General features: G+C 36.1%; 1 protein-coding gene and 1 pseudogene across 1 annotated transcript; one reads left to right on the plus strand and one right to left on the minus strand.

Moving 5' to 3' along the window:
• Nucleotides 1-73,847: 73,847 nt before the first annotated feature.
• Nucleotides 73,848-74,957, minus strand: LOC119540406 (annotated as a pseudogene).
• A 24,512-nt stretch (nt 74,958-99,469) lies between these two features.
• LOC119540064 (triadin-like) lies at nt 99,470-233,855 on the plus strand. The gene is made up of 9 exons (XM_037844070.1): nt 99,470-99,730; nt 157,590-157,799; nt 181,678-181,845; nt 182,922-182,954; nt 206,168-206,227; nt 213,093-213,096; nt 221,122-221,183; nt 226,710-226,769; nt 232,989-233,855. Exons 1-9 carry the CDS (start codon nt 99,709-99,711, stop codon nt 233,237-233,239), a joined length of 870 nt encoding a protein of 289 aa, XP_037699998.1. The 5' UTR covers nt 99,470-99,708; the 3' UTR covers nt 233,240-233,855.
• The last annotated feature ends 38,617 nt before the right edge of the window (nt 233,856-272,472 follow it).

The following is a 272,472-nucleotide window of genomic DNA, read 5'->3' on the forward strand; positions in this document are numbered from 1 at the left end:
GAGAGAGAGAGAGAGAGAGAGAGAGAGAGAGAGAGAGAGAGAGAGAGAGAGAGAGAGAGAGAAGGGGGTGTTTGTGGGGAGAGAGAGATGTTAGTGTACTTTTAAATTACATGTTTCTCAATACCCGTGAGTGTTGTTTTAATTTGGACTTCTCTTATTATTGGTTGGTGGATGTGCTGGTTTATTAATGCTGCCTTTAAGCAAAATACCAGAAACAGATTGGCTTTTATAAAAGGGGCTTATTTGGTTACAAATTTACAGTCCAAAGGCCATGAAAATGTCCAAATTAAAGCATCAACACGAGTATACCTTCACTGAAGAATGGCCAATGGTGTCCGGAAAACCTCTGTTAGCTGGGAAGGCACATGGCAGGCATCTGCTGATTCTTTGCTCTGGGGTTCTGATTTCAAAATGGCTTTCTCCAAAACCTCTCTGGGTTTCTCTTAGCTTAGCATCTCCAAATGTCCTCTGCTGAATCTCCAAGAATCTCTAAGCAACAGCAAGCTTCTCTTGGGGTGTTTTGTCCTCTCTCAGCTTCTCCAGAGCAAAGTCTGGGCTGGCATCTCAAAGCATTAGCAAGCAACTCTGTCGGCTTCTAAGGGTCTAATGTCTGTATATCCTGGCTTAGCATATTCTGGAGCATTTTCCTCTCCAAAATGTCTCTCATCTGCAGCTCCTGTGCTTTCTTCAAAGTGTCCCTCTTGGCTGTAGCTCCTCTTCAAAAGTTCACTCTCGGCTGCACTGAGTTCCCTTTGCCCATCAGCTCATTTATATGGCTCCACTGATCAAGGCCTACCCTGAATGAGTGGGGCCATGCCTCCACGGAAATATCTCATCAGTTATCACCTACAGTTGGGTGGGGTGCATGTCCATGCAAATCTAATCAGCACCAAAATGTCTGCCCCACAAGACTCATCAAAGAATATGGCTTTTTCTGGGGGACATAATACATTCAAACCGGCACAACTACTATGCTACAAATTTCTCCTGAACATATTGCAGAGTGAAAAAAATGCAAGTTGACAGTGTAATAGTGCAGTGTGATAGTGATACCATTTATATAACTATTTATATAACTGTCCTGTTTGATATTCCCACATAGAATACTCCTATATATTTTTCCAATGACATACATATATAAATATATAGGAAATATCCTAAAAAAAAAGACAACAATGACTTAATAGAATGAATGTTAAGTCATTTAGGGGCTTTTCCAGAACTTTGAAGAATCCATGTGAAATATATTTCATCACCATATACTGATTAAAACCCTTGGACTGGAATTAGAGAAAAATTATCCTAAGCCAATGGCCATAACCCTTTGAGAGGATGGGTGAAGATAAGTTGGATTATTTCAGAATCACCAGTAAGGGATAATGAAACTCAGATTGAGAAAATACTTGTATTGCACTTGGGATATTTGTCCTCTCTCAGCTTCTCTGGAGCAAGAGTCTGCTTTCAATGGCCATCTTGGTAATTATCTTGGCAATTTCTAAATAGCTACAGAAAGTGACTGTTCTGAATTTCTAAAACAAAAAGTTGTATTTCTGACATTAAAAGACAGGGATCCTGATAAAGATGTTATGTGATGGGTCAGAGCACATTTTCTGTCCTCTCAAGACCAGATGAAGATTCTATAAGCTAGGTAGAGCAAGGGGACAGCTAAATGTTTTTGTGTATAAGGTCCACCTAACAACAAAACTCACCATGAGAAAGTCTTGCTTTTAAAACTGAGAGGACTCAGAAACAATATGCATAGAATGGCCCCGGGGTTATGGGGGGAAAGGGGACGTCTTAGTGAACATCAGTGTGGACAAATGGCCAGATGACAGATATGGATTTCTTAGCAGAAAGCGGTGTGGACAGATGACTATTAAGAAACAGGTGCATCCCAGCTGTTGCTTGGCTTTAAGCACCCTGTGCCTCCTAATGCCAGCCAATCCACGCTGATTTAAGAATTACCTTGGAACAAGGGGATTGAGGGGAAAAAATGACACAAAATTGACTATGAATAATGTTTTCTACCCAGTGGAGAGAAAACATTGAATTGACTGAGATTAAGTTTCTGACAGTTAAGGGAGTTTGGGAGCTAGGGAGAAACAAAGTTTAAAAAACAGTATCAAATAACTGGTAGTTCTTTAAGAAAACTGTATGTATGCAATGATCACATCCATGCATTTATGTTAAAAAATTAGTTTCTGCCACTTGGTAGAAAAGTAGCTCAACATACAAATTAGAAAATAAAAGAAAATGGCATTTCTTGCATACCCAGATCAAATAAAAACTTGATCTGGAGTTTTTATCTCTACCCTAACAGGGTTACTACTGGGGAGGGCTTAGAGATTGAGGGGAACAAATGATGTACCTGTTAACCCTTATCCAAAGTATTTAACTTTTTTACAAAGAAAATGTAGGATGAAAATTATTTTTCAGATTCTTAATAAATATTTTTACGTTCTTATTCATTACCATTATATGCAATTTTAAATATGCCTGATAGTCTTTCAGGTAAAGAGTAATTTTACTAATTTATAAAATTTGCCATGTTTATGTCTTTTAAACATTCATATAAAACTATGATATGCAATGTGTACTATAGTCCCATATCATGAGTTCTTGTATCCTATTCTTGGAGATACTGAAAATAAGTATAATTAATTAACAACATTTAATCCACAAATATTTATTATTCTCTGACTATGTGTCAAGCATTGTTCCAGGCACTGAGGATAGTAGACACATCAGTGAAGAAAAAAGTCCCTGCACTTGTGGTGCTGACATTTTAGTGGGTATACAGGTGACAAATAGGCACATTTGAGGGGAGGCATGAAGAAAGACTGAAAATTGAAGGGGAGAAGGTGATTGGGAGTGTGCTATTTTATACAACTGGATGTGATATGTCTCATAAGGAGACATTTGAACAAAGCCCTAAAAGAAATGAATAAATGCAGTAGTCTGCCTCCTAGACGATCCTTGCCCCTTGGTATTCACACATGTTTCAGTGTATATTAGTGATCTAACGACCTACATGAATCAGTCATGGTCTGAGTGACCAATAGACTGTGGTAAAGGTGAGCATGTTGGACATTTGAGACAGTCATAAATGGCCCTGTGGCTTCCACTCTGCCCTCTTGGGTCCCTTAGTCTGGGGGAAAGCAGTCACCATGTTGGGAGTCCATTCAAGTCCATTTTTTCCTGTGAATAGACCCATGCTATGAGGCACCAAGACCTCCCACAGAACCAGCCCTGTGCACAAACTTTGAAGGGGATCCTCCAGTCCCATCAAGCTACAGATGACTGCAGCCCTAGTCAACATCTTGAATTGCAATCACTTGAGAGACCTGAGCTAGAACCATCTAATGAGGTCCCTTCTGAATTCCTGATCCACTGAGATAATGAGAAACAATAAATATTTGATTCTTTAAGTCATTATAGTTTAGGTAATATGTTACTAAGCAATAGCTATCTAAGATAGCAAGCTTTCTGGGAGAATTCCAGCTGGAGAGAGCATTTTGCATAAAGGCCCTGAGGCAAGAGCTTGAATGATTTTTCTAGAAATAGCAAGACCAATATAGCTAGTTAGTAGAGCATGGGGGATGAGGTCAGACAGATGACTATATAGGTGTTATAGGTTAGGTAAGGATTTGGGCTTTTACTTTGAATGAAATGGGAAGCCCCTGGAAGATTGTGAGCAAAATCCACATGAACTCAATTATGACATTTGAGCCTATCACTTTGGCTGCTGTGTGGACAAAAGTGTGTATGATAGACTATCGAGGGACAAGGGTAGCAGGAGCAAGATCACTTGGGAAGTTATTACAGGTAGTCCAAATAGGGAATGAAGAGAGCAGGATTGATCCATGACTTTCCAGTCCTTAATTCTTGCCTCTGGTGAGGTTTGATTATATAATTTGCCCTTGGATTTCATGTAGTAATTGACCTAAATCTGTTTTTTTTTTTTTTCCTAAACTAGTTTGAGTTTGTTTGGGTTTGCAAACAATCAAACAATAATATAGGTATAATGAAATTTCCATTTCTATAATTATCTACTATATGAGTGAAAATTATTTTTTGAAAGAGATTAACTGATACTCTCTAGATGGAAGCATAATAGATGCTGGGGTCATTGAATATTAGCTAACATTTAGATTGGATATGAATGTACAGTACATTAAGATTTTACTTTTACTTTTAAATTTGGGAAACAACTAATTAAAAATGGAAATTTCATTCTTGGAACTATTATATATGTTGATAAATTCTACTAGTTAATGTTTACATTGTTGGCTTTTATGAGTTTGACTTGATTTTTTGTGTTTTGGAAGTGTACAATCTTAATTTTGATTGATAAAACCATATCATAAAAATATTTCCACAAGTCAAATGTTGTATAGAGTGCTATGATTTCTAAATAATTAATTAAGAGTTAATCTAAGAGATGCTAAAGACTAAAATCTATTATTTTTAATATTAAAAACAAATATAAAAATTGAGGAAGAAATACATATTTTCTTTGAATGAAAATCTTGATTTGTTGGTCAACACATGCACTTAATTTGGACATTATTTTTTCTATAAGTTCCCTATGTTCTTTTTTGTGCATAAGGATGCTTGATTTTTAGGAGTGTTATTAACTTTATAAGTGTTTAAAGTACCCTCTTGTTTCTTATTAGCATTCATTTTATGTCCGGGTGCATTTACTGATGCTAAAATATTTTAGTAGACAATTCAGCAATCATAAACCTTCAAAGGTCAGAGAAAGTCCGGAGAATTCTTCAGTGGGATTGGACCCTTATATATCATATATGTGAATCATATTTGTATTTAATATCATATTTGAGTTACAAAGCTGCATGATGTTTCGTGTCTTTAGGATTATTATATTCATGCCACAGGAGACTGTGTGCTGAATACAAAAAAAAAAAACCCACAAGATTAGATACTGAAAAATATACCTCAAATTGACATTTTAACGAAGGAAGAAAATATCTTTACCCATTAAGAAAAACTTTTGTATTAAGTGTTTTTTTAAAAATGTTTGCTGTTACATATTTTAGAGAGGATCATGAATAAATTATGTAAAAAAAAAACAAAAACAGGCAGAGCTTAATGTTGGAGACAAATAACATGATATTTAATGCAGATGTTTTATTGAATACAGTATTTAAGCACTTGCAAAATTCCTGTATGGGATAGTCACAGGTTTCTAGGCTTGACTCTTGGAATGACAACACACAACTGACCTACTAAGGGAGCTACCATCTCCCGGGCCCCCATCAAAGCTGTATCGGTTTATGTAGGAAGTTGAAGCCACCCTGGCAACAGTCTTCGGACACATGGGAATTAGAGAGTGGACACCTAAAGCTGCCAACAAGGGGTTAGGGGGTAAGATCAAGTACTGGCTCTGATACTATTTCTGAAAAATGAACACTGGGAACTATTGCTGGAAATCCATGATCTTCTTAACCAGTGGGGATAGCAAAAAAATCATAGAAAATTTACCTCTGCCCCATCATTTCCACTTAGTGTTTGCCGAGGTGTACTTAATTAGTAGAACTGTAGTTTCTTGAAAGTCTGAGAAATATAACTTGGCTTTCTACTCTCTTCAAACAGAAGGTGGGTGAAATAAAGGCTGAGAAAGCCAAACTAAATATGTACCACTGAGGATTAAAAAGTATTTCAGAACAATTTGCAAAGAATGTGAAAATAAATCTCAAAGTTATTTTAAATCAAAGCTGAAGTAAGAGCTGTAGAATTGACTTCTGATATATAGCAACTGGAATATAGTAGGACAATACATATTTCTGGACCAATTAATTAGTTTGTAAGTTAGATGACTGGGGAGCAAAATGTCATGGATAAAGTGATAGCTCATTTTTACATTCAATTTTAATTTGGGGTGATTTTAGAAAATGCTCATGCTAGAATACATCTTCAGGCACTTTGTTGAGGATTATTTGATTACAAAGTTTTAAGGGAATAGTGTGATCCAGATATCATTTTCAAATGGAAATACATAAATTTGATTGTCAAAATAGCATCATGTGAAGTAGAATGCAAAATTTTTTATTAACATGCACATATCACAAATTATCCTTCAGATGTTAAGGACATGAAGAAGATTTGAAAACTAAATTTGATAAAATTTAAGGATATATAAAGAAGAAAATAAAAATCTCTGGTAATTTTACTGCCATTTTGGTATACTTTCAAGTTATTTTTCTATTCCGTTAAGTATATATTTTGAATTTGGAACATGCTGTATTTACAATTTTATATGGCAAAATATCTACACTTTTTCATGTTTAAAATTATACTAAATCAATTTAATAGCTGCACAGTAATTCTATAACATGCACAAAACATAATTCATTTTGCCTTTATTCTTTTGTCACCTATTTGGGCTTCTTGCAATTTTTCACTATTACAAAAAAAAAATGATCTCTCTTGAACACTTATCTACTCAAATCTTTGAATGCAATTAGTACAACATTTCCCATAAATCCTTCCAAAGATTTCTTCCCTTTTAATGCTTTTAAAGATTATGTTTTTTAACTTTTAAACTCTGTGTATATTGATCAAATTATTCTTCTTCATATATCTCTTTAAATTATCCAATTAAATTATTTATAAGAAAGGAAAGAAAGGAATATGAAGAGATATGTTGGCCCAGTTCTGAAGTGAAAGATGTCAGAGATTTTATATTTGGGAACACAAATGTAAAAGATACTGGTTTGAAAAATTGTTGAAGATTTATTTTGTGTAAATAAGGTGACATTTTTCAATGAGAAGTAGAATTGATATGGGTTTCTTGGCAGATAGTTGAAAGCATGATAACAAACTTTTTACATCAGCTAATGTCCTCAAACTTTCAAATGATAAATTTATTCTCATTTTACCTTTGTGCTAATATATGGAAATCATTGTCTTTTGTGATATTATATCTTTCATATATATTTTAGCAACAAGCAAAGAAAAAGTAGCAATTATGTGTGTGTATTATACCAGCATTTTTATCTTCTCAGTTATTTCAAGATTAAGTAGGATTTTACATTGTTTACTTAATTAGTAACCACATACTCATAACCCTTGCATAATAATATATGATTGAGGACTTACAAACAGTTTTAAAACCATTACCTTCTTAATCTTTCTAACTTGCTCAGAGGGCTTTACATGTTAACTCTAAGCATTTTGATTTATAGATGGAGAAAAGGAAATAGGCAGGTGCGATTTATTTATTTATAATAGCTATTGACTGATCTGGGAATAAAGCCAGGAACCTGGAGTCTGGTTCATTCTCTAAGCTCATATCTTGGTTATAGAGTCTAGTGATTCATTATTTTAATTGAGTTGCAATAACATAGCAAATTTTCTGATACCTGATATATACCTACATATACCTGATATATGCCTGATACCTGACATATACCTACAGTCCTATGATGAGGCTATCAGTAGTATCTCTAACATACTTTAAATTGAGGGATTTCTGAATATAAACTAAATATTTTAAAGGGAGTGTTACCATTATGTATATTTTACATCATCATAATAATTGGAATATTGATAATCTCATAATGCCTTATATAGAAACTCTCAAATAGGACATTTTATTGTATAGAATACTGTAATCCATACACAGTAGAAATCCAGGCTGAATATAAGCTAGTTGGTGGTTCTTGCCTTTTATTCAACATGCAACTAATTAATTTTGATATAGTGTAAGAACCAAATTATGGAAAACTTCAGTGAGGCTGATCAGAAAATGCTAGTTCCAAGAGTATTGATGAGGCTATGATATGGGGGAAAATATGGGGTGGTGGACAGTAGATAACACATGGGTCTGAAAGGCAGATGTGTGACTTGCAGTTTGGAATAAACTAAACAAAACTGATTCAAAATGCAGATTATAATCTGCTTCTGGAGGAACAGAGTGATCTAGAGATAAGATGGAGAAACATTATATATAGCAAATGATACACTTATCAGCAGGACAGCATATTTGACCACAATTAAAAATGAAGATTAGCTGCTCTCTGCTGACATCTAACCTCTTTAATTGAGGTTTGGCAGATAAGCATTTGTATGCATGTTCTGGCAGCCAGTTCTGGAGGCATTGTGCTTAATTGTGAGAGAGAGGCTATGGCTATGTGAGCAGCTTCCAGGACAAATATTATATAAGTAATTTTAAAATCCTAAAATCAATTGTAAAAAGTAAATGAGTCCACCAAAGAGTGGACTCAAAAAAAAAAAAAAACCCAAAACCACAGGCTAGAGAGATTTTCTATTTATTCTTGAGAGTAGGTTCATTAAAGATACTTGGGAAAGAATTGAGGAGCCTATCCTTATGTAGGAAAGACGCATGTAAGAGCAGAGTCCGAATAGGGTTTAATCCAATGACACACAAGAATCGTGATGGTCTCTGAGTAGCAGCTGGAAACCATAAGAGATTGCTGTAAGATTTTTCAACAAAATTCTGTTGGATAAATTACTTCACATAGCTACTTTTTAAAATATTGGTTTGTTTCTATGTTTGAAGTTTACTTTTTTCTTCGATAATTTTTGTATGTATCTTTATTTGTCCAGTGGTACTGTCTCTAGTCTCTGTAGAGCAAACCCACACAAAATTGTCAAATAGAGGAAATTTGCTTCTGTCTGCAAGCATTTGCTAAACTCTTTTGGTTCCTCATTTATGCAGGCCCTTAGCATGTTGATTTGGTTCTCAAGAGTTTCCGACTGGGTTCCTCAGAAGCAAAGCCTGATACAAGGATTCTTATTCATGGGTTTATTGTGGAATGTACTCAGGAGATCAGGAGGGAAGCAGGATAGGGATAAGGTAGGGGAAAGTTATCTAAGCAAGAATTTGGTCTGGTGGAAGAGGTGTTTGATCCCACAGCAAAGTTTAGGGAGAAATGCACCATAGATTCAGACCAACTAGTGTCAGATGGACCACTCAATTCAGTCTTTGGCCAAGTTCTACTCCAGTGGGGCTTGGGGCTGGGTGTAGACTGCTAACCAAATCAGCTTCTGTTTGGTTGAGGGAAATTCTCTGGACAAGAGAGCAGGTCTGAGTTTCATTAGTCTAGGCTCACAGCAGCTGGGGAATAGGAACTCCTGACCCTGATGAGTATCTGGACGAGATACCAGCAGCACCACTAACACACATTGTAATCCCCTCCATCCCTTCACTAACTCAGATCAACTTGCTGATCACATTTAGTTCTTCTCATCCAGGAACAACTTCTCTAGGATTTTGATTTTTCAAAATGTCTGGGGAAATTTGGAAGAGGAATGTTAAACTACAGCTGCCACTACTTCAGCTGATTCCAAAGTCAAAATCAATATTCAACATTTTTCTCTTTCTCCAAATTCTTTTTCCCTTTGGCTAGCACCTACACTGGCCTCTGTGTCTTGTCTGGCAGTACCCTCATCCCTAAGTGTTTTGATCTTAGATTACTATGTCTTTATCCAGCTTTAGCTGTACATCTACATTTACAGTTATAACTGTGCATGGAAGTACCAAGAACCACACAGTGGATCAAATGATGTCTAAACATATTTCTTCCTGACCCTATTATACAGCAGCCTACTTTCTGATGAAGATCAGGATCAATTACTCCTGCCCAATGGCAACTCATTTCTTTTTTTGTTGCTCTAAAGGTGGGAGAAACACAAAGTATTCCACCAAGTGGCTGCTTGGTCTCTTTGTTGGATGGGACCATACTGGGGACTCAGCATTAGTCCCTGTTGCTGACAGGTTGGACATATAGCTGCAGCTGAGATAGATCATCCCTAGTGAGAGGGAGCCTATGCTGTTGGGTCTATACTGCTTATGCATAGTGTCACTCTCTGTCACAATGGCTATTTAGGGGCTGGATGCTCTACTGAACAAGTCAGTTTCTTGTTTATTTCCCCTTGTACAATGGCTGCTCTTTAGTGTGCATTAATGTGCTATACAAAGATCTCCTCACTTTGCAGCCACCCTATATGTTCATTCTCATACCTCTTATCCAGACCTCCTTAACCTGGTCTTGCAAACTTGCTCTTTCCCAGCTTCTGACCAACTTAAATAAAAAGAATACAGTACTTGAAAGACACAAACTACCAAAGCTTGTTCAAGAAGGAGATAACTCACATAGTTGAAAAACTTCCCTCCAGTATTAAGTGTTCAAGGAAAATGATGTATGCAACCTACTCCCAAATGTTTAAGAAAAGATAGGTGATAGATGGATGGATAGAATGATATAACAAATGTGGCAAAATGTTTAATACCAGAATATGAACTATCAAATGGTGAGTTGGAATTAGCATCATAAAATCTGTTAATTATGGCCATATCTGCATTTGATATTCCTTTACTAGTTTTTCATAATCAAAGTGATCTAAACTTCTTTATAAGCTCTGATTAAAGCATGCAATTTTTCTAAGGTGGCATTCATTTGTTTTCCAGCAAGTCAATTTTCACAGACATCCTATCATTTGGAGGCTTCAAATTAGTCTTCCAGAATACTTGCTCATCCTGAGGATTATCATATGTATAAGTTTGATTTTTACTTCATTCTGTTAGTGAAAACCATGTGGCTATGGCAGTGAGATTACAGTAATATTTGATATACTATGCAAATGTCATGGAAATAATCTTCCATGTTCCCTAGGGACAACACAGTGTGGACTCTTCATTTGTCCAATCCTGTCCCTAGTGACTCACTCCTGACAAATAAAATGTGGTGGCTATAATATGATGTGACTTCAGAAGCTAGTTCAGAAGAAGCATTCAAAATTCCACCTGAGATTCCTGAAATACTCTGTGGAAATTTGGCTTCATGTACAAAATCTTACTACCTTAAGACCATCATGCTGTGGGAAAGCCCAAGTTAGCCTTGTGGAGAGACTGCCAGCTAGCTCCTGTCTGTTCTATTCATCCCAGCTGAGCTGCCAGGCATGGGAGTAAAGAAGTTATCTTGAACATCCAGCCCATTTGAGGCTTCAGAAGACACCAACCCCAGCCAGCAACCGATTGCAACCATCTAAGAGACCCCAGGTTAGAACTTCCCAGCTGAGACCTGTCAGTTCATAGAACCATAGGTGATAGTAATAAATTATTTTTTCAGTCACTTAGTTTTGGGGTGGTTTGTTGTGCATTCATAGATACCTGAGATCCTGGGATTGAATATGAGTCCCCTCTCAGCGTTGATGATTGGTGTGGTGTTCTATTGGCTTGGCAAAACTTCTGGCCCACTCACAAATCCCTTCATTATTCTTTCTAATTTCCTGCCATCCCAGGCCATCTCCTATAACACATTTTCCTCTAATGTAAATTTTGGGTTAGCAATTCTTTTTCATTACAATAATGAGCCTTCAGGAAAGACATTTTCTTAGTTTCCTAGCTGCTAAAACTAAGACCATACAATGGGTTGGTTTAAATAATGGAAATTTATTGGCTCACAGTTTTGATGATAGGAGAAGTCCAAACCTGATGCATCACAAGGTGATACCTTCTCCCCACAGACTGTGGTATTGTGAGACTGGCTGCCTGCTATCCTTGGTCCTTGGCTTCTCTGTCACATGGCAGTGCACAAGGTGATGTCTTGTCCTTCCTCCTCCTGGTTCCATTGACTCTTGGCTTTCTCTCTCTCTCTCTGAATTCCATTCTGCTTATAAAGGGCTACAGTAATCCATATTAAGGTCCAACCTGATTCAATTAGGTCATACCTTAACTGAAGTAAATCTTCAAGAGATCTTATTTATAGTGGATAATACCCAGTAAAATGTGGGCCAAGATCAAGAACATGTCCAAACTGGAGGATACAGTTCAATCCACCACAGAAATTTTTGGTGTACTCAGTTATTGGAGATCTCTTACCAGCATTCCCGTATCCCATCTGGCCAGGTGAGGGACTTGCTGATTAAGCCACCATATATATTGTTTATATTAGGCATTTGTGGTATGGATACAATTTGGATATATCATAGGAACCAAACATACTCATGACATTGTCTGTGTTAGTTTTCTAGGGCTGCTGCAACAAAGTACCACAAACTGGGTGGCTTAAAACAATAGAAATTTATTGTCTCAGTTTTGATTTCAGAAAAGTCTGAAATCAAGATTTCAGCAGTGCCATGCTCCATCTGCAACTTGTAGAGGAGAATCCTTTTTGCCTCTTCCAGTGTCTGGGATTTGTTGGCAATCCAGTTCCCCTGTCTGTTTGTCTGTGTTCAATTCTCCCAGTCATATGGGATAGGGCCCATCCTAATCCAGTTTGGCCTCATTTTAACTAATCGCATCTTCAAAGATCCTATTTCCAAATATGGTCACATTTGTGAGACTGGGGTTGGACTTGCACATATCTTTTTGCCAGCACAATTCAAGTAAGTTCATGATATATGACTGCTATGTCATCCTGTTGCTCAATCCTTTCAAGGCTATCATGGTTGTATTTCTACCTTCCTTAAAGTCATTCCATTTAGATTCATATTTGACATAGTTGAAGGAACGAATCAAGCTCTGGCAAGCCAGGCAGGAAAGAGCAATCCCCTTCTCATCATTTTCAGCAGCTCTTTTAGCAGTGTGCCATCTTGATTCACTGACACAGTGTACAGATGCTTGACTGTTCATCAGTCCAGGCCTGTGTGACTCAAAGTGATTTCTCTGTCAAGTTACCTGAAAAAGAACCAAGTAGTAAATATAGCCAGGCCACAAATAGTGACCTAAATGAAAGCTCCAACTGGCAGTTCTAATTGGCTATTGGTCAGGAGAGTCACCAGGGGGCACTGCATTACATTTTTTCTCCAGATTATCCAGATGGAGTCATTAAGCAAAGTCATTAAATAAACAAGACTCTAATTTTTCTTCTCTGGAGAAAGCAGATCACATGCTTTCTTTCAGCATTGCCCTTCCTTGGATACAATCTGACAGAAATAGCTAAAAGTATTATTCTCTTGCTCTGAGATGCTCCCATGGGAATAAAGTTATTGCAGCCTTTCCTGGAGTTTTGATCCATTGTGTTCCCACTTCCCGCTTGCCATGATTTTTGTGGTTTCCATTTATTACCCATTTTAGCCTACACCCTTTCATAGGATAATTTGATTCAGCAGTGTTCCTTAGGAATACAACAGGCTGTGACATTAGCTTTACCAGGGACTCTCCATGGCACATTGAAACATAAGGAGTCATATTTCAGAATGGTTATAATCCAACCCTGCAGATGACATGCCCCACTTGAGAATCCATGTGACTTGCATTGTGGTTCTCCCACTGGGGTTTGATATAAATTCCCCCACACTGTATCTTTTCCCACCACTGATACCCCTAATGCCATAGAGTCTTCTGGGCATGTTGCCTAAAGGCAGGGCTGCTTGCACTGTAGCAGGACTCTTCCCATTCTAGGCCTCATTCAAGGCTGACATTCTTTCATATCTCCTGGATATGGGATGGAGCAGTATCCCCAGGTATGTCTTATCAAAGCCTCTAATGTGCAATCCACTTCCTGTTCATCTGGACTGATTAGTATGATACGAGTTGTTAAGTAGATCAATGTGATGATCTCTGGGATGTCCAGATGATCCACATTTCTTTGGATTATCATTTGGCAGAAAGTGGGAGAGCTCTGGGGCAAAACTATAAATGTATACTGTTGTCTATTCCATGTGAATGTGAATTAAATATGAACCTCCCCTATGATGGGAACTACTCAATTCTGCTGTTGTCATGTGAAAGCAGACATATAATACATTAACTATGGGTTTGCCTGTGTTTTAGTAAAACTTTATTTACAAAACCAGGCAGCGGGATGGCTTTGGCCTGTGGTCATGGTTTGCTGACCCTTGCTTTATTCCTTAAAGATTGTACTAATTTCTACCATCTCTCAGAGGCAATATTGTTTTTGAGTCATTATCCTGGTTTATCACTGTAGGGATATGTTCCAGTTTGCTAATGCTGCCATTATGCAAAATACCAGAATTGGGTTGGCTTTTATAAAGGGGGTTTATTAGGTCACTGTGCTAGTTTGAATGTATTATAGCACCCAAAAAGCCATGTTCTTTGATGCAATCTTGTGGGGGTAGATGTATTTAGTCTTGATTAGATTGGAACCTATTGACTGAGTGTTTCCATGGAGATGTGACTCAATCAACTGTGGGCAACACCTTTGATTATAATTTCCATGGAGGTGTTGCCCCACCCATTCAGGGTGGGTCTTAATTAAATCATTGGAGCCATATAAAAGAGCTGACAAACAGAAGGAATTGAGTGTGGCTGTAGCCAAGAGAGGCATTTTGAAGACAGCCATTGAAGGCAGAGTTTTGCTACTCCAGAGTTTGCCTGGGAGAAACTAAGAGAATACCCCCAGACACCTAGAGAAAAACATCCTGGGAGAAAGCCATTTTGAAACACAACCTGAGAGCAAAGGAAGAAGATGCCAGCCATGTGCCTTCCCAGAAAACAGAGGTGTTCCAGACTCCATTGGCCATTCTTCTGTGAAGGTAGATGTGCTGGTTTAGATGTATTATGTTCCCCAAAATGCCATGTTCTTTAATGCAATCTTGTGGGGGCAGACGTATTAGTGTTGGTTAGCTTGGAACCTTTTGATTGTTTCCATGGAGATGTGACTAGTAACACTTTTGATTAGGGTGTGACCTGTTGATGGGATTGTTTCCATGGAGGTATGGCCCTGCCCATTCAACTTGAGTCTTGATTTAATTACTGGAGCCCTACAAAAGCTCAGAAGCAGAAGGACTTCAGAGCAGCTACAGCTGAGGGACATTTTGAAGACAGCCGTTGAAAGCTGAGGCTGAAATTTTGGAGAACACCATTTTGAAATGTAACCTGGGACCAAGCAGATGCCAGCCATGTGCTTTCCCAGCTAAGGAGGTTTTCCAGATGACAATGGCCTTTCTCCAGTGAAGGTACCCTATTGTCAATGCCTTACCTTGGACACTTTATGGCCTTAAGACTCTAACTATGTAACCAAATAAATCCCCTTTATAAAAGTCAATCCATTTCTGATATTTTGCATAATGGCAGCATTAGCAAACCAGAACAGTCACAAGTTTACAGTTCTGAGGCCATAAAAGTGTCCAAACTAAGGCATCAACAAGAGGATACCCTTACTGAAGAATGATCAATGGCATCTGGAACACCTCTGTCAGCTGGAAGGCAAGTGGTTGATGTCTGCTAGTCCTTTGTTCCTGGGTTGCATTTTGAAATGGCTTTCTCAAAAATGTCTCTCAGCTTGTCTCTCTTCGCTTCTTCAGCTCCTATGCATCCTAAGCTTCAGGGTCCTCTCTTAGCTTCTCTGGAGCAAACTCTGGGCTAGTATCTCCAAATATCTCCAAGCATCTCAAAGCATCAATCAGGAAGTGTCTCTCCAAAAGTGTCTCTCAGGTGCTTTCTGTGTGAGTTCCCTTTAAAGGACTCCAGTAAACTAATAAAGACCCATGCTGAATGGGTGGGGCCACACCTACATGGAAATAATCTAATCAAAATATCACCTATAGTTGGATGAATCACAGCTCCATGGAAACAACCTAATCCAAATATCCCACAAGATTGGACAAAAACATGGTTTTTTGGGGGACATAATATATCCAAACCAGCACAGGATATTTCTGGGTTGTCTGCTTGGCTTTCCCCACTGTGTTAGTCCATACCTGTCAGGTCAAGGACTCAGTTTTGGGGTTGTGATTATGTTTATAAAAACTACATTCAGTGATTTGAGAAATGGCTACTGAGTGCATCTGTGGACACAGTGGACCTATTTGAAATCTGGCTGCTCCTTCAAACATGGCTTCCAGATGTGAAAACTTGTTCAAGTGAAGGCATCATGACATATTATCAGGTGCCTTCAGACTTCTGATAATTTGTTCTTGGTTTATACAGATAGAACAAATTGAATAGTTATTGGTTGCCCATGCAGTTTGCCTCTATTAATCATCTACATAACCCTCTGTGGGTCAGTTCTCCATAACTGCTATCTCATCTTTGACTCTCATTGTGATCATTGCATTCCCCTGCTTTACGGTCCTACCATTGCCATTGTTATCCACCAGCTTCTGCTATTGTTGGTCTTGACCTAGAGTGTCCAGTCTCCACTGAACTTCTTGGTGATTCTGGTTTGCCTCTAATCAGGGCATTGTTACAGACTTGGTAGATGGTGTATCCTCTGGACCTCCCAGTGGAACATAATTATTCAGTGATTTCTCTAGCTTAACATAGTTTATCCCCTCCAACAGCCACCCCATTTCCCTGTGCCTTTTAATCCCTTTATCTGATAGTCTCACTGAACTTCTGGTGTTTCAGTCTAACTTAGCATGGGCCATTTGTTCTAGTTTGCTAATGCTGCTGGAATGCAAAACACCAGAAATGGATTGGCTTTTATAAAAGGGGTTTATTTGGTTACACAGTTACAGTCTTAAGGCCATAAAGTGTCCAAGGTAACACATCAACAATCGGGTACCTTCTCTGGAGGATGGCCAATGGTGTCCAGAAAACCTCTGTTAGCTGGGAAGGCATGTGGCTGGCACCTGCTCCAGAGTTCTGGTTTCAAAATGGCTTTCTCCCAGGATGTTCCTCTCTAGGCTGCAGTTCCTCAAAAATGTCACTCTAAGTTGCACTTGGGGTATTTGTCCTCTCTTAGCTTCTCTGGAGCAAGAGTCTGCTTTCAATGACCATCTTCAAACTGTCTCTCATCTGCAGGTCCTGCGCTTTCTTCAAAGTGTCCCTCTTGGCTGTAGCAGCTTGCTCCTTCTGTCTGATCTTATATAGTGCTCCAGTAATTTAATTCAGATCCACCCTGAATGGGTGGGCCAGCACCTCCATGGAAGTTATCCAATCAGAGTCATCACCCACAGTTGGGTGGGGCACATCTCCATGGAAACACTCAAAGAATTACAATCTAATTAACACTGATAGGTCTGCCCACACAAGATTACATCAAAGATAATGGCATTTGGGAGGACACAACACATCCAGACTGGCACACCATCTTTTTTCCTGGCTTCTAGGAAACATCCTAGTAGGGACTTGTGAACATCTCCTGGGATCTTTGCCAGAATTTTGAGTCTTGTATTTCAGGAGAGTGCATCCAAATCAATAAACCATCCTTTACTAATCTTGTTTACCAGCTCCCTTGATCAAGCACCACCAGAACCTACTCCTATGTGCACTTCACTAGCTCCTGCTGGTACACATTGGGTATAGACACTGATCTCGTATCAGGCCAAACCTTTTCAACCTGTGATATGCTGTGACTTAATCTTTTTTTTAAAGCCTTTTTAAATTTATTTTTATGTTTAATGCAATTTTATTGAGATACATTTACATATCAGATAATCATCCAAAGTGTACAATCAATGGTTCACAGTATCATCATATAGTTGTGTAGTCATCACCACAATTTTTGAACATTTTCATTACTCAAAAAAAAAAAAATAAGAATAAGAATAAAAATAAAAATAAAAAGAACACCCAAAACAACCCATAACCATTATCCACCCCTATTATTTATTTTTTGTCTTTGTTTTCTTACTCATCTGTCCATACACTGGATAAAGGGAGTGTCAGTCACAAGGTTTTCGCAATTATGCAGTCACACCTTAAGAGCTATATTGTTATACAATCATCTTTAAGAATAAAGGCTAATGGATAATAGTTCTGTAGTTTCAGATATTTCCTTCTAGCTATTCCAATACACCAAAAACTACAAAGGGATATCTATATAATGCATAAGAATAACCTCTACAATGACCTGTGGACTCTATTTGAAATCGCTCAGCCACTGAAACTCTATTTCTTTCATTTCTCTTCCCTCTTTTGGTCCAAGAAGGCTTTTTCAATCCCATAATGCCAGGGCTAGGCTCATCCCTGGGAGTTATGTCCCATGTTATCAGGGAGATTTACACCCCTGGGAGTCATATCCCACATAATGGGGAGGGCAGTGAGTTTACCTGCAGAATTAGCTTAGAGAGAGAGGCCACATTTGAGCGACAAAAGAGGTTCTCTGGGAGTGACTGTTAGGCAAAATGTAAGTAGGCTTAGCATCTCCTTTGCAGGAATGGGTTTCATAAGAGCCAGCCCCAAGATCGAGGGCTTGCCCTATTAAAGTAGTAGTACTGCCAATGCTTGTGAGAATGTAAGGAATTCCCCAGGTGGGAAAGTTTAATATTTTCATATTTCCCCCTAGTCCTTCAATAGGGCTTTGCAAATACTTTTTTATTCTCTGCCCAAATTACTCTGAGATGTATGAGGACGTCACACTAATCTGTAAAAACCAACAAGATCTTGCTTTCTACTAAAGGTGCCATGTAATTATGGTGTTTGAATAAACTGACCGTGCAAGTTAAATTAGATAGTGTGCTACAGAAGACAAATTTGGCACCAAATAACCATCTCTTCCTTTGGTTTCACACAGAAGTTGAAGTTTTAAAACACCATCACTATCATCCTTCACCCTTTAGTCTGATTTGCCTTAGTCCTAACCAGATCAGCTCAATTCATATCTTTAATTGAAGTCTGATCTCTTTTCCAACCTTTTTAAAAGTTGCTGTTTGGGGTAATACTGACATTCATAGCTACCAGACTCTATCTCTGAGTGTCAGGGTCACACAGACACCTGAAGTTCCAGGGAATGACCAGGATGTACACAAAGAACCCAGCATCTCGGAATTTAAAAATAACCGTAACAACTGAGGAATAGATATGTCTGCTGTAAGAGCTTACAATCTAGGAAGCTTTACAATAAGCTTTCACCTAAAAACCTATGCTCTCAAATTCAATTCTCAGAGTTTGCACATTATATTTAGTTTATATTAGTGAGTCATTATAATATTATTCTGCGGTTTCTGGCTTATTTCACTCAACATACTGTCCTCAAGTTTCATTCACCTAGTTGCATGCCTCATAACTTCATTACTTCTTGCAGCAACTCATGATTCCATTGTATGCATACACCACAGTTTGCCTTTCCATTCATCAGTTGATGTACCCTTAGGCCATCTCAATCCATTGAAAATCATGAATACTGTCATTATAAATACCAGTGTGTAAATGTCCATTTGTGTCCCTGTTTTCAGTTCTTCCAAGTATATACCTAATAACGGGGTTGCAGGATCATATGGCAAATCTATACTTGACCTCCTGTGGAACCACCAGACTGCCCTCAACATGGGCTGCGCCATTCTACTTCACTACCAATAGTGAATTGGTACATCCCTTTTCTGGCTTGCTAAGGCTTCCATTATGCAAAATACAAGAAATGGATTGGCTTTTATAAAGGGGATATTTTAGGTTACAAATTTACAGTTCTAAGACCATCAACAAGAGGATACCTTCACTGAAGGAAGGCCAATGGCATCCGGAACACCTCTGTCAGCTGGAAAGACACATGGCTAACATCTACTTGTCTTCTGCTCCTGGGTTGCATTTCAAAATGACTTTCTCCAAAATGTCTCTGAGCTTCTGTCTCTGCGTGGTACTCCTGGGGCATTTCTCTCATCATCTGGGAGTCCTATTGTAGCTTCTCTGGGGCAAACTCTGAAATTCCTCTCTTAGCTTAGCATCTCCAAACATCTTTCTCTCTGCATCTCCAAGTGTCTTTAAGCATCTGGTTCTCTGTCAACTCTTAGCTTCTCCTGGGGGCAAACTCAGGGTTACATATATTAGCTTCTCTCCAAAATGTCTCTCTCTGGTTCTCTGAGCTCCTTCTGTCTGTGAGCTCTCTTAAGGACTCCAGTAAACTAATCAAGACCCACCCTGAATTGGCAGGTTCACACCTCCATGGAAATAATTTAATCAAAGGTTTCACCCCACAGTTGGGTGGGTCATATCTCCCTGGAAACATTCAATCAAAAGGTCCCACCCCACAAGATAGGATTAAAAGATCACAGCTCTTCTGGGGTCCATAACAGCTTCAAACTGGCACAGTCCATCTCTCCACATTTTCTCCAGCACTTGTATATTTCTTTTTATTTTTTAAGCAGTTTTATTCATACACCATAAAATCCATCCTAAGTAAAAAATCAATGGTTCCTGGTATAATCACACAGTTATGCTTTCACCACTACAATCTATATGAGGACATTTCCATTTCTTTCTCAAAGAAACAAGAAGAGGGGGGAAATGAAGAATAAAAAATAAAATAAAATAAAAAGGAGAGACAACAATAACAACCAAGAATTCCATACCACTCCCTTATATCCTCCTCTTATTGACATTTTGCTTTTGTATATTACCTTTATTACGTTGCATAGAAGTATATTACAATGTTACTGTCAACTATAGATTTTAATTTGCATTGATTGTATTTTTTCATATCCCATACTATTTTTAACACCTTGCAATGTTGGCATTCATTTGTTCTCCTTCATGTAAAAACATTCTTATATTTGTACATTTAATCACCATCATTGTCCACTCTACATTTTGCTAAGTTATATAGTCCCAGTCCTTATCTTCTATCTTTCCCTCTCATATCATACATGAACCCAGCCTTCCTCTTCCAACCCTACTCACACTCAGGTCTGTTGAATATACTTAAAATATTTTGCCACCATCTACCATTTTGTCTTTTTGAATTTATATGTCATATCTTATTTTATTTTAATTTTTTCCCATCTCTCTCTCTTTTTACTCTTACTAATAGTCTTCATTTCTATACTCTTCTCCAAACCATTGGTCTGTCTTTTCCTATCTGTCTGTAGTGCTCCCTTTAGTATTTCTTGTAGAGCATGTCTCTTATTCACAAACTGTCTCAGTATTTGTTTGTCTTAAACTATTTTAACTCACTCATTTTAGAAGAACAGTTTTGCTGGATATAGAATCCTTGGTTGGCAGTTTTTCTCTTTCAATATCTTAAATATATCATATCACTGCCTTCTTGTCTCCATGGTTTCTGCTGAGAAATCTGCACATAGTCTTATCAAGTTTCCCTTGAATGTGATGGATTGCTTTTCTCTTGCTGCTTTCAGAATTCCCTCTTTGTCTTTTACATTTGGCAATCTGATTAGTAAGTGTCTTGGAGTAGGTCTATTCAGGTCCATTCTGTTTGGGGTAAGCTGTGCTTCTTGGATCTGTACTTTTATGTCTTTCATAAGAGATGGGAAATTTTCAGTGATTATTTCCTCCATTATTCTTTGTGCCTCTTTTCCCTTTTCTTTTCCTTCTGGGACCCCAACATGTATATTCATGTGCTTCATATTGTCATTCAATTCCCTGAGACCCTTTTCGTATTTTTCCATTCTTTTTCCTATCTGTTCTTTTGAATGTATGGTTTCAGAAGTCTTGTCCTCTAGTTCAATAATCCTTTCTTTTGCCTCTTCAAATCTGTTGTTGTTAGTCTCCATCGGGTTTTTCAACTCTTATATTGTGCCTTTCTTTCCCATAAGTTCTGCCAATTGTATTTTCAAACTTTCAAGTTCTTCCTTTTGTTCACCCAATGTCTTCTTTATATCCTACATCAATTTTGCCATATCTTCCCACAACTTGTTGAATTGATTTTTGAATTGATTTAGGCATGTTTGAACATCTTTAATTAGTTGTTTCAATTCCTATATCTCATTTGAAGTGGGCCACATCTTCATTTTTTTGTAGAGTGACTTTTAATTTTGTGTTGGTGTCTAGGCATCTGGTTTGCTTGATTAGTTTATTCTAGAGGCCGTTTTCACTCTTACCTAGGGTCTTCTTGTTGGTTGTCTTTGTTTTCTATATATTCTTTGGCATTCAGAACTTATTCCAGACCTCTAGCATAGCTTCTGTTTAACTGATCAGCATTTTTTAGCTCCTGCTATTCTGGTTTTTACCCTGCCTCTATGGAACTTTTGTTTTGTTTGTTTTTTTGTCTTTTGAGGAGTGTCTACCCAGATATAATTTTCCCAGACTGGACAGGCATGGGTCTCAGGAAGATGGTGTAATCAGTGTCAGGTTTCCCTGAGGATGAGACTAAGCAGATTGTCAGACTTTCCTATGAGGCCTCTAGACTCTGTGCTTTTCCTCTCCTGCCAAGCAGGTGGCACTTGTCAGCCTGCAGCTCCACTCTGTTGTAAAGAGGTTCAGTGCCTTTAATTCTTAGCAGACCATTTCTCTGCCAAGGGTGTAGTTGAGACCAAAGGTGAGTTAGAAGCCAAGCTTAAGCTGTCTCTGTTTTTTTCTTTCCCAGCCCCTGGGGCCTGAATTCTCTGAAAGAAGGACATCACTTTAGCTGGGCCCTGCCCACCCCCCCTTTTGGAGAGGATATGCCTTTTAGGGTATTATCTCCTTCACTTGACTCCTTATTTCATCTCTCATACCTATCTTAACTCCACCCTTGCCTGGGTCAGCACTGACAATTGAAAATGCCTGAGGTTTTCTCTAATGAGCTACTTAACAATAGTTTAAGAAAAGAGAGGGAAAAAATCCCCCTTTCAGAGCCAGTTCCGAGCCCCCCAATTTCGCCAGTCAAGAGACGGAGTTGGTACCTGGCTCTATGAGTCCCTTTTCTTGGGGCATAGCCCTTTTCCAGTATTCTGAGCTTGGCAACTCCAAAAGCCTCTGATTTATTTATTTTTCTGTCAGTCCTGCCTTCTCTCTGCTGAGAGAGACCTCAGTGTTCCTTTCCTGCTTGCTCCAGGTTTATCTGTGCCCATAGCTTGTATTTAATAGTCTAAATTTATTAATTAAAACTGTGATTGAATCCTGGTTGAGCTACCTCTCCTTTCTCCCAGGAGAGACCACCTCTTTTTCCCACAAGGAAGTGACCCAACTCAGTCTGCCATGCCAGTGGGGGCAATGTGCCAGCTCCAAAATTTGGGGGGCTTTACTTACAGTTCTATGATGTGGTCTCAGCCCTTTCACCCATTCTAGACTGGTGTATGAGATGTGTCCAGTCATGGATGTCCCCCAAATAGTTGTTCCAGACTATCTACTAGTTGTTTCTGACTGTACATCTGCCTCACCTCTCCTTAATCTTAGACAAAGGCTTAGTATTCAGGAGAGGAGATAAGAGCATATACTTAGGAAAAGTGGGCAAGAACGAAGTACTAGCTCTGAATAGGGAAGGGTGGGCCATTTATGCAGGCTAAGGGAATCTGGGGAACTGTGGGCCTGGTCATCAGCTTCCTCTTTTCTCCCTCTGCAGAGATGATAGCCTCCTTTTGTGCTATCAGAAAGGGCCTCTGGCTTTCACCCTTGTATTTCAACTGCATATTAACCAATCTAATTCACTACCTTTTTTGAGAGAGGGGGTATCGATAGAGTTTACAAATAGCCATACAATTACTTATAGTTACTATTTCTGTCATACTTTTCAAATATCTGATAAATGTCAGCTAGAGAATTCCTTTACACCAGTATACAATTACAATTCACCATCAATGAAAGTTTATTAATTAGACTGTCACCTATATCAATCTGTCCTCCATCTACAATTAGTGACAAGGACCTCATTGCTAGCCACACAAGATTGATGATCAGTCTTGCCCCAAAATCCCCCTTTTGGTACCAACTGTTGTAGGTGGAACTCTCTGGGAAGCAGACTTGGAGATGGAGTTCACCATTCATGATATTTATTAGGTTGTGTCTTTGGGATCAATACCTGTGGAAGAGAGGGGAAGGAAGCTGGGTTGAGCAGAAGGAGAAGTAGAGCTCTGATAAACAGGCCAGTAAGAGCCTCTGCCAACCTCACACTGTGCTCTGGAGCTAAGATGGACTTTCAGAGTTGGGCCAAAATGGCTGGGCCTTTATATGTCCACCTTCACCTCTTACTGAATATGGGCTTACTGAATATGCCTTCAGTGAGACAGCTTTTCACAGCTGAGGTAATTGCTGAAGACAACATTCTAGCAGCTGCGTGGTACATTGACCACAGGTGGTAATTCCATGTTACATGAATTTATAGACTCCTAAGGTAACTGATAGGGTCTAATATAATCCACTTGCCAGGTACATGTAGACCATTACCCTCAGAGAATTCTTCCTGAAGCCATTTTCTGGAGATTTCTTTCCTGTTGATATTGAGTATAGTCCTTTGCCACATGAGTGATTTCTCCAGGTGCAAAGGGAATATGTCAACATTTGGCCCATCTTGCATTGCTCAGAGGATCCCTATTATATCTCATCTTTTGAACCCAGCAAATGTGAATTGCAATCAGGGAGCTCCCATCAGTGAATTAAGTAGCCTTTTTTCTTAGTTGGGAGATAATCATAGATTTCAGATCATACAGTGCTGGGGGTGGCAGGGTCCTCAGGGGCTCAATGCATATGTATGTAGTAAACTCCCCCTGAATATCAGCCCTGTTGCATGCTCTTAAATATACCCTTCCTCTTTTATCAATAGCATCTGTTCTTCTCTTTCTCTTCTGTGTTTCTCTGATGTTATCTATAACAGGATATAAGTTCTGATCTCAGGATTATCTGAGGTTCTTCTGTGGTGAGAGCAGTCCTATGAACACCCAGCAAGAAACTGGTTTTGTTCCTTCATAAGGGTTATATCAAGCATCTGCAACTGGTAGCTTTCTAATCCAATACTCCAGCAATCTCCAATGAAGGGCAGTATTGTCTGTCATATGCTCCAAATAGAGTGTGTGTGTGTGTGTGAGTGATTTATTTGCAGATACTTCTAAAATCAACTGAGCATTTGTGTTGTAAGGTTCAAGGGATAATGCATGGGAATGCAGATATTTGCAAATCTTTTAACATTTTATTCCTTCTCAGAGCCTCCTCTCAAAGTGACTATCCCTTTTATTCCATGATGATCTGTTGTCCATCTCCGTGATGGTTCCATGAATAGACTGCCTTGGTAGTAGGTCAGATGGGGCTATTTACAAAGGGGTTAATGTGAATCAGTACTTCAGTCTCAACCATTTTCTTATGCAAAATGGCAATCTCTTGCTGCCTTCTTAGAATTCTATATTGCTTGATACTTATTATCAAAATTTCCCATTTAGAATGTCCAATTAAAACCCGGTAAAGGGCAAACTGTATTAGTTAGGGTTCTCTAGGGAAACAGAATCAATGAGAGATATCCATGAATATAAGATTTATAAAAGTGACTCACGCAACTGTGGGTATGCACTAGTCCAAATTCCATAGGGGAGTCAGCAAACTGGCAACTCCAATGAAGATGTTCGATGAACTCAGGAAACGAACCAGCAACTTTGATGAACTCCTCAAGAAATGCTTCGCTGGGCAGCCGAAGAAGTGAAGGTCCTCTATCTGTCTTACTTAAAAGTCTTCAACTAATTGATTGGATTAAATCCAGCCAACTGCATTCTCTTATTGTGGAAGACACGCCCTTTGGTGAGTCATCAGTCACAGCTGCAGCCAATTGACTGATAATTTAATAAACCAGCCTGTTGGTTTATTAAGCAGCCACAAAGGTCCTCACAGCAATGGTTAGGCCAGTGCTTGCTTGACCAGACAGCTGGGTACTATCACCTGGCTAAGTTGGCATATGAACCTAGCCATCACACAAACTTTGTAATATATTATTTGTTAATGGAATAGGTGTATCTGAATTTATTCAAGCTATGATGTTCTGAAGTGAATCTGATGAAATTTTTGAAACATGCAAGGGTCAAGGCTCACCTGAAGCTCCTTCTCTTCACACCCATACCCCCAAGGGATGGTAATGTTTTATGAGTTATCTGGTAAGGATCCCATCAAGTTTTTACTTTTTTAAAATCTCACTCTTCAACAGCTTTCTAAAAACTCCACCCAATTTAAGCTGGCTATTATACCCTTCATCCTTTTTCATTCCCCCCACCTTAGCGTTGCCTTTCTTTTGGATAGCACAAATCTTCCTATTATTTAAACTTATGAATGGTGTAACTGAGCTAATGAATCAAATTCTGTCTCCTGAATAATTTTTTGTACCCCAAGCTCATAGTTAAGCAGGATATTTGAGAGTAGAGTTTGCCCATTCACAGCATATATCGTGGTCTACTACTAGCATTAAATTGGATGTTTCAGCCTAGGAACACCTGCACCCAAAACATAGCTATGCTTTGGAAGAAGGGTTCAATTTCCTCCTCAAGAAAGGAGTGGGGCTGTTGCACTCTCAGGGTAAGTCTGCCAGACTCTCAGCTTTACTCATTGTATCAAGTTAGTTATTATACTATCCCACAATGTTCACTCACAATTCTCTGCAAACAGTTGGGCACCTGTGGTCAAATCAAATCATTCTTTTCATTCAGTGATATCTAGAATTTGCAGTAGTTCCCCTGATTATTTATTCTGAGAATCCACATAGCAAGGATTTATCAGAATTCTGCAGAATTCTCCATAGAGTGTCCTGGTTTTTAACAGAATATCTTCAGTGTGACTGAGACATCTTGCTCACCTATGCAGACTTTAGGGTGACAAATGGTTATAAGCAAGTTACTTTGTGAATGGATTCAACATCTGATCAGATGACCATGGGAGAAGGCAAAGGTTTTCCAATAACTGAAAAAAATAGCATTTTATTTCTTTTTATTCCAATGTTATAGTTTTCTCTTTGGAGATTTAGTTTTAATCAATGATGCTAATAAAAACTTAGAGTTGTTTATCAATCTACTTAACAAATTCCCCTGGGGTGAATATATTTCCTCCCAAGTCAATTGACAAAACTTATCCCCCAAATCCTCTGAATGGCTTTCACTACTTCGTGCCATGAATGTGTAGGGAGTCATGTTGGCCTCAGATTCTCATCATGTTTTCTTCCTCCTCTCTTTTCTTAACAAAAAATTCTTTATTCATGTGTTTGAAGGAAAATCCTGCCACTGCTACCAATCTGTTCCACAAAACACTGAATTTTCAAGACAGACTTTTATGAATCAAAAACTTTATCTAACCCCAAACATTTCTGACATTTAGCAAATTATATAAGGAAGCCACATGGAAAGAGAGAGTTACGGAATTGCTGTTTGTTCTTCTCTTCCTCCAGGCTTTTATCTGTTCCTCTTCAGCCCCTTCAGCAGCACTTCAGACCCAAATCTGGAAAAATGTGCCTTTTCCTATAGTCCTGTACCAGTGGCTGCCCTCCAGATGACGCTAAACTACATTTGAATGTAACACATGCTAGCTAATTTTATTTCATGGGCATTGGCTACTTTTCCTATTAAGAAGCACATGCAAATTTCCTGGCTGAGGCAACCCTATCTTTCATTTCCCAAGCATTGCTACTGGCCCTCTGCATCTAATATCTTTTTTTTCTTTGTTAGTTCCTTAGTATTCCTGATTCCTGACTCTTTGGGCCTTACTTCTGTTCAGGATTCAGGGCAAGGAATAGAAATCACTAGATGTTTTCAAGCACAAAGGGAGTCAATACCAGGATTAGGTGCTTAACAAAATTGAGCTGGAGGAGAAGTGGGAGGTCAGGAAATGCTACTAGCATCCAGTGGTTAGGAAAGCGCTGCTTTTAACAATTTTCACCACCACCAATCTCAGAGCTGCCACAGGCATGGCCATTTATTTCATTGGTGTGGATAGACAGGCTGGGTCCAGCAGAGCAAATATCTGCTGCGTCCAGCTTATCTGTCTGCTTCACTCAAATAGTGAGGAATGGTCCTCACCATTTCCATTTTCCAAACTTGAATGAGTACATCTCAATGGCAGAAGGTAAACCTCATTTAGAGAACTAGCCTCAAGGGCATCTGGGAAATGCAGCCACACAGCTCCAGCTCCTGAGGTACAGGAGGTGGGGGCATAAAATAGGAAGGGGTGGAACATTGTACAGAGGGCCCAATGACAATACCTAACAGAAACTTATTTGTGTTACTTTCGCAGTTCCAGAAGCTCCTCTTAAAATGTCAATGACCTGAGTTGACCTCTGACATTGTGTTCCCTTCTGCCTATTCTCAGCCTTTTTCTGCCCTGTCTTTTGAGTAATTCATGTACTTTTAAGAAAGTTGTAGCCAGCTATTTATAATTTTTTAAAAATAATGATAATGGATTAATAGTTTCACTACTGGTGAAACATTTGCATTATTACTGAAGCCTCCTATGATCATTACCTTAACTCTAAAAATGACTCGATTGGTCATTTTGTATCCCTTGGCCAACCAACTTAGAAATGTGCTCATTAGCAAGATTTTGGAGTCTCTCAACTATAAAACCTATAGAACCTATAAAACCTGCCCTCTTTGCCTCTGTCTTCAGAGCTGGCCCTAATCCATTGCAGTGTAGTATGTCATTTTCTTATTTTATGATTACATAATTATGAGCAGTATTTTTCTATCCTGAAGCATAATAATGTACAAAATCAAAGGAAAGGAATTTACTTTTTCAATATTTATGAAAGACTAGATTGGATTATTGTTTAAAACTATAGTTGTAAAAATGTCTATTTCAGAAATGGCAAAAAAGTTTAAAAATCCTTTGGAGTCAATCTCCAAAACTTTTGTCTGCTTCTTCTATGTTTTAGTCAGTAGGAACAATCTCAAAATTGCATCCCTTCAGAACCCAAAACTGATAATTGAGGAAATTGTTTAAAATTCCATTTTTGGAACTTGCTATTTATATGGTAAGATTGAACTATAACATGGAATAAAGATCCTTTGAAAATGGTCCAATAATATGTATTTCATGATAATTAATTACATTCTCGATTTTTGTATTGTTTGTTCCCTGCCCGTTCTTTTATCTCTCTTCCTTGTGTTCTTTTATTTCTCCTTTTTTCCCTCTGACTCCCATTATTTGTCTCACTTCTCCACTGTAAAGATTTAAGATATTGCTATTTTTTCTTCAACTTATACTTTATTGTTTAAAAGAACTTTTTCATTGCCCAAATAGTATATTTTTTTCATTAAATTAAACACTGCTGCAAAGCTGATATTTTTGATAAGTGCAGAGCTTTTATTATAATTGTATAGAACACCATGATAGAAACATTATTCAAAGCAAAACATTCACGATATTGTGACAGGAGAAAAGAAGAGACAAAAAAAAAAAAAAAGAGAATATGCTTTTCTGCCTTTGGGTAATGAAAACTTGGTATTGCTGATGGTACTGATTTTTAACTGAGCTATATTATTCACTATTTTTTAAACAATTCTGCATCTAATGAATATCAGACAGAGGATATAAAGTAAAAAAGTTTTATTCAACCCCCAAAACCAAATAAAATAGTTCCAGATTTGTTTAGAGAATGTAAGGAAGATGAGTATCTATAGGCTTATTAGATATCCAAAATATGAATAATATCTAAATGCAAATTTAAAGTATAAAATGACAAAAGTACATGGACCCATTAAGAGCTAGTTGCAACTGTGCTACTTACTAAACTACACATAGTGTGCTAAAATCACTGGGACAATGCAGTTTTTGAGAATTTCCCTGGAAAATAAACTCTTGCTGTAATTTTAATAATATTATGTTTAAATGTTCAAGTACATTTTAATATTTTGTTAAAAGGTAAGGTGTGTTATTTGTGTAAGGAGTGAATCATTGTGGCTTTTCAATAGACTGAATATAAAAGAGAGACATAAGAGCACAGGACTCAACTCCAGTGTCATAAAGGTAACTCCCACTTACTCATGTCTATGCCCAGTGTCGTGCATGACACAAATTGGCCCCCAATTACTGTGTGTTGAATGAATACTTGATTGTGGTTGACTGAGTTATGTACTCCAACGAAACACATGTTCTTAATCTTAATCTGCATTCTCTTGGGTATGAACTTATTTGTAAATAGTACCTTTTGAAGATGTATTATCAGTTAAGGTGTGGACACTTCTGTGAATAGGATCTTCTAAGAACCTATTTAGCTGTGGTCCAGCTGAATCAAGGAGGGTCATAATCCCTATTACTGAAGACCTGGATAAGCAGAAAAAATTCAGATGCAGTCAGTCAGAGGAAGCCACAGGAGGAGAACAAGGACACTGCAATATAGTGGGAGGAAAGATACAATCCAAGGAACTCCAAGGACTGCAGCAAGCCAGCACTGGAATGCTCTAGTCTTCAGGGAGAAATCATGACCTTGCCAGTACTTGATTTTGGATCTCCAGCCTCCAAAACCGACATAACAAATTCCCGTTATCTAAGCCAACCCACTACGTGGCATTTGTCATGGCAGACCTCGGAAATTAAGACGCTGATGCTTCAATGGCAATGTGGTGCTAACTAAAATGTTCATTGTGTATATTGTATCTTATCATTGGGAAAGATTTGGATAAAGTTTAAATATTTATTCAGCTGTACTTTGTGCCAAACATGTTAATCTCTTTTACATGCATTATCTCATTGACTTATTTCAGCAATCTGACTATTTACTGGGAGGAGGGAACAGATAGAGTTCATTCCAAAATGGTTTTATGGCATTAAGATTCTAACCAAAAGAAGTAGTCTGAACCATATCACAGAAGTCATACTCTGAGTGCCACCAGAAATGTTTGTCTCATCTAGCAAGAAACAACAGACTCTGACTGAAGAAACTCTGTGCCTTTAGGAGGCTTCCCCATGGTGAATATATTCTGTGGGTCCCATTGAACCACAAGGTAGGGCTGCTACCAGGGTACTCTGACCCCTTGTTCTCAAGGACCAACAGGCAGAACAGGATTCACCAAGCCAGCAGGGATCATTGGACATGATCATCAGGAGGGAGCAGGGAGGCTCTCACACAGTGGGGTCAGGAAAGAATATGTGTGGGAGCCAGATGATCCCCCTGGGCACCTCCTGATGCTCCCTCACCCACTGTAACTGAGAATGGACACATGCAGCAGCCCGAGACTGTGAGGGGTATGATGGTCAATGAGAAACAACTGTGGCCCCAAGATCCACTGCAGAGCCTGCAGCTATAGTTCTTCCCACAACCCTCCCTCTGGTTTCAAATTTTCTCTCAAGAAGAGAAGCCCCAGGGACCATGGAGTTGCTCCTCCCCGTTGCTGTGTGGAGCCTGGGGAACTGCAGCAACGAGAGAATGTGGCTCTCAGCTCTCAGGAAGCAGAATTCACCGAGAGCCTTGGGGGCTGCTCTCTGACGTCTGCGTGTATTTGCATGGAAGCCACTCTCCCCTCTGGCTGTTCTCAGCCAATGAGTGAGTGTGGCAGGGATTCTATGGCCAGGTCAGTTCCTGGGAGAAGCAGGACTCCTCTGATAGTAACTTTGGCTCTGCAACAACCTCTGAGGGTCAGTACGTTAATTGTGAGCTGATGGCTCTCCCACCCTCCCTTGTATCCCTCTCCATTTTGTCTCATTGTTTGCTCCTTGGAGGACATGGACAAACACAGATACTTACCTATATAAAAACCATCCACTTTTCCTGTGGCTGCTTTTGGTCCATGTTGAATAATAGGCTGACACCACAACAATCTTATCTTTTGGGGCCCACAAGCCTCATATCTCCCAGAAAATAATCAAATTTTCAGGCCTGTTGAAGAGGCCTTTCCAGTTTTTGCTGCTAGCGCAGATAATTATCTTAATTTTTGATCATTTCTTTGTTCATTTCAATGTGATTTGGGGAGGAAGAAATAGGTAACAGCATTTGGGTTGGAAAATGAGGTAATAGTATATTGAAATTAAACACCCTTCCTTTAAAATCTTTAACACTAGCTCTAGCAAGAAGTTAAACTTTCCTCAGTTCTAATGGTTTCTTTATTCCTGTTCTACCAAAAAATCGCCTACATACTTTTCTTATTTTTTCTTTTATTTCTATTACCAAATATATGTGTATTAATCTCAGCACTATTCTTCCCCTAATTTGAATTCTTCTTCCCCTCTCAAATGCTTTCAAGCATTTCACTGCATTTACTGAAAATCATCTCTGTACCAGGTAAGGAATGGGGATGAGGAAATGAATATCACATAGATTTATCCTCAGGAAATTAATGTTGTACTAAATCTGGATCCTTCTAGAGGTTTTTACTTGCTAAGAGATTCTCGTGGAGAATAATTCTGCCCTTTTTCGGCATGGTTCTTATTCCCGCCCTTGTCTATCCCAGCTTGAGTTACCCATGTGACTCTCTGGAGGAGGGCATACAGCCATGTAAAAAGTGTAGAAGGCTGAAAGTTTTGAATATTATGGGGTTAAAAGTAGAAGGACAACTTCTGTAACTGTTACACAGAGGTTGCTACAGTAAGCATATTTTCCCAATCAGAACAATTTTTTTTGTTAATCATGGAAAATTGCTTATTGTGGGCACTTATTACCCAATTGAAATGATTTCTTTTAAGCATGGAGTGTGATTTTGAGTTTTATCCAATTGAATGCTTATCATGAAGCATGATTGCCTGTCTTCCTGTATTATATACAATTGGAAAATATATGGTAATTAGGTAAATTCTATGCAGGTATGTTTATGAGATGCTGGGTTTAGAAGACCTTGCACTCAGATTTGACAAAGATATGCTCACAGGGACAAGGTCTAAGGCTAAAATAATAGTCTAGGGACATTCCTGCAGATTACTCCTGCCTTTGCCTTCTGGTTGACTTTTAGCAGATTCAAACTCAAATTTATCTTGGAATTTTATTTTCATATTCATCTTGTAGATCTTCTTCTGCTAAACTGATACCTAATTTCATTCTGTCTGATACATTTCATTGAGCTATACAAGCTGTCCTTAACTACCAACTTTGTCCTGACTTGTTCTTTTTTTTCCCCAAGATTTGTTTGAAAATTTTCAAACATACAGAAAAATTCTACTACTTAGATTCTACAATTATTTTAACATACTGGATTTACCACACAGTGTATCCCTCTATCCATTCGACAGCATGTCTTATTTTTTGATGCTTTTCAAAATAAGTTGCAAACACCATGGCACCTCATCATGCACGTCATTAACTAGAGTTCAATATTTCTTAACTGCTCTATTTTGGAGATAAAATTTATATACAAGGAAATGCTCAGGTCATGACTGTTCCATTCCAGGAAAATTTTGACAAATGCAGTGACTTGTGTAACACAAACCCCTATTGCAATACTTCTTTCTTTGTTAAACTTCTTGTAGATAACAGATCATAGCTCATAGACACATGATGTTACTAAACCTAGCTAGAATAAGAGAAACCTTAATTGGAGAGGACCTTGGTTTAGAATCCTAATATCTTAATAGCTATGACTTACTATAAATTGTGTCATATTTCAGTTAGCCCTTGAATCATGGAACTCTACTCCACTTACCCCAGACTGTGAGCTCAATACCAGCAGAAACAATCTCATTCATGTTTAATTCCTAACACATAATAGGAGATATATATTTAATGAACAAATGAAAGTTGCATATTGATGTAAGCAAGAAATATGCCCAAGCTAATATAAATGTATATGTGTCATTTGCTCTTGAAATAAATTTGATTGTTGAGCTCAGAAAACAAAAGGTTGGGTCACAAAGGATACACACACACACACACACACACACACACACACACGCATGCACACACACATATTTATGTATATATATACACATATATATATATATATATATATATATACATACATACTCTTAAATATACATTATAACTTTCTAAATATTTATTTATTTATGCCCATTTTGACTTTTAATATAAATCAGAGACTCATCCAGAAGAGGGTACCTGCAAGAAACTGGCCTAAAGTGATCTGCCAGTCTAGTGACTATAGTAAGAGATTCTGATTTTTAGAGAATTACTTTATATTCTCCTGCTGAGGGAGACCAGGGTTGCTTCAGGGCAAAAATGTAATTCCAAAGATTTCTGTGGACTTCAGTTTATTTGAACAAAAAGGATACAATGATGGTAAAAGGAAACAGAATCTTGGCAGGTCTGGGAATTACAATGAGAGCTGCTTCACCAGCAAAGGTTTTTCTTGGCATGCCCTAAGCAGAGGTATCACTGCGGATTGGTGGGGGGAGCCACCCCGAGAGTCTCTTTTGGAATTTATGTTTACTAAGAGCACATGTACTAATGCATTCTATTTCATCTTTGCAGAATAATAACTTATGTCACAATTCAGCTCCTGGGAGTGCACTGCTTCTTCACTATGTTATATTTTCGCTATTGCACAGTCTTGCACCTGCATGGTGGCGTTGCATCCCATCCTTGGAGGACCCATTGATACCATGCTTCTCTCCTGCCAGTACGTCTGGCTGGGTCTCCTACTAGTGTTCAGAAACTTAAAACAAGGTCATGCCAAGAGAATGAGGCAAAGGTGAAGGCAGAACTGGACACTATACAAATTCATGTTAAGAACCAAACAGGTTCTGTGAAGAAAAAGAGGCAAAACAGGCATTCAAAAGTCTAAGTTAATCCAGTCTAACTTAGATCAAGTTAGTAAAGATAATAAGGCTGGGAGCCTGAGCGACTTAGCAGGCCTATGGAAAAAGACTCCCACAAAGGCTGTCTGTAGACTGACTCTGATACTCTGGATTCTTTTTAGGGGCTTATATTTGCCTGTTATGCATCTTCCCTTTCACCTGCTATGACTTCTAACACTTAAATGATCCCTAATCATTTATTTTCATGGACCCTAGGCCTCCTACAGAATTTGACTTCTGAGAGCAGCTTGTTCTATTATATTGATTGAATTTAAATGCCTTGGTATTCCAGATAACATCTTTGGATGATGCCCCTTTAGTCTTGGTATTTTAGCATCCACCAGCCAAGAGCATTTCTGAATTGAGGTGAACTGACATAGATTCCTTTATCCATTTGTTCAGTCACCAAATACTTTCACATCTATCATATGCCGTGACTGTAACTAGAACATGGGACAGAACATTAAATACAACTTGATTTCAATTCAAAGTCATGATGTGATAGAAGAAAATACATAGAAAGAATAATTACAAAACTGTGTGATTAGTGCAAAAATGGAGATACATATTAAATGCAAAGACACAAAAGACAGAGATATCAATCTCCTTTTGTTGAGTAGGGATGGAAAATGATAGAGAAGGCCTCACAGAGAAGTCATAAACTCTGTTTTTAAGGATGAGAATTTTGTCACTGCTGGGAGTTGTGGATAGGGTGTACAAGGGCATTCCGGCCAGATAAGGCAGCATGTACAAAGGCACATGGTATAAAACAATCTGGTTGGTTAGAAGAACCATAAATAGTTCAGAATGGCTGGATCAATGCTACTATGTGGCATTGGTGGGAGAAGAGTTTGGAAAATAATAATAATAGCAAAGATTTACTTGATAGCTTATTCTATGTACATTATATCTTTAATTCATTACAACAATTCTGTGAAGTAGATATTCTATCTTTACTGTCTACCCCATTTTATAGACACAGAAATGAAGGCTGAGAGAGGTTAAGTAAGTTGTGCTAGGTCATATAGCTAATAAATTGTGAAGCCAGGATTCAAATCCAGGCAGTCTGAAATTTTTTGCCTGATTTTATTTTAAATTTTAGGGTTTTTTGAGATAAAATTTACACATAGTAAAATTCACACTTTTTAGGTAACAGTCTAGGAGTCCTGACACATACGTATAGCCATGTAGCTACTACCATAATCAAGATAAGAAACATTTCCATCAGCCCCAAAATTCTTTCTTATCCTATTTTGGAAAATCTCTACTCCCTACCCCAATCCTCTGATCAGTTTTTTTTTCCTTCTGTAGTTTTGCCTTTTCAGAATGTTACATGAATGGAATCATTCAACATGTAACCTTTTGAATCTGTCTCTTTTTACTTAGCAAAATGGATCTGATATTCATCCATAGTGGCATATATCAGAATTTCCTTCCTTTTTACTGCTAAGTAGTATTCTATTATATAAGTGTTCCACAATCAGTTTATATTCACCAGCTGGTTGACATTTTTTCTTGTTATTTTACCTTTTGATGATTGTGAATAAAGTTATGATAAAGTCCTTGTCTGATAGTTTTGACATCTGGGTCATCTCAGTCTGGTTCTTTGATTGCTATATCTCTTGGCTATTTTTCCCTTTGATTTTTTTGTATGTGTCATAATTTTTTATTATATGCTGGACATCGTGTATAGAACTGAGGCAAATAGTATTTACACCTGGAGATGGGTACTCCTCTTCTCCTCAGGTCATTAGTGTGGGGTGTTGAGTAAATCTAGTCAGGAGTTGAGTGGGATGTGTGCTTTGTTTTAGCTGTGGTTGCTAGGTCCATGCACCACAAGCTCCGATTTTCTCTAGCATTGCCCTATGTGTAGGGTGGAGGCTGAGGTATCACAGAGGTTTTTTTTTTTTTGTCTTTTTCTCTCAGTGTTTCACTTCTACTCTCGGTTTTCAATCATCCCTAAAGGCCTGCACCACCAAGGAGGCACTTTCTCCACACTCTTCCCCCTAAACCGGTGACAGGCTTCTGTAGCTTCTTAGTGTTTTTAGCCTTATGGTGGGGATTAGAGGGGCTCTCTGTTTTTCTGATCTAGCCTCAATATTAGACAAGTCATTTGTGCCTGGGTTCTTAGCATTTACGTTCCTTTTCTCCATGGCAGCCAAACTCTATCTTCTATCCGTGGTAGGATTTATATGGGAGAGAGTATTCTGCGCCTTTCCCAGCTGTATTAGAATAGGATAATGCCCTTTTCTGCCCCTCCCCCAGAGGTAGAGGGGTTTTTTTGTTTTGTTTTTTTCCTTCTATCATTCCTGCAGCATTGAGGTGTCTTCGCTGGCCCCTCCCCAGTAGTTTAAGGCAATTGCTCCATAGGCTAGTAAGATGAGGACAGGCAGGGTGGAGATCTGTGCCTTTCACTCTGTGCCTGCACCTTCTAGAGGGTGGTCTCCCACCCCCCATTTTTCTCCCAATCTTTCGCAATGAGACCAAGAGAAAGAGACTCTGAGCGTGCAGACTCCATTTGCATTGGGGACTTTCAGAGATTCTGTACTGTCACCCTAGCCCACATTTGACTTTGGAAATTCATTAATTTTTTTTTACATGATAACTTTGTATCTGCTTACATGTTGGTTAGTGTCTCTTTCTCCCACAGTCTTCCCCAAGTGAGAAAGTCCTTGTCCCCATCTTTCCTTGGGGAAGCCTGAGTCTCCCTAGAATTCAGACCACTTGGTTGCCCTGCAACCTTACCTCTCTGATGGATTTAGTAAAAGTTATGACATTGTATTCAACCCAGCATTTTCTCATTATTGGGGAGAGGGAGCACTGCTCAGTCCAGTTTGCCTTATCTAGGCAGAAACCAGGCTGTTCTTTTAACCATTGTGTATCTTGTCTCCCAAGTCAGATTGGAATTAGATAACTTAAGGCTTGCATGTATATAGTCTACTAAAGAGGGTCAATTTTATCCTTAAAGGCAGATGGGAGACAGGAAACTGAACAGGGAAAAACACAATCAGATTTTGGTTTGAAAAATATCACTTCACATCAGTGTGAAAGGGCATATCAGAAATAGAATGATCAGTTAGGCCTGAATTAGTCTAGGGATACGATGATGAGGACCTGAATAAAAGGAAATAGGCCTGAAAAATGTCAAGAAATTTTCAAGACTCAGTGACTGTGTGAAATAAAGAGAGGAGAATACTACTGGAAGGGCACATCCCAATTGACCAGCCTATTTATTGAGTGCTGTTTTTTTATCAACCATGTTCTCATTTAGATAAAAAGTTATATGATCAACTTAAGTATGGGAAGATGCCTAGATTTCCCACTTGGAAAACTGGATTAATAGTGACTTAAAGTTGAGATCTACTTTAAGTGAAGCCAAAATTGATGAAAGGAGGATGTATTCAATGAAGAGATCCACATTAGGTGGTGATGTTCAACAGAGAGCAGGATAGATTTATGGGTCTGGAGTTCAGAAGGAAGGTGGAGATGTAGATTTGATAAACTTTACTGCTATTGGAATTTATTGTTTTAAATGAGCTTACCTATGGAGTGTAAAGTTAGAAGAATCAGGAAGGAATTTGATAGAGAATGGCCAGAGAAGAAAAATGGGTGTCAGTGTAGAGAATTGACATGAAAAACAAGAATGTAAAGAGTTTTAAGTATTCCGTAATCAATATTGTCAAATACTCATTGAGTAAAGTGGAAAGAGGACTCAAAACGAATCACAGTGTTTTCCAAATCCAGACAACAGAGGAAATGGAGAACAAGAACACAGGACGAGCGTTATACAGACAAGGTAACGACCACAAGCATTCCTCCACATACACCCACACTCCTTACCCCATATCATGACTTCATAAGCAAACATACTATTTTAGGAAGAATAAGATCTGATGTGGTAATGGTACATTACTCCAGAAGATGATGCTCATTATTTTTATTCACTTCATTTTTATTTTTAGCTTGATGAAAAATCCTTAGATATAGAAGTATAACTTATGTATCACAATACAGCTGTTTAATCAACTATCAAATTTCATGTTTTATCACATTTCAAACTATTGCAAATACCTTTTCTCCAGAATACCAGATGATGATATTAGGGAGGGGAATGGTACAGATGTGAAGAAAGAAGATTTTAACTTGTGAGGAAAAGGGTGTGTGTGTATGTGTGCATGCATGTGCACACGTGTACATACATGTCACTGTTTCATTGCCTTAAAAATTGTGAGTAATTTAGAACGAAAAATTCTAGTCTTAGAGAGACATCTCAAATTGACCTGTTCATAAGAGTTGATTTTTCAATGCCTAAGGAGCTGATATTTGTCCTAAGTACTTCTTCTTATGAGCAAATTTAAAATGTCTTCTTCTTTTCCTATGTACAGAAAAATAATTTGATTTATCTGTATTTATGGCTCCCTCTAACTGCATTCTTTCCAAGAATAAGGTTTCTTTTTTTCAGTTTTCTTTTGTGTATTTTCAACATTATTTGCCCTTTTTCCACCAGTTTATATTTAATAGCATCATCCCATTTAGACATCTCTCTGCTGTTGAAACAAAGGATAGCCCCAACATTGTGAAGTGTCCTTTCCACACCCCCAAACAGAAGTTTCTAATCCCCCATTCCTCTGCAATGTCAACTTTTCTCATTATCTTCTCCCTTTTTCTTGTTTCTGAATATGTTTAATGTAAATCTCTATGACCTGTCTAGAGACCCCTCAGGCTTCATACTGTTGGCAGTGATTCCTTCTTACCCCTAATTGTGCTCTTGATCTTGGTTTAGTTTTCTCTATCTGCTCTGAGCTTCAAGATTTATTATCTCAACGTATTCACCTACCCGTATGTCACTTTTTCTCTCAAACTTCATATAGGTATTCATGAAAATATCTTGTTGTCACTCTGACTTTTGTTCTTTCTCTAGATACGAGTTTGGAAAGAGTAAAGGACTCCAATTTCTCTGTTATCTTTGAAGTGGGAGCATTGAATGCACTTCTTACTTCCCCTGTTCCAAGGCTCTAACCCTTTATTCCACTTAAACTCCCCTCATTATTTAGCAAGTATTGAGGAAGGACTGTTCATTTTAATTGATTTGTTTCTCTCTCACCCCTGACATTACTTCTTTCTCTTATACTTTTCCCCTCCATCACTTAAAAATATATAGTTCTCCTTTTTCATTTCTTTTTTCCTTTAAAGTCCTTTTTTCCCTCCATTGTTTTTAATCTCAGAGGGATAGCTTTCCTAGTCATTACCCTTGCACAGGCTTCCACTGAATCTAATTCAGGGGTTCTCAACAATTTCTGCACATTGGAATTATCTGGGGAACTTAAAAGAAAATACCAATTCCTGGTGCCACACTCAAAGAAATAAAACTGAATCTCTGGGGATGGATTTGAAAGCTTCCCAGGTGATTTTAATGTGCAGCCATGAATGAGAACCCTGATCTGCTTATAGTTGGCCAATTGTTTTCACTTACTTTCTTGTTTCAACTAATATCTTTGCAGTGATTTAGATTTTTGTGGTGGTAAAAGCAAACAGCTTTTGCAAGAAATGAGATATGACTCATAATGTATTTTCAGTCAGTTGATGAGAGGAGGGGAAGCTGAGGAGAAAATAAGACAAAGCAAATAAGTGGCAAGAGGAGTAGGCAGAACAGTCTGAGAGATGTGGAGAAAGATACTAAGGAGAGAGGATGACAGTGTTCTTCAAAGTGGTAATGTCACCTAGGGATGCTTGTTACATACGCAGATCCGGCCCACTCCCAGCCAACTGGATCAGATTCTCTGTGGGGCGCCTGGGTATCTCTACTTTAATCAGTTTTCCAGATGATCCTATGCCTCCTGGAGTGTGAGAGCAACAACACTGGTCAACAAAAGAACTGACAAATCCAATTAACTGTTGTCATTCTTTTCTTTATGAATATTTAGAACTGTCAGTTCACTGAGGTGTGGTCTCTAATGAATTATAAATTCTGCTTTGTATGTGTGTAGGGGGCCAGTGAATGTTTTAAGTTGTTGGTGTGCACGGGTACTATATTTTGCAATATTCCCCCAATTCAGAAGGTCACGGGATTGTTTGGCTCACTTGTTAAGATTGAGATTTCTGAACCATTTGATGGAAGATTTTGATTCAGTAGACATAGAGTGGGCTCCAGGTTTGCTTATTTTTTCAAAAGTTCCATAGGTGATGACTATGATCAGAAAAGTCTAGAAAACACTGATCTAAGGCAATTCAAGAGAAATTGGGAAGATCCCCTGGAACCATAAATTGTCTTGAACCTGTTTCCTAAAGCAATAAATTCTTTTACAGGGGGTCTTTCATTCAGTAGTTAGATATAAAGTATGGCCAACCAGAATTAAATTGGTTTTTCAATGACTCAGTTTAAAAGACATGATAGTGTTAAAAGATACAAACAATACAAAGCTGTGTTTCACTTTCTTTGTACCTTTCATTTGGCAAGGTGGATCAGCATGTGCAGTTGGAGTGATGTTCTGGGTGCGATGAAGAACTGACTATGGGGCTCTGTGCAGCTGGATGGGGAATGTTTACCATCCTGCTTCACTCTGGTGGGGGGAGGTGAGCGTAAAGAAGTCAGAAAAGCTGACACCCTCACACTTCTTCAACTTAGGGCTTCAATGGATTTCCCTCCCTGGAGGGCCACAATTCTGCCAAGCCCTCCTCTGCTTCTCTCCCAGTCCCCTACAATGACCAAGAAGGCATTCCTAGATAAGGAGTTCATTTTCCTTGAAGTGTGGATCTGGGGTCCCAATAGCCAGTGTTCCATACAGAAGGAAGGAGAGGAAACTTGCTTGGTATACTAGTTTTCCATAAGGATGCAATTCCTTAATTGCCCAGATGATTGTGTCTGGCAACCAATTCTCCTTTCATTTGTGTTTAACTATAAACATCTATGGATCTGCTCTTATTTTCTGTACTTCCAGTGGTTTCCTCCTGAGAATATTTTAAGCTGTGGGTTCCTCTACTCTTGTCAATCCGATGCCATTTATTTCCTATCTTCTAAGAGTGTCTCCCAATTTCTTGGCTGTTGATTGCACCCTTTACTTGTTTTCAGATGCCTTCTGTAAGCATAGGGGATTTGGATGAGAAGGAGGGCAGGGATAAATGAAGCAAAGACTTGATCAAAGATTGTCGGTAAGAACAACAACAACAGCAATAAAAATGGATTAATTTAAGCTGAAGTGGAATCTACTGAGACAATAGCAGGAAGCTTGCAAAATTGCCAGAAATCCTGCAGAACCAACTTTAGAAAACTCCAAACCATTTGAGCTCTAGAATCAAGGGAAGCTGAGAAAACAGAAATCTGGTGTCTTCAGCTTTGTTGGCAGATGGAGGTAGTCAAACCGTTTTCAAACTCTTTGTTTATCTGTCACTTTCTGGCTTCACTTTCCTCTCTACCAGTAGAGCCCGTCTCTCCAGCAATGCACTCATTACCACCTTAAAAACTCCGTGTATCTCTAACCTTGTGTAGTGTCAACTTGCCAATCTTCAACATTGAATCACTCCACCATCTGTTTTTCAGATTTTATTCCCAGGTTGCTGGATTTTGCTGGATCAACTCTCAAATTATGCTGACTGAAAATTCATACTAACAATTCTGAGTCATGAATATGTCCATGTTTTCTCCTTGACCTTGTTTTCTCCTTGACCTTCCTTTCTTCTTTCTCTTTGCCCTTTATCCTGGATCAGCTGTGGCAAAGTGAATGAGCAGGAAACTTGGAATCAGAAAACCTGATTTTAATTCTAGATTCTATTACCTGATTAAGGGAAGGATTCTTCATTTCATTCTGCCCCAGTTTTTTCTGTGACATAGGAATGCTTCTGATAATTAAAAGAGGTATGTGAAATTGATTCATAAATGACATTTCATCTGCGTGATGTCCATATGTAGTAGATTTGATGTGCTTTCTGTGCAAAGCAATCCAAAATATTTATTCCAAATATTTCATTGCTGACTTTTTGTCTAGGGAGTTTCATTTCCAAGTTTCCAGCTCTTTCTGAACACATGATTTGGAATCTCCACTAACAACTCAAGCTAAAAATGTCTAAAACCAGCCTCCTCATTTTCTGTTAAAACTACTCTTCTGGGCATTTCTCATTAATTAAGAGAGATTCTTCCATTTTAGGGGGCATTGTTAGTTCCATTCTCATCCACTTGCCTCATCATATTTTTAAGAATCTTACTCTCACCGCACTTTCTGCGCTATCAGTTTGGTAGCTATGAACCAGAAGCTAGAATACTTGTTTCATATACTAATTCACCACTCAAGATATGATAAAAATCCCTGAGATAAGAGGAAAAATCTAAGCAACCAGGGTTTTCTAATCACTTTCTTTATTTACTTTTAATTCCACTAAATCCTATAATCAAATTCACAAGCCCACCGAAGATTTTATTTGCATTAAGAAAATTCTATATATCCATTGTAAAGTAGGTCATAGACCATTCCACTTGTGTTTTCTTCATATAATTATTTTACTATCCAACCTTTATTAATTCCTTCTGGGAGCATATCTCAAATTCTGGGATCATTTTTATCAGAGATCCTTTTGCTCTCTGTTGCCAACATCAGCAGTGTGTACTTGCAGATGACTGTCACACCCCTTTGTATTCCTGTTTCAGTGTGTTAAATAGTATTAAATGTCTGATCCTTCTTTCCTAAAAACTTCTCATTAAAATCAGAAAGAATAAAGCTTATAAACCAACAACAGAAGCAGGATTTGCTCTTCTTGTGTTCACAATCGAAAGGTAAAAAATCTGCTGTGATGTGGTGTTTAGAGTTTTCTCCTGTGACAGTGCAGATGGGAGATGCAGCTGCTTTCCTCCAAAGCAATTTCTTCCCTTTGGTCTTTTGTTATCCTTTTTTCCCAGAGAAATTTCTTGTTTTCTAACAGTGTATTTTCCAACACAATATGAATTATTTTTGTTCAGTCAATTTCTGAGTTTTAAGTTAACACTTATATAGCAAAAAAATTTTCCTGATTTCACCTGGAAATATTAGGGAACTATATTTTTTAATCTTGTGGTTTCTTGGCTATATGGTGCAAAGTAGTTTTGAAGCAATAAGAAAAGTATAATTAGTAATTTATATAAACTTAGTTGCCTTATTTTTAAGGATTCAGATCCAGAAAATCTAAATAAGATAGTAAATACCAACTGTACCATAATGGGTTGGAAAGATTGCTTTAAAATGCCAAATAGTTACAAATGTCTTTATGAAACAGGACTGACACTCATTTTTCTTCACACAGGATTTGCTTTGAGGAGCAAGTGAATAATATATTCACTAGTTATATATTAGTGTGTGATATAAGGTTAAGTGAAAAATTGTAATAATCAATCTGATCATTTACATACATATATCCTGTCTAAATTATTTGGTGATTTTAAGAGAAAGTTTTATTTATATGTGTGCAAACACACAAAGGGAGAGAGATTTCCATTTTCTGCTTAGCTTTTTCTTGGTAAACATAGTTGATAGGGTGTTTTTGATAAGAAGGAAATAAAATATTTTTGGAAAAAACATGTAGTTACTTATAAACATTCTCGCTCTCTTTTTTAAAATCTCTGTATATAGTTTTAATTATAGGCATGTTTCAGTGAGGTGTTTCCTGGCTCTGACATAAGCCTTTAACCTAGGAAAGAGATGAGTAGGGTGCTGGTCTGGAGCTGTTATGTACCCAATAAAGGCCTTGTTCTTTTAATCCATCCACATGGGGGCAGACCTATTGTGGTTGAGGCCCTTGGGTTCAACTGAGATGTGACCCAGCCCATTCTGTTTGGGTCTTAATTCCTTTACTCGGGTCCTTTATGAGAATACGAGAGAGAAAAATGTCCACAGAAGCCCAGAGACGTTTGGAGACAGCCACTGAAACCAGAACCCAGGAGAGAAGGACCAGCAGATGTTGCCATGTGCCTTCCCATGTGACAGAGGAACCCTGGATGCCTGCAGCCTTCCTCAGAGAAGGTATCTTCCTCTTGATGCCTTAATTTGAACATTTTCATGACCTTAGACCTGTAAATTTGTAATCTATTAAATCCCTCTTGAAAAAGCCAGCGCATTTCTGGTATTTTGTATTCCAGCAGCCTTAGCAGACAGAAACAACTAGGTAGGTTGGGGAAATGGAATCACTGAGTCCCATTTGGTTTATGTTATAGAAGTTTATAAAACTTCTAAGAGAACATATAATATTTCATTTCTCATTATAAGTGACATGACATATATTTTAAAAGTAGTTATTTGGTTAAGAAACGTATGTGATAGAAAAAGCCGAAAGAAGCCTGGATTTCAACCATGCAGTGGAGCCAACAGTGAGCCACTGCCAGGGCCAGGCAGTCTACCGATATGTGTTGTTTCTGGGTTTTCAGGATTCAGCAATTAAACAGTTAGCCCTCTTTCCAAGCATCTTAACTCATTGAAAGGGACAGAACGTGAACCCGAAAATAAATAAGATAATTTCAGGTGCTGAAAACTGTTATGAAGGAGATAAATAAGTGGGCAGTTTTGCTTTCCCTAGGATGGTCAGGAAAGGCCTCTCTGATGAGGTGCATCTCAACCAAGACTTGAATTTTCAGGAAGGGTCAGCTGTGTGGGGATTTAGGGGAGAGTGTTCCAAGTGGGACAAACAGCCAGCATCAGAGCCCTGCTCCAGGAGAAAGCATGATATGTTCCAAAGGCTGGTGTAGCTGCAGAGAATTGGAAGAGGGAGAGGGTGGAAGGACATCAGGCCAGAAGAGACAGAAAGAAGTCAGCGGCAGATCAGAGAGGACCTTTGAAAGTCCTGATACGGAGTTTGGATTTTTATTCTAAGAATAATTGGCAGCCACTGGAGCATTAAAAAAGGGAGCAAAATAATTTAATTTATGCTTTAAAAGAACATTCTGGCTGCTATGTGGGGGATACACTTTATAAGTAAAAGTAACCAGTAAGACCAGATAGAAGATATTACAGAAATCAGGGAGAGAGGATTGTTTGAGCCAGAAATATATTAACAAAGATAATGAGAAACTGCATATTTGGTATATATGTGGAAGAAGAACCGACAGGACGTACTGAAGAGGAGAAAATAGAGTGTGAATGAGACAAGAATCACAACTATTCACCCCACTTTTTCCTCACTGTTTTTTCCAGAATATTATTTTGGTTTTAAATATAGTGAAGTAGCTTTTCCTTCAATTACCCCACTTTTCAATTTCTCTCTAACTGGTCTCCATGGTGCTTTTTGTTAACTATCTTTTTTGAATACCACAGTGTAGAATTTCAAAACTGAAAAACAAGGAAAAGAAAAATGTACTTTTCATACTTTTACAGCAAAGAAGACCATTTGTTTTCATCAACATGTTTTCTCTTTGAAAGTCTATTCTACTTTTCCTCTTCCCCAATGAATGAATAATGAAGCTTGAGGACAGAACAGTTGCATACTTAGCATCCTCTATCTACATCAGTGTTACTAGTATCAAGAATGAAAGCAGGTTATTAGAGTCCTTTTTCAGTGAAAGCTAATTGTTGGCTTGAGGTTAAGAGAACTACAAGAGGAGTAATAACGGCAACTATATTTTGAGTTCTTGCTTTGTGGCTGGCACTGTTCTTCATGTTTTATATATGCTAAATAATTTTACCCTAAAAATAATCCAATGATGCATTTAAAGATGAGAAACCAAGGCACAGGAGAGGAGCAGAAATTGTTCAAGGTCACACAGTTAGCATTTGGTGGACATGGTATTCAGCTCCAGGCGGCTGACTTTAGAGTTTGAACACGTTACCACTCCATATTGTTATTTCTTCTTATTGCAGCAGAGTTTTAGAAATAATGGAAGAATGTCTGCTATTTCTAGCACCTTCTCTAATGACAAGGATTCAGAAAAGAGAAAAGAGAAAATACCCCAAGTGCTCATTGACCTCTGATGAGAGATAACAGAGGTAGCCCCCAATGCTGACCTTCCTAATGTCTCCCCCCAAAATTTATTCTAATTCTTGAGCATGAAAAATGCTTAACAAATATTCTAAGAACCTAAATCTGAATTTTCAGTATAGAAGGTGACAGTGGTATATTTTTTATGTTATCATCTTTAAATCTCACCAAAATCTCTCCCAACATAAGTATTATTATCCCAGTGTAATGAATGACATTCAAAAAATTATGAAATTGTTCAGGATCACACAGATAATGAACATCAGAATTAAAATTACCACTTCCGTATACATCCAACTCCCCCTGTGCTTTTCAAAACAATTATCTTATATTTTCAGTGACTTACAGTAGCCACTGGTCACTTTCCCCTAGTTTTGAATATCATACTTTAATGATACTGTTCTTAACTGATGTAAAATAATACTTCAGTAAGGCTTTGAAGCCAATAGAATTCTGGCATTAAAATATCTGTGAGAATAGGGTTATTGCTTTGATTTGCTTTCCCATTAATCTTAACCTTTGTAATGAGAAACTTGAATGGATATTTCAAAACAAAGTCACAGCAGCATAAAATGAAATAAAGGTATGAAATCATTGTTCTGAAGAGGGAAAGCAATAACAATACATGTTCTATCTTTCTTCATGGTTTGTTAATCAAGAGTTCTATTTTTACCTTTTCAGTCACTACAATGTGTATGTTTTCTTCCAGATGAGTGCTGTTTTTCTATATTTCAACCCATCATTTTGTTCTATGGAACTTTCTTTAATTGTGTAGCATTCATTTTGGGTATTTTTGTGTATATGTGTTCTCATTGCAAAGACAGAAAGCTGCTATAATAGTAAACTGATAAGCCTAGTTTAATCCTACTGAAAATGGAATCTTCCAAAGACTTAGACAATAACTATAACCCAAAACACTGAGTACTCTCTAGCTGAAGAGGGAGAAAGGTTTTTTCCAGTGGTGAAATGTGAAGATGGACCAGGTCTAGACAGGCCTGTTTATTTCAGACAGGAATCTGCAGTGTGTTGCTTACTAGTCTGATCACTTGGTACTTCATTTCAGTTGTCCAGTTGGGTAAATCCATCTCATCCTGATATCTACCTACATCAATATTTTATGAAGATAGCAAAAATAGATGCTTAGAGAGGAATGCCCCAGGAGAACCAAGCAGAGACCTGAGAGATGCTAAGAGAGACAGAAGCCCAGACAATTTAAGAATTAAATTTAAGAACACCCAAAGTAGCCCTATAGGTTGACAATTATATATGGTTTATATATAATTTGTTTTAAATAATTAATTCTATATGTGATCCCTGTGTTCCAAGTTTGGAATGTTCTAGCTTGTCATAGTTTGATCCTAACATATGGGTACTTAAAACTTTTTCTTCCACTGACCTACTATTTGTCCAGTGATCCTTTGAGCATTTGTAAGTATCCTAGGATATGATTGGCAGGCTATGTCTGCAAAACATCAAACTCAGCAATTTCACACCTGGACCTAGAGAACCATTTGGAAGGTGATGTACTCACACCATGGCTGGGTGAGATTTGAGGCTCAAGTTGCATGTTGGTCCACTTATGTGATGGGCAGTGTTCTGGTTTGCTAGAGTTGTCATTATGCAAAATACCAGAAATAGACTGGCTTTTATAAAAGAGATTTATTAGGTTACAAAGTTACAGTTCTAAGGCCATGAAAGTGTCCAAACTGAGGCATCAATAAAAGAATACCTTCAATGAAGAAAGGCCAATGGCTTCCTGAACATCTCTGTCAGCTGGGAAGGCACGTGGCTGGCGTCTGCTGGTCCTATGCTCTCAGGTTGCATTTCCAAATGGCTTTCTTCAAAATGTCTCTGGGCTTCTGTCTCTGTTAGCTTCTTTAAACTCTTTGCTTGGTTGTCCTGGGGCATTTCTCTCTAAGTGTGTGAGTCCTTTCTTAGCTTCTCTGGGGCAAATTCTGGGCTTCATCTCTCAGCTTCTCTCCGAAATGTCTCTCTCAGCTTCTTTGAACTCCTTTTCTCAGTGAGCTCTCTTAAATGACTCCAGTAACCTAATTAAGACCCATCCTAAATGGGACAGTTCACACCTCCATGGAAATAATATAATCAGAGTTCCCACCCATAGTTGGGTCATATCTCCATATCTCCATGGAAACACTCTAATCGAAAGGTTCCACCCAATGAGATTAGATTAAAAGATCATGGCTCTTCTAGGGTCCATAACAGCTTCAAACTGGCAAAGGCAGCCTGACCAGACCAGTTGTCCCTGAGCTTTAGGGCTCAAGCGGGTTACAGAATGTGCACAGCTCCTGGCCACTTGAACACTGACCTCACAAGAGTTCTTCTCCTGATATATAAGTTCTGGTACTCTACAAGCCACTCTGAATTTAAGGTGACCTTCAGAGATGGGACCTGCTCTGGTTTGCTAAGCAGCTGGAATGCCATATACCAAAAACGGGTTGGCTTTTTCAATGAGGATTTATTAGGTTGCAAATTTATAGTTCTAAGGCTGTGAAAATGTCCAAATTAAGGCATCAAGAGGTAGATACCTTCTCTGAGGAAAGGCCAATGGTATCAGGGTTCCTTTGTCACATGGGAAGGCACATGTTGACATCTGCTGGTCCTTCTCTCCTGGATTCTGGTTTCACAATGGCTCTCTCTCCAAAATGTCTCTGGACATTTTCTCTCTAAGCCTCTCTGAGGTCTCAGTTTCATCTGTTTTTATTGTCTCATAGAGGACTTCTCTCATAGAAGACTTAAGACCCACTTTGAATGGGTTGCTCTTTGGAAGCAACCTAATCAAAAGGTCCAGCCCACAATAGGTCTGCACCCACAAGAATGGATTAAAATAACATGGTGCTTTCTGGGGTATGTTACATTTCCAAACCAGCACAGGGCCAAACTCTCAAAATCTCAGAACACTTCTTCTGTTTCTTACTCAATTCTCTTCCTCGTCTTCCCACAAGAGATGTATGGTCCCATACATCTCTGCAAATATTGGGTTTTAGTATGCCCTCTACGAGCTACCTTAAACCACACAGTTCTTTTCTCCTCCTTTTTTATGTCTTGGAGAAGAGAGGAAAAAAAACAAAAAACAAAAAACTCTGCAAGATTTTCTGCTTCATATATCTGAACTACAAACTTTAGTAGCTTGATCTTTAATTTCTAATTCATCATCACAAGGAAATGATAAAACATGGGCCAAGTTTTCCTAAAGATATATTTAAAGTACATAATTTGATGAGTTTCAATGAGTGAGTGTGTATTCATTCATGAAATCATTGCCACAATCAATAAATGAATGTTTTGTACATCTCCAAAACATTCCTCTACTCCCAATCCTGAGAAAACCTCTGTTCTAATTTCTATCTCTATAGATAATTTACATTTTCTAAAATCTTTTAATAAATATGATCATATAGTATGAACTCTTTTTTTTCAGTCTGGTTTCTTTCACTCAGCATAATGATTTTGAGAATTATCCACATTGTTACATGTATCAGCAATTAGGATTTTTTTATTTATGAATAGTATTCTGTTGAGTGGGTATACTACATTTGTATATCTATTTGCCTATTGATGGACAAATTGGATTGTTTCCAGTTCTGGATATTTGAAATAGAACTTCTATAAACATTGATGTATAAGTCTTTGTATGGCTAGATGTTTATGTGGTAGGATTATTATTAACTTTTAAGAAACTCCTAAGTTGTTTTCCCAAGTGCTATTTTGCAATCCCACCAGCAATGTTTGAGAGTTTCAGTTATTTTGTATTCTTATCAGTTCCTTTATTTTGGCCTTTCTACTGACAAATAGTGGTATTTGATTGTGTTTTTAATTTAAACTTCTGTGATGACTAATAATCTTGAAGATGCTTTTGCATGTTCATTGGCCACTTGACTATCTTCTGTGGTAAAATCCATGTTCAAATACTTTTTCCCATTTTTTCAATGATTTTCATATTGAATTATGAGGTTTTTTAAAAAACATATTCTAAGTACAAGTAATTTGTCTTATACGAGTGTTGTTAATATTTTCTCCCAGTGTCCATTGTTGTTTTCTTAGTAGTGTCTTCTGTAGTGCAAGATTTTGATTTTGATAAATCCCATATATTATTTTTTTCTTTCATGGTTCATTATTTTATTGTTCTATCTAAGAAAGCTTTGCCCATCCCAAGGTCACAATACTTTTATCTTATGCTTTTTCCAAGAATACTTTTTTATACCTAACTCTGGTGTGAAGTAAAGATTGATGTTCACTTTCTTTTCTGTCCAGATATCCAACTGATCTGGCACCATTTGCTGAGAAGACAGTCTTTTTCACTACTGAATTGCCTTACACTCCTGTTATAATTTATTTGACCATATATGTGTGCATCTATTTCTGAATTTTCTATTCTGTTCCTTTGTTCTATATATCTTTTTGCCAATAACAAATTGTCTTGATTACTACAGCTTTACATTAAGTTTTGGAATCAAGAAAGGTAAGTCCTCCAAGCTAGTTCTTCTCTGGGCACATTTTTAGTACTGGCCCTTTGCATGATTTGGGCCTGTGTTCAGTGCTCTCCTTGTTGGGAGGAAATGGGCTATAGAGTGGCCATTTTCCATAATGGCAGAGCTCAAAATATGTTCAAGTGCATATTGAATGGGATTTTTCTCTCCTCTAGTATGATATGCACTTGGGGAAGCTGCATTCTTGTCTCTTCCTCACCTATGCATATATTGAACTTATTGAAATTTTGTAGTAAAAAGTCCTTATAATTCTTGGATTTCAAAATAGAATTTGCCTAAAGCACTTCTCTTGGTTAGGGGTGGTGCATGCAATTGATGGACAGAAACTTGTTAAGAGGTAGATCTCCTGGAAGCTCATCTTGTAGTCCATGCTATCAGAATTCCTTGTTAAGAGACTTTGGAGAAAACCAAGGTTGGAGAAAAGAATCACAATTAGAGTTAGTTTAGAAGCCAAGATCAGGAGCTACATATGCCTTGCCTTCAAAAAACAGACAGAAATGGGATATAGAGTTTGAGAACCAAGAAGCAAGATGAGCAAGGCGCAGCAGAGAGAGAATACGCAGCAAACCTTGCCAAGCAAATATCTGAAATGTTTATCCAATAACTGCTTTTCATTTATTTTATGGTAGTACATGGAAGGAACAATATATTTAAAATAGGGAAATAGATACTATAGCTTGTAACTATTGAGTGCTCACCCCATTTGCCAAGCACTTCTCTAAGCACTTTATATGAATTGACTAATATAATCCTCAAAACAATCCTATGAGGTTAATTTATTAAATCTCTTAATATTTACATATGTATGTAGCAAAAATTTATATCTATATATTGTCTATCTATCTAATCTGTATTTGTATCTATATATCATCTTATCATCTATCTATCATCTATCTATCTATCTATCATATATATGTATTCTATCGGTTCTGTTTCTCTGAAGAACCCTGACTAATACATCTACCTTGCCTAGTAACCTCCCATAATGGAAGGAATCAGGTTTCATGCCACATTTTTCTTTAGATTTTATGGTGGCTTTTTTATGGGCCACCATTCCAATAATTTGCAAAAATATCATCTCACCCCAGAAAAAAGGCTATTTTGTATAGAGACACGAAATACATGAAATGTACAGCTTTCAATAGTGTTTCAAAGGATTTCAGGGTAACATTAGATATTTCAAAGTGAGCTCAAGGCTGTGTTTTACAAGTATCACACTTTGTGAACCCTTCATACTTCGTGAATCTCACCATTTTCTTTCTCTTAGGCCCTGAGTTCCATTTGACATAATGGAAGCTTGTGAGTGCAAAATTCTACAATGAATTGAACTTGGGTAAGGTGTCTTTTGTCATACAGAAGCCATTTGTGTTATCACACTTTATTTGCATCACTGCTCAAATGGAGCTATCTTAAAGTTTTACTACTTTTACAATAAAAAAATATTTTTACAGTAATTTTCCAAGCAAGCTTATTTAGAACAGAAGTGAAGTGATCTTCCTTAATGGAAGAATTGCTGAAAAAGGAGTGCCCTGAACCTCACTGAAATGTAAGAGTATGTGGAGATCCAAGAAAGCCTCCTACATGGCAATACAGTATTTGATTTTTCACTAAGCATGTCCACAGCCATATTTTCTTGAGGCTTGGAATTGGAATTGGTTCATGAGATTGCTAACTGGTAATACCTTATCTAGTTTAGTTCTTTTGAGATTACTCACACAAGTGAGAATGCTAAAATAACCATACTCCCATTTCTACTCAAAGTTTTAGATTTTTCAGAAGATGAAATTAAATTCTTAGCATTCTAAAGAGAATGAAGTATTGTCTTGATGTTGGGAACATGGACTTTGCAGTGAGACAAATTTGGGACAGCATCTGGTTTTACTTATTCTCTATATGATAGTGGGCAAATTTCATATTTCCATTGCTTATATGCAAAATTATGATAGTAACCATTAAATATAATAACAGTAATGATTAAGTTTACTTATCACTTACCTTATAAATAGATTATTGATTTTTATCCTCACAACACCACAGTTACCTGGGTGTAATTATCCTCAGTTTACACATAAAGAAATTAGTCTCAAAGAGAAAAGAAAACTCAAAAAGAAACTTGTCCAAATTGAGGTAGCCCATGGAGCAGAGCCAAGATTTGGGCTTAAGCTGTCGAATTCTGTGCTCTTAATCACTGGCTATCACACTTTCTTTCTTGGGGTGGCAGAGGGCTGGCCATACAGTAAGCTCCAGAGGTAGCTTCAACAAGAAGCTGATACAGCCTAAACTTCAGGGCCCCTCACTCGTATGGACATCTTCCAAGGCTGTGCACTTAAATTTGGTTTTGCATGTTTCTATTCTTTTTCTTATAAGTGACCCCACAAATCATGTAACCTGGATCTGCCACAGATAGGTACTCAAGAAATGTTAGCTCTTGTAATAAACACCCACTTACTAGTGGTACTTATAATATTCACTGGGTTTGTTTGTGCTGAAATTGCAACTTCCCAGCTACCTGATCTTTTCTTCTCTTCCTGTTTGCTGGCTCCATATACTCTCCATTGATGTTTTTTGTCTATCCACACTATTCTCCATAAGGGTCTCCTAGGTATACACTAACTTATACAGGGACAAGTATATAAAAGTCTTTGTCAAATGTGGAAAAGGCTTTGTCACTATAAATGTATGAATTTTTATTACTGTTATGTTCCGGTACATGCTTTTGGGAATTGAGAAGGCATTATGGTGAGACAGGCCTTCAAACTGCCATTCCTACCTACCATTCTCTCACTCTACTTTCTACCATTTGAGATACTAAATAAAATTAATAAGTATTCAAAAAATTAAGCATGACCTTGCAATCTTTATAAAAATGACGAAGTCATCACCAACATGACGATAATTTTACCAGAAACTGATTATTGACACTGTCACAGAAATAACCTGCATTACATCATTTAATAATTACAAAACCTTGTGAGGTTGGAATTTTGTCCTAAATTTACAAATAAAGCAACAGAAACTTGGGGAGATTAAGTGATTAGCCCGAGGTCACAGAGTAGGTGGTAGAGCCAAGATTGAAATTCAGATCTGTGACCCCTTGTTCATCCCAGTTTCCCTCTATCCAACCTTGTTCTGACCACTATCACCTTGATTCTGTTACATTAAGTATGGGTATAAATAGTAACTTGATTCAAGGGAAAAAATAAAACCTCAAAAAACTAAACTCTTTATGTCTGAAGTATTCAGGCAAATCATGGAGTTAATTATATATTCTAAAATTATGCAAATGTTCTTTTTGGTTGTGAATTAATCAATGTTAATCACTTGAAAAATAGCTTTTAGTTTCTTTTTTTTCTTAGAGATGTGTCAGAGTAGTTGAAATTCTCTTAGTAAGCTTCCTTTTTACAAATTCCTTTTTGTTTTTTTTTACTGGCAGGTGAAGACTACTTCAGTTATTCTGGTGTTGAACAACAGTCACAGTAGGTGATTAAATTACAGGCAGGTGTAAAACTCCTAAGAATTACCTGGCTCTGTTTTCTGATCACTGGGGTTATGGATCAGCAGTACAATTTGGACACTTGAGTGCCTGTCCCTTGTGGAAGCAAAAAAGATACTAATATAACCTGCTGTTTAGAAAGAGGAGTCCATAAAGGAATAAAATGAATATTGGATGAGGAAGATATTGTTCATCTGCTTATATGAATTCGAAGGCAACACATTCTCAGCTGTGGGTATTGCAAGTGCATGTTAAGAAAAATGCAAATAGAGCAAATGAAATCGCAATCCTCTTTCCTTATCAGCAAACAGTACGCCTCATAACTCTTGATTAATTTTCCAAATACTTTAATCTAGTGACGTTAAGTAAAGTTTCTGAAGGCCCTCTGGTGAATGAAACTCATCCCAGTTTGTTACTGACCTTCATAATTTTGTAAAAACAACAGAACTGCAGAAATACCATTAAAACACTGGGAAATGCTCCAAGTCCAGGAAGAAAGAGATTTGACTCCTGAGCTTCTGGTGGATCTCAAGTTGTTATTTATTTATTTTCAGATGTGGTGTTAGAGATGAATTTTGCATCTGTAGTTTGCACCAAGGATAGATATTTTTCCTCCAAAATAGTATATCAAAGTACCCATAGAGATTTAAGTATCACCATGCTTTTCACCTGAAAATTCATAAAATTTATTGCCCTTTGCATCTGATGGTTTTTGATATGTCTATGATTTTTCCTCTTTAGTTCCAAATTCTACATTAATTGTATTCTTTGTAAAAAAATGTTCTTAAATGTAAATCTGTGTGTGTGTTTCTTTTAGGTAAAGGTATGCTTCTATTGTTCTTAAATAGAGCAGCTATATATTGTTTGAAAGACAGGTTAATTGCTAATCTGAATTTAACATGGTCTAATTTCTCTGTTGGGTGCTTCCATACAGGATGTACCTAAACATATGGTTCCTTTGGATCAAGCTGAATCATGCTGATGGATCTGCAAATTATGTTTCATATCTAGAAGCTACTAAACTTAAAATCTAATGTAATCCTCTTTACCCAGGGTGGTTAAAGAGTGAAAAATTTTATCTGCCCAAACTTAATTGCCCTAAGAAGGACTCTGCAAATACCTTTTTTTTTGTTTTTTTAGATTAAAATTCCCTGAGTCTTAAATAATTTATTGGTATATTCATACTCCAGAACTTCTTATACCTTCTGGTGACAGGGTGTGTCTAAAAAATAAACAAACAGAACAGAACAAAACAAAATGCCACAAAAACAAACAAAAACCACCAGTGCATTCAGGTCACATTTAAATACTTGAGAAAACAGAATTCAAATTGTTCAAAATAAAAACTAATGAAAAGATTTCGATTTTGGAAACAAGTGTCTCAATACACATTTTCTGCTACTTAAAATAATAGCTTAAATATTGTTTACAAAATCTCCAAGTATTTTTGTAAAATTACTGGAAAATTACTTTTCTGTAAATTCCTGATGTGATCAAAATGAATTGTAAAATGACATATTTAAAAACATCTGGGTATGCTTTTATTAAAAAATACTTGCACATTATGCAAATCATATATAGATACTCAATAAATCCTTTCTGATTGAAGCTTGATGACATGAGGCTTATTCAGCAACCTAGGACTTCAAAAATCCTCATTTAGGGGACACACTGAAGAAACAGTTCGATGAATAGGGATATGAGAACTATATTTTTGCAGTGCCAATTTGACTAAATTTTAATCATAAAGGTTTACCAATCATTTCATCTTTGTTCAAAATGATTAAAAATATTTATCTTCAAATGAGGAGGCAGGACATAGAATATTTAAAGTCTTATTTTGCTTCTCATTTACTGTAGTCATTTCACTTTCACTTATTCTATATAATGTGCTGGTTGAATCTATTATATACCCCATAAAAGACTATGTTCTTTAATCCGATCTTGTGAGGGCAGACCTATTGTGGGTGGGACCTTTTGATTAGGTTGTTTCCATGGAGATATGACCCCACCCACTCAAGGTGGGTCTTAATTAGCTTACTGGCATTCTTTATGAGAGGATAAAAGGTAGAGACATTTTGAAGAGAGCTCAGAGATGCTTAGAGAGAAACACCCTGGGAGAAGCAAGCAAGGATGCATAGAAGCTGAGAGAGACATGCTAAGACAGAAGCCCAGAGAGATTTTGAAGAAAGCAACAGAAACCAGAAGTTAACCTCAGGAGAGGATTAGCAGACCCTGGTCATGTGCCTTCCCATGTGACAAAGGAACCCCAGATGCCATCAGCCTTTTTTCAGAGAAGGTATCATCCTGTTGATGCCTTAACTGGGACATTTTCATGGCCTTAGAACTGCAAATTTGTGAACTAATAAACCCCCATTGTAAAAGCCAATCCATTTCTGGTATATTGAGTTTCGGCAGCTTTAGCAAACTGGGAACAATAGATTCACTTGTTTGTATGACAGCTTATTATGAAAATAAATGGAATATAAGAAACTGAGATGCTATGATTTATAAAAGTAAGATGGGTTGTAACTGCCCTGAAAATGTTTAAATACTTGTCAATATTTTTCCTTGGCAATAAAATAGAAACAGAAGGAAACTGTGAACAAAATAACTTGTAGTATAAGTATTTACCAGGACTTCCTTGGCCCTAGGAGATTGAGGTTTGTAAGGTTCATAGCTGGCTCCATCACCAACCACTCTGACTCCATTTTCATGCCTCACATAGTTCCATTCTGGACCATCCAACATGCAAAACTCAGACTTGTCTTCTCTGACTTCTACTGAGACTCGAATCACAGAGAGGAGGCCCACCCTATGACGTGTACACTAGATTCAACCTCAGTTATATTTTTTTGGAGTTGAATCTAGGGTGACCAATTCATCTGGGGTTGCCCAGTCCTGTCTCACTTTTAAAAGTGAAAATCCATGTCATGGGGGCAAACCAGAATAGTTGGTGACCCTAGAATCCTTTGCACCCAGTGGTCTTCTGAAATCCAATATTTCAGTTTGGTAAACTTCCCAGATACACACATCATAGTTCAGACCCTCTGCCTTCTAGAGACACCCAGGAATTCTGGGGAATAAAATTTTCTTGATTATTTTCCAAGGGAAAAATAAAAGCACCATTTGCCCTAACTAATTTTGTTGCACAAATTTGCATCAGAGGCCTTCAGATAAAGCATGATATTTCTCTGCCTCATGACTCAACATTTCTGTTCATTGGTTGGGCAAGTATTTTTTTCTGAGTCCCCTTCTGGATGTAATTGCTTTCTAGTAGCTTATTTATGGGAAGCAATCATGTCTAGTCTATGGAGCAATGTTTTTGTATAATAAGCTTCCTCTACTTCAGACTGGCCAAGCAATGGTCCCTCTGTCAATAAAACTCACTGAGGATTCCAGGGGGCTGGAGAATGTGCATTTGTTGTTATATCAAACTCATAGGTTGGTTTTAATTTGATCTAGATGGCAGGCTGAATACGTAGCCTGGGGCTTCCACCACTTTCTGTCACCATTAGACTCAGAGCCCAGATCATGTGTCTGAGTCACATACTGGGAAGGAATATAATTAGATGAACATCTTACCCATTCTCTCTGCCTTCTGCCAAGAGAGTGTGATGTTGTGCCCACCAGCTTCTTCTGGGTCAGAGGAGCTTGTAACTTTGGCCTCTGCTATATTTCCTGACTCAAATACTTATAAAATTGGTAACAGTTGGAGCATCTTACAGAGTGTGCTAATTCCTTACTCTAGTTGACTTTAATTTTACTTTTTCTTTCTATTATAGTAGGCTCCCTCCTCATATTCCATAACCACCCACAAAACCCACTCCCATCCACAAGATCCAAGCCGGTGCACTGCCATTGATTGCCCCAAGAGGCAGCCTTTATAGCCAGAGGGATTTTTCAAAGGTCCACAATCCCCATCCCAGGTCCAGGGAATCGAGTGAATAAACTTTGCTCCATCTCTTTACAAAAGAAATATCCATCTAACATGTTTCCTTGGAAAGGCGAAGAGAGTTTTCAAATATTTTGAGTAGACCTTATGTATTGCAGACATTCAGTGATAAAGAAACAATGAACTAGGACTCACAATGTGGTGTGATCTAAAAACTTAATAGGTCTTTTGATTTATGTAAAAATACATTTCATGTCAAAGCACCAGTTTCTGGATTATGTTACTTCTATCACAATGAAAAATACTATTGAAGGTGTCATTGAAAATTAAGTAATGAAGTGATTAGACATATGAAAGAAAAATTTAAAACAGTAGTTTTTCTTCCAGCTGTCATAACTCATTTAGATACCAATTGTCTGCAATTGCAAATCTCTGATTCAAAATGTCAGCAAATGGCTGCCTGTGGTGGGGAAAATGTCTCTAAGGTGAGTATGAATAATAGATTTCCAGAGCTGTATCAAGAAAGAGACCTCCAATTGGTTTATTCTTTTATTAGGTTTAAAAATGCACACAGACTTTGGAGAACATGGCAGAAATAAAAGCCCAAATACAAAGCATCCCCAACCACATTCTAAGTCTGATGCTACCCTGAAAACATGTCCCCTTGCCTAAGTATTATCACATGTGTTCCATAAATCTTTCCAACTCATCCTTGAAACATTTGCAACATATCTGGAAGAAGGGGAAAAATAGGAGAGGGATATTTGCTTTTTCAAATTGCCTTGCCTTTGGTAGTGTGTCATGGTCTTATTTCAGAAACAGGCAATTAAATGTTTAAAATGTCATTTTTTTTCCTTTTGACGTACTTCTGTAGAAGAAAACTTTACTGAAGTGTTTGAGAATGGTCCTGACAAATCTTAATCATTATTTTGGGCAAGAGGGATATTCAAAGTATAGATCTCTGACAGACAGGTACGTGGATTTCTTATAATAAAAAATGACAGATCTATGAGTTAAACATGGATATGAAGAGTATTATGCAAAGAGTTAAATATTCATTTATAGGTTATTTAAAAATAATAAAATAAGGATAGTAGAATGAGATTGTGGAAACATAGACTAAGCGAGTTTTAGAAGTTTTTCATTCTCCAAAACAAAGTAGTTGAATATTTAGATGAAAATAGTTTGCTATGTTATTTTCAAGTGTATAAATGCATTTTTGAGATAATAAAATTAATTTTTACTCTGAAATGAATAATTGATAAATATAATGAAAAGCAATGCTGGATTTTCCCATTACTCATTTAATGTTAGAAAATTGCGATTTCCAGATTTGGCTGTTGAGGGCATTTACCCCATTGGAAAAAACACTCCCTTTTTTGAAACAACATTTTGCACATACTTTTGAAATAATGATATTCCTTAGTACTAATATTTCCTTCTCCATTTCTACCCTAACACTAGAAAGCAGTAAATCTTATTAGCTACCCATAGTTCAAGATAAAACAAGTTCAAGAGTGAATCTCTCTCTCCTGCACTCTCTGCATAACACCCAAGGGTCTTATACCACCTCTACTGCCCAGGAAAGACACTTAGAGAACTTTTTATGGATTCTTTCTTCCTTGACACAAAGGGTAATTTTGAGCCTTGCAACCACTGAAAGGCCCTTTGGGATTCTGTTACAGTGAGTTGAATGGTGGCCACCAGTGATATCAGGTCCTAAGTCCCTGGCAGCTATGAATGTGATCTATATGGTATGGTAAAGTTTTTGTAGCTGTGAACAAGGATCCTGAGATAAGGAGGGTATCCTGTATTCTGGAATGTCTGATGGACTGTAAGTGCAATCACCTGTAACTTTATAAGACTGAGGACAAGAAAGATTTGTTATGCAGACAGAGGAGAAGGTGATATGAAGACAGACACAGAGAATGGAGTGATGCAGCCACAAGCCAAAGGATGTTAGCAGCCACCAGAATGTGGAAGAGGCTGGAAGGAAGAAATTCTCCCCCAGAGCCTCCAGAGGGAATGCAGCTCTGCTGACGCTTGATTTCAGCTGAGTGAAACTGATTTTGCATTTCTGTTCTCAAAATTACTACAAACCTGTGGTTTGTTATTATAGCCTCAGGAAACTAATATGCCTGTCATCTATCAAATAAGAAAAATAAATACATAATTATTTCATGTTTTTACTAATCAAATGTCTGAAGGCAATCTTTATTTAGAGTTTTCTTCTTGAAACCTATTTTACAGTCAGCTAAAGAGATGAGCAAGAAAATAGAATATGATATAATTAAAATGGACCAAATGTGATTCCTGAGAAAGTTTAGCAATATAGAAAAAATATATAGAAGAAAAACTAGCAATATAGGAATAGCCACCTCAAAACAAGCAAACAAAAACAATAAAAAACTTGAAGTTTGGCTATAACTTGGGTCTGTTACAAAATTATATTATAATATTCAGGCCTGAACTTATTATCATTCATCATATGGTCTTAGAGTATACAGAACCCTTGTTTTATCTTTTATAGAAGCTTTAAATATATATGCACAAATATAGTCAAGATTGTAATTTTAGATACATGTTGCTTTTCAAATCATTAGAAAATAGTATACTTTATCTCTTCCAATTTATATCCTCTATATTCTGAAAAATAATCAAAGAAATAAATCAGATTTCTAAACACCTTTCTTTATAACTTTGGAGATTCTTTAAAATTGTTTGGCAGAAAAAGATAAAATTTTAATTTTTCAATGTAGAAAACATATTTAAAAGCCTACTTATAAAGAAATTTACATCTTTTTAAATTATTATACTCAAAATAAATCAAAATGGAAGTTGGAGAGCTAGACTGATCATAATTACTGAAAAATTTGAAGAAAAATGTCAGAATTAAAACACTGGGATAAAATGCCATTCAGCTTTTATAAAATCTAATCTAAAATACTCAAGGAAGGTTAAATCAATGTCTTTTCCCCCCCTCAGGCTCTGTTTTAATATGTTAAGTAAGAATTAGTTGATATGGACTGGTGGGGTCAGATAAGAATTACAAAAATTTAATAGAATACCAGAATATTTACTGTATCGACAAATGCAGAAATACTTAAATAATTTACAAATTCTTAAAGTACAATTGATTAGTTTGTTACAAAAATAATTATAACTCAACAAAATATTATCCCAGGAATTCACAGATGGTTTTATTCTAAATGAAAAAAGAAAGCCAAGAAATCAACAACAGTTAAAGGACATAAATAGATGATTCAGGAATAAAAGAAACAGGTAAAACTGAAAAGAATAATCACTTTAATTTTCAAGAAAATGTAATCTAAAAAAACATGGAATGTTATTTGTGCCTAAAAAATTAGACAAGATTTTTGTTTTCTAATTGTAAAAACTCAGTGATGGCAGGGGTGACATGAAATAGGTACTCTCATACTCCACTGATGGGAAATCATTTAAAACAACATATTTGAAGAGCTGTTTCTCAGTAGTTCTCAGAGAAATAAAATATTTGTACTTTTGGACCCAGTAATTCCACTTCTGGGATTTCTCCTAGTAGAATAATTGAACATGCAGATACTTTTTGCTCAAAGATATTCATCACACCATTATTTGAAATATTAGAACTTTGGAAATAACTTTTAAGTTTTCTAATACAGGGAAATAGATCCCCTTCACCTTCTTCTTCTTCTTTTTCTTCTCCTCCTCCTCCTCCTTCTCCTTCTTCTTCTTCTTCTTATTCATTTTTGGTGGGTATATGAATTACAATTTTGCATTCAGCAGAAAGAAAATCAATGACTGAAATAAAAATATAGAAAAGACTGAAAGTGGAATCAAACATAACAGTAGTGAAGAGTCCATACATTTTCTGTTGGGCTTCTGTGAGAGCATGAAGTACTAAATGTAGGTGGTAACAGATGCTCTGGGTTGAATTGTTTCCCCCCAAAAATCTGAATCACAATATCTCAGAATGTGACCTTATTTGGCAATAGGGTCATTACAGATGGAATGAGGCAAGTTAAAATGAAGTCATTCTGGAGTAGGGTGGGTCCTTTATACAATATGACTGGCATCCTTCTAAGGAGAGAAGAGAGAAGAGAAACACAAAGATGGCCATGTGACAACAGAGTGCAGACCACGTGATGCCACAACCCAGAGACGACAAGTATGGTGGCCACCACAAGAAGCCCCACGAGAGGCGTAGGGACAAAGTCTTCCTTACAGACTTCGGAGGGAGACTGGCTCTGCTGACATCTTGATTGTGGATTCCAGACAAAATTTTAACTTCTAAGCTGTTACTTTAATCTATCAGCTTGTGGTACTTTGTTAAGGCAGCCCTAGCAAACTAGGGTAATTGAAAAACAGACCCCAAATATGTCCATATCCAAATCCCCAGAACCTATTAATGTCACCTTATTAAGGCCAACGAGACTGTAAATGTGATTAAGTTAAGAATGTCGAGATGGGAAGATTGTCCTGAATTATCCAAGTGGAAATGGTGTGATCACAATAGCCTCCATTAGCGAGAGGGGGGAGGAGTCAGAGTCAGGGGAGAAGGTGACGTGATGATGGAATCAGACATTAGAGTGATGTGCTTTCAAGATGGAGGAAGGGACCATAGGCAAAGAATACCACTGGGCACCAGGAGCTGAAATCACTCAGCAAATGGACTGTTCCCTCAGACCCTCCAGGAGGAACCAGCCTTGAGTTCACCCTGTAAGACCGATTTCAGATTTCTGTCCTCCAGAACTGTAAGAGAATTAATTTGCATTGTCTTAAGTCACCAAGTTTGTGGTACTTTTTACAATGGCAAAAGGCAAATGCAACGTATAAAAGGATGTCTGTGACATCTTTAACAGATCGAGTTCCACTCTTCTAAGCAACGCTCCCCTCACAGGAATATCATGGGATAATTGAGTCTCTGTAGAAATAAAATTTTGTGAAAGAATTCACTGAAGGAAGTAGTCAGTGAGAATAGCTTAGAAGGTCAGAAAAAAAGGTGGGCAGGGTGAGGGCTAATGGGATATAAGTCTGTGTGGAGCCTCTGAGAATGTGGCAAGCTAAGTCATGTAGCATAAAGTGCTGTTCTAGGCTCTCTGGTATAAACGTTGACTAAATTATTGCTTAATGTGCATCAGTGTTTTCATTATTCTCATGACCTCAAAGGGGCCACAACACCCTAAAAAGTGTCTTGGTAACAAACAATCTTTAACTGGATTTTTAAAGAAAACTTGAAAAATATGATTATAAAGTGATTATATCAGAAAATCATTACTTTATTAAATCAGTAATGAAATGAAAAAAATCAGAGGGCAAAATTATATGTACAAATGATCTCAACCAGATTATAAATATGCATAGATAAAAGATTAAACAGAAAATTTAACAGTAATTCCCTCTGAGGGAAGGGATTGTCAGTGATCCACTTTGGTACTTAATTTTATTTAATTTCTTTTACAAATTATCAAAAATAAATATATATTTTATAGTCAGAAATTATGAATCAATAAAGCTAAATTAATAATTTAGCTATATTTGTACAGCAGATTTCCACAAATATATTTGCCTTACAAGTAATATCTATATTGAGAAAGCAAATGAGATAATTGTAGAATTTATTTTGTATTCCTTTAGACAACTTTCATGAAACTGATTTTACAACTACAAACAATGGATATTTTAATAAGCTCAAGTTGGAAGAAAATTATACAGTCCCCTCTCTCTTGTGGGGACTTTTGTGATCATGCCATTTCTACTTGGATAATTCAGGACAATCTCATCTCAATATCTCAGTCTTCTGAAAACAAAGTATGAAGCAAAATGTTATTAGTTAAAATGTATTAAATTCCTATGTGTTAGGTGCTATTCTAAGCATTACACATACTAACATGTTTCATTATAACAGCCCTATGACTATAATAATTTTAATACCATTCATAGTTTCTAGTAGTCTCCCCTTTCTCTTTGTAAAAGAATTTTGGATTGAGACTCAGTATACACAAGACCTTAATAAGGAGTAATCATGCTTAGGGAAACAGATACCATCAATCTGTTGCCTGAGAAAGAATCAAGAGGTGGCTGTGCAGAGAGAAGTACTGAGCAGAGGCTTGTGGGAAGTAAATGGGGTGCTGGTTCTGCATGCTCCCCCAAGTCTGGCTCTGCTCCCTGCCCTACACTCTCAGAGGGTTAGTTACTTGGAATCTTTCAGATAAAAACCACTCTTTTGAGCTGTGCGGGGTACTTGTTGCTTGCATTTAAATGATCTCTGACTGAAACAAGCATATTTTGGAGGAGAATTTTTTATTTTAAAGAACTCTAAAAATAATTGAGAATGATTCTTTCTACACAGCAATCTTGAGAAATTTTACACTCTGCTTCAAACTGTTTTAACAAAAAAAGTAAATAATATGCCTAAAAGTACTGGGATCGGACGTGTGTGTGTCTGTTTGCTAGTTCTTATTAAGGAAAGTCACAGGTAAATATTTCATTTTTTTATAAATTTTAACATTTACAAAGCAGATAATAAATGATGCCTCACCCATATTTTTTGGGAAGTGACATGGATTTTATAGTGCTGACATTGATACTAATTTTGATTGTAATGAATGGTTTTGTGCCCTAAGGGATATAAAAAGGAACATATTTTCAGACTAAGTTTATCTTAAAAGTATTTTTAATATATTTATATTGTATTCTGAGTAAACCTTATTATACAGATATAATATTTAGGATTATGAAGTATTGCTAGATTAAAATTGATAGAGTTATTTATTTTATAATGCTTTTTGTAGTTTCCATGTCAGCAAAGAAAATTAGGAAAATATAAGAAAGTGATAGAATTGAAATATGAATCCTCCAAATCCTTTCACAGAGAGACTAATATTTCTTATCATTTAATCCATTTTCCATTAGCCCTTGTTTCTATGAGAATGTGTAGTCTACTTAATAAATGTTAGAGGTTTAGAAATAGTTCTAATCATGCTTTTGTTCACTTAATAATTTTATGAATGTTTGCTCATATTACTAAAATTTTTTCTGACCACATAATTATAGAACTTTAGATTTCAATTCTACAAATGCATCTATTCTTGGATATTTATCTGGTCTCCAATATCTATGCTGTAACAAACATCATTGTACAAGAAAGACCAACAAAATATGATACATTGATCTTAAATGCTTGCATTGTAGAATTTATGTATGTGTGTATGTAAGCCTTTGTTTACTAGAAATCAGGAATGTGCTTATTAGGATTCTTTTCTTTATATCATCTAACCCTGGGAATACTTTATATCTACTTTAAATTACTGTTATATTTACCATTTTCTTGCAAATCACAGAATATTGAACATTTGAAGAACACGGCATAGGTTTCCACTCATTTTTATATTTCAAAATATGTTTATTCCCTTGCTAACAAGTGTCAAATGTTGCTGGGGGCGACGCAGAAATTAAGATTAGAGACAAAAATATCTCTTGGAGACTGGGAGCAGGAGACACACCACCTCTCTGGCGAGTGTGTGTGTCCCATTCCCAAGACCCTTATTTATTATGCTTTTAGGGTAGAGAAATGCTTTACTGTGCACGTAGACATTTTCTCAAGGTTGTTTACATCTGTCTGCAAAATGGGTCTTATCTTATTCTCAAGGACAATAACAGAAAAACAGTTCCCCAGCTGCATTCTCACGTCCACACATACTTTAATGAGGCGTGCCTTGATAGTGTTCTATCTCAGCAGGGGCCTAGTGTTCCAGGACCCCACCTCAAGTATGCAGGAAGGAGAGGAGAAACTTCAGGCTCTGTTTTCCACAATCATATGCTCCAGTTTCAAGTAGACATTAGGATTCTTCTAAATATGCATCTTAAAGTTTGCATAGTAAAAGGATAAGAAAATCTATTAACTGTGTGCTAAAATTACAGTGAATCTTTTTTCAATAGCAGATTACTCAAAAAATAGGTTAAAACATATGTCAGATCACAGCACATCTGATCCAGCCAGTTTGCATTTTGTATATGAAACATTGAGAAGGTGTATGATGATAAAATAAACTGTTATATGTGGAAAATTAAATTCATATTAGACTGTTAGTACCTAAATATGCTTCTCCATCCTTATTGCTTCTTAGAAAAGATGATACAATGAACTAAGTTTTATTGTGGATTACAAACAGAATGACTTGTATTTAATTCCTATGTAGGTTAGCTTTGACAGACATATTATCATCTGTTAAAAGGAAAGTTGTATGAGCAAAACTAGAATGAATCTGAGATAGTGCCTAACATTCCTTTATATTTCAAATGATTTAAGTTGTATTTGATGATAACAGACTATCTGTAGGCTATTCAATAGGGAAAAAGGATTAATTAACCAATACAACTGCTGAGCACTCTTACCAAGGAAGTATTTGAAAGCATTATATGCTAGGAGGGCTATAGTGTTGCTAAAGGGTATACTCACCCTAGAGCTGAAGTGGAAATGAATGTTCTACCACAAACCGATTTTATAGGTTCTATCTGCGCTACAGACTATGCTAAATTATTGACCATAGATTGCTCAGGCTAGAAAGAAAGAGCTGTAGCATCACAGATCCATTCCAGATAAGAAATAAAGCCAGTGCCGAGGAATACATGAGAAAATGGAAAGAATCAAACTTTCCCAAGCATTTTAACTTGTAAAGATCCAGTATTTAAAATAACCCGTAGTTGAAAGACTGTGAACTTCGACACCATTCTCAGAGTAAAATGACATCCTACTGCGATACAGAACAGAGCCCAATTTGGGGATACACTGAAAATGACCACCAAAAGTGAGGCAAGGATCTCTCTCTCTAGCTAAACCAACTTGGCAGGTGAAATCACTGCCCTCCCCCTTACGTGGGATCTGGCACCCAGGGGAGTGAATCTCCCTGGCAACGTGGAATATGACTCCCAGAAAGGAATCTAGACCCAGCATCATGGGATGGAGAACATCTTATTGACCAAAAGGGGGAAGTGAAAGGAAATGAAATAAGCTTCAGTGGCAGAGAGATTCCAAAAGGAGCAGAAAGTTCACTCTGGTGCTTACGCACAGTATAGACAACACTTTTTAGGTTCTAAAGAATTGGAATAGCTAGCAGTAAATACCTGAAACTATCAAAATACAACCCAGAACCCTTGAATCTTGAAGACGATTGTATAAAAATGTAGCTTATGAGGGGTGACAATGTGATTAGGAAAGCCATATGGACCACACTCCCCTTTGCTAGTTTATGGATGGATGAGTAGAAAAATGGCGGAAGGAAAAAAAACAAAACACACACACACACAAAACAAACAAACCAAAAAAAGGCACCCAGTGTTCTTTTTTACTTTAATTGCTCTTTTTTCACTTTAATTTTTATTCTTATTATTTTTGAGTGTGTGGTAATAAAAATGTCAAAATTAATTTTGGTGATGAATGCACAAGTATATAATGGTACTGTAAACAATTGAATGTATGCTTTGTTTTGTATGACTGCATGGTATGTGAATATATCTCAATAAAATGAATCAGGAAAAAAAAAAAAGTGAGGCAAGGAAAGGGGACAGGGAGCACAAATTGGACCACAGCAGAGAATCCTGATCCACTCTGGTTAAGAACTATCATCCGATTATCAGTGAAGAGGAATAGTTTATATCAGAACTCCATTAAAGATATACAGATTTATAGATACATAATTTTATAAAATATTTATATACAGAATTATGTATAATTTCCTTTGCTTAATTAAAATTAGTGAACTGTAGAAAGTGAGATTTGATTTTAATCATTCTCAAGAAATTTCCTTGTCATCTTCATAAAAACCCCAAGTTAAGGAATTATTCTATGTCTTTTTATTTCTGCATGTTGGGCTGCTTGGAAAGAACCTTAAAAAGAAAGTCAAGACTTTGATGGCCAAAAGCAGCCTGATAAGCTGAAGCCTCTATGGGGCGGGGGGGGCCACGGAGGTTTATTAGGTTAACAAATGCTTTGAGTTCCATGAGAACGGTGGATCTTAATTGTTCTTGGCAATGCAGAAGCCATTTCCTTCGTTCAATAGCAATATCCCCACTTCATTTTGGGGACTTTTTATTATTCCATTTGTGTGCCATCTGGGTCCTGTTCTTTTCCAACGTGATGGACAGATGACCAAAGCCTGGACAGTTGGTGCCTCTGTAGTGGTACTTCAACTATTGAGTGATGAGACTCAGGATGTGAAGAAAGAGTTGGAGCACATTCATTTCTAGTCACAGTTCCCTAACAGCACTGCCACATTCAGAAATTCCTGAATCCTTGTTCTGAGTAAGGCTATGGGCTGTACAATAGGACAGCTTTCCACCAAACTGCGAGGAGTACGACAGACCAAAGAATGATTTGGGCAAGTCCAGCTCGGTGAGTAAGATAGAGCGTTTACTGGCGGCATTTATGGGGTCATTATCCTCCGTGGCGGGAGGAGAGAGCAATTCCTTGCCATGATGGTTCACATTGATGAGATGGCTTTGTAGTGGGCATGGACAAAGAAGGCACAGAGCCAAGAGAGTGCATGCATGTGATTGCTAACAGTTAACTGTTTCTTAATGTTTGTTTCTCTGGGCACAACTTCTCATGAAGTTAACCTTGGGGAAAGATAACGAGGCACAGTGCTAAGAGAGTACATGCAGGAACGTGCATAATTGCTGACAAAGTTGGAAGAGTTGGGGGATATTGGAAAATGTGAAAACATTACCATGTGACAGTCCTGTAACCCTACTCTGGTTCTTATCATTGTCTAAGCCTGGTTCTTTGGACATCCTTTTATCAATTAGGTGAGCAACCTTCCCTCCCCCCCCAAAAAAAAAACTTCCCCTTACAAGTTAGCCAAGGATGGTTTCAGTTGTTTGAAACCAAATGCCTCAAATTATATATTGAATATTTATATTTTGTTACACTTGTGTTTCATCAACAAAATAAAATACATAATTTTTTTTTCATTAGAATTTATTGAAAGCCTGGAACAAAACACAATCAGATTCCTGGATGCTAAATCTTGGAATAAAGTCACTTATCAGCTTCAAATTTTACAATCTGCTTTCAATAGCACTGGCTTAAAAATGTCAGGGAGTTAACTTAAGAATTAATAGACTATGTATCACACCAAGTCTAAGCATGTATTCAGCAGCCTAACCATTAATTAGGTAGCCTTCAGGAAAATGAACTGTTCAAAGTATGTCAAAGTAACATCACAGAAAACTGGAGGAATATTGAATGAATCCAAAATCTCAGGGTATTTTTACTGCAATTTGACTGAGATATATTCACACACCGTACAATATATCCAAAGTATGCAATCAGTGGCTCACAGTATTGTCACATAGTTGTGCATTTATTGGCACAATCAATTTTAGAACATTTTCATTACTACAAGAAAAAGAAAGAAAACCCCAAACATCTCACAACCCTTATCACCCCCTATTATTGACCTCTAGCATTGGTGTGATACATTTGTTACTGTTGATGAAAGAATATTAAAATACTAGTTATCTATAGTCCACAATTTGCAATAGGTGCATTTTCTCATATACCACTTGTGCTAGTTTGAATGTTGTGTCCTCCAGGAAAAGCCATATTCTTTGATGCAGTCTTGTGGGGCAGATGTTTTGGTGCTGATTAGATTTGCATGGAAATGCACCCCACCCAACTGTAGGTGATAACTCTGATGAGATATTTCCATGGAGCCGTGGCCCCACCCATTCAGGGTGGGTCTAAGTTGATCAGTGGAGCCATATAAATGAGCTGACAAAACAGAAGGAACTCAGTGCAGCTGAGAGTGAACTTTTGAAAAGGAGCTACAGCCAAGAGGGACACTTTGAAGAAAGCACAGGAGCTGCAGATGAAAGAGTTTGAAGACGGCTGTTGAAAGCAGACTCTTGCTCTGGAGAAGCTGAGAGAGGACAAATATCCCAAGTGCAACTAAGAGTGACATTTTTGAGGAACTGCAGCCTAGAGAGGAATGTCCTGGGAGAAAGCCATTCTGAAACCAGAACTTTGGAGCAGATGCCAGCCACGTGCCTTCCCAGCTAACAGAGATTTTCTGGACACCATTGGCCATCCTCTAGTGAAGGTACCCAATTGCTGGTGTGTTACCCTGGACACTTTATGGCCTTAAGACTGTAACTGTGTGACCAAATAAACCCCCTTTTATAAAAGCCAATCGATTTCTGGTGTTTTGCATTCTGGCAGCATTAGCAAACTAGGACACCACTCTATTATTAACTCCTTGTAATAGTGACATACATTTATTCTAGTTCATGAAAGAAAGTTTTTATATTTGTACTGTTAATCACAGTCATTGTCCACCACAAGATTCACTGTGTTGTACAGTCCCATGTTTTAACCTCTAGCTTTCCTTCTAGTGACATACTTGACTCTACACTTCCCCTTTCAACCACATTCACACAAAATTCAGCACAAATAATTATACTCACAATAATGTGCTACCATCACCTCTATCGATTTCCAAACATTTAAATTCAACCTAGTTAAAAATGCTGCACATATTAAACAACCACTCCCTATTCTCTAGCTTCATTCTATCTCATGGTAACCTACATTCTAGCTTTTATGTCTATGAGTTTATGTATTTCAATTAGTTAATAATAGTGAGATCCTACCATATTTATCCTTATTCATCCTTTCATGTCTGATTTATTTCCCTTAACATAATGTCCTCAAGGTTCATCCAGGTTGTTGTGTGCTTCAGGACTTCATTCCTTTTTATTGCTGAATAGTGATCGTATGTATATACCACATTTTGTTTATCCATTCACTGGTTGGTGGGCACTTGGGTTGTTTCCTTCTTTTGCAATTGTGAATAATGCTGCTATAATCATCTGTGGGCAAATGTCTGTTAGCATCCCTTCTTTCAGTTCTTCTGAGTATATACTGAGTAGCAGGATTGCTGGATCTTAAGGCAACTCTATACTTAGCTTTTCGAGGAACCATCAAACTATCTTTCACAGTGGCTGTACCATTTTACTTTCCCACCAGCAGTGAATAAGAGCTCTTATTTCTCCACATCCTCTCCAACAACACTTGTAGTTTCCTGTTTAGTGGCCATTTTAGTAGGTGTGAAAAAATATCTCTTTGTGGTTTTGATTTACATTTCCCTAATAGCTAGTGAAGATGAGCATCTTCTCATATGCTTTTTAGCCATTTGTATTTCCTCTTTGGAAAAAATGTCTATTCATGTGTTCTACCATTTTTTTTAATTGGGTTGTTTGTCTTTTTATTGTTGAGTTATAGAATTTCTTTATATATTCTGGATATCAAACCCTTATCCGATATGTGGTTTCCAAATATTTTCTCCCATTGAATTGGCTGCTTTTTCGCTAGTTTGACAAAGTTCTTCAAAGACAGAAGTATTCAGTTTTGAGGAGGTCTCATTTATCTGTTTTTTCTTACATTGCCTGTGCCTCAGGTGTAAGGTCTAAGAAACTACTGCCTATCACTAGATCTTGAAGATGTTTCCCTACATTTTCTTCTTGCATTTTTATGGTACTGGCTCTTATATTTACGTCTTTCATCCATTTTGAGTTAGTTTTTGTATAGGGTGTGAGATGGGGTCCTCTTTCATTCTTTTGCTCACGGATATCCAGTTCTCCCAGCACTATTTTTTGAAGAGATTGTTCTGTACAAGTTGGTAGACTTGGGAGCCTTGTCAAAAATCAATTGACCATAGATCTGAGAGTCACCTTCTGAATTCCCAATTTAATTCCACAGAACAATGGCTATCTTTATGCCAGTACCATGCTATTTTGACCACTGTAGCTTTATAATATGTGTTTAAAGAAAATTTAATACATTTTTGCTTTAAAGTCTCACTTCATTAATCTTTTTCAGGATGTTTGAGATCCCTTACCCTTCCAAATAAGTTTGATAATTAGCTTTTCCGTTTCTGCAAAGTAGGCTGTTATTATGTTGATTGGTATTGCATTGAATCTTTAGATCAATTTGGGTAGAATTGACATCTTAAGGAAATTTAGCTTTTTAACCCATGAACACAGAATTTCCTTTCATTTATTCAGGTATCCTTTGATTTCTTTTAGCAATATTTAGTAGTTTTCTATATATAGCCCTTTACATCTTTGGTTAAGTTTATTCCTAGATATTTGATTCTTTTAGTTGCTATTGTAAATGGAATTATTTTCTTGATTTCCTTCTCAGATAGCTCATTACTGGTGCATAGAAACACTACTAATTTTTGCATGTTGGGGTCTTGTATTCCACCACTTTGATGAACTCATTTATTAGCTCTTGTAGCTCTGCCATGGTTTTTTCTTTGTCATGGTTATATTCCTAAATATAAGATCATATTGTATGAAAATAGTGAAAGTTTTACTTTCTTTCTTCCTGATTTGGATGCCTTTTATTTCTTTTTCTTGCCTAATTGCTGTAGCTAGAACTACTATCACAATGTTAAATAATAGTGGTGGCAGTGTTCAGTGGCATAAACCAATTCCAATGTGTTCTGGGAGAGGATCTGAAAAAACAAAAAGCCCTCTTTTTTCTTGCACATTCCTGCCTGCCCAGAAGATGGCACTCTATGGCTGCCTATTCCCCTCAGTCCTACAAGGACTTTTATGGCTTTTTGCCAAATCAATCTCTGAAGCAGTTGAAACAGTGGCACCTGGTGGCATCTGATGGGGAGGGGCTGAAACTATGGGGATCCCATGTTCTGATTTTGCCAGCAAATTTCTGGCTCAGCGTTGGGCCATGTCTCCCTCTCTACTTGGGACAGAGGAGTTTCACAGTCATCCCCATTTGCAGACATCTCCCAGGCAAGAATCGAACCATCTACTGCTGCTTCCCTCAATGGTGGGGCATGGGCACCGGGAACTGTGGAGAGAATTACTCAGTCTCTGACCACAGCTTCTCAGTCTCTTCATCCCACACTTCCCTCGGCATTGTACTGACCTCCCGTGGTCCCCAGATCCTCAAACAGTTCAGTTGGACAGTTTCTGCTTGGCTTCTTGCTGCTTTTGTAAGTGAAGTAGGTCCTGTTGTTCCTTCCATAATCCTCCATTTTGGAAGTTCCTCCTTGAAGCCCTGTTTTTATTCAGCACTCCTCAGCAGCTTGTCTTCTGTCCCGGGTCTCTGTGGACTCAGGTCCCTGTGCCTGGATCTGTGTGGGGAACTGTCTCACACTGTGAGTGGTTTTATAGTCTGTGTTCCTGGTAGGAGGTGGGAGGGATGTAGGCTGCTGCCTCCAAGCACTTCCCAAGCTGTGTGGAACCAAGTGAGGGGCAGGGAAGATGACTGGCTGGTCTTAGATGGAAGTTTCCTACCTGATATTTTTCTCTTTCTTTCATTCAGCATTTGTGGAGTCTTTCTCCAGTCTCTACCTTTCTCCAGAGTTCTAAGTGAGTGAGATTTGTCCCTTTTTCACTGAAACACTGGGAGAAGATTTTTCAGGGGATGTCTTATGTTGCCATGTTGATGACGTCCTCAGAGCATTTGTAAATGTTAAATTTTACCTGCCAATTGACATTTTTGATCAAGAACACTGGAAGAGTCATTATGCAAACAGATGTTCTGAGGTGGTAACTTTTTAAAAAGTTACAAGGTCAGAAGAGGAAACCTCTGTCAGACTCAAATTATTTGTTAACATTAATCAGCAAGTCCAAATAATTTTAGTTGAACTCACAGTTTCAAGTACCACCCTTTCTCTTATAAAGGAAATTCCTCTATTATCTTTTTTTTTTTTCCAGAAGAAATCATTGACATTTATTTTTCCTTTCTTTTAAATGCCACACCAATTATCTGTAAGACAGTTCTGGAAAAAGAAAGTATTTACACATGGAATACAAAATAAATATAAAATAACTGAAAAACAAATTAGTTATCCATTGATTCATTTTGCATTCTCCCTGTTCATCTTCTGGTTCAATTTTCTTTGCCTTTTGTATATCCTTTTTTTTCTTGCTTTCAAATCGACTTTTGGCTCTGGTTTTACCCACTGTATTTCTATGGGTTTTTCCTCAGCTGGTATAGCAAAAACATCATCAGTGGGATCATGTAGAAGAACAGTCTTTGATTCTTTCTTTCTCAGTTTCTGTACTTCTTTCACTTGCTGTTTCTCTTTGTATTTTGCAGCTGTGATGGATCTCACGATACGCTGATGCATGTTTGGTGACTTGTAATGAGGATTTTTGTATAAAGTTGGTCCTCCAAAACTTCCCTGGAATATCTTTATGAGATTTAAGACAAAATGAGGTCCTATTTCTACAAGAGCAGCATCCTCTTCTATAATCTGAAAGTTCCGAAACCATATCCTATTATCCAAAATGATGAAAGTAATCACGTGGTCCACAAATGGTTGGCTTTTGGGATGATACTGTGGTGTACAAAAAATCTGAAATAAGAGTTCTTTTAACAAAGCATAATGTGGTAATTCATCAAAAACAGGGTCAAAAGACAAAAGAGGCTGAGAACCTTTCAAACACTTCCAGTCAGCTTTAGTTCAGCTAAGGTATGAATATTTTGAACAAGGAATTTAGCAGATGGCCCATGAGGTGAATTTGAAAGCCACATATAAAGACCTTGCTTTTTCTTGGCTTCAAAATAAATACGTTTACTGCAGTTTTTCATTTCACAGACTTCATTAATAACAAATAACTTATCTTTACAATCCATTTTAGTATCTGCTTTAGAATGAGGCCTCAACATTCTTAAGTCTTGCATTAAATGTCTTGCTCTGAAATTTATTCCTCTGGAAGAAAAGATGAGAATCCATTCCTTATTTTTCCACTTGCCTTGCAAACAAGGCCTGGGATACGATCTCTCTCTTCTTCCTCTGCCTCATCTGCCCTGTCTCCTAGCTTAGCCGGTGATCCCGCATCTTTTTCGTTTCTTTTTGGCTTCTTGGCCTGGATAGACAGGCCTCCATGCCGTTTTCTCTTGGCCACCGCCATCTTGCCTAACAGTCTTTTTCCTCTGTTATCTTGTATGTTAGCTCCATTTCTGGCACCTTTAATATTTTTGGAAAAAAATTTCTGACCTCTTTACATTCAGAAGTAATTACATCCAATTCTCTACCAAAGGGTACCTAAAAGAATACTTAAAGAGTATCATTATTTGAAATTGTGAGAAATATTGGAAGATACATCTGTCTAAGCAGCAGAGGCTTCACTTGAACTGTCTTTCTGTTAACTGATCTTATATCAAATTATAAACTAGGCTTTCTGACTACAGCCTCGTAACATTCCAACTCACTCTTTTTCTTAACCCCAGTAGCAGATTTATCAATTACATCATAACCATCAGGATCTGGATTCCTCTACATCTTCATTCATTCAATCACAAATATCTTTTGAATGCCTACTCAGCATTAGACCAGATTCTAAAAACCCTAGAATTCAATGGCAAATAAGGCAGACAAGGCCATTCCTTGAAGAATGTTAAATTTTAGTGGGGGAGGCAAATAAAAATTATATTATAATTTTGGGTAAAGATTGATATAAACAATAAAAAGAAAAGGTATATGTAGTCAGGAAATCTATGTAGCACTTTTAAATAGAGTATATTGTATATTACTGATCTCTTGACACAGTATCGCTGCAAAACAAAACAACTTCAAAATTTTAGTGACTTACAAAAACAAGCATCTGCAAACTGACTGATTTTTGGTGATTTAGGCTGAGGTTGGCTTGGCTTGGCTCCAAACTGGGTGGGCCCAGTTCTTCTCCAAATGGTTTTTGATCTCCTTGAACCAGTAGCTACCCATGGCAAAGCATAAGAATAAGAAGGGAGTGCTAACCTAGCAAGCACATTTTGAGCCTTTATATTTTTCAAATCTGCTAATGTCCCATTGATCAAAGCAAGTCATATGACCAAGTCCAAATTCTGGGGGCAGAGAAAGCCACGCAAAGTTGTAAATGTATAAAATTAATATAGACGAGTAAAGAGTTGAGGCCAATAATTTGATCTACTGCTTTGAGTGCAAGGGGAAAATTTCTTTGAAATTTCATTCTGGACCTGAATTAGGTGAATGAACAAGCAATGTCAATAACTGAGAGTGAAATATACCAGGCACTGGGGACAACAAATTTAAAGCCTTGGACCAAAGGACAAGTTAAATAAACAACAATTTGATTGTTGTGATGGAAGACAGTGAAGGAAGGGAAGAGTGGTAGAAGATGAAGTCAATAGGTATGCAATGACAAAAACATTTTAGACCTTGAGGGTCATGGAAACAAGTTTGGATTTCATTTGAGGTGCATTGAGAGGTCTTTAGAGAGTTCTGAGCAAGAAAGAGATGTGATCAAATTTCTGTATCTATAAGATCACAGGCAACCATTTGTAGAATTGACTATAGAGAGGGCAAGAATGGAAAAAGCACAATTAATTAAGATTTTGCAGAAATATTAGGGAAAGAAGATAGTGACTCAAATTAGGGTGTTAATGGTAAAGGTGACGAGAAGTAGAATTCTGGATACCTATTGCTGACAGCACCAGAATTATTTGAGGATGATTTGGTTATGAGACCTGAGAGATAAAAAAAGAATCAAAGATAACTATTAAATTTTTAGTCAGAGTAAGTTGGTAATAGGTGTGACATTTACTAAGTGGGAAAAATTGAAGGACAATAGACTTGGGGTTGAGGACAGAGAATTTGATTTCTTACCTTACATTTGACATGCTTATTGGATGTTCAAATAGAGATGTCAAATATTGGGGGAGAAATAAGATATAAATTTAGGAGTTATCAGAAAACAGATGGTGTTTAAAATTTGGGACTGGGTTTTATCACTTAGGAAATAAGAAAGAGAAGAGGTTCAATGATTCAACTCTGGATATTTCCAAATTTATCGCTCAGAAAGAGAGGATTGAGCAGGAAAATCAGACTGCTGAGTGACTGGAAGGGTAGAAGCAAGTTCGAAGATGTGTCACATCCTGGAACCCAAGTTATAAAAAAACAAGAAAGACAGAATGATCTATTATGTCAAAAGTTATTGGGGATCAAGGAAGATGAACACTGAGAATTATTCTTTGGTAACTGGTAAGATGGAAGTCTTGAGTGCTTTCACAGGAAAAATTTCTTTGGAGTGTTGGGGCTTAAACCTAACTGGAATGAGTTAAACAGAGAATGAAAGGTGTGATGATTTGGAACTATATGTATCCCAGAAATACATTTTCTGAAAGTTAATCCATTCATGTGGGTGTGAACCCATTGTAAGTAGGACTTTTTGATATGGCTACTTCAGTTAAGGTGAGGCCCACCTCCATCAGGATGGATCTTAACCCTATTACTGGAGTCATTTAAAAGAGAATGAAATTCAGACAAAGAGAAAAAACCATGGAAGCAAGAAGCTGAAATTGCTGAAACCTGGAAGAGAAGAGAGGGACCAGCAGGTGCCACCATGTGCCTTGCCATGTGACAGAGGAGCCAAGAATTACTGGCAGCTGGTCTTCAGAAAGCATCACCTTGATGATGCCTTTATTTGACCATTTTCCCAGACTTAAAACATTGAATGAATAAATTCTCATTGTTTAATCCAAAATATTTCATGGTATTTGTTTTTAGTAGCCTAGGAAATTAAAACAATAAGTAAGACAAATAAGAATATTCAACTCTTTGGAAATTTGTCAGTCTGTTAGCCCCCTCCTTTCTCATTTCCTTCCCATTTTAGATCATATGCTCACAGTTTCCAGTTTTCAGTTCCCTTACTACCGTGCTTTTTCACTTGAAAACCCAACAGATCCTCAAATCCTGACCAAAGTAACTGCCACCTTTTAAATTTCTATATTTGGGCAGCTGGGCACTGATGGAGAAAATCACAGACTTACATAGACTGGTGCCTTGAAAAATTCATGCTATCAATGCCATCTGTCATTCTTCCTGACTTCTCCTAGTTATTTGTATCTCCTATTCCACACATCTATAATTTGCTTGGTCCACACATGTTCTTTCCTTTTATAATCCTCTAATGAGGAAGAAGTGTCCCTTCTTATAATTTATCTATCTGCATTATATACTTGTGCCGGTTTGAGTGTATTGTGTCCCCCAAATGCCATTATCTTTGTGGTCTTGTGTGGGGCAGAAGTTTTGGTGTTGGTTGGATTTGCTTGGAGTGTGCCCCACCCAGCTGTGGGAGATAATTTTGATGGGATGTTCCCATGGAGGCGTGGCCCCACCCATTCGGGGTGGGCCTTGATCGGTGGAGCTACATAAATGAGCTGACTCGGGGGGAGGAAGAGAGTGCAGCTGGGAGTGATGTTTTGAAGAGAAGCAAGCTTGCTAGAGAGGAACGTCCTGGGAGAAAGCCGTTTTGAGGCCGGAGCTTTGGAGCAGATGCCAGCTGCCTTCCTAGCTAACAGAGGTTTTCCGGAGGCCATTGGCCATCCTCCGGTGAGGGTACCCGATTGCTGACGTGTTGCCTTGGACGCTTTGTGGCCTTAAGACTGTAACTGTGTAGCGAAATAAATCCCTGTTTTATAAAAGCCAATCCGTCTCTGGTGTTTTGCATTCTGCAGCATTAGCAAACTAAGACAATACTCATTTCCCCACCTCCTCAGTAATCCTGCTCCATCAATTATGTCTTCTTTTTTCTTTGTCTTTGAAACCACCCTCCTGCCTGGCTTTCATCCATAAGCATTTAAATATTCTGAGTTATTTTCCATCAAAACCACAATATTTCCCTTTCTCCCTTTTTGCCCCAAAATTTCACTCTCCTTCCACCAATTTTTTTATAGGGTTGTCTCTGCTCATTGTGGCCGTTTGTTGCCTCCCATTCCCTATTCAGATCACTGAATATGGAACCCACTTTCACCTTCACCAACCCATTAAAACTTCCTATTTATTGTAAACAAAAACTATACTAAATATTATGGACACTTTGGAAACCTAGTCTAATTTGGTATTTTCCCCTTAGCACTGACACTGTTGAATAATTTACTCTTTTGTTGGCATTTGTGATGTCACACTTAGTTTTCTTCCTGTCTTTCTGAGTTGTCTGTCTCAGTGATTCATGGCTGTTTATTTTGGATATTGGTGTTTTACATGGTTCCATCCAAAGCTTTCTTCTCTTCTTCCTTCCAGTATTATTACTGCATGACCTCATTCACTTCCATGACTTTATCATCTGTATGCTGATGACTCACAAATATATCCCTCTAGACCTGTATATCCAACAGCCTGTTTGATATAGCATGACTTGGGTATTCCTCTAGCAGTGTAAGCTCAACATGAACATCATCTTTTCCACTGAAACCTACCACTCCTCCAAATTTTCTGTGCCAATGACTTAAGCCACCATCCATCAAAATGCTTAATAAAAAAAAAATTGAATAAAAATCACTCCCTGTGTTCACTTTTACACCTAATCAATCAAGTCCTATTAGCTCTATACTGCCTTTAAATATCTTGATTCACCAACTTCCATCCATCCCCTGTGAATTAACCCAAGTTAAAGAAAACTGTCATATCTCTCCTGGATTTCTAAACACTCTCTGTCTAACACTTTTTAAAGGTCATTACTTTATTTTTAGAGTAGATTACAAACCTCTCTGGGCTCTGCACACACTAGTTAACTTTTTGGAGTACCTTTCCCCATTCATCTCCAATTCTTCCATAATCTATCTATATTCTTCTTGTCTTTGAGGCTTCAGCTAAGCTGTCACTTCCTCCCAGGTATTTCTCATTCTCAAATTTTGAGTTACTTCCTTTATAGGACTTATATTTGAATTGCATAACTCTTATATGACTAGGCTTTTAAATCTGTATATACAAATGTAGTCATATTCTCCTTAATGCACAATTCCTGTTTTTGCTTCTACCACCTGTGCTCCTAGAAACTCTACTACCCACCCTCCCATCAATATTTCTGAAAGTCTTTCAAATGGGCCATACATCAGTCAACAGATATATTTTGAGGGCCTACTATAAGTCTAGGAAATGCTTTAGGCTTTGGGAACAGTGAAATGAAAAAGACAAATGCCCACACGATTACGACACAATCAATAAACACATAAGTGCATAAATAACTTAAGGTTCAGATAAATGCTATAAGTAAGAAAAATTAGAAAATATGGCAGGGCGGATTCATCAGAGGCTAGGAGGGGAGAGGGCATCAGTTCTGTTTAGAGATTTGTAAGGTGAGACCTAAATGGCCAGGAGAAAGCAGTCATGCAGTGATCTGCAGGAGGCTGATTCCAAGTCAAAGAACATGCTAATGTCTTGGCAAGGGAAGAAGCCTGGCATATTTGAGGGCAGAAATAAGGCTCTCATGATGACAGCGTTAGTTGGAGAGATGAAAAACAGGAAGTGAGAAAGATGTTCAGCGCCATATCATGCAGGGAACTTGTAAGCATGTAAGGATGAGATTTTATTTGGGCTGCAGTGGGAGATCATTGAGGAGTTTGAGCAGGATGGTGATCTGGTTTGACTTTCCCTTTATAAATTTCATTAGCTTTTCATGAGGTAAAGATATTCACATGTTCTCACAGCACAATTTCTCCCATGTAGTCAACGCATTTGTGAAGTGTCACGTCTTTCAGAACTGTCAAAATAAAACAGCCAAGAGACAACAAAGCTTCTTCTTGCTATTCCTGGCTGTGTCTCAAAAAATGACTCGGATGCATCATTATGCTAATATCTCCCTGCCTTCTAGGGATGAAAAGGGGGGTAACAGCACTGAGAACCTCATGCTACCTCACAGGTTAGTCTAACATTCCTTCGGTGGGCCATACTCTCTTTGGAGCTGGGACTGTGACTTGTTCACCATTCTAGGCCTAGGCTGGAAGAGTGCCTGAAGAGGACTCAAACTGCTTGTTTGTTGAATGGGAGAATCTAAGGATTAGAAGGAAGAATTTCAATGTTCTTTCCACACAGTGGGTCGCTGTTCATGAGGTCTGTTGGTATGGCTAAGGGGCCATCAGTCACTTCTCTGCAGCTCACTGCAGTCTCCCAAGGTTCAGAAGCAAGTTACTGGTCTCTTTGGAAGACTCAGGCTTTCAATCCTTGAACCACAACCAGGTGGATGTTCCTCCATTTTCTTAGATCCCAGTGCAGGAAGGAAAACTAATTAAAGTGAACATGAAGAATTGGATTGAAAAAGCCTGTATTTTTTCGTTTGCATTCGGAAATGTGAAAGACAGGATCTAGAGTTCCGGGATAAGAAAGTGATTGACAGTAATGAGGAAGAATTCAGAAAAGAGAAACATATTGCTAGAGTCGCAAAACCTCTAATGCCCCAAACATTTCCCCTCTTTTAAAAATTGGCTCTTTTCACATTCTTTTTTTTCATTTTTTTTTGTCGGAAGAGTTGAAGGAAAAAAAACAAAACTGCAAAACACAAAAGCTCTACATTTATATGTTGAGATGAAATGCTAAAACCCCAGACACAGAAAGATATTGACGGCTTTGGCAGATCTATCTCCAACTGTAACTGTCAAAGATGGTTGCGTGGTAACACTAACAGTCAAAAATAACTCCTTTTGTTATGAAAAATAATGAGGAGTAGATGAATTGAAAGACTCTGGGGCCCAACTGAATATCCAAAGGAGTATTCTAAAGTTTGGGGCCTGACATTTTGTCTATTCATTTTCATTCTTGAATTTTCAAAAAAAGCCTCAGAGAAATTTGCTTCACAGTTTCCTAATTTAAGCTTAGAATAGAAAACTGTGACTTTCTCACAGTGGCACTTTAAAACATTTAAGTCTAATTTTTCCTACTGTGATTGATATCCCAAGTCTTAGCTTAACTCTCATAACTATCACCGCCTTACTTGATCCAGTGCTTAGAAGTCCATTTCAGATTTTCGGTTTCACTTACTTCCATCACTGCCATATACAGAGCTTCCTCTTTTCAGTGATTTGCTATACCATAAGTTGATAAAAATAGAAAGTAGGATGGCTAAATATTGAAAGACGATTTTCAAGATACAGGATATAGACCCAGAGTTACATTTTGTAATAACTGTGAATAACGATCAAAGTGGCTATTTAGTAAAGAATTTAAAAAGTGGCTGTTTAATGGAATTTTTCATGTTTTAGTGAGATATATTGGCAGCCTATAGAAAGCTTCGTTTCTCACACAATTGGACTTGTTTGAAAAAATGGACTCTGTCATAATTTAAGAAGAAATGAAATTCTGCAGAACTCATTTCCCATATCTGTAAATAACTGTTTATTGAAATTTACCTTCACAAATTCTATTTCCCTTTTACCTACAAAGCTCTGCCTGAAAAGTGCCCATCTCTCATTAATATTCATTGAAATTATTTAGTTTCCTAATATTTTTTGTTGTTTCTTTTTCTATCCTCCAAGCACACGGTTGCACCTTCAAATCTGAGTCATTAATTTTTCAGCTACCTTTGAAATTTAGCTCCTTTGTTTACTTTTCCCTGACTGATTTTATTTGCTAGTTTTTTCTTGTCCAAACTATGCTTACTTTAACTAAAAGAAGACAGTATTTTAAATGATGATGTTTGGTTAGTGAGTTTAATTCAGAAGGTAAATAAAAGTTGAGGTTACATACTCCTTATACAGTCCCTTATCCTTCAGAAAATGCATAAATGCATAAATGTAGCAATGAGCAGTAGTCTAAATTTTCAAATAAATAAATGAGTCTATTTATTATTCAACTACATTCAACTGTATATTTATCAAATATCATGTTTACTGGACCTAAACCATACAGTAGTCCTGGAATAGGATGAATCATAGTAGTGAGACATGATAGTGAGCATTTAGCTGGGAGAACGCTAGGGCATTTTCTTTACTACATGGCATATCCCACACCAAGGGAATCCAATTCACCCAAGGAAAGAGATGATTGATGAAGAGTTTATAAGGTCCCAAATTACATTGATACCCCTAATATTCTTGTTACAATTCATCTCCCTCCCCAACATAATAATCATTTACAAAGACATGACGTGGAAGGCATATGCTCAGTGGAAGGAATCAGAGTAATATCCAGGGAGACCACTTGCTGTCACAACCTGAATGCATTTGTTACTGTTGCAAAAGGATAGGTGTGGCATCACCCCTAAGCGCATAGCCTCTGGAGTCAAAAGCTTGGGTTTCAACTCAGGCATTGCCATGGACCAGCTGGGTGAACTTGGGAAAATAACTACCTTTACTCCATGCCATGTGTTCCTTATCGGTAAATGGGGGATAATTATAGAGTCTACCTCATAGGGTTCTCATGAGAATTAAGTCAGTTACTACATGTAAAAGCATTCAATACAGTGCCTGGTCCACACTGATCCTATCTTCACATTTGTCATTGGTTATTTGTTACTGATCCTTTTGAAACTTTGCTTATGATGTGTGTTATATTCTTTGCATTAACATTTTAAAAAAATCTCATTAATATTTTATTTATCTTGATTATTGAGTTTTTTGTCCCTCTCTTAAATTTTGAACCCTATGTGAGTGCCTAGTCACCTCATAGTAGTCCTAGTCCTTTTCATAAATTACTGCTAGCCTTCTTGATGCTTCTGGTCAAATTTGGAAAATTATTATTTTTTTCTCTTTTTAACCATTTCAATTGTATAATATATTGTACATATGGAAAAATATATTAAACATAGATATAAATCATGGTGATTTAATACAAATCAAATGTTCATGTTTCCATGACTTGGATCAAGAAATAGGATATTACCAGCATTTCATGCCACCTTCCAACAATGATTCTTTCCTGCCCGCAAAGGTTGGTGTCCCTCCTAACATTTATGGTCATTATTGCCTTGATTTATTTGATATTTGTCCATCTAATCATGTATTCTAAAATATTAAAATTTACGCTTACCTTTTTAAAACACGTATAGACCTGTTTCCATACACTGTTTTCTTTTATGTCTGGCATCTCTTACTCAACAATAGACTTGTGAAATTTGTCCATATTGTTGCACCCAGCTGTAATTTGTTCAATTTCCTTGTTGAACAGCAATCTGTTGTAATAATATACCACAATTTATCTTTTCTATTATTCATGAGCATTGGGGTTGCTTTTAATTTTTGATATTACTAACAATGCTGATAGGAACATTCTCGTACAAGTTTCTTGGGGGCACATGTTGTATATATGCATTTATTTCCATTGTTATGTGCTTGAGGGTTGAATTAGTATTGATGGTTTTCCAAAGTGGTTTTCTACCTTTTTTTTTTTACTTATTCAACTCACTTGTTAATTTTGATATTAGTTTGTATTTTTACATATACAATCATGTCAACTGTGATTAATGAAAGTTGTACTTCTTCCTTTCAAATGTTTAAATATTTTATTATTTAATTCCTTGTTTCAATAAGATCACAACTTCAGGTAGTACAATGTTGAATAGAACTGTCACAAGGAGAACTTTTGACAATTCACCTTAAGGTACATTGTTTGCTTTAGGTTTTATGTAAGGGTCATTTATCAGATTAATGAAATTCCTTAATATTTATAAATACACACATGCATCCAAGAATGTTGTATTATATCAAATGATTTTTCTGTACCTGTTGAGATGACCATATGATTTTTTCTCCTTTATTTGGTTAATGTGATGAATTATATTAATGGTTTCCTAATGTTTAATCCAACGTATATTTCTGAGATAAACCCAGTTTGGACCTAATGTAACATTGCTGGAATTGTTTGCTAATTTTTGTTTAGGAGTTTTGCATCCATGTTTATGAAGAGATTAGCTGGTTTGTAATTTTTCTTTCTGTTAATGTTCATGTCTGGTTTGATATTGAGGTTATGGTGTTATTAAAACACAGGTTTGTGAGTGATAATTGTCCACTCTCGGAAAGACTTTGTGTAAAATTGGAATTAATTCATCCTTACATGTGGCAGAATTCATCAGCGAAGCACCTAGGCCTAGAGTTTTCTCATTGAGAACAATTTGAATTATAGATTCAGTTTCTTTTCCAGACTATTCATACTTTCTGTTATTCCTGGATTGGTATTGATAATTTGCATTTTTCTAAAGATTTTTCCATTTCATATAAATTTTAAATTTTACTGGCATAAAATAATTCATGGTATCCTCTTGTATTTTAATGTCTATAGGATTTGCAATTATGCCATCTTTTCTCACTCTCTCTGCCCTTCTCTACCATGTTCTCTCCCTCTCTCCCCTTTTTTTTTAATCTGATTTGTCTCACTAATGGTTTATTTATTAGCCTTTTTTTAAAAATAAACTTTTGACTTTGCTGGTTTCTCTCTCAGTTTATTTTCTTAATTTCCTGCCTCCTATATATATATATATATATATATATATATATATATATATATATATATTTGTATTTCATTGCCTATTTTTCCTAACTTATTGAAGTGAATGCATAATTTGTTCTTCTTATGTATGCATTTATAGCTATGCATTTACTTTTAAGCAAAATTTATCTTCAGTATCATCAATCAAAAATCTTTTAATATTTCCACAGAAATTTCTTCTTTGACCCATCGATTGTTTATACATGTAGGATTAAGATTCCAAACATAAAAGGATTTTCTAGTGATCTTTTTGTTATTGAGTACAAGCATAATTGTACTGTGATTGGAGAATATCTTCTATTTATTTGTTTTCTTAAATTTTTAAGACTTGCTTTATAGTTCAACATATAATCAATTTTAAAAGATTCAATATTTCATTTTGAAAAGAATGTTTATTTTGCAGTTTTACATGCACTAACATGCCCAATTATGGTGGTTGTATTGTTCAAATATTCTACATTTTTATGTCTTACTGATTTTATTTGTCTTTTTATTCCATCAGTGAGTAAGAGACATGTGGATTTATCTATTTTTCCACAAAGTAGTGTAGATTTTTACTTTATATCATTTGAAACTACATTATTAAATGCAACCCAGTTCATTGAATCTTTATTTTTTCATTATAGAGTGTCCTTCTTTGTTTTTAACAATGCTTTGTCAGATATTAACATAGTCATACTGTATTTGGTTGCTATTGCATTCATCTTTTTCATCTATTACTTTTTCATCATTCTGTATCATATTTCAGATGAGTGTTTTGTAAACAGTATATAGTTGGGGTAATACTTTTTAATCCAATCTGACACTTTTTTTCTTTTAAAGGGAGTATTTAGTTACTTTGCATATAGGGTAAATACAAATATATTTTTTAATTTTACCATCTTACTTAGTCCTTTCTAGTTGTCCTTCCTGCATTGGATTCTTTTTCTCCCCTGTTCCATTTGCTAATGCTGCCATTATGCAAAATACCAGAAATGGACTGGTTTCTTATAAAGGGAATTTATTAGGTTACAAGTTTACAGTTCTAAGGCCAGAAAAGTGCCCAAACTAAGGCTTCAACAAGAGGATATCTTCATTAAAGAAAGGCCAATGGTGTCTAGAACACCTGTCAGCTGGGAAGACACATGGCTGGCATCTGCTGGTCCTTTGCTCTCGGACTGTGTTTCAAGATGGCTTTTTTTTCTTATTCAATTTTACTGAGATATATTCACACACCATACAATCATCCATAGTGTACAATCAGTTGTTCACAGTACCATCATGTAGTTTTGCCTTCATCACCCCAATCTATTTTTTGAACATTTTCCTTAAGATGGCTTTTTCCAAAATGTCTCTGGGCTTCTCTCTTTACTCCCCTCTCTCAACTCCTGTGTGTGCTTGCTTCTTTCTCCCAGGGCATTTCTCTCTAAGCATCTGGGGTTGTCTCTTAGTTTCTCCAGGGCAAACTCAGGGCTTCACCTCTTAGCTTACCATCTCCAAATGTCCTTCTGTCTGCATCTCCAAGCATCTCCAAGCATCATCATCTGTGTTGGCTCATGCTTTCTTAAGTACTCCAGTGAACTAATCAAAACTCACCCTGAATGGATGGGGTCTGCACTTCCATGGAAATAATTTAATCAAAGGTCTCACCCACAGTTGGGTGAACCATGGAAACCGTCAATCAAAAGGTTCCACTCATAAAGATTGGGTGAAAAGATCATGGCACTTCTGGGGTCCATAACAGTTTCAAACTGGCACATACCCTTTCCTGCCTCAAGTTTTTTTTAAAAAATTGGGTTTTCCTCTATTACTTTATAAAATAAGGACTCAGCATTCTTTTAGTGGTCTCTAAAGAAAACAGCATTATTTTTCACTTACCAAAGAGTTAATAATTGTTACTATCATTCTACTATTCTTTCAGCATTTTAAAATCATGCTTTAATTATCTTCTGGATTCCATTGTTTCTGTTTAAATGTCAGCCATCAGTCTTGATGATGCTCCTTTTAAGGTAACTTTTAGTCTCTCCTGCAGTCTTCAGATTTTTTTCTTATATCTTCGGTTTTCAGCAATTTTACTGAAGTGCATGAGAGTGGTTTCTTTGTATGCATTGTGCTTATGCTTCTTGATGACATTCTTCAGTTTTTGAAAGTTGTCTGTCATTATCTCTTAAAATATCACTTCTCCCAGTCTTCACCAGTTCTTTTTTGAGGACTTTAATTGTATGCCTGATAAGACATTCTCTGCATCATCTTTGCTTAGTGCTTTATCATCTATATTTTCTACCCTTTTCTCTGGGCTTCAGTATGGATATATTCTTTTAACTCATCTTTGGCTGTGTCTAATCTGCTTTTAAACCTATCTACTGAGTTCTTAATTTCAGTTTTTGTATTTTTCAGTTCTAGGACCCCCTTTCTTTTTTTTGGTGATGTAGTTTTATTTTCCCTCGCCTTCAAAATTCTCACATTTGTCTTTTATCTCTTTGAGCATAATAAGCACAATTATCTTAAGGCTATTGTCAGATATTTCAATAACAGAATCTTTGTTAATCTTTTCTGTGTCTATTATTTCTGCTTCTACTGGTTCATGTTTTCCTGTCTTTATTGCCTAGATACTTTTAATGGTATCTTCCATTTGTACTTGCAAACACTTTCGTAGGAATAATCTGTGGCCTGGGATGTTATCTTCCTCCAGAGAGGTTTTACACTGTATTATCATTATCATTATTATTATTGTTATTATTATTACTACTACTACTACTACTTTGGTCAAGTGTTTTGGACAAATAGCTCTTTGGGATTAACTTAATCCAATTCTGGATTTATATTAATGAGATACAGTTCTGTGGGGACCTGTCTATTTTGGGTTCACCCTTTACTCCTAGATTAAAGCCTTTCAGTGAGGGGTGTTGAGCAGGTCCACTCTCTGTTAGGAGGGTCTGTACTCTAAATCCATGCTGTCCTATCTTATGAAAACTGTCAAAAAATGCAGCTCAGCCTTTCGATTTTCAACTGCAACTTCTCAAATTAACAAGTAACCCCAGGGAAGAGCAGTTCATAACATGGGTCTTCATTTTCACTGAATCACAACCTAATAATCTTCACTATTTTGTTAGCCCTATACTATAGAATTTTAAAGATATTTTGTTTAGCTTTTCTTATTGTCTTCAATAGAAGAGTTGGTCCAAATTACATCATCTGACATTACTAGAAGTAGAATTATATTTCATATGCAAACCCATCACACAAGATAAGGGAAATCTCTACAGAGTGTTAAGCCATTGATACTGAATTCAGTTTCTTGAGGATGTTTGTTTACTAGAAAATTCTTATTCAATTAGGAAAGTCTTTTTACAAACATAAAACCATTCAAACCTATCCAATCAAGCCAATATTGGGAAATGGTAATTAATTTGAAGTTTTTAATTCAAATTCTTTTCCAATTCTATTTCAATGCTTATGTTGTTACTATGATAACTCATATCAAGCTCTAGCACTGTCAGGTAATAGAGGTAAAATGTGACTATGTGTACAATATTAGACAAAGCCCTTGCTCCAATGAAGCTTACACAGAAGTTGGGAAGACACCTAGGATTAAGTGAGGTAGTCTGTGAAAAGTGCTTAGCATAGTTCCTGGCATATAATATAAGCTCAAAAACTGTTACTATTAACAGAGTGCCATTTCCAAGCAGCCTGCAGTTCTGAATTACCAGTGGGCATTTGTTCCCCACTGGACTGATTTATTGGAGGTGTGTGGGGGGGAATGTCATGCAAACAGTTTAGGAAACATAAGGCTATATATGTAGTCATGTTTTCTGATAGAACCTTTATTAATTTTCCCTCTTGGTTCAAAATATGGAAGGATATTTTGATAAGTGAATGTAAGGCTACACTTTTTTTTTTTTTTTTTTTTGCTTCAGGCTCCAATATGACTTTGCCTAGCACTGAAATGGATATTCAGATCATCAAAAATAATGACAGAAACAGTAATGAGAAGACATTAATCTAGGTGCTAGAATTTGCAGTGAAGAGGCAGCTTACTGAGACATAAAGAGATGGTAATGACAGAAAATAGTAAAGACAATGCATGCATTTTTGGAGAAAGGAGGAAAAATTTTCTGTAAAAAAAGATAATGAGAAGAAAAAAAGGATATTAAAAATACCTCTACACCATAAAGTATAAGAGATAACACTTGCCATGTTTAACAGGCTACATGGAGAAGATGCCTTCAAGATGGCCAATCCTCAAGGAAATATGTGCCCCTAAGAACACTTATCAAAATATCCTCCCGTATTTTGAACAGAGTGGAAAGCACAAAAGTGAAGGGAACACTGAGAGAAAAGGTTGAGGATCAAAGGAGAGCGCCAAGGAAAGGCTATGATTTCAAGTTGGTACTGAGGCACCTTTCACATGTTAATTTCTAAGAAAATGAAATCAACGAATTAGTCCTTGCTCCCTTCCAATCTATGTGTGATATTCTGTAGCAGGGATAGCTGCATATTGCTTCTTCCTTTTCCTCATTTTAAAAAAAATTATTCTCCCTCCACCATTTTATGTTGAGTGAGATTGGTTAAATTTATCATTTAATTCTGTGTGTTGGATCATTAAATACTTATAGCTATAAAAGCATATATATATATATCATTTCTATATATATGTATAAAATGATCCAACACCTAGAGTTGGACCTAAACTTAGACCTAGACCCGATCAAGAGGATTGCCCATTACTCAGAGATGAATCAACTCACATCATGTTCTGTTGAAGTTCTTTTGGGAGGGGTCGGGTGTGGTTTAACTTGTATGTGAGAGAGTTGTGTTGTTAGAAAGGGACATTGTACATATGTATTTCTGGGAAGAGGTGTGTTTGTATGTGTGCGTTTGTGTGTGTTTGTATTTATAAACAATCAAGTGGTGACTTCTGTTTTGCTCTGCTCAGTATGCCTTTTCACTATCTTCTGGAAATAGCACCCTCCTCCTTGGGTAACTGCTCCTCCCCCCATCCCTAACTGGGAGCTTCTAGTGGGACTGCCAATAACTGCACTTACCCCCCAGATCACAGGAATAGGCATGTGACTCAGGACAACCAGTCAAAATGCCCTTTCCTTCTGACCACAGAGATTGATTGGGGTTTTGCATGTGATTTAAGGCAGACTAATAAGAGTCTATTCCTACTAATGTTATATACAGACATTGGAAAAACACAACTCTTTTTTTCTTTTATGTCATAATCTGGATTGACCTGAATCTGGGGTATCTATAGCTATCCTCATATCCCACTACCTGGAAAAAAGTCTTTATAAAGTGAGAAAGAATGAAGGCAAATATAAGTAGAAACAGAGTTGAAGGATGGAGAAAATATTGGTGATGCTATTTGTGTCCCTGGGTTCAAGCCTATTCACTTATTCTAAGGATTCAGAATAGACAGAAGGAGAAAAAATAAATGTGGCTCTTGCTCAAATCCAGAAAGGCTGGTGTGGTGGTTTGGAGCTGTATGTTCCCCAGAAAAACATGTTCTTAAACCTAATCCACTCCCATGGTTGTGAACACATTAAGTAGGACTTTTTGATGACATTATTTGAGTTAAGGTGTGGGCCACTTCTAAATCAGGATGAATCTTAACCTTATTACTGTAGTAGTTTTTAAGAAAGAAATTCAGACACATAAAGAGAGAAAGCAAGAAGTTGAATATCAATGTAACCCAGAAGAGAAAGGAGAGTTCAGCCAAGGCCGCCATGTGCATTGCCACGTGAAAGAGAAGCCAAAAATCAAGGATCACTGGCAACCAGCCCTAGAACTCCAGTCTCTGAGAAGAAAGCATCACCTTGATGATGACTTAATTTATACTTTCTTTTAGCCTCAAAGCCATGAGCAAATAAATTTCTGTTGTTTAACCCAACCCATTTCATGGTATTTGCTTGAGCAGCCCAGGAAACTAAACAGCTGGACAAAGGAGATTAAAAAACAAAACAAAACAAAGCAGATACCTAGCAAGGATTAATATAAAGAGCACTAGGCTGAAAGTCAGGACAACTAGATTCTAGTTCAGGCTCTTCAAAAATTACTTATACATTGTGGGCATATCACTTAATGTTCCTGAGTCTCAGTTCTCTCATCTATAAAATGACCATTAGTGTCAACAATTTCTAAGATCCTTAAAACTGTAAGAAACTACGGTCCTAGACACCTCTAAACTAATCACACTTTGAAATGTGTTCCACCTATGAATAGATGCTTAATATTTTTTTGCGTGTGATAACAGCATTTTATTTACTTTTTCCTTTCCTTCCCCTTCCTTTGCTTTTAAACTTTCTTTAAAAAAAAATATGATGCTGCTAGATTAATCCAGTGGAATGTAAATGTAATCAGTGACTAAATCAAACATGCCTGTAGTCCACAACATTTCCAAAGCAAAAACAAAATTATATATCCTTCTAATTTGAACAAGCTGAAGTAACTGCTGATTTTTATAGTTCCAATGAAATAGTGAATTGTCGGAATTGATTGTCTGCAGATTATAATGCTGAGCACTTATCTACACAGAGACACAGTGACTCCTAAACCCAGTTTAAAGGTGCTTTAAGTTTGACGTTGGGATTGCCCCTATTTATTCTTTCAGTAGGATCTCAACCCCCTTAGACCCCCTGATCTCTTCCCCCAGCTCATGGGAATTAGGATCATCATAAGGGACAAATGGGAAAAACTGCAGTGGCTTCAGGGTATGCCATGTGGAAGATAATTTTGAGACTTAACCAAGCTCAGTCGGAAAGGATGCTCTGATTAATAGGCGGTGTCTGCGGAGGATACAAGCCTAGAAAGTGGGGTCTTTGTGACGGCTATGTGCAATGTAATCTCTAACCTAATTTTGTATTCCAAATGTTACTTGCCTTTTAACAGAAAACTTTCAAATTCAATTTCTAAATTATAGGACTGAGCCTCTGATGTGTAAATAACAGGCTTCTCTACTGGAGGAGACATCTTGGGACAAGGGTGCTTTCTCCATTATTCTCCATTATCCAACCATCTCTTTTATTTACTGACCATGCAAAGATACATGGATTCATATCCCCAGTGCCTTTCACAATTCTAATTTGGTCCCAGCATGAAATATCACCTCTATTGGTTTGAAATTCTATTCTATACTTAGAGCCCACGATTTCTGTGTGGGATGTAAAGTTGACAAAACAAGTCTTTTTTTCCTAATGCAAATCCTACATGCCTCGGCTTTCAGGTAGTCAGGCTGACATTGTCAGGGATGTGTTAGACAGAAAATAACTCCTGCTAAATAAAAGGGAAAAGAGTGAGGACAGAGGAGCAGATCTATTTTGTTAAATGGAATTTTTAGAGACCAAAAGCAAATGGTTCTGTTTTTTTTGGAAGGAGATTAAGAATAAAAATAAAGTCTTTCAAATAAGTTACTACAATTTAGGAGGTCAAGGAAAGCTGACAATCTGCCAGTTGTGACAAAATTTAATAATATTCAAATTAATTATAATACCAAAAATGGGAAATTCTGACTTCAAATGAATAATGAATAGCAAAACCAGACAAGGCTCTGAAGTGAAATGTGATTTTCATGAGGATGGAAACATTTAATACTTATACAGTAGTTCATATTGTCAAAGTCATATATCAGTGACAACTGAAAAATACAACTTTAATTTGAATTGATGAAATATTCTGAAGAGGTAGATTCTGGGGTAGTATACTCCCTGTTTCCCCCAAAAAGGAGAGAGAAGAGATTTAAATAAACAAATGCTTGAAAACCACTTATAAAAATGGAAGTCAAATGCCTTGATATCCAATCATTGGAAATAATTTAATTCTTGGTAGGTATTTCTTTGTTCTTCCTTCACATGAATATTCATAGAATGTTGCAGCTCTTCATGTGTTAGAAGTTAAGGGTAATCCATGTTCTGAATGTAAAAAGATTTGGTTTATAAATATACACTGTAATCCTTAGACACTACTTTAAATAAAAGCCCTTTAGATCATGCATTTTCTCCAAATCTCTCATCTCTATATTGCTTTTTCCGTTTCCTTGAATCTTAGCTAAGACTTTTCTTCAAGGCTACTCTTCCCCAAAGGTTTTATTCTAACCATCTCCTCCTCTGCTCCTGTACTCAATTTACTAACATGGCTACAGAGAATCCCCAGGGGGAAAGACTTGGTTATTCTAATAGTCTTTGAGTCGGACTTCACTGCCAGCCCCCAGCTCTGCACCCTTGCAGTTAGGCATGACCAGGAATCAAATCCTCACCAAGGAACAGAAGCATAGGTGAGCCCTGCCACTAGCAAGGCTTTCCTCTTTCTGCCCGCTGGAGTAAGTATCACCAAATAATCCTGCACTCCAATAAGGATGGCAGAGCTGCCAGTAGCCTGGATATCTAAATGACCCTATGGAGACTAGCTGCCTGCTGACCTGGAATCCTCTGTGGGCTGTCAACATGAAAGGGAAATAAGCTTTTATTTATTTTAAGGCTTGTACTCGGGGGCCTTTTTGTTTCAGCTTCAAGATGCAAGTCCAGATTTGTTACTACAAATGTTTGGTCTCTAAGTCCAGATCGCCTCTCAGTAGTTCACTGTAATCCTAAGAGGCTGCTGGCTCTCTCCTTACCATTGCAACTTTATATAAAACCTTTACAATACTCCTCAAACTGTCATTCCCACCTCAAACACTTTGTTTCTTAGCATGTGATATTGCCTCATGGAAAAAAAATAATGCCATCAAGTAAGAATTCCTTTTATTTCCCCTCTCAAAAATTTCCCATGTTTGTGTTCAATCTTATTTCCTTTCTTTATAAAAATGGAAGTCAAATGCCTTGATATCCAATCATTGGAAATAATTTAATTCTTGGTAGGTATGTCTTTGTTTTTCCTTCACATGAACATTCAAAGAATGTTGCATTTAAATTTACTGAGAATTTTATCTTTCAAAGTATCTTTAAAAGAGCTCTAATTTTACCCTTCCTTCTGCTTCAAGCTCTTTCTTTAATCCGTATTTTTTCTATCTTCTGTATCATTAACCTCATTTCCTGCATTCCTTCCCTCAAAGGATAAACGTGCTCAAGACTCTTCCATCTTTAAAAGAGAATCCCTTTCTCTGCCATGTGTCCCCCTCTAATTCTTACTCTTTCGCTCCTTCACTTTTCAAAGAAGTTCTCTAAAGTATATTTATGTTTACTCCTCATTATGTGAGTTCCCCTTTGCCCCACATTCTGTAAACTGGCTTTTTTTCCAAGGCCCCATTGAAATTGTCTAAAGGAAGCTATGTGTGACCATTTTGTTTTTGTAACCAGTCTTTCTGAAAGGTAATCTGATCATTTCATCTTGCTTAAAATGCTTCAATGTCATCCTAAGCAAGGTTAATTTCAAATTCCTTAGTAAGACTAATAAAACACTTTAGTATCATGCCCTTTTTTATCCTTTTGTTTCTTTTTCTGTAGCTTCCTTACTAGTGTGCTGTGACCAAATCTTACTGAACTATTAAAAAAAAATGGTGTTTTAAGCCTCTATTATTTTTCCTGAATTGTTCCCCCCACTTGGAAAGTATGTCTTCAATCAACCATTTATTTAAATAACTTCTTCAACTTCAAGATCCAGTGCCAATATCACCTTCTTTTAAAGCTTTCTCTGTTCTATTAAAGCAGAGTTGATTACTCTTTTTCTGCCACCCTATCCTTTATTCTCCTCTAGAGCTTATCATACTTTACTATATTGTTTGGTCTACATTTTGACTCTCTTACCATACTATAAGCTCCTTGAAGATCAAGACTTTGAATTATTCATTTTTTTTATCAGTAGAACCTAGCCCAAGGCCCATGGAAGAGCTAATATATATTTACTGAGTAATGGAATTAATAAGTTACTTCTTTATTTATAAATTTCTTTATTTGTAAATAAACTCACAAAAGTTTGTGGTGTTCGGTAATGATAAACCAGTTACAACAGATTGCATTGTAAAGCAAAAAACATTGCAAGAGTAAAGAACAAAATTCTTAAAATGATGTGAATTTTTTTCTAAGATAGCAAAAAGAAAGATCCATTTACAATGTTTAAAAGAAAAAGAAATTTGTTAATCTAAGAACTGGTCAGTAGATAATTTACCTTTTATAATGAAGGTATTTACGCTTTTAAGAGAATATCCAAAGGCATAAATCATAAAAGTTGGACACTTTTAATAGCAACCAGGACTATAATAAGTTGAAGGTCAAATGTGATAGACTGTGGAATGGAAAGCAATAATCTGAATTATGGACTCTGCAGGTGCTACCTAGTACAAGATATTGCAGATCATCATGAAGAGGGCAAAGTAGTAGACAGATGCCAGCTCTTCAGACAATGAAATTTCTAAGGAGCAAGAGGCATCCAATGCTTTGTTAACTGAAAACTGGATTAACACTGGCAAATTTATGAGAGAATATTTAACAATGTCAAATGTTTGTGAGGAGAGAAGCCTGATATTGGAGACTCAGCTATTTATGAGTCAGAGTTAAAGAGAGGAAAGTTTTTGATTGCACTGGAATGCCTTCTGTCATTTGAAACGATCTGGATTACACAGTTTTTAAATAATCAGTTGGTAAGCCAAACCTGTGGACTGACTTTCAACCTTTGATTAAAGAAGTGAGCACAGGCCGTATAGAGAAAGTAGTGAGGGCAGAATGAGATTTTCCGTGACACAGATAGAACACAAAACACTTTCAAATGAAATGAACAGCAGCTCTGAGATGAAAAAGGATTAATGAATCTATATTTCAATGGAGGTGTTTCTTGTGATTGTGAAGATTATGCTTATCAGGGAGAAGCTTCAGAGGAACTTCTGGGTCACATGATGGGATTTCAAGGTCAAGTGAAAGCAAATATATCAAATGGCCCCCAAGTTCATTTTAAATGGTCCTAGTTTCTTCTATATTTCTTCATTCTAAGGTTACAAAAAGCCAATTTCTTTTTTTCCTATATGGATAGCTTTTGCCAAGTTTTTCTTCATTTACAAAGCTAAAGTTAAGCATTTCTCTTTTGCATATTTCCCCTGGTAAGCTACTTCAACTCAGGTCTTAGTATAGTAGCTTACATGCTGTTAGCTCTTAAAATTCTTAAATTATGATCCTCTGATTCTCCTTTTTCCCAGATCATTCTGATTGATTATTTATCTTTTTCTTATATTTAAAATGAACCTGAAAACTTTAACTCACAGGGCTAATGATTATTTTAAATCCAAGTGAAGAATGCTTTCTTTTCCAACTGGATATTCCACAAATGGACTTCCACTCTGATTAAACTTACCATATTGTGTAAAGTCTTTATTTTTTTTCTCCATTCACTACAAAGAAGATCTTGAGGAGTATCTTCAAACTTCACTTTCTCTCAAATCTCCCCAGTCCTTGAGAAAATAGGTGACCAGAGGTAAATAACTATTTGGTCTCAATTATTTTTCTTCTTACCACTCTACAGATAAAACAAAATGGCACTGAACAAGACAACGCAATATGGTCTTAAAGCTGCTTTTCATTTCATTTTATTATTATTATTTTGAAGTGGATACCAAAAATCCTCAAAATTTCTCTGGTTGTCTCCTGGATTCTTTTACATTCTGAAATTCAATGTGGATGAAAGTATCTTTTTCTTAGCTAAATGCAATATATGTTTTACTGATTGTTTCTTTATGATAATAGCTGACAAAGCAACCAGGCTTTAAAAAAAATGCTCTAAGGAAGAATATTTTTATCTACTAACTTGAGTATTTAGAACATGTAATGAAAATCACAGAGAATGATGATCAGTATAACTGGTTGGAGAGGCAGCTTGGCCTAAATGCAAAATTTAATAGGAGGACAAATTTTTCAGATTTTACCATTGATTTATAGAGACTAAGGCCGTTACTAGTGTCTCAATTTCTTAAATGTTCCTGTATGTAAAATCATGATCAGTCTACCTGTGCTGACCCTGCAGAAACGGAAAGCTTGAGAATATATCAGATGTCATTACTGAGAAGAGAGAACTACAGTGTTTAGATTATGTTAAAAGAACCTAATGAGCTGTACCTCTAAAATGAATGTCTGAAAAATACAGAAGAACAAAAGCATTGTCTGTAATATTTTGTTCTTTGAGTTCCTTAGAAGAATGTAAATTGCTTGTTTTTGGAAAGCTTCATGGGGTTCCATTTGTAATTCAAAATATAAACCTCATGAATTGAGTTTCAAACAACTTGAAAGAGTTCTAATAACTCTTCAAATAGGGAAATATACTAATTTCTCAATGTCTAATTAGATTCATCAACTCATCTCACAGATTTTCCTTAAAAAAAAATTACTCTATAAACATTTTTATTGGCTAAAATATTTTTTCTTTTCTTTTTTCCTCTAGTAAGTATAACATGGAATTAGTGGTTTGAACTTAGAAGTAACATCAATCCTTGGGAATTTAATATTCTTGCTTGTGAATCTTATTTTAACTTCGTATTAAATAAGATTTTGAAGTTGAGTTTTTTTTCCTCTAAGTTAGCTGATTTTATTTAGGCTCTGACCTATGCATATTCTTCATGAATAACACAAGGCATTTTTATTTCTTCAGTTAACCACAGTGAAAGACGATGAAAATGGCTAACAAATGAAGGTATGAAGTGCTGTCTTCCTAAAATTGGAAACATTGTGCTGATATTAAATACAGATGACTCTGGGGGCAAAATAAGAACTCTGTTCTTAGGCTACCTCCTCCCAATTAGAAAGTAGACACCAACCCAGTGTCCATGAGGTTCCTGTGAGGATTTTGTATCCTTCCATCTTCCTGACAGGCCTATTTTTAGTGATTCTCTTTACCTGGAATTAATAGTGACTGCAAGAAGGTCTCACTTCTTGGGAAAAGTATTAGATTTGTAGTCAAAAGCCTCTGGGCTCAGTCCAAGGTGTAGGACCTTGTATAGAATCCTGAGCATTCCCTGTAATTATTTCCTCCTATAAGAGTTAAGATTACTTCTTTTAATCTGTTTAGTCGACATGTGAACACTTGCTATTGTGCTTATTATGCCTATTGACCTGAGCCAGCAAATAAAGACAGAGCTGCCAACACGTAGGAGGCCATTGCCAATGGAAACATTTGTCACAGCCCTCTCCTGAGACTTGAATTTTAAAACAACAACAAAAAATGTGTCTCTGCTATGATTTATGAAGTACCATACTAATTCAAGAGGTTCTGATAACAAAAGGTAGTTAAGTTAAAGCTGAAAGATTAAACCAAAAGAACTTCTTAGGTTGAATATGAGAATAAAATAAAAGATAAGAGCAGTCAACCCTTGATTATTTCAAGGATTGGCTAGAGTTTGTGACTATCGATGCCCTTTGGTTCTCCTTTTCCTTCCAACCACCAACTATTAAATATTTCTCTGTTCATTAACACCTGTGTAAGAGTGGGAAGGTGAAATGCTAATCAGCCAGTTTGGGTAATTGTTAGCTGCTGTGTTCCTTTTTTTATTTTTTTCTAAGTTGAGGTAGGTAAAAGTTGAAATCTTTTACTAAAATGTTGCGTGTGGATTTCGAACTTTTATATCACCATTCCTTTCTTTTACTGCATGGATAAATCCAGACATTTTGTTCTCAGTAAGATACTAAAGAATAAAAAAGCCAGTAATTCATTGGTTCTCAAGCGTCATAAAATAGCATCATGCCACATATTTCTCATCGGTCAGTGTTTGGAAAATCTTTATCTCCTACAAAATGACTGTTTTAGAAGGAAGCTCCAGGATTTAATAGTTGCAATTTTAAGTGTAGCGTGTAAAAATAAGTGCACTTGCTAAGTGGATTTGGACTAAAAGAGAATCAAATGGGAGAAAATTACTTAAGACTACCTCCCCCCTTGCTCTGGCAGACATTATAGGACCCTCCCCAAACCAAATAAGGGAAGGAGGAATGTACCCAGCAGTAACAGCACTAAGAATACATCTGAGCTATCAAGGATAAGATTACTTTCAACTCTTTATTTCATGTTTTCTGACACAGACCCCAAGATCTGTAATTATCTTAGGGAAGCTGTGGGGGCTTAGACAGTGCTTTTCAGTTCCATTGCCTTAATTTATTTATTTATTTTTGCCTATCTCTTTGGGGCTAGAGAGCTGGTGTATGCGTGTGGTTATGTGTGTGTGTTCCCTTAGAGTGCCAAAAGAAAAAAAAAAAAAAAAAAAAACAGAAAACAAAGTGCTGAAGAGTCCTAGGGAGATGAGGCTATTTTTATAGGAAGCTGATACTTCAGCCTGAGCCACAAGTGCTGCTTGGAAAGGGCTCAGGTTGTTTCCAGGGGGAGAACTCTGCGGAGAAGAGGCAAAGTTCAACAGGACAACAAAGAAGCAGCAGAAACAGCCAGGAAAACGAAAAGCCTTCCCGTGTCAACACAGAGCCCCCTACCAGAGTTCTCGAATCCTAAAGTATTCTGCAAAGTGCCACTTAACTGGAACTTGTCACCTGACCTGACGTTCGAAGATCACTATGACTGAGATCACTGCTGAAGGTATTGCTACCATTTGCTGATAGTATCGACTAGGGAAGCAATATGTGTAAATTGACAACCTTCTTGACAGTCACTGTGTCAGTTCGCAATGTTTTTTTCAGGTCATTGCCATGTGCATGAGACCATACAGGCTTTGGAGCAGTGGATTTGGGAGCTGAGAGGCTAAGCTGACAGATCGATGTGTTGTGGGAGTGAGAGAAGGTTTCTTGGTAAAATTTTGCATGTGAAAACCATTCTTTGCTTTGCCAAAGGCCCCACAGTTAACAGTTGTCACCAGCACCTCTATAAATAGCTATGGTCAGGCAACATTATGCCTGAAAACTTACCTAGCAAAGATTGCAAGGCTTGTAAGGATGGAGACCGTGATGATCTTAAAATATTATATTTAACTTTAAACTAAAAAAATGATTTCTGAGCGTTTTTGCTTTATGATGATATTTTAAATGGAGATCTTAAATTTGTTTTTCCTTTTTTCCCAGAGTGTATAAATATGTACACACACACACACATATAATATTTTATATAATTTAAGGTATAAATGCTCCCACAAAATTTATATATATATTACTATTGGTGGAAATTCAGAGCCTAAAGAGGAATTCCACAGAATCATTGCAGATCAACATGCTTTTACAATAAGGCAATTAAATGTTAGAATTCTCTGATTCTTCTAACAAACTCACTTTTCTTTTCCCTTAATGGTGAATTCTTTTATATCAAAAGAAATATTTTCTGTTTCATAGCTTACTTTGAAAAGACACTTGCCATAACATATAATTTTTATTATTTGTCCATGGTACTTATTATTTTTCAAGTATATATATTTCTTTGAAGAAAAGGACCCTTGGAAAAAATGAAAGCATTTTGAATAGAGACACATTCTGGTTCCAGTTGGGGTAAAAGTTGGGGAGGTGGATCTAAAATTTGCTTCTGACAGCTGTAAGAAAATCAGACAGGTGGTGTTCCTGACAGCTTCCAAGTTGAGTGCCGTGACAGTGGTTTTTTTGTGTTTCTTTCCCCCTCTTAATAGGGAAGTTGTCTTTACAGAACAACCAATGCATAAAATACAGGATTGGTTTTAGGCTCCTTGGTAAGACATTAGTATGGACACAGTGATGGTAGAGTTGGAGATTTTTTAGTCAATATTCATCAGGAGAATTTTCTTACTTGTACCTTCACTGAGAAATTTAGTCTAACACCCCAAATTAACTTAAAAAATTACTTAGCTGCTGTCAACGGGCCAGGTATTTTGCTCAGGATTTTATATGTATTTGTTATGTAGGCTTCACACAAGTCTCTGAATTAGGCATTATTATCTCCATTTTGCAGAAAAAGAAACTGTAACTCAGATGTTGAGTGATTTGCTCAAGGCCACAACATTGCCAAGATTTGAAGCCAGGTTTCTTAAAACTAGTTTGTGGTTTTTTTTTTTTTCTTTGCTGTAAGTAGATACCAGGTTTGCTCTTTACCAATTTTAGTTCAGAATTCTCTAACTAAATATAAACTGAATTTTTTCCTATTCCATGGTTATTCTGTGTCATGTTACCTTTAGTTTGACTTAAAGGGTGCTATCTATAAAAACTTCTTGCCTAGCGTTGCACAAGTTATTAGGATACCTATGAGTATTTTTCTCAACCTCTACACAGGTCATGGCCTACCAGCTGATTCAGAAGTTTAGTTGGCCAAAACATTTTTGGCTTGATGTGGCTTATGCTCTGTTGTACCTTTGTACTTGGTTCATAAAACTTTCTGCAAGAGAATTCCTGTTTTTGATATAGAATTTTTGTTTCTGTCTGGTCCTATTGGTAATCTTGGAGGACTTTCCCCTGAAAAATAACTGAATTAATAACAAAAAATGTAAAAAACACTGTCTATCATGGGTAATGGTCATTTCCTGTTCTGTGGTCTTAACAGAAAATAGGATCTAGGTCATCTGAGTGCCAGTTACCAGCTTTTTCCATTTTTTGGTATGATTTTATTAATGATGTTTCTCAAATAACAAATAGACTGCCAACTCAAATGACCTTACATATTGATGTTAGCATCATAGTCATTCTCTGTAGTTATCCCCAAATTTCTTGTGCACTGCTCAACTATACACTTTTAATTTTGTCTTCATGATTCTTTTCACTTTTTTCCCCTTCAGCCACTTGAGCCTTCCTTCAGTCTTCCCATGTCTTGGTACAGGCTATTTCCACAGCCTGGAATATTCTTTCTCTCTTCTGCTATGTTTATTTGCCATCACTTTTGGACATATTACTGAAATGTAAGCACCCTGTCAGTTGTCTCACAGCATCTACTGATTGAACTTCCCATCCATTTATCAAAAGTCATGCAACCAGATTGAATATTTAAAAAAATTTTTTTTTTTTTTTAAGTTAGAGCTAGAGGAGCACCTTAGAAGGCTCTACTTCAATGTCTTCACCTAAATTTGTGTTGGATTATATCATATTGATTATATGCTGTTCCATGATCATTAATTAGGGCAGGTCTGAGGATATAATTCATTTCTTTTGTGGTTTATCCCACTGCTTTTGCATCTATAGAGCATGGCACATCTATAAACCTGTGCCGCTCACATAGATTTCCACTCAGTATTCCAAGAAGGTTTACATCATCTAAAGGAAGAAGGGAAATAATGCTAAATATGGATTGCCTTCCAGATGCTACAACTAGGACAAGTTGAACCCCAAGAATGTTAGGGAAATGGCACCTTTGATTCTGGCCATGATAAATTAATACAGATAATAATTACAATGATGATAACAGTAACTCACATTTATTGAGAAGACATTAAATTTTAAGTACTAGAGTCAGCTTGTAATATGCTCATTTAATCCGCAACCAAATGCGGTAAATATTCTTATTGTTCCTAGTTATAGAATAAGAACTGGAGGTTTAGAAGGCCAAGTGATTTGCCTAAATTCACAAAGCTCTGTGTGGTACAGCTGGATCCATTTCTAGACCTCTGATCCCAAAGCAGTATTTGACATTTCCTCTTGCCTTGTGAGACTGATAATTAGCCTGTTGTCAATTCAGAGGCTGACCCAGAGTCCCTGGTCCTGGTTTGGCCCATGCTGCACTGGGTTGATTAAACTAGTCAGGACCCAGATTGGATTAGACTCAAACAACACTCAGGTTTAGGGCTGTAAATATCCTCTACCTTCCTTCCAGAAGCCTGGTATTTTCCTGACAAGTACCGAGGTTGGCTCCCCCTTTTGAAATTCACATGAACTTTCAACCACCAGTTTCAGCATCTATTTGACAGTTTATTTCATTATGCAAAACTACCTTCTGAACAATTTTGATAATGAAGCAAAATTTAGTTAATTCTTAATAGCCTCATGGGAAATGGTGGAGACTTTTAAAACAATTAATGTATCTAATATTTTCACATTGTTCACTAACATGCAGTTAAATTACTTTATAAGAATATTTATATTATTGTGTTTTCTGGATCAAAGGACCTTGAAAATCTAGGAAAATATTGATTTTTTTGTAATGAATTCAATTTGGTAGAGATCCTATATATAATTCACATACCATTTACTAAAAGACATTTTTAAAAAGAAATGCTTATTTGAAAAGTTAGAAGAGGTGTGTGGTGATTTGGAGCTATGTTCCCTAGAAAAACATGTTCTTAAACAAAATCTGTTCTTGTGGATATGAACCTATTGCAAGTAGGACCTTTTCATGAGGTTACTTCGGTTAGATTGTGGCCTGACTGACTCAGGATGGGTTTTATTCTATTGCTGAAGGCTTTATAGGGAAGGCCATATATAGAGAGAAAGCCGGAGGGAGCAGCCAGAAGCTGAAGGACAATGGAACCTGTGAGAGAAGGGGGAATCCAGGAGAGGCCACCATGTGTACTGCCATTTGACAGAAGAGGCAAGGATTAAAGATCGCTAGCAGCCAGCCCCAGAATGTTACATTCTTCTTGGAGAAATCATTGCCTTGATGATACCTTGATTTGGACATCTTCTAGCCTCAAAACTGTGAGCCACCAAATTCCCATTGTTTAAGCCAACTCATTGCATGCTGTTCTCATTGAATTTTCAGGGTTCAGGAAAAGGTATATTGTACTAGTAGAATTCTTTCCTTGCTGTTAGTAGGACCACAATTTACTGCTTCTGTAGCAATCAAACCTATGAGAGGATTTGGCTGTTAAAATTTAGAGCAAAATTGGAGTTTATTTCACACATTTTTCCAACAGACACTGCAGGATACGGGCACCCATTATCGCTGCCAAGAAAAACGATTATTAAGAATTCACAGCAGCATTATTTGAAACTGTCTTAGTTTCCTGGCTATTAAAACAAATACTATATTATAGGTTGGCTTGAACAGGAATTTATTGGCTCACGGTTTTGATGCTAGGAGAAGTCCAAAGGCAACATGTCAGCAAGGTGATTCTTTCCCCCAAAAGCCTGTGGCATTCTGGGTCTGGCTGCCTGAGATCTCTGAGTCCTTGGCTTTTCTGTCACATGGCAGTGCACATGGAAATGTCCTCTCCTTTATCTTCTATATTCTTTTGAATTCCAGCTTCTTTCCCTCCCTATGGCTTTCTCTGTCTGTGCCTGAATTCCATTCAGTTTATAAAGGACTCCAATAACCTGGATTAAAGCTGAACCTCATTCAGTTGGGCAACACTTTAACTAAAAATAACATCTTCAAACGGTCCTGTAAGTAGGACCTTTACAACGAACTCATACCAACAGGAATGGATTGAGATTAAAAACATGTTTCTTTCTGGAGTACATAATTCAACCTACCACAACAACTAGGGCAATGAGTTACATCACCTAGAGCAACACATGGCAAGATTAAGAGAAGATCTAGTCTACATATCAGAGTTGATTGAACATAAACCAAGAATGGCTACTCTGTCCTGATTAGAGATGCATTTCCAGATTATGTTCTGATAAAGGAAGGCAATAGTTGACACAAAGAATATCATTTTTAGTTCCAGAATACATTAAAAAATTATATTCAGAGGAGAAGAACCACAATGAGGAGTGACACATTAGATGAAAAGATTTATGTCCAGGTCATTTACGTACAAGATTAGATTTTTTCCGTTATGTAGCCCTAGAGGGCAATGTGAAGCAGCAGGGATGGAAGTCTGGAAGCCACAAAAAAGCAAACTGTTGGCAAAATATAAGGCAAGACCTAACCCCTAACCAGCCACTAAAATGATAGCTACAACTAACAATTCTGAATGATAGGGGAAAAAAAAAGGAAAGAAGAAACAAAAAGAGATGGTGAAAAAGAAAAACAAAAATAAAGAAAGGAAAAGAACACAGCCTCCAATTTTCAAGAAATATAGGACAGAGGAGCATATTAAAAACTGCCCCACAGGGATGCAGTCAGCAAAATCTAGTCTATGAGAACTTCACCAGTAAAACCAGCTCAGTTCCTTTAAACAAGGTATTAGAACTAAAATAGATGCCAAGGGAAACTATAGATTTAAAGAAACTTAAGAGAAAGAGCAACCCATCACGATGTGTAGAGTAATTGGGTCATGATTCAAACAAACCTTTAAAAAAAGCCAATGAAATAATTGGAAATTTTTCACACTCTTGATGTTAAATGATATTAATGAATTATTATTATATTTTAGTAGGATAACCATATTGTGCTTAAAATTTAAAACTACTTATTGTTTGTAGATACATGTTCAAATATTTATGGATGAAATGGCATACTGTTTGAAACTTCCTTCTAAGTAATACTCCAGAAAGGAAAGTAGATGGGGTATGTTTGGGTCAGGGTTGCCCATGAATTGATTATGTTGGGGCTAATGATGGATATGTGGATTTCATACTATTTTACTTTTATGTATAGTCAAACTTCTCCATAATAAAGGATTAAGAAAAAAATCCCACAGAGCTGATGTTTTTAGTATACTGAATAACTTTTAATAAGAATTTACTTTTCCAACAAATCCACTGGCTACCAACTTTATTATAGGTGCAAATTACTTTCTAAAGGAACAGTCTCTTGTTATTGAAAAGGATTCTGGATGTGCTTGTATTAGGCAAAGGGGTCTGGAAATGTACTTTAATTTGTAACAGGAGCCTAGGAAAAAATTGTTTAAAAATATATTCATTATAATATGGTATCTGCAGATTAGTTCAGTGTCGTTTTTCAAAATTATTAGTGATGTTAGAGACATTAAATAGCAACAGATTACTTTTTGAGATGGTTCATATGAAAACCTGAGAAGGATTTTAACACCTAAGAAGTCAATATGTTGCAAGAAAAAATAGTTCTAAACAAGAAGTATCATGCTTATTGACAGGATGTTACATGCCAAGATCTCGCAGGAATGTCTCTTAAATATCACTGAAAACTGAAAGACTGAAAGGCCATATCACATAAACCCAACTGAGCTGACTCTAAAGCTTCTCTATCTTCTTTCCCATTCAAGTTGGATTTAGAGAGAACAAAAGCAGATTGTGAAAAGCAGCAAGGTATAATTCATTGAAAATCAGAGCAAAAAAAGGAAAGCAGAGCTAAGCATTAAAATAGTTAAACGTAGTGTGATAGAGTAGAAAATGTGAGGAGTTTTAAGCCAAAAATCTGGGTTCAATCATTAGCTCCATTGCATAACCATAGGCAGCCCATGTTAGGTTAAGGGTTTCATAGGAGGGGCCATGAACTATTGGGGGAATCTTTGGTTAATTGTGAATAAAACAGCCAAGGGATTTGTTTTTCAACTTTTTGCAAGACTGTTCTAGTTGGTAAATTAAGTTTGTGTTCTTTAGTTTAAGAAACCAACTATGATGGAAAATCTGCAGTGAAAGCAAACAGAAAATATACATTAGTAGTGCCAGTCCTAGCTGGATTTCACCAAGAAGCTTTTTTTTTTAAAAAAAAAAAAACAACTGCTTTGCTATTATTGTAATAATGACTCTTATTTTCCCCTCACCACTTAAGTACACAGTACCACGGAACATGTTCTGTTTATCGGCTTAAATCATTCTTAATTTTTTTTTTCTATTTATGTTTGGTCATCATTGTGACTGCAATTTAAAAATAATGCTACTTTTACAATGCAAAAATGAATTGGGGCTATTCAGCTATTATACTAAAAGGCTTAGGAATCCTCAGAGACTTACAGCTTCCAATGCTGTTTGAATTAATTTTTAATCAGTTAACAATATTTAATATGAGGGAAACGTAAAACAGTGCAACTAAGCAATTTTAAAATCATCCACATTGACCTTTGGGTTGAACATATCAATTTGAAAAGAGAATACATAGGTGGTTAAAATTTTCTTGTTGCGCTTTTAGTTTTACAGTTATGCTTGGTTGGAAATTAAAATTAGTATTAAAACATTTTTATTTTCTTCCTTCAAATAAAAAGAAAACTTTTGGGAACATGCTTACTATAACAAAAAATGCCTATTATCTACAGTAACATGCTTAAAAAGAGAAAAGTAGGGAAAAACCTTTATTTGGCAACTACACATTAACATATATGGTTAATCTGAGTTTATGGAGTTCAGACTCCATTCAACTTAAAACTCTAGGAAGGTCTATCAAAGTTAAGGTTTTGCTCTTTCCAATTCTAATTTGCTTCGGGTAATTTGAGTGACATGCACAGTTTCTGATAGGATGTGCTTATTTGAGCCTCACTTAAACATGTATCACCCCAAGTAAGGGTTATACAGTGATAAATGAACTTCCTGGTCCAAAAGATATCTTCTGCTTCAAAGGAAGTTAAAAAAATATCCTTGACAAATGTGTGAAGCACAAAGCCCTGCTTTTCTCTATTCACTTCATGCTCTCTAAACATCAAACATCTCTGTGTCTCCTTGCCTGAAGTCAAACTGTCAAAGGCCCAAGGAATTTACAGTTTTGAGAGATCCTTTGGTATGTAAATGAGCTGTCTCCTTATAAACCACAGAGTCCATTTCACTTAATCAGGTACTTTCAATATTACATTTATATATACATACAGTTTGGGTATTTTCTAATGAGGTATCTGTGGCCAAGGTGAGGGTATGTGGTCTTCATTTAAACAAGTTAAACATACAATCTTTTAACGTAAGGACAAGGATAATAATGTACGTTAAGGAAGCTGCCCTTTACAGGAAAAAGTTGGTTTTATTCAGAGTGTAAGGCTAGAACTCATTATGATAAACTGGTTTTATTCTTGCTACTCATTTGCTACATCATTTCTCTTCTCTTAGACACAGATTATGAAATGTTGGGGGAAAGAAAATGAAAGGAAAAGCTCTTAGTACTTCATTTGTTTTAAAAAATGCTTGAGAGCATTGGTGAGCCAATGAATGTGGGAGAATCTTTAGTCTTTAAAATACAATTTTAGCTAGGTTTACCTGGTACATTTTTCATTGTCTTTTAAAATAAATTTATCATATGATTAGGACAGTTTTTTGTTTAATTCAGACATTTGGTATAATGTCAAGACAAAAATGGTAAATATAAGACGGTGCTTCTTTCCATACTATTATTTTTGTCTGTGGATATTCTTGTTTAACTTACATCTGATTGCCTGGGGGATAAAAGGGTATACTATAAAGTCTATGTTACCATAATATGGTAAAATCCCAAGCTTGTGAATTTAAATGTACAGAAGGGTTACATAAGACTATAGTTGTAGAAATCTAGCGGAAGTATTAGGTATTGCATTTAGAGAAAGAAAAAATACATCTGAAATATAATTTAAAATTTTAGATTCCATTGTGTCAATTATCAGTTTTAAAGCTGATTCTGAAAACAGTATGTCATATCCAAGGTTGAGCTGTATTCAATATTTTAGCACCTACTATGTACCAGGTAGAATGCCAGACAATGAGGACACAAAGATGGATAACACAAAGTCCCTGTGTCTGGTATAATTGATTGAAAAACAAGCAAAGAAGAGCAAAAACTAATGATGAGAATGGTGACTGGACATATTTAACAAATATGACTCCAGTTTGGAATTATGAAAGATGGTGTTTAAAAAAAGGCATGCTATTTTTCACAAAATTGTATGACTAGAGGGTACACACTGGAACTTTATGAAGCTAACTTTAAGATGAATACAGAGGGTCTCTTCTTGAAACTGATAATTTGCAGTGGCCATGCCATTGTTGGGAAGTTGAAGGGGGTGGTCAAGGGGTAAGAAGATCAAGAGTAGATTTGATCAATATAGTGATAAGGAATAAAGGGACAGGAGATAGGTGAGAATTGGCAATCAGTAGGATGAGGTCCTATGATGTCCAAGGGACAGAGTTACATAGTTAAGAAACTGGGTAAAAATCCTGGTTCAAATACTCTTTTTTTTGGTAAGACACCCTCTTGCTATACTATTGAAAAAGCTTGATGTCCCACATTGCTGTTCATTTTGGACTAGTTGTTTATTATGATTCTGAGGTTTTTTTCCCCCTCCCTGAGGTGAATCTTCACCACTATTTGTATTTCCATTGTGTTTTTGATCCCAAATATGCTACTTTAAGCTTAGTTTGTCTATATGTGTGTGATTACAATTCATGATAATTTTTGGTTAATAATGAAATAATAACTGGCAGACAGGTAATTGCTAAGTAAAGTTCTTTGGGTTAACAATGAGAAATTGGCTGTTAAGTGAAAACCTCTTCTGTGATCAGTGCTGTTCTAAGCATTGTAAGAGCTAGTGTTATAGGTTAGTGTCCTTTCAATGGCCCTGTAAAGGCATTGCATTAAGCTTTGAAGCAAGGCAAGAGGGTTTCCAAGACTCTAGAGAAGACCCTTTATCAGGGAAAGGAAGAGACGTGGTCCTTAATCCAGGGCTCTGAAGATGCCACCAGGAAGGACCTAGGGTAGCAGAAGTGACTCGATTAGAGAAATAAGTTAGCAGACCACTTTGTAGCCTTTTGTCATAGTGACTGGAACAGGTGTATTACAAATAATAGTTACGAAAGTTGCCAGGAAATTTTGGCTATCTCTTGAATTAAATAGACCAGGCTTAACTACTCCATTTCTCCCAGTAACTCTGGAGTTGAAAGGTCTTCTTAGTCCTCACTAGGATGACTCGCTATAACAATCATCTAGCACTGTCCCTGTTTTCAAGTGCCATGGGCTCCCAATACCCAGATGATGTGGAACATGGTATCCTGTCTCCTTCCCACCATTCCATCATTCTCTTGTGTATGGAGAAGGGCGACATTGCTGGAACCCTGGAAGATATCCATTCATTTAACAAATATTTATTGGAATACATTTTTGTTATTTGCTTCTGCCAGCTACTGTGCTAAGAATGGGAATGAAATGTAAAACATACATAAATCAAGCCCTCAAGGAAAGATGAGACAATTATAAAAATAACTATATGATAAAAGGCTGCCAGTTCTAAGATTCTTGAAAGAAGTCCAGATAAAATTATACATAAAAATTGTGAGACACAATTCTTTGTTTCACATCACTCAAGTTTGGAGTAGACAACCTTTACACATATGAAACAATTAGAGAATGAACTAGTATATAAGGAATGAACAAATGAAGTATTATGAGATACAAATCTCAGGGAGATCAGAGAAGCAAGAGAACAAATAGATGAACTCTTTTGATTGGACCTGTGATAAAGGAGTAGAACTTGAGTTGAAATTTGAAGGATATGGACATGAAAAGCAAATAATTAAGTTTAACCTATGGCCTGAAGGTGCTAGGTTAACTTGTTTGTCAAACAAGTATATAGTATTTTTTCCTTAAATTAATACCTCAGTCTTCTCCTCTATTGCCAGGCAATCATAACTGAAAGAGACACAGTGAATTAGAATTTGGGGTGGGGGAATTTGCTATGCAGGACATTCTGGGAGATTTCAGGATAATTAGCATCCTATAGCACCTCCTCACCGTAATTTTGACACCACAAACATTCCCAAACATTTTCCTGTGTGGATGCTCAGTTGTATTCCAGTTAATCAACAAGAACATAAGACAAATGTAAGCATAGGTGCTAGTAGCAGTTTCAAACGTAGTTGTGATCTAAATACTCAACCATGAGAAATTCTAAGCTTTGCTACCTTCCAATATCACATAGAAAAATCCCTTTGTAGGTTATTAGAGGGGATTTTGATTGGGGTGAATGTCTTCTTAATATCCTCCAAACAATTACCTATTAAGAGTTAGTATACTTAGTATTGGCATGCAGTGTAGTGATGAGAAAGTTATTTGAGATAGTTGAAACCCTTACGGAAATATTTATTTGTCTGCCTTGATTTGTTAATCGTAATTCTATAATTGAAAGAAAAAAAATGACAAGAACTTTAAGGATGTATAAGACAGAGAGATTCACAAGCCAAAGGGAATGACACACTTCCCCCTTGAGAAAAATCAGTGAAAGGTGATGACTTATTTACTGTGTCCTTGAGCTAATGAGTTGAGAAGTGACAGCATAATTTGAGGAGAGGCACAGCTGGAAGAAGCTCTGATGGGTAAGCTGAAAGACAGTACTTTGGAAATTTGCCTTATAGTTTTACAGAGCTAAGAAACAAACTTAAATGTGGGTTACATTTCTTTACTTGATTGTCACTCTGTACTGTGACTTGCTGGGCTCTACATGTCTGCTTAGTGAATGTTCAATATTTCTTTAATTCTCTGCAACACGATCACAATGATAAATGAGTTTTCTAGCCATACAGAAACTCATGTAAAATTAAGTTGTTGGATAATGCTGACCTGGAGACCAAAATACTCAAGAGCTCTATCTGCAAAGGGTAAAAAGAGGTAGAAAATGTGGCAGTTGTTTGAATAATACTATTCAACTTGTTTTCAAGACATCAGCCATCTCATCAGTTTGGTGTTAAAAGAAATATTGAGTCATCACAGTTTTTAAGTTCTCTTTAGTTTTTAAAAAAGTAAAATATAGACACAGAATGGTGCATAAATCATACATATTTATATATCCATTACCAAACCATGATGAAGTTAGCATCCACACAGCCAACACCAGATCAGGAAACATTTCTGGCTCCCTTTGAAGCATATCCTCATCTTCCCATGGAGACTCTGACTTTGATTTCCCTTCCCAGTCAAGGCTTCTTTTTCTCCAAACTTTACCCTCCAGGGAACAACCATTCTGACTTTTTTGATACTAATTTTCTTGCTTTGCTTTATAGTTTTACCACCTCTCCATCTATAAATAATGTAGCTTAGTTTTTCCAAGTTTTATCCTTTATTAAAATGGAATCACACAGCATATATTGTTTCATGTCTCACTGTAGGAATTCTATACTCTATAAGAGCAATCCATGTTGTTGTTTATAGTTGTAGTTTAATTTATTCTTCTTGATGGACCATAAACCATTGTATTAATGTCACAATTTATTTATTCTTTGGACATTTTTTTTTTCATTTGGGGGGCTATTATGAACAATACTGCTGTAATCTTCCTATATTTTATTTTTATTTTTAATATTTATGTTTATATCATCAATATATATATTTTTTTATTTTGAAATAAATTCAAAATTATATGAACAGTTGCAAAAACAATACTAGCCCCATACACAGAAGTCCATCATACCCTGACCCCCCTCTCCGGATAGCTCAATCCACCAACTTTAACATGCTGTCACATCGCTATTTCTTTCCCTCCCTCCCTCCCTCCCTATCATCCATCATCTATTGCTCTGTCTTCTGAACATGTGAGAGCTAGCTGCACACATCCTTGAGCATACACTATAATTCACGTATATACTTCCCATGAACAAGAACATTATTTTATGCAATCCCATTAAGTGCAGCTAAGAAGTACAAGAGATTCAACAATGATACAAAGCTTACATTCTATATTTCCTTTTCCTTATGTCTCAACTGTGTCCCTTTGAGCCACCTGTCCTCTATCCTCCAGTCCCATCCAAGTTCATCCTTAGCATTCAATTGTCATCTAGTTAGACTGTCTTTTTTTTTTCAGTTGTGGAAACATATACAGCCTAAATCTTCCCATTCCAACCCCTCCCTAGCCTTTCATTAGTGGGATTAATCACGTTTAGAATGTTGTAATGCTCTTTCCTACCATCCATTACTACAAATTTCCCTTCACCTCAAACAGCAACCCTACACTCATTTCTTAACTCCCCATTGCCCCTTCCCCCATTTCTCTTAACCCAAACTCTACTTTTCATCTCTATGGTTATATTCTCTGATAATTTCTTTGTGTTTACTGTGGGGCTTAAAATTAACCTCTTAAATCCATATCAATCTTGTTTTTCTTTGATACACCTTCACTTCAATAGGACACATAAACTATGTTCCTATACTCCTCCATTCCTCCACCTTTATATAGTTGTCTAAAATTACATATTTTATATTGAGTTCAAAACCACTGATTTGTCCTTAGAGTTTGTGTATTTTATATCATGTGGGAAGTAACTAGTGGAATTACAGTTCAAAAATTATTGACTTCTATTTGTATTCCATTGTGGTTGGAGAATGTGCTTTGAGTATATTCAATTTTTTTTTTTTTTTAATTTCTTGAGGCTTGTTTTATGTCCCAGCTTATGGTCCCTTCTGGAGAAAGATCTGTGATCACTAGAGAAAAGTGAGTGTCCTGGTGATTTGGGGTGTAAGGTACTATATATGTCTGTTAAAATTCTCTATATCTCTTTCTCCTTTCCCTGTCTCTCCGCCAGCAGGGCTCACCTCAGAATTTGAAGTAGGGCAGGTCTTTTATTGGCAAAGTCTCTCAGCATTTGTTTGTCTGTGAAAAATTTAAGCTCTCCCTCAAATTTGAAGGAGAGTTTTGCTGGATAAAGTATTCTTGGTTGGAAATTTTTCTCTCTCAGAATTTTAAGTATGTCATGCCACTGCCTTCTCACCTCCATGGTGGCCACTGAGTAGTCACTGCTTAGTCTTATGTTGTTTCCTTTGTATGTGGTGAATTGCTTTTCTCTTGCTGCTTTCAGAACTAGCTCCTTCTCTTCAGTATTTGACAGTCTGATCAGAATATGTCTTGTAGTGGGTTTATTTGGATTTATTCTATTTGGAGTTCGCTGGGCATTTATGCTTTGTGTATTTATATTGTGTAGAATGTTGGGGAAATTTTCCCAAACAATTTCTTTGAATACTCTTTCTAGACTATTATCCTTCTCTTCCCCTTCTGGGACAGCAATGAGTCTTAAGTTTGGATGTTTTATTTTATCTATCATTTCCCTGAGATCCATTTTGATTTTTTGATTTTTTTCTCCATTGTTTCTTTTGTTCTTTCATTTTATGTTCTGTGGGCTTCTAGGACACTGAGATGTTGTTCAGCTTCCTCTAGTCTTGTATTGTGAATATCTAGTGTCTTTTTAATTTGGCCAACAGTTTCTTTTATTTCCATAAGATCTATTTTTTTATTTACTCTTGCAATGTCTTCTTTATGCTCTTCAAGGGTCTTCTTTATGTCCGTTATATCCTGGGCCATGGTCTTCTTGATGTCCTTTAAATCCTTTGCCATGTTTTCATTCCTCGATTGTAGTTCTTTGATTAATTGTGTGAGGTACAGTGTTTCTTCTGATATCTTGATTTGTGTGTTTGGAGTTGGATTCTCCATATCTTCTGGTTTTATAACATGCATTAAGATTTTCTGTTGTTTTTGGCCTCTTGGCATTTGTTTTGCTTGATAGGGTTCTTTCAAGTTGTAGAGAAAAAGGGATATCGATCTAATTCTTCAGGAACACAGTTTGGTGACGTACACTTTCTCTAACTAACCAGCAGATGGCTTCTGTGGGTCACCTATACCCCTCAAGTCAGTTCTTAACCTTGTTTCCACGTTGTGTGGGGAAATGATGCTTGTGGGTTCAGTTGGAGAACTCAGTTTGGGTGTGTTGCTGGAGCTGTCCGCCCTGAATGTGGGGCGTGTGTATGGGTGGCCAGGGAGGAAGGGCAGTTCTAGTGTTCAAATCCCCCAGGATCCCGGAGATTCAAGGCCGCCACTAGAGTCTAAGGCTTCATTTCAGTTCAGCCCCAGACCCTGTCTCTCACTGTCCCACAAACCACCGGACTTGGCATAGCGTCCTTGGGTTCTCCAAGCGGATCCCCCCTCCCAGCCACACTCCTCCAGGAGCTCAGCTGAGGGAATGCCATGCTATGTCACCAGTGCGTGCCGTCCCTCAAGGGAAACCCCAGGCTGCTGGGCCGTGCAGCGGCGCGCTCCCCGCCTGAAGCAAAAATGACCGAACGGGGCATCTCAGCCCCTTCCTCCTTACACAGTTCCTCCTTCCCAACTCCAGGACAACTGGCGGGGCTCTGGGCTGTGGGCACGACCCCAGGCAGGAGTTTATCCAGCCCTCCAGGGGGCCAGCTGCGAGCTGCGGGGTTTCTTTCTGCTTCCGGCTCCCCCCTCCAATCCCCCAAACCCAAGGGTATCTGCTGCGGGCTATCTTCCTGGCCAGACACCAGGAGGCCAGCCCAGCCTCCTCTTGCTGTGTTTTACTGCGTGGTTCCCACAATTGCTGCTGAAGCCACTCCTTTTGTTTTTTAAAGAGCCAGCTTGTCTCCAAATGCTGAACCCTGGCTTCCCCAGCCTGCCTCATGGCTGCAGGTCTTCCAGCCAGCTTACTCATTCATTTCAGAATGCTGACTCCCGGTTCCACCAAGTATACAGCCACTCTGGAGCTAGGAGCCCTCGTCCAGCTGGCGCATCGCTGTAAGTGGTATTCTAGGTCACTTTCTGGTTTTTAGCTAGTGTTTTTCATGGAGGCATTTTTCTCGCCCTGTCTCAGCTAGCTGCCATCTTAGTTTTTCTTATCAATATATATTTATTTCATCACACAGTGTTCTGAGATGAACAGATGCATACAACATGAAGAAGACACCTTGCTCTTTCAAATTGGGTAGTGCAAATACTATTATTTAAATCTAATTGAAAAACAAAAAGAAAGGATAGCCTCAGTGACTATCTCTTAGAATGACCTAGCTTGTTTCCCAGAAGGTATTTACCTAGTCCCATATATAAAATGGGTGTTTGGAGGGGCAGGGAAGGAATGAATAGAATAGTATGGTCTTCTAAGATTTGAAGAAATAATTTTCAATATATAATGAATTTTTTCTGAGATTGTGTAAGCAGTGCAGCAACTCAAAACTTGACATGCAATACCCTGCATAAAAAAAGAGGCTATTTAACATGCATTTATTGAGTGTCTCCTTTTTACCAAGCATTATACTTGGCACTGGGCCAAAGTTAGTGAACTAAACAAAGTCCCTGTTCTCACAGAGCTTATGTTCTCTTGAAATTTAGTGGAAATAGCAAAATGGTATACCCAAAGATGTCCTTTTCCTTGTAGAATTGAAGTATATACATTTCATAGCATATTGTGAAATTAGTCAAATTAGATTGTTCCATATTAATAGAAGTCATACCTTAAATATTCTACATTGTATACATCTATGAGCATATGAGAAGGATACCTCTTATCTCAAGGCCAAACTCAAATTAGTGAGCTTAGCATTCATGAGTCAAGTAGATCTGTTAAGGAATCATTCTTGACAAACCTTTCTCCATTACCACCCTTACCCCAACCTATCATACCATCTCATGTCAATTTCTGTTTTTCAATATCTCTTATATCCAGTCACGATTTTACATATCCACCATCACCCCTATAGTTTAAGCAACCATCATCTTTTACCTGAACTTCTGCAGTGACCTCCTACCTAATTAGTCCTCCACTCTTTCCCCTCATCATTATTTTTCTAAATCATTGGGAGGTTTTTTTTTTTTAATTTTTTAATACCAATTCAACATCATTTAAAACTGCCAATTGCTTGCTCTTGCTTTTATTATAAAGACTGGGACACTTAATCCAGTCAAGGGCTCTGTTTTTCTGATCCCTGTCTCTCTCCAATTTCTCATCCCCTTTTTCTCTGTGTTCCTTTTATGGATCTTCTGGGACTTACACTTTCCTGCCTCCCCAAGGTCCCTTTGCATGGCATCACCTTCCCCCTTCTCTTCACTACTCTTCCTGATGATTTCAGTTTTTTGTCACTCTGTTTGAAGTCAGGCCCCCCTTTTAAAAGTTTTCATATCATGCAGTACCTTGCCTTCAGACTATTTGGAGCTTATGTGGTTGTGTGATTATTTTAATGTCTGCTTCCCTCACTAAATGGAATGCTCCATAAGGGTGTTTTGTTCTCCATGGTTTCTCTGTCTAGCAGAGTGCCTGGCAATATAGTAGGAGAACAAGAAATATTTGTTGAATTATGCATTAATAAACAAATATAGACTGACTAACAAACTCGAGTTTGCTGTTTAATAAATGTGTATTATTGGTCATGGAAACACTGTAACAGAGCAGAGAATATGAATGGTTTGCCAAAAATCTCTCACTATTACATAAAGGAAAGAAAAACACATTGGAAACTTTGAATAAAATTTGCATATAAATGTGCATTTCATTAAACGAATGCATGCTGACTTGCACTGATTTATTCATTGATGCATTTATTCAACAAACATTTATTGAGTGCTTAAAATGTCAGGTGCTCTGACAGGACAGGAAAATTGAAGTTATGACAGAGTAACTTTCCTCAAGGTACTTAGAGTGCTTGGGGAGAGGGAGGAAGGCAGATTAAAAATTAAAATGCAACATGAACTAGAGTGTATTTAGGTAGAGTGAGGTATCATTTAGGATAAATTGGACCTTTTGAAAAGGCCCTACAAGGGCCACACCTATGCAATTTGTAAATAAAGGTGTGTCCATAGGCAGTGTAGCATAGAATCATGACTTCCAGTTCTCATAGTTGATAAGACTCAGAAGACTAACTCAAACTAGTCAAATTCTTACATGACTGATATATGCACTAAAATGTCAACTTATGTATGAATGCATAGGCTGCCATCAGATTACTTGGAAATTTAATTGGTATAAAAGATAATGTATAGAACATGTAGGGAAAGAAGAGACAGTAGATTTTCTTGAGAGATATATTTTATATCAGTGGTCCTGAATCTTGGCTGGACACTTGGAATCACCTGGGTCCAATCCCATCTCTACTAATTTAATCAGATTGGAGTGTGGCCTGGGCATTGGGAGATTTATATAGCTCCTCATGTGATTCCAATGTATGGTCAATGTGGAAAACTGCTGTCTTACTTGTCCTGTAGTGTTCTGGTTTATTAGGATTCTCAAAATAGATACTATGAAACAGATTGGCTTAAATACTGGGAATTTATTGGCTTACAGTTTGAGGCTGAGAAAATGTCCAAATCAAGGTATCATCAAGGCAATGCTTCCTGAAGACAGGCTGCCAGCAATCCTTGGCTCCTCTGCCACATGACAAGGGACATGGCAGCATCTGCTGGTATCTCCCAGGATTCATTGATTTCAGCTTCTTGCTACCATGGTTTTTAATCTCTCTGTATTCATTCCGTTTATAAAGGATTACAGTAAAAGGATTAAGACCCACCCTGGAAGAGGCATAAGTAGCCTTAATTGAAGTAGCCTTGTTGAAAGTCCTACTTACAACGGGTTTACACTCACAGGAATGGATTGCCTCTAAGAACTTGTCTTTCTCAGGTACATATAGCTTCAAACCATCACATGCAGTATGACAAAACCTAATAATTGTGCCTGCCAGATGTCAGAAAATGCCTCTTTGATGACTAAATATTTATCCTCACCAGGTTCTGTACCTTCTTGCTAGCACTGGTGAGCACAGTGAAATTCTCACTTGTTGGTCTCCCCTTTTCTAGGATTCCTAGTATGTCCTTATTCAATTGACAAAATCTTTATTTAGACTTTAACATCATTATTCAGACTTTATAGCTATTATTGAAATTCAGGCAAGACTCACTAGATTTTCAGTCCTATTATTCCTACTTTTAAATGGGGAGGCCTCCTGTCTTTAAAGGTGCTTGCTACAGAAAGGGAATTTGATCCATTTTTGTGTACATTTTGCTAGCTTACCTCCCAAAAATGGTAAATAGGAAAAATCCTATTTCCAGCTTAATGGGAGCAGGTTTCATTGAGCTGGAAAAACTAACTCTGCCTCAATGGGTGAGAAGTGAAGGATTAAGCGAGAATGTATGCCCACTTGACTGTATTTTATTTCTTCTAATAGTGAAAATGAGAAGAATTCTATTTGTGAAATATTTTGAAGGTCATGAGTATAATAGACAATATTTTTCTGTTTTTGAATTTGGGTTAAAATGTAAAGAAGCATATAAGCTTTTAAGACATGGCAACTTTGGGAAAATTTTAAATACTTTTAATTTCCAAGAACAGTAATTCTCAAAGTATAATCCCCAGACCAGCAGCATCAGCATCATCTGGGAACTTGTTAGAAATGCAGATTATTAGGATGAATTCCAGACTTACTGAATCAGAAACTCAGGAGTGGGGCTCATCAATCAATGTTCTAACAATCCTTCCAGATGATCCTGATACAAGCTATAGGTGGAGAACCACATTCCTATGTAATTCCATATAATGACTTTTTAAAAAATTCCTCACTACTTCCAATTATTTCAGAAATAAAGATCAAATCAGGCATGTAGGATAGTAGCTTGAAGTCTATACAATCCAATAGTGGCTTCTTTTTGTGATAAAATTCACTATCATGTACACTAATAGATTCTTTTCATTGTCAATGGAATTAGGAAGAATGGAGCTGGATAAAAAAGAATCAAAGAAAGTTAGACCAGCAATTTTCCTAGAAGAGAATGAAGGTTTATGGAGGCAGAGTTCAGCATGTGCACACTGAAACGCAGTAACTTCCCCTAATCTGCTGTTTATTCAGACCCCAAGAGTTCTGTCTTTCTCCCATTGGCTCAATCTTAAACCTTTGTATTCCTCATTTCTTGGATCCGTATTTCCTCTTTATTCCCACTGTTCCTGTTCTAATTTAAAATCCCATCATTTCATATTTGGAGCCCTCTATATGGTAGATTATATTTTTTCAAAAGTGGTGCAGCAATATTTCCTATCTTGATGCTCTCCTTATGGTATGACCTTGATTGCTTCCTATGTGGGGTAAGGTCTATCTTCCCTACACCTGAGCCCAGGCAGAGCTCGGTGGCTGCATTAACAAATCAAGTACAGTGGATGTGATGCTATGCAACTTTCAAGGCTAGATCATAAAAATGTCAGGCATTTCCTTCTTGCTCTTTTGGAGCACTCACTCATGAAATAATGCTGTAAAAGTTCAAGGAGTATGGGGGGAGGCCCACATTGAAGGAATCAGGATCCTTGGCTCATAAACTCAGCTGAGTTTCCAGCCAACAGTCAGCATCAGCTTTCTAGCCAGGAGAGAGAGCCATCTTGAAAGCAGATCAGTCAGTCCCCAGTTGGGCAATTCTAAGTGACACTTGTGGAGGAGAGAAAAGTCACACCTGTTGAACCCTAAACAAATTACACATTTGTGTGCAAAATAATTTTGGTTGTTTAAGTCACTAAGTTTTTGGATGTTTTGTTATGCAGCAATAGATAACTGATACACTATATAGGTGTCTTATGTATCCAAGCATTTTCCACACTGCTACACTGAATATTGGTAACTTAGTATACTGCTGCTATTCTTTAGTCACATTCAACATGAGTATTAGTCAATTGTGCAATTGTTATACCTCTCCACCTTTATCATTCATTAATCCATGCATTGATTCCTATTTTTATTCAAAATATTTAATAAATGCTAACTAGTACAATGAAATGTTCCAAATATTGGGGTTATACTCACTGGAAAAAAACATGAAGAAGAAGAAAAGGAAGATATATACCCTACTATCAATAGACTTAGTAAGGAAGTGATTCTCAATTGGGGGTGTTATTACCCACTTTACCCACTTTAGAATTTTGCAAATGTGATTGTTCATTTTTTTTTTTTTAGCTAGCAGCCTCAGAAATATCTTGTTTCTGGACCAGGGATATTAAACAACTTTGAGTGTATAATAACCCCCACATAACAAAGAATGTTCCTTCTGAAACTTTCATAGAAAGCAATTCAATTAGAAAACACTACCTGCGTTACTTACCCAGATAAACACATGGCTCTACTGAGCAGGTCTAAGCAACACTTTGCATAGAGGAGTTGCTCATGTAGTGACTGTTGAAGAGCAGTGAGGATACCAGTTGTGGCAAACAGAATAAAGGCCCCCAAAGATTTCCAACTCCTAGTCCCCAGAATGTGTAAATATATGACCTTGCATGGCAAAAGGGACTTTGCAGATGTAATTAATTTAAGGACCTTGAGATGGGGAGATTATTCTGGATTATCTGGGTGGGCCCAATAAAATTACCTGGGTTCTCAAAAACGGAGAAACTTTGCTGGCTGTGATCAAAAAGAATGTGACATGAGGACTCAGCCATGTCTGTCTTTGAGTATGGGAGTACAGACCAAGAACTAAAGAGTGCAGGTAGCCTCTAGAAGCTGGTAAGGACAAGGAACAGATTCTTTCCTACAGGATCCAGAATAAGGAACACAGATCTGCTAACCCCTCGATTTTAGCTCAGGGAGACCCAAGGTTAACTTCTGAGATACAGAACTATAAGATAATAAATTTGTGTTGTTTAAGCCACTAAGTTTGTGGTAATGTGTTAAAGCAGCAGTAGAAAACTAATGTACCAATGTCCATCATAGTACTGTAAATTGTTCTTATACACTGAGACAAATGTACAGAGCTCACATAAAATTGGCATAGAAGAACTGCAAATTAACTTTCCATGAATTATTTTTATGTAAATCACTTTTTACATAAAATGTCTCCCTTTATATAAGAAATCTGAGACTGAAAAAGTAGCCTCTTGTTCAGTGTCACAGAGTTCCTCATTGGGATATCTAATGATAGATGCTTGACTCACCAGGTTATTTTCCCTATAGAAACTCATGCTGACTGTCTTTCTCATAAATGGATTTTTCTACAAGACTTTCCCTTAATAATCAGCACAGTTAGAGTCACTATGTGTTTTTTTTTCCATGAATGGTTAATTGACAATCTTAGGAAAAGGGGTTTGTGGTTTGCACAGTACTTATTCCTTTTTAATGTCTTCACAATGAACCTGCTTCCATTCAATTAAATGAGCACGTCTGAAACATGAACTGTGGCTGGTTCTGTAATCAGTCTTGTTCGTGTATATATTTGGTCATCTACACCATACATGTAGTGCACACTGTCCATATGGAGTCTACAGAATTATAAAGTGAGCCTCTTTAAAAGTCTCCCCAGTCTTGACTGAGAGTATCTTCTTGACCAAAAGGGGGATGCAAAATGAGACGAAATGGTTTCAGTGGCTGAGAGATTCCAAATGGAGTTGAGAGGTCACTCTGGTGGACATTCTTATGCACTATATAGATAACACCTCTTAGGCTTTAATGTATTGGAATAGCTAGAAGTAAATACCTGAAACTACCAAACTCCAACCCAGCTGTCTGGACTCCTGAAGACAATTATATAATAATGTAGATCACAAGGGGTGATTGTGAAGACCTTGTGGATCACACCCCCTTTATCTAGTGTATGGATGAGTGGAGAAATGGGGATAAAAACTAAAGGACAGGTGGGGTGGGATGGGGGGATGATTTGGGTGTTCTTTTTTCACTTTTGTTTTTTATTCTTGTTCTGGTTCTTTCTGATGTAAGGAAAATGTTCAGAGATAGATTGTGGTGATGAATGCATAACTATGTTATCATACTGTGGACAGTGGATTGTATACCATGGATGATTGTATGGTATGTGAATGTATTTCAATAAAACTGAATTTAATTAAAAAAAAAAAAGTCTCCCCAGTCTTAAAACTAGGACACCTTGCCCTTCTTTGGAATGGGTATCCTTAACCTTCCCAGCTTGCACCCACCAGGAAGCCATGCACATTTTCCTCTGGATAAGAGCCTATTAATAGAAAGCTGACACTGCTGCTGTTAAAAAAAAATCAGGTCAGAGATTAATTTCATGGAACCCACAGTCGTGTCAGCTAAACATGATCTACTTGGGGTTAAGTGAAGGATGTGTGATCACTCTGCTTGCTGTTCAAACTAAAATAAATAGGTCTCCCTTTTCTATTCAGAATCTGAAACTTTCATGTTCCAGCTAAGTCTTCTTAAGTACCCTTGAATAATGTTCCTAAAGATTTTAAACTTCTGACACAATTTTTGTGCTTAAACATCTTCCAAAATAAGATCAAATAGATAAAAACATGATCAGAGAGTGTGATATAGTAGGAAGATATAAAAAATAAGATTAATTAAATTTGTTGAAATACAAGTCAGAAAAGAAAAATGTGCAATTAAATAAACATAAAATTAGACTTGAGGGCAAATCTTGAGTTTGACATGAAAACATCAGATATCCATGAAAGGGCAGAGGCCTTTTTTGATGAGTATAAAAGAAAAAAATTCAGAAAAGAAATACAGGAAAATCAACAGAAAAGAATTATAAGTGTGAGAGACTAAAAGTACATAATATTTTGCACTTATAGAGTATATATGGATATGAAAAATATGAAGTATATGTGTTTGACTAGTGTAGCATAAAATAAAATGTGAAATTAAATGTTATTATTTTAATAAATGTTGAATTCCTACAACATATGAGACACTGTATAGGAAATACTAAGATAAAATATTTGTAACCACATCACAAAAAGTTATATTGTTATAGAGAGATATTCTTTAACAAGTAAAGTTACAAATAATTTTTAAAAATATTTTAAATACAGCAGTAGCTTAAAACCAATAGCTAGTAATGATATTTTTATTCTAGAATAAATTTGCAGTCATCTTATTTTTCTAACTTCATATTTAATATATGTTTTAATTGATATTAAATGGGTCAGTATGAGTTTATCAAATAACTTAACAAAGCATTGTCCCATAGTAATATTCTTGTTATGTCCTTTGAATGGTGGGGAGTTTGAAACAGGAAGTGATTTATACAAAAACCACCAGTAACCATACTTTAATGTGCATACGAATCACTTGTGGATCACGTTAAAAGGCACATTCTGATTCAGTAGGTCTGGGAAGGAGCTGAGAATATGCATTTTTACAAGCTCCTAGGTAACGAGGACACTGCTGGTTGTGGATCACACTTTGAATCCGAATTTCTAGAGCATTTTAAGGTCTGATCAGAGAATAACTCTGCTTTTGGTTTTAGCCTCCAATTTTCAGTGAAAAATGAAGAAACCAATGGATTGCTTATGAGAGAGCACCAGAAGGAGGAAGATTTTTTTTTTCTCTCTCTCTTTGACTCTTTAATGAGTGTGTAGCAGCCTTTTTAAGAAGAAATGCTGGGTTACTTGTGTGCTATCCAACTCATAATCATTATATATATACAGTGTCAGATAAGTTACAATCCTGCCAAATCTTAAGAAATTTTTATCACCCTTTCGTGATATTTCTGTGATTGGTTATGAAGATGTAAATTTTAAAAAAGGAATCCAAACTGTATGACATATTTTATTTTGATGCCTTTTATCACTTATAAATGATCAATTCTCACATCAATTTATTTATGAATTTGTTGAATATCATTGGGTGTCTATTAGGTTTGGCAATTTAAAAATGATTGGACATGTATTTCTATAATGCACTATAAGCTGTGTCTGATTAACTTATGAAAAAACAGTTTCAACAAAAATGAATATATGAGGTTATTTAGCAGGATAAAATAGTTGATTAATTAATGATGATGATTTTTAATTGATTAATATTGAGAAAGATTATGTTCTTCATTCCTTTTTTAAGAGTGATAAGTTTGAATTCCTTATAATAATTAGGAAGCATGAAAATTATAAATATATATTTAAATATATTTATTCATTAAACAGATACCAAATCTTTAAATTCATATCTTTTGGAACTAGAAGTATGGACTGGTATAAACAAAGGGGATTTTACTCACATAAACTCTGACATCAACTGACCATTCCTGATTCATAAGTCTGTTTTCTAGTATACAATTTGACATACTGTATGGGCCTTAGATTTGTTCAGTGCATGCAATTTAGTATTTTGTTAAGTAACGAGTGATGTGATCACCTTCCATACTTATCTTAGCTGATTATTCACCAAATACATCACTTTTCCGTGTTATTCCCTGCATCTAATTTTATCTTTATGATGCTTTCAGTTATTGATTTTCTTTCTATGACAAGAAGGAAATATCATGATAATAAAATAGGTGGAATTGTAGGAAAGTAGGATTGGAATGGGTTTCACAGTCATTTCAAGCAATTTCATGTTAAAGTACAAGAGATATTCCTGTTGTAAAATTATGTGCCTGGAAACTACCTCTATTCTTTCTCCTGTCTCTAAGCAGAAATGTGCTGTAAGAAATGTCAAAGAAAATGAATATTTACCTTATGGTTAAATATTTCCATGCAAGGGTACTCAACATTTTCCTTAGAAAGCGATTTGTGTCTAACAATACTTATGTCAAGATGCCCTAACCTAAATCTCTCCTATTAAGATTTAATACGATTTCCTCTTCTATTTCCGAACCTGAAAATAGCAGGTCACCGTTCTCTTTATGGCGACCCTTTGTCTTTTAGAAGACTCATCTTCCATCATTCTCAGCTTTTTACTTAACAAGTTGAAAGAGCCAAGGAAAAAATGTTTCCCAATAAACTGTACATTATTTATCAGCCTTTAAGTCATATTAACTTCTTATCCTTAAGTTTCAAATAATAGTGTATTTTTAGAACACGTAGCTGTGATGTCTCAGACATTTATTAACTGATAGGGCAAAGCGTTGACTGGTTGAAAAACAAAAGTGTCAACAAGGGCAGAGGCCTCATTTGAGCTTCCAAGCTCACATGGTTGTTGGCAGAATTCAGTTCCTTGAGATTGTAGGGCCAGCCTCAGTTTCTCTTGGCTCTCCTTAATTTCTTGCTACATGAACATCCCAAAAGAACCACCTGCTTCAGCAAAACTGACAGAGAATCTCCTAGCAAGTTGGGTGTTACATTCATATGTTATATCATCATGTTCATGTCCCTTCATCTCTGCTGTAGTCTGGGTTAGAAACTGGTTGCAGGTCCCACCCATGCTCAAGAGGAGGGATTTACACAGGGCGTGAATATCAGGAGGGGAAAGCACCAGGGCCACCTTAGACTGTCCATCCCAGCCCTCTACAGTCCAGGATCTAATCTTCTGAAGAATAAATCAGAAATCTGTTTTTATATCAAGCTTAATCTAAAGAATTAAATCATGGGAGGTTGATTTAAAACATGAAATGCAGTTATATTCTTTTTTAATAAAGGATTTGTTTCTCCAGAGACCTAAGTATTTGGCTTCAGTTCCGTGTTACTTCCTGGCATTTAGGGACATGCTTAGTTTAATTACAAGAAAGTGGTAGAAATAGGGCAAAGGGGTTTTTGTGGTCCTGAGGTTTGGTTCACTCAGAAAATGGGAGTGCCTCATGGCTAGTACTTAGGCCACTAAAAATCAGCTTTTTCAGGCTCCTGATTGGATGATTGACCAGCTTCCGAACCTTTGGATAGACGTGCATTAACCAGGAAAAATTCTTCCCTGCTCTATTTTTTTCTGTTTACCACACAGAATCTTTCATGCATCATTTCAATGTACTTCTATTTCAACACATTTTCAATTTTTGATCTGCTTTCTTAGGTGTATTTAGACTTCACAAGTTCCACTTAGATGCTCAGGTGAGCTTTTCACCATCTTTTTCTCCTTTTGTCATAGTCTCCCATGGAATATTCTATGAAAAGCATTAGGGACTAGACTCATTGCACTTTTATTAGACAGTGCCTACAGTTGGGTAAAAAGGGAAAGAAGACGGACATAGTGCTGTCTAGTCCTGAATTAACTTCTCCTCATTCTTCAGATTTCAGCTCAACTGTCACTATCTCTGATTAAAGCCCCATTCAGACTCTCATAACATGGATATATCTCCTTGTTAGCATATATCACGGATAAATTTTATACTTAATACATGATTATTTAATAAATGTCTGTATCGCTTACTACTCTTGGTTGAATGAAGGTAGAGACCACAAAAAATGTGCTCACCTTTATTTCCCAAGCACCTAGCAGAGAACCCGGCATGTAATGGGCACTCAAATCATTATTGAATGAATAGAATATGTGGGCATGTGAACCAGTATTATCAGGAGCTCAGAGCTCTCTGCAGACCACAAAAGTGATGATAACAAGTGGCAGGAAACAGCAGCAGGGTTGTGAGGCTGGGACTTGTGTTAAGGGATAAAAGAAATTCATAATAAGAACAGCACATGACTATGACTTAGCTGAGTTGCTCTTCAATGTACTCATTTTCAGCTCTTCTCTGCCTAATATTTTTGATATCCTGGCATGCCCCAAGTATATCATTAGAAAGGGCAATTGTTAAATTTTAGTGTATTTGGGGGTACCCATAGTAACTATTATATGCAAGAAACCACCCTCTTCCTTATTTTCAAATTCAACGGGACAAATAAAAATTAAAGCTGCTTGTGAACTTATGTATAGTTATCACATAATAGTTTATTTTCTAGTTTGTAACTTATGTTTTTCCAAAAAAAATTTTTTAGGATATCTATTATGGATTAAGTTCTAATTATTTGAAAAATTCTGTTTCTTTCATCCATCCAATGAGCAATCATGTGATGAGTGTCTTTTTTTAGCTAAACATGGTAGAAGGCAATACTGATAAAGAGTAGTGGGGGAAACAGATATGAATTTTAATGTAGTATAATAAGAACTATGAACTTGATATAAGAACAATGACAATTTATGCACATAGTGTTGTGATAGCACATAAGTGGGATATGCCCACAGCATAACTGAGGGATCAGTGTGGGAAAGTTCTCAGGAAAGAATTCCATTTAGAGGAGATAACTTAGTGGAGTCTTGAAGAACCAATACAAGTTAGGTGGTAGAAGAAGGAAGCGATTTATTTCCTAATTTTGGCCCATTTGTGTTATACCAACTTTTCTTTAATCCTTTAATATTATTAATGATTCAAGTTTTCTTCAACCAATTTCTTTGAGATGGGAAAGGCAGATTTCTTTTTTTTAGATATCCATGTAATATATGTTTTGAGTTATAAAAGCAAGAGAATAAAAGTAAGAAAAAAATACCCATAATCCCAACTCTTTTATTATAATTACATTATGACTCTTCTAATTTCTTTTCATATATTTGATATAATTATATAATATTGTATCAATACAAAAATGACATTATACCTTGCATAATGGCCTGTAATTTGATTTATTTCATAATTTCTTGGGCATTTTTTCAATCAGTAAATATGAATTTATATCAGCAATTGAATGGCTGTATTGTATGTCATTATATTGTTTATTTAGCTAATCTTTTGTGTTGGGTATTTATATTGCTTCCAGTTTTTCATTATTATAAGCAATGTGGAAATGATTATATCTTTGCTTAGCCTCATTAATTTCTTTGTAATAATACAAAATGCTTATTCAATGGTATGAAATTTTAAGCTTTTGATGCATATTAACAAATTTCCCCTGCTTTTAATCATGTTCAATATGTGATAATGTTTATTTCTTCAGGCTTTTACCAATATTATATAATGTGCATTTAAATGTTTACTGGTCTGATATGAGAAAAATATTATAACATTGTTTTTTAATTTGCATTTATTGCATAATGAGGTTGAGGTCGATCATTTATTGGTAAGTTGTGGTTCTTTTTTGTAAATAGCCTATTCTTTGTCACATGAATTTTGCCTTATAAAGGGGACTTATAACCATATATTTGAAATGCATAGACCCTCCATTCATTAAAAAAAGATTTATGATAAACACTACATATACGAAGGTATTTCGGGAAGGCTGAAGTGAAATTGACAATAAGAGTTAACGTTTGGTGAGAACTTACTGTGACCCAGATGGCATTCTAAGCATAAGTATTCTTTCATTGAATTATCATAGCCACTCTGGGAGATAAATCATATTAATAACCCCATTTAAAGATGAGGATATTGAAGTACACAGCAATTAAATAAATTACCCATGTTCAACTAGTTAGGAAGACATAGAGACAGGTTTTGAACGCGTGTTGTCTGAATTCATATAAATTGTATGTTGAGTTTATGTTATAGGACATCTCTCATTGTTTTCTTTCTACAGATAATTGCCTCAATGTTTATTTTACTTTATTGACTCTTCACAAGCAGAGTGATCGTGAACAAGTTGCTTAATCTCTTTGGTCCACGATTTCCTCATCTGTAAAATGGGGTTCATAATTATAACTGCCCCATCAGTTATTTTCAGGATTGAGAGATTAGAGATGTCAAGCACTTGGCACTGTTCTTGGCACATAGTAAGCTCATAAACATTACACACATACATGTTGTATACAAGGATTAAACATGATACCTTTTATACCTATGTATATTATATTTACATCTATATGTACTCACGTATACTTCTCTGCTTTTAAATTTTTTTTTTTTTTGCTTTGTTGTTATTCCAGCCATTGAGTGATGTAATTCACTTTCAGTTATTGCCATTGAGATTTTCTTCTCCTCTGATATACACGGACTATTTTAGTATGTTGGTGATTGGTCATTTTTGAGTTTTAGGTTATAGTTTAAAAGGATTTTAGAGGTAATTTAGCCCCACACTCTATTTTATAAATGAAGGAGCTAACACCTGAGCTGTGGCCAGCACTCAGGTTCCTGAATCTCTGCCTGTCTCACTGGGTGTCCCTGTGTGGACACCAGGTCTCTGAGCCTGACTTTTCTGTCCTGTGAGACTCTGCACAACCAAACATGCACCACCAGTATCTGAGTTAGAAGGAGTGATGGAAATGTTTACCATGACTCCTTCAAAAGGAATAATATTTTTAGATATTTTCCCCTAAGTTACTACACTGAGAATATTTCTAAGAAATTCTCCAAAGTGGTTCAAAATTTGCATGATGAAACAGCGTATTTTGATTTTCATTTTTCTGTGATAATCAAGTAAACAAAATATAAGTTACACTAAACAAGATGGAATATTAGAAATAAGTATTCACATATTCCTGAACATCAGTCATCTATAGATAATGTTTACTCATAGTTAAAATTGGAAAAATAGAAATACAGGGAGATTGCCATTCATTAAATGTTTGGAAGCAAGTTGGGACCACAACTGATAATTGCCTGAGATCTAACGGATCACCACCAGATGATGCTTTCCCACTGACTCATTGATACTTAATGATGATAACTCAATGGAGTTTGTTTATGCGGCACTTCAGTTCTGTCTTATATATTTTTATATAAGGCCCTTTTTGATCCTTACAACAAACTAGTAAGATAGGTAGAATGGATATCTTTATCTTGATTTTTTTACAGACAAGAAAACTGAAGCTCAGATAGGTTAAATGCCTGACTCAATAAATAATGATGCTAATGATATTTTGATCATATATAATGGACCTAATGCTGTGCTAACAACTTGCTAGGTATTATCTAATTTAACCCTTACAATACATTTATGGGTTAACTATTACTATTGCCCTCATTTTATACACCAGAAATGTTACATCAGAGAAGTGAAATTATTTACCAAAGCAGTAGAGGATCATGCTCTTTATTATATTCTTCTCAGGCTTCTAGGTTCAACACCATTATTTTCACATGCAATTAGTAAATTTGGGGGTTATATTTTTGGCACTCATTGGCACTTATCTCTTTATAGTAAAGGCTATTCTGCAAGTGTAGATCTGAATGTGTCATCAATGAAGTCAGATATTTAGACCATAGCAGGCTGTAAAGTCTTGGCGCAACTTCACAGTAAACTGGAAAGAAGGTTTATAATATTTTCTTAGAAAATGAATGTATTTTTAGATTATGAATCAGTACTTATCATACTGGTGATGAATAAATATGACCCATAGCTGCCTCATTGCTATATTGGAAGCATCTTAATATTTTTGAAAATCTTGCTGCAACAAGAGAAAGGACATGTAATTGAACTCAAACACAAACCGTGGGTGGAAAGATAGCCAGTTTTCGTGAGAGATATCTGAACACTCAATTGACACATCCAACATCCATGTCCTGAAAATATGATCTATATGTATAAAAGGACAGTATTCTTATATATTATTATAATTTGTATATGGAGGGCAAATATATGATCAGAATTTCTGAATCTTTTCTAAAAGTCCTTCTGAGTTTTTCAAAAGGCATATATCAATACTTAAAGCCTATTTTACTTTGTCAACTATAGTGAGTTTATAGCCATCCAGCATAGATGCTCCTTGTACGAATCCACTTAGGTTTTTAGTCTACGTACCAGATTTACTTTTAGATAGCTATATCAGCAGAATTTAAAAATTAATGATCATATATTTCACAATAGAAGCAGAATTTCATTAAGAAACAATTTATGAAAATGGATTAAAGGAATTGCTAAGTAATACAAAAATTCAATAATATTGTAATTGAATTGAGTTTGTTTCTTAAGAAGGCTCTTGTGACTGCTTCTGAAAGTTTGCAATGTTTTGAAAATATTTTTTAGAAGTGAACCCTCCAGACATGGCCTGTGAATGCAGGGGCAGAAGCACTGGCTCACTTAATGCTATGTGGACCACTTGCCAAGGCCCCAGGCTTATAGGGGTCTTATCTCCAGGCTGTGTTTCCCCAGGAGTGCTACATGTACTGCTGATGGTAGATAGGATGATTGTACATGATATAAAGATGGACTTTATTTTAACAACTATGTATTTGTTTCAGTACTTATTAGAAACAGCAAAACTACCACATCTAACACATTGATAGACTTTATAGGCTAGAAAATGCTATGCAGTTTTTGAAAAGTGAGTTATGTTGGTGATGGTAGCACACTATTGTGATTGCAATTGATACAACTGAATTGTACTCTTTAAAGTGGTTAAATTGGAAATTTTGAGTTGTATATGTTATTATAATTAAAAGTTTTCCAAAAATTACAGAAAAAAGTTTTATATAAATGTTTTGTAAATAATATATCTTAATATATAATAAAGACAATAGTTCAGTTAAGATAAAAAGATGATTATTTAATAAATAGTATGTATTAAGATAAAAAGATGGACTATTTAGTATGTAGTATGTGGACATGGTCATCCATCCTGAAGAGAATAAAAATGGACTTTCCTTTTATACCATATATGAGAGTAAATTCTTGTAAAGTGACTTTGTGCTGAAATTTCAGCTATCCCAGATAAACATTGTATATTATCTTATAAATTAATGTTTAAAGGTAGTTTTGTTCTTATAGACAGTGTTGATTACCAGGTTGCTTATAGCACTTTAAATTATCCTAAAATGAAATTATAAGCCAAATATGTTGGCTTAAGTAGTTTTAGTTGTATAGCACTTGAGTATATTTAATTCTTTTGAAATTTAAATAATTACCTAAAGGAAGCATAATGCTAATGGGAAAAATCTGCAGTTCTATTATAATATGCTGTTGCTGAATACATATAGTAATACAGGGCATCATTTCCTTGTCTATATAAAGCTCTCTAATTATAAGTTAGTAACAGTATATAGCTTAAATGTTTATAATACAGGAAATTGTAAATAAATGTATCAGTTTTTCCCCTTCGGTCTTCGACAGCAGTATTGTTGTCTTTGTGGAGTTGACTAACCATAATTAAAGATTTAAATATAAAAAATAAAACAACAGAAGTCTTGATTAAAAATCTAGAAAACTGTATGTACAATCTAGGGATGAGAAATTTCCTAACAAGGTGGAAAATCCAGAAAGAATCTATTTTTTCAATGATGGACATATCTACATCTATGTATCAATGGTACAACAAATAATATCATAAAGTAAATAGGGAAAGAAAAACAAGACTGTATTGATAAAATATATTTGGTCAGATGTATGAATTTATATAAAGTATATATACATATTTGGATAGACTATAAAATAAAATTAAAAGATTTTTCAGATATGTAATAAATGAATATAAGTAGTACTTGATAATGGCAGAAATAATGAAGCTGATACCTGAATTGTTGAAATCCTTCTTCAAGGTCCTTCTCCCTCTATTAAATTATTTCATTTTGATCTTTACAATTTTATTAAATATTCCTCCTTTTATCTTGTTTGCACTGTAAGAATATTTAGCAAATTCTTTTTTCATTGAATGGCCACCATGAAAATAAGCTTTGGTTGGGTTTCAACTTCCACAGTGATCATGATGCCATTCTTCTTTCCATGACACTGAAGGTTAAAATTGAATTTTACTCAATAGCATTAATCAAAGTAGACTTAAAACATATTGAGGTATAAAAATTGATTTAAACTATGGTCAAATTTTAGTAATTCTAGTTTTTTCAGGGGTTTTCCCCAACTTCTGCACCCTCCTCTTTAAGCAAACTTGTAAAAATGTGAGTATAATTGAGAGCCTTCTGTCTAAAATTCAGCTATGACTTACCATGTTATTTGTAATGAAGTCCATATCCTCATTCCAGCATTCGTGAACATTGTAGATGTATTTTCTGCCTATCTATCTCTTTATTCTTCTCCCTCCATAGTTTGCTGCAAGTGCCTTTATCTCCAGCGATATGATATGAAGAGTCCTGCAGTTTCTAGAAAATTTAGCCTTCTTACAGCCTCTAAGCTTTTACACATGCTGTCCCCTCTGCCTGCTTTAGGGGTCCTCATCACACCATGTTCCCACAGTGGCCTGTCCATGACTGTATCACACATTTAGCATGCAATGTTCTATTATCCGCCTGTCTATCATCTGCTTGTGTATCATCCACAATAGTCTCTAAGCTCTTAGAGGGCAGGACCTGTCTTGTCTGATTTTTATCTCCAACTCTTGACAGGCATCATGACTGTCAGGTGGTAAGTGCTCAATATACATCTATTAAATGAATGGAAGGGACAAAATCAAAATAGCCTTACAATGGTAAACTTTCTTTTAGCAGTGTTTTGAGAATTCATGAATTCCTTATAGGTAGATGCAGTGTTGCTCCTTTTGATAACAGCAATATTAACTCTAGTCTCATTTTCTTGAATAAGATAAAGGAAAATATCAGTAGAGATGGGATTTTTTCTGTAATTGATATTTCAGAAAGGTTAACAGCTAGATGCATCTGAATTGATAACTTTAATTCATTCCCTATTGTAACTTCAGAAATATATGCTTCAAGGTAGAGACTTTTGGAAAGATGTAAATTTTTTAACAGTTACAAAGCGATGTACAAGGGATTTTCCAATTACCATCTCAGCAAAGGGGTTAGGAACTATGGAAGAAGAGCAATAGCAGTAAAGGAAGTTCAAATAACCTTAAATATTTAGGAATTAGGGAGAGTAGGATGTAGGCCCATCTTTTTTCAATCTCAATATACAGAGCAATGCTTGGAACATAGTAAGTGCTCAGTACACATTTGATTAATGAATATATGAATGAATAAATGCATGAATGTTGGACACATAATTGCATGAATGAATGAATGGGCCCATATTATAAAATAAAGGTATAGGCTAAAATAAATCAAATATAATATTAAAGTAAGAGGGCTTGACAAATCATCCAGACCTCAATGCTAAAAGAAAACAAGTATATTAAAAGAATGAAACTTTGAAAGGAATATCCTTGGGCATAATTTATTATGCTAAAGTTTCAGTAAAAGATAAGATGTGGATTGAGTTTGGTTAGAAAGACGAAATCAAGTGCTTGCATTTTTCCTAGCAGCCTGTTAGATAAGACCAAATCAGGCTGTCCAATTCTAGTTCCAATCCTGTGTCTGTGATCTTAATTTAGATTATGTTTACAATTCATGAAAAACCAAACTTGAACAGAAGCACAAGCATGCTCATTCTCTGTAATGCCTTTCTAATTTCTTTTTTGTGATGATTATGTTAGAAAACCAACACACAGAGAAAAAGTTTATTGAATAAGTATTATGGTTGGATGGGAATTCAGTAGCCCCATGATCCATTTGTTATACATTAGCCTCTGGAATGCCAAAAATCTGAGTTCCAAATATCTGAAATTTAAATAAGAATTGATGCAGGATGAAATAATACAACCAAAGCTGGAAATTTAACCTGGTGTTTCTGTATAGTTTTATAAATCTAAATTCCATATTTATTTTAAATATATCCACTCTTTTTCAGCTAAAGTAACAGCACAAAGTCATTATTATGGGTGAAAAACATAATGATTGAGTTGTTCTGCCTTTGACTTTGCGTTGAGCTTTTGCCCAGGGCTGTGGCTGCCAGTCCACAGGCATATGGAAATAGTAAGAGTCTTGTTTTGAAAGATGCCATTTCCAAAGTCTACCACCATATGTTTAGGGAGGGAGAAATTCATGGTTAAGTACTATGCTTTCCATGGCTCTCATGTTGTCTATTTCTTATGCTGTCCAGTGTCCTAATTCCCTAATCTTCTTTCCCCTATAGATTGAAGCAGTGTAACTCCAAGCATCAGTTAAACTTGAACCTCTCCTTAATATTCAAACTCATCTTAAAAGTAGGTTCAAATATAATTTCTCCTCACCAGAATGTAGTAATGAGGAAAGGAATTGTATTCCTAGCACTTAGAATAGTGCCCGACATATAGTTAGCACTCAATAGGTGTTTGCCAATATTCTTTATTCCTAATTTCAGGTGATAGACTTGACTAAGTCTAGTTATCTGCAATCTAATTTTGGCAACACCATTTTCCAGTACTGCTATCATATTATTTCTGAGTATCAGCTTCCTCTTCTCTAAAGAGAGAATAAAATTAGCAGTCTGGCCAATTTTAGGAAGATCAGTAGATTTAAGGTAATGTGAATTATCATTGCAAACTGTGAAGCATTACAGAAAGGTAGGATATTGTCAATCAAATGAACAAATAAAAACTTTCAAGCTGATTATTTGTTACCTGCTGGCATGCAGTTCTCTGGTACATACAGATCAAGTCTGGAATGCCACAGGTTGTCCCCTGTAGAGAGAAACTGTTTGAAGAGGTGAGAAGCAAGAAGAGGTGTGAATCTAGCAAGTTCTCTAATTAACAAGGCCTGAAATCTGATATAGCATAAGTGACTGCCTAGAGCAAGGCACACATTTTACTGATTGGCACAATTTAGGCATTTGGAGTAGCAGGGGTCTTGGCCAAGACCACCATTCCTTGATTCTGTGTTATGCTTGATGTAGTGTTGAGGAAATAAAATACCTGCCACTATGAAACCCCACTTTTCATGCTCTAGTAAGGGCTGCAACAAGCCTAAGCAAAGGGTTTTGACAAAGGCTTATCACCCTGGGATTCCTTAACCAGTTTCAAAATAAAGAGTTATGTCGTTCATAAAGAGTTGATAAATTTGAGTGAGTCCTAAATAGTCAGAATTGCCAGTGGCAAGACATTTTGTTACTTACAAAATGAGACTCTGTCTCTGGTATACATCCAGGAGAGTATAACATTTTGGTACACCTGAACTGAGATCTTTATTGAAAATTGATATGCCAATATTTAATATTATCATCTCAAATTTGATTACAGTATACTGTAAATATCCTTTTTTGGCCAGCCTTGTCTAGCCATACTAATGGAAATAAACCGTCAAGCACTATGGCTGGTAGAGAGAGTAGAGAAAAGGTAAAGAACTTGGTGCATGCGGTACATTTTCTTTTTTTTTTTTAAATATTTTCACATTCGGAGCTTTTCAGTTTTATGCAGTTTTTCAACTAAGCTAAATATAACTAATACATTATTCTGGTCTTTTAGAAAATTTGTAAAGAGCCATAAATGCATAATACTATTCAATAAATACAATTGTGCTAAACTAAGAATCCCACCGTCCAGAGTTTAATTTTAGTAAGCCAAAAAGGGACAGTAGATTTAGCCCCCTACTGAGCACGCCATTCAACAATGCTTCTAACAGTCTGGGAGTATGGATGGTAGTTGTTCTTCTGGTTCAAGCTTTATAACCAGAGCTGCTGCTATTTTTGAATACCAGGCTCTGAATTTTCTTTCCATCTCTGTATCTCTGCAGGATAATATTTAGGACCCATAAAAACGGAGAACAGATGCCACCACTCCTGCTCCCCCTCCTCCCAAACCTCCATGTGTCCATTTTCCCTGAGCCATAAGGTTGACCTGTCCCTCGCCTTAATCCCCACTGCCAGGACTCTCCCCGCTGACCCTGCATGGTTGATTTCCTTCTTCCCGTAGTCTGAACATTGGTCCGTTCGCTTCATGCACCCAACCCAGGCACCATTTCCAGAGAGTACTTGGACTTTCTCGGCTCCCTCCTCCTGGAGATCCGAGCGCAGTGGCTGAGCTTCAGTGGCCTTCCACATGCAGAGCCTCTGGGGGGATGGGGGAAGAGACAGCACCCTATTTCCTCACCCGTTAGCAAGGCCTCTGACAATGTTAGAATCTGGTGATGTAGAGACACAAAAAAATGTGCTTCTGGAATAACTGCCTGGGACTGATTACAGGAAGGGCATAGAGAGGTTTGTTCTCTAATGTAGCACACAGTTTTTGGAGCAGCTAACCTAAAGGCAACACAAAGCACTCAATATTCGGTTCAGCACAGCAGTTCAATGCCAGTTACTTAGTCCCAGTCATTTTTTGGGGGTACCAGACATATAAAACTGAATGTGAGAAGCTTCAAGGAGCTCACATTCTAAGTGAGAGACCCAAAACACTAGAACCAGCCATTAACCATGTAATGTGGTAGGTCTAAGGTAAATATACAGAGAGGCTGTCTGAAAGTAACCAGGAGGGACATTAAAGTCATCCTGGAGGTTTAGACAAGTTCCCCAAAAGAACTGAGGCTTGAACTGTCTAGGACTCGCTCCCATTCTTTATGGAGATAATATATAAACATATCAGAAGGCTTAAGGATGTCTACGGTTTTATTTGTATAACAATTCAGCTGCATAATATTAAAAAGGTTTTGAATGGCATACCGAGACCATAAACGACCTTCATAACATTCTTTAATTAAAGGGAGGGAAAAACACGTTTGTGCTCCAAATAACTACCTTACAAAAAAATCCTTTGGGACCTAACTGCCTGTTTAAAATAAAGAATAATACAAAATTGTAGAAAGGATTAACAAAAATGGCTATACTGTGGTTTTTTTAAATTGGTGATAAAGTCATTAAAAACACTATGATTTTTATATGAATGAAAATGCATAATTTTACCCACAATACATCCTGAACATTGGTTGGAGAAATACATTTCTGAATTGTTTACATCTTGTCTTTATAATGGTAGAGTTATGAATGAGTTGAGATCAGCTATGTACTTTGCAATATAAAGTTTATTCAAAGAGAAGAATTTCTAAGCCTCCAGGGCTTACATTCTCCATTATATAACCCTAAGAAAAGACAGTTTAATCTCTGCTTCAGAATTCCATGTACAGAGCAAAAGGAATGCAGGATAGAGCTAGTTTAGAAAGCCATGTTTAGATGGAAGAATATTTATCACTACTATCAATTAATAAATTGAAAAGGGGAAAATTGGCAATAGAGGGAAAGGGAGTAGAAAGCTATTGTCTTTGACACTCTGCTAAATACTTTTATTCCCCATAATAACCCTATGAGGCAGTTTTAATTATCTTGGTTTTATCGATGAACACTGAAGTCCATTTGCTAGTAAAGAGCAAAGGTGGGATTCGAACCCAGCACTAGTCCCATTTAAACCCTACTTTTATTGCCTCCCCTATGCCTGATGTATATTTATGAATGATAATTTAAATTATAATTTCCCAATTTTCAACATTTTATAAAAACCCTTTAGTATTTTAAGTTCCTGCTATGTGAGTTATTCTAGAGTAACTTAAAAACTTAAAGCATATTATAGCAGGGATTGGTATATTTTTTTTTTCTGTAAGGGGCCAAATCATAAATATTTTAGGTTTGGCGGGCCATTTGGTTTACGTGGTGACTGCTCAATTCTGCTAATGTAGCAGGATAGCATAGAAAATAGACACCAGTTGATACATAAATGAATGCTATGTTCCACTGAAACTTTATTTGGCCCCTAGGCCATAGTTTAGCTAACCTCTACTTTGGAAAGTAGCTAGACTTGTTACATAACTTCAGAAGAACATGGTAACTCTTTTATTTAGAAGCATGTGCAGGCTGCAGTGGTCTTGTAGAGAAAAGAGTAGCTAATTGTGATTTAAGGGGTCAAGACAGGATCCAAAGTGGGAAATGATGGTTAAATTGAGTCCCGATGAGGAAGTAGGGTGCAAGGAGGCAACTGGGGGAAGTAACTTCAGATGAGGATGCAGACTACTCACATTCACAGAGGAGTGAGAGAATGCAGCATGTCCAGGAACCACAGAGATCTGGGGTTTGCACAAGTATATAATTGGTGAGTGATTGGAACCAGGTTTCCTTAGATCTGGTCTGTGCAATTTTTAAAATGTATACTTTTACATGGTTTTTGTAATTTTTAGGGTTTGGTCTCACTAGATTCCAGTGCCTCACAGGTAGGAGTGGAGGTTATACGATCTATTGGTTTTATGTCATCGCAATGCATGTGTATTGTACCCAGGACTTGGCTATAGGGCATGTTCTCTGAATAACACTTTCTGAGCACTAAGCTTTTCTTTGAAGAATATCACATGCTTTCATTTGCAATTGGTCTCTTTATGGTAGGGAATGAAGGGCAGTCTCCCTGATTTACAGGTACCGAGACTGGGTTGAAGAAAAGTGAAGTGACACGGATGAGGTCCCCAGCCAGTGCTGCTCCCAGTTCCATTTACTGCTCCATACCCAACTTGTTGCAACTCGCCCACACATGGTGTCTTCTTAGTGTCTTGTTCTGTAGAGTGACAAGAACTTTTCTGATGACACTATGCTTTTGGAAGAGCCAAAGCCATCTTTAAAAGAAGAAGAAAATAATACTTGAATGCTTTTTACTTTCTCAGTTTTCTAAATCTGTTTATGGAAACTCTGCTAAGTAGCTATTCATAAGAATCCATTGCGGGGCAAATTGATTTTGTCCCATTTGCTAATAGCTTGCTTTAGGTCACAGAATCTAAGCAGACTGTGACTAGAGAAAGTGCCGTATGAAAAATAGTAAAATCCTCTTTCACAAGGGCTTTTAAAAAAGGCCTTTTACTCATAAGAGCTATGAAAACTACAAATGAACAGTGGAATAAATTAATAAGTGATTTCATTAAAATGTTCTGCTTTACATAATTAAGAATTGGATTTTATAGAGTGTTCTTATTCATATTTCATAAAAAACAATTTTCAGGACACCAGGAAACATTGCTAATTTTGCATGGTTTGGTGGTACTATAGACACTATGGATTTAAAAATTTTCGTGATTTTATGGATGAGGAACTAGTTCTCACACTTAAGTGTGACTTAACTCTGCTTTCATATTGCAGAGGCAATTCTGAGCTAGAACCAAGTTCTGGTCTTATTTTTGTCTGTTTGTTTGTTTTTGCTTTTTTGTTTCAATTATTAGGCCTTTTTGCTAGAGAATGAGAGCTGGTCATTTCACAACTGAGAATTCCTAAGGGTTGACTGATAAATTTGGTAAGCTTGGTTTTTTGATGCTAAAGATCGGTTATCTTTAGTATTAGAACCTAGTTATTCAGCATTTCCCACAGTGACTTTACAATAATTTATTTACCCTTTAAATAAAGGTACTTAGAGTAGTTAATTCTGAATACATTTTTTAGGGTCAATTAACTAATACAAGAGCCAGAATTTCATTCTGGTTGGTGACATTTGTGCTTTAGGCGTTTCTTATTTTTAGAGTTAATTTTTGCTTTTCTGGATGTAAGTGAAGGAAGTGGGTAGTAATCCTTTGGAGAAATGCTGTTATTGAAAAATAATTTAGCATCATCAGCTTTTTAATGACATGATATAGTTAAATCATACAAAGGCTAACATCTATGGAAAAACTTCCTTTGGAAGTATAAATCCATACATAGTAATTCCTTTGGCAAAAGAATAAAATATGTCATCTGTATTTACATTAGTTTATATATTCACAGATAATAAAGGGTAGGATTCTTTAAATACTAAAAATCTGGTTAAAGAGATCCAAAAATTCAATTGACTGAAAGAATAATTTGGATAAGTAACTATGTTACATATCTGATCCAATTGCTGCTACTTTGAATTATGACATTCTATCATTTCATTTAAAAAAAGTGATAATGTGTGCCCAACTAACCTACTATGTTTGTGTATGAGTGGGGTGTGTGTGAATACATATTTTAAAATACATTTATACATACATATGTTTTAAAATCTAACATTTTCCCAACAGATGGAAAATAATTGAGTATTACTACGACAAGTCATTCCTTGAATCGTTTCACAGTCTTTAGCCCCGTTTGGAATTTGCAAAGGATTCACAAATTTCTTATTCAATATAATTCACTTAAGTTTCATTGTACAACAAATCATTAATGATAATGCTTTGGAATAAATTTAAATAATTCTCTTAAAAAGTAATTTTATGGTAAGGTAAAAAGACCATATAGTATTTAATTATTTCTCAAATGACAAATTAACCTCTATTCGCCTTAAGTTTCGGCAAACCTTACTCATATGATGTCCTCTTTTATTACCCAAGTGCTCTTTAGAGTTACTTGGCTTCTAAAATGCCTGTGCAATTCCCAGAAAGTCATAAATACATCGGGAAAACTGACTTGTTTGAGGCTATTCAGTTTCCCTGGAGCAGAGATATTGTATTGGCCTAAAGCAATATAACTATGATCAGTATTGGGACTGGAATAACAATCACTATGATTTTCTCATGAAAACTGCCTTAGAAAAACTAATTTTTTTATGAACTTTTTTTTTTTAAACGATCTGTGGAGTCTTTTAAAGGCAGCACATTTAATCATGGTAAGGCATGGAAAGACACTGATGATATTTTTGAAGAGCCTCTTCCAAATGGGCTTAATATTCAAACTCAAATATGTAATATATTTCCCTTTTGCTTATAAGATAAAAAAGGGAAGTGATTTATTATGCAAGAAAAATGATTTCTAAACTGTTTCCAATTTCTCTTCTAAGACAGAAACAGACATTGGATGGAAAACATCTTACAGAGCATAACCCTAGTATAGTAACCCTAGAGCTGTGTCACTATACTTCACAGAAGGCTGCTTAGTAGTTTCTAAAAACACACGCTATAGGACATCCACAATGTTATAAAGCTTATTTTACTGAATCGTCTATGACTTGGTGACACTAGTGTACTTGTGATACTTGAATAAGGTTACTCAGAAAAAGGTTATAACACACATGCCATAGAAGTACCTACAGTGAGAAATCTAAATGTCAGAAATACAATTCTGTCATTTTTTCCAAGTAAAATCCCACTCAGATAAGCTATTTGAAATGGCATGATAGGGAATTTCCCTGTTCTATATAATACGGACAGTTCCATCATCTAGAGTCAACCCTAAGATTGATTCTGAGGAAAGTGGTTCCTCTCTCTGGTTTCTACCACAAGTACTGAAACAGAGTCCATCTGACAGTAAATATCAAATGGGTTCTTGGAGGATAGGGGCATCTAATTCTTCATTCATTCATTCATTCATTCATTTGTTTATTCATTTATTTATAGTGGAGTTTCTTTTTTAAAATAGTGTAGGTTTGCAGAAAAATTGTGCAGGGTGCAGAGAGTTTCTGTTTATCTCCCTGCTGCCCCTCCCAAACCACACACAGTTGCCACTATTATTAGTATTTTGCATTAGTGTGGTATGTTTGTTACAATTGGTGAACTCATATGGATAGATTATTACTAGCTAAAGCCTGTGTTTTACATCAGGGTTTACTCCTTGTGTCATGCTGTTCTATGGGTTTTGACAAATACATAATGTCGGGAGTCCACCATTACAGTATCATACAGAATAGTTTCACCACCCTAAAATTGCCTTGTGCTCCACCAGTTCATCCCTCTCTCACCCTGAATCTTTCCCAACTACTGATCTTTTTATTGTTTCTGTAGTATTGCCTTTTCCAGAATATTGTGTAGCTGCAATCATGTAGTATATAGCCTTTTCAGACTGGCTTATTTCACTTGGCAACATGCATTTAAGGCTCCTACATGTCTTTTCATGGCTTGATAGCTTATTTCTTGTTATCACTGAATAATATTCCATTGTATGGATCCACCATAGTTTATTTATCCATTTGCCTTCTTACAGACATACTGGTTGCTTCCAATCTGTAACAATTATGAATAAAGTTGACATAAACATTTGTGTGTAAGTTTTTGCGTGGACATACATTTTGAACCCATTTGGGGAAATATCTTAGAGTGTGATTGATGGGTCAGTATCTTAAACCTAAGTTTAGTTTTGCAAGAAACTGACAAACTGTCTTCCAAAGTGGCTGTACCATTTTGCATTCCCACCAGCAATGAATAAGAATTCCCCATTTATTTGCTGCTTCTTGAGGGGCTCAGGGCAAAATTTTACTTCCAGAATATGCAGTAAAATGACTGTTTTTCTGGCCTAGTAAAAACTGCAATGTTTAGAGGTATACATGTGAAAAATTCACTTTTTCCATCAGTTTCTTTATATATTTTCTTTTTGAAATTGTTTTGTATCAGAAATTGTAATTGCCTAAATAAAAAGCTTTTAATTTTTTGCCAATGAATGGCTTGTTTTCCTCATAAAATTTTAAAAACTTTTAATTTTGAAATAATTTCAAACCTACAAGAAATTACAAAAAGAATACAAAATAACACAGAGAATTCCTATATATCCCCTACTCAGATACCCAGATTTACCAATTTTTAACATTTTGCCCCATTTTTATACCTTTTTTTTTCTTTCTCTGTCATCTATCATTTCTATCTCTATATCTACTTTCTAAACATTTGAGAGTAGTTTGTGTACAACATGCTCCTTTACACTAAATATTTCCATGTATATTTTGGAAGAACAATAATATTAAACTATGTAACCACATTAAGTATAATTATCAAGTATAGGAAAGTTAACATTGATATAAAATATACAGTCTATATCCCAGTTTTTTCAATTGTATCAGCAATATCCATTTGGGAATTATCTCCTCCTTTATTAGATCCAGTCCAAGTTCATGTATTGCCTTTAATTGTCATTGTCTGTTTAGTCTCTCCATTTTCTACTTGTAACATATACACCACATAAAATTTCTCATCACAACCGCACCCAAGGATACAATTCACTGGCATTGATCACACTCACAGTGTTGTGCTACCGTCACCACCATCCATCCATTCCTGAGAGTCTTCCATTACCCCAAAAAGAGTCTCTGCCATCATTATGCATTAACTCCCCATTCTCCCCACCTACCTCCAGGACTCTACTTTCTCCTTTCTGAATTTGCTTATTCTAGATATTCCATATAAATGGACTCATATGATATCTGTCCTTTTTTGTGTCTGGCTTATTTTACTCAACATGATGTCTTCAGGATTCATCCATATTGTAACATGCATCAGAACGTCATTCCTTTTTACAGCTGTGTATTATTCCACTGTAAGAATATACCATATTTTGTTTATCCATTCACATATTGGACATTTGGGTTGCCTCCATCTTTTGGATAATGTGAATAATAATGTTATTGACAATGATGTACAAATATCTGTTTGAATCCCTGCTTTCAATTATTTTGATTATATAGCTGGCAGTGGGATTTCTATGGTAGTTATATGATTAACTTTTTGAGGAGCTGCCAAACTGTTTCCCACTTTTGCACAGACGTGGCACCATTTTACGTTCCCACCAACAAAGTAGGAGTGTTCCTATTTCTCAGTTTCTCAGCAGCATTTGTTATTTATTTATTTATTTATTTATTTATTATTTATTTATTTAATGATAGCCATCCTAGTGGGTGTGAGGTGGTATCTCATTGTGGTTTTGATTTGCATTCGTCTATATGTCTAATGCTACTGAACATTTTTCATTTGCTTCTTGGCCATTTGTATATCTTATTTGGAAAAATATTCAAGTCCTTTGCCCATTTTATTATCAGGTTGTTTGTCTTTTTATCAAGTTGTAGGAGTGCTTTGTATATTCCGGGTATTGAATGCTTATCAGGTACATGGTTTCCAAATATTTCCCCTATTCTTTAGGTTGTCTTTTCAGTTTCTTGACAATGTCCTTTAATATGCAAACATTTTTAATTCTGATGGTCTGTCTTTTTTGTGTGTATGTGTGGCTTGTGGTTTTGGTGTAAAGCCTAAAACAAGGTCCTAAAGATATGTTCCTATGTTTTCTTCTGAGGGTTTATGGTTATAGGTCTTATATCTTGGTCATTAATTCATTTGGAGTTGAGTTTTGTGTATGGTATGAATTAGTGTCCATTTTCATTCTTTTGCATGTGGATATCCAGAATATCCTGCACAATTTTTGAAGAGACTATTCTTTCCCCATTGAGTATAGTTGGCACCCTTGTCAAAAATTAATTATCCATACCATGTTCTTTTAATCCACTCCTGTGGGTGTAGACCTATTGTAGGTGGGACCTTTTGATTCAGTTATTTCAGTTAAGGAGTGTCCCAAGGTGAGTCTTAATCCTCATTCTGGAGTCCATTATAAGAGGATAAAACACATAAGAGACGCTAAGAGATGAAATTCAGAGAAACGCCCCATGGAAGTTTAGAGAAGAAGCCACAGACAAAGAAACCAGAAGCTGAAGCAACAAGACCTGGGGAGAGAAAGAAGAGCAGAAGTTGCCATGTGCCTTGCTATCTGACAGAGGAACCCAAGCTTGCTGGTAATCAGTCCTCGGAGAGGGTGTCATCCTGTTGGTGCCTTAATTGGACATTTTCACAGCCTGGGAACAGTGAATTTATAAGCTAATAAATCCCCTTTGTTAGATGCCAGTCCGTTTCTGATGTGTTGCATTTTGTCAGCTTTAGCAAACTAAAACAGGGTAAAATAATAAAAATTAGGAAATCCTGTTGGATATATGTGATCTTTGTACTTTTTTTGCTGCTTCTCTATGAGTTTCAAAGTATCTTTAATGCAATATATATATATATATATATATATATATATATATATATATATGAGGGGGAAGTAGTTGGAGATAGAGTTGAAGCTGGGTAATAGGTTCATTATACTATCCTGTTTACTTTTTTATGTTTAAAATTTTCCATAATAAAACATTCAAAATAATTTTTCAAAAAAAAAATTCATTAGCCATAGATGTGTGGGCTCACATAAAAAGTAATGCCAACTTCAGATCTATTTAGGCATGCAGTTCAGAGGATGAAAGTGCTTGGAACTAAGCAATGCCTTGGAATCTCTGATAATGAGTAGACCAGAAAAATGGTTCTCTTGAGCACCTCTCTTTCAGTTTCTTTCATATTAAGGAGAAGTAGAATTCTTGCCCCACTCCAGATGTGTGCAGTTTTATCAGCCTGTTTCTAAAACTCTGAGATTCTTAGAAGAAAGATGTTGTATAAAGTATTATTCATGTTTACCTAATTGCTTGCATTTTTGAAATATGGGCATGAATACCTTAATGTTCTTTTCAGAAAAGCATAAAGGAGCTTCAAGCCCATTTTGAAGTCCTTTGAAAGGCAGAGGAAGCTGTTTTTTTCTGGAGATTAAATGATGAAAGCCAGCAAATGTTATCTCTCTCCAAGTTTGGGGGCTTCATTTTCTTCATGTGATATGTGGACTCAATGTGGAAAGACAGAAGCTTGGGCTGGACTCTTCTGATTTGTTCTAAACCTTTGAAAAAGCTGATAGAAGATTTAGGTTCCAGCTGACCAAAAATTATAATGATATCCTATTATAATGGTACCTAATTTTAAGTATATAGTTTCCTCATAAATTTTGAAAACTTTTTGGTCATTGTTGTTATGAAGATGACCTATTTGATGATATCAGGATACGCAGATGTCCTAAAACATTTTATCTACACCATCCTGCTCTTTTTCTGTATTACTGAGTTTAACATCTTTCTTTTTTGTTCGTTCAGCTTAACTATCTTTCCACTGTGCACTTTTGAAAATTTTGGTGTAGATAAATTCCTGAGCCTTACCTCAAAGCTATTGAACTAGCATTCCTGGGGATGTTGCCTGGGAATCTGTGACATAAATTTTTTTCTGGGTGATTCTGGTGCAGCCCACCTGGCATTGGTTTTCAGTCTGGCATTTGAGAAATACTTGTAATCCAAAGATTCTCAACTTTTTCTTTTTTGCATCTATTGCTCACTGTGATATCTGATGAAAATGATGGGGCCTCTCTTCTTAGAGACTATTATACATAGACATCAAATTTGCCATATAAGTTCAAGGGTGTCATGAGTCCTCTGAAACTCAGTCATCGATCCATGGGTTAAAGTTGAGCCTATCTGACTTGCTCCAAACTCCTTGCTTTACAAATAACCTCATAGTAAGTGTCTTTATTCACAGGCAGACCCTGGACCAGAAGCCAGGGCCCTGACTCCTGGTCCCCTGCTTCTTCCACAGTCACACATTACTTCTGAGAATCAGAGTTCCTCTTTCTCCCCAGTCTCTGCACTTCCAGCACTTATAAACAATTCTTTCTCTTGATACATACTGCAATGAATTCATCATGTTGTCACTTTTCTCACATAGCAAAGAACATCTCTTTTAAGTTAAATTGAAGATGTGACAAACATAGAGTAATCCTGCTAAGCTGAATGTTTTTATTAGTTCAAATTCGACCTAAGCTTGCTTCCCTAATAGGTCTTTGACAGTAAGGCAATATGCATTACTGAAATTCTAATTATTTTATCAGATTATTTTTTAATGGAAAGATTACTTTAATATTTTCCCATGATGCCTGTAATCATCAATATAAAGCTTAGAATGTGTTCAAGAAGGATATTCTTTCTGTACTGAAAAGAAAGGAAGTATAATTTGGTCAGTTTACTCCTATATGGTTCACTTAGATTCTTACAATGAAATAAGCTTATTACTAAGCTTATGCTGTTCTTTTTCTATGCCAAAGACCAAAACAGGATTTTATAAAAGATATAAAAATATTATATAAAAAGGGGGGAAAAAAACCACTGTATAGCTAGGTATTTTATTTTAATCGTTCCCATTAGGATTCTTTGTACTTCCCTGTTAAGTTCATAATATAAAATCCCAGAAATGTTTAGCTCTGTCTGTTAGATACATATTTTTGGGCCACACCCTTCCTAACCATTATAAACCTCAGACTAGGTAAGTTTATGCCTACCATAGGACTCTGTAGTATCCCTTTGCTTTCTTTCCAGTTTGTAACATTTATGGCACTCAATGTTAATTTTTCAGTATCCGTCTTTTTTCAATAGATTATTGTTTCTTGAGGAGAGGAATCAAGTCTGTCCCATTCATTGGAGAATTGCCAGGCTCTAACCTAATGCCTGCCACATCCTATAAGGTCAACAGAAGATTTATGGAATGAATGAATCTTGTGGCTTTACTTGGAATTAAGATACTCCAGATGTCCTTCAAAACTTTTGCTGCCATTTACAATCATTTGTTCATCCAACATAAAGTACTTACTATGTGCCTGGTGTTATTCACCAAGGCAGGTAAGATAAAGTCCCTGCTTTCAAGGAAAGGGAATCCTTTATTTGCATTTCTCTTCTTTATGTTATTACTTTTTGGTATTTTTCTTTCCTGAGAAAGCAAACACAATTATTTTCCTGCAGGATTATTTCATCATAAAGAGCTGGTACAGTGGCCCATTCATTTCCTTAGACTGAACTGATATTTCATATATAAAAATTAGAAATTTTTATGTTAAAACATAGATATACTTCATTAAAGAAAAACATTTTCTTATATAGGCCAAATCCCTCACTTTGTGGATGAGGAAAAAGAAGTTCAGAGAAGTTAAGCCAACTTTACAAGATAACACAGTTAATTGGGGACTTGATGGGAGGTAGACACTCGATTTCCTCACACTTAGTTCTGCATTAGTTGAAGGAATCATCATGCTTTCCATATAAATACAAAATTTTGAACTGAGATGTCAGACTTTTAAAAATTGTTTTACATAGTAAAATTCCATTTTCTTTTAAATTTTAAAGTGGCAAATATTTACTGTGTTAGAGATAAAAAATTCTATGATCTATTTTCAGTCCAATTTTGGCAATGGCATTACATTCTAGAGTAACTGTAGAAAATATCAAGTTATATTACTGATAATTAAAGATGCAATAAAATGGGGGTTTTTCATTGTAATTTTTATTTCAGAAGTCCCTGGGGTGCTCAATAAAATTAGACATATTTATGATTACTGGCCATATACTCTAAAATATCCTTATTCAACTGTACATGTACATATGAAAAAATTAAATTCTTCAATTATCACTGCTCTTCAAAAATGGACAAAAAGTTCCTTATAAATAGAAAGCACAGGTCTAGTCATACTAATAATTAAATATATAAAAAATAAACCATGTTGATTTATGAAAGAGTTGCCTAAGAACTCACCCAAAGAATTAGAACTTTAAAGAAATTTAGGTCTTAGTTCTTGAATTCCTTTAAATTTTCTGAAACTTGCTGATGACAGGGTAAAGATCTCAGCATTTTTGTGTTTGTAGTTCTAAGAAGAAGCATATGGTTGTTACTGAATACATTTACAAGAAAATAGTACGAATTGTTGTGTGCCTTTGTTGGCTCACACTCTTTTAATGGAAGTAAAGTGGAAGCTTTTTTTGAAACCGCAATGGTAGGATTATGACTCCCTGTGTGGAGAAGATGGCAGAGAATGATTAATTCTTACGGAAGAATCGATTTCCCTGAAAATGTCTTTAGCAAAGAGAAAATATGGAAATTCACATTAGACTCAACAAATCATGGAAAGCTAATCATTTTGAAACATTCAATTTATATTTTTTCCAAACTGAAATAGCATGTCATTACTCAAGCCTTTCCTATTTCAGAGGGTTTGTGATTCTGTGACAATGGGCAATTTAGGAGGAGGACTGGTGGGGCTAAGTAAGACTTTTCATTCATGGCATATTAGGCCCAGGAAGGAAGTGTGTCAACCCAAACATAAAATATTAGAAAATTAATTTCTTAAAAGAACTGAATACACTTCATGGATCTTATATCTGTTGCGTTCGAGTGATATTTGCTGGGAACCAGAGGCTAACTACTCTCTCCCTGAGAATGAGTCCATTGAATTTGGGTGATTTTCTAAAGATTCCCCAGACTTCTAACTCACGAGATCAGGCAAATCCTGGAATGGTTCGTGTTCTTCCATGAGTCTTCTTGGATTCTTGGGGTAAGGATGTATTATTTTCCTGAAATGAACTTGATTGAATCTGATTCTCAAAATAATGCACCAAAGAGTCATCGCCTGTTGATCAATTTCCATCTTTGAACTATCCCACTACATGTACTACCACCTAAAATTTTGATTTGGGGTACTTGGGTACATATGAGTAGTACAAGACCCTAGGCATGGTTTCTATTTTTTAACATGAAAGAGAAACCTCTATTAAATAGCTATGCTTATTAAATTGAATAATATATTAATTAAAAAAATAAAATAGAAAGATACATCATCACACATTTGTAAGTTTATCTTCAGCACTTTATACCTCTCTAAATTTACTCTGCCTAATCTGGTTTTAGAGATCTCTCCTGGCTCTAGCTCTTTTGAAGATTTAAAGACCTTAATAACCTCTGAGGTGCTAGTTCTAATTGCATCATTAGAAGGGAATGTCTTGGCTTAATTATTTACATTATTTAATAAATATACACTTTTTGAGTCAAAGAGATTGTATATCTTTTTTTTTAATCCCTAGTCTTCTCTGTTGTAATTTAATGATTTTGACTACCTAAACTTCCTAGTTCTTATGAGATGCACTTGAACAGATATGCTTTTATTTCTATCTCTTATTTCAACTCTTCCTAATTATCATAAAACTATTTTCATTGTGGCTTCACTTATTTCTCTCATAAGAAGTCACTATGAACTTCACCCTTTTATAAAAAAAGATATTGAGATTATTTAACATGACACTTTTTTTTAGCTGATTCTCATTAGCAACACTTCTCGTATTTCTCACATTTAATAAGTGTTCAGTGGGACCTTATTGTGTGAAAAGTTCTTGCTTAAGGGCTATGAAAGGAGAGATGATTTGATTCCAACTAAGAGCTTTGTTCAAGAGTAAGCAACCATGCAAAAGTCAGAATAATTTTATCCATGTCATTGTTTTATCCAAAAATGCCATAACATCACAGGCAGGAACAACAAAGTTCATTTCAAAATATGAAGGAGAAATAAGGAGTTGGCATTTGAGATGAGCTTGGAAAGATGAGCTGTATTTCAACAGTGGAGTTTCCATAAGGCTACATTTTTATAGCAAGAGAGGATTTACTAGTTTCATCCAGAAATCCTTTCCTCCTTTAGACTGGTAAAATACAATGTGTTTTACCTGTCCTGTGTTGAGAGCACCATACATTTGCTTCAAAGAATAAACTCTAAGTATGCACTTACCATTGCTTTTCACCTTTAAATTCAGTGTGCCATTTGTAGAAAAGCTAGTATTCTAAGTGTTGGATCATTGCTAAGTTGAAAATGAAAAATTCAAAACATGGGAGAAACAAGAAGAGAAATCCATTATTTTGTGGTAAGGACTATTGAAAAGTAGGCTGGGGCATCCCAATGAGGCCCTGTGGCACAGGGAGGGAGAGCCCACCTCTCACCCAGAACTCCAGTGGGCTCAGATCCTGGTGACCAGAGACCCTCCAAACCCAGCAAGGCTGCTTTTCATTTAGAGTGGTGACAACACAGGCACTAGGGAAACAAGTGTGAAACTTGGAGTTTTCTGTCAAAAAATAATTTTAAAAAATATGCTGGGAAAGCAGGTTGTTCTCACTGATCATTCCTTACGACATAAACAGATGAAGGAAAGTAATTATACACATTCCCAGAAAGGGCAAAAACATCAGTCAAGACTTGTGGGTGCTGGTAATGCAAACACAATCAAATAAAAAAGTGGTTTATGTATACATGTAACTGGGAAGTCCTGTGATACATCTGACTCTAAGCAAAGCTAGCTCCATGAACCCACGTTGTGACATCAGGACTCAGCCTCTCTCTGTCTTGCAGCAGACTGTCCTCTTGGTGGGCTGGAGGGCCCTGGCAGACCTCTGCTCACATCTTACCAGCTTGTCAATCCCAGCAGAGTGTCGCCCAAAGTGGATGACTCTGATGGTCCCATCTCTACATTCAGGAGCAAGAGAGAGAGTTCTGAATGGTCAGGCTTGGCCTAAAGGCACATTCCTAGGGCTCAGGGTTAGGGGTGAGTTCAATTCTAGCCCTTACCACTAGAAAAAGAAATGCACTTACTGGAAGGGTGGAGGGGTTGAATGAGGTGGTTGGGGGTGAGAAGGCATGCAGAACAAAGTAAAAAACAAAAAACAAAAAACATAAAACTACTCCAGCAGACAGATTAGGCAGCCAAAAATGCCTCTGAAATGGCATTATAATGATCATATTCCAAAAATCAGGGAGAAAAGGTGGTGATTTAGAGCTTTCAATGAAGTTGGCAGGGGATTAGTTTCTGGTTTGAGACAAAAGCAATTTTCATTCTTGAAAGAGAGAGTGATTTGGGTATAATTAAGTGTCTAGAGTTTGAATCTTCTAAAAATCACTCTAGGTTATTTATGAATTATCAGTATAATATATATTAGTTAAAATATCTGTGATTATTTTGATAAAGGTTAAGAACTATCATGGTTTATCTTGCTCCCCCAAATCTATTTTCATTCCATTACATACTCTTGTAAAAAATATATAATACAATTTCTTAGCTTTCTATAAATATAATGCATACACAATCTGCAAACAGTAGCTTTGGCAAAATATATGAGTTAAAAGATGGATTTTTCACTTTTCAATTTTATTCATCCAAAGAGTTTTACAATAGAGTTTCTTAAAATTTCTTATTTACAACAAGCTTTCTGGAACAGTTGAAAATATGGCAAGATGGCAATCTTACTTGTAATATTGTAATTTGGGAATAACATTTTTATTATGCCATTGATAGTATAAATTCTTTCCCTCCTTTGTTTTATAATTACTGAAGGAGATTTAAAATGTTAGAATACTTCCAAACCACATTGTGTAGGGATATGCAAATTCCATAGTTTAATTAATGCTGTTATGTAATAAGGAAGCAGTGTTTTATGTATACCATTCTAGAATATGGGTTTCTTCTTTATGCATCCTGGAAGAGATTGTATTGCCAGTATCCCGTAGGAATAATAAGTGCAAATGCACTTGGCAGTTTCTTTATCTGATCAATAAGGCATGATGAGGTTAAGTGACTTCTCTTGGGAGGCTTATGATTTATTCTTCTATGCATAACCCTACTGTGAGCTGGTCCTGGGTGTTTTTAGAGAAGCAGCCTCTCATATTATTCTATGGGATAGAGTAGCATTGTCATTCTCCTTTTAAACCCGATTCTGGCTGTCTGGCAATTAAAATAATTTGTATGAACTCAAAAGGAATATAATTTTAAAAACAGGCACGGAAAGCACTGTTACATATACTAGCTTCTCTGCACCAGTTCTGAGATGCCAACTTTCAAGGAGCATCACCCATGTAAAATTGCTCAGTAATATTTACCTCTCATTTTTTCAGCCACATCAATAACTAGCTCTTGTCATCTTCAAAGTGCTTCTCAAACATTAAATAATCTCAGATTACACACTCTGTTCTTTGCGTTTATCTCTTGACCAGCTGTCAAAGAAGGCAGTTTTTCCCCTCAATTGTATTCCTCTTGGCTCTGTGCAGCTTCTGCAGTAGATTTGAAAGGGAAATGAAATGTACAACTTAGTGGGTTTCTGTAACAAAAGCAACACAAGTTTTTAAGCAGGAAAACCTTCATATTATTTTCTGATTACCTATACCCTTTTATTGAAAACGTTTTCACCATCCTTGAGTCTTGATTAAACCTTGTGAAGATAAAGAAAATAGGAAAATTATTTGTTTAATCATTTAGTATTAACTTTTTCATTGTGTTCTTTTTAAAATACTGTACCCTAATTGTCTTGAAATTAACTTTAGGGGAAATACTCTTTGAAATTCGTATTAATATCAGTTTTTAAGAATACATATAAAAAGTCATATTTTAACCCTGAACTTGCATTATTTCCTGATTTTATACAGTTTCTCACTTTTCTAACTAAAGAAAGAAATATCAAAGTTCATATCCCATTTAAAATTTTCTCTTTTTAAAGTGTGACCAGGATTCAATAAATGGTATCAAATCTCAGTAAATTTACTCTTTCAATTTCAAGATATCGAGCAGATGTGTATGATATTGTCTACAGAAATACTGTGTAATATACAGCTCACTGAAGTGAACCTGAAGTGCTAAAGCAGTTCTTCAGTTTCTCTACTTGATGGTAGTAGGAGACCTTCCAGTGGCTAAAAAACTGGAGATGAACAACCTATCAACTTTCAGGTGGGCCTCTCCTAAACACTCATAATTCGCTTATTCTCCTGAAAATCATTATTCCAAAGGTTTGATTCTCTTGTAGACCCACTTGGGTCTTAAATCACATTTCAAAGCACTCCTATCATTCATCCATTTACAGAACTACCATTAGAAGTGATGGGAATTTGGCACAAAAATCAATGAGAGGATGTGGTATGAGCTCTTTCTAATTTTCCTTCTTGAGCACCATCTCAAGAACAGTCTGTAATATCTGTTTTTTAAGGGTCTTTTCCCATCTTGCTATCATTGTAACTAAGTTGAGTTCATGAACTTGGGATATGCATTCACATAGTCTTTCATAAAAGAAAGGAGATTCATTGCCACTATTGTTAATTTCTACCCAAAGTAATTTTAAATTCTTAATTAAATCATTATATTATTATAGTCATCCTCCACTTTTTAAACTTTTAAAAATATGGGCCTAGGTTTACCACTGTTGTCTAAAATATTGTTGTATTAGTTATGTAAGTTAATATTAATAACTACTAATACGTACACTTGAATGTATTTGATTTTACTTTTCCAGTTTAGTCATTATTATATATTATTTGTCTTATATTTTATAAAAAAGGATGGTATCATTGTATAGGTAAAGAAACAAGCATAGTAATACTATATGACCTAAAGTATTTAATTCTGCATGCAGCATTTTCATTTCTTTCCCCAATATCTAAAAATAGTCTTATGAACTGGATTTATAGTCTAAGCACTGTCTATACACAAATGTTTGAAGGCTTCAAATTTTTCTTTCCATTTTAAAGAATTCAGTTACACTGACAGCATTTGTATCATAACAAAATATCTTTATTTGCTGTACATCATCTGCTTTAATTTTTCTAATGGGGCAAAACAGCCTCCAATGATATGAATAAATTACAATATATGTTCCTCTTTTCCTCAATTACAACAAATAAACTAGTTGATTGGAAAGGATACTGAGGGAGTCATAGGATCTTTTTCTGGTTCCCTGAAAATACCTTAGCTTAAGAATACACTTATTAAACGGAAACAAATATTTGCATTTATTGAAGAGCCTTTCACTCAGCCTTTGTATCTGAGGTTGATCCCACCCCTCCAACCTTTCCTTACCGTGAATGATAGACATAGTTGTAGGAAGAGCAATAGCAGTGGGGCTGGTAGTAGTGGTCAGAGTAATGACGGTGGTGATGATAATTAATAATAACGATGTCATTTTGTACTGGTTGCATTGCCATTTATAGAGTAATTACCAGGTACCAGGAAATATGCAAGCAGATTACCTGGGTTATCTCTCCACCAGCAGAAAGAAACCTGTAAAGTGACCTTGCCAACCTCATTCTTCCGATTTACATACTGAGACTCAGAGGTATAATGATCTTCCAGTTATTCTGCTACAACACGTGGAAGCCAAGAGTTAATCCCTCGTCTCTCTTGACTATAAAACCCATGGCATTATAATTTTTTCTTATTGTTCCCGTGCAAAAGCTAGACCTAACTGGAAAGGAAGAATTGTGGGAGGTGGAGCAAGAGGTTGAAAGGTAAAGAGCACCTTAATTCCGCTCTGAATCCGTCAAGGAGTACTAAGAATTGCCTTGAATTTTAAAAGACTGAAAACTTTCAATTATTATATATCATGTTCTGAGGAGAACCAGAACTAGTCTTTCCAGTTAGAGAAATATGCTTTGTGAAAAATGTTAACGAAATTTGAAAATTTAGAGTGTTTTTCCAACATATATGTTGTATTTTAGAGATAAATAGTAAAATTGAAAATATTTAATCTTATCTATTAGAATATGATTAACACAAGTTCTCTTTCTTGATAAGTGATTCTTAAATTCTTATAGGCAATTTAAGATTTATCACATTTAAAATTTATCAAAATATGTAAATTGATTTTGGTGAACATATTTGGATTCCTAGAGAGATTTTTTTTTCTCTTTAATAGTCAATTATCAAGTAATTTACCTCACATCTGTGTAATGTTTGAAATGCTATGAAAGTCACCTTAGTTTTCAAGCTGAACTTCAATTGTTCTTAAATGTAACACAAAGTAGTCATTTCAGTTGATCTCTAAGCTCCATATACCTTTAAATTTCTAGGAATCAGGGGTTTTCAAGATGATCAGATATGCCTGCTGTCTATTAGGAGGACTTTCTAGCCATAAAAAAGGAGCAACATTTTAGGAAAAATTAAAAGTTTTACAAAAATTTTAAATTTGTATTCTGTATATAAAAATACCATAAAAAAGGAAAGGATTAACAGCTGAAGGGGAGGGTTGCAACATAAAGTGCAGTTAAAGTGTTACTATACACAGTTTTATAAACCACCCAAAGAAGGTTTATGTAAAAATGTGGGAAAAAAATCCAAGGTAAGAAGTAAAAAGGAAATATAAGCATATAAAAATCATATCTAGTAATGAAAAAATTGCAAATTACACAAAATTTTCCTCTTATGTGATTGCAAATATTGGCAAGGTTATGAAACAGACTGCTGACATATACAATTTTCAAAATATGTATTAATTTTCAAATACATACACATATTCTCAAAAGGTGTAAAAGTGATTATGTTATTTGATTCAACAATTCTATACTTAGGAATTTCTCCGAAAAATAATTATTAATGTGCACTGAGAAAACCTTTGCCATGGTCCAAGTTAAAGAAACTTTTTTATTAAAATAAGTACAACCAAGAAATGATGTACCACACAGCCACTTAAGTGATAGTCTAAGGAATGTGTAATGGCCAGACAAGGTATTTATTATATTTTGCTTTGTAACTGTAAAGGACAGTATGATGATTTATATGTAGGCTCAGACAAGTGGGGGGCAAATAGAACAAGTCAATTGTAGCTTTTTCTGAGTAGTAAGATTGCAAATGATATTTCATTTATTTTGCAACTTTTTATAATTTTCCTTTTTTAAAGTTTTCTCTCTCTGACACGTAGACTCCTGAAATCATAACACATTACTTAATATTACAAGATTTGCCAACATTATTTCCTTATACATTTTGTGCCTCTACAAAAAATTGAACAACCTAAGAAGAAGGGTCAATCTTGCAGTTAAACTAGGATGTATGGAAGGAGTTCCATCCACTTGAACTAGTTTATCACTGATGTTGATTCTTCCCTGGAGGAGATATCTGTGCTTACATTCAGAATTGACACAGGAACCTAATAAAGGAAGATGTTAAAAGGCAACTTGACCAAAATGCGCATTACTCTAGATAACAGTGAAGAAAAAAGGAGGTGGGAAGGGAGAAGTGAAAATGAATTGAAGATGAAAGAGGAAGTTTGCGTCCAGGATGGTAGTATTTATGGGACTTGTAGGATGAGAAGAGCCGATTTATAGGAGCATATGGGTTGAGGGGTAGAAGGCAAATGCAGAGGAAGAGGGGACACGGTATTGGACAGGGAGACGGTCAACTACCACTCAAGAGGCGCATTCAACAATAGAAAAAGTTATAAATGACACATAATTTATATAGCCTGTATTTCTTTGTCATCAATATTTCATGTGAATTTCTAAATTGTAATTCTCCTTTCTGAATATTTCGCTAGGAAATACATCTACCGCCACAACCGTGATAGACAGCAAGAATGGGTCTGTGCCCAGAGCTCCTGGGAAGGTGCTCAAGAGGACAGTCACAGAGGACATAGTGACGACCTTCAGCTCCCCGGCCGCCTGGCTGCTGGTCATCGCTCTGATAATCACGTGGTCAGCTGTTGCCGTCGTTATGTTTGATTTAGTGGATTACAAAAATTTCTCAGGTAAGAGACACGAAATTTGGCTTTTAAGTTAAAAGAAACATCGTTTCCCCAGTTCTGGTTTCTCCTCAGCCCAGCTTTATGTGAAAAATAAAGCATTCCACAGGTGTATCCGAGGTTCGCAGAAGTTTCATTACTTCTTATCCTGTTCCTTCCATACTCTGTCCTTGTCTGCTTATTTACTGATTTCAAATGAAATAAGTCCCCTTATTTGCAGAGCCTAATGAAGGCCGGATGATGCGGTTTCATAAAGATAATGATTAGAAAACTTGAGTAGATATTTTAGTGTAAAAAAAAAAGGAACATCATCAACCATGGATCATTTGTAGGTTTTCACACTTGGCAATATAAAATAAAACAAAACAAACAAGAATCTTTTGGACAAAAAGGAAAATCGTGAGAAGTATTTTTACATCCCTGTATCATGTAGCCCCAAGCTCCTTTTCCGTCCATACTCTTTGCTTTTCTTACCAAACCATACTATTTTGAGTTCCTGAAAAGAAAGTGTTAAAAGGATTTTCCTAGAATTATTTGTAAGGAGATACTGTGTCTTTAGTGGCCACATGTTCTTAGGGGTTTGGAGTGACATTGAAAAACTCAAGTGAGAAATGATAGATTTTCAGTGTGACTTAGTCAGTCTCTGAGTACATTGTTTATTTCTTTGATAGAGGATCTTTATTTTTTTATTATATTTATCTATTTCCACATCTGATTCCACTATTAACTGTGTATTCCTTGAGGCTAGGAGTCACAGCCAGGCATTCAATAAATATTAGGAGAACAGATGAGTGAATGTAAGTTTATCACCTTTTACTACAAGCAAAAGCATTTCATTAACCTCTTACAGTGCTCTTTCATAATTGCAAACTACCCTTCCTCCATTTTTTTCTCTCACAAAGTATGATCAATAGAATCCAGACATGATAAATACTGTATGTTCCATTCTATACACTTAGGGATCCGCTATTTTCAATTATTACATCACACTCATTCAACAGTTATTTATCGAGTGTCTATAATGTGTGCCAGCAAATGGCTATGCCACAAATATGAAAGGAAGTACAGGTACAAATACCATGAAGTAATAGAACTATATTATTTGCATTTACTGGAGATTCGATTGAGACGGCTCTGCCAGCTGTACCACTGGGTAGCTGGGCTAAAGTGCACATCATCTAACAGCTAGAGTTAAGTCCCATGTCAACTGAAGCAAAGGACTATATCCAGAGCCATTGCTATAAATAGGCAATACTTTTAATATATTGCATAATGTAGGCTCTTAAAAGAACATATGATTGAAATGCCTAGAATATACAATTATGACCTAGAGTTTTATGTGTGAAACAGTGGTTATATTACTCTAAGAGATTTCATTACCTTTGAGCTCATATTGATTGTATATTTTGTCTATTTATTTATTTTTTAAAATCATTGGTTTAAAAATTGGAATAAAATGTGATCAGAAAATATGGTTCTTTTCTGCAATAGATATATTCTTAAGAATTACAAGCAATTACAATCTACATTTATAGATTTAATAATTGTATAAGGGTACTACAGAAATTATTGTTGAAGGAAATTGTTCTTAATTCTTTTATAAAATGAGCAGCTCCTATAATTAGTTTAGGTTTTTGGATTAGATTACTTAGTGTAAGACATACTTATAATCCACGGTACCTGGGCCAATGTAATTAGGGTTACAGATAATGCCTGTTATTGACATTTCATCTGACAAAGCAAAATATAACCTCTGTATGTACTATTTCATGTGCTTATAGGCACATTGATGCAAAGCCTTTTCTTCCTGTTTTTCTTACATTCATTAATAACAGAATCATCCGGCTAATTCCCACAAAAGGAAATCTGAAAGTCATCTTTCAAGTCTCCTCAGCATCCAATCCATCACTATTTTCTACATCTGCTACCCCTTATATGTCTCATAAATTTACTTCTTCCTCTCCTTTCCACAATCTCCATCTTTTGATGGGACTAATACAAGCCCTTGCCTCCCTCATCAGGTGTCTCCCTTGGAGAGTTTAAGTTAGTTCCTGACCTGACACTCTTCAAGTATTTCCTATTGTCTAACTTCAGATACCTCGGTATGAAATTCAGGTCCTTGACTTGACATTGGGAAAATCACTTAGCCTCTCTTTGCTTCCATTTCATCATCTGTAAAGTGGGGATAATAATGGTACCTACCTAATAGGATAGTTAAGAGGCTTATATGAATGACTATATGTGAAGAGCTTAGAAGAGAACCTAGTTTATCACAAGCACAGTATTAATATTAATATTACTAGGATTAGAGGTTCATTCCTCAATTTTTGATCCAAAGAATTTCTACTCATTCTTCAAGATCTAACTTGAAGGAATTTGGGAGTGGCTCAGTAGTTCCAGCACAGTGTCTATCAGGAGGTTGCAGTTAAGATGTTGGTCGAGGTTGTGGTCATCTAAAAGAATGGGGCTGGTGGAATCGTTTGCAAGATGTCTCACTCGCATGACTGTCAAATTAATGCTAGTGTGTCCTCACAACATGGCAGCTGGCTTCCCCCCGAACAACTAATTCAAGAGAGCAAGGCAGAAGCCACATGTCTTCTGCGGTATAGACTTGGAAATCACACACTGCCATTTCTGCAAAATCATTTTGTTTACTCAAGCCAGCCTTGTGCACTATCGGAAGACACCACCCAAGGCCCGTGAATCCAGGAAGCGAAGATCACTGGGGATCATTTTGGAGACTGTCTACCATATATGTCATGCTCAGAAAATCATATTGCCATGTTGTAAACCTTTAGATAAATATTCATATATAAGGAAGTGAAGTGCCATGCAATACTTTAGTTGAAAACAGATATTATAATTTCATTAGATGCAGAGAAGAAGGTGACACATTAGGATGACTATCTTCTTGAGGCCACAAGAAAGAAGAGGTACAATCATCTATGAATATGAAATGAAAAACAAATAATAAAACTTGAAATTTTAAAGGAAATATTTACAAATTCTCCAAATAAGAAGTCAAATACTTAATTAAAATTTGAATGATTAGTTTCTAGGATGGAAAGAATATAAATTCAAGGACTTGGTATAATTTCAGCATAAAACTTGTAACATATTAATCTTTGTTTGGATGGGACATGTTCCCTCATATTAAGATTCTAATTTCTTTTTCCATCTAGCAACTTCTGTCTTTTATACTGATACTTCATGCACATAAAATTATTTTCTTCAATGAGAGTTTCAATATTTGAATAATACTTTTCTATCATTAATTTTAATTGATACAATTCGAACTTTTACTAGGGACTAATTTTATCATAGTGAGTCTTTTGTACTAGATAATAGTTTTGAAATAAGCTTAATTGTTAATGTTTTAAAAACAAGACACAGTAGAAGAAAGCATTCTGGAAATATCTGTGAAGAAAGCTGCCCTTGGGCCCTAAATTACTCTCTGGCACTTTGGAAAAGTAGGTACTTTCTTAGAAGGCATAAAAAGTTATTCCTAGAGAATTAAAAGCAATTTCAATAAGCAAGTCCTGTGCTAGGTTGAGAAAAATGATTCTGGCTGAGATAACCTTCACAATACCTTATTTTCTGAATTTGATCTGTGTGCTAGTTTGTATATTTTATGATCCCCTGAAAAGCCATACTCCTTAATGCATTCTTGTGGGGGCCAGAGTTATTAATCTTTTTGATTAAGATGTGACCTCTTGATTGAATGTTCACATGGAGATTTGACCCACCCATTCAGGGTAGGTCTTGATTAGTTTACTGGAGTCCTTTAAAGGGAGCTCACACAGAGAGCAGAGGGACAAAGATGCCCCAGATGCTTGCTGATGCTTTGAGAAACTTTGAGATGCAGACAGAAAGACGTTTGGAGATACTAAGCTAAGAGAAACCCAGACACTTTGGAGAAGGCCATTTTGAAATGCAACCTAGGAGCAAAGGAGCAGCTTTTAGGACTGGGCCTGAAGTCAGCAGGGTAGAAGTTGGGAAAGGCAGGTGGACTTAGAGTGGGGGGATTAAGGGCAACTTGGAACTTGTTTGTCTCTCCTTGCCTCATATTACAATGATGCAAGTGTGCCGAAGGATAAATTGGTGTCCTCTGCCATAGAACTGCACATATACCTGGCCATATTCAGAGATGCTGAAGGAGGAAATCCAGCAGGAGCTGGAGGAGATGCTGCCAGCTGTTGCTACATATCAACAAGTTTAGTGTGCAGGAGCTACAACAGCACCTGCCCTACACAGCTTCAGAGAACACACAATGGCTCTTCCTTCATTTTAGCCCTCTGTAGCAGGTGCATATTTTTCTTGTGCTCCACTGTTACCCTGTGTTCTAGTTTGCTAATGCTGCCAGAATGCAAAACACCAGAGATGGATTGGCTTTTATAAAAGGGAGTTTATTTGGTTACACAGTTACAGTCTTAAGGCCATAAAGTGTCCAAGGTAACACATCAGCAATTGGGTACCTTCACTGGAGGATGGCCAATGGTATCCAGAAAACCTCTGTTAGTTGGGAAGGCACATGGCTGGCGTTTGCTCCAAGTTTCTGTTTCAAAATGGCTTTTTCCCAGGGCATTCCTCTCTAGGCTGCAGTTCCTCAAAAATGTCTTCAAAATGTCTCTCATCTGCAGCTCCTGTGCTTTCTTCAAAGTGTCCCTCTTGGCTGTAGCTCCTCTTCAAAGTGTTACTCTCAGCTGCACTGAGTTCCCTCTGCCTGTCAGCCATTTATATGGCTCCACTGATCAAGGCCCACCCTGAATGGGTGGGGCCACGCCTCCACGGAAATACCTCATCAGAGTTATCACCTACAGTTGGGTGGTGCGCATTTCCATGCAAACAACCTAATCCAAATGTCCCAACTTAATCCCCACTAATATGTCTGCCCCACAAGATTGCATCAAAGAATATGGCTTTTTCTGGGGGACATAATACATTCAAACCAGCACACCCTGAAACTTACATGGAAGGGAATTCTGGGAAATGTAGTTTTAGCTTAGCTAATTTGACACATACAAAGTCATCACATAGGATGAACTTGTCATTTATCATCCAAAATAAGATACTTGTGAGAATAGAAGGGAGTGCTGTCAATATTTGCCTCAGGGCAACAGGCACAAACCAAGATATGTGATTACCCTGAGATGACCCACCCAGCTGTTAGTCCTTTTCTAGAATATGAACATCAACCAGAACAGGCCATTGTTGCTTTCTCAGTAGTTGGGATGGAGAGTCACAAAGCTGCTGGAGGCCTTTCCCCCAAGTTTCTGCAAAGTCAACCCGGAAGCCCTTCCAAAATCCGAGGGGTGCCCTTGATATTTTAATATCTCTTTCTGAGTCAGAATTTATAGGTTTTAGGTGAAATTCCTTATACACTTCTCTTGCATAATTTGAGACATAAAGAAATAACTCTTTCTGTAAACAATAAGTACAAACAAATAGTATTTCTAAAGCAAAGGATTACAAGCTAAGGGATTGGTGGATGTTAATAATTTTCTTCCAGGTCAGAATATACAGGAATAAATTGTAGGAACTCTTGGCTTTCCTTGTTTAAGAATAAGGGCCGTAATTTATTAGTACCCTCACCCACAAGAAAGGAAGTTCGTTAAATGGTTGTGCCAGGATGTCTCAGACTGCGTTTGGTATTTTGTGTAAGCATTCCACGAAACATAACAAATCTTATTATGTTTAGTGCTTATTCCAAAACAACTATGTAAAATTTAGATAGGATAATCTATGCAAAATGTATGTGACTGGTACATAGGAGGTACTCATTAAACGTAATGTGAATTTGAATCTTATTACCGGGAAGTGAGATCAGTAATCTGAGAAGAGAGACAATAAGGACATGATGGTAGGAAGCATCAATTTCTTATGAAAGCCTTGCAGACACATCCTGATATGCCTTTTAAATAGATTTTCTAATGAGGTATGCCATTTATCTACCGCTCTTGGAAATTAATTTCCATGATTTTTTTTTCCTGGCACTTATCCCAGTTAAGCAGGTGTGCTGTTTGTCAGGCCTTGAGCTTAGATGAGTAAAAACATTCAGGAACTGCCCAAAGTCGATCAGAATGTACAAATTTAGCATTTAATAGTTATATGTCTGTGTGAATAAAGATGTGTATGTGTTTGTGTGTTTGTGTGTGTGTGTGTGACTATGTTATTACATTTTAGGAGACTTGGAAGACTGAGACACAAAGCATAACATTTTAGACTTAATCAGCTCTCACGTACACTTAGTTTTCAGGAATAATCGACATTTGTGGTACTTCTTATTCTGATTCAAGTGCTGTTTCAAATGCCACATTTTCTCTTCAATATCCCAGGCCTGTTTGGTCCCTCTGGTTGCTACACCTAAAAGGATGCATTTGCTTTACCCAACTTCAATCTGCTTATGAGAGCCTCAAGGATGCAGCAGGTTCTATAGTCTAATGATTTCTCAGATCCGAATCAAAGTGTGTTGGCTCTTCGTGAAATGAGGAGAAATAGAGATAACATTACTCTCTTTAAAGAAATGCTCCCCATTCTTAGGTTATATTTTTTTCTACCTTTATGGTCTTAAAATTCTCCTTTGAAAAACGATGGTAATAATGTTTATTGTCATTGTCACTGTTTTTTAAATGTCTCTTTTTACAAAATAAAAAGCTGGTGACTCTATGTTGGACCTCATATGTTTGTTGGGGATAGATTTTAGGACCAAGAAATCCAAAAGTCTGAAGCCAATGTTCTATAACACTCATTTGAACACTTAGCAAATGAGACCTTCTATTGGGATTTTTAACTTATCTGTATGGACAAAATTATAAATCACACTAGATGTTGATGTCCCACTTTTTCACAGGCCTGTCCTTATACAACTTAGAGCACTGTGCTTAAGCTCACTTCATTATAGAAACTTTTCCTGAACCTCCAATGTAAATTAAGTCTTTCTATCATAATTCTTCATTATATAATTTACAGCTTACTCATAGCACTTTTCACAAGAGAATATAATTATATATTTATATAATTGGTGAATTTATTTAATATCTCTCTTCTCCACTGATTCGTATGGTTAAGAGACAAATAGCATTGTCCATTTCATATTCTTGAATTTTCCAGCACCTAAAAGTGTTTAGTACAAATTACATGTTCAATAAACATTTGAATGGGGGTAGAGGTAAAATAATAATAAATAAGTTAATGAATAAAGGAAAGGGTAGTAGTGTTTTATACATTCTGAATGCTCAGTAATGAGCATAACATTGCTTTATAAAATATTAGTTTATCATAATATTGACAGTATTAGGATTCACGTTTAAAATATTTTTAAACCTATTTCTCCATGATTGGACCATAAACCTCTCCAACATGAAGACTGTATTACTCATCTCGATACCTTGTTTACTGCCTGTGATGGTTAGTCTCATGTGTCAACTTGGCTAGACTATAGTACCTAGTTATTAAATCACACACTAATCTAGGTGTTACTGTGAAGGTATTTTGTAGACGTGATTAACATCTATAATAGGTTGGCTTTAAGTAAAGGAAATTACAATTGATAATATGGATGGACCTCATCCAATGAGTTGAAGGCCTTTAGAACAAAACCTGAGTTTCTCCAGAGGAGAAGAAATTTTGCCTCTAGACTGCAGCATAAATCTTACCTGTTTCTAGTTTGCTGGCCTGCTGCCCTATAGATTTTGGTCTCAAAAGTGTAATACCAACTCCTTATGTCTTTCTCAATTTTGGATTTCTAGCCTCCAGGACCCTGAGAGCATACACTTCTGTTGTTTTAAGCCACCAATTTCACAGTACTTGGTTTCAGTAGCCCTGGGAAATGAATACATTGACTGACAGATATTGTTCAATACAACTCAAATGATTTGAGCAGAAGTTATTTGCTAGTTTGTTTAGCATAGCTAGCAGGCAAATAAACAAACAAAATAAACAAACCCAAAACAATAATAATAACAGAAGAATACAAGGATTTCAAGACCAGAACCAAAGTAGCTGAGTGTAGTCTCAGGGGCTACAGAACCACGTTAGAATTTTGGCTCCACTAATTAGCTCTGCAACCTTGAGCAGATTACTTCTCTGTATCTTCGTTTCCTCTTCTCTAGGTAATAATGGTACCTGTTTCATATGGTTGTTGTGAGTATTGAATGAATTAATACATACAAATGATTGGAATTTTGAGTGGAACATAATAATTATTAGATGAAGTATAGCTAGTATTATTTTACTATTTTAAAAAGGTGAATTGACAATATGATTTGCAATTTTTAAATATTGTATGACTGTTCATTAATTCTACCAATTATGTGTTAGAAATTGAATGACTAAAAAATCCTATTTTATTTTAAGGGAATGTTCTAACCATCCTGAAACTATGGTCTTTGTTTTTGTTTTTGTTTTTTTTTAATTCATTATTTGCTATAGAAAGCATTTAATTCATAGCACTACCTACTGCATTTTTGTAACCAAAAAATTACAACTTAGGAGATAATTATGATTACTGAATCATTATATAGATATTCCTTTTTTACTTTCTGGTGTATTAAACAGAGGGAAATACCTGAAATCTCTGAATTGTAATCCAATTATCTTGATCTCTGATTATGATTGTAGAACTCTATGGCCTTTATCTTGTGATTGTAAAAATCTTGAGACTGACCCTTATTTGTATTCCTTTACCTGGTTTTTCAACTTTAGAGTCTTATGATCACTAAAGACAGCTCCTATTGTTTATTAATGAAAGGCCTTGAGTCAGCCCAAAACTAACCCACCCCAATTCCAAAACTATCTTTCTAGATAAAGCTGGATCTAACTAAACTTGGCCTACCTGACATGCATAGTATCTTAAACTTTAACCTGTAAGTGACCTTTACCTCATTATAATACTAACAATCACACCCATCATCATATTAAGGCCACCGTTTTCTTACATATGTTCTGTGACTAAGCACATGCTCAATAATTAAATCAGCTCTAACCTTGTTATCTCAAGCCACTGTGCCCATCATCCTAAAACCTGCCCATCTTTTGGTAGTATAAAGCCATCAGAGTTACTGCAGTTCATGGAAACACATTTTAGGCCAATGGGCCATCTGATCTTATGCTTCCTGCTTAGCAATCATCTCTTTTTCTCTGTGAAACCCCAATGTTTGAGGAATTGCTCATTTGAAGTGCCTCAGGCAGAGAACCTACTGCTTTTGATCAGTATCATTTTAATATGGTAAAAAGAACTTTAAAATGACTTCTTCACCTAGCACTGAGCAATAGTATAACTAAAGAGAATATATAAATTAGTTATGAATTTCTGAAACTATATCTTGTTTTGCTAAAACAAATGATTATTAAATAATTAGTCAAGACATGCTAATCACTCTATCGGTCCCTGAATCTAATATTTCTCTTTTCCTCTGGTCTACTGCTTATAGAATAGTGATCCAAGTAAGTCATCCACTGTGATAGTCTGAGTATTCTTATGGTTCAGAAAATTAATTCCCATGAATATTAGCTTTGAAACAATGAGGCTAGAAATTTATAAATCTGTAGACATCTTTTTTCCCCATTCTTTATTATGTTTGCAGCATTGGAATTCTGTTATATGTAAGATTTTATTAATAAGAGGAAAGGAAATTAACTTTACATTTAATATCATAGCATCCACACTTTTTGTACATATTTGTTAATACAGGTATGATTCCCCACTTTTCATACAGATATTTGACATGGTATAAAAGAAGCCAAAAGTATTTTTTGTGATATTGTTTCAGAATATAAAATGACCTTTATTTGAAATGGATCTATTCCAGTTAGCTGGAAATATTCCAGGCTTAAACATCTGCATAACAATTTTGCCAGGGAAAAATTGATTGATTGGGGTCATATTGAGAAAGAGAGGTGAAGTGTACGTCTATTTGCATTCAGTAATGTTCCTTATTGCCTTAAAAAGTAACAGTTGAGCAATAGCAAGGAGCAACTTAGAAACACTGTCATGAAACTATTAAATATTGAAATAACCATGTAATTTCAACTAAAATTGCTTACATTTAATTTCATTAGGTTCCACACAAGTGCACATTTCTAAACTGTTGAAGTGAGTTAATAGTAAAGATGAGTGTGGAAAAATTTCAATTGAGACAATTTTAAAAAGCAGAGGGAAAAAGCCCATGTCTCAAATTTTGAATGACAGGGATTGAAACTACAGCATGACTATTCAAATGTAGATTAGAAAAGTGACAGCCATTTCCTTGTGCAGTCAATAAAACAATTAGCTCACCAAAAGTTCTTTTAAATCCGGATCCTAGTTCTTTGCTTTAAAAGCAACTAAATACTCAATATCTGCAACTATTTTATATTTTTTCAAAATGGTAAATCAAATGGAGTTCTATCTTGTAGAACATGATGGATTTTGCAAGAGCTTTGCATCAAACCTTTGTTTTATTTTATTTTATTTTATTTTTTGCATGATTCTTCCTTAAGGAGAGGGAGGGGCTGGTCACTGTAATCTCATATATGTTTCTAGGGGTAGGAGGGAGAGCAAGAAAGAGAGAAAAAGAGAAAATGATGACAGTGACTTGGGAAAACATTTAATTAGAGAAGTAGAATTTATGGCTTTGGAAATACTTGGCTTTTTAAAGGACTCAATATTCTTAAGGGAATTGGGTATCTGGGTGTGTATGACAGGAGGGAGAACCAAGAATATGTTGAAAATGATGCCACTTCAAGTGTGCTCTCTCATCCTCAAAATCTCTCCGCAATTGCCTCCTTTCCCTCAATATGCCTACGTATTTTCTAATTTGGAAAACAAGCACTTCTCTCACCTCCCTAGATCCCTATCTAGCTACAGCCTTTTAAAAGTTTGTTTTATTTCTGTCCCTGAGCCAAGTACCTCTACTAAGAGATGCCCTGGCACTGTCTTCTACCACTCCAGTGAAACCTCTCAAACATCACTTGTGACTTCTCAATGAACAAATTCAATACAAATTTAGCTTCTTCTTGGTTAAATACTGTAGTGTTGAAATTGTTGATCACAGGTTTTAACCTTATCCTCTTCTGACTTTCATCCCGCTCGCTTCTGGTCCCCTTTAGACAATATCACCTTGTTCCAAGGCTTCAGCTGCATTATTTTACCCTACCTTCACAAGTGATGAGCAAGCTGCCATTATTTAGCCTGCTTATCTTTAATATGTTGCTCTCAATATAATACAAGCATCAATCCTCTAATATGATTGGATATTAGGATTTAAACTAAAAGCAATGACACCCGTTCTAAACAATTAAGCAGAAGCAGGTAAGGTAAGCTTTAAGAATATATATCCTTCCCACCACAGGAGTCAGTAAAGCTACTTTTATTTGAAGGGAAAATTCAACTCTTCAGCACTTTTTTTCCTCCGTTGACCTACTTGCCAAAAAGATTGCTGATAACTGTCCTCCTCACATAATGACTCTCAAACCTACATTTTAACCTCAATCTCTTGCCATTTTTTTTTTTTTTTTGATTGTTTAAGGACTTTCAGTTGGAGCTAGCTTCAAACTCATCATTCCTAACTGAACTAATTATATTGCCTTCCATGCCTGACCCCTAGATTCCAAATCCCACTCATCTATCCAGTTTCTTAAGTCAGGAACATGGGAGTTTTCGTTGGCTTTCCTCTTTCCCCAGTACCCATCAACATTCAGTGATCAAAAGGAACACATTCTACTTTTTAAACATCTTTGATTCTGTCCTGCCCTCTCACTCTTTTCTCCAGAACTCCTGTCTTTGTTTGACCAAGATTGTTAGAGTAGCCACGTATTTTCTCTTTGCCTCTAATCTTGACTCTACCTCCTTTCTCCTGCTGGGGCTAGATCCTGGTAAAGTGCTGATTATCTTAATGTCCTCCTAGTTAAAGTTTAACAAGCCTTTTTGATACCAATCAAAAGCTGTGGGTTCTCTGCCCAATGCACTCAAATGATCAAATCCTGAGACATCTGAGACAACGGGATTTCAAAGAGAGAAAGTTTATTGCTAGGCAGGAACCAGGAGATCAGATGAACTATAGGCCTAAAAATCTGTCTCCACAAACTGCAGTAACTCTGATAATTTTATAGAAGCAAAAGATGGGCAGGATTTAGGATAATGAGCACAATGGTTTGAGATAACAGGGTTAGAGCTGATTTAATTATTGATCATGCGCAGATTGATTACATGCTCAATCACAGAACATATGTAAGAAAATGGTGGCCTTAATATGATGATGGATGTGATTGTTAGTATTAAAATGAGGTATAGGTCACTTATAGGTTAAAGTTTAAGCTACTATACATGCCAGGAGGGCACATTTTGGTTAGAATCAGCTTCATCTATCAAGATAGCCATGGAATTGGGGTGGGTTAGTTCTGGGCTAACTGAAGGCCTTTCATTAATAACCATTGGGGCTGTCTTTAGTGATCATAAGACTCTAAAGTTGGAAAACAGGATAAGGGGGGTATAAATGAGGGACAGTCGCAAGGCTTTCAGTTATGAGATAAAGGCTATATAGTTGGACGATAATTATCAAAGATCAAGGTAGCTGGATTACAATTCCGAGATTTCAGGTATTTCCCTCTGTCTTATTCTAATATAACAGAAAGGAAAAAGGAAAATCAATATAATGATTCACTAATCATAATCATCCCCTAAATCCCAACTTCTTGGTTACATTTTCTTTCATTCATTTTCTTCAAACAAAGGTATGAAATAATAAGAGGAGAAGCCAAAACTTAAAAATCTTACTGAACTATCAAAAGAAGAAGAGAATAGGTTAGTGAAATAGTGAGAGACTGATAGGGCAAAACTTTTCTTAATATATGTTAATATTAATTTTGATTTAGGGATTTGGAATTGTTTTTATAGTTGAAAAAAAAACTGGATAAAAAGGAAAATAAAAGTCATCACTAAAAATTGAAAACATATTGAAGAAAATGAACTTAACTCTACAGCAGGTTATTGGCATAACCAGAGAAAATAATGATTTTCAATGAATTTAAAAACCCAATTTGATTCCATGTATCTAATGTGGTATAGTTTAAAGAACAAAAGGAAATAAAAGAAATTTAAAAATTTATTCACTATTTTTATCATTAATAAATATATTTGTATTTTCTTATTTGAAATTGTTGTAGATATATAATATAATTAAACAAATAGCTAATTAAAATTAACATCATTAGGAATCAAGATTTCCAGCATAATAGAAAAGAAATATAAATACAAGAGCAAATAAGTTGAGAGAGAAAACCCTGTAATCTTAAATTTTATTTGGAAATATCAGTGTAAACACATGATTTTTTTAAAATTCCATGTTTCTTCACTCTTATCTACTCAAAGTGCTTAGAAGAAATGACAATGCAGGACCAATGAGCACCCTGACCAACCAAAGTTTAGTGTTAAAACCCTTTTCCAATAGAAGAAACCAGGATTCCTTTCAGAAGTGGAGGATTACAGATTTGGCAAAAGAAAATACAAAATTTAATTTGGACATTTTTTTGCGCCACAGCAAGAGACTGTCACATGGGAACCAATCTGAAGAGGCTCTCACTGACCCAAGATGGGACAACTTTTGTGCATCAAAGGACATTATCAAGAATGTGAAAAGACAAGCTATATAATCAGAGAAAATATTTGAAGACCACATATCTGATGCGTTTAATATCCAGAATATACAAAGAGCTCCTACAACTCAACAACAAAAAGCCATACAACCCAATTGAAAAACAGTCAAGGATTTGAAGAGACACTTCTCCAAAGGAGATACTCAAATGGCCAATAAACATATAAAAATATGTTCAATGTCATTAGCCATTAGAATATGCAAATTAAAACTATTATGGGATACCAGTTCAACCTACTAGGATGACTGTTAAAAAAATGGAAAATAACAAATTTTGGCAAGGATGTGGAGTAATAGTGACACTCATACTTTGTTAGTAGGAATGTAAAATGGTACAGCCCCTGTGAAAATCAGTTTGGTTGTTCCTCAGAAAATTGAACATACAATTACTACATTACCTGGCAATTATACTTCTAGGGATATACCCAAAAGAACTGAAAGCAGGGATTTAGACAGATGTGTGAATAGTGTTCATTGCAGCAGCATTCACAGTAGCCAAAAGGTGGATAACCAATAGGTGGAAGCAACCCAATTGCCCATCAACAGATAAATGGATAATCAACATGTGAAATAGCCAGTCAATGGAATATTATTCAACTGTAAAAAAAAGTGAAGTGCTGGCACATGCCACAACAAGGCTGAACCTTGAAAACATGATGTTTGAGGGAAATAAGCCAGATACAAAGGGACAAATATTGTATGATTTCTCTTATATGAAAAGCTTAGAATAAACAAATTCATAAAATCAGAAAGCAGAGTAGTGGTTATCAGGAGTGGCAGGAGTGGGGAATAGGGAAAATTTCTAAATGAATATGAGTTTTAGGATAATTAAAATAGTCTGGAAATAGATACCAGTGTGTTTTGCATGTTATGTGGAAGTTCTTCAGGTGATGAGGTAAAAACCAGATAACCAGCCACCAGAGAGATGAAAGGACAGCTTTCTTAGGGGAAAGATCCTAGAGGGGGAGAGGGGAGAATGAGGGTGGAGGGCCCCAGGGCTTACCTAACCTGGAGTCCCACGAGGGTCCACGGAGGAGGTGGGGAAGAAGAGCAGCACATGTGGCTCCCAGGCCTTTGCCTTAATTGTGACCCAGAAGGGAGGTATAGGACTTTCCTGTGGATACAGGGGATTGGCCTTTTTAAACTATATGGCACATACTGAAGTATTTAAGGATCCAGGATTAAGACTTTAAGTATCTAGGATTTGCTTTAAAATATTTGGCAAAAAAGGAAAACAAGAATGTAGGGGAAGAAGTAAGATAACACATACTGGTAAAATGTTGATAATTATTGAAGCTAAGGTGTAGTGGATTTGTATTGTGTCAACTTGGCTAAACTCGATCTATGTTTTCCAGAATTCCCTTATTTGCATAGTTCTGGGTTACTGTGAGCCAGAGGACTCATTGTGAGTGAGGTTTGGAAGGCAGAAGGTAAGTAGGGCCATGTTTTTTTCACTTAGAAGGTCATGGCAGGGCCCCAGGCACTGCTGCACATGTTGTTACTGATCTGTTGGCTTACCTTGTTGGCATGGGGCAGCAACTGGGCCTGGAGAATCTCCAGATCCTGCCAGATCCTCCTAGGGCTTCTCCCACTCCTGGCCTAGGTGTATATTTAGCTCCTCAAAGAAAGGCAAAATCATCTCCTCTAGGTCACTCCCGTCGTTGAAGGTGGAGACTTGGAGGTTCTGAGGCTGATGCAGGGTCCAGGTTTTTTTTCTCAAGAATTCCAGCTCATTCTCACCTGCTCCAGATTTCTTTGCTCCCCCTACTTTTTTTTAAATGCAATTTTATTGAAATATATTCACATCCCATACAAGCATACAAAGTGTACCACAATTGTTCACAGTATCATCATACAGTTGTGTATTCATCACCACAGTAAATTTTAGAACATTTTCCTTACTCCAAAATATAAAAATAAAATAAAAATTAAAATAAAAGTAAAAAAGAACACCCGAATCATCCCATGCCCCTTCTCCCCCTTATTATTCATTTACTTGTGCCCCCATTTTTCTACTCATTTGTCCATACACTTGGTAGAAGGAGTATGAGCCATAAGATTGTCACAGTCATACAGTCACACCATATAAGATGTATAGTTATGTGGTCATCTTCAAAAATCAAGGATTCTGGATTGCAGTTCAACAGTTTCAGATACTTCCTTCTAGCTAGTCTAGTAAACTAAAAACTTAAAAGGGCTAACTGTATACTTTCAGAATGACCTCTAGACTCCATTCGAAATCTCTTAGCCACTGAAACTTAATTTTGTTTCATATCTCTTCCCCCTTTTGGTCAGGAAGGCTTTCTCAATCCCACCTTGCCAGGACCAAGTTCATCCCCAGGAGTCATGTCTCATGTTGCCAGGGAGATTTACACCACTGGGAGTCATGTCCCATGTAGTGGGGAGGGCAGTCAGTTTACCTGCTGAGTGGGCTTAGAGAGAGAGGCCACATTGGAGATACAAAAGAGGTTCTCTGGGGGTGACCCTCAGGCACAGTTATAAGTAGGCTTAGCCTTTCCTTTGCAATAACAAGCTTCATAAGTGCAAGCCCCAAGATTGAGGGCTCTGCCTACTAAACTGGTAGACCTTAATGCCTGTGAGAATACCAGGAATTCCCCAGCTGGGGAGGTTTAATATTTCCACATTTTCCCCCAGTCCCTCAAGGGGGCATTGCAAATACTTTTTATTCTTGGCCCAAATTACTCTGGGATGTATTGGGGCTTCATGCTAACCTGTACAAACCAACCAGATCTTATTCCCTATTGAAGGTTCCATGTAATTATGGTACTTGAGTAGACTGACCATACAAGTTAAATTATATAGTGTGCTACAGAAAACATAGATTTTGCACCAAATAAATATCTCTTCTTTTGGTCCCACACAGAAGCTGAAGTTTTTAAACATAGTTAATATCACCCTCTACCCTTTAGTCTGATCTACCCCAATCTCAACCAAGTCCATTTCGTTCATATCTCCAATCAAAGTCTGATCTCCTTTTCAGCGTCTTTAACAATTGCTGCATGGGCCAGTGCCAACACTCACAGCTGCCGAACCCTGGCTCCAAGTCCTAGGCATCACACAGACATCCAAAGCTCCAGTGACTGACCAGATCACACAGAAATAGCTCAGCATCTCAGAATTTAGAAATAACTGTTACATCTCATGAATTGATGTGACCGCTGTAAGACTTTACAATCTAGGAACATTTACAATAAGCCTTCCCCTGAAAACCCAAGCTCTCAGATTCAGTTCTCAGAGTTTGCACATTATACTTAGTCCATTATTAGTGAGGCATTATGTTTGTCTATTCATTTCTGGCTTATTTCACTCAACATAACTGTCCTCAAGGTCCATTTATCTAGTTGCATAACTCACAACTTCATTCCTTTTTGCAACTGCTCAATATTCCATTGTATGTATACACCACAGTTCACCATTTGGTTTATCAGTCAATGTACCCTTAGGCTACCTCCATCCATTGCAAATCATGAGTACTGCCACCACAAACACCAGTGTGCAAATGTCCACTCATGTCCCCACTCTCAGTTCCTCCCTGTATACAAGGAATAACAGGGTTGCAGGACCATATGACAACCCCATACTTAGCTTCCTGTGGAACCACCACACTGCCCTCCAGATGGGGTGTACCATTCTACTTCCCCACCAACAGTGAATAGGTTCATCCTTCTCTCCACATTTTCTCTAGCACTTGTATCTCTCTATTTTTTAAACAGTTTTATTCACACCCCGTATAATCCATCTTAAGTAAACAATCAGTGGTTCCCAGTATAATCACCTTATGAATTTACCACCACAATCTATATGAGGACATTTTCATTTCTTCCACAATGAAAGAGGAAGAGGAGAAAAAACAAAAAACAAAACAAAACAAAACAAAAATGAAGAGTAAAAAAAGATAGAAGAAAAAATAAAATACAATGAAAAAGCCTAGAACCATAACACCACCTAGAATCCCATACCATTCCCTTATATCCCCCCTCATAGACATTTAGCTTTGGTATGTTGCCTTTGTTACAAATTAATAGAAGCATATTACAATGTTACTTTTAACTGTGGACTCTAGTTTGCATTGATTGTATTTTTCCCCTATACCATTGTTCCAGTTTGCTAATGCTTCCATTATGCAAAATACCAGAAATGGATTGGCTTTTCTAAAGGGGGTTTATTAAGTTACAAGTTTACAGTTCTAAGTGTCCAAACTAAGGCATCAGCAAGATGATACCTTCACTGAAGGACAGTAAATGGCGTTGGAACACTTCTTCTGTGGGAAGGCATGTGGCTGGCGTCTGCTGTTCCTTTGCTCCCAGGTTGCATTTCAAAATGGTGTTCACCAAAATGTTTCTGGGTCTCTCTTAGCTTCTCCAGGGCAAACTCTGGGTTTCATCTCTTAGCTTAGCATCTCCAATTGTCCTTCTGTCGGCATCTCCAACCATCTCTAAGTGTCAGCCAGCATCTGGGTCTTGGCTTAGCGTATCTTGGGGCATTTTTCATTGTTCTCTGTGTGAGCTCCCTTTAAAGGACTCCAGTAATCAAAACCTACCCTGAATGGGTAGGGTCAAATCTCCATGGAAGCATTCAATTAATAAGAGGTCATACCCTAACCAAAAAGATTAATAAATCTGCCCCATAAGATTGCATTAAAGAATATGGCTTTTGAGGGGACATAATATATCCAAACATGCACATTCCACCCCCTGGACCCCCAAAACACATATTATTTCCAAATGCAAAATGCATTCATCCCATCTCAACAACACAAAAACTTAAATCATTTCAGTAACAATAGGTAAATACAAGATTTTATCAAAATCAGTTTCGGGCATGGCCTGTCTGTCCTAAGGCAAAATTCCCCTCTAGCTGTGGATCTGTTTTACTTAGAACAAGTTATCTGCTGCCAATATACATAGGAGGGGCAGTCATAGGAGAAACATTCCCACTGCCATAGGGAGAAATTGGAAGGAAAATGGGTCACAGAACCAAAACAGTTCCTGAAACCCACAGGGCATAGTTCATTAGATTTCAAAGTTTGAGAGTAATTTAGAGAACCATGTTTTACGCTTGAGGCTTGGGAGAGCAAGAGTCCAACCCTTTTCAAGGGCCTTGATCTTGAGAGAACACCAGTAAACTCCATCGTGGACAGTAGGGTCAGAAGATGCCCAGGACCCTTCTCACCATCCCTTGAAGTGGCTCAGCCAGATGCAGATGAGCAAGTCTACAGACCGCACTGCTTAGTTGCTTTTTCTTTTGATAAGACAAGCATGAGGGCAGTCTTGTAGGTGAGGGCTAAGTCTTTTGTGTGCCAGTGCCATGAAGTCAGAGATTTGATGCCAAATGCCCATGGTGGAGAGGCCACTTGGGCACCATTTGGAAATCTTGGGAGAATATAGGATCATCTCCTGTAGACTGGGGAGAAGCCTCTGGTCTCAGCTAGCAAACTGGAAAATGCCTGGTCATCATTCAACAGACAATCTTACTTATTTCACCCCACTGACATTTATTTATTACCAGACACTGAACTATGTGATTTGAATGTATTATCTTATTTAATCTCATAATAACTGTATGAAGTAAGTATTATTTTTCCTACGGACATTTTATAGTTCGGCATACTAAAACACGGAGTACTTTGTTCTTCTTTCCACTATTTAATACTGTTTCCTAGAACTGGGTATAGCATAAATTGGACTGTAGGAAGGCTGAACTCAGGGCTAAGAGGCATGAGATGGCTTTGGAAAAGCAGAGACATTGATGAATATTAGAGATATGGCAAAGTTACCAAATGAGGAATTGGCAACTAATTGTAACTGCAAGTTACAGTTAAATCAGCCTACATTTATGGAGTACTATGGAGTTAAATGCTATTCTAGTCTCATCCATCAACCTGCTGAATCTTCATACCAGCCCGGTGAGGTAGGTGCTATTATTATCTTCATGTAACAGTTGAGGAAATGGAGGCACAAATAACTTAATCAATCTTCCTTACATCACACAGCTATCAGGCTGGAGAAAGGCCACAACTAGGGTGAGGTAGGTGAAGCACTTCCTTTGGGTACAAAATTTAAGCTCCAAAAAAAAAAACTGAGTAACCAAGATAGATAATATTTTAATGTATAAAAATACTAAATTTTTGTAAAATTAATGCAAAAATCTGTTATGAACACAATGTCAAAGTTTTAAATAAAGTTGTTTATTTTTCCTTTTGTCTCAGGCTCTAATATGGGTTTGCCCGTCACCGGGTAGGGAGCCTGAACTTAAAAGCAGTGCATCTTATGCCGGAATCCAAGCTCATAAATAGTAGTTACCCATGCTTCTCAGGATGTGAAAGACAAAGAGTCAAATATAACTCCAAGAATAGAAGACTGATGGTTAAAGACCATGGTAAAACCATGGACCTGAGTCTTTAGGTGTAAAGCAGAGAAAAAGATTAGTTTCCATTGTATATTCCCATCTAGAATTTTAAGCCACTCTATAGTTTGGCTTCAAAAATATGGGAGAAATAAAAATCCAATTTAACTTGAAACTTTTCCTTGCCTCTTTAGCATCTCTTGACACTCTTTTTATCAGTGCCAAGAATCAAATTACTGACCACACATAGCCTAAAGCAGTTTACCCTGCATCAGGTGGTATTCTTTTTTTTTGTAAGAAATAAAAGAAAAAATTAAGTGTGACATAAAAAATGAGAAACATTTCTTACCTAATATAACAGAAATGCTGGAGGTAGGGGGATTCCAAGATTGGATAATTCAGTAGCTCAGCAATGTCTTCTTGGACCTAAGTTCTTTCATTTTTAGCCTGTCCCTTCTTCAGTGAGTCAGTTGCTGTTGTCATGGTTACAATATAGCTGCAACAGCTCCAGGATTTACGTTCCCATGCAATGAAGTCCTTGTTCACCCCTTTAAGACCAAGAAAAGCACATCTGGAATCTCTCCCATCCATCATCTTACCCTGGAACCATAATGTGTTGTAACTCCCTAGCTTATTTGATAGCAGTATAGTACAGTAGTTAAGAGTCATGTTTGGTGTCCCAAAACATGGGCACAAAACCTGGTCCCAACCCTTAGTAGCTATGGAACCTCAAGCATCATATTTAAGTTCTCTATGTCAACTATGTAAAATGGGGATAAAAATAATATGTCGATCTCATTGGATTACTGAGAGGGAAAAATGAGTTATATACATAAAGTTCATAGAATTGTGTTCAGCACTTTGTAAATACTCCAGAAGAGTTAGCTACTGTAATTTTTATCATCATAAAAATTTATGATCATCATAAAAATCTCATTGTAGTATATGTAATTTAACATAAAACATGAGAGTTGATAAAGTGAAATTACCTGCATATCCCCAGAAAAGAATATATCAAAAAGTTTTAGTTGCATTTTTTAGTATATCTCCATTGCTATGATGTGGCTGTGATATCTGAAAGAGGGAATAAGAATCAACCTGAGGACTACTATCTCATACATTTCAGTTTATATGTATATACATATATATATACATATATATATAATTTTTTCTTTTATAATGTTTTAAAGAAATTATCCAAATGGTTGAAAATCATAAACTGGTTTCAAAGCCGGTACCACTGAATTCATGAAATGAGCCTTTTTTTGACTCTTTTAGAGACAGGCAATATAGATGTCTGCAGAGTATATAAAGTACACTTAAGCCTAAGGATAATTAAACTGATATCTATATCATTGGGTTTTATTGTTAAGCTCCTTAGTTAACACTTTGAAAGAAGGGAGATGGGAATATAGTCTCAATCCATTCTGAACATAAAAGTCCCATTTGCAGTGTTCTTCCATTAGAAATAAAATATACCAGTGCTAAAAATGCCTTTAGTGGTGTCAGTACAAGCCAGTTCTTTACATATAATACTTTAAAAATTCTCAGTTGAGATTATAAAATTCCATTTCACCTGCTTTCTCTAAGGTTTACTCTCCCTGTTAAGAGTACCATTTCTTGCTCACAGCAAACTGTCTGGGATGCAGTAGCATAGGGTTCAAAGAGCAAAGGTGCATTACTCTAAATCATGGAGATGGGCTTCCCTTAGATGAGCATCTCATAGCTTGGGGTCCCTGGATCAGATGTGACATACATGAATCCTTTGAAAGGGAACATAAAATTTAAACATTGCCCCACCAATCCTCTCTCTCATATCATTTTCCCCTCTCTATAAGATTTTATTGTCAGTGTAAAACATGCTGATTCTTTCCATTTTAATAATACTGACAACAAATATCCCTTTTGGAATTCTGGATCATTCAATCTCTATAATCCATTTTACAGCAAAATATACTCACTGTCTCCAATTTCTCTCTTCCCATTCTATCTTAAGTGTACTCTACTAAAACTGCTCTTTGAAGGTCACCAGTGGCATCCACATCGTTAAATCCAAAGGTCAATTCTCAATTTGTACTTGACCTATCAGCAGCATTTGGCAGTTAACCACTCTATCCTTTGCAAAACAGTCCATTCATTTGATATTTGGTACACTATACCCTCTTGGTTTTCCACCTCCCTTTCACCTCTCCTTCTCATTCTCCTTTGCTGGTTCCTCCTCGAAGATAAGAAGACTTATCTCTTGTCTTCTAAATGTTGGAGTGCTCCTGGGCTCACTCCCTTGGGGATCTCATTCAGTACTAAGGGTCTAAAATATTCCATCTTCTGTTGGACTCTCAAGTTTCTATTTTCAGCTAGGGCTTCTCCTCTGTAGATCAGATTGAGATATATACAACTGACTACATCTCCACTAGTAGGCAACTCAAACTTGGCAAGTCTAAAACTGAGCTACTTATCTTCTCTCCCCCACCAAAAAAAGGCTTCACTTCAGTCCTCCCCATCTCAGTTAATGACCTTACCATCTTTTCAAGTTTCTTTCATCTATTACCCTGAATTCCTCTTTTGATCACATGTCCAACAGCTGCTCTCTAAGCATATACTACTGATTCTACCTTTAAAATATATTCAGAATCTGACCATAACTCACCATTCCTACTGTTACCCTTCTGGTAGAAACTGCCAATTTCTTTTTCCTGGATTATTTCAACAAGTGCTTTACTGGTCTCTCTGCCTGCAATAGGCTCTCCCTTCAGTCCTGAACACAGCAAAGGATGTTACATAAGTCAAATCACTGCATTCCCATGCTCAAAACCTTCCAATGATTTCCTATCTCAATCAGAGTAAAAACCCAATTTTGGAGTACTTAACCTTTAGATAATATAATACTCTAGTATAATTCTAGTCTCTTAAGGATATCAAAGGGAGAAGAATCTCTGAAAAGGTAAAATAGTTTTTAAAATTAAGGAACGCATAACTCAGAACTTTAATTGCAGATTGATGGAAAATCAGGTGCAACGTCTACGACATTCCAAATTAGATTGCCTCTTCAATCATATCTTATAGAAGACCCTTGCCCCTTCAGAGCAATTTTCATATGATTAGAATGAGCATAACAACATTTTGGAAATCTCTGATCTATCTATTTGCTTTCATGTTTATTATTTACTTTCTAGTTTCACAATATTTTATATCTCCTTAAAGGAAGATTTATAGATTTCAGTTTTCCTTAATTCTATCCATCGAAATTACCAGAAGGTCAAGTACTTTCTGTTTTCAGGTAATAGAATGTCTGTTGAGGATAAATCTAATCAAGCCTAGCTCAAAATTGATATGATGATTACACTGCCAATTCCAGATCTTCCCCGATGTATCACAATTGTAATAAATAAGAATATCATTCTTACTTTAGCCACAGCAACTTTAATCAATGTAGAGACTTAATTGTTCATCTGAAAACTTACAAAGCCATCTTCTCCATGATGCTGTCCAGTACAATATAGAACAACAATGCTTTCTTCCATTCCTGAACATCTATAACTTATGGTTTATGATGCAATATTTTAGTATAAGTACACATTATCTTAATTCATTCCTAATTTTTCCCTGTGTTGAACTCCTAGAATTTCTTAAGTTCAATTTCTTTCCTGGTAACACTATAGTACTTGGTATCAGAGGTATGCATTAACTTTTTTTTTTAAAGTTGAATGCCCATGCATACTTTGACATGCAGTTTCAATTTCTGAGCAAAATTATTATAGCCAAGAGACATTTAAATCCATGAAATTGGCATATTCATTATGTCAAAAGAACAAATCAGGGAGAATAGCTTTTCTTCATTTCTTTGAGAATGATTGTAAAATTTTTCTTTTGTTTTAAATTACCTTTAGCGAGCTCTATTACCAAGATTGGCTCAGATCCTTTAAAACTCGTACATGATGCTGTAGAGGAAACCACGGACTGGATCTATGGCTTCTTTTCTTTGTTGTCTGACATCATCTCATCTGAGGATGATGAAGAAGATGATGCTGATGATGGGGATGAGGGCACCGAAAAAGGTACAAACTGCATAGGGACATATCTGACTGCTAGGATCAATATTACATATGCAATACAATGGCTTGCTTAGTCTTAAAAACAAATAAGCACTGGGATCAGACTAAACCAAAATAAATACACTTCTGAATGCTAATAGCATAGCAACAGGCTGTCACCCTAAGTAAATAGGTCTCTATTTAGCTTTCATCATATAGCTTATCTGCTATTATTGCCAAGATGTCAAAATTAAATGCTACCATTAGAGTATCTTATAATAAAGTGGATCTTTATTATGCAGTACTATAAACCTCAATAGAAAATCACATTTATTTGCTTCTCTGGGAAAAATAGCAGTTATTTTCTTAAGTTTATCTCTAGAAAGATTGATATAACAGTAAAACTAAATATATATATATATATACTTAATGTTCTATACATGTCATATTCATAGTCAAATAGCAGAAAGCAATCCTGCTAAAATCCCAAATGAGAGTACATTTGCTGAACTAGATGGAAGTGTAGAATGGAGGAACATATTCCAAATGTCACAATAATTATATACCTAACCTACGTACTCTCTCATCTTTATTAATGAATAAAAGGAAATACCCCAACTCAAACCACACATAAATGGTCATTGAGTGGATGTGAAAAGAACAAAATGTTGTGATTCTTTTAGATGACATTTTTAGGGTCGGCCTTAGTCATCAGAAATCATGTGTTCAGCCTTGACTACCAGGAAAGCTCTTATTATTATAGTCCCATCTACAAGTTTGTCTGCATTTATATTTGTTTAGTGAGAGGTCAAGATGAACAATAGAGAACTGAAATGAACATGATATATGGAGTATAATGTATAATTTGGATCACCACCACAAATTTATTGAACTCATAAAAGTGAAACTATGTCAAATGAATGCACATAAAGAAAGCTTATATTTAAAAACTGGAGTTTGGGAAGCAAAGTAATATAAGGCCTATGCTTGTCAAAACTAATAGATGGCTTTTAAAAGGAATTTTAAAAATGGGAAAATAGAGAAGCAACATTATGCTATGCTAAAAGTTTTTCTAATTTACTGTTTTTGTCTTGATTTAGGAGAAATAGAAGAACCTCCCTTGAAAACAAAAGGTTGGTTGTTTTCACCTTTGGGGGGAAAAATGTTTTTCTCTTGTGGTGATAGTAATTTTCAACATAAATCAAATATGTTTTACTTAAGTTGTGGCCCTGGTCTATTTTAATTCAGAGTTTTTGTTTAATGATTACATCAAGATTTATAGTTAGTAGAAAAAAAACTTTATTCCTTCAGATGAAGATAATCTGTCTACTTATTGGCTGGTTATTTAATTGAGGTCTTCTTCAGTAGATCTGTGCCAAATCCATCTACATCCAGACCAATTTTCATGATGCTGTGTACATTGGAATTGCGGGAATGGGGTGGGGGTGGGGGAGTTTGTAATCTTAGAAACATTTCCATCAGAAAATGATGAAGCCCATGCTCCTTCTTCTCATCATGGCCAGATTTATTGCTTTTAATATTTTATTATTTTTTTTCTCCTTATTTTATTATTATTCTTACATTTTCATTTTCAGATGACAACCTTAGGAGAGGGTGGCAGGATAGGGTGGAGGATAGTGATTTTGGAAGCAAAGACAGATTCAGTCAGTATGTGTCATGTGTCATCCAGAAGAATGGTGTCACCAGGGTGTGGCCACAAACCCAAAAGATAGGAGCAATGAGAGCAGAAAAAGAGGAGAGGGTAGTGCTGTGAGACAAGAGCCTTAGTGGGACAGGGATTTTACATGAAGGAGTAAGACTGTGGTCTGGAAGGGCTATTGGGGAGCAAGGGGTACCATCCTGAAGTACAGCTGGTGTGAGAGAGAAACAGCCAGCACGTGAACCAGTCTTGTTACAATCGCAATGTGTTAGCTACTGCTGCACACGTTTAACAGCAGCATCTTGAGAGTATCTGCCTGAAAGTAGAAGTTGCTCCCTCCTAGACCTGCAGTGAATGCACGGTGGGATCCAAACCTAGAGATATGCCTGAGCAAATGAAAACCACTTCACTGGTGGGGAGGAGGTGGGTATCCACTTTTTGTATGTGAATTTGGAAAATTGAAATTTGCAACTTGTGCAACAAAAATGAGCTAAATTTAGTGAAACAAACTGTGGCAAAGCCATCCAGAAATGAATGTGTTTATGAAGTTCTGTGGGAAGAAAGTAAAGATTTCCTAACCCATGATACAGGATGAGGCACTCAAGAACTTAAGAAAGTGCAGTTGCCAGACCCAGATTTAGAGCTTATAGCTTAGTCTATAATTTTCTTGAGGTCAGAAGCAGTGTCTTGTTATTATTTTATCTCCAAAGGATGGTGCCTGTAACATAGTCAGTTTTTTTTTTATTTTTTTATTTTTTTTTATTTTTTTAATCTTCATTTTATTGAGATATATTCACATACCACGCAGTCATACAAAACAAATTGTACTTTCGATTGTTTACAGTACCATTACATAGTGGTACATTCATCACCCAAATCAATCCCTGACACCTTCATTAGCACACACACAAAAATAACAAGAATAATAATTAGAGTGAAAAAGAGCAATTGAAGTAAAAAAGAACACTGGGTACCTTTGTCTGTTTGTTTCCTTCCCCTATTTTTCTACTCATCCATCCATAAACTAGACAAAGTGGAGTGTGGTCCTTATGGCTTTCCCAATCCCATTGTCACCCCTCATAAGCTACATTTTTATACAACTGTCTTCGAGATTCATGGGTTCTGGGTTGTAGTTTGATAGTTTCAGGTATCCACCACCAGCTACCCGAATTCTTTAGAACCTAAAAAGGGTTGTCTAAAGTGTGCATAAGAGTGCCCACCAGAGTGACCTCTCGGCTCCTTTTGGATTCTCTCTGCCACTGAAGCTTATTTCATTTCCTTTCACATCCCCCTTTTGGTCAAGAAGATGTTCTCCGTCCCACGATGCCAGGTCTACATTCCTCCCCAGGAGTCATATTCCACATTGCCAGGGAGATTCACTCCCCTGGGTGTCTGATCCCACGTAGGGGGGAGGGCAGTGATTTCACCTTTCAAGTTGGCTTAGCTAGAGAGACAGGGCCACATCTGAGCAACAAAGAGGCATTCGGGAGGAGGCTCTTAGGCACAACCATAGGGAGGCCTAGCCTCTCCTTTGCAGCAACCATCTTCCCAAGGGTAAAACCTGTGGTAGAGGGCCCAACCCATCAAACCACCAGTCCCCTATGTCTGTGGTCATGTTAGCAACCATGGAGGTGGGGTAGGCGAATACCCCTGCATTTTCCACAGGCTCCTCAAGGGGGCAACCATAGTCAGTTTTTAAGGAAATGAGCTACTAGTCTTCATCTGGAAATAATACTAGTTTTTGTTTTTATTCTAATTGGAAATGGAATAGGGAAAAATGTAAATAAAGTTTTCTCACTTTTCCCTATAACTTGAATTCCATAAGTAAGTCAGATGATCATACCTTCATAAATTGATACCTAGTATTTAATAAAGGGTCTTTTATTTTCCTTTGATTTGAGTTTCCCTCTTGCATTATTTTAAATTTAAGTTTCATGCAACAATTAGCATAAATTGCAATGCCACAAAAAGCTGTTTAACTATTGCTTCATAAATTATTGTCTTGATTCATCAAGTTTCTTAAAATGGCTATTTAACAGAAAGGTTATTAAAATGGCTGCTCAACATACTTTTTTTAAAAAAGTAATGCTCATTAATCAAGACCTTGAAAGAGACATATATGTTTAAACAACAGGTACCTAATGTCTTGAAGAATTATATACTTGAAACTGGGAGGGGAATTGACGTAAAATCACCTGAATATGTTTTCTTAATAATATTCAGAAAGTGAAATGAAAAACAGTGAACATTTAAGAAAGCATCTTATACACTCCACCATGGGCACAGAAGCTATGTAATAACCAACGTTAGTCAAAGTGGACTAAAGAAACACATCTCATTATATTATTTTTATTTATAAGCTTTTCTTCTGTAGAGTCACAGAAGCAATGACAGTTTTAAAAGGAATTATGTGATATTGTACAAAACATGCCTAGTGCAAATTCTGCATTTAAAAACATACTATTATTATTATTATTATTAAGGAAAAGTTTCTAAGAGTTTATCCATATCTTATGAGGGTCATCTTATAGTTTTTCATATTTAAAAATAATGGTTTAAAAAGTATTATATTAGCAATCTATAATAATAGTCTTTAAAATATTTGATTTTCATCTATTAAATCACTCTTTATGAACACTGTTTCCAACTCAAATGTATTGAAATGATATTTAGCCATTTTAGATGACCTAAATGATCAGGCTATGACATTATTGTTTATTCAACTGCCCTTTATCTACCTCGGACATTTTATTAAATGTACATAAAACGTTAGTTTTATTTGTTCAGTCATAGCTAACCTTCCTGAAATAGAAATTCACCCAGCTTGTTATTTATGAGTGGAATTTGCAGTTCTAATTTTATATGGAATAATGATCCAGTCAAATAATCTCAGGATTGACGGATTGATTATTAAACAGATTATTAATATGGATGAAAATTTTGAATCTGCTATTCTGTAGTTTAAGTTAGTATATATAAATATTGCTTTAAGGGGTTCCATGTAGTGCTTAGCATCTTTATATTTTTATATGTATTTATTTTTCCACATGTCAAAATTTTAAAATATTAAATTCCATTACCAAACATTCCTTGATGAGGGTCCAAGGCACTGAACCACTACAAAATGTTATATTTTTGCTGTATTATTATCTTTAAGTTGTACTTATGGAAACCAAATACCATTGTAAATTACATTTCCTGGAACCATTATTGTGATGGGGTATGGCTGATGTCCTTGCTTCTCTAGAACTGTCCTGTCCAGCAGCATTCTTGGCGCCAGGACACAAATCATGGGTATGGGAACGCTTCACTTTCTAAGGGGTACACAAGCACAGAAAGCTTCAAAGGAATCAAATTCCATTTTTACAATTTCCTAAAATTGATCTGCCTGAAACATACCAAGATTATGATAGTGCTACTTCATCTTTACAATACAACCATCACACATCCAAATTTGCTAGAATGCCAAGCCCAACTTCATTAAGCCAAGGGGCCTTCCTTCCTTTCCCAATGTATATATAATGCTAATGGAGAAGTGTGGTGTTGGTATGTGTTGTTGTGTGTCGTGGTGTGATGTTCAGAGGTGGGAGACGGGGTGGTGGGAGCAAGGCAACGTTTCATCTGAACACTTTGCCTTTTATTCCACTGCATAATGTGAAAGAGTACATTGCTCTTGAAGGAGAGCCCCAGGAGAGCAAAGCAAAGAGAACATCAGTAGGAAATACTGAAAGCTAAAATTAGCTTTTAAAAATGGGAATGTAAGCAATTCTTTGAAGTTATTCTCAATAGTTGTTTCTAAGGAGTGTCGTTAGCTTGAAAGAAAAGCACTATTAAGCAGCCAAAGCAGGATAAGCTAGTGACAATGATTCTTTTAAATATAACTGGGACATTTTCTGGGACAACCAAACTTTTAAGGATGCATTCAGTAAACCCATGCATGCCATGTTTCTATGATTACTTTCAGATTGTGTATTGTTCATAAAGGAATGTAAACCCTTATCAAAGTATATTACGAAATATTTAATTTAATTGTGGTCAAATTTTATCTTATTTCATCTAATATAAAATGTATAATTTTTCTTTATCCTATTACAAAAACTAATCAATTTAAAATAATTTAAATTATTAAATTAATTATATTCTTTTGCAGAATCAATTCATTATATGTTTCTGTACATAAGTATGTTTGCACATAAGTGCATAGTGTATTAAATACAATTGATTATGTAGTATTTGTATATTTTTCTTTCTGATTAAAAAAATAAAACTATATGCTAGCCCCTGGATGGATGGATGGGGTTTGATAACTCCCCTCAAGCATTTATTGAAAGAACACCAAACTTTTTTTATCATATCTCTAGCTTCATAAACAACTTAAAATATCATCCATATATTACATCATTAATACAAATAAAATAATGTACAGCAGAATTTTAGTTTAGTTTGCTTTTATAACTTAAAATAAATTTATTACATAAAATTCACATCATTTGAATCTTTTCATCCATTTTTAATAACACGTAGTACAGGTGTTTTTAAAAATTTGTTTTATTAATAATTTTCTTACAATGGAAATTAAAACATTTTTTTGAATTGAAAAATGGAATGATATAGTTTAACCAAAAGTAAATCTGATTTGGGTGATAGTTTTGAAAATAAATGTTGGCATTGCCTATTAGCTTACATGGGAAATATTTTCCATCAATTAGGTGAGCAGCACCGTCAAGATTTAATTTAAATGCATTTAAAGCAAGAAATACATTTAGAATACATGATAATTTAGTCTAAAAGTATTAAAATTAACAAGATTTTGATTTTTCTCAAGCCTTTCTGAGTATATAGTTATACAAAGTATCCTCAAGTAGAGTAGTAGATACAGCTAATAGTCCTTTGGAAAGTCTAAGAAAGCCTTTTTACTTCCCAGAATTTTAGAAGCTCCTAGAATAGAGTAACAGATTCTTTGGCAAGTGTTTTGGTTTGCTAAAGCTGCTGGAATGCAATATACCAGAATTGGGTTGGCTTTGCAATGGGGATTTACTAGTTTACAAATTTACAGTTCTACGGCTGTGAAAATGTCCCATTGAAGACATCAACAGGATGATACCTTCTCTGAAGGAAGGCCAGTGGCATCCAGGGTTCCTCTGTCAGGTAGCAAGACACATGACCGGCATCTGCTGATCCTTTGCTCCCAGGTTTCGCTGCTTTCAGCTTCTGGTTCCAGCAGTCTCCTCTCTGTGGAGGCTTCCGTGGGGACTTTTCTCTTTTTCAGCTCTCTCATCTTTTTCTGTCCTTTATCCTCCCATAAAGGACTCCAGTAGAAAGGATTAAGAACCACCTTGAATGGACTAGGTCACATCTCAATTGAAATGACCTAATCAAAAGGTCCCACCCACAATAGGTTTGCACCCACAAGAATAGATTAAAAGAACACGTTCTTTTCTGGGGTACATAAAAGCATCAAAATAGCACAAGTTATGTGGTTTTTCAAATCTTTGTTTCTAAAATATTGAAAGTGGCATTAATCAGTTATTCAGCTGCGAGATCATTGAAAATAATTTTCTTGTAGATTCCCTATGTAATTTTGATGTAACTCTGATGGAGACCAAAAAATTAAGTAACATTGACACAACAAAATTGTAATCTGTGTGCATAGATATATAAGCATATGTATGCATAAGGCTTCTCATTAAAAGCATATTTAAAAGTTAAAAATAGGATCAGATTTTCACTGACCCCATTCCATTCCAGCTGTAAATCACACTTATCCACAGATACACTAATTATTTTTAAATTTCCATTCATCTCATAAAGAGATGTCTTTCTAATAAATTTTGCTTATCATGTTTAATAATTAGCTACAAAAATTTGTAATATATTAACTTGTAGATACTTGTATTTATAGGATATAAAATAAAATGTTAGATTTCAATATATACACATATATTGATTTGGAATTTTTTTTTACAGAAAAGATTATGGGATAATCAAGAAAAGAAAAACTTCCAGGGGAAAAATTATATTGTTCTAGAATAAAATTTTGTGAGAAGTGTAATGAAAATATAAATTCAGAGAAAAAGGAAAGGTATAAAATTTCCAAATATTAAAAACTAGCTAGTTGATATATATTTTAAATAGATAATGAAGTGTCTGAAAATATTATAGTAATTAGAGTCCATCAATTAGATTTTTTAAAGGGATGAAGCAATTTTATTTTTTAATGTGAACATTTGCAACAATCTGTAAATTTTATTGTTTGCAATGATAAACTTTTAACTTCTGATGAAAAATTTGAGTTTATATTCAAAATATGGGAGGAGATGCAGAGTTTTCCAAAATCCTCTAAGGGAAAATAAAGACGAAAAAAATAAAAGATCACTGTAATATAAAATGAGCATTTGCTTTTTGAATAACTCTAGGGTTCTGAGTGAGAACAAAGCATGAGGCTTAGGATTTCACTGTGGTCAACAATGTTTATCTTGAGATCATCACTGAACACTGATATGTTTTAGCCCTTCCAAGATTAAACTTGGTCAACACATTTATTTTTAAATTAATCTTTCTCACGTATTTGCTGTGTGCCAGGCAATGTGGTAGGTGAGGGAGGACAGATATGTGTTTCCTTACAACATCCTCAAGGGCTAATGATGAATATTTGCTAATAAGAAGTAATTGCTAAATAAATGACTCTAGTGGTGCTTTTATGCAGTATTGTTAATAAAGGCAACTATTCCTTGCTAACAACATAATCAATATAACACAATACTCTATGGCCAAAGTAAATGCAAATGAGTAAAAAGATCACATTATTTAGTAAAATGTCCTGAAAGGACCATGCTAAAGAATTTAATGAATAAATACCACTCTAATATTTATGTCCATTAAAGTAGGGTGTTGCTAAAGCTGACAAAATGCAATATACCAGAAATGTGTTGGCTTTTACAATGGGAATATATTAGCTTACCAGTTTACAGTTCCAAGGCCATGAACATGTCTAAATGAAGGCATCAACAGGTGATGCTCTCTCCCCAAAGACAGGCTTCCTGCGATCTTCAGCTCCTTTGTCACATGGCTGGGCACATGGTAATGTCTGCTGATCTCGTCCTTCTCTGCTAGGTTTCACTGTTTCCAGCTTCTGACTGCAGTGGCTTACTCTCTGTTTTCTGTGTGTCCTCTCTCAGCTTCTCCAGCTCTACTCTCTGAGCTTCTCTGGAGCCTCTTCCTGTGTGTCCTTGTCTCTGTCTTTTATCCTCTTATAAAGGACTCCAATAAAAGAATTAAGACCCAATTCTTAATTCTGAATGAGGTGGGTCACATCTCGACTTAAGATCCTACTCACCAAAAGATTCTACTTATAATGGGTCCATATCTACAGGAATGGATTAGCATTGAGACCATGATTTTTCTGGGGTACATACAGCTTCCAATCATCGCATAGGGATAATTGAAATAGAACAAATTTGAACATTGCACATTTGATAATGATGGGGGAAAGTCTTTATATGAGCTTATCACATGAAAAGTGAACTAAAAGAGGGAGAAAATAAGAGTAATGGTAATGATATTGCAACTGAATAAGCTCTATTTTTAAAGCAAAATGATCATTTTAATTCCCTTAAAGACTCATAATTACCCAGGATCAAAGTTAAAAACCAGGCTCACAGATGCTCATGGATGCAAACGCATACATGCACACACATCCAATAGTCTTAAAGCAAAGTTAAAAATATATATCTATTCAGCATAGATATCTTAGCATTTCTCTATACCTTTATCAAAAATGAAGTGCTGGTTTTTCCCAAATCTAAAATAGTTATGATTTTATATTTCCATATTAATATTTAGGTGAAACTGATTTTTCAGTTTAGGCAAACATTCACAGAAAGTATAATTCCTCGGTAGGTTTAATTCTTTAGCAGGTATATAGATTTTTAATTTTTGTGCTAATACCTTTAAGTATAACATAATGAATATATTTATCTCCTGTCCATTTATTCTTACTTAAACTCCAGTCTATAGTAAGTCTTCATACAAGAATAATCATTCTATCATTTATGTCCTTTGGGAAAACATAGTTACAGAAGGGAATAATTGTCTTCTGACCATAAGTTCCTTTTTATAAATGTCTTTTCCTGGCATCTAGCTTTAAAATGAAGAGAAAATAGTCATAGCTGTTCAGAGCTATGCACATTCAACTTTTCGTTTTTGTTTTTTTTAGATAGGAAAAATGTGTCTTCAATTTTAGGGGAGTGGTGACCTTATGTGTTGTAGATTTGTCTTTTGCTTTAGAGACAAGATCTGGAAGACTCTCAACATTTTGTTTATTTTGCTAACTACTTGCTCTTTGAAAGAAAGAACTGCCCAAAAGATGAACTGGACCCAGATGTGAAGGTGAACAATCCCTGATGCATGTCAACGTCAGGGGAAGAGACTTTCTTTGAAGTCTCCTTCTATAAAGAACAAAACAAATTACAGTCTCCTTATATCATATTTTTAAATTGCCCTAAATATTCTCAGGTTTGAAAGAGTCCAATAAGTTTAAACTCAGTTTTCTCATTATGTATTTTTCTGACTATTCAAATCCACAATAGCTCTTTGCAGTCAGGGTGAGTGAGGAAGAGCCAGGAAATTTAAGCATCATAAATATTCAAGACTTTAGGATTAGGCCATTCAGAAGGTTGTATCGCATCATCGGGAGTAAGATGGATGGAAAAGTTTGTGTGCCAGAGCTTTCATTACATCCATCTTTGCTGGCAGCTTCAGTGGTTTACAACAGACTGAACATTAAGTGCTGAAAAATATGGTGAGTGAAAAAAGGAGAAAAAATAGAAAGGCAACTAAACTTGTTAAAATTCATAGCTTCAGAATATTAGATACCAGGTAGGCTCTGGTAACATTGTTAAGCAGATATATTTATCTTTGGAGTCTCCCCTAAATAAGTCTAGATCAAAATTCAGTTCCATAACTGCCTGCTCTCCTCCAGCGCCTTGCCACTGCACACTGTCCTCTGGCTGCACAGGGAACTTAAGTGCTTTAGCTTCTGCTGGTCTTTCCAAATACTGGTCAAACTGCAACAACAGGGACAAAGCCCAGAGAGAAGAACAAGCAGTGCATTTGGACAGCTTGGCATGAAAGAGGCTGAGGTAAAGGGAGATCTGGAGAATAATCCAGAGAGTCACTTATCCAGGTAGCTGCCGATATAGCAAGCTCTAGGTCCACTGAGTCAAACAAGTCCAGTAGTTTGTGCGTGTAGAGTGAGCGAGTTGTTCCATAGTGCGTAATGCAAACACATATTCAGGTCACAACAGAAACTATCGGCAACTGATCCCTTTATTTCTTGCACAGTATGAAGTATCAAGAAAGAGCAAATAATCTCCTCACTTACACAGCACGGAGTCTGTTCTGGTTTGCTAATGCTGCCTTTTGCAAAAGACCAGAAATGGATTGGCTTTTATAAAGGGGGTTTATTTGGTTACAAAGTTACAGTCTGAAGGCCATGAAAACATCCAAATGAAGGCATCAACACAAATATAACTTCACCGAAGGAAGGCTAATGATGTCCAGAAAACCTCTGTTAGCTGGGAAGTCACGTGGCTGGCATCTGCTGATCCCAGGTTGTGTTCCAGCTCCACCCTCAGCTCCTGTGAGTTCTTCAAAGTATCTCTCTTGGCTGCAGCATCTCCTGTCAGTGAACACTTTTATAGGACTCAAATGATTCAATTAACACTCATCCTAAATGGGTAGGGTAACACCTCCATGGAAATTATCCAGTCAAAGGTCTTACCCACAGTTGATTGAGTCAGAACTCCATGGAAACACTCAAAGGACTCCAACCTAATCTACACTAATACATCTGCCCCCACAAGACTGCATTAACGAATATGGTGTTTTGGGGGACATAATACATCCTAACCAGCACAGAGTCCAAAAGAACAGGGGAGGTGTTGCAGCCCAAGAGGGCCATGCCAGTCCAGAGGCTAAAGAAGACAACAAGCATTTTCTGATACATGAAGTTTTATTCAGGGCTTACTTACAGGGTGAGAAGTTGTGGAGAGATCATGATGGCTTTCCCAGGCTGGACAGGCCTCGTGTTCACAGGGAAGATGACCAAGCGATGCAAAAAGGGCAGAAAGCCTTTTATAAGGCTTTAAGACAAAGGCCTTCCTCAGGGTGGGGAAAGCATAGATGCAGGAATAAGTCATTCTGACCTGGGGGGTGGTGCAGGAAGGACTAGAATAACACTTGAACAATTACATTTTGCTCTTTTTGTGAGACTAAGAGCTTCTCACTTCCTGCCTGCTTGCATAAAGTTACATTTTGAAGTCATTTTACCCTTTTTCTCTTTACTGGCTTAGAAAGACAATAGGTTAAACATTTAGCTGCCTAGGTCATGCAGACTGCTGTGCACCAAAGATCTGCAGGCCTGTTTTGCTCAGGCCATGGGTTGCCACAGGAGGAAATCCTAACATGGCTGATCTTCCAGGGTGGTCAAAATGTGGCTTGGATAGGGGTGGATAGATGGCAACTCTTCACATCCCCCTTCATGTCAAAGAAGAGACACTGATCTATGTAGTTTGAGTTTGGTTTTTATCTACCTTGGGTGGGTGGGGTGGCTGCCACTGGGAATTACTGTTATAATAAGCTTCTGGGGCTGCTAGTTCCCAGTTTCTGGGTTTGAGGTCTATCTGGGTCTTTTCATTAGATTTCTCCCCCAATTTGTGAAACAGCACATGTTAGAAAAGGAGGTAAGGATAGTGGAAGCTGGAGGATGGCTGGATGGCTGCTTAGCAAGTGTTTGTGACTTCTCTAAAGAAAGAGGTGGGGGTAAGCCTGGGTGACAGGTACTCAACAGTGTCTGTGATTCCCTAATAGTGCTACTAAAAGAGTTCAACTCTGTCAAGGTCAAGGCAAGAGAAAGAAGCAGGAGGACACAAATAATAGGAATAGGCTAAAAAAAAGGAAAAGGCCAAACAAAGCAAAAGATTGGGGGAATGAAAAGGCCTCTGAGATAGCTCAGGTCCAATCATTTCACTGAGTTTTTGTTGCAGCAAAAATAATCTCAGTGTTGCTGCCTTCCTACAGGAAGTTAAGATCAGAGGAGTAATTGAGAAGCATAAGAGTGGGAAGCTATTGGTTCTAATGTATTCCAGACTCTACTCTCCCCTGTTCTGGACTGTACTTTTTCAAAATAAAAAGAAACTAATATCCTAGTTTGATGCAAAAGGTTTAAAGTTTTGGCCTTTCCCAGATTATGTATTTTAATTAAGAAAGGGTCTGTTGAAAAACAAAACAACAAGTTAAACAAGTATTTAAAAAAAAAACAAGAAAAAACCAAAGCGAAGCTGCATTAGTGGTTCTCACCTCTGTGCGTCAAATTCCACTGGTGTATTAACTAGAATTATTTTGTTTGCAGTCCAACTCAGACTAGCTTAATGAAAAAGATAACTTTTGTTGGTTTGAGTAACTAAAGATACAAGGGTAGAATTGGCTCCAGGGATGACAGGATATGTATTTTTATATAATGTTATTTGTAAATCCCCTCCCTTCCCTTCATGAACCTGCTTTCCTTCCTGTTTCATTTGCTTCATTGTCAGTCAGGCTTTCCTCTCCTAGAGGTAACTATGGTCACCAGAAGCTTGAAGCCAAAATTATTTTGCTTTTTTTAATCAGGAGTAGAGCCCATCCTCTTTCCCAACTGTTTCAGCAAAAACAATGTAGTTGACTCTTCTTGGCCTGGATTGGGTAACATACCCTTCTCGGAACCAGTCAGTTGGCCAAGGAGAGGTCATGTGAACTTTGTCAAGGCCTGGGAAATGGGCTTACCCCAAACCACCTACAGCGGTTGGGAACAGGGAGGCTCCTGAAAGGAATAGAAGGGCACTGTTAGAATAATGAGTTCTAGAAGGAAAACCATAGAAACCTACAACATCCAGTGCCGTGGGTTTTTTGCTGTTGTTGTTTTCAGTTCAGAATCCCAGGTCATCTCCCACCTCGGTATACTGAATCAGAATTTCCCGGGGTAGAGGCTTTTTCAAAATCTCAACAGTATTTTTCTAATTCTAATGAGAGCCATTGCAACCCAAAAGAGTAAGTCTAAAAAGGAGGGATTTTATGCATTTTGAGGCAAGTGAGGGAGTATAAGTGAGTAGCTGCCAGTGAGTAGCTGTGTATTTTGTTTACACATAGTAACTGCTCTTGTATGTAAATTCACTGTTAAGAAATGCCAAACCATGAATGATAATATGTAAACCAAGCTAATCTTACCATCACATTGACCTAGAATATTGGAATAACTGTTGTTAATTGCTCATCAGTTGAACATATGTAAATTTCAAACATGAATGAGATAGATTCATATGAAGACAATGAAGAGATACTTGTGTTGGTGCCACTTCAGCTGTTAACTTGCTATGGTTAAGTCACTTAGCCACGCTAGCTCTCAGTTTTCACACTTGTAAAATAAGATAATGGTCTTAGTGATCTACAGGTCTGTTCCAGTTATCGTATTTTGTGATTCTGTGATTGAACTGTGATGTCATATAGTAATAATTATACCAAGAGTTTCATCTAGACTAGAACCATGCAACTCAATGCATGGCCCATGGCCCAGCAATATTAGCATCATCTGGGAACTTTGTAGAAGTGCAGAATCCAGGCTTCATCCTAGAACAACTGAATCAGAATCTACATTTTAGTAAGCTCTCCAGGCAATTTATATGGGCATTATAATTTGAGAAACATCAGTCTAGAGAGTAGCTCCCCCTTCTGACTGTGGATCTGAAACCACTGTGGAGCTTATTAAAATTGGAGATCTGTAGAGGTTTCCTTACCATGATAGATTAATTGACTAAGTTTGGGCTATGGCTCAGGTAGTGTTTTAAATCTCTGCAGATGATTCTGATGTACAGCCTCATTGATCTCATCTAGTGCATCATGAAATGTGATGCATACATACCAACACAGCCAACACCTCACCTAAATCCTTAAACCCAGTGGATTACCTTATGAAAGGTATTTGTTGTCATTACCATTTCTGTATGCTTTATGAACACATGGAAATAGCATCTCATTTTGTAGGTAGAGAAAATAAAATTCAAAGAGGAAAATTGGATTAACCTGAGTTTATAGAGTTAATGGCAAAAATGAGATTAGGTAGATAACATCTTAGTGTATTTGATTTGAATTCTTTTGTGGGGTCCAGTAGTATACAGTGTTGAGATTTTTATTCTTCTGTAGAAAGTTTAGATTATTTACCAAATATTACCAAATAATCAATACAATAAAATAAAGGTACACAATATTTTTAAGTTTTTTGGAATTCAACATCCTTGTAAGAGACTGTCCTCAATAATTTCCTATCATTATTTCTGAAGTGTATGCCCACTTAACCACAAATACCAGATGCTCTTTATACTACTGTTCACTCGTGGTTAGTAGGCACTTTCCTCAAAAATTTTACTTTATCAATATTAGGGAAAATTTATCAGAAAATCTTAGAAAATATAAATGCCTACAGATCATTTGGAATTTTTTTTTAAATATTGAGAATTCAATAAAACATTTTCCCTAGCATTCTTCAATTAGTCCCTAAATAGATAACTAGATTTGCTCAGACATTAATCATAATTAAAATTTTGTGTCCTCTTAATAATTGGCAAAATTTTACAAATAGAGGTTACATGTTTAAATGAATAAATAACTAGAGTTTTTAGTACCAAAATGAGAACAATTGTAGGAAGACAGTTGTAAGAAGATATTATATATTGTCTAGAGGAAGCGTAATGATAAAAGGAATTCTTTGAAATCCACAACCCTCATAATAATTTAATAAACTGGGTTGTCATCTAAAAGAATCATGATGGTTGCCTTGGTGACAAAGATTATCCTTTTAGCTTCTAGAGTCTGTCATTTTAAAACCTTGAATTGATAAAATTTGAATTTATTAACAGTGTGTCACAATGATAGAAAAAAATTGCCTGCTTTAAACTGGGCATGTAAGACTCAAACAAAATAATAAACTCTCTACCTACTTGGCAATAAGCTTTGCTATGATTGTCAGAAGATCAAAACTATTTATCATAAGCAAAATGTATGTAAGGCAACAAAATATCTCAGGAAGACCTCACTACAGAATCAGAGTATCCTTAGGAATCATTTAGCACATTCTAATTCCACTAATTTTGGTCTCATTGGTTGTTGCTACTGTTGTCCCTCCCATTTTTAGTATCTGTGGCCTGTCAACTCAAGTTGCATGTGGAATTTGAGCTCAGAGAATCTTGGGAAAATCTGTTGGCCCTTAATTAGCATTGGTACTTTGGGAGAATTAGAGCTTAAATAAGCATATTTCGATAGTATTAAACAGTCTAAAGAGGAAGGAAGGAGAACCCAGTCCATGAAATGGACTTTCACTCCTGATTTGGAGACACTTTAGAATATCTATCTTGAGTAATTTTCTGTTCACCATAAGCCCAGAAAATTCCTCATTACACCTGGAAGGAACAGCTTGGGCCAACAAGAGGATCACTAATGTCGTACTTGTCCTCTGAGATGTCCAGCTTAAGTATATTTAATAAGTGACAAAATATCATAATCCTACATGCAATAATAAAAGAAATATATAAGCAGGTTTGATTAGATAAGGGAGAACTGAGGTGATCCCTGAAATACCCTAGTCACTGATAAAGATTGTGAGAGAAATGTAGTAGCACCTAACCTGGAGAACAAAGGTGTGCTGGTTTGAATGTATTATGTTCCCCCAAACACCATTATCTTTGATGTAATCTTGTGTGGGCAGACCTATCAGTGTTGATTAGATTGTAACTCTTTGAGTGTTTCCATGGAGATGTGCCCCACCCAACTGTGGGTGATGACTCTGATTGGATAATTTCCATGGAGGTGTTACCCCACCCATTGAGGGTGGGTCTAAATTAAATGACTGGAGCCATATAAATGAGCTGACAAACAGAAGGAACTCATTGCAGCTGTAAGTGACATTTTGAAGAGCAACTGGGAGTGATATTTTGAAGAGGAGCTACAGCCAAAAGGACACTTTGAAGAATGCACTGGAACTGAGAGAGGAGCTTCAGCTTACAGAGACATTTTGGAGATAGCCTTTGAAAGCAGACTTTTGAGAGGGCGAATGCCCCAAGAGCAACTAAGAGTGACATTTTTGAGGAGCTGAAGCCTAGAGAGGAATGCCCTGGGAGAAAGCCATTTTGAAACCAGAACTTGGAGCAGACACCAGTCACATGCCTTCCCAGCTAACAGAGGTGTTCCGGACACCATTGGCCATCCTCCAGTGAAGGTACCCAGTTGTTGATGCATTACCTTGGACACTTTATGGCCTTAAGACTGAAACTGTATAACCAAATAAACCCCCTTTTATAAAAGCCAATCCATTTCTGGTGTTTTGCATTCTGGCAGCATTAGCAAACTAGAACACAAAGGGAATAGAAATTTTGGGCCTCTTCCTCTGAGCTTTAGAAAAAGTAGCATATCCCATTTTTTAATCTTGCCCAGAATTTTTTTCGATTGAAATAATATTTGATTTTCAACATATTTGCTGGACATACTGTTTTCATTTTATAGCTTAGTTATTTTTTTTGTATCAACATCTATGAATAAGTTTTGAAACAAGATGAGACATCAAAAAGCACTCTCAGTGTCCTTTATTTAACTATTATTTAATATTTTAGGGTTCCAGAAAGCATTATGAAAAAAAATCTAACTTTTGTACAAATGTTACAGTTTACAAATCCCTTTCACATACATTTTAGTTGCCAAAATAAAAAAATTCTGCAACTTTTCTAATAGAAATTTAAAATATTTAGAAATACAGCATTTTACTTTCTCACAATTTCCTATGTAGTCATGTTAGTACTTAAATTATTTGAGAGTTGTGTTATAAAAGGAAGGTGAGCTATTATCCAATGCCATCTATAATATGCAAGAGTTGATAACTTATCATAATTCCTAAACATTAATTTTTGCATTTAATTAAACAAGCATTAATCATTGTGCTAGTTGTTGAAGATTTAATGTAGAACAAAATATACATAATTCTTGCTCCCATAAAATTTAGAATTTAATGAGAAAGAGAGATAAGTAATAATAATAAACCATTATTTACATGATACTTGATCCCAGATGGCGCTCTAAATCCCTTTACATTTTTAATTTATTTTAATGCGTGCATAAGCTTATGTAGTAGGTACTATTAACCTCATTTCACAGATGAGGTAACAGAGTTTATGTAGCTAATAAGTATGGGAACCAGATTTGAATTGGGCAGATTGACTCTGGAGTCCACTCTCTTAAACACTAAGCTGACTGTTAATACATGTCACAGATCACAAATATTTGGCATAGATTTTTCAATATCTTACCTATGTCTAGCTCTTCCTTTCTAAAAACCATGTTATTTTATTTACATTAGAATACTATCTATTCATGCACCTTTCACATGATGATGATTAAAATAATCATTTATGATCATTGCAATCCATAAATAATGAATAATCTAAAATATGGCTCTTCTGATGGTTATTTATTCTCAGTAACCAGTTAAATTGTTACATCTGCTGCTCTCCTTTCCCAGCACTTCACAAGTTTACAACATTGGTGTTGTCGTTTAGAAAAACAGTCTGACTGAGGAGGCATATTGCATAGTTATCTCCACTGAGTTATAAAGCATGCAGCCAGAATTTAAATTCTTTGAGTTCCTTAAATTAAAGAAATGTGCAAATGCATTTAAAGCTTAGCATGATCAAATTTTGGGGGGACTTCAAACGTTTGTATTTTCGAGTAGGAAAATAATAATGATAATAACCTAGAAGCAAACGTACACTCATTTCTCCACTTCTCGTCTTCACTCACACCTCCCTACAGGCCACCGGAAGAGTAAGTGGTAGGGAAACATCAGGAGTAGTGAAAGAAGGAAGAACATGCTCCCCACATTCTGGAAGGAACTTGTCATTCTCTCAAATCCTCTGGGACTCCTGATACTATACACCCGTTAAACGTTGGTGGATCACTGATTCATTCGTATATTAGGCAAGATTACCGATGACTCATCAGAACAAAGGAATCCCCTTCACTGCCTCCTAAAACACTCAGATAATTGTCATTCCTTTCCCTTTTTATTTTCCTTTTTCCATTTCCCAAAATTTAAGTTGAAACTCCTAGATTTAAAGACCTATGGGCAGCCCCATGCCTGGATTGATAGACTTTGCCCTTTGTGCCTTCAAAGACACAGAAAAATTGTTACTATTTACTGGTTTCAAGAATGGCTTATGATTCTGAATAGCTTCTGGTGCTGACAGTTACACTTCTTCGGAGACATTGGACTTGGCCCAAGGTAAATAGTGAATGCCTGGACCTTCTGCCCTGGCCCCTGTATCCAGGGTTGGTTCAGGGTTTAAAGTGAACTGTTTCTTAAAGAGTGGCATGATGTTAAACACTATTTTATGTCATTATACATTATTTTCATGTTATACAAAATGGAACCTTTCATATGTCCATAGACATTATTAAGTAACTGAAAGCTTGTTTTAGTATAATGTAGGAAATTTTATTATTCTTTGAAGTTTGTTGAATACCATTAAGCAATAAATTTCTACCCTTGATGACTTGAATCTTTCAAATTTAATTTTCCATTCTTAAATAAACAGGTCTTAGCTGGAAAGAGCAACTGACGGTAAAAAATCAGACATCTGCTTAGAGAAAATATGCTTCTGAACTCTAAAATCGATAGCATGCTGTTTCTCAATTGGACGGGAGCCTCTAATGCTCATCATTTCCTGGCTAAACTGTGAAGAGATAGAAGTGGTACACCATGTAGAATCTTCATTGGATTTTTAGTCAAGGACAGTGACACTAGCTATGGAATTCAGTCCCCAAATAAAATGTAATGTCACAATAAAACATGTAGAGAGACATCTAATTGATCCTTAAGATTGGGTCATCAGAAGTAAATTATTTCATTTTGTAAAAGCAAAGACATATATATGTGTTTATTCCTTTGCTAGTTTAGCTATGTTGCCTATACTTACCTCTACAGAAATATTAATAGGCTTCAAGTGATATTTCAGTTTAAAAAAATTAGTGGTTGACATTCCTGCCTAAAATTACCCATGCAAGTCATTAGATTTCTGTTAGTAGTAAGTTGAAGAGATTTTACTGTGTCATTTTAAAAAAATCATGACCCCACTTACAATAAAACTGATTGGATCAGTCGGAGCAGAGGCTATATTAATTTGTGTAAGGCTGAAGTGCAGGATCAGGAAAAGAAAAAGTTACAGCTTCATTTTTGATATTGGTTTGAGAGAACTGGGTTGTGTATGCTCCATTTATCATAGGGTAAAACACAAACACTTTGAAATAAATGTATTTCAATTTTTTCATTGACTTCTTTAGTTCCATTTAATTTTTATTTTTCTTAAGTAAAATTTTTTAGGGAGCATGTCCAACATGCAAGCATTCACCCTCCATTTAGAACCACCTCTCTTTCATGAATTTGGGAAAGGGGAGAGGGAATGCAGGAATCCTACTTGTTCCTGGCTGATGTTCTTGATCCCAGTCTTTTTAAGATTTGTCTTCTTCACTTTGTTTTTCTCCTTCCAGGATGGAGCCCTGCTCACTACAATTCTGGGTTACAATCTAGAACTCATTCCCTTTTTATGTGATCCATTGAATACCCAAAAGTGAAGGGGAGCCAAGGCTAGCTCCTTACTGTTGCTTCTTTCATTTGGTCTCTGTCTGCCTTGCAGGAAATTCTACTCTGGAGCAACACAGACTCTCTAGTCCCACCAACCACCACCCTGCCCAGTGTATTTCCAAGATCTAAACTGGGCTGGGAGGCTCTGTAAGAATTAACCAGGCAGTATGGCTTTCAGCACCCTGTTCCTGCAGAAGGCTTAGCTCCAGTCTGGTCCTCCTGTGTGAGTTTTAGGGTCCCTCTTTTACTCTTCTGAATGGTCTGCAAGTGTCTCTTGAAATTCTCACAGTCACACATAGACACACATACACATACACTCAAGGACACCTCAAGGAAAAATATTTTTCTAAATGAAAATTTGGTTACAGAGCAAGAGCTCTCTGCCTTATGTGCACAGAAGTCAATGACATGACATTGATATTTTAGAAATGAAAGAACTTTAATGTCAAGTCGACCAATTTGGCGTCTAAAGACCTTAGGTTTTATGGGATTCAAACAAAGGGAGTGGAGCTAGTGACACTATTTAAGTTGGGTATATTAATTGGTTACATTTGGCTTATAGTTAAAAGCTAGCTGGGGTGAGCATAAAGTGGTTGTAAAAGAAGGCATTTGGCTACAACAGGGTTGTTATTGCTCAGTTAACATAAGATAACAACTGTCTAAACAAATGGGCAAGCCTTTGGTCATAGCAGTGTTGTAAATCACTCAGTTAACATAAGATAACAAGTAAAAGAATGAAAATAAGCCAAAATAATATTTACAATTACAAGTAAAATCCCTGTAGTCAGTCATTACAATTTTAAGGCCTTTTTTCACATAGTGAATTTGGAATTTCATGTATTTTTTTTAATTTTGAAAATTTCAACTCATTTCCCTATTCAAATTAATCCCTCCTAGGACTCTTAAAGGTGGCTCCCCCAGTGTATCCAAAGACTGATCTAGATATTTCATTTTTCTTGTTTTATGGCCTGGAGTTGTACAGGCACCAATCTTTTCCATAGCCTCTGTTGGATTGCATGGGAGGTAGGGAACAGAAGGGTAGAATTTGGAATTTGTTGCTCCAGTTCACTTGTAAAAGATTTAACCCTGTGAAAAACCTGAGAATTAAAAATGCCATTTCCGCACCGCTAGGACTAGAACAGCACTGCCAAATAGTAATGAAACATGAGCCACCTACATAATTTAAAATTTTCTAGCTCCCGTATTAAAAAAGTAAAAAGAACAGATGAAATTACTTTTAGTAACTGTACTGGTTTGAATGTATTATGTCCCCCAGAAAAAGCCATATTTTTTGATGCTATCTCATGGGGCAGACATATTAGTGGGGATTAAGTTGGAATGTTTGGATTAGGTTGTTTGCATGGAAATGTGCCCCACCCAACTGTAGGTGATAACTCTGATGAGATATTTCCATGGAGGTGTGGCCCCACCCATTTAGGGTGGGCCTTGATCAGTGGAGCCATATAAATGGGCTGACAACAGAAGGAACTCAGTGCAGGTGCAGCTGTGAGTGACGTTTTGAAGAGGAGCTACAGCCAAGAGGGATGCTTTGAAGAAAGCACAGGAGCTGCAGATGAGAGACAGTTTGAAAACAGCCGTTGAAAGCAGACTTGCTCCGGAGAAGCTGAGAGAGGACAAATATCCCAAGTGCAACTAAGAGGGACATTTTTGAGAACTGCAGCCTAAAGAGGAACGTCCTGGGAGAAAGCCATTTTGAAACCAGAACTTTGGAGCAGATGCCAGCCATGTGACTTCCCAGCTAACAGAGGTTTTCCGGACACCATTGGCCATCCTCCAGTGAAGGTACCCAATTGCTGATGTGTTACCCTGGACACTTTATGGCCTTAAGACTGTAACTGTATAACCAAATAAACCCCCTTTTATAAAAGCCAATCCATCTCTGGTGTTTTGCATTCCAGCAGCATCAGCAAACTAGAACAGTAACCTATCTTAATTAACCCAAGGTGTCATGGTTCAAACAGGAAAGCATAACCAATAGGAGAGAATATGCACATATTTACATTTTAAGTGATATAATGCAAGGAATTGGCTTATGTGATTGTGGGATTGGCTAAAATGTCTGAAATCTGTAGGACTGATGATCAGGAAGGGAAGATTACAGGTAGGCTTGAATCCACAAGCACAGACTGAAGCTGCCACCCACAGGCGTTCAGTAAGAGAAGCTCATGAGCAGGGTGGAATTCCATGGGCATTGGCCAGAGCTTTTGTCTACAGACACAGTATTTTCTTTCTCCCACGGAAAGCACAGCCTGATTTTAAGGTCTTCCAATAGAGTCAGTCAAGCCTACCCAGATTATTTAGAATGGTATCTCTTACTTGAAATAAACTGATTGGGGACTTTAATTATATCTGCAAAACATCTTCATAGCAACACCTAGATTAATTTTCAATTGAATAACTATCTCAGTATGGTCTAACTACACATCAAGTACTCAATACATATACGTATCTACTGACTACTCTATTGGACAGTGCTGGTCTTGACAGTGATGAAGAATGGTCATGCTGGTTGTTATGCATCTGGAAAGCAGTGGTTCTCAGCTGGGGACAAATTTTACCTACATTGGGCATTTGACTTGGGGGTGGTGGTGATATAGAGGCTACTGGCATCTAGAAGTTAGAGGGATGTTGCTTAACATTCTAGAGGGCAAAGAATATTTCTGTCATCCCCAGTGAAGATTCATCCAGTCCAAAAATCAATAGTGCTAAGGGAGAGAAATTCTGCTGCAGGGTAAGATTTGGAAATATCCAGGGAAGAGATGAAAAGTGTGGTGAAAGAAGCAGGGACATGCATGTTTCCCATGCCCTTCTGAGATTTTTGATTGCATCCTTGCATAATCTTTTTCCACGAACATGACTATTTTAACTCTTTTGTATATCAGTTGCCATATTCCTTGTAGTGGAATCACTCTAGGGTGGAGTCAAACTCAGGAATGGGGTAAAGGTAGAGATGACCCTGACCTAATAAGATGACTGCTTAAAGGGGAAAATGAGGCAGGAAGTCTTGAAAGAGGTCACTCTCTCCTTATCACGATGAATGAAAGTCAGTAACGACCTTTTCTGAAGATATTTATGGTTTTCCTATGGTTGATCTTGATTGAGTGAACATAGGGAAAAATACAAAAGTGCAAATGCAAATTTACAAATGAACTGTGGAATAAAATTGTGATAAATAAATAAGTAACCCTCAATATTTTTCTAAGAAAAAGAATGATGTTTAAGATAAAGTTACTTTTTAGAATATTTGTAACTCTAATCTCAAATTTACTTTGATCTAAATTGACTGCAAATCCAGAATTAAGTTCATTTTGTATGTCTTGGCAATGCATGTGTACTGAAGCTAGCAGCAAATTGAATATATTCATTAAAACCTGATATTTAGGGAAAAAATTATGTAACAGCTAACTTATTCTTTGAAATGTGCTTGCAGTAATTATTGGTTAAAGCAATGCCAAATGCTGATTATAAACATAGCTTAGAGTCAGTACTTCTGAGATTTATTTCCTATTAGATAGTTGTTACAGTTCATTTCACAAATTCTCAATTTAACATGTAAAAACAAAATCTTCCTAAATGTAAATTACATTCTTATTAAGGATTCTTAATTTGTATTGAGAGTAATTGAAATAAAATGTAATTATAGTTAGTGATCAATTTTAGCACTGAAGAAGGTGACAACATATCTCTATGTAAGTTTTGAAACTTTTCAAATAGCTCTAATTTTGAGATGACTTCAATTTTTTTCTTATTCCAGTTAAGTAAGAGATTTATGTAGAGATTTATGTAGTGAAATGTTACAAACACTGTTTCCTTTGAGATACCTATAAGATTGATTGTTAGATATAATATTTTAAACTTTGTGTTGAAATGATAAAATTTAGGCCGTAATTATGGTTTAAATTTTGCACTATTTCAAAAAGAGTTTTTCAATGGTAAATTTTCTTTTTGCCTAGAAATACACAAAGCAAAGACTGAAAAGCAGGAGAAACCTGAAAGGAAAATAACAACAAAAGGTAAATGTTTAATTTTGTGTTTATTCTTACTTTTACTTAGGATATATACTTTTATGAATATATATGAGAGAAAGAAAAATTTTGATGTTTAGTGTTCTCTTTTTTTAAAATTTTTGATAGTGTTTAAGTAAGTACCTTAACTCCTCAATTAACTTCAGGCATAAGCTCATAAAAATATTTAATTATTTATTGATTGGAATCAAAGTAACTTCAAAATGTGTGACTATATTTGAATTATTTACAGTAATAATAAAATTCATAAAATGGGTTTTTACTTACTAAGGTAGCACCACAATAATACTTTTTTACTTACTGAGAAAATATTCTTTTTTTAATGAGTTACTCTAATAGGTTGGTGTTCAATTTTTTTAACCAGAAATTTTCGTGACATTCAATACTTTACAAAATATTTCTAATAGGAATGCAGAGTCATTCCATTACTCACTGCAACTGCCAAGGCCCCACAGCTTCCTTATGCTCCTTATGAATAGTGACAACCAATATACTTCTAAACTGAACCGAACCCAGAACTGTAAGAAACATGTCGTTATAAAAAGCAAAAACATTTAAAATTGACCTCTTTTTTAAATATGCCTAGGTTTCCCCAATGAGTCAGGCACACATGATTTTGGATGAACTAGGCAAAAATAAAAATCTCATATTCATCACATTTGTATGACTCAGAGGGAAAAAATGAAAGAATCTTCCAGGTTCAGATTTGGAGCACTGCCCAATATTTATTAGTGTGTGAAAAACTGTCTAATGCCAAATTACCTGCAGTAAAAAACCATAGATTCAGATAGTAAAGTTTCAAATCAATGAAGTTTCTGATTAACCTTAATTATACCAACATATGAATCTATATTACATTATAGATTATATGCTTTTTATATATTTCACATACATACTTTTTTATAAGGAACTCAGATACGTCTGTAAATATTTTACCTGTAATCCTAATGTTTGAGTTTGTTCCAGACTGGTCAGCCATCCTTATACAATCAGGGCATTGAAATTTATTCAACTGAAACCTATTTATGTTTGTACTTAGGGAAATAATGTCTTCTTAACTGTTCCCTTTCCTTTTTTTTGGTTCGTAGTCCCTTTGGTCAGGGAAATTGGACACAGATCTTAGGCACAGATTGACTAATTTAACCATGACTGGGCTGGCTATACGTTTCTGTCTGGTGGAGGTAAAACCAGTCTTCAACCAGTTTCACAGGATTGGGGACTCTGCCTGTTCTCTTGCAGAATATTTAGTAGCATCACTGCTGGAGTGGATGTGGAGATGCAGATGGCACCATTTGCATTTTGGACCTGGTTCTATTAGCATCCTGCTGTCAAAGGCCTTGAGCAGTGGGCTGTAGAGTGGGCTTATTAAACTAGTGAGTCTTGGATAATTAAAACAGTGAATCGGCTGCAGCTTAAAATACATTTCTCAAAGCCTGGGCTAGAGATCAGTAATCTGAATATATTTCCTGAATAGACCAAATATATTTTCAGATAATGAATATTTCTCAAGAAAGGGAAAATAGAGTTCCAGCTTTTCAAAACTGAATTAGGTAGTAGAGATAGTTTCTTTTTTCCACCATTTTCCTGCATGGATATGTACAATAGATTTCATTTTACTTCTTAGTTTCCTAATTTGTAATCCAGGTAGAATAATGTCGGCTTTTTATTCCTAAGTAGTTGAGTGAAAATAACATGTGATTTTGTAACTGTTCACATATGTAGATAAATAGGTTTTTGAATGCCATATTCCATACCATTTATTGTTATATATGATGGATAGTTAGGGATTTAAATTTCTGTCAAATCATTTGAACTCTTATAAGAAAAGACACAATATATCCAAAACAATTGTAATCTGTGATGGTTATAGACAAGCTCCTGAGTCTAAAAGATTCCTGATGCTGAAGCAAGAGTGTTTTGGGGGGAGATAATCAATTTGGGAATTATGGAATCTAGATTACATCCTATAGATTTTAGGAGGGTGGAAGTCTTTGGGAAATCCCTGGGAGTCTATACCTAGATGATTCATGTAACTGGAATCCAGGAAGCCAGAGAATACAAAATCCCAGAGAACATATATTTCTAAAATGATTCTTTATAAAAATGCCATTTCATTTTTTAAATGTCAAAGATTCAATTTCACTTCTGACTGTTCTTCATAGAAAATTGGGTGCTTTTTAATAATCATCCACTTTATCCTGGAGATTATAATTCATCAGGTCAAAGTAACTTGTATTTCTACCCCATCCCGCTGTTTATTTGGTTCAGTATTTTCCCTTAGCTGAGAATACAGCAGTTTCATGGAACTAACCAGTCACTCTCTAATTCAAAGTCTAATGATTTTATTACTTATTTTGGTTTTAAGAAATAATCTCTGACATGTTAGTTAAGTTTCACCTTTGAACTGAATTTTACCTTGTTTTTTTTACACATCTAAAGGAAGTAGACATTTATTTTATAAAAATAATCAGAATAATGTATATGTTTGTGATCTTGCATTGAATTAATATGGTAATACAGTGTGGCATCATGTTTGCCTGAAAAAAAAGTACAACCGTAATTTACTTTACCTGGATTACCAAGATGCCATTCAATAAACTTGCTTATACAAGTGGCCCCTCGTGAGCAGGCAAAATGAGTTCACCCCACTAACATGGTCGTGGCCACAGAGATGTATGCTCTGGGAGAAATTACCCAGGAGACTGCTGAATCCATTCCAGAGTGATTATGGTTTCTGATGAAAATTTCCACAGGTGAAAATGATCTTGTAAGATACACTTGTATTTAAAGTCTAACATTTTCGAATGTATTCTGGATTATCCTATAAGTCCAAATCAATGCCCAGATGGTAGTGTGTATGGCAGTCTTGATACTCCAGCCAATGAGTAAGTCCAGTGGAGAGATGCCCATTGTGGAATGTAAAGCCAGATGTTAAATATTAAGAAATGCTGAACAGTCTCTACCAGAGACCAAAGTTTCAGAATCAAAGTCTTATGTACTGAATTATGCCCCCACAAAAGAAATATTCAAGTCCTAACCCCTGTGAAGGTGACCCTATTCGGAAATAACATCTTTGAAGTTATGATTAACTGAGATGAGGTCAAACTGGATTTGGGTGGGCCAATATCCCTGGTGTCTTTCTCAGAAGAGGGGATCTGTACCCAGACCAACACAGGGGAGAAGGACATGTGACAACCAAGGCAAAGATTGAAGTGCTGCAGCTGCATGTCACAGGACTCCAAGGACTGATGGTAATTACCAGAAGCTGGAAGAGGCAAGGAGGGAGTCTTCCTTACAGCTTTCAGAGAGAACATGACTCTTGATTTTGGGCTTCTAGTCTCGAGAACTGTGAGAAAACGGATTCCTGTTGTTTTAAGCCACTAACTTTGCTGTGGTTTGCTACGTCAGCCCTAGGAAACTGGTATACTTAGTAAGTTTGAACAATTCTACCAAAAAATGTCTTAAATGAAACATACACAGAAACATAAGAGACTGATGTCGGTTACCACAAATAAAAGGCCCTAGTTATGATTGTTGAAGAACATTTCCCTGACCCATGGAAAACACTCAAACACACTCATTTGATAAACAAATGAGGAGCACAGAGTATGATTTTGATTGGGAAGGATGTCACCATCATTTTGTCCTACTTTTGAATAGACTTTAAAGAAACAATCTGGGTTAGAATCTAAGCTCTAGTAACTACTGATGGTGTGATCTTGGATAAGTTAATTAACTTTTCTTTGCTTATTTTTCCTCATCTGCAAAAAGAAATAATAGGAGTCTTATAAAGATTAAATGATTTCATATACATAAAATTCTTAGAAGAGTTCTTGGCACATTTAAACACTAAGTAACAATCAGCTAATTAACTGGTTCACTTCATGATTTCTTATGATTAGATAAATGACAGTCCCTTAGGTTTCTTATGTGTACTACTAGTCTTCTTATATCTGGTACCATTTGATATTCATCTGATTATAGATGGGAAGAATTTAAGATGTGTCATTCTAAAACTCTATAGCACACACTAAACTATATTTACTGCTACTTCACCGCTTTATTTGTGCCTTCCATCTTAAGAAATAAATATAGTCTAAGTATTTATCTGCTAAGTCCCAAAACTATATTTAGTCTTGTGTATCTAATATCTCATTAATCCTCATAGAATAATTGAGGTTAATAAGCAAAATCCCATTTAAAACTGAGAATACTGAAATTGACCTGCGCCAATATTTCGTATTTAGTAAGTGGTACAGCTACGATTTTTGCCTCAGTTTTCTATAACTTAAAACATGTAGCTTTCCCACTATATCCTATATCCCCATTTGTTTCTTCTTTTTGGCTCTTTTGTGTCTGAGTCTTTAATACCAGAATTTGCTCACAGCTTTAGGCTCTAGAATTTGTCTCTGAAGCCCTGAGGTTAAGACCTTGCTACCTGCTAGTCTTCTTCACTGTTTTGCTTGCATTTCTGCAAATATACCAGTTGCTAGATATCCATTTTTGTCCCTCTCCACCTGTCTGAGTACCATGTGGCCTGGCATTAGCTTGCTTAATTCTGAGCATTTACCTCATGGCAGGCACCAGAGACTTCATGAGCTGTGATCTCCTCTATGTCTCCTCTCCACTATTTCTATACTTAACAAAACTGAGAAAGGGATGTGAGAGTACTGATTTTTAGTGAAATGCCAAATAGCTTGTCATAGGTGTTTTAGTTTCCTATGGCCACTGTAACAAATCACCACACCACAAACTCAGCATCTTATGAAAACAGTAATTTATTCTCTCAGTAATGGTGGCCAGGAATCTGAAATTGGTTTCCCTGGGCTGAAATCAAAGGCAATGCTCCTTCAGAGGCTCTGGGGGACAACCTATTCATTGCCTCTGCCAGTCCCTGGGGGCTTTCTATATGGGTAACATTCATAGACTCCACAGATTAGGACATGGCTGTCTTTTGAGAGGCCATATTTAGCCTACCCCAATTGGCTATGCAATATTTTAGACCTTCAACAGTAAAATAAACTTCAATCCATTAGTTACAATTACTCCAGCAACATCCTGGAGTCAAAGGAAGAGTTCGAGACAGAAGTATTTTGAAAGGGAAAAAAATCTCCTTGACAAGAATGTATGTCAGTCAGACCTCACATGGAGTGATGGCTAAATGCCAAATACAACTAATTAAAGAGGAAACCCACAAAATGGCCAAGGTTACCAAGTTTACAGGGTGCTGTTCACTGAGGAAAAATAGCAACATTCTCACATGATTTCCAAGATGAAGATTTTTATGTATCTTCAGATATCAGCATAGCAAAGGATAGGTGTAAAATTATTGTTGCTAGGGAATGCAGATTTATGGGAAATATTCAAGTTTTCATTATTTGGGAAACCAGAACCAGGTAGAATAGCTCTCATTATTTTTGTTTTTTTTTTTTTAGGGAGCAAGTTTTTTTTTTCTTTTTTTTTTCTTTCTCTTTTTCCTGACTATGGTATGTGAAGAGCTTATTCACAATGGAAGTAGGACAAAGAATATATGGCCATGATGCTGCCATGAATCCCTTAAGATATTATTATAGAAATTCTTCATTAAAAATTCATTTTTAATGTGCATATACCGTAAATCAAAACCTTGAGAATGTTCTGAAAACTTCAAGTATTTTCTTACTTAGATAATGCCTTCACATTTCATTAAAGACATTGACCAATTTAGGATCCTATGCAGTTAATTAATTTTGATATTTGAAAAAGAGTCTGGAAAGTCTCCAGACCCTCCCACGCAGCTCTCATCTGAGTTCACACAGGTAATTAACAGACTTCTTTGACTCAATGTATTCAAAGCCCAGATTAACATCTATTGCACAAAATATCTTCATCTTTCTCTAATCTTTGTCCTATAATTGACATCACCATTCATTAAGTTATTGTCGCATCATTGCTAGTCATGGCAGTCAACCCTGACTGCACTTTAGAATCACCTGGAGAACTTTAGAAACCATATCCATATTCAGAAACCATCATGGGGCTATTCATCTTTAGAAATGGGCAGTGAGGCTGAGGTTGGAGCCAAGCTCTCCTAATGATTCCAATGACTAGCCAGGGTTAGACTCACTGTTGATTCAACTCATAGTCTAGAGTTCAAGTACATCCCATGGAGGTTTCCTTTGGCCAGCCCAGTCTTTAAAATAACTCACTGCTGGATACATTTAGGTGGGATCTGTCCCTTCTGTTTACACATTCTCTACTACTCCCTTTTATCACCCCTGGATTAGACATTTAATTACCTGTCTGGTCTCTGATTTATAATCCCTGCCATAGCGTTCTTGACCTCTTTCAATACCCAATCCAAATCCTGCTGGGCCCCTTGTCATACTCTCCCTTGGCTATAATTTTACTCTGCTCTCACCTCTTTTCTCCCACTGCTATCTCCTCCACAGTCATCTCTTCCTTAGATTATGATGGTGACTTCTGAACTGAGTTCCTTTCTCTCATCCACAAAATCCATTTGAATCATGCCACTCTGAACTAAATCCATGTGTTGGTATCTGTCTTAGATTCCTTGGATTGCTGTAACAAATTACCACAAACTAAGTGACTTAAAACAATGGAAATTAATTGCTTCACAATTCTGGAGGCTAGAAGTCCAAAATCAAGGGATCAGCAGGGCCATGCTCTATCTGAAACCTATAAGGAAGAAACTTTCCTTACCTCTTCTAGCTTCTGGTGTTTGTTGGCAATCCTTGGTGTTCCTTTGGCTTGTAGATGCTTCACTCTGACCCCTATCTCTTCCATCTTACCTGACCTTCTCCCTGGGGTCTATCTCTGCGTCCAGATTTCCCTCTTCTTAGAAAGATGCCAGTCATGTTGTATTAGGGCCCACCTTAATTCATCTTGGCTTCATTTTAGCTCATCACTTCTTCGAAGACCCTATTTCCAGATAAGGTCACATTCATGGGACTGGGATGTTAGAGTCTGCACCTGTCTTTTTAGAGGACTCAATTCAACTCACAACAGTATTGCAGTGCCTAAGAGATAAAGGCCACATTTCCCAGGTGGACATACAAGGCCATTGTCATAGGATCAGTGTTATACCTATAAATTTCCAGCTTCATGCACTTTACTGCATACCTTCTCCACCCGACACCTAACACTCCAGAACCCACCAACCCTGTATGATGTAGACAGACCGACCTATTGGTTAGTCCCTAAGCAGGCACTGCTGCTGTCTCATAACTTTACTGTTGAATGGACTGTTCTCTCTGTCCACAGGCTCTTCCTGTGTACTGCTTGGTGGACTTCTGCCCATTCGTTGATTCTCAGATGGAATGCCAGTTTCTTTGAGGCCTCCTCTGCTGTCCCTCACTCTGGGGGCACTTAGGCACTTTCTCCATGTTACTGTTCTACATGGGCTTCACCCCTTAAAGCATTTCAACACCATATTTTAATTGTGGGTTTATTGGTTTAACTCACTGAGAGCAGGAACTGTATTTGCCTTCATATGTGTGGTAGTTCAGCTCTGCCACTCACCCATATGAGTCTGTGTTTCTTTATCCACGAGCAAAGAATTTCAGGCCCAATGGACTCTAAGGTTTCCTGCCAGCTATAAATTATAAATCATTCTAACATCTATAGAATTACCCAGCACATAAAACATACTAAATGTTGAAATAATGAATGAATTAGTGAACAAATCGTTCATTTTCTCTACATGCTAATCTCTACTTGACCCGCAGACAATTTTTACATTTGACATGCTAATCTCTACTTGACCCGCAGACAATTTTTACATTTGACATTTTTTTTTTTTTTTTTTTTTTTGCCTTACTCTCCACTTCTCAGTCTGCCATAATACTGTCAAAAATGTTTGGTCAGAAGCTTCTGAAGACTTTGGTAGTAGAGCCATGTTAAAACAAAAGCTATCCATAACATGTAATCTGAAAACATGCATATTGAAACAATAAAAATATTATCAAAGTTATACAGGTTAATTTGGACAATTTTGAAAATGTGTGTGTGGGGGGGGGGACAACTAACCACAATCCAATTACCCAGAGAAAACTACTAATTTATTTTCATTTACCTCCAGTTTTTCCTTATGTAGTTGTTTGCTTATTGTATATATTGCTTTGCCTCTTTTGCAATTGCAAATTTCATTGTTCAGATTCAGATAACATATAAGCTTCTATTTAGCTATTAGGCATATCAATTTACTGATAGGATGCAACAAATCAGAAAAGACAAGAACTTGGTGATAAACGTACAACTAAATGAAAGACCTTCTGCCAAGAAGGCTCCTAGACTAAAGAAGGGTCTGCTAGGCAGTCAGGTAGTAGGTTACCACTATCCCCACCTTGGTGAAGAACCGACCTCAGGAACAGAGAAGTTCACATTGTGAAAGAGGTTGCTCATGCACAGCACGGCATACACCAGCATCAGAGTGGACCACCTGTTGGGAATGCAGTGTGGTAGCAGGCAGATGCTGTAAATGGAAAACATAGTGGCCATTTGGCAACCAAACATGTCTTTTTTTTCCCCCAGCACATACTTTGTGCCAAACACCATGCCAGGCATTAAAAATTCAATGAAGAATAAGACATAGTCCAGTGAAAGATAAAAATAAGTAAATACAGTTATATGGTTATAGGATGAGTTCGCCATAAAGTGGCCCTGAAGAAGAGATGCTGTTCAAGGGGGATAACTGGCTGCCTCAGTTGCTGAGTAGGTCTAACTGCAGTCTGCTGGTGGAGCCTTAGAAGAACGGGTGGTTTGGGGTTTAGATATAGACTCTGGAACCTGGAATGGAAGACACAAGAGCAAGTTTAGAGCTCAGCCATAACTCAAGGCACCAGGTGGGAACTTGGTTACAGGAGCACAACAGAAACCCTGTTAGTATCACAATACAAAGTCAGGGGAATGTCTTCAAAAAGGGTGCTGTACAATAATAACACCGATTGACTGGAATAAGACTCCTTAAGTTTCTGGGAAATAACTGTATACTAGAATCACAAATTGGCAAGAGATTTTGTTGCAGGTGTGATTCAAAAGGCAAGGAGGACAGAGCATTAAAATGTATATAAATATTCAGACGTACTTTATAAAATGTTCTCAAAGCCCACAAAATAATTTAGTCAGCAAGTATTGCATAAATTTTTATTTCTCTCCCTTATCAACTATACTTGATTGACTTCCTTTTTTTCATGCTATTTTATTGAGATATATTCACTCACCATAAAATCCATCCAAAGTTTACAATCAATAACTCACAGGATCATCATATAGTTGTGCATTGATCACCACGATCAATTTTAGAATGTTTTCTTTACTTCAAAATAAAGAAAAAAGTAAAAAATAAAAATATAAAAGACATCCAAAACATCCTATACCTCCTATCTCCCCTATTATTTATATGTATCTTTGTCTTTATATTATTACTCATCTGCCCATACACTGGATAAAGGAAATATCAGTCATAAGGTTTTCACAGTCACACGGGGATTGACTTCTTAAAGTGCAAAATACATTTCTTTTCCCCTCTGGCAGCTGTGAAAAATAAACCTAGAAAATGAAAACAGAAGGCTCTGCACAAAGCTATGCATTATCTTCTCCATAGAAGCTGCTCAATTATGAGGAAGAGATTGCAGTTCTTACTGTGGCACTGCAGCCCCAGGGGAGGGGAAAATTTCCCAAACAATTAGATCAGATTTGAGAACAAAACTAGTATTTTGAAATTAAGACATCCATTTTGTGTTTTAAACCCTAGGTTTCAGATGAGATCTGTAATGGAGTAATGAATAAATCTTCATTCTAATATGTAAATAAATGTGATATTATTATGAAAAAGAAATGCATATATTATTGAAGGATCGATTATAGGTAAGATGCTTGGAGAATCCAGTCAGCACACTGGCTCATAAAGAAAAGGTTAAAGTTTAAACTGGACTTGAAAGCAGAGATTGGGGGTGGGGTTTGGGGAAGGGGATAGTACTAGCTTAGCAACGGAGAAAAATGGGTTCTTATCCAGCTCTGCCACAAACTCTTAAGACTCTATTTTCTTTTCCATGATCAAAGAAGTTCGAGCTAGTCAGCCTCTGAAATTCTTACTAGGTCTGCTATTGCTTGCTTATATTAAATTAAGAAATGATAAATTCTTCCTTTAAGAAGAAGCAATAATAAAATATTTGAGAAGCCTAGCATTCAAAAATGCTTTTCTGTTGAGTTCATCATTGTCTCCTAAAGTGTATAGATCATCATGCCTTATCACAGAGTTGAAACTTTGCAAATTAGCTACAAAAAAAAAAAAAAAGAAAAAAGAAAAAAATGAGACACATGCACACAAACCTATACATTGACCAAGGATACATCTAGCATTTTCTCTTAGTGGTAGATAAAAGAGACTCTGGTTTAAGGTTTTAAAATGAATGTGTATCATGTTCTTTCATAAAAAAAGGCATATTAAAACATGGATGTATATGAATTTTATGAAGGCATTTGAAATGTTCATATATTTAAAATTTATACACTGCATTAGTGCTAAGACTTCTATAAAACAAACCTTAAACAAAAGAAATCAGAGTGGTTGAGGAATCAATTAAAAGAAAAATCAGTAAAATAGATTATAGGTTACAGGTAACCACATTCCCCAAAGTCTTTTATGATACAAAGCTGTAATCTTTACTTGCTTATCCTTCTGACTGAAATTTTTCCACACACATGATATATGTGTTTTCAGAGTGATTTCTTTCAGTTTGGGTACTAAAGGTGAGTCCTGTCTAGTATTTATGAAGCCTAGTCAAATTCTCGAGTTTTGTTTAGCTCACTTTATTTGTTGACCAACAACTGAAGAGTACAGCAGCCTATCCTAATCAGTACTGAAAATATTTTGGCACCCAATCTTTCAATTTTCTCTCCAAGAGCAGCAAAGAAGTCTAAGAACCCAGCCCTGAAATGCCTATTGCTTGGCCCCTTAGGGAGTGTTTTGCAGGATAAGGATCCCAGGGTGCGGTGCACTGTGAATTCTGATATACTTAGGAAAGGACACACAGCCTGGTTGACAGACTGCCAGGGCCAGTTTCATTGTAAAAGCGCAGAGCCCAGCTTGCCGTGTGCTGGAGTAGGACCATATGGGGAGAGCAAGAGATGCCCTCCAGAGCTGAGTTGAGCTGAATGTTCTGGTCAGGGAAAGGTCAGGGTCTGGGCAAGTGCAGGAGCAGCTGGACCTTGCCAACTCAGATGCCAAACATCAGGGCCCTTCCAACTGGTGGATTCCATTTGTTTTTAATTACCAGCATACCGAAGGGACTTTTGTTTCTTGTAAATAAGGATGACAAACAAATTAAGCTCCAGCAGGTGCAAAATCCTATTTTGTCCTGAGCTAAAACTGTCCTGGCTAAGAGGTAACTTGTCAAACTTGGCTGATGACAAGAAAGGTACTTTTTTTCCTCCTTATGAAAACTCCTGATTGTGAGTTCTAAGCAAAAAGATGCACAAGCAAATGTTGTTGTAGCAGATTATTTTTTATTCTAGAAGGATTATTAAAGCAGTAACTGGTTGTTGTACTCATTTTGATGAAAGAAATTTCAAAACTTGGCATTTGAGCTCAGTCTTGCCCAAGTTTGAAGTTTCCTGGCCAAGAAGCATTAGTGGCTGTCTGCCATTTTGAACAGCTCCCTAGAGCACACAGGTCCAGCTGTTTGCCTAAGCAGTATGATGGTGCCATTTCTGAGTGGCATAATGAAGCTCCAGCTTACGGGACACAGTACTGCAGCTGTAAATCAAAACTTAGACTGGAAGGAACCAGATTTTCCCTAGGGTAAAAGGAACGAAGCATTAATATGCTAATTTGAGTCTGAATTCAGCCCCCTTGCAATTTCAATTTTGTATTAATTCTCCCTTTAATGCCTGCGTGCATGTCAATCTGCAAATCCTTTACTGGAATGGACACCCAGCTGTCTGAGGTTCGGGATGTCTGGTTCTTCACAGAGGCAGAGGTGCAGATTAGGTGATCTCCTGGGAGTCTGTCCAATCAGGGTTCCAAAAGCATAGCTTATCTCATGCAAACTTGGTTTTCCCCTAGAGAAACTTTAAAAGAGGCTTTGTTTTTGCCAAGATTTTCCTTTGGTGTTTAGGTTAATTAACAGTGATCCAATGAACCAAAATAAGCTCTCCATTGTCATGTATGGATGCCTATATCATCCCCTTATTTTGTGAGTTATTTATATTGAACTTTTTTTGTAGCTCAAACACATATAAAAGAACCATCAAATATGAAAATAAAAAATAATGTCTGTATGTCCTACCTTCTGTTTGTCACTAGGTTTTGATTATTTAAGAAACTTTAATAAATTGTAAAAAAAAAAATCAAATGATTGGAAGCATACAATTCTATTATACTATATTATTATATCATCAATATGTAGACTTTCATTAGAAGATGGAAATAGCTCTTCTTTTAATATTTTATAATTTCATTTATTCAGAAATATTTATTGAGCTCACCATATGCCAGACACTGCATAATAATGTAAAAATGAAATAATGTGATGTAGCCCCTAAAGAGATTTCATCTGCTGGAGAAACAGACATGAACAAGTGCAGTATTGTGATTTAATCACTCAAATAGAATTGCATATGTGGTACAATTGGCATATAGAATAAGTGGAGATCAAGGAAAACTTTACAGTGGACAAAGCATTTGAACCAGGACTGAAAGAGTGGATGAAACAGAAGAAATGTGGGTGTGGGAATTCTAGGTGTGGGGCACAAACATCCAGAGAGGAAAAGGCATTGTGGGGACACATGGTGTGTTTATGAAGCTACAAGTATTTTGTTATAATTGGCATGTATAGTTCTAGGGGAGATTCTTGGAAGATGAGCTTAGATTGGTAAGCAAATGTCAGATCCCTAGAGCAATCAAAGATTTTTTTTCATATTTTATATGTAGCACCTACTATCTGATAGATACCACACTGAGCAATGAGGGGGCACTGAGAGTTGTGAATAGGTGAATGATCGAATCAGATTTTCACCATATGTGATGGTTTGGAGGCTTTATGGACCCCAGAAAAGTATGTTGTTTGAGTTAATCCATTCTTGTGAGTGTGGGCCCATGGTAAGTAGGATCCTTTGGTGAGTAGGAGCTAGAGTAAAGATGTAACCCACCTGATTTAGGGTGGGTCTTAATCCTCTTACTGAAGTCCTTTATAAGAGAATGAAATTCAGACCCAGAGATAAAAGTCACAGAAGCTGAAAGAAAAAGCCCCAGAAACTGAGAAAGAAAGACACAGAACCAGATAAAAAGCCACGGAAGCCAGAATATGAAAGCAACAGAACCCAGAAGAGAAAGGAGAGACCAGCAGATGCTGCCATGTGCCTTGCTATCTGACAGAGGAGTCCAGGATTGCTGACAGCCAGTCTTCAGGAAGAAGGTATCATCTTGATGATGCTGTGGTTTGGACATTTTCACGGCCTCAGAACTGTAAGCTTGTAAACTAATAAATTCCCATTGTTAAAAGTCAACCCATTTTATGGCATCATAGCAGATGAAAACATGGTAGAAAGACTGCTCAGGGAGAGAAATCTAAATCTAAAGGTACAAATGTCTAGACAGGATGGTATTGTAATAGTCTCAGTGAGAAATGAATGGTGAAGACATCAGTGTTGCCTCGATGCACAGGATGGACATCCTGCTCCAACTTTCTGGAATGGTTTCTTCCCTCTTTCTCCTCTCCAGCCCCTTAGTAGTTCATTTTCTTCTTCTCTCTTACATCCTTAAATATCAATTCTAACAAGAGGCCTTCGCAAAACACACAGACTAGATTAGGCCCATTTTACATACCAAATGACACCTGGATTATTTTCTTCATCACAATTATACTTACTCCTTTTATTTTTAAATTTAAATTTATTTTAATTTAAATTTAAAAATAAATTTAAATTAAATTTAAAATTATTTGTTAAGCATCTATTGTCTATTATGTTGTTGACATCATTATGCTAGAAATGGAGTCTTTCTTGTGTGGCAGAATCTTTAGCACAGAGCAGGTACTCCTTCTAAATTTTTTTTGGTAAATAAATGAATAAGAGAGATGTTAAAAATGTAGAACTGAAGGAATCTGGTGAATGAACAGAAGTAGAGATGAAGAGCGAGAAGAATCCAGAATGAGGCTCCTGTTTCTGGCTTGAACAACTGAACTTGCCATTAATAGGAATGATGAGAAAAGTGTGGTAAGATTATGACTTAAATTTGGGACTTGTTTTAATTGGATCACAGCTCATATTAAATTAAATTTCATTTCCTTTGAAAAGATTTGATTTCATTCTAGTCTTATACCAGGATAAGGAAAAAAAAAACAACTTTGAGTGAAATTTTTATGCAGAAAGTTAGCACATACTATTTCCGTTGATTGTTCTTTGCTTCAGGTTCAGAAGCTTATCTTTCTATATTTTTTCCCTTATGCTGTTCATATTCATCCAATATTGAATCTGGGCTCCCTTGGCATATGGCATGAGGACTTTTTTTTAAGTGTTCTAATTCTAGAAATGTTTGAAGGTTTGCAAAAACTGAGGAGCATTCTAATCTTTGCATTCAGCTCTGGCTTTAGTATTACTCTATGCTCGGTTCTGAAATAAAAATAGAAGTAGGAAAAATAAATCTATAATTATCTTGAAGTTAAAGCCTCCAACCATGTAAAGTTTCATGCCAGTTAAAGGGAGATTTCAGAAAACATCAGATAAGTTTCTTACATCAAATATTGCCATGCAATCACCTGATCATTTATTCCCTTTATTTAAATGAAAGATATTATCTATTTCTTTCCAGTTACACACAGAGAAAGAGAAAAAGAAAAAGAAAAAGAAAAAGAAAAAGAAAAAGAAAAAGAAAAGGCAAGAGAAAAAGAAAAGGCAAGAGAAAAAGAAAAAGCAAGAGAAAAAGAAAAACCTGAAAAGAAAGGTAAGGAGTTTTTCTTAATGCTGTTTTTACACATTAGTCACTTCTCCTTTTTTTTTACCTTCAACTTTTTATTTTGAAATAATGTCAAACTTACAGGACAGTTGCAAAAATATTTCAAAATTCATACAGAGAACTCCAGCATACACCCCCCAGATACCCAGATCCACAAATTTTAACATTTTGCCACATTTACTGTGTCATTCTATCAACCTGTCTATTTATCCGTCTATCTGTCTCTCTATTTTCTGAACATTTGAGGGTAAATTGTATACATCATGGTCCTTGAACACTAATGATTACTTGTACATTTCTTAAGAACAGGAGTATTAACATATGAAATGACCTTAAGTGATGTTATCTAGTTCAAGAAATTTAACGTTGGTGTAAACTTATAGTCCATATTCCAATTTCTTCATATGTCCCAGTAATGTCTTGTTACAGCCTTTTCTCCTGCATTATTAATTCTTGACCAAGATCATGCATTGCTTGTAGTTGTCATTGCATCTTTAGTTGCTTTTTCTTTTTTCTTTGTGGAAACACGTCTACAGCATAAACTTTACCATTTCAAATACTCTCAACCATGCTATTCGTCATATTAACAGTGTTGTGGTACCCTCACTACTATCCATTTCCAGAATGTTCCCATCTCCCCAAACAGAAACCCTAACAACCATTATGAATTAACTCCCCCTTTCTACTCCCTCTGTCCCTGGTAGCCTGTATTCTACTTTCTGTCTCTATGAGTTTGCATATTCTCTGATAGTCTCCTTATGATTATCATGGGGCTTAAATTTAGCATCCTAATCTGTAACAATCTCATTTGGTTTGCTACCAACTTAAAACTTCATTAGTATATTCAAGCCATGTTCCTATAACTCTCTGTTCCACCACTTTGGTATACTTCTTGTCACAAATTACATGTTTATATGTTATGAGTTCTAAACCATAGATTTATCGTTACATTTTATGCATTTGCCTTTTAGGTCCTATGGGAAGTAAATAGTAGAGCTACAAAACCAAAAATACGATAGTATGGGCATTTAGAGTTATACCTGATGTTTACCCTTACTAGACATCTTTATTTCTTGATATGGCTTCCATCTATTGTCTAATGTCCTTTCCTTTCAACCTGCAGGACTCCCCTTAGCATTTACTGCATGGCATGTCTAGTGATGACAAACTCCTTCAGCTTTGTTTTTCTGGGAATGTCTTAATATCTCCGTCATTTTTGAAAGACAGTTTTGCTGGGTATAGACTTCTTGGCTGAAAAATTTTTGTTTGCAGTACTTTATGCCAATCTACTGCCTTGTTGCCTCCATGGTTTTGATGAGAAATTAGACTTAATCTTACTGAGGCTCACTCATACATAACACATTGCATCTTTCTTGCAGCTTTCAGAATTCTCTTTTTGCGTTTGGCATTTAACAGTTTGGTAATAATATGTCACAGTGTGGATCTTTTTAGGTTTATCTCCTTTGGAATTTGTTAAATGCCTTGCATTTGTACATTCATTTTTTTTTTTTTTGTATAATTTGTGATTTTTCACCCATTATTGCTTCAAATATTCTCTCTGCCCCTGGTCCTCCTCATTGATGGTTTCTAATGTGTTAATCATTTCCTTTGAATGAACAATCACTTCCTGTTTCTTTGTATGTTTAGTAATCTTTTGTTGAAACCTAGACAGTTTGATATTTTAATGTGTTTTTGCTGGAATTTGAACTCTGAGATATCTGTTCCTTAAATGGTGTCTGGATAGAGAGTTCCTCTAATTCTAGCAACTAACAAAAAAAGGGGGGGGGGAGGAGGGAGAAGGAAAAAATAAATACGCTTTCCTATCTTTGCAACTTAGTTTGTATGAGTGCTCTCTTTCAGAGCTTAGGCATACTATGAGTAGAGAATAGCTTGAAGTGGAAGTGTAAGGCTGTCCTTTGTCCTTTCTGCACATGTGTCTTGTCCTGGGCCTGTGTGTGTGGCCCTAGGAATTTCCCCATTTACATGGATCTGAATGTCCCCTCTTCCCTAGGAAGCAGTATTTCCTCAGTCCTGAGCACTGCCCTGGATATCCCAAAGTCAGAAAATGTTTGCCCCAATCAGCTACGGTTTGACTGTTCTACAGCATTCTGTAGGAGAGCTGTGTGAGCTACCTCTACAAACAGGGCAAGTTTTGGGATGGCGAGCCTGCAACAAGTGTTTCATTTCAGTCTTTCAGACTGCAGACAGACAGACTGGCACAGCATACATGCTCCCAATATGTGCATGAGGGTTACTCCGCTCACTGTGGAACCAGGTCAGGGATCTGCACTGGGAGCATGGGCTGGCTCTACACTGAGCCGATGAGGGAATGGGGGAGAGAAAGCAAAGGTGCTGGGAGGTCTTACTGTTTTTCAGTTGCCTTTTTCTTTATCTGGCATTCACACTGCTACTACAATTCTTTAGCTGTGTTCTGGATTTTTGAGAAAATCATTTCTGCTAGTTCTTGCTGGTTGTGCAAAGTTTCTGCAGGTGGATGGAGCCCTGGAGCATCTCACTCCACCATCTGGATCAGAGTTGGGGCACCCTTTTCCTTTAACTTTCTCTACCTAACATTCAGATTTTAGATGACTGTGGATTTCTTTTTATTTAAATTATATTGATTATTTCCATAGAATAGAATGTAAAACAGGAATTTCTGACTTGAAGGGAATAAAATATTTAAGACTTTAGAACTTGGTTACCAATTTACTATCCAGAAATGTAGTATCAGTTATTCTCCCAGCAATTTTGAGAGTACCTTAAACAGCAATGAGGATCATATTTTAGAAAATATTTTCCAATTTGATAAGTGAAAAAAAGAAAAAAATCTCATTATTCTAAGTTGTATAATTCGATTACTCTTAGATGGGAAATCTGTTAGGTTTTATTTATTTATTTATTTATTTATTTATTCATTTATTTATTTATTTACAATAGCCATTCAGCTACATTGTTCAATACATAAAGATACTGTGAAAAGTTTTCTCCCATTTTTGCCTCCATTCTCACAGTTTCCATCACATCCAACCATCATATGCTCATAGTAAACCACTTATGAGTTTTTCTGTATATCCTACCAGAGCTTCATTATGCATTTATAAGATAATAAATAGATATCATTGTTTATCCCCAGTATTTACACAAATTTTAGCATGTCTCATGCGGGCTTTTATTACTTAACAATATATCCTAGAGATCTTCCCATGCCAGTAAGTAGGCATTTTCCTCATTGTATTAAAAAGTCTTTTTTGTAGTTAATGCTAGCATTTCTGTCGGTGTGGATGTACATGCATCTTTTTGCACATGTATATATGTGCATGCTTATATTTTAATTTTTATGTGGTTGGATATGTTGATATAACTTTTGGTGTTTCTGCTTTTGACTCCTCATCTAGAGATTAATTCAGTAGTCATCAATAATTTTCTCAAGGTTTTATTTTATTAGATTAATAATTTACATTTCATTTCAATAGATCAAAGTTTTATTTCAATGTGTATTGTGAAGTAAAATTCTTATATAATTTACTTTTTTTTTTTTTTTTTTTTTTGGATTGTGGCTAGAATCTTTGGGCTACATTTCAGCTGATTTATGAATCCATGGTATGCACAGCCTGTTGAGTTTTCTTGTTTGGTGAAATAGTCCACTTAGGTAGAATATTTTGACATTTAGGGCATGAGGTCAATTGAAATATACTTCAATCTTTATGATTATATTTTCAAATTTGAGAATTTGAATAAAATTTTTGTATTAAAATTTATTAGGGATAATTTCCATGAGTTTCAATTCAGCTGTCTTTCTCTGTTATAGAAACCAGTGTCCATTTCCCTTTTGTTTTTGAGTTATACAGAAGCACTAGCATCAGATTCTGTGTATGTGACAAAAGGAAATAATCTGATATTAGTTAAGAGTTTTTTCAACCTTCACAGCAGCTATTTTTGTTTAAAAAATGGTAAGGGATTTATTGTCTTTAAATTGCAAATGTTGAAGGAGAATTATCCAAATTGAAAAGCAGAAATGAAATGCTTTATTTGGATTATCTTTTTCTATTAAAAATTTTCTTTTACACTATGCCTATATAAGGATGTTTGTTTGCCTAGTATAGTGCTCTTTCTGCTAACATCATCCAAACTATTATCCATGACCCCAGATGGAAGAACAATCTTGTGGAGAAGGCTGAGGGCCAGGCTGAGAACTGGAGAGAGTGAAACCCTGGAGGAGGCACCTGTTCTCCCAAGAGTTCTGTGGGGTCACTTGGTCTTCAGCTGCACACTGTGCTTTGCGTTCTGTGAGGACTGCATCTGCTCTAGGATTCTGGGGAAAAGATTCATAAACAGTGTTTAAAAAGAATAAGTTTTTGTTAAAATACATATTTTAAACACTTTTTTCTCCTTTTCAACTCAAGTAATGCTGATGTTCATTATTCTTATTATATAGGTGGGAAAATGGAAATATTTGGGGCACCAATTTTTTTGTCTAATAATTCTCTAAAATATTTTTTTTCTCAAAGCATTTGAAATATTTGGCTTTTTCCTTCACCCAATTATTAAATTAAATTTCTTATTTTGTAATTTATGTTTCCATAATATCTTTAATTTCCATTGTTATTCTCCCATAAGAAATATGCAAATGTTTAAAAAAATTTATGGTGCTTTAGGAAATCCTTAAACCATACAAGGTAATATATCTGAAATATAGGCACATGCTGTTGTATTTCTTAGAACTCCTTTACTTAAACAATTGGGAGATGCAAGATGTTATCAATGTATTTAAATAGAAGATAAAATAAGTCAATATTGACTTATTAATTTATTAAATAAAAATTAGAATGTATAATGTTTCCAGTATCATGATCAATATTGTACAATTAAGAAGTTACACTCAATTAATAATCTGGTTTTCAATACTTTGTATTCTATTGGTGGTTCTCAACCAAAAATACTACTCCTTAAGGAGTATTTGGAAAGGTTTTGGCTGCCAAAATGACTTGGGATGGAGTTCTACTAGAAGCTGGTAAGCAGGAACCAGGGAGCCTAAGCATTCCTTCAGTTCATAAGATAGCCCCTCACAGCAAGGAATTATTCCACACCAAATCTCAAACTGTGCACTGGTTAAATACATTGTACTTAGTTGAATCTCTAGTCCTGTTTAAGTACTTCTTTTCTTCACTCTTAAAGAGGGTGCTTCTTTCTGATGTAATGATATATATCTTTTGGGCAGATTCTTATAAAATTCCTATCTAATTTGTCTTTCCTGAAATTTTATCTATTTGAAATAATAACTTAAAAGAGGAGGGTGGGTCTAGGTTTCAAAAGTCTTTCCAAGTCTTAATGCTAAGTTGGGTTCTATACAGTTATTGTTTTATTGGCAACTCTTTATGTTCCTAAATTAGGCTCATTAATGTCATAAATTTTCAAAATCTTCCACAATGTTGATGGCTTTAAAATGGGGTAAAGGGAAAACTTGGTCTTGAATTCAATTAAAATTGTTTACTAATGTAAAACTTTCTGTTTAAGCAACTCCAAAGGAAAAAATTGAGAAAAAAGAAAAACCAGAGACAAAGACAGTGGCAAAAGGTAACTTGCCCTTTTAATATTTCCATAACCAAATTATTTTTACTTTAAAAGATTACATTTTAGGTAACAGATAGTTGGATGATTATAAGCATTGAGCATTTCATTTGCATTAAAATTTAGTTGGAACTTAACATTTAAAATTTAATATCAAAAATAATGCAAGTGAAAATTTGATATAATAGAACATTTCAAAATGTCGGAGAAAAATGAAAAACTTCACCATGTCTGGTAGGTCCTCATTACTTCACCCCTTGTTATCATCCCATGGCTATATTACATTCCCTGGTAAAAGGATTTTGCAGAAGCATTTAAGGTTACTAGTCACTTAATTTAACATAAGATTAACCTGGATTATCCGGGTGGGCTCAACTTTATCACATGAGCCCTTAAAAGCAGAGAGATGTGGCAGAAGATGAAGTCAGAGAGATTTGAAGTCTGAGAAAGACTTGACCATTTGTTGCTAGCTTGAAGATGCAGAGGGCCTCGTGGAAAGCATGAGAAAGTAATGAATTTTGCCAAGATAATCAATAAGCTTGCAAACCAATTCTTCCCCAGTCTTCAGTAGTGAATGCTGTCCTGCTGGCAATTTGATTTTGGCCTTGTGAGGCCCTAAGCAGAGAATCCATTTGAGCCATGCTGTGCCCAGACTTTTGACCCACAGGAAAAAGGAGATAAAGGGTGTTGTTCTAAGCTACTAAATTTGTTGTAATTTGTTATGGCAGCAAGAGAAAACTAACACATCATACCTGGTTCTTGGTTTTGGACCAGTGTTGCATTTTGCGTTTGATTTTAAGAGATTCAAATTCTGGTTTTCTTTTCTTTAAGAAGAAAGTTTCATGTATACATCCTGAGCCTTTGAGGACCTAAAATGTCTTAGAATATGCACTAAAACAAACATACAAAAAATTAATTAAAACATCGGTATACTACTATGTATTTTGGAGGATTGAGTAAACTAGATATTACCATTCTAAATGTATTTATCAATTGTTTGATGTTAAATAATGTGGACTTTCTCATTGTACAGCACTGAATGTACTGGATTATATACTTTAGCATGATTAATTGTATGCTATGTGAATTTTAAATCAATTTAAAAAAGTAGAATATGGATTTTAACTGGTATTTCAATCTTATCTTCTAAATTTAAATTTTCTTCTCATATTTTGAAATATAATTGTTATGTGGTATTTTAGAAATCTCAATTCAGTATTTTCAAGGGGATAGTCATATGGATAAAAATTGGGAAATATTTTCAAAAGTCTGTAAGTTTATACGATGTAAAGTAATTACATATTTGAGGAAGACACCTCTTTAACAAAGTTTTTCCAATAGCCAATTAAATCTCATTTTAACAAAATAAGTTAATATGGATGAATTGTAAATAGAGTTTTGTTTCCCAGTAGTTAGGAAACATAGATTTAGTCTTAGGTTGATTTTGTAACTATATAAATGTTATTTCATTTCATTAGGTTATCTTCTGTTTGACAGATAGAAATGAGAATATATATATATGAAATATTAAGGCTAGTAGGGATTTTAGAGCTTATTCAAATTAACAATTTGGTTTAACACATGAAGAAATAAACTCTCAGAGAAACTATAGCCAGATCATATAATCAGAATGTTATCAAACTGAGCCAAAACCCAGGTGAACTGAATATAAATCAAGCATCCATTCTAAAGATAAATAAAAGTCTTCAAGCATCATTTATTCCTTCAACAAGTATTTATTGAAAGCTGTATTAGCTGTCTATTGCATGAAAAAATTACCACAAACTTAGAGGCTAAAATCACCACACATTTGTTATCTCATAGTTTCTTTGGACCAAGAGTCTGGACGTGGCTTAGCTCAGTCCTCTTCTTCAGGGTATAACCAAGGTGTCCACCAGTGCTGGTGCTTGAGGTTGCATCTGAAGGCTCCACTAGGCAAAGGTTGCTTCCAAGTTCACTTACATGTTTCTTGGAGAGTGTCAGTTCTTTAAAGGCTGTTCAAATAAGGGCCAGTGTTCCTTGCTAGCTGGTGGCTGAGGCCATCCTCAGGTCTTTGCCACATGAGTCCCACTAGCAAGAGAGAGTCAGCTAACAAGACAGAAAGCACAATCTAGTGTAGACTAATCATGGAAGTGACATGCCATTACCTTTACCATGTACGATTGGTTACCAGCATGTTGCTAAGCCAGCCCACAATCAAGAGGGGAGGAAACATGAGTGGATGTATACCAGAAAATGGGAAGATGGGGATTATTGGGGCCCATCTTAAGTCTGTCTGCCACAAACACTTTCTATTTACCTACATGCTTGCATTCTTCTAGGGCAGATGGAGGCAAACCAAGACAAACACACACACACGCATATATGTATTTTTATAATATATATATACACATGCATTTATATTTTTATGTGTATGCATGTATATATATGTAATGTTAGAAATATAGTAAATATGTAGAAGTGTTCTTTGTATTATGAATGGTTTCTATAAACAATACAATTACTTAAAAAGGAATAAACTACAGTATGTGACATTTAAGTTAGATACAAGGTAAAGCATCATATTTGAAAGGTATAACTGGAGTTACAGTAAAATCTCCCATTGAAGACCTTTTATTCCCAGAAGCACCCTAATGGGCCACAGTGGGTTTCTTGCTCTCTGCTAAGCATAACCTGTCCAGGGCCACAATTGACTGAACCACATTAGGACATCCCCTGGGAGGACAGCGGACCTTTCAATGTCTGCCATGGTAAGCCTGTAGGACCCTGTATCCATTATGAAACTAGCTATTTCTGTAGCTCATTAAAAATAACCAAGACAGGGAGGAAGAAGAAGAGAATGATGGGAAGATCAATCAGCAGGGTAAGCCAGCTTACTGTGGTGCTCCAAGTCTAACTGGCCTTGGAGCAACAGTCTTCAGATTGTTGTGTGTTGGATCGATTGGGGGAGGTTACTACTGTTTTGATCATGACAAGGAAGATTTTTTATTGCTTTTACTGGATCCATGTACATGTACATCAGCCCTCATAAGTCTTAAAATGCTTTTCTTGTTATCTTCTTGGGAAGTCAATATTAATGACGTTATGCAATTTAGTATAATGGGTAAATGGGATAGGAGTTCTGGTTAGACTGCTTATACTCCTGATGTGTTTGTTGCACCATCTTTAGAAAATGGCTTTTTGACTCATATTTCTCATATGTGAAATGAGTATAAATATAGTAATTCCTGCTATGCACTAAACTACGCAAGTTCTAGGGAAACTCCAAAGAGCCCTAGGAGCTCTACGATTTTACACATACTGTAGAAATTTCTATGTACTTACTTTGCAGAATTCAAAGTACCTTTGCTCACATTAATTTACTTATATCCATAGCTTCTTTGGAGGAATAAGCAGGTACAATAGTGACTTTTTTAATACAGAGAAACTGAGGCACAGGGAAGCAATTTGTAGTTCTATGATGAATGAGAGATTAAATTTATTTCCTAATTCCAAACTGTATATTCTGCTAGTATGTTATTGGGCAATGTTGTTTCCATATTTTGTCATCAGACATTTGGGTTCTGGTACAGTCCCTAATGGGTAATGCTAATTCTAAAACTGGATCAAATGTGCTGATGACATTCTTTATAGTAGACCATTTTTTTTTTTTTTTTTTTTTGCCATTTGACAAAGGTCATGAATCAGACATCTTCCTAAATAGAGCTAGGTAATTTGGAAGTAACATGGCAATGTCATTTAACATATTTTAAAGAAAATCTGCAAAGGTATTTTGACACGAAATTGAAGTTAAATAGCAATTAAAAGAAGTTGGGTGTTGCTTTAGTTGCATGATATATATATTTTTCATTATATCTACATTATTGTTGAGTTCTTACCCATTTTTGTTTTTAATGTGAGGTAAAGTTATCTCTTTCAAAGATGAAGATCACTGAGTAATGTCTAAAATAGGCAGGGGAAATTTTATTACTTTTACACATAAAATCAATGAAAATAGATTTTGTTTTATATGCAGTCCTGTTTCCAAGAAAACCATTTATAAATTATGATGGCATTAAAAGTAGATCTGAATTTCACACATCTTTAATTCTATAGTAAGAAGATATGGTTAAATCAGTTGCTACCTATAAGGAGTGGGTGGGTATAATTCAGGGTAACCAAACATAACAATTTCTTAAAAAGGTATAAACAAAAAATCAATTTTTAAATTTCTGAATTGCCTTTATGAGATTTTTCAAATTTTGACACCTGTATTGTTTATCTGTATATCGCTAGATTGTGTGTATGAGCTGAGTGTTGTAGTATATTTATGGTTCTTTCTCCTTGATCAAAATTGCTAATTCAGTAAACATTTATTCTGCATTTTCTCTGAATAAAGCACTTTGACAGACACTGTGATGACACAAAAATGATTAATAAGTTCCTATCCTTAAGTTGCTCTCTGTCTAGTAGCAAAGACAGATATATGAAAAAAAAAGAATTCTGTAATACAGGATATAAGACAGCAAAGCATGCATGCTTTAATAAAGAATCAGGAAAATGGAAGCTCAGGGGAAGTAATGATTAACTCCAATGACAGAATATGTGGATTAAATAAAAGAGTAATTTAGGTATGTGGAAAGCATGGAAATTTGGAGAACGTAGCCTGGCAATGTTTGACTTGTGGAAAATGTGTGACATATTCAAAAAGCAGAAAGTAGTTTAGCGGAGAAAGAAATTTTTGGAAAATGATATGAAAGGACAGAGAGGTTGGAGCCAGATTTTGCAGGGTTTAAAAGGTATGCTAAACTTTTGGGGGGGAAATAGGCAGCATCATCTTGCTGATCTTCAGAGCTTCAGCAATTAGTTAGGTGAGCATACATAACTTGTACAAGATTGAGATGGTTGTTGACCTTCCTAGTGGAACTTTCTCTTCAGATAGACAACTAATAGACATTTTGGTGTGGAGTTCTGGAATGATGTCTATTTAGTCATGCCTGGAGAGCTGGTGGTTTTGATCATAGAAATAGATGACTTTGCTCTTAGAAAGAGCAAAGAAGATTTAGAAATGGTTTAGAGGTAGAAGAAAGTCCCTGATTGAGCACAGCCAGAGAATCCATGAAGATGTTGGAAGGTTATGGAGTAAATGGATATTTGTATGAGAGTTTTGTGGTAAAAAGACTTTGGAAAACAGTGTGTAGCATATCTCCCTTCTAGAATATACTTCTCAATATAATTTAACTTTGAAAAATTCTATAGTAAAGCAACTGGTTTAACTTAGTGTTTTCAAATTTATTTGGACAAAGATCTACTTTCCTCTCCCTAAAACAGTATCAACATCGCCATGGAAAGTTTCTGAGGAACAGTGCTTTGTGAAGTGTTGGCTCAGTTCACTAAAAGCATCAGGAACTATCATTTTCATCCTTCTCTCCCCTCATAATATTATCTTGGCTTAGTCACCAGCCATCATTTAGTGTACCAAAGTCAAGAAACTCACTTATATTATTTTAATCAAATTCATCAACATGAGTAACAATGAAGTCTGTGTCCTGCTTTGGCAAATAGCCTGGGAAATTCCAACTGTGTAGTAAACTTACTATGGTGTCTAGTGGTTTTGCGGGGTCCCATTCAATAAATAACTGCCAATATGTAGATGGCAGCATCTGATTACAAATAACTTTTCATAAATGTGTGCTACATTATTATTGTTTTTTAAATAACTGAATGCTTTACAGACTAATTAATCTGGGTCTCCAGTTCCCTCCTCAAAATGCACACAATACAAAATTAAGAATATATGTGACTTGGAATATATATATACATAATTCTATTTCCTAGGATATATTTAAGGGCTTTAAAGTCAATTGGCATTGTGATCTCTGACTTAAGATAAGCAGTAACCAAAATTTCAATTTCTGCTCTTTCATTCCATTTAAAGCCAAGTCATTAGAGACTGAATATCTCTGTTAGCCTCTAGAGTTTTATGCAGTAATTAACGAAGAGCTCCAAGTTGCAAGTGAGTTAACTTTTTTTTTTTTTTTTTTTTAGGAAATCTAACATAACACTTCATGAACTGTATCAAACTGTTAGTAGTCTACAATTATTTATGTCAGGGACGCAATTTTTCTCTTCTTATATTCTTTACTCTGATTTTGAATTATTCTTAATAACCAAAGAAAGGTATGTTAAGTTGCTATCTTGAAAAATAAACAAAATTAATCCAACTTTTCTTTAACTCTTTACTAGAAGAGAAGAAAGTTAAAACTAAGGAAAAGACTGAAGAAAAGAAGAAAAAGGAAGTAAAAGGTGAAAAACAAGAGAAAGTGAAGCAAACACCTGCAAAAGTAAAGGAAGTACAGAAAACACCACCTAAACCCAAAGAAAAGGATGACAAAGAGACCGCAGCTGTGTCAAAACATGAACACAAAGGTAAACATTCAAAGAAGCAGGCTGCCGGAGGTTCTAACAGAATACTGGGCAAGAAGCAGAGGCAATGAAATTAAAAGCTAAGACCTAAATCATACTTCAAATAGGGGGACATGACTTGTATAAGTAAATATACCTGAAAGGAAATCTAAGAAGTTGGGAAGTAAAATTTATTAATAGAAATACCAAAATGTGTGCCTACATCTAAAGATGCATTTTGAAGAATTTTTAAATGAGGGTTTGAATTGGTATCTGGAGCTAATTGCAGGTTGGGGGTAATTGTTGATGTGCCATATTTTTTGGAGAATAGCCATCCAAGAAAAATCACAATTTTTCAAGACTGTATTTTTAGAGGGTGTATTTTCATGTCGTTGGAGTAAATGTAATAACTATCCATACATTCCTGTTGGTTCTGCAGGAGCACACAATTTAGAAAGTGAAGAGATTATTAAACTCATTTAATTTTAATAGGCAATGTGTTATAGGTAAAGATCTCTCAAGGTTCTTTGCCAGCTTCCATCAACTAAGTTTATGGCTTTAGAAATCTCTGTCTGACATACCGTGCCACTCTTCAATGAAAGTGATGTCAAATGTATAGCCCTATTCCATATAAATATAGTATTTAAGATGGAGATAGAATATAAATGTAATATTCTTTATGGAAAGGTGCTATGCAACTATAAGGGGTGGAGTTTTAAGAGGGTAGATAAGGACCTTATTGTAGCACATCTCTGGGTCCTTGTTGATTTTTTCCTTCCTCAAGTCCACCGCTAGCTGGAGGTTGCCATAGAATCCTAAGAATCCTCATACAGAATATGGGTTATAATCTGTAGGGACTATTTCTGTAAATATTTCTTTGTGATGTTGACAAATATAAATCTACTTTGCTCTGGTAACAGTTGTGAAGAATTTTATTTGAGGGCTAAAAACAAGAAATTGGTTTCTATGTGATTTTGGTAAAAAGAAAATTAAACTTTTGCTACTGACTAAGCTATTTGAACAGTGGACCTGAAAATAATTCCACCTTCCTGCCCCTTATAAGGTGCAAGGTATGAAAATTGCAATACACTCCAGTATTTCATCTTTGAAATGCTTTTTTTTCTTGAATTGGCATGTGATGGTTGTAAAACTTTGATCTATACTACGGATACTATATACATACATATATACATACATATATACATACATATATATGGAAGAAGGAAAGAAGAAAGGAAGAACTAGTGTTTTTGTTTTTTTCCATTTTAGAGTTCTACAAACTTTTTAGTTTAGGTAATTTTCATTTCTTTCAAAATACTTTTTAAAGATAAGAGTGGAATTAAAACTTTGGAACCCTAAAACCTTTCTTCAGTTTGCAAGATGATTATATTGCCCTGAAAAAAAACAAAAAAACACAAAAAGTATTAATTATTGCCCCATTTAAGCTATTCTTCTATGAAATATTTCTGAGTAGAAAGAAAAGGGTATAGTAGATAGAGAGAAAATGTTTTAAATGGAATATTTTACATGCTAGAAAATAACAGGAAAATAAATCTTCTGATTCACTGATATGTTTATTTAAAATAATTAGCAATATGCTAAAATAATCTGCATTTATATTTCCTTTTAAAAAAGGAAAATATTTAAATGAAACCAGTTGAAACACATCAAGTTTATTTGTATTTTTGGTCCATTAATATGGCATTTTAAAATTTATTCCAGTTATATATGGAAATATCAAAATACCTGTTTAGAAAATAGGAACATTGAACATATTTTTGAAATCATTTACAGTATCTTTGTTTTTTTGGCCTTATTTTGTTGATGAAGATATATCTACAGAACACTTTCAAATTATAGTTATTTTCCAGGTCACACATACTGTATCATCAGTAATCTGAAAATTATTAAAGGCAACATTATATTATCATTTCCATTTTCAATATACTATTTTAAATTCCACATGAAGAGGTAATCACTTAGCGTTCAAAACAAAAGGACAAATGCATTTATCAGCTAAACAAAGGCATTCTCTACTGAGAATAGCTACTGTCAACTAAATAAATGTATTATTAGGTAAGTAATCAACACTTAACCTCTGATAGCTGGTCAGACAGGTAAATATGTTACTTTTTAATAAAATGAAACAAAGGTTTAAGAGCATTTGTTTATAACAAACCAAATCATGTTATGATTTTACCTAAACAAAGAATAGTGTCTTTTAATAAACTAGGTGAGGAAACCTGAGTTTTGTGAATCTTGTATTGATGACTTAGTGCAGTTATTGAGTTATTTCTCCTTTGAGTAAGGGACTTTTTATTCACTTAGCTGAAGTTAGACCTAATGAGTTTGAAGGGCTTTCAGTAGTTCTCTTCATACAGCTTTCTAAAGAGTTCTTTTTAACTAATATAAGGCCCCCCAGTCTTTTGCAGTAGCTATACTCATTAGGAAACAGATTTTTATATGAGGCACACATATTTGTTGGCAATCATATACATGCAAATATGTTTATCTGTGGCCACTTTTAATACTGTATATGTAAACAATATGTTTCTGCTCTAACCATTGGGAATAAAATGCATATGCATGAATATGCCTACCATAAACTTATACACACAATTATCTATCACATAATTTAGCTTTTATGGACCAGTCTAAATCTGCTGTACAGCAGAAGTAGGGTGAAAAGGGTTTGCATGATGAGGCGCTGATCCCTGGGTTTGTGATTGTGACGAATCAATGGGAAAGGTAAAAACAAACCTGTGGCTGCCACGCACTTTGCTCCTTCTCTCTTTTCCTTTTCTTTATCTATTTTTCTTTTCCCTCCCTCCCTCTATCCTTCCCTTCCTTCCTTCCCACCTTTCACAACCATTTTAAATAGTGTGGCAGGCAGAGAAAGTATAGATAATGTGAATCTGCAAGAGAGCACGAGACCACATGTGCCCTGTCCTCATTGGAGGCGTTTTCTGTTTTGCTTTTCCCTTTCTGTTGATGTTCTGCTCCCAGAATGCATTTTCTCTCCGCGGCGGCTCCACTGGGAACCCTGGCAAGGCCGCAGCTGAATGGCGTCTTTCACTGCTCCCTGAGGATCAAGAAGGGGAGAAATGGACAGTGTGGGTTATTCCTAAAAGGGTGTCCATTTGGGAAAAATATACTAAGAAGTGGTGACCAATTTACTTTACATAAATTATTATCCCATAACTATGAAAGATACAATAATAGATCAGCTCAGGCTTTCTTTTGGAAATATTTCCTATTCTATTATTCATTATATTGATTTTTTTTTTTTTTTTTTAAAGAGACATTTCTGTAAAATGTATCTCCCCAAATCAGGAAGTCTTGGTTTTTGCTTTGTCCTTAGATAAGTGAAGCAGGTACACTTGGGACTTCCAAACACAGCCACCTAGAATTCTTATACATTGCAACAGTCAGCACTGAGGTCAAGTGGAAATAGACATCCCAATTTAAAATACTTTTAAAATCCAAATTAAAATACTTGTAAAATATTTTTCTCAGGTTATTGTTGACATGTTGGGGCCACCAGAATACGAGATTACAACATCATTTAAATATAGTATAAACTTCCTAAGTATCCTAACTCAAATAATTTTCTAGTTTAAAAAATATTAAGCATTCTCTGAATTTGGTAAGGATTTTCTTTTTTACATTGGAAGTTCTTTGGAATATTGGTGCATTAATTAAATGAATGATTGTTGGATTCAGAAAATAATTGTATAATAAATATAAACATGGATATTTTGGTAAAAATTCCACATGTAGCTTAAAGACTTCCATTCTTAACATACCTATTACACTGTCAACATTCAGTTAAAGAAGAAACTCCGACATGTAAATATTTTAGTTAATTTAATATACTATTCAACATGTTGCATATATAAACATGCCATCACATTTTACGGTAAAGAACAATATTTTAAGTTTTGGTGGTGGTGGTGGTGGTGGGGTGTTAGTTTTCTGGCAGCTAAAGCAAATGCCATATAATGGGCTGTCTTAAACAATAGGAATTTATTAACTCATGATTTTGAGGCTGGAAAAAAGTCTAAATCAAAGCATCATGAAAGCAATGCTTTCTCCCTGAAAACTGTGGCACTCTGGGGCTGGCTGCTGGGGATCCTTGTTCCTCCGCTTCTCCGTCACATGGAAAAGCACATGGCAGCCTCTCTTGACCTCTGTCTTCTCTTCTGGGTTCTGTTGACCTTCAGTTTCTTGTTTCCTGAGGCTTTCTCTATGTCTTTCTGAAATTCACTCTGCTTATAAAGGACCCTAATAATAGGATTAAGACCCATCCTAATTGATTCTGGCCACCCTTTAATTGTATTAACCTCATCAAAAGATCCTACTTACAATGGGTTCACATCCACAGGAATGGATTAAATTTAAGAACATGTTTTCTGGAATACATAGCTCCAAACCAAACAGGGGTAGTTGAAACCATTCATTTAAATATAGTCCCTGCCTTCTGGACTTCTGATTTACAGAAGAAAGAGAAAAGCCTTCTGTTGCTGTTTGTTGGTTGCCTCCAGGATTAGTGTGAAAAAAATTCTGGAGATTTTAGATCAGTGATCTCCAAGTATGGTTTAATTAAACTTCCCTGAGGAATTTGTTAAAAATGCATAATCTTAAAATCCAGATCATGGAATCATATTTTTTTGGATGGAGAAATCAAAATTTGCATTTCGATTTTGCATTTTAACAAATTCCCCACCTTTCTGTTGTTTAAATTGTCCTTTGAATTGTAGGAAGGACAAAGCTAAAAGGAAGTCACTTAAGGCACTGAAACAAAGGGCAAAGACTGCCAATTTCAGGAAGTGCACAATTTGCCCAACTTCAAATTTTTCATTTAAGACAAATGTACTTTTTTCATTTTGCTTTGTCTTAGAGCCAAATTGCCCATTTTACAATTTTGCTCAGGAAAGCAGTCCAGGAAAGACAAAATCCTCCATCTTAATCTTATTTATCTCCTGAACCATAGGGTTATCAGCTCCTGGGATCAGAAACCCTGACTATTGCCTCCAGTACATCAAGGGACAAAGATAATCATGGACTGATTTGAGAGCTACCCCCCAAACAACTCCCCACCCTGCCTGTGGGAAAATGTGCTCTGTTTTCAATAGCCAAAATATATGCAAATTTTTGCAATTTTATGAATTTTTGTCCACACATATTTAGGTATTAAGGAAAACAATTTTTTAATTGATTGCAAAAATGTTGTTTATATTTTTCAAAGACCCAGCAGAGTTTCATATTAAAATGTACTACTCTAAAAATACTATTCACAGTATGAAATGACTGAGGTTTACAAAAATCCTTGAACATACATTTATATAGTAACTTGAGTTTTATTATTTCATATGTTTAATGCACATAATTTGGAGCAATTATGGGTGTGTTATTGTTGTATAAATTCAATAAACTTTCTTGGTCCTAAAGCTGCCTTTGAATTTGTTAAATGTATAAGATGCCTGTTTTAGGAATATTATTGTGTAAGTCATCTTGTAAAGGATTCATTTTATGACATGCAAGCTTTAAAGAAGATATGATTCAACAACTAAGATTTGGGTTGAATTGCCCACAGTACAATCTAAAGTTTTATGAGAATTTGAAGTTCAGTGGAACGTCTTTAATTTAGAGGAACAAGAAGAAAACAAACTCCTGAAATGATTTTGAGCAAGACTGCCCCAAATGCTCATATCATATATTCTTTTTTTTTTTGCTTTCACATAAACCATAGACTAGTCAAGGTTATAAGATGATATCTTTATAAAGATGACTCAGTTAATTAGCTTAACCATGATATCATTTGGTGTTGTGAGTCTGTCTTTCCTGATTTACTGACCTAATTGAAGAACATTACTTCCATACAGAGAATTCTTGACAGACTTTTCTGCTTTTCTGCTGCTAGTGTTTTCTAAAAATATATTCTCAAGCTCCATTTAGACAATTAGCAGAAGGGCTGGGAGTGAACATTTGATAAAACATCCCATTTTGGAAATAATTTTCCTCTTATAAAACCTCTGTTTCATTATTGGAAGTACATAAAAGGGAAATGAGAATAGTTGCTTTTAATATGATAGCTTTTGCAATAAACATGATGAAAAGTTTTTGCTTTTTAAAAACAGTAACCATTATTCGGCAAGTTAGACCTTCTCAGAAAATATTGTTGTAACCAAAATACAATTGCACTTTTTTTGCTTGTTTTGTTAAACCACTTCTCTATAGATAAAAAGAAAGGTGTTGATGACATTTTTTCATTGCTCTTTTTCTTTCTACTCTGTCAGATCAGTATGCATTCTGTCGATATATGATTGACATGTTTGTCCATGGGGATTTAAAACCAGGTATTCCAAACCAATTATTGTACTTGTCTGTTTTAATAGTCTTTGTTTTTAAGATTGTCAGCTTTTTTATGTACTAACCTGTGTTTTTATGTTTAAACAATTGCATAATGCATGGATAGATTTAGAATGAAATCAATGAAAAGCATTAATAATTACTAGCATCAGGACCTTATATCTTACTTCCCATTACTGCATGACCTATTGCAAATGAAGTCAGCTGGAGACTACAAAAATACTAATATCTTTATGTACAAAAAGTGCTAAAATCTTTAATAATATCATGGAATGAAGCAATGAATCATCTTATTTTATCCCAGGTAAATGTTGAAGAAAAGACCTATGATGATGAAAGTATCTTCCTTTTCTTAGTAGTAAAAAAAATTCATACTAAAATCCATTTTATTTCAAATATTTAATTTTTTTTCAAAACCTTTTTGGTTTTCTCATTTACACAAGAGATTGGTTTAGCATTTCAGAGAACTGCTACTGATAGAGTCAACCATAACCAACACAAGAGGGAATGACTTTTAGTTAAAGGAATACATCTGTCATCTCTCCTATATTTAATTGTTTCCTAAGGTGTGGAAAGGGGTTCTTCACTAACATCTTAATTAAGAATGAGTAGCTTGACTTGTTGGATTATGCAGATTAAAAACTGATGATACAATGTCCATGTTTGTGGAAACATTTCTGAGAAACTGGCGTTATTACGGAAGGAAGTAATTTTTCCTTAGAAGAATTGAAGCTGATTGTTTAAAGCAGGCTTTGTTTTGTTTTCATGACCATTTTAATGGAAACCTTTCTAAAATGCATGATCATAATTCATATGTATATTGGCAAACAGAAGTATCATAAGTAAGAGAAATATTGAACACTTACAGGCCCTACATAATTAGTAGATCATAAGAATCTTGGCTCTCTGAAAAACTTAGTTAATTCCAGTAAATCATTCTAGTTGGATAGTCTTCTTTTTCTCTCTTTTCTTTTCCTTTTTTTCTGTTCTACTTTTAAAATGAGTTAGAAACTGAAAAGAGAAAAAAAAATTCAAAAATAAAATGATTAATTTTAATATATATGTATTTTTTCCTAGCAAAGTTAGATGTCAACAAGATCCAGGGAGGTGGGGTAGTATCATGGAAATTCTTAACATTATTCTTTTCTAGCTTTGGACCTTGAGCAACTCATTGAACTCCACCCAATCTTCAGTTTTCCCAAATTTAAATAACAGCACAGTAACTACCTTGCAAGGTTGTGGTCAAAGCATCTAGTCGATGAGCAAAAAGTGTTATTATGACTTTATTCAATTCATTCTTTCCACTACAGCCTGTCAGAGTAAGCGCTGCATATGACAGGAACTACTCAATATGACAAGTCCCAGTCTGTACACAACGTTAGTTTGATTTTAGGTGTAAAGTTGGCTGCCAGTCTTGTTCAGCTGTAATGTTTTTAAGAAAGTCATTCTCTATACATACTTTGGCTTTCATAAGATCAACTAACTCTTTGTTTATAAAAGTGGTGAATCTATATTGTCGATAAGTATGAATCAATAAATGACTGATATGCATTATTTTCTTTATATCCCACTTATTTTAAAATTTCATTATCTGTTGACAATTATGTGTTCGTTGTGACACTGAAATTGTTCATGATAGCTACTAATCGATTATAAAATATGATTTCTCAGAAAATCATGGTACACAGGGAGCCATGCATTGTCAAAGTTAGTGAGGGATGCTAACAGTTGAACAACACAAAGCTTATCATTTCTCAATGAGAATTTGACAACAGGTTAAGGTAGTAAGGAAAAATAAAACCATCTGTATCTGAGTTAAGGGGGATTCTGCTAATGACCATGGAGGGAATGCCCTTCCAAAGGTGTGGGTGAGTGTTCTCATTCTAAGTAGCCATGAGTTTAAAGCCATAGTGCTATGTAATATTCTGACTCCTAAATTAAATTCCCAAATTCTCTAGGATTAGATTTCTTAATGCCATTCATCGACTTTCTAATGGCCTTCTTAATCTATTTCATCTGCCCACATGCATGAGTTTGAAGGTACATTGCTATAAGGTACAAGTAATTCTAGAATATTTATGTCAATATTTTTTTCCAGGGGGTGGAAGGGAAGAAGTGGGGAAGGGAGGCTTGTGTAGTATGCCTGCTTTTTCATAAAACACAGAACATATATAAAGTTTCAGAAATTACAGAAGGAAAGTTCAATAATATTATCTTTGTTAGTGGGGTAATACATAAGTTGGGGTGAGAAAGTACCAAATACAGTTGATATATTGTTTTTTTAATACAGAATGAGAAGTAAAGATTTAAACTTGGCATATTCATTTAGAGAAAAAGCAAGTGATGAGACTGTGACTTTAACTGACCATTAGGGAATGAAACAATTCCTGCAGATGTATTCCTCTGCATATATGCACTATTTATGAAACATTTATTTCCATCTGGTTCTTAGTGGAATTAGTGGAACACCTGTTATTGTTTAGCTCGAGTTCATTATTAATTATTGATGATGAGTTTTTACAACTATGATTTGATTTTCCCTCTGAGACTCACAATTTCCTTTGTATACTTGTCACACCCTCAAACTGTCCCAAACTGCTGTTCAAATTTGTAACACCTTGTTGATGAAGTGTGCTGACACTACGACGTAAGTCCCAAACTTTTCCTTTTTACCCCGTCAAATAAAAAACTTCTATGATCCCTTAAAAAAATTTTAGCCCATATTTGTTTATACACCCGAAGATGAACTGGATTGCTCTTTCTGAATCTCTATAGAAATTTTGCACTATTCTGTGGTCAGTAAAACACTACCTCAACCATGGGGACCTTCTTAATAAGTCAGCATAAGCATAAGGCTCAGATCATTTTGTTGTATCTAATTTAAATATTCTTGTATTGACTCACTCTATGTTAAGTTGAAACATCCAGAAAATTCAATATAAATGTAGGAATTGAGTGTATAGTACCAAGATTGGCCCTGTGGACAAACGGAGCACACATATATTTACATTGCTTAATTTTAGGGATATTATGGACACTGAAGATCTCCCCTCTCCAGAAACACTTTCCCTGCAGTCCTTCAATGGCCTAATAACTCCACTAGTAGATCCTTTGATGGTGTAGATGGTCAGCATTTTAGGAATGTTTTGAATAGTTTTGAATAACTCTTTATGTTATGAATATTTTTTTTAAATAATCTGCCTTAAGCAAGGAGTGGGGCAGAGAGCTGGGATGGGGTGAGGGATTTTCTGTCCATGGGAGCTGTCTTGAAGCTGATGACCCCACTTTTTCCACACAGCTAAAGTAGACTAGTTGTCATTTTCTTACGAGAGAACTATTAAAGCTGGTGGGTAAAACAGAAATTAGTTGCAAAACTGCGACTCAGTTTAAGTTCTTTTGTTTTCTTTTTAGACATTCATAGAACAGATTGTTGAGATAAATTACTTTAGTTTATTTTTTTTTATCAAGCTTCCAGTAACTCTAATTTCTTTTCTAATCTTTTAGGGCTAAGCATATTTTTCTTAATAGACAGCCATCCAGATAGTTTCATTGATTTAACTAGACACTTTATACAAAACATCATGATTCTGCTTGGCATCTTCATATGCCCTTTTCATCAGCTTCTACCTGAATTAATGAAGTAGATGGATTTCTGGGCAGAGTCAAGGAGTTAAAGATGAGACAAATTTCTATAAGTAAGAAATCACATGGCTCACAGACCTCTTTACATTCACTTTAAAGAAATCAATTTAAACATCCAGTTCAGGGACTGTGGGGAGTGTGCTTTTGCTTAGTAATTTTAACCCTTTTATTCAGCTTTTTAATCTCTGTAGCCATTATAACTAAAGTTCAGTACAAGTTAAAGTTCATTTCTCTGATGTTATCCCATCATTGAAAATCCATCCACTGTCCGATTTTACTTGAGTCAAGAGTTTATGTCACAGTAATTTATTTCAGTTTCTGTGTCATCTATTCTCTTAAAATTGAGAGTACTCACCTACCAAAATCTTCTCTGACTATATAACAAGGTATTCTTTGACAATCTGTATTACAATTCCGTGGGTTTTAAGTCCACAGCTGGTAAGAGCCTGAGGAATAAGTCAATGCTCTTATTTTATTAAGATTCTCTTTTTGAAATTTAGAGGTGCTTAATGACATTTTTTGGTTTGATCCTGCTGCTAAGAGATCAAATGTAATTGCTTTCTAGCCATTGTTATTTAATGGTTTAATCTAATATATTACAGAGAGCTCACTTGGCTGTATTGGAGAAGACTAGGTAAAATTCACTCTTCTCCAGAAAATCCTGTTCCAAGGTGAATGTAGTTCTATAAAAGCATACTCACTTTTATTCCAAACATCCTGATTATGTCCAAAACACACAAGCTTTAGGATCTTTGATGTTGACTCAGTAAGTATTTGTTGAATGACCTCAGGGAGCTGAGGTCCAGAAAAGAGGTAAGACCTGACATAAGTATTTGTATAACTCAGGATAACTCAATGAGTACAGCAAATGGAGGCTCAGAATATGCACTTGCTAATCTCAGTATACTAGGAGAAAGTTGATCACTTACCTCCTGGACCATTTTATTTTTATTTTTTAACTTAAAGTTGTTTTACAAATAAATTGCAGAAGTAAGAATAAAAGGATAGTGAAATTTTTAATAACAAAACAAGTTTTTATTTTACATAATCCCTGGTTTAAAAAGTGAATATACACAAAATGAGAAACATCTCTAAAAGAAACTAACTGCTCATCAACTGTCATGCATAAACCTAGAACATATCCATCTTGTAGATACCTACTTCATTTTCAAATGTATACGTAATAGGTTTTAGCATATTATTACTGCTAGATATTCTTGAACCTGAATTTATCAAAGTGCAATACGTGAATTTTAAGTATCTTTGATGGTCCAGAATTTTGTTGTAAAGAGGATGTCATCTTCTTATTTCCATAGTGGTGAAACATTTTAATTTTAAATTTATAAGCACTACTTAGAATGATAAATCCAATGAATCTATTCTTCATTTCTACATCATGATCCATACCTACACCTTGCTTCCGCACTGCATTGTTATATATTATACATTTAGCACACAAATTTTAGAAAAGATGAAAGAATTCTTTAACATACCTTTTAGCAAAATGGATAGTCTAGGTCTAGGTCTTGGATAAGACCACCACATTTCCCTTCTGTCCTTAGGAATGTATTGTTTACTCATTGATTCTTCAGTTTGAGGAAATGCATTGTCATCTAACACTCATGGGCTAAGATTTCACTTGTGAGATAGATTTCCTTTTCACGTTCATCATTAGAGCCTAGCATGCTTCGATATCTTTTTGCATTCACCTTCAGATTCATCTAATAATAACTCTGAAATACCTGCCTCTGTAAATTTTCTTATCTTTGAAGTTATGAAAGGAAAATTCTGAATTCTTAGCTGTGTTCAATGAAAAGTAAACCATAAAATTTTGTATCCAGTTTTCTTTTACAGCTTCTTGAATGATGATGCAATACTTTCAACAGCACAATGGGAAAACTGAATGATAGTATGATAGTAATGATTTATTTTACAATTGCATCCTCCTAGGTGATCCATTATTCTGTTTTCCTACTATTTATGTCACTGATAGCACAGTTAGGAATAAATGATAATCGATGGTGAAATAATTCCTAGGTTGATAAAATAGAAAACATGCAAGATATAGGAAAAATAAAATCCTGAAGATCCCATAATGTGTCTTTGATCTTTAAAAATTTCCTTTGGTACCATGTAGTAATTACAAGACAGAATGAGTTTTATTCTGTTTAAAATATAAGTAATTTTTCTTTTTGTTTTTTGGAAGACCTATAAGAAAAAAAATAAGACACAAAATACCAGTCTTTACACATATTTATAATGGCTCAAAAAAAGAAACTCAAAAACTAAGATTGGCCTTAATGGACCCCGATGGTATACCTATGGCCATTGGAGAGAACATAAACTTGGTGGCCACACAAATCAGGATTCAAATACTTTGGTTATGTTTTTGATTTCTTTGATTCTTTATAAAAGTTCATATATATAAAGTTTCTTTATAATTTTTTAAATTTGTTGAAATGATTAAATAAATTAATGCATGCATAATAGATAGCACATGTTCTCCTCTCCATCCATTTTTTCTTTACTTTTTACTATGAGAATTTGCTGGAGAACAATACTCCTTCTAGTACTAAGTGACAAAGACAAGAAAAACATGCAAGTCTGAGGGGATAATAATTATTAAAAATGCAGGCAAAGAAATGCAAAATCCCAAAATGTTCTTTTGTAAGTATGGTTTTTTTTTTTTTTTTTTTTTTTTGAGTATTTGCTCTCTGCTAGGCTCTTAAAATATCTTATTTAATCATTGAGGGATGTATATGATCATCCTTGTTTTACAGACATGAGAATTAAGGTACAGAGAGTTTTAGTGATGTGTCCAGGTCATACTCAATGTGGCAGAGAATTAATTCAGTCTAGGATGCCCATAGTCTATAATCCTCAGGATTAACACCAAATCACTCTGCCTCTCAGACATAGACAGAGAATGGCAACTGGTTTACTTTGGTTGGCTCTTAGAGACCCTTTAAAAAGAAACAAGATTGGAAACATTGTGCAAGATGCTTTGGAGAGAACAGAGATGGAAAAACCAGTTAGAAAAAGTTCAAGGAGAAGAAATAAAGTCTGATTTAGGAAGGTGAGATGGAGAGAAAAAATGGTTTTAGAGATATCACAGAGGTAGAAGTCATTGGATTTATAAATATAAATACAAAAGGAGAGGGAAGTAAAATAATTTTTAAGAGGCTGTTAGTCTGAAAAACCAAAAGAATATCCTAGGGAGTACAGGGAGAGAGTGGGGTCAGAGCTCAGTGGCTGAGTTGGAGAAGCAGAGATTTTGAACTTATCACCTATTCTTAAAGCAACAGATTGTATCTAGTTGCAGAAGGGGAGTATGTGAAGATCCCAAGCCAAAAATTATTTGCTAAGTACCTGCCAGGGTTCATGCTAGGTACTTTCACATACCTTTTCTCAGTGAATTCTCACAGCACACTCTGACATATGCAGTTAGATAATCAAGTGTGGGGTTTGGGAAAGAAGTTGAAAGTAGAGATGGGGTCACCTGGAAAGGGAGTCAAAATAGAGAAGATAAGAAGACTGAGGCCTGAACGCTGTGGTCCTTCAACATTCAGAAGTCTGAAAGAGGAGAGTGGCCCAGCAAAGGAGTCTGAAAAGCAGTCTGTAAAAGAGGAGAGGATGACCTGGGGAAGTTTTCTTCTTATTCTTTTTCTCTTTCTTGCCCCCACTCAGTGAAATTAATAATGTCATCACCTGTGAGTATGAGGGGCAAGAGAATTTTGGATGCTTAAGAAGGGGAAAAAAGAAGGAAATGATCAGTGTCATAGTATATTAGTAAAAATAATAAGGAAATGGTCAGTTTAGAGAGGTGGAAAGTGAATTGCTCAGGAAAGGAAGTCTCTTGCCTGGCAAGATACCCACTGACTGAAAAATTTCTCCAGCCACATTCAGTTGTTTGAGTGGAAGTGTGGGGTATAAGGGAGGGTTGGATTTAGCCAGGATTGGAGTTTTGCAGGTAAGTTAGATAGTGAGAGAGATGGGCAATGTAGTTATGGGTAAAAGCAAAAAAAAAAAAAAAAGAAAAAAAAAAGAAAAATGTATTTTCAGTTAGGAAACTTGAGTTTATGAACCAAGCTAGATAAGAAGAGAGGTGATGACATAAAGAGAATGATGGAAAGTTATTCATGAAAGAAACTTAGGGATCATCCTTGATGCCTTTTTCTCACCCTCCAATCCATCCATAAACAGTCATGCAAGTTTCATCTACTAAATATATCACACATCTGTTCACTTCTCTCAAGCTCCTCTATTGTTACTTAGGCCAAGCTTCAACTGACTTCTACCTAAGCCATTAAAAATCTTTGTACTTAATTTGCCTTTTATCTGGTCTTCATAGAGCTGTCACACTGATCTTTCTAAGAGGTAAATCTGATCATGTCACTTTCCTGGCTTGAAATCATTCCATAGATTTCCATTGCTCTGAGAATGAAAATCCAAATTTTACCATGGTTTATGAGCCTCCTAACCTGATACCTACCTTTCCATCTGGTAAGCCTCTTCCCCTACTCACTAAGATCAGTCAAACTGGCATCCACTCGAGTCTTGGAACATAACTGAGTTATTCTTGCATCAGGAACTGGACTTTCCTTCTCACTGACTTACTCTTTCCCAGTTAAGTGGCTGCCTCAATTTCATCCTTCAAGTATCAACTCACATATCCTCTACTCAGAGCAGCTCTGCATAGCAATTCTAAACAAAGAAGATGCCCCTCCCCTGTTCCTTGCCATCACCCATTCTGATGCTTTCCTTCATAGTACTTACCGTATGTTTGGTTTATTTTCTTTACTTGTTTATTTTCTTTCTTCAATTGAATGTAAGCCCCATGAAGACTCTATACCTAGCAACCAGAACCAGTCTTTGCATCTTTCAAGCAATAGAAAAATATTTCTTATAACAATTAAGTGATTCACTCATTCATTTATTCAACAAATATTTATTGAGGGCCTATTATATGACAGCAGCTCAGGTGCTTACAGTTCACAGAACTTACTTTTCTAAAGTAATAAATGAAAAATTACTAATAAACATGATTTTTAAAATTTCTCAAATAATACATTGGAAGATGATAATTGTTATGGAAAGATTAAAAAAAAGAGCAAGGTAAAGGAGGTCAGGAGTGTTTCTGGAGTGAAGCAAGTTGCATTTTAGGTAGCTCTCTCAGAGTAAGGCCCAGGGAAAAGTTAACGTTTTAGCAAGTTAACATTTTAGCAAAGACATGATGGGGGTTAGGGAATTAGCCAAGCAGCTCTCAAAGGGAAGAGATTTCCAGGCATATGGAACAGCCAGGATAAGGCTCCATTGCAGGTCATGGTTGAGGGACAGTAAAGTATGGAAAGAAGGCCAGCGTGTATGGAATGAAGTCAGAGAAGAGAGGGAGGCAGTCGAGAGCCAAAAGTTAATGAAGGACCGTATCATCTGGTCCTTAATGATTTCAGATTTCCATTGTGTTTGAAATGGGTTGCCACTGGAGGATTCTACTCTGAGGACTAACATGAGCTGACATTTGCATTAAAAGGATTGCTCCAGCTGAGAACAGACTCTCAGAAGGTAAGGATAGAGATAAGGAGACCAGTTAGAGGTTACTGCAGTAATCCGAGCAAGATCTGATGGTGGCTTGGACAAGGGTATAGAACCAGTTGAGATGTCAGATTCTGGGTTTAAGAGACAATACATGAATAAATAGATGAATTGATGAATAATTGCAAAGCAGAACTGATCCATATAACCAAATTTAGCATTAGATACTGAGAAATAACAGAAACGAATTAGGAGATATGTATGTGTGTACATACACATAGACTAGGTTGATTTTTAATAAATCAGAATTGAAATATTGACTATAATCTGCATGTTCCGCAGTCCCAGGCTGAACACAGTAGAGGATATCAAAATACTAAAAGATCTGATCTTTAATTTTTAGAAATGAAGTGGATGATTATTTGAAAGAGAAATAGGGACTAATAAATAATAGAAAAAGGTTAAATTTAAGATTAGATTGCATAATATAGACTCTAAATGTTATAGTTTTAGAGAAGAGAGTGCCGTGATTCCTGGTATCAGGAAGGTAACATGGATCTAGAACTTAGAAGATGAATAATATTTGACTAAATACTGAGTACATAGGACTTGCTTTGTTTGTATTGAGTGGAAGAGAAGAGGAACGGGGACATAGCATGTCCTTGCCGTAAGACAAGGAGGAGATGAGACTGGAAAGAGGATAGTTAATATTGGAAAATATTGGGAAGTAAGAGGCAGTAAGTATGTGATGACAGATTACAGAACACTGGGTGAATCAGGCAGAGATGATATTTGACACGGGAGGGAGTCCCTGAAGGATTTTAAGTAGAACAATGACATGAAAGCAGCATTTTTGAGAGCATAATCAGGCAGCATTATGCTTATAGGATTGGAAATGGGAGATAATTTGTGGAATATTGTTAAAGCTGGTGAATTGAAAACATGGTTTTGAAGGAAGGAAAGGGTAAACTTTAGGAAGCCAGTTTTCATAAGGGTAGTGCTGGTAACTGTGGATAAATGACTTAAAAAATTAATGCTGCAAATTAAAATGATACAAACTGTCCTGACAATTTAAATTCATACATATGGTGGAGACTTAAATGAGGTCTATACTTATAGGAGGACTAACAGTGAAAAGTGTATGACCATCTGCTAAAAGCATAACACAGTAAGAAAAGTGCTAGAACAGAACCTGTTTATGGCCTCAAATGGAAGCAATTGCTTCCTTTCTGTCCTTGGCTGATTTTACTGTTATTGTGGGTCATTTTATTTTTAGTCTTCAGAGGCAGCCATCCCAACCACTGAAATTCCAGGCAGTGCCAAGCAGAAGGGTTAGGTGCAGAGGCTCCAGAGCCAGACTGCATGGGTTCAAATCTAGGCCCTGCCATTTGCTTGAAATATGACTTGAGGCAAGTTATCTAAACTCTCTAGGCCTTCATTTACTGCCCTGTAAAATGAGACTAATCATAGGATTGTGCCAAGGAATAAATAAGCAAATGGCGAGAGAGCGCTTAGAGTGCATGACTCTCTGTTGCTTCTTCTTTATAACTTGGACACATGTGTAAGTGTTGACACCAGTAGAATTTAGTTTGGGAGAGGAAAATATTTTATTTCAAAACCACAACAGCATCATACTGGATCAATTTGACCTCATTGTAGTCATTTGGTTTCTTGGAGCCTTGGTTCTACTGACTATACAATATGGGTAATAATGTTAGTTAATTCACAGTGTTCTATTGAGGCTCAAGTGAAAAATAGGCCACAGTACATACTTATAATGACTTTGGTTTAAGTGTCTTCTGAATTCTGGATTCTATGCTGGATTTTGCAGATACAGCAGTGAAAACAATGCACATGGCGCCTTGCTTTATAAAGCCCAGGGAAAATGTGTGTAGAGTTTATAACTAGTCACCAGGTGCACAATGTGCATAAAGTATTTTAGTTATTATTACTACTAATAATGTAGAAGAAAGATAAAATGATTAATGCCTACAGTTATACTTCTCTTTACATTGTTAATAAGCCTATGTAATTGCCCTATGACAGATGATGATAATAAAGTGTCCTGTTTGGTTTGTGGTGTACACAAACTTGAAATGTGATTATTTGAGACAGAACATTATACCAAATTCCTCAGGTAATGTTTACTTTACAACATTGACGTTTTGGTAGTTGAGAGGGCCAGAAGAATATAATAAATGTAAATCCTATTATAAATTGAATCAAAATTGTCAGCTAAATGGCAACTTCTGAAAAATAATGAATTTATTGGATGGCACTAGATCTAACTGCAAATACAGATTTGCATTTTCACACTTAGGAAATATGCTAGGTGTCCAAATTCAGAGATGATTCCCAATGAGCCTCCCATACGTAATACTATTCAGCAGTGTAACAAGAAAAAAATTATGCCAAGTGGACCTAAGCTGTTATATAATGGGAAGTTGAGACATGCTATATTTATCAAGAGTAAATTCCTTCAGAAAAGATTTTTGGACTATTTTGTTTATTATAATTAGGTCACTCGTGTATATGCTATGACCCCATTTGTTTACCCTTAATTCAATAATGGAAGATTTGGACCTATTCCTTGAACTCACTGGAGTCAGGAGCATGGACATTCTTCCTTCATCTACTGTAAACTAAAGGTCAGAATCTTGAATTCCCCAGATTCCTAATAACAAAAACACTTGTGATACAGCCTTCACAAAATGAAATGCAGAAGTATTTCAGAGAGAAAATGGTTGCAACCATGGAGTTGGAGGGAGGGTGGGGAGAATTACATGGAATGACTAGTGATAACGTAGGAGTTAATTATATAAGAAAAATCCAAAGGGCAATAGACAAGTTACTTAACTTCCATGAGTCTCTTTCATCTCCTATAAAATAGAACAATAGATATAGGGTCATTGAATGGATTAAATCACACACACATACCCACACCCCTAAAACACTACCTGAATCCAGTAAGCACTATTTAAGTGTTTAGTGGTGGTGGTACAGATACCTCAAATTGTGGTTTCCTACTTACTACTTCCATTCTTGTGACTTACCATCCATCATTATCTTTCTCTCCTGAGCAATTCTTTCTTTACTGCTTTACATACACTTTCAAGAAGTATTTGCCTTTCATCCCCACTGCTTCATACCTTGCCAGGTACATAACATGGTTGTTGAATTCATGACATGGTGTTTATCTCAATGAAAAAAATTATATTGATGATCATCCCAGAGCAGCACTCTCTATTTGTTCCTTGAAATGATCTTGTTATTTAAAAAGATGACAGGTTTCTAAGCATTGCAAATAGGCCCTGGGTAAAGATTTTTTTAAAGCAGTTATTGGTAGTATCTCTGGAGAGAGAAAGACTCAGAATTAACAAAGACTAGTTGGATGTGCACTTCAGTAAACTGCAGGCAGCATACAGAATTATGAAAAGAGGAGAGGCCTACAGTTAACTAGGGAAGCTGCCAGTCCCTCGATTTAGCACAGCCCCATGAGCATTGCCTTCTGATTATCTGATGTCTGTGGAAGCTGTTCAAGATAAATGTCTCCTATTGTCCTATTTGTCTAAATCAATCCATTAAACATTCTAGTCACTATAAATAGCCGGAACATACAGAGAAATAGATCCAAGCACTTCTGAGGGGATGTAATTCCTCCGACGCTGCTAACACTCTCAGTCAGCTTCATCATGACAAAGGGGCTTAGGGTTTTGGGGAAAGCTAGTAAATAAGGCTTTTCTCTCCTTAGTACAGTGTCCATATGACTTTATTTTCTCTGTGTCCAGCAAAGAGAACAAAACGAAGGCCCCAGGTTTCATTTTTCTCTCATTCTGCCTCTTACCTCTTTGAAATAGGTTTTGGGCTCTATAGGAGTATCTTTGTAGGGAGGGAATTCTCACTCAATTGTCTTTTGGGTCTAGCCCTCTCACTATTAATGGCATGAACCTGCTGAAAGACAAGGGTAAATAACTTCTCAGGTAACCCAATGGAACTATTCAAAGCACTTTCTAAAATAGTCTGAAAAGGAACAAATAATACAGAGTAATTGGAATTGCTGCATGAGAAGCAAGGGAAATTAAGGCTTAATCAGAGAATTATCCAGTTAATTAGCTGTTATTTATTAATGTGTCATGTCTTGTAATAATCTCATCTGCTAGTTTATATGCAAGCGTGAGGATTTAAAAGAAATTCCAGTAATTTATTTGAATATATTCTCCCAACTCTCTTCTAAGGTTTATATGGGTGGCCCAGGAGACAAAGAGCTTCTAGAACTCTTTTCTAACCATTCAAATAAATGTGTAGTCCTTATCCTTTACCTTAAGCAGACAGTATTTTAAAGATGGAAATGATAAATATGTTACAGATGTTTGGCTACATCTAATTGGCTACTTTCAGAGAGACCTATTAGATAAATAAATATTATTCCTCTCCATAGTTTTGTTTCTGAACAGAACTTTTGCATGTTTGTGCAAGATGAAGAGAATAATGAATTTTGTACTATTCATATTAATATTACCAACTGTAGACTGTTCAGCCAGTTGTTCAAGTATTTGTTGGTCAGTTCTGTGACTGTTACTCTTGCCCAAAGAATGTCACATTTTGGTTTTTAAAAATATTCTAGGTTAGGACATAGTGATACTGTAATTTCCATAGAGTAGAACTAATCATTTCACATTTGAAGACAGTGTATTCTGCCTATTTATATCCTCATCATACATTCATATTCATATACTCAAATTTGTTCTATTAATCAATCTCTCAGTATTTACTAAATCCCTAGAATGTATTCAATGCCAGGGTCAAATCACAAGTTTCAAGACAGAAGGTGGTAACAATCTAGTCAGAGATTATAAGAAATAAAATAATGCACAGCTGAAGGAGAAAAATGAGAGGTCATACTAATTAAGCACTAAATCACATGACACAGATTATAATCACACATTATGAAAGTCTAGAGAGGAGAGGGCCCCAGTAGTTAACACAGGCTTCGTAAAGACACAGTATTTTGTCAATGCTTATCTTCAGGTTCATTGTAATTATTATTATGAATTGCTTGTAATGAATTTAATATTCCTATTTAGGTGGTCATTTCTTTCATCCCAGGGGAAAAAGTAGTGATATAATTAGATGCATTTATTAATTACAGTAACAAATGACAAATTAATGTACATTAAAACTGAACAAATAACACCACTATATAGATGGTAACTAAATGAATGGAAACTCTTTTCTCCCAAATTAGACCCCATTTTACTCAATGCCTGTCCTTCCTCTTTCATACTTGATTGTTTATATCTCTCAAACCCTCAATACTCTATTTTATTCAATGTTTCCTCTTTCTGATTACTATGCTACTTTCCCAAAGGAAAAACTGCCACCCACAAACCTCTTTCTATTGTAACCATCCGCAGTATTTAGGTAATGAGCATGTATTTGGTAGATAAGACTAATTACAACAATTGGAATTTCCTGCAGAAAGTGAGGGAAAATAGAGATGGAAAAAGCACCAGTAGAGTCATATTGAAAGACCCTGTGAAAAACAAGCTGATGATGTAATATTCTTTTATATGACATATGTCTTATATCTCTTATAAGATAAAATTTTTCCAGCTTTCTATTATTCATGACAACTATATTAATGATTTTATTTTTTTAAATTATAAATAGCCTTCAGGTATACACTGGATAAGCAGTGTGTATTGTTTTAAATGACAAAATGGTAGCAATTATATATAATTTACTGTAGGAAGTGAATGTTGGATGACATCCAATGTGTCATTCAAGGGAGAATAATATTTCTGAATTTAATTGTGGTATTAGGTGTACTAAGCAATAATTATTAACATGTTCCTATTTTATCCTCTAACTTCAAGCAATGAACTGGTTAAGTTTATATTCAATACCTGTAGTTGAAAAGATATGGAACTTTATCATCTTCGTTAAAGGGCCTGTAGAATATTCTCCACTAAAGCAAAATCTCAATCCTTTTGCTCTTCTTCTGAGGTAAAGTCCAAACTGGAAGTTCCATTTTTTAATTGCCTTAATGGCTCTTCCTTAGGATTCTCATATCTCTTTGCATTGCTTGTGAACATGGAATATTTGCAGGTGTCAGAAACAACCACACAAAAAAGGGAGATTTTCCCACAGGTAGAAACAAAGGGAGGGGAGGTAGGAGAGTTCCAGCAGCACTTTCCTTTTGCCAAGCCCAGTGTGGTGTGGAAATAGCTAAATGGGATGCCTAAGTGCCAAATTAGTTTTCTGATTTTTATGAGTGAGATATCTTTGTAAAAGAGAAGCAACACTGTTTTTCCAATGCCACCTGGTAGTTTAAAAATCACCCCTTGAATTTGAGGAAAGGAAGTTGAGGGAAAGGAAATTCATACAGAGCCTCGCTCAGACATGTTTAATAGAGCTGGGGAGAGACTTAGTCAGCCATCCAGGCATTATTTTGCATTGTGTCTTTAAAAATTTTTGAGTACAGTCAGGGATGATGATGAGGATGATGATGATGACGCCAGTGATGATGATGAAAAACAGCACTTACTGATGCTAATGAGATGACAAGCACTGTAATAAACTCTGAACAGGGATTGTCTCCTTTAATTCTCACCAGAACTCTTGGAGAAGGGTTGTCACTTCTCTGCCTCAGAGATTAGGAAATTGAATTTGGAAACGTGGAATTTGCTCAAGATAGCTGGAAATTGTCCCCAAGACTGTAAGGAGAATTACAAATATGTTTTAAAAGGAGGTTCACTGCCTCATAGGTATTCTTTTTCCCTCCTCTTCATCACTATTTTCTATAATTGGAGACAAACTCATAATCCTTGTTCCTTTTCTAATTTGAATCTGACATGTACTCCTAAATGTTGTCAATACAACTGTCAAGTAAAGCAAGTAACTGATAACTTCAATCTGCCTTTGCTGGTCAGAGAAAGAAATTGGGTATAAAATGGGCAGGCAAAGTAGATTGTGGCTCCATCCCAGATGCACAAGTAGCTTCTCACAAAATTTTTGAGGGAATCTTTGATAAGGTTGACTTTTAATTTTCATGGGTATCTATTAAGCTGATCATAAGCCTGATAAAATATTACCCAGTTCCATGATTAGCTTTAAGTGTATTTTACTCTTAACAGTTAGAGTGACAGTAAATTGAAATGAAAGGGAACATAGAGCAAATTTATCTGTAAAGATGGTGGGTAGGCTTTGAGTTATTGAAAACAAAAACAACAGATTCCAGTAGTTTAGGGAATTGATTTAGCAATTAACAGTACCAGCTGATCTGTCAATAAACTTTTCAGTAGAAATCTAATTCAATCAGCCAGAAAAGGTATGAGACAAGTCCAGAAGAAGGAGGTATTATTTATTCCCCATGTTTAGATAGTTTACAAAAAATGTCAAGCTCCCCTATCCCTTAAGAAATCAGTGTTATTCTAGTTGCAAATGCATTTAATACCTTTTGTAAATGTAATGCTCTTTGTCCCTGGGAACCATCTTTTCTCACCTCTCTGGTTGCCACTCCCCCATCCTGAGTGGATTCCCAATGAGCAATATTTAAGTATGACTTGAGTTTTAGTCTTTGCTCTGAGTAAATTATTCAGGTGGGTTGTAAATCTGAAAAGTAAAACTGAATACAAAACCTGAACTGTCACATTTGACTTGAGGGCTATAAGAGATTAAATGTACCACTGTTGAGTAGTATACCACGTTATAATTATCTGGTTGGAAAACAACCACCTTATTACAACTGAGACTTCTTCTGTATTAGCAGCAGTGACCAATTAAATCAAATGAATAATAGTCTATTATTTATTAAACAGTATGTTAACATGTGGGGGAGGATACCTAGGCATATAAATAAACCTGAGACTTCACCTCAAAATTTTATTGAAATGTTGTGGTTTGCCTTGAAAATCATGCATTTTAAATTCTGTCCAATTCTGTACTTATAAATCCAGTATTTGAAATATTCCCCAAGGAGAAAAATTGATTTCTACAAAGATGAGCCATTTTTATTGTACATCTACTAATGGGAACACCTCAGAAAATTGGGATATTCCATTTAGATAGAGAAGGTTAGGTATTTTTGACATTGGAAAACAGCCTCTCAGAGACTTACTTCAAATTAACTACAACGTTGAATGTTGAATTTGCATAATTGATGGTTGAAAACATGTTCTTTGTATTTTAAATCATCTACAATTGGAACGAGGGTCATAATGTCCATTAATAAGATCATTCCATTTTAATATTGAACACTACATTTAAGGTGTTTTCTTTTAATATTATAAAATTGTACCATTGACTACAGAATTCTAAAACAATATAAAAACGTAATATTTGTTGTAATTAATTGAAGTTGCTTAGCACTATCCTAATTTTATCCATTTATTTTGTTCAACTGCTGCACCTTTACTTTATTTCTAAAACAAATATAAGCTCAAACCTAACATGCTGTTGTGCATAGCACTATATTGGGAATCTGCATAGCTGGGTACTAGTTATAAATCACTTCTGTGATTTGAGAAGTCACATGATCTCTTTGCGCTTCAGTAGCCTCATTTCTGGCACTAAAGCACGAGTCAAGTTACATATGTGGGCACAGAATCCTTTAGACCGAAACTCACCTCAATTCCTAATTCATATAGGAGGGGAGCTGTAAGTATTAGAATATAATGCAAGCCTTATGTCTTGATTGAGCTGTTTAGCTAATGAATCCACCTTTCTTCACCGTTGTGCTTTACTTCAGTTTTTTCCACTATCTATGGATAAATGCATTAATGCTTCACTTTCATAGAAAGGTCAGTGCTCCACTCATAAAAGAACTGGTAAAGCTTCCCACTGAAAGAAAATGAATACTTAGGTCTAGAATTGTTAGTTTTTCAGAAAATAAACGAAAGTTCCATTATGTATTTTGTTGGAAGTATTTCAGACTAAACCAAGCACTAAAATACCATAATGCAGTCTGTTTATTTTAACACACTCTGGAAACAGCATAGCTGAGTGGCATTTAGCAATATTCATTTATTCACTCATTCATTCATTCAATCAGTTTTTTTTTCCCTTTACAAAATATGTATTGATTGCCAAATATCATCCATGCTACGTCCTGAAATTGTTCATTAGTCAGTAGGGAACAACAGACTTTAAAATAAACAAATGAAAATGAAAACTGGAGGATAAAGTATACATTGAGCACTCTGAGCATATATCTTTCAGGTTCTAGGCAATTATATCAGAGAATTTGAAATCCCACAGATATTGGATGTTTCATTGGATGAATCAATGACAGGTAGAACATTTGTGTTCTGTATGCATGAGATTGTTTGTTTGAGACTGAAACTATAGTCTAATTTCCCCCATTAACCTCTTTTCCTACCAGCTTTGGCCTTTGTCCTAAAAGAAAAAAAATACAATTCATGTTTACCTTTCTGTCTGTATCTTCTATCTCCACTGTCTCTCCCTTGCCTCACCCAATATATCAATATGATTTGTTGTGGGGTTGAAGAAGGTATTGTTTGAATAACTAGAAGAAATTACATAAAATTGAAGAAATGGAATTCTGAAAGTTTTGAAAATAACCCAGCTGACAGACTGTCTAGAATTGTTGAAATGGGTCAGGAAACACAGATACTTGCCTTTAAACACTAGACTTCTTTGATTGGCTTCTTGGGGTCAGTCCAATGTCTAATTAAAGTTGAACAGAAGTTAAGCACTGAAGAAAACTATGAAATTCTTTACCTCAGGAGTGAATAGTTATAAATCACCCAAGGGTTATGTGTCACTTAAGGTAACAGGTAAAAGAATTGACATTTATTTTGATCTTCCAAATCAATTCCCAATTAAAAAGAAAAAAGAAGTCAGGTGAACGAATCTTAATCTTAAATTGGGTCTGCTGGTAAAGTGTGACCCTGGTTAAGCCATTTATCCAACTATAGACTGTTTTCTCCCATCTATAAAATTAGTGTATTGTGATATCTGATCCCAAAGGTGTCTTCCACATCCCCCAAATCTATTATTATAATTCTATGCACCTGTTTTTGTTATGTCTTAAGCATCAGGTATCAACTTCTATCATCAAAGAGCTACCAGAATTAATGGAACAATGATATGATATTGAATCAATCATTTCCTTCTTCAATAGGTTGTGCCATGCAAATTATTTCTACCTCATAAATTGGGGACGAGGAGGGGAAAAAAAAAAAACCCACTAATATCACTTTTATCATTTTTAATCAAAAGAATGTATGAAATATGCATTTGGCTACTATTCCTTGCTTTCCATCAAAGTGAATATGCAAATATATAATAACTCATGGAAACATTAGGGAAGCTTTTTATCAGGATGCAAAGAAACCTTTCCACTAGAAATACATTGGCCTGGAGGATGCTCTTTGATCTAAGTTGAAGCTTTTGGTGTTTTACACACCCTCGTAGGGGGTTATGTTACCAACTTATACTAAATAATCCATTTAATTAAGACTTTTAAAAAGTATAGAAAAATAAAAAAGTCTATTATCAATAAAATGTATCATTGGATTAACCCAATAACATAACTGTGGTTTTTTCTTCAATGACCTCTCTGTAAGTCCTCTGGCAAAATAGAAAACTATATAATGCAGATGACGATAACAACCAACAAGTAGTCCATAAACAGCAATTAGATGCTTGAATGGAAAAGTTGTTGCTTTTCTCTAGGTATTGTATTCCTCATTTATTCCTCAAATCAAATTGTCAAAGACATCCTTGATTTCTTTCCTTCACTTCCCATATCAAATTCATTTAAAAAGTCCTGTTTTGTCTACTTCAAATTGTATCCTGAATCCATCCACTTCTCTATATATAATCTCTCTGATTTTCTTTGACCATAGTATTTAAAATTTCCACCCATCACTCTGCATAACATACCTCTTCACTGCTAATATTTTTTAATAGTGTACTTATCTTCATTTAACTTACTTAGTTGTTATTTTCTGTCTCTGTCCTCTAAAGTTTTAGCTCCATGCATTAAGGTGTTTTGTCCGTATTGTTCATTGCAATAATTCCAAGACCTTGGAAAGTGTCTGATATCAAGTAGACACTCATAAATATTTGTCACATGGATGGATGAATCTCCATTGCAACCTGCCTAGTCCAAGCCAACATCATCTGTCACCTGGGCTTCTCCCAACTGCCTCTCACATCTCTCCCTCGGCAAACTTTGGCTTGTTTTATTTTTTTTTTCTATACAACAGCCAAATGATCTCAAAAATGTTTCATTCTAAAATCTTCCAAAAACTTGCCATTGCCCTTAGATAGAATTCAGACGCACTCAAACAGCCTAGAATGCTCAAGACAGGTTGTCTTTGTTCTCTACTCCCAGTGACCTTTAAGAAAGCCAGGTAGGGCCCTTGTTTGAGCCTTTCCATTTGCTCTTCTGTCTCTGGATCCTTTCCCCAGCAATATTCCTGAGGCTTGCTTCTTTGTATTCAAGTCTGAACTCAAATGTCTGCCCCTTGGAGACAGGGCCACTGGAGCTGGTGCCACTGTGCACATTGTGCACATAGAATGCAGTATGTGCATTTATGCCAAGGCCCCTACTTCGAGGACTCCCCAAGACACATGCCTGGGACTGGGGCCACAGCTGCCTAGGGCAACAGCTGCTTTTTTTTTTTTTTCCCCCACAGCCCAGGTCCTCTTAGCCAAAGTTTGCCACCACATACCCAGGGAAGATGTCTTTGTCTAATTTGCACAAACCTCCATTTAGGTTAGTGGTGGTTTTCTTAAACAGCTCTTCCTTTATTATCCAATTTAATGTGGTCTCTTTCCCTGAGTCCTCTGTTTTGCAACCCTATTTTGATGCCCCTGCTTTAATGAGATCTGAAATGATCTGGCTCACTTGTTTACTGCCTGTCTCCCTGCATCTGTAATGTAAGCTCCATGACAACATGGCCTTGTCTATCGTAACTGTTGGGTCCCTGCCCCCCACCCCCTACCCCACCCCAGTGCTTTCATTTGTTCTATTGTCTCCATGAACCCTCACAACAACCCAGCTGGAGTAGGTAGCATTATCTTCATTTTTTTTTTTGCAGCAACTGAGACCTAAATTAAGTGATAATTGCCTGTTTACTGTCTGACCATCCAGAATACCAAGTTCCTAGAAGGGACATACTCATGTGTTGTCCATCATCTACACCATGGCATTCTCGGTGCAAGCCCTGTGCATGCTGTGTGGTAACTACTCAAGAAGGCAGTTAAAAGCTTTAGTGAGTGGATGGGTGTCTGGAATAGCAAACTCAAATCCCAGTCTCTAGATCTGGACAACATATCATAACCAGAGTAGTTTATGGTAAGGATTAGTACCATAAACGTTAAAAATGCCTCACTGATATTAAAGGTAACTCTTTTCAGTTAAGCCTTTGGTCACTGATTAAAGGAGTAAATTATCAGCTTCAGAACACTTCCTTCTCTCCTAACTCTCCTCCCCCTCTCCTTCTCTCTATCCCCCTCTCTCTCCCCACTCCCCACCCCCCATTCCTCTCTGATTTTCCATCCAAGGCCTTTTCACATGCCTTTATCCTTCATTGCATAGGATTGTAGGGATTGCCCTTGGGTTTGAGAGGCTCCTAGGGAGAAGAAAAGGGATGCAAAGTGAGACATTTAATAAATGGGAATTATTAAGATGCCTGTGACTGGAGTAAAAACCTCCTGGCCTCACCCACTTCCCACAAACTCCCAATCTTCTTCAAATCCTTCCCTATTCTTGGCACATTCACAAATCTAGGATTTTTATATGAGTGACAACCCAAATATTTTGCTTTTAAATAATGAAACTGCACATTTCCTTCATCTTCTTCAAGAAATCAAAGTGGGCCTGAGACCTAGGGAAAAAGAGGATTGGATGAAACTCCAAAACAACATGGTCACCTCCCTCCATTTTGTAAGTGGTCCAAAAGCACAAGGCAGGAGAACGAGACACTCGGTAAGGAAACTCAAGGTGAGGGTGCCCCAGGACCCTTACACAATCTCATGGCTCAACCTGAAACTCAGAACCACATTTCAGTTTAATTTTAGCATTTGCTAAATTCCACACTTTAAAATAATATTCCATATGTTGCCAAAAAAAAAAAAAAAAAAGTCAGATAGGAACTTTGTGCCAACATAAAAGTAGTATTATTGATTTAATAAACTTGACTATCTATCATTTCCTTTGTACTTCAGATTTTTCCTGCTTTCTTTTAGTGTTAGATGTTCAGATACCTTTTTTGAACTCGAGAGAATGGAGATAGACTACGTAATGATTTCACACTTTGTATGTTTTAAAAATGTAAATTAAATTTTAACTCAGTGGACACTCACTAGAGATCTCACCCTTCTCCATCCCAGAATCTGATGCCGTTCATTTGTTTGCAGGACTGGAGGCCTTTCAGAGTGTTTATGTTCTTAGTGTAAGCCTCAATACCTCCAGGAAAATGCAATGAGTACTTAAGGAATACATGTATCAGGCATTAGTGAAAAAATATTATTAACATTTGTTACAAGTTTTAGGGGTGGGCTCCAATTGTCAAGAAGTTGTTCTTAAACAGGGACTCTTATTTCACATAGGAAGTAGATAAATTAAACCCTAGGATAGTGAGTTATTTTTTGCATTACATATTCAAATTCAGCTTATATCCTCCTGCTTCATTTGAGATTCTGAGTAATCCCATTAATCATTTCTAACAAAGTAAAGAAAACATCAGTAAGTTGGATCATTAGAAAGAATGCACACTATATTTTATCTCCAGTGGGATTTGACTAAAGCAAAAACAATAAAATTGATTCATGTGAGAAAAAACTCAGAACATTAAAATATGGACAGCTTACAAACATGCTATTCAGGTATTATGGAAATAAGCCAGCCAAAATCACTCAAGGAACAAAAATAAAGCAAACTCACTGTGTTTGAATGTCAGAGGGATTTTCAGGTAATAGTTTATAAAATGAAGGGCACCTTTCTAGTTCCAATATAAATTTCAACAACCTAAGTCTTTTCTTCAGAGATACAATCCTCAGGAATTCCAAAGGAAAATATTTCTAATAAAACTATAAGCCTCTTTCCTTTAAATGAGTTCTGCTATTTCTGTCATGTTTAATTTTATCTGTTGTTATGTCTCTGTTTTCTTATTTCAAACCCTGCTTGAAATCTTCTTGTATAATTAGAAGGGATATAAATTATAAATATATTATGGGAGAAATAATATCTTGAGTATCTACTATTTGTTGGGTACTTTATCATTCAGACCTCATAGCAACCCTAAAAACTAGCTCATTTTATAGGGGCCCTAACAGAGGCTTGGAAATTTCATAAGATTGTTCAGGTTCACACAGCGAATGAACAATGGAGCTGAAACTCAAGCCTATATCCATTTGACTCCTAAGCACGAGGTCTTTACATTAAACAACATAGGTTTCCTTTTAAAATTGTATTATAATATAATAGTGTTTTAATATAATTTATTATACAGCATACTGCATATAATATACAATAATATATTTCTTCACATTGCAAAATGGTCTCTAATCTCAGTAGCATTCTCTGACATTCTTTGAACGTAAAAGAAGGCTTTTCTATCAGTCAGAATTAAAGCTGCATGTCATATTCAAGTATGACAGGACTGATTTGTTTTTGGTGTCCCCTAGTACAACAAACAGAGGTTCCAAGCAAAGAATTCCCCTGCCAGGGATAACTGTCACTGCTGCCATGGAGGCAGGCAGCCATCTTGCTTTCTCCATCTCTTTTTCTTGAGGTCCTGCTTCCCCTTGGTGTCCACTTCCTCCTGGCCATATGGTCAGCCATTTTAGAGGGCACTATTTAGTTGACTACAGTTGTAGAGAATTTCTGATATCAACTAGATATTGCACCTTATACTGCAAAAGCAACAGTTCCTTTGTTTTAATAGTTCTACATGCTTTGACCTCCATGCCTTTTTATCACCAGACACCCTCTACTGGGGAATCTGGAATCACTCCTACCTAACCCCTCCCTGCCTCCCTGCATTGCCCCTCTTTTCCTAGCAAATCATTTTAGACCTTTAAATGCAGGTTACAATTAATGTCCCTTAGGAATCCTTCTGCCCCATTTCCCCTGTATATGTCATTTTCCATTATCAAACTGTCTATGCTATATGGATCTGTCTATACATCTGTTTTAGTCAATTACTGGGAACTCCTTGAAAGCAAGGCTGGGCTTTTATTATTCTACAGTGCTTGATACATAATAAGTGCTCAATAAAATGTTTTGAAAATAAAATAATGAATTTATAGTCCTGCCAGGTAAATCTCAATATTTTATAGCACAAATTATGTGTAATTACCAGTGAAAGAACTTCATATATTAAACTAAAAAAGACTATGATAATCCATCCCCTATGGTCACAGACATCTATGACAGGGTAGTAAGCTGCTTACATTAAATAAGCACCCTTCCTTGGAAATACTTGTAAAAACCTTAGAATTTAGAAATAATTGATTTATATTCATGGTCACTTGTATTTTAAGCTGTAGTTATTTAATTGACTTATTCCTAAATCTAGACTTTCCCGAGATTTATCATTGTGTCTGAGTAATATTTTTTTGAAGAAGAGCTCTCAAACAAGACTGGGGAACACATCTTTACAATCATATAGTATTTGGCCCACAGAGGAGAAAATGTATGTGTTCAATATCAAAAAGCCTATGAATTTCAACCTTCTTTATTGCCTTATTATATCATTTGAGAATTTTTAGTTAAATGAAAAAAAAGATTCTTTTCCTATTTATTAAGATTCCTTTCAGCCTGCATGGAACCCAACCTGCATGGAAATCCAGCTCTTCCTCTTAGGAGCCAAGTGGCTTGAACCTCTATTTAGCAGTTTCCAAAACTGTGAAAGGAGAATTAAACGTACCTCCTAAGGTTCTTGTGACGGTTACATGACTTAATATAAGAAAACTGTTTGGAATCATTTTCAGCACATAGTGAGCACTATAAAAATATTAGCTACGGACAATAATATGAATCAAGCTTCTTTTCAGTGTGCCCTAACTTACCTTTTCTTTGCTCCCTAAATAAGGAACTTCCGTGTTGCATTATATTTCTATCAAATCTTTGCCCTTAGAAGAAATAACTTAATAGTAATTATAGATTGGTGTTTTTCTGAGTATATGACCTGCATGTTATGAAATGATATGCTTTGCTTTTTTATGTGCTTGAATATTCTCAAATATCAACCCATACAGGTTTAACAACTGGAAGAAAATCCTAGAATGAGGAGATGTTAGCATGAGGCCCTAGGCCTGGCATTTTCCTCTTCCTACCACCGGTGAATGTGATGTGTGTGCAGCGACAATGGCTCTGCTCACTAAACTGCAATTTGCTGCAGTGCACTAATTTTGACAAATTCTAAAAAAGGAAAACGTTCAGTTAGCAGACAGGTGTGCTGATGTTTCGTAATATCTAGTTGTCAGTAAGATTTTAGAAGATGCATATATTCACGTTGATTCCTGGATAAAAAGCACACAGCAAGAATGTATGGAATAAAATTAATGATAAAACATTTTGTAAGCATTTCAAATGGGATCCAATGTTAGTTAATATTTACAATTCATGGCCCAGGTAGTCTTAGTTAATTAGAGAAATCACTTGGGATAAGGAAGCACTCAGAAATGATTTTTGGCTTTTATACAGTTTATAATAAGCCCAGAGACTTGAGAGCATCTTTCAAGATTCTATAAAACTGAATATATTTTCCCTTTGATTCATTATTTACTTAACCACAGGTCATTTGTTTTGGCAGGAGAAAATGTGCGTGTTCAATATCAAAAAGCCTATGAATTTCAACCTTCTTTATTGCCTTATTATATCATTTGAGAATTTTTAGTTAAATGAAAAAAAAAAGATTCTTTTCCTATTTATTAAGATTCCTTTCAGCTTCTGTGATTTTAGTCTCCATAACTGAAAGTGCATATTGAAAATAAATTGCTTTATTTGATAGCATGTAGATTTTCCATTAATGAAGTCCAGTAGAGATATTTAACAATGTATACACATCTATGAAAAATATACTCAGAAATAGATCTGAAGATAACTGAATCTATGAATGTATTCACTTAAAGATCTCACTTAATAAGAGTTTTCTTACTGCATAATAATATGAGTTTATTCTTGGGATTATGAATTATGCATGTTGGGGACAGATCTAGCTATTTAGTTATGAATATTGAATTTGCTAATATTTTATTTTTTCAATACTTACTCCTGCATTGTATGCACAGGACAAAGCCCAGCCATCCCACCTTCCATACCACCAGAACAAGCTTCCAGACCTATTCCGGAACCAGTTACTCTTAAAGGTAAGTACTTCTTTCTACCCCAAAGGTTTACTCTTGGTAGATGGAGTAGAATGTAGAAAAGCAAAAAAAAAAAAAAAAAAAGAAAAGAAAAAAAATAGTAATAGTAACGATAATAAAAACCAATTTTGTCTGTCTAAAACTACAATTTGCTTTTCTTGAAATTCCAGTTTGCTCCTTTAAAGAAAAACAAAAATTTCTCCTCAGGATTCTATTGGTGACCTCCAACTTCCAGAAGGATAATGAGCTTAGTAAACTGGCAAATATTACATTTTTACCATAACTTGCTCAAGTTTGTCTCTTAAGACTTTGGCAAAAGAGTTGCTGGGTTTGAATCTGATCTCTACCGCTTCTTACTAGCTGTGTAAATTTAAGGAATTACCTAAATAATGCACTGTTCATCAGTTTGCCACCTCTAAGATGGAACAAGGATATACTGACCCCATACAATTGTTGTGAGGATAAAATGAGTGCATATATGTGTGTGTGCATGTATGTGTGTATCAGCAGTCCAGCTTATAAGTACTATACAAATTCCCTCAAAATATGATGTTTCAAGGTCAACAAAATAAGGAAGTTAGTTCCTCATGTACAATATTGCTAGAAGTTTTAACTAATTTCTCTAAGTCTTCATTCATTCATTCTTTCAATTATTACTTACTAAATCCCAACTATGGGACATGTCTGATATTTTCCAAAGTACTGGGGATTCAGAGATTAATAGAAAACATTTCTTGCCCAGTTTGCTAGAGAAGATTAATGTAAAAACACAAGAATTATAGCTAAGTACACCACTAATTTTTTACAAGCATGCAAATGGAAGTGTCTTCCCAGCCCCCAACCCCTCCTCCACCCCCAGCTCTGTTCCATACTTGCAGGAACCTTGTGGAACCCATCCCCTTGACCAAGTGTTATCCACTCTGCCCAATAGCTGGCATTTGGCTATAGCCATTTTTGGGACAAGGGATGATCACATTTGTGAAGATTCATACAGGAAGGGGACCCTGCTGACCATACAACAGAGTAGGGGCTCTTTGAGAAAGGGATTTCTTGGTTCCAGGCCTTGGAGTATCTGAAAGATTCCACACAGCTGAACCCATGAGCCCCACAAGCCTCTATCTTTTGGGGGCAAGGTGAAGCCAGAAGAGCACTCAGCAGAGCCCTATAAAGCACAGGGCTCCAGGAAGAATCCTGGTTACTGGATTCTAAGACATGTGCTGAACACCACAATGTGATGAGAACCAAGAAAACAAGTTGCACATGTGACTTGTGAAAGAATAGAGAAGGGACGGCATAACTCTGCTTGGAAGAGGTGGGTAGGGCCCCGAGGAAGTTTTCTCAGCAGGGTGATGATGGGGCATAAATCCCAAGAATACATGTTCATCAAGCAGCCACGGAAGCCAAGAGCATTACAAATGTAATAACTGGTATACGCAAAGGCACAGGTGTGAGAAAGAAAGGAGTTTGCTGCAGGAAATATAAGTGGTTTAGCATGGAGAGAAATAAGAAGGCATGGGGAGGGCTTGAGAGAGCTGATAGAAGGGCATGCAGAGGGTTCATCATGAAATAACATATAGACTAAGCTTGGGATTTATTTTTATTTTTAAATTTTTATTATAAAACATTGAGTAGCAAAATAAACTCCCAATTCAACCAGCCTGCATATATGTTTACTAACTTGCCTCATCTATGCCTTTTCTTCTTCCTTTCCTCCCTCGCTTACTTCCTTCCTTCTTTCGTATTTTTTTTTGGTTGTGTGGTGTTTTTGTGTTTGTGTTGGCTTTTCAACTCTCTGACATCATGCAATCTCACCCAGCTAAGGATTTTTTTTTTTAGTTTATGATACTTTACATGGTTCAAAATTTACAAGTTACAAAAAGGATATAGAGTAAAGTCTCCCTTCTGCTCCTATCCTTCGACTACTCAGTTCTCCTCCCTATAGACAAGCAATGTTAGTTCCTTGTGTAAACTTCCAGAGGAACATAGATGAGTGCCAATATTTCCTCTTAATCTAAGGAATTTGTATTTTATTCCCTAGAAGATGGGAATTTCCAGTGGATTGAATAAATATCTTTAGTTAGTGAGATCAACTTGGACATCACCCTACAGGGCTAGACTGGTAGTATAAGATTGGTTTCAGACACTTTGGAAAAGAATAGTCTAAGTTGTAAGGCCTGAACTAAGCAGTGGTGTAGTGGATAGAGAAAAGCAGATGGATCAAAAGTTTTTTGGAAAGAGAATCCATTGGTGTAAGTATCTGATTGGGTATACGTGCTGAGAGAGAAGGGGGAATCAGTTTCTGAATCAGTTTCAGTTTCTGAATCAGTTATCCAAGTAGACAGTGTTGCCATTAAATGAGATGAGAAACCCAGGAGATAGGGAAGGCCTTGTGAGGAGGAGCAGGGAGGAGTTGGATACAGACTGGAACATGAGAGGAGCCCATGGGACATCCAGGGGAGTTTCTGAGCAAGTCATTTGAAATTGATACATGGAACTCAAGTGAATTTCATATGTATGTAATATGTATGTAATCTTGAATTATACACTCATGTTAATTGTTCTCTCCTCTACATCTTACCTATCTTTTCTCCCCAAAACTCCATTCCTAGATGAATCCCCTAATAATGTCAGAGAATTGCAGTGCATTGTATGTATCTTTCAAGCCCTTCTAAAAAAGGTGTAGCAGGCCCTATTGGTCCTTTTGGGTTGCTTAAAGAAACGGTGGGAACCTTCTGCCCTGAGACATTGTATAGTGATTAACAGCCTGTGCTCTAGAATCACACGAGCTGGTTCAAATTCTGATTCTGTCATTCTCTACCTTATGGCCTTAAACATGATATCTGAACATTCATGTTCTTTGTATGTAAAACAGTGATATTAATATTACCTACTACGTTAAGGTATTGTAAAGATAGAATAACACCACAATAATAATATAATTATTATTATTATTAAATTTGATATTGACAAACTTGGGAAGTTCTACTTTGGCTGAATTTTTAAAAACTTTTTTATTGTGAAATACAACATATATACAGAAAAGTGGTAAATTTCAAAATATAGGTTAACAGATAGTTATAGAGCAAATTTCAAAGTATAGTATGGTTTACAGTTCCACAATTTCAGATACTTCCTTCTGGCTGTTCTAATACGCTAGAAACGAAAAAGACATATCTATAAATTGATTCAGTAGTATAATCATTTGTTGAATCCTAAATTCTCTGTTACAATTCCTCCCTGTCATTTGTTTATTCTCTCAATCTTTGGGGATATTTGGGCCAAGACCATTCTAACTTCTTCATGTTGAAAAGGGATGTAAACATTATGGGGTAGACTAATGCAACTGGTTGATGTTTTGGTCTTATCTGGCACAAGAACAATCTGGAAGTTTTACGTTTCTGGAAAATAAACTTAATAAGTAAATCTTTTATAGAGTCTTAGCTAAAGTCCTGGATTTTCTTTAGGATTTTCAGGAATACTGTTGGTTGGGGCTTTGCATATCATGGCAATTTAAAGATTATGTGAGAGTAATCTCCAGAATGACCTCTCAACTCTATTTGAAAGTTCTTAGCCACTGAAACCTTATTTTGTTACATTTCTTTTCCCCCTTTTGGTCAAGAAGTCATTGTCCATGATGCCAGGGCCTTGCTCATCCCTGGGAGTCATGTCCTACATTGCCCGAGAGTCTTACATCCCTGTAAGTCATGTCCCATGAGGGGCTGGGGGTGGGTAATGAGTTTATTTGCAGAGTTAGGCTTAGAGAGGTCACTTCTGAGCAACAAAAGAGATTATCTGAGGGTGACTCTTAGGTATCATCTATAAGTAGGCTTAGATTCACCATTACAGAAAAATAACAGATACACACAGCCACACAGAAAGAAAACCCCAAACACCCCATATCCCTTATTCCACCCCACCCCCCACTCCCAATTATTTACTCCTAGTACTGGTGTGTACTAGTAAGGTATAGCTGTTAAATATAATTCACAGCATGCAATAGGTAATTTTCCCCATATACCACTCTATTATTACTCTTTGTACAAGTATCATGCATTTCAAGTAGTTCAGGCAAGAGCATATTTATATTTGTAGTATTAATCAGTGAGATACATGACTTTAGACAACCCTTTTCAATCATATTCACCTTCAATATGCACTGTTACTTAAAATCCCAATAACAGACTACTGTCACCTCTATCCATTCCCAAACATTTAAGATCAGCCTTGTTAAACAATTTTACACTGGATATTCACAAATCCTGAAAAGTAGACACTTATTGATGATTAACAAATGAAAGCCTGGGGTTTGTTCATTTATGTTAAGTAAATAAATTGAAGGACTGGAAAAGCCCTGTATTTCTGGTTCTATATGCAGAGATTTTTGAGTTACATTACAATGAAGGCCTCTGCTGTTTGAGGGGTCCTACCGTGTTGACTTCTTAGATAGTGGTAAGTTTTGGAAAATGAAGAAATAAAAGTTTTGTGCTTTAGAAATCCTTCAGTTCTGTGATGGAAACATCATATTTTCATGGCAGTTTGGGAGTGCCTGAGTCAAACTTGAATGTGCACCCAAATCACCTGGGAGTCTGTGTTAAAATGCAAATTCTGATTCCAGAAGTCTGGTGTAGGGTGTGAGATTCCACATTTTAACAAGCTCCCAAGTGTAACTGATGTTCTGGTCCAGAACACAGTAGCAAATCCCTAGATGTTTCTAGCAGGGAGGTGGAGGGCAATTGGATATTGCTAAAAAAGCTTCTAACCCACTATTACAATTGGATATTTCTAAAAATGCTTCTAACCCAGTATTAGTCACCTGAAATGATCTGTAACTGGCCAACTGTTTTTCAAAATGACCCAAATGCCACTCATGGAGAGTGCAGGTAGTCTGGAAAAGATTTCCGGTCAAGAGTACTTCAGCATACCATAAAGGTTCACAAAGGAGCAGGAAAAATATCATTGGGAATGTGGGGAAAGGTTACATCTTACTTGTAAATTATAATAACCTATTATTAGGTAAATTAGCAGTTGAAAATTTTAAAGAAAAATCCCATACAATCTGTAAATCAGTAGTGAATCACTACCAATCTCAAAACAAAAGATGATTTTGTTTGGTCATTAGAGACTATGATTTAATGTAAAGTTCATGAACATCATGCTAAAGATTCCAAATCTATAATCTGACCTACAAATCACTTCTCGATCTGAATAATTCAGATCTAGACCAGAGCTTGAAACATTTGTCTCCCACCCATTTCAGCTACAGACACATTATATTAGTCTGACAGGGGTCTTTTCATTTCATTCATTTATTTTTAAATTTGAACATCTTTAGGTAGGTCAAGTTTCCCACAGTCTCTTTTGATTTCTGTTCTTCTGCTTCACCCATTCACCAGCGTGATCCCAGATATCCTTTGTGTAACAGTTATATGAAGACAATTTCTTCTTGAAATAATAATTTCCTAAATTCCTGATCAACCTGGGTAACCTCTAAATTTAATTAATAGATTGGTAAAGAAGCTGAAATGTTTACCTTGTACAATTAGAGTAGTGAAAATATTTCTCTAAGTAAACAATGGTTTTGCCTTTTTCTATCCATTGTACAGTATATGGCATTGAAATAGGATAAATTCCCAACTTGAATTATCTTCTTTATGAGTTTATAATTTATAGTAGTTAAATGTTTTAAAAATCTTCTTAACACACACTACTCAAATATAACTAAGTTCATACTGAAGGTAGTAAAACAATGATACTACCAGTGTGCATCAAGACAATGAAAAAGCCCTAACAAAGAAAAGATAGAGTTATATTTCTTCAGCATTTTAAACTATAATCGCTCGTGACTTGAGATAATCTGACACAAAACTGACAAGTGACTATCTCACTGTCCAAATGTACATAGGACAAGAGACAGCCTATAAATAATAGTGTCACTTTATGTTTCATAGTATTCTAATTCTGTTGTTGTAGTGCGATGGGCATAAATCAAAGGACCCAGATCCTCAACTTGAGGCAGGACTGGATAGTCAGATTATTCAAATGTTTGACTCTGGCTTATTGCCCAGGCAGAGGTTCATAAAACACCACAGCAGCAAATATTTTGCCTATCAGTCTGTCACTTGGAAAAGGATGTGCCATTTGTTAAGTGGGACTCTTAGGTTCTATAGTTATATTTAAAGATCAATTTAATTTGACATTTCATCTTTAGAACTCAGTATCTTTAAGTGAACAAAATAGCAATGCTGCAGGGTGAAATGGACCTGCAGAGTCTGCTGTGAATGTGCAGTGATGCACAGTCTTTACACTGAGGATGTAGTTTCGGAGAAGCTTCCCAAGGAGACCACGTTTTCGGTTTTTGTCAGCTTGCAGATGTGCTGCCTGGGACTTCATTAACATAAATGATTAGGAAACCAGGACATATTTAGTATTAATC

The sequence above is a fragment of the Choloepus didactylus genome, chromosome 7 (assembly GCF_015220235.1).
Source record: "Choloepus didactylus isolate mChoDid1 chromosome 7, mChoDid1.pri, whole genome shotgun sequence".
Classification (NCBI taxonomy): Eukaryota; Metazoa; Chordata; class Mammalia; order Pilosa; family Megalonychidae; genus Choloepus; species Choloepus didactylus.

Excerpts from the sequence above, each read along its gene's own strand:
- LOC119540064 (XM_037844070.1), top strand. The coding sequence starts at position 99,709 with ATGACTGAGATCACTGCTGAAG. Across the intron at positions 99,731-157,589 it reads GACTGAGATCACTGCTGAAG|GAAATACATCTACCGCCACA; the intron begins GTATTGCTACCA and ends ATATTTCGCTAG. Across the intron at positions 157,800-181,677 it reads GGATTACAAAAATTTCTCAG|CGAGCTCTATTACCAAGATT; the intron begins GTAAGAGACACG and ends AATTACCTTTAG.